Source organism: Globicephala melas, chromosome 2, assembly GCF_963455315.2.
Source record: "Globicephala melas chromosome 2, mGloMel1.2, whole genome shotgun sequence".
Taxonomy (NCBI): Eukaryota; Metazoa; Chordata; class Mammalia; order Artiodactyla; family Delphinidae; genus Globicephala; species Globicephala melas.
In genome coordinates, this window is record NC_083315.2 from 65,424,648 (window position 1) to 65,713,005 (window position 288,358).

The following is a 288,358-nucleotide window of genomic DNA, read 5'->3' on the forward strand; positions in this document are numbered from 1 at the left end:
CTCATTCAGTTAATAAATCTCTTCCCATTAAAGGGATGGGACAGTCAGGCACAAACAGGAAGGAATGTAAAAACAGCTGGCCGTCGATCTCGCACAAAAGGAGTTCCAGGAAAGTGTGCCCCTGTCTCTTCCCTGACGACCCCATTATGTATTCCTTATGGCTGCTAAGGTTTCCAGTCCTTTGGGTTAAGACCGAGAGGGTTGCACCAGTGTCTATAAGAAATCCTATGAAATGGCCCGCGACATCAATGACCACCCAAGAATTAGTTATGCAGATGTATCTCTAGGCAGAGCCACTATCGGCCTTGGGTTCCTTTAGTTTTCTGATTTCAAAACCATCAAGGGCTGAGGGGTCCCTGTCGCTCTCTGGCATCTGGGGCATTCCCTCTTCCAATGCCCTGGCTGTTTGTAAAGGGCACATCAATCATCATCTTCCCTCCAGTGCCCCTTTTGTCCACACGGCACACACTGGCCTTGTATGGGTACCCGTGGGCCTTGTGGTCTGCCAGGGCCAGATTGGCCCAGAAAAGCCAGCTTCCCCTTTAGTGGTCTCTGAGTGGACAAAGCCACTGCAATCATTTGGGCCTTTTGCATATTTCTCTTGGGTGCATTCAGCCTTTTGGGCCATATCTCCATTACTGAAAACCAGATAAGCCAATTGGAACAAGTCATTCATTGGAGTCTGAGGACCAGCAATTGCTTTCTGAATTTTGTGCCTGATGTCTGGGGCAGACTAGGCTATGAAATGCACAGGCAAAAGGGTCTGTACCTCGGGGGAGAAGGGATCCATGTTCGTTCGGGATCCATGGACCTGTAGGGTGAGTCAGTTAAAATGTCCTCTGTGTCCTTCCTAGCGTTATCCCTCCCGAGCTACATACACCTTAAATTCCTTTTGGGTTTCATTGCCTAGATACAAGGCCATGAAAATTTGAACATAAGGTACTTCACTCCATTTTAAATGTCCTAACTCATATTGTGGCCAAACCTGATTACCTAACCTACTAAGTTTTTTCCTTTTAATTCCTGTTGTCCGTATCTTTCCTAATCCTGGAGTATATGGCCCAGAGGGGTGTTGGTTGGGATTGTTGCAGCCTGACCCATTTCAGACAAGCCTGAGGTGATGTCTTTAACTCCTGAGCTATCCAAAACTCCACTCTTAAGTCAAAATCCACAGTGCAATTTAGTCAAGATTTGTACTTACAATTTTAGATGATATCCCTTCCAAGGTAGTCTCCCAACCAGGTGTTAGTGTCCAAAAAGTCGCAAAGAAATGGCACAGAAGACGTCCCCAATTGTGTTGACGATGAGTGGGAGTTGTTCTACCTATAAGTTGGGAATAAAGGGTCAGCACTTGTAAGGGTCAGAGGGAGGGGAGTGAAAGCAATAAAAAGTACACCTTGGTGGTCACACAGGTCTTCTGGGTTTAACAGAAGAAAGAAAGAAATAGAGCAGGAATGAACAAGAATACAAGAATATAGAAGAAAAACCTCAGAGTCAAGGAGAAGAGTATAGAGATGCACAATTCTGTCTTGGACCTGCTGTTGGATGTGCATAAGTATACGGGGTTGACCCACTGGTCAAAAATGAGCAGACGTCGGCAGAACATCTTCCCCCGTATGCCTGGCTCGTGGCATCCTACTGGCCTCTTTAGGACCAAGACCTAACTCTCAACATTTTCTTACCTTACCACTGTCCCTTTGTGGTCACCAGCTGAAACCGTGCACCTCAGTTTGGGACTTGAACCCACACCACACGGCCGGGACTCAAACCCAGCCAAAACCCTGATTGGGACTCAAACCCATGCAGCTGGGACTTGAAACCGGCCAAAACCCACAGTCTTCCAACTGAGATCACACACCTGGTTTCAGGACTTAATGAAGGTCAGGTTCTTGACGTCTCATCGCAGAAAGAATTCAGTGAGAGACAAAGTGGTAGGTAAGAAGTTGATTTATTTAGAGAGAAACACACTCCACAGACAGAGTGTGGGCCATCTCAGAGGGTGAGAAAGGCACCAGGGTATGGGGTTGTCAGTTTTTATAGGAGTGGGTAATTTCATAGGCTAATGAGTGGGAGGAGCATTCCAGCTATTTTAGGAAGGGGTGGGGATTTCCAGGAATTGGGCCACCGCCCACTTTTTTTTTTTTTTTTTTTTTTCTTTTTTGCGTACGCGCGCCTCTCACTGTTGTGGCCTCTCCCATTGTGGAGCACAGGCTCCGGACGCGCAGGCTCAGCCGCCATGGCTCACGGGCCCAGCCTCTCCACGGCATGTGGGATCCTCCCGGACTGGGGCACGAACCCATGTCCCCTGCATCGGCAGGCGGACTCTCAACCACTGCACCACCAGGGAAGCCCCACCGCCCACTTTTTGATCCTTATGGTCAGCCTTGGAACTGTCATGGCGCCTGTGGATGTGTCATTTAGCTTGCTGCTGTGAGCATATACTGAGGCTCAAGGTCTAGTGGAAAAAGTTGACTTGTCCGCCATCTTGGATCCATTTGTTTCTAATCAGTTTATGTCATGTCCTTGGGCTATGGCATTCTTTCAAAGGTTGTGCCCTGCCCCCTTGCCTCTTGTTTCATTTACTACACTGAACTGTAATTACTCATTCACATATCTACATCTCTCAATAAACCCAAGGCCAGCAATTTGTGTATCTCCATGGGTTTTATATCACTGGCACCTAATGTAATGTCATCGTCCAGCAAATGTTAACTGAAAATTAGCAAAAAAACTATGTTCTCCAGTTCCATGTCATTAATTAATTTTCTCCAGTTCTATATTATCTTAATCTCTGGCCATTTTAATGATCCAGGTGTGCGTGTGTGTGTGTGTGTGTGTGTGTGTGTGCGCATGCACGCATACATGCATGTTGGTGGGGTGGGAGGTGGGTGAACGGATGGATTTGGTAAACAACAGTTGTTGATCTTGTAGTGCCTGACATACCTTCTCCCCATCCCAGCCAGAGATATTCACTGCCCGAGGGAAAACTAGGATTCTGATAGCAGGAATATATAAAATACAATCAATACTCAGCTTCTGAGTTTCCAAACATATTTTCAAAAATTCATGGCTGAGACAATAAAGGGTTTTGACAGCCTAGGGTTTTGATTTGAAGAGGAGAAAGGGCTCAATGCCAGAGGAAGCAGATCACGGATTTTATGCCACAAACAGTAGATTGGGAAGAGGATGGGTGAAGACCCAGTGCGCCCTGCTCCTCCTTAGGCAAGATTAGGGACTGGGGACACCTGGGGTAGGGTAGGAGGAGGTCAGTGGGTGGCACCAGACCTAGAGGGATCAGGGAAGGCCAAGTCACCATCAAGAGGATCCAGGGAAGGCTAAACCAAAGCCCAGTGAAAATCTGTCGTCACCTTTGCTTGTGCAGAAATCCATGTGAGCCGTGGTGGCGGGGAGCTGGGTGGGGGTGGGGGTGGGGAGGCTCCCTCCCGTCAAGTGTCCAACAGAAGTGACACGTGGCCATACGTGAGTTGCTCACCCCATCCAACTACCCACGTGGGCAATCTTTTCTGGTCCAGAGGGGCCATGGAGACATGGGAGGAAAAGTCCCAGTTCCCATTCCTGGTGAACTGAGCAGAATAAGCTTGAGGTTTCATCCCAAGGGAAACAGTTAGTAGCCAATCCTATGCTATTACATGTGTTTAAAATCTTAAAAAAAAAAAAAACCCAAACCTTCCTCTCTTATTGAAAAAATTTGTTTATTGTAGAAAAATGCAGATATTCAAAAAGGATACAGTTAACCTGTTATCCCATCACCCTGAGAAAATCACTTGTCAGCCCTCTAGGTCCTCCCAGACATTCCTCTCTGAATTGCATGTGAATTTTAATTATAAATTAGAGTGGAATCTCTTTGAGAACAAGAGCTATATCTTGTTCATCTCTTTTGTCCCAGCACCTAGGATAATACTTGATGTAGAAAAGGCGCTTGATAAATATTTCATAAAATAGTTTTTTGAATGAAAACTGTCTATTTGCCTCCCAGTAGGCAAAGAGAGACAAATAAGCTACTTTCATTATCATTACAAATGACTTCACCAAAGGATGGACAAATGTGTGAATGTCAGGCATCCTGAGGCAGGTGGGGGACAGGTTAGGGTGGGAGACCCTAGGGTGGGTGGGGGACTTTCACAGGACAGTGCCAAGCAGCCCCAAGAGGTGAACAGTTCTTTTAGTGACAAAAAGAACCCAACGGAGTTAAGAACGGCCATTCCTCTGTGAGCTAGTCTGAAGGTCACTTGTTAAGCAGGGTGCAGCCAGCTCTGTCCTAGGTCCCCCGCTGGGGATGGTGCCGGTTTAAGAGAGGTATAAAGCAAGGTGCCTAGGTCTGTTGGCAGGGGGTGACTCATCTCCCATCCCAGCTCTGGATCCGTTCCTGGGAGGTCTCCTCGCACGACCCCTTTCCTCTCCCTCTTCTCCCCATCCCCCTCCTCCCCTCCCCCTCCCCCCCTCCCCTAAGATGAACATCCTGAAGCCCCAGGCACCCCTTCCCCATCCCCTCCCCCCACCCCCCACTAAACCACCACCCTCGCCTGGCTCCCTGTTTCACAGCCTCCCCTGATCCCTTCCCTTTGCATCAGCCAGCGGGAGGGGTTCATTCCTGCTTCAGCTGAGTGGCGTCCAGCCTCCCGGGGCAAGGATTCAGGGCTTCCGTGGTCTAGCCGAGACCTTCTTCCTCTGCCCCGGGCTGTATCCCTGCCTGGGACGCAGCTCCGATTTCTCTCATCGGCGACTTCCTGGAGACTGCGAGGGTCTAGAGCTGGTGAGCACCAGGCCCGGGCTAGGCTGTGACCACCGGGCTGCAGAGGTCTGGCTCAGACCCCTTCTCCTCCTTCCCTGCCTTTTCTTCCCTCCCTTCATGTTCCCCGGCTCTTCCTTCTGCCACCTCCTCAGCTCCCAGCCTCTTCGAATTGCAGACTCACCAGGCCCCTCCCCGCCATTGTCCCTTGGGCAGGGCAGGGAGGGGGGAGCCGCTCAAGGTCACAGAGCAGGTCAGGGGCTGGGCTGGGACAGGAACCCCGATCCAGCCTCTTTCCAGCTATTCAGAACAGAACAGGCAGCCTCAGAGGAAGGTGAGGTGAGCGCCCTCCTCTGGCCGTTCCTTGGAGAGAGCTGACCTGGGGCAGCGAGGGTCCTGCTGCCCCCTTCTGAGCCTCCCTTCTTTTGATACTTGGGGCGTTTCAGATGCTGGCTCTTCCGTGTGCCCGCTCTGCCACGAGGCCCTCGTGCCTATGGTTGGGTTATTCATTCTGGGGTGAAGTGGGAGGTGACAGAAGGGGACCCAGCTCCAAAAAAATGGGCTTGATAAGAAGGCCATAACCTGCCACCTGCTGGCTGGATTCAAGCTCCAAGCAAACTTCCTGGTCTTTGAATCTTGCCTTAATCACTGTGACCTTGAAATCCAAGACCTTTGTCTTCAGTGTCGCCATCTCCCTCCTCCCACCTGAGCCCACCCTTTTTCATTGCCCCCTTGTTTCCTTTCCTCGGTCCTTCAACCCCGTTCACATCGGCATCCCAATCCCAGGGGGATATGTATAGGTAGGGCTCTGGCAATAAGGGCAATGCTTAACCCAAAAGGACGGTGCTCATGGGGGGATTCCAGGCAATGGGACAGCCAGCTATAAGGGAGGGGCTCTGGGACAGGAGCTTCATAGAACTCTGCAGACCCGACCCTGTAGATGCTCACCTTCTCTCTCACAGTAAGGCTGATCCACTCGTGTCTGTTACTGAATTAAAATTCTAAGGGAAGGTAGTGCGCAGGTTGTTCCCAAATAGAAACACACACGCACAGAGAATGAGGGGCTTCTGTCAACATCGCCCTCTTCCCCTCCCTGCTCCAAGGGCCTGCATCCCCCCTCCCTGGGCTGGTGGACTGGAGGGGCAGGGGTGGAGGACAGGGATCTGGTAACACTTCCTGTGGTGAAGGTGAGTGTCTGCTTCTGCCCCAGACAGCCCTGTCACCGCAGCCCTTCCAAGCAGGAAGGCTAAGGGACAGGGCCCTTGTGGTGGAGGTGTCTGCAATATGAAGGCATTTTCCACAGTGAAGAAGCAACCACGTTCTGCACGGTCCACTGGCAGTCTGGGATGTCTGCCCAGTGCCAGGAGAGGGTTTAAAAATGCCCAAGCCCATCTTGGGCTCCTGGGAGGCTGGCTGAAGGGAATCTGGGAGTCAGCAAATCCCTAACAGCTGCCTGTTCCACACGGAACCTGGCAGAGGGTGGAACTCACCCCAGCCTCCAGGGGCTCCGCGTCCTGCTGGGTGATACGATATCCATAGATGGACCACTGGTTGGAGACCCTCAAGGGCAGGCCTGGTTCTTTTTTTTTTTTTTTTTTTTGCAGTACGCGGGCCTCTCACTGTTGTGGCCTCTCCCGTTGTGGAGCACAGGCTCCGGACGCGCAGGCTCAGCGGCCATGGCTCACGGGCCCAGCCGCTCTGCGGCATGTGGGATCTTCCCGGACCGGGGCACTAACCCGTGTCCCCTGCATCGGCAGGCGGACTCTCAACCACTGCGCCACCAGGGAAGCCCCAGGCGTGGTTCTTTCCCATCTCTGGGTTTCCAGCGCCCAGTACTGAGTAGATCCAGCCACTCAGGGTGTGTTAGGCTGAGTTGAAAACCCAGGTAGGTGTTGGTATGTGGAGGGCTGTGAGACAAGAATTCTAGGCATGCCCCAGAGGAACCTCTCCATACAAGAGAAGGGTCTGGAGTTTAGCCTAAGATGTTCTCACTTGGAGAAAAGAAGGGAGCAAGCACCTGGTGGGGAACATGGCAGTGGGAAGGGGTACAAAGAGCTAGAGGGTCTTGTTCTCCTATATGGTTATAATCATCAAAGCAACATGGTGGGCAAGGCCGTAACTGTCAGCAGGATCAGTGTAACAGACGAGGCATGGAGTACATCCTGGTATGTGAGGAACTAAAGGACACGTGGACAACCAACAAGCAATTGATGGGTTCATCAACAAATGCAGCTGGGAAGTGGGCTGCCTGGAGAGAAACCACGTTCCGCTCTGACCTTGGACAATCTGCCGTAGTAAGTGATGAGTAAAGAGTTGCCCAGTTGGGCTCAGAACTGGGGGTCCCGTGGGACAGAGGCACACATGAGACAGGTCACCTTGTGCGTTCACCTGCTCCCCTGGGCCCAGGTGGGAGGAAGCCTCAGTCAAAGACCCAGCTCCACCCACCTTCCTTGGCATCCCCGGAGAAGGAGCTCACGAAGGCTAAACTCTCAATGACCTTAGCATTTCTTTCAAGCCCAGGACTGTGAATTGATCTACAGCAGAAACTCCAGGAGTGTCTTTTTCAAATTCATGTTTAGCAAAAGTACTTTTCTGCACCCAAGCCCTGTAGGAAGCCACCCTGCTGCTTCGCTTCGCCTGATATACTTCTTGTTTGTATCACTCGTGCTAGACAATGGGTGGTCTTGGGGATCTGTCCCACTCTTCCAAATGCTGGTGTAGTGGAAACTCAAGTGTTAGACCAGGAATGGACCCTCCAATTTTCCTATCCCCCCCCTTTTTTTTTGGCTGCATTGCGTGGCACGTGGGATCTTAGTTCCCCGACCAGGGATCGAACCCGTGCCCTCTGCGTTGGAAGCATGGAGTCTTAACCATTGGACTGCCAGGGTAGTCCCTATACCCTCATTTTATAGATGGAGAAAGTGAAGCCCAGAGAGGAGAAGTGAACTTCTTCCCGTCACACAGCCCGTCAGAGGCAGAGCTGGGCCTGGACCACGCCCTCCCTGTCCCGGTGTCCTGTCCACTGCTCTTCCACTGTCTTTTATCATTTCCTCTCCTGCCCTTTTTTCTAAGGCTTTCATTGCTTTCCTGTGGCTCTTCTGAGTTTCCTGTGCTGTCCACACTGTCACATCCCTGTCCACTTTGCAGCCTGACGACTCTGCTCCATGACAACTCTGGCTGGGTCAGAGAGCGAGAGTGTCCCAGCAGCCTGGCAGCCCCTGGTCTCACGATGGGCCCCAGCCCTCCGCCCAGAAGACACCCTGCCCAGCGCTGAGCCTGGCTGAGGACCGGGAACACATGCCTCCTCTGGCTCTGGGCTCAGAAGATCCTCGTCCCTGTGTGTCTTCTCCGTTACACCCGCTAAATGACCTTCAGCATGTCACACTCTGGACCTGATGGCTCTTCTGGAAAACGGGAACAGTTAGAACATAGCACCTAGAGCTGTGAAGATCAAAGGAGTCAAATACGTGGAAGAGTGCTTCGTAAACTGCGAAGCACCATTCCAATGTGAAACACTGGTGTCCTTCAGCACAGGGCTGGACCTACAGCAGATGCCTACTGAATAACTGTGGAACAGTGGTTCTCAACTGGGGGCGATTCTGACACCCCAAGGGCCACTGGGTGATACCTGGAGACATTTTTATCACAACTGGGTTCGGGGCGCTGTGGCATCTGACTGGTGGAGGCCAGGGATGCTGCCGAACGGCTTACAGGGCGCAGGACAGCCCTCACAGCAAAGAATCATCTGGCGCCGTACGTCCACGGGGCTGACGTTCAGAAGCCTTGCTGTAGATGGATGAAAGTGTGAAATGGCATCTGTAGACACGGATGTGATTTGTTGTTTCCACTAAAGCAGAGGAGCTGTGGCCGGGGAGCTGACCGTCAAGATACCATGGTGACCAAGAGCAGGAACCTCCCAGGTTAAATGAGCTGGCCGTGCCCGGGTCCGATAAGTTGAAAACATTTTATTTCAATTCTATCCTCAGGAGGCAGCATAAATAATCACAGAAGACCACAGAGGTCAGGGGGGAAGAAAAAAAAGCTTCAGAAGTGTGGGGAAGAGGAGATGTAAGCTTACACCGTCTAGCTGCGGGGTCTGGGGGGTGAGGAGACCCTGCTTTAGCTGGCCGAGAGGGTGGAAGGCTCTTGGGGGAAAAGCCCGAGGGGTCAGGGGGGCTTTCCCTGCCCAGGTCACTGGGGGGGCTTAGGGAGCCCCGCCTGTGTGGATGGATGCTCTGCAGGGCGGCCGTGGGACAAGCAGTGTGGGGCACAATGCATCTCGTAGGTCCTAGCTAATGAGAGAGAAGAGTGGACACCCACTTCTTGGTGCCCAGGCCAGACCTCACCCCTAAACTGTGACTTTTCTAAGAACAGTGTTCATGGACTCCATAGGTAGTGACAAATGAAGGGAGAAAAAGAGGAAAAAAAGAAAATTGGAGAAGACCAAGTGAAATGTGGCATCTCCCAGGGTCCTGTGACCCTGGGCGGCTTTTCAGTTTCTTTATCTGCAAAATGGGGAGGATGCTCCCTTCCTCTGGGAGCTGAGATGAGGCTCAAATGGGATCCTAAGTGTCGAAGGGCTGTGTAAACTTTAAAGTGCTACACCCACGTGAGGGGCTGTGGTCATCCTACAACTGTTAAGGCTGACCGTGACTGAGAGAGCAGGGCCGAGACATGCACACAGAGCGGCCCCCGGAGCCATCCGGCCCCTGCTCGGCCTCCCCAGGGCCAGCTCCACCCTTCTCAGTCTCAGCCTCCAGGAGGAAGAGGCCTCATCTCAGAGGGAGTCCCCTGGGGGGTGGGAGCAGAAGGTGGGGGCCGGGAGGACGTAGGGACACTGAGTGTGAGGGGCCTCGACTGGGCAGTGAGACACATTGGCACTACTGGTGTTGGGAGGCTCCCAGTCTTCTCCTCCACGGAGACTTGGGCCCTGGTGATGCCCCCGTGGGATTGGCATCTTGATGCAGTGGGAAGGGTCCGGGCCTGAGGTCTGCACACCACTGGTCCTGGTCCTGGGTCCACTGTTCATCTGCTGGGTGACTTAGTGAAGCCACTACCCCATTGCAACCCTCAGTTCTGTCACTTGTAAAATGGAGACACGATTCCCTACCCTGCCTGCTTCACAAAGTCAATGGGAGAAGGGTGTTGCCAGAGCTTTGAAGAGCCTCAGGGGAAAGCAAGGGGGCATTATGGCCTTGGCGAGCGATCCTCTTAATTCCCTGAAGATAAGAGAGAGGGGGCAAGAGACAGGAAGGAGTTGGGCTGTTCGCAACCCTTGTCAGGTGAGTGGGCTTCCAGGGCTGCGGGGGGGGGGGGGGGGAAGGGGCGGGGGCGGGGAGAGAGGTGGGGGATGGGAGGGAGAACAGCTGATGCCGGCAATCGGCAATCCAGCCCTTACTGTGCGTCCATCAGGGCCACTGTGAGCCCCAGCAGGGAGCACGGAGATGTCCTGGCAGCCCCCTTTGCAGGGGAAAAGTTCAACCTCTAAGTCTCCTGGGGTCCTGGCTTCCCCCTCCGCTCCCTGGTCCATTGAGGGCACCCCTCGGGGAGTCCGAGGTCTTTGCCAGCCAAGGGGAAGCCGGGGCTCCTGGGGTGGCAGGGGAAGGGGCTGCCGGCCTGGGTCTCCGGGAGAGGCTGGGGGCTTTTGTTAGCGTGAGGTCGACAGGTCAAAGGTCAGCTTCCAGTTCTTGAGGTGGCAGGTGGGGTCCTCAGGCACTCCCCCAGCTCCAGTCCTGGTTCTGTCTCTGGGGTCACCGGAGAATGGGAAGTGAAGGGACGAGTAGAAACAACGGAGAGATCGGCTTAGAAAGCAGCCCAGCCGGGGAGCTAACAGTTCTTGGGGCTGTTGCGCAAGTTTTTCAGCTCCAGCTGTAGCTGCCGAATGCGGATGTCCTTCTGGGCCAGCTCCTCCTTCAACCTCCGAATCTCATCCTGCTGCCGGAAGAACATCCGGAGGAGCTGGGGTGGGCGAGAGAGGGGGCCGGTGAGCCGAAGAGAGCAGGGGAGAAGGTGACATTTCCAGGGGGCACCCAGACCCCCAGCTCCACCCCCACGCCCCTTGCAGCCGCTGTCCTCCTGGCCCAGGCCTCCCACCCCTCCCCCGTGCCGGTGTCCCAGGTGACTCAGGTCACTGCCGCTCTCCCTTCTCCAGATTCAGCGCATGGCTCCCACCCACGTCCACCCCCAGCCCGCACCGTGAGGCAGAGAAGAAAAGCTCTGGCATATGCAGACCCGCCTCGGGCACTGATCCAGGGTCACTGAAGAAGGGATGAGTCCACACAGGCCAGTTTTCCAATATCCCAAGCTCACCCTTCTAGGGCTTCAAACCGAATACTTCATTTACCTCCCACTCGGAATAGAAAGCTTTCTAAAATGTTCTGCATCCTTCTCTTCTTAACGAAGCTCAGGATACAGAATGGAATCCAGCTTTTTTTCCTGCTGACAGGGGACTAGCACGGCGCACCAAAGTCTGCACCAGCCATCGCTGGAGTGGCCACGAGCAAAGCATGGGAATCTGACAGACCCTCGCTTAGATGGCTCCCTGGATTAACCAGCCTCTCCATTTCTTCCATAAAACAGACTGACTGACGCCTGCAAAACGCAGCCTCCACAGGCTCCTGGGGGACCCCACACACTTGAGCTGAAAGTTACCAATAAGCAGTCGCGTTGGTCCTCAAACTGCCTACTGTGAGTTGCATCTGTTTTTGTATAATGATTGCACAGTTTAATTAAATATGACATAAACTGATGAAATAGGAATACAAAAAGAGAGTTGCTGTTTCCGTAAAAACTAAGTTGAATGCATTTGAGAATCTTGAAGAAGGGTGTGCTAAGAAAGTTGTTACTGAATTAGGTGTGGATGACATACACATAAAAGATGGGGAATATTCTATATCTTGATTGTATGGTAGTGGTCACCCAGCTGTAGGCATATGTCAAAACTCATGGAACTGTACACTACAAAGGATGAATTTTACCGTAGGTCAATTACACCTCAATAAACCTGTCTTAAAAAAAAACCCGGGGGACTTCCCTGGTGGTCCAGTGGCTAAGACTCCACGCTCCCAATGCAGGGGGCATGGGTTCAATCCCTGGTCAGGGAACTAGATCCCACACACCACAACTAAGAGTTCGCATGCTGCAACGAAGATCCCACATGCCATAACTAAGACCCAGAGCAGCCAAATAAATAAATAAATATTTAAAAAAAAAAAAACTGGGGAAAACTTTGAAAAAACAAGGGCTTTGTTTTCAGATTGATTTTAAGCTCCCCTTAAAAGAAACTGAAACTGGAAACTGGAGTTAAAGTGTGATTTATTTGACAAAGACATAGCAGATCCCAACTGGGACGTCCTCAAAGAAGAGGTCTTGGTCCTACATCAAAACGTGTGGAATGAATGTATATGTTTTACATTTAAATGAAAATAAATTGTTTAAAGAATATATATATGTCATTTTTGTGATTCTTTCCTTTAACTGACTTTTTTTTTTCATTAACCAACAAACCAGTCCTGGTTACATCTGTTCACAGGGATGCTGTGGTGTTTGCCCTGCACTAAGTGATTCTATGCACTCCTGTGCCTTCCAAGTTCTCAAAGTTTCTTTGTATAATTTTTTGGATCTACTTTTGTTTAAAAAACAGATTTACTGAAGTGTAATTCATGTACCGTAAATTTCACTCATTTTAAGTCAATTCGGTGAGTTTTAGTAAAATTACAGAGCTGTACAATGATGTCTTCTCCCCTGTGTCAAGCTACCTGTTGTCTCTTCACACTCAGACCCATGTGTCTACTGTTCACAGCCCCATTATCTTATTGGTTGCTTCCAGTCTTCTGTGATGATTAAAACTGTGGGTAAAACCAGAGTAACAGACTCTGAGCAATTTTTTTTTCCCCAAGAAGCAAAGTATCCAGGCTGTAGTGTAGAGAGATTGTGGCATCTGTGCTGTCTGCTCAGAGACCCTTTAAAATATTTCTCCAGGTCCTCCATTCTGATACAGACAAGTCCATAGCTAAAGGTTACTCATTGTAACTGCTATTCACCCTGCCTTCTCCACACCCAGTACTAGAACCAACTTCAGGCTCTTGTTATGGCCCTGGGCTATCGCAGCAATTCAACTACGTCTACCTTCTCAAGGTACTTAAAAGAAAAAAAAAATTTTTTTTAATGGAAAACAAGAACAAGTACCCATCATCCATTTTCAGGAAATAACATGCAAGCACTCTTCTTCTTCTTCTTTTTTTTTTTTAACTTTTTGGCCGTTCCACGTCGCATGCGGGATCTTAGTTCCCTGACCAGGGATCGAACCTGCACCCCCTGCACTGGAAGCACGGAGTCTTAACCGCTGGACCACCAGGGAAGTCCCCATGTGACCACTCTTGCTTCGGCTTTACTCTTACCTACTTCCCCTGTACCACCCTCCTCGCGATTATTTTGAAGCAAATCCCATTGATCACACGGTCTCATCCAGCCTTAGAAATCTGAACATCCCTCTATAATGGCACATAAACATATTTTATAGCAATTATCAATTTACCTGCCAGTTTCACCTTTAAGACTGTGAGGTCCCAGAGGTTAGGAATGGTCTTACTTTTATGAATAACAGCGATAATTATAAGTTGGTGTGACAAGAAATCCTGTAAGATGGCCCCACGTTATCCTCTCCTTTCATGGGTAGACGGGGCCTAGTAACTTGCTTCAAATGAATAGAATATAGAGGACATGACAGTATGTCATTTGCAAGGGGAGTTGACAAAAAGACTGTGGCTTCCATCCTGGACACCCTCTCTTCCTCACTGCCATGCTGTGAGCAGCCCTGTGGAGAGGTCCATATCGCAAGGACCTGAGGGAGGTATCCGGCCGACAACCCTTGAGGGACTGAGACCCTTAGTCCAATGACCTGTGAGGAAGTAAGTCTTGCCGGCAACCAAGTGAGTGAACCTGGAAGCAGATCCTTCCACAGGTGAGTCTTCAGATGCGACTGCAGCCCTGTCTGATGGTTCACACCCTCATGAGAGACCTCGAGCTGCGCGCACCCACAGGTACTATGAGATAATAAATGTTTGGGGTTTAAGTCCCTAAGTCTTGGGGTAATTTGCTACATGGTAATCGAGAGCTAATACAGTTAGCCTCGTTATGCATTTAACGTGAGCAGGAAGAGTGCTAGATACTTAGCAATGGTCTCTTTAATGCTCACAGCATCTCATAGCCCCGTTTTACCATGAGGAAATGGACTTAGGGAAGTCAGGAAACATGTTCAGGCACAGCCAGGAATTGAGAGGGCCAGGATCCAAATGCAGGTGGGTCCCTGCCGCCATCTCCACCGCAGCTGCATCAAGCCCAGGGCCTGGCACACGGTGGGCATTCCATGAATCCTGGCTGAGCTGAACTATGCTGGTGCCAGGGACCGAGGGTGTGGCTGGAAGGAGAGGCCTCTGGGGGGCGTGGACAAGGCCCAGCTCCGGTTACCCCTGATGAGCTGCTCCCTTTCCAAATGGTACAAAGAGTACTTTCATCAACACGCAGCCTCTTCCACAAAAACAGGAAATCATCAGACCCTGCTGCTGCTGCCATGCCAGGGAGGAAAGCAGTGCTGTAATGCATGAGGCTGGCTTTCCCCATGAGTCAGGAATTTATAACTCCAGATGACAGCCACATTCTGAAATGGACTCACGAGGGGACACGTAACTCTGGGTTCGCGGGTTTGAGGGGCATCAGTATCCCTACCGTAGCCCAGCCTCTAGTTATTGGGGTCAGAGGCAACGGAAGCCAACAGCAGGCTACTTATGGTATTTGTCAGAGAAAGAAAAATGCCCCAGAACGGAGCTAGCTTAAAGGCCTGAAGCCCGTAATTGAAATGCAGAGGTCTCGCTCTGCCAGGATGTGTGGCAGCAATAACTTATATTCCTTACCTCATTCTCTGTCCTGGGTGGGACATTTTCTAATAAATCTATTCCGTTGACCACAACGCTCTTCTTTTCTTTGATGGGAGCCTTGAATACCATTTTGGGGGACTTCTTATAGCCTTCTTTCAAAGACATCAGCACAGGATCTAAGAAAGGCAAGGGACGTGTTCTCACCGACAGTTCCATTGACTGTCAAGTGATGGTGGCTCTCACTGAACACCACGCCCGACAGTCGGCTGAGTGTGAGGGCAAGTTCAATTAGGAGGATATGCAAGGGGAAGGGGGTGGGCTAGACCGAATGCCAAGGTTGCAGTCTCCTAGCCTCTTCTGGGAAGCCCACCCCTTGCGGTACCTCGGTTGATGCCTCCCAGCCACTCATCGGGGGTCAGGGCTGGCTCTGTGCCCGGCGTCATGGGGTAAATGTCTTCCTGGTAGGAATCCGACTGCAGCGGGGGAAGCAGAAGAGTGGACAGATGGGGGGCTGCTGAGAAAGCCCGTGCTCTCCAGTCAGATTCTCCTCTTTGCTGACGTCCAACCGCATACCTGCTGCCCTGTCTCCGGCCTTTGTACTCACAGTGTCTCCCATTTGGAATTCCCACCTTAGCCAGCCAAACTGTCCTCACCTTAGAACGGCCTCCATCCCCCACCCCAATCCACAGGAAAAGGGCTCCTTCTTCCGGGCTCCGCCAGGCTTACAGTCAGTGGCGAGAAAGCTAGGCTTCAATGTCGGGGCCCTTTGGAACCAGCCCAGCCCCACTCACCCTCCGGGGCACGATCATGGAGATAGGCTCAATCAGGCCCTTGAGAGTCACCAGCTTGTAGAATCGGAACACCTCGCAGGCAGACACATCCAGCCCGTGCTTGGGCATAACCCCTGTGGACAGGCATACATACGGCTACATGGGGTCCCGGGAATCCCCCCTCATCGCCCCTCCTTCCTGATGACCTTGGCCAGGGGAAAGGCACAGGTGGAGGGCACTAGGTTTGGAGGCAATGACCCATACAGTAGACAGGAGGGGGCTGGGGGCTTCCTGAGTCAGGCTCTGTCTCTGGGTGGTAACTTCTCAAATAAGCCCCGTGGGCCGGACCTGCCTCACCAAGGGGCACGCTATAGATTTGGGGCCTTTGAGAACTGGAAGGGGCTGCAGAACTATTTGAATCTAATCCATTCTTTTTACAGATGAGACTGTATAAGCCACAGAGACCATCACCTTCTGAAATGAACTGGTTTCCCGAAGCCTCTGTGCCCCCAGTCTTCAGAGAGAAAGAAGGAGGGAGAAAGCTTTCCCCGTGCACCCCAGAGGTTTACACGCAGCCCAAGACTGCCGTTCCGTCATGTGTCTTATAGGATCGACAGGGGTGCGTGTGTGCATGTATGTCTGCGTGGGCACCAGATACAACATCCCTAACAGCTGTATCATCTGGACACCGGCTGGGGCAGCAGTGCAGTGTGGGGTTAGGAACACAAGCTTTGGGGTGGGACAGAATCCTGGGTCTGAATCCCGACTCTCCCCTCTTTCTGGCCGGGAGTCCTTGGGCAAATCACTGCTCTCTGAGCTCCAGCTTCCCTGGTGGCCTAGAGGAGTCCAGTAGTGGCCCCTCACGAGATGGTCGGGGGACTGAGTGCGAAGATGCTTGTTAACTGCCCGGCAGTGATGAGCACAGATAACATTAGTTTCTTTCTCCCTGATCTGAATATGAGTTAAGGTTCTACCTCTCCTCGGCTGGAGCAGAAGGCTGCTCTTCCAGAGAAGGGAATTCCAGGAGCTGGAGGGAAGTGGCATCATGGTACCAAGTGAAGCCAGCAGACTTGGGTTTGAATCCTGGCTCTGCCACTTAGGAGCTACGTGACCTGCCTGGGGTGAGTGACAAAGCCACTTGGAACCTACGAAAGGTGCCTGGCTCGTGGCAAATGCTCAACAGTGGCCACAGGTGAGGAGGACAAGGAGAAATAGCTATCCTCAGTTGCCCCTCCCTCCTCCCCACGTCCTGCTGACCCAACTTTCTTTTTTTTTTTGTGGTACGCGGGCCTCTCACTGTTGTGGCCTCTCCCGTCGTGGAGCGCAGGCTCAGCGGCCATGGCTCACGGGCCCAGCCGCTCCGCGGCATGTGGGATCTTCCCGGACCGGGGCACGAGCCCGTGTCCCCTGCATCGGCAGGCGGACTCTCAACCACTGCGCCACCAGGGAAGCCCTGACCCAACTTTCTAAACATCTCCTGGATCCATCCTCATCTCCTCATCCCCATGCCATCCCCCTAGTTACCATTCTCTCTTGCCTAGAAGTCCACAGGGGCCTCCTAACTGGTCTCTCTGCCTCCCTCCTGCCCTTTCAAGATCCAGTCTCCCTACAGAAGCCAGAGCAATCTTAAACCAACCTTTCAGATCACATCACACGGTCCCACTCCCACCTACCCATCCACCCAAGAAAAAGAAAATTCTACGAGTTCCCGGTGAAACCCCAACTCCTTCCCCTGGGTGATGGTTAATGTCGGTGGGCCCAGTAAAGTAGATGGCCCTCCCCAGTGTGGGTGGGCATCTTCCAACCCATCGCAGGACTGAACAGAACAAAGGCCAGAGGAAGGAGGAATTTGCCCTTTTTTCCCTGCCTCGCTGCTTGAGCTGGGACATCTCATCTCATCCCCTGCTATTGGACTGGGATTCACACCATCGGCTCCCTGGGGTCTCAGGCCTTCAGACTTGAGCTGGATTATACCACTGGCTTTCCTGGGCCTCCAACTTGCAGAGGGAAGATTGTGAGACTTCTCAGCCTCCATAATCACGTGAACCAAATCCTTGCAATTCCCCTTTTATAAATATACTTGGTCGTTTCTCTGGAGAACTCTAATATACCCTGTCTAATGCATCCCATGGGAGCTGGCCCCTGCACATCTCTCCAGCTTAATCCCCTAACACTTACCCACCTTCCGCATGTTTATGCTTAGCCACACTCACCTCCCTTCTGCTCCTAGAACATGCCAGGCTCTTTCTGGCCTCAGGGCCTTTGCACTAACTGTTCTTTCTGCTGGCACTACTCTTCCCCTTTCCTGCCTTTCGGATCTCAGTTTAAAATGTCACCTCCACAGCAAGGCTTCCCCCGACCACCTGGTCTAAAACAGCCCCCGTCACTCTCTGTTCTATTACCCCATCTGATTCTCTTCTTAGAACTTACTACCGTCCAATATTTTCCTTACTTATTTGTTTACTGTCTGTCTGTCCCTCAGTGGGATGTGAGTGAGGCTGTGTTCTGTTTTATTTATCACTTTACCCCTGGACTAGTCCAGGGTCTGGCACACAGCTGGTACCCAGTACATGTTTGTTGAATGACTACAGGAAGGAACAGGAGACAAATACTCTGCCAGGTGTTTTGTATACATGATCTCTAAGCTTTACAACAGCCCTTCGAGGTAGGTTTAATTATCCCCATTTTACAGATGAGGAAACTGGGACACAGAGGGGTTAGGGACACAGTCCCTAACCAGAATATAAACCTAGCTTGGACTCCAAAGTCCAGGCTGCATTTTATACTATTTGATGATGGGGTGACAGCGAGGGAGGTGGGGATGACAGAGCCCTGGGGAAGGGTGAAGTCAGTGGAATGGTCATTCGGACCTCAGGCATATCTCTGGGCCTCCATTTTGCTGCTGGTCCCTGAGAGGGGTCCTTGGGCCCCTCCAGCCCTGATGTCTCTGAAGCTGGCCCTCAGGCCGTGTCCATAATCCCAGATCCTCAGAGGGACAAAACCAGACCCAAATTCTAAGGAGAGGAGGGAACAGATCCCTGAAGAGATTCCTTCCTCTGGGTGATTTGGACCCCAAATGGGGGACTGCTGAATCGGATGCACTGCCAGTGTGAGTCACTGGGCATGAAGATTTCATTGTAAGGCTTTAGCGGTGGGAGAGTGTAGGGCGTGAAGGACGGACTCACTACACTCGTCAATCCTGGAGCCCTCTATGGGATTTGCCTGAGAACCTGGGGATGCAGTGAGGGGGACACCCTGGAATTCCTCCTGTCTTCTCAGGCAAGGACAGAGCTGCTTTGGGGGACTGAGGGTCCTGACTTCCCAGAGGCTTCAGGAAGGGACATGCTCCTGGACCCCGTTCTGACCTTTAGTTACTGAACCTCCTCCCACCATGTCAGAACAACAATGGGCTTTGGCCTCCGCATCTGCAAACGGGAATGAAGGTACCGCGACACTCCTGCAGGCTGCTGATGGCCAGAGATGACGGAGCACACCAAGCCCCATGGGGTGACGGAGCAGGTCTTCAGGCTGCCTGAAGGAGGGCGGGCTGACCCTCACAGGGCAGCACCCAGAGGTTCCATTCTGACCTGCCCATGAGCCGTGGCCTTCTGAGTCTGACTTTTCATTTTGGGGGCAGGGTGGCCCGAAAGCCAAATTCCAGTGTCTCCTTCTACAGCCTAACAACCGCAAGAGCCCCCGGACCCCCTTACCGAGGCCTTTCTGCGGGGCCGGGGAGCGGAACTCCATGAGGTAACTCAGGTAGGGCTTCTCGGTGCTGATTTCGTAGTATCTGATGTTTCCATCTCCCTAGGAGCCGGGTGTGGGGAGGGAGGTGAGGAAGGAAGAGAGGAAGGGGCGGGCTCAGCAGGTCCTGGTCCAGCGGGCTGCTGAAAAGAGCCTCTGCCATGCCTCCGAGGTGGTCAAAAGACCCAGGAGGCCTAGCCTCTAGGCCCCCAGTAAGGGACTTGCTGGGGGCGGTGGGGGGGAGGTCGGGTACTGTGCGCGTGCGTGCACGGTCACGGGCCTACAGACAGACTTTCTAACAAGATCTCCTGGCAGGTGCCTCCAATCCCATCATTAGGGATGATTCACATCAGGCTCTGATCCTTATTCCCAAGTCAAACCCCACTCCAATCCACCCCTGAAGGAATTCTCAGTCACTGACACCTCAACAGAATGAGTGTCCGACTTGACGGTAGGTTTTGACCCATGTTGGGTCAGGGGAAGGGCAGGGAGGCTAGGCTCTTCTTGGGAGGTAGGGCAGGAGCGGGGGCCCAATGGGGGCAGGGGTCTCCCACAGCCTGTCCCTGTCCCTCCCCCATCTTCTCCTACCTTTCCAGCCAGGTAGAGCATGTGTGTGTCAGCGTCGTAGAAGGGGAACAGGAGGCCGGAGAGCCCATCGATTTCCTCCTCGATCAGGGGCATGGACAGGTCCTCCTGCGGGCCGGGGGCCAGGATCAGCCCGTATCCAGGCAGGATGGTACCTCACCTTCCCCAATCCCAGCAAAGCCCCCGGAGTAACAACGCCTTGACGTTGCCCCATCCGCTCCGGCCTCCCTGCGGCTGACCTGGTCCCAGAGGGCGATCTGTCTCGTGTTCCACCTGGAGACCCCCGTCGTGAGAAGCCGCTTCATGTTTCCCAGGAAGACCACCCGGTTCACTCTGTGGTTTTTGCAGTTCGCCTCCTGGCAGGGACAGAGAGCTGGTGAGCCAGGCCCCAGACAATAGGGTGCTGGACTGGGCTGCCTGGTGGCCCCCAAACATACGTCCATGTCTTAATCCCCGGAACCTCTGGGTCATCCACGGGGGCCCTAAATGCCATCACAAGTGTCCTTATTTAGAAGAGAGAGGTAAAGGGAGATTCCACAGACGCAGAAAGGAGAAGGCAGTGTGACCACGGAGGCAGAGATTGCAGAGGTGAGGCCACAAGCCAAGGAAGCCACCAGAAGCCGGAAGAGACCACGAAGGCTTCTCCCCCAGAGCCGCCGGAGGGAGCCAGACTTCCGGCCTCCAGAACTGTGAGAGGATCAGTTTCTGTTGTTGTAAGGCACATCGCTTGTGGTAGCTTGTCACAGCAGCCACAGGAAATGACTACAGGTGCTGTGGGGCAATGGAGGCCGGGGACCAAGAAACCAGGCCTCGCTGCCAGGTCCCAGAGCGGATGGGGGATAGGGAAGGAGGGAACTAACTGGACCAAGTCCCAGGCAGGGCCTGAGCTGGGCTGGGTGCCAGGTGCTCTCACCGAGGCATCTCTGAACTGTCACAACAATCCCTACTGCAAGGACTCTCTGAGGATGGAGAGCTTGAGGCTCAGGGGGCCGGAGACTCATGCTGGTTCACTGCGGGGCGACTCACTTCACCGGGGGCTCCTTCTAACTGGGCCATCCCCTGCCTTCTCTCCTGCCTCTGGACTCATGACACCTCCTTTCCCTCCTAACACATGGCGGCCCCTTGCCAGGATGAGTCAGCGTGAGGCAGGACCCAGAGGCTGGTGGAGCAGTGCAGAGACCCAGGCTGGCGTCACTCGCTCTGGATTTTAGTTCCAAGTTCTGCCGAAAAAGTGTAACCCTGGAGGAGTCCCTCACCCTCTCCGGGCATGTGTCCACATCTGTGAGAAGGAGGTTGGGGTCTCTGCTCTCTTACATCTTTTCTGCTTGGCATGGGCTCTGGGGTCCAACTGTCCGGGTTTGAATTCTAGCTCCTCCTGTAACTGTGAGAATCAGGTCAGCCCCTCTCCAAGGGGCAGCGTTGCCATGTGGGAAATGGGAAGAGTAACAGTACCCACCTCAGAGGATTAAATGAAGGGACGGTGGGGAGCCCCTGGCACAGTGCCTGCCACACAATGAGCTCTGAGTAAATGGTGGCTAATACTAACGACACTAATAACTACGGTGATTATTGTTTGTAGTAGTAGATGACATTCTGGTCCTGCAATATTGGCTTTTTCCAAGATAAACACAACCAGGTCACGCACCAATCTTTCTTGTGTTAGGAGGTAAACCTCAGATTTCATCCAAATTTTCCATCCCATCTAGCTCCATGACTGGCACACAGTAGGTGCTCAAGAAATGTAAATTTCTTACTCCCAAATGACATCTAATCCCTTCCTCAGAGTTAAGACTCAGAGTCAAAGACCAACACTGGAGCTAAGTTCACCATCCACCTCCCCTCTTGGAGCTGTCCCTGGGACTGACACCCCGAGCCGCTTTCTCCAGGCTCGTCCCATGCAGGTGGCTGGGCAGTGAGTCCAAAGTCCCCTCCTCCTGTGCCTACGATGGTCAACACCCAGGGATTCATGCGCTGAAGGGGGTTACCAGTTTGGCCCCCAGAACAGGCAGAAGAATCCCATCTGGGGAGAGGGGTGGAGTCTGTGGGAAGGCTACTGAGGTCCCTCCGCTTCCAGAACAAGGCAGGGCTCCTATGAGCAGAGAAGAGCCCAGAACAGATGGGGTGGTCCCCAGAGGTGCAGGCCAGGTGCTCGGGAGAGGGGAGCTGGCACAGCCTTTCCCTCCAGGGCCGGCTGAAAGCAGAGCCCTGGGTCCCAATACCTTTCCTTCCCCTCGAGAAAGATGCGGGGCTTCACCTGCAGAACGCGGCCGGAGCGGGGCTCGATCACACGCAGTTTCTTGTCCTTGCACGTGGTGGTAAGCAGGCTGCCGTCAGTGTTGAAGGACATGCAGAGGATCACGTCCGAGTGGCAGTCTATCATCTTCACCGGTTCGCCCACGTCCAGGTTCCAGATGAGGACCTGGGAGGGCGGATACACAGGAGGCGGGCTCAGCCCTGCTGCCGCTGGCACGGGGTGGCTGTCCCCAGCCTGCACCCGATGGCCCTGGGAGAGACGCCCCATGCGGGGTTGGATGTGCTGGGATGAGGGATGGTGTCGGTGGGTTCTATATCAAAGGCTGATGTGTCCCTGTCACACAAATCCACAACTATCCTTGGGCAGATCCCAGCCCCAGCCTGGGCTCGGTTTCTGCTTCTAGCAAGAAGCGTGAGTGTTCCTGGCCAGGTTCCACTGGCCGGCACACCTCTTTTGAGGGCATGCCTGGGGGTAGGGGCTGGGGCTCCATTCTCCCCACCAGCAGCTTTGGATGCTTCTTTCTTCTACTAGGAGGGCAGCAGCTACTTCTTGGTTAAGAAGTGACCAGGCAGAGAGTGTGGGCACGGAGTGGGCATTCTTCTCCAATGTACCAGTGCCTCCAGCCTCTGTGAACCCCAGGAATGACGGGCGCACAGAAGATGCTCAGCTGTGTTGTTGAACGAGCGAATGAATGGATGTGACAATACTGGTTAACAGGCTCGGGAAAGTAACAGTGCTCCCTACAGGCCCCCCAAAGTGCCTCTCTCTCTCCCTCCACTTCCCCGCCGAGTCGGCTCTGGCCACAGTGCCCACCAGCTGCCCACCTTGTAGTCGTAGCCAGCACTGAACAGGATGTTGTTGGTGGTAGGGTGCCACTCGACCAGCCCCACGCGCCGGCTGTGCCCATGCAGCTCCAGAAGAGCCTCCGTCATGTTCCGCTTCAGCCCGCCCTCGGGGATCTCCCAGATCCGCACCTGCAGAGGGGAAGGAGGGCCTGGGCTGGCTGGGCAGGGCCAGGAGAAGCCCCTGCTGCCCTCTTCCTCAGACACCAGGCTTTCGGAGATCTGCCTAGTAAGGTATCTCCTGGCCAGGGTGGTGGGCAGAGCCCGACAGGCCTGAGGGGGAGGTTGCAGGGTGTGGCTAGAGAGAAAAGAGACCATCTCCTCTGTGCCTTTGGGAGGGTTTCCTCCAAGAAGCCTCTGCAGACCTTGGCGACTGTTCTTACTGGATATCGTGATTCTTATTGTCTAGCCAGGCCCAGAGGATCACACAGGGAGCAGCTTTTAGCAAGTGCTGTATTCAAAGCCTATCTCTGCTTCCCTTCCACACCCTTGTAATAGTGCCTTCAGCCCCAGCGCCTCTGTTTGTACCACATGGCCTGTCCCTCACTCTGTTCCCCACCCGGGATGGACACCTGAGCAGAGGGAAACCCATCTGGGAGACTGGGAGGCCCGGAGTCTCTCCTGAAAGATGATGAACCGAGGGGCAGAGACCGATGAGATGCTGGAGCCTGAGCCGAAAGGATGCAGAGCCTGGATGCAGCTATCATCAGGCTTATGGATGCTGATAAAGAAGCGAAGAAGAGAGAGGAGGGTGCAACTCATGGAGAGAAGCAATCACGCGGCCCTGGAGAGAGAGAAACTGAGCAATTTCTCTGCGATCTTTGAATAACCCCCTGATTATTTACATCAATGCTGGTAGGCTTCTGTTTCTCAAGCCAAGCATACCCTGCAAGTTTCAACTGTTTCATCTATAAATGGAGCGGGGTGGGGGGACTCTTTGCCTTGCCTGGCCTACTGGCAGAATAAAATAAGATAGTGGTTGTAAGAGTTTGTAAACTATAAAGTGCTCTAAAGACCTATGGAATTATAGTTCTTGTTATAATTGTTATCATCATCATTAATGCTGTTTATTACGATCTAACTGGGTGGAGAAGAAAAAGCACACGTGACTATAGCTTAGGACACCTTTAACACAAACATTTAGAAAATCTGAACTCCACCCTTGCCAGTAAGGAGAAAAACAGGGAAGACAGCTTTGAGATACCATTTATAATCTTCTAAAATAGCCAACTGAAAGAAACAAAAAAACAAAACAGTATGGACAAGATTATACGGGAACTTATAGATTCAGTTGGTGTTCGTGGTATTACAAAACAGAGTAACTCTGTTTTGGAAGCAATTCGGCAATCTTTAATAGGAACCATAGAGACATTTGTATTATATTCCTTGATCTAGTAATTTCACTCTTAACATTCAATATAAGCCCAAATCTCCACGCACGAAGATATTCATTGCAATACAGAAAATTCAGAAATACTCCAAGTGACCAACATTAGGGCAACAATTTACTATGTTACAGCAATATGGACTATTAGCCATTTGATGATAATTCTGAAGGCTATGAATAAAGAGGAAAAACATGTTAAAGAAAGCCAAAGGCAGTCCCGAAGACAGGGCAGCAAGGCTGGGAACCGGGGGTACCTCTAAGGGAATTCCCTTGTGGGTTTCCCTTCTTGGTGCTTTACCCTGAGACTGTAGAAATGAGTATTGCCCACATGTTGTGCACATGTAGACCATGGGAGCCTCCAGGTCCAGTCAAGGATTAGGGGTCACCCTTAGGAGTACCATTCTCAGTTTCAAAAACATACTTGAGAAAAAGTTTATAATTAGGGGACAGTTTGAGGTTTTCCTGTCATCATTGAATCATCTCCTGTGGTTGCTCCAGCTCTCCGGGAAAGCCCAACACTCACATAAGCCTGCATGGTGGCAGGAGCCTGAGGGAGGGAGGTGATGGAAAGGGGGCCCAGCATGCCCTACGGTCTTTCCCCGACAGCCCTGTGCAAAGCGCCTTCTGAGATGAGGTCTCGTCTGGAAATGGCAGGGAGGGTGGAGTGGGGACCAGGGTAGATGACTCAGTAGTCACCAATAAGACACTCATTCTTCTTGTCCCCAAATGTTCCCGAGGAAGGTGACCCTTGAAGAGCGGAGACTAATGCTTGTGTTACACACACACACACACACACACGCACACACACACACACACTTCATACATACAATACCTCCCCCATCCTCCGCATTTCTTTCTTTTTTACCCAAAGGTATGCTATGACACATGTACTTCTGCAACTTGCTTTTCTCATGTAACAAGTGCTAGTGGGCATTTTTCCACACCACTACACATGGCTCTACCTTATCTTTTTAAGTGGCCAGAGGGACAGCTGTTATGTGGCCATGCCGTGATGGATTTAATCAACTTCTGTTAATGGACACCTGGGCTCTGCCCATTTTTTTCATTGTTACAATTCATTCTATGATGATCAGGCCTGTCATACAGGTTTGTGCATGGCTGTGAGTATTCCTGTAGGACACATGCCCAGAAGTGTTTCACTTTTTTAGTTACTGTAAAATTGTCCTCAAAAGCTGTCCCAGGGACTTCTCTGGTGGTGCAGTGGTTAAGAATCCCCTTGCCAATGCAGGGGACACGGGTTCGAGCCCTGGTCCGGGAAGATCCCACATGCCACGGAGCAACTAAGCCCATGCACACAACTACTGAGCCCATGCAGCTAGAGCGCCTAGAGCCTGTGCTCTGCAACAAGAGAAGCCACCGTGCAATGAGAAGCCTGCTCACTGCAACTAGAGAGAGCCTGCACGCAGCAACGAAGACCCAACGCAGCCAAAAATAAAAAAAATAATTTAATTAAAAAAAAAAGCTGTCCCAGTTTTTACCAGCAGAGTCTGAGAGTGTTTCTTTACCCATGTCTCTAAAACTATACCTTCGAAAACAGGTTTCTGCCCATCAGATCAAAAATGCCATCTCCCTGTTGTTTGGATTTGCATGTCTTTGATTCTTAGAAATACCAGGCATCTTTTTCCGTGTTGATAGGCTACCCTTGTTTACACTTGAGCAGGAAGCTTGAGATGCTTTCAGGGTCAAGGGGACGAAACTTGAAGGAGCAGAAAGGCAGGCCAGCGTGGAGGCATTTGGGGGCAAAGGATCTTGTCTATGGCCAGACAAGTACATACACACGCGAACCCATGTCATTCAGTGTATAAGTGTTGATTAGGAAGGGGAGAAAATCTGGCCTTTGAGAAAATCTTTGAAACTGAAAGTTGAGTCTCATTCATTCCACTCACACCTCTTATGAGCCAGGCCGTGGGATAATGAGGCAATGGGAGGGGCGCTAAGCTTGCCCCATAGCCTGCTCCTGAGCGCACATGGCAGAGAACCTACAGGAGCACAGAGCTGGGGGCCCTGAATCCAGTCTTGGGGGTGACGGGGTGGGAGGGTCAGGAGGCACAGTGTTATTAGAAGAGGGGATGTGACCCACGTTTGAAAAGACAGGCTGGGAATGTGGGGAAGGATGAGACAGAAAAATGACCCCGTGAGTGGGTTCAGGCACAGTGGGCAGAGAAGCCGCAGGAGGGTCAGCCCGGCTGGTGTGGGGCAGGCTGGTGGGTGGCAGAGGAGGCCAGAGGCCATGTGTGTCATCCCTGGTTATCGACGTCCCAAGGAATCCTGCTCGGGCTGAGGCTCAGAAGGAAGCCTTTTTCCAGAACAGCCTAATTCCCGAGGAGCCAGCTAACGGAGGCATCCCTGGATGGCATCACGTGCAGGGTAAGGTAGAGAGACACGGGGGAAGCTGTGAAGGGCGGGTCCACTCAGGCTCTAAGCCCACTGACCAGCTGGATGACCTTGGACAAGCCAGTTAAACTCTCTGAGGTTCAGGATCCTCACCCGGATGATGAATTGAGAGGTACGTACCTTTTAGAGGTGTGTGGGTTGAGCTAAGCTGAGCTTCAGGGTCCCTGTGAGTCTGAGGCTTTCTAGCCATAGGAGCTGATTCGTTGGCGTGACAGCTCTGCCTAGGAACCGAGGGGTAAGCCAAGCGGATGGAGAGGGCAGGCACTGTCTGTGACCAGACTCAGCCCCCGGACTGGCGCCAAGTCCAGAGGAATGAAGGGCTGCAGGGGGGAAGCCTAGAGCTGTTTTCACCAATAACTGCTAGAGTTGGGTCTCAAATGGAAAATGTCCCACAGAGAAGGAGAGAGGCGTCTTGCCTCATAACTCCATTTGATTCCAGCCACTTCTCTCCCTGGGCCCCAGTTTTCTCTTCTGCACACTGAGACAGTATTAATCTTCCAAACTTCTCTGCTTTTGACATCATTGAATGTTATCACCGGGGGGGAAGAGACTAGCTCCGTTTGATCCACCACTACAGCTAACGGTCGGCAGCACGCACGACAGGAGCTCAGAGGAGGAGCTGCAGTTCACAGTGGGCCTAAGTAGCTGGAAAAGGAATTCCAGTCCCTAAATATTCAAGGGATTTGCCGGGAACAAAGAGTGGATGGGTGTGGGAGGAGCGCTATAGATCTGTTCAGAGGTTGCTCTCAGAGAGGTTACTTCAATTCAACAGGAAACCAAACAGAGTCTGCCAAATGGGATTTCTGGAAGGAAGGGGAGGGGAGAAGTGGCAAAAGCGCTTTCTCCAGCAAGCCAGCTGTGCCTGGGACTGTCCCTTTCATAGGTCCCTGGGTCAGAGCCCTGTTTAGTTACATTCAGTTCCAATCAATCCAACGAAATATGCCTACCCCCCTCCCCCGCCCCGGTCACAGTGTTGGCCGCCGGGGGCCAGTCCTTGGTCTCTAGTAGCTCACAGTCTTGTGGGGTTGACAGCAGACGCGTGCAGACAAGGCTAAGCCACGGCGGCTGAAAGGGACAGTTTATAAAGCTGCAAAACCAAGTGTCCCTGTGCATGCGTGAGGGAGCAGCTGGGCCAAGAGAGTGAGAGCTTTGTGGCCTTACAAGCTCCGTTCGAATCCAGGCTCTGACCTTATCGGCTGTGAGACTTCAGCCAACTTATTAGCCTCCCTGAACGTCAGTCTTCCCAACTGTAAGAATAATTACACCTACGTTATAGCTGTTATGAAGACTAAATATATACCCTACGAAGCAGATTACTAAGCACTCTTAGTAATACTTAACAATGCTTGCTTAATATGACATTAAGGATTCTATACGAGTCTTAGATAGGTCAGATTCTAGATGTGATTTCTATTTTTCATCTGTGCTTTGTGGCCCCCTGTGTAGTCAATGAATGTGGTATGAAGTCTGTCTCCATTTTATGGAATGCAAATACATTTCCTCTTTAAAATTATGATGTGATTAGGAAGGTGTCTGGCTGGGTCTCTCTGCTTTCTGATACATTGAGGATTGTGGCTGCTAGTGACTTAGGGTCAGGGCCTAGTGAGGGCCTACTCAGCCCCTCTGACAACACTGTTCTAAGGGAAAGAATGCTATGGTTCGGGGAATTGCTTGTTACACAGCTACAGCAAACGAACTACTTATTGTCTGTATCTGATGTACAGGAGCTAAGAGAAGGAGCTGGAGTTCACAGTGGTCCTAAGTAGCTGGGTGAAGCTATGGATTCCAACTCCTTAGTATTTACTTCAAAAAACAACCCCGTTTGGAGTAGTGCGGGGAGGAACAGGCAAGTATAAGATATGGTTACTGCCCTCTGATGGCATCCAATTTAGCTGTACTACATTACACAGCCATTGGCCCTAGGATTTCCATCCAACAAATCCACAGAAACACCGCCTGGGGCTGAGATCAGAGCAACTCTCATGTCTCTTCTGCAGCGAGAAGAAAGAAACCGTGAGGGTCTCGCCCAGAAGGTCTTGGAACTCCCACCTCCTCATTTCTTGCCAACTATGCTGTTTACTACTAGAAACTGAGTTTACCGTCACTTACCTAAACAAGAGGTAGAACCTCAAAGTCTACCTTAATGTTATCTTCTGACCACTTAACTGTTTCCCAACATGGGCAACAAATCACTCCTACGAGAGGGAGGTGAGAGAGGCCACCTGACGGCCCAGAAGGAAGCACGACTGAGCATCTACTGCTGAGAGTCTTGTGAGGTAGCTGCCAGCAGATTAAATGAAATGGTAAATGTGAGGCTGGACACATGAAAGGATATGTGCTATCTATGATTATTACTATTATCATTAATGACTAATCTTACACAGGTAAGGAAATGAGGCACAGAGAGGTTAGGAAACTTGCCCAGGTTGCACAGCCAGGAAGTGGGGAGCTGGGATTCAAACTCAGGATTTGAATCAGGCAAACTGCCCTGTTTCTCTCTTCTGAACCCCTGCCCCTGCCCAATCCCTTCCTTCTTCCCTGGATGGACTCTGACAACCTGGAGAGGGCACGGTCTGTCTTTCTGCTCATCTGTTCCAAAAGGGAGGTGCCACTCCCTGCCCTCAAGAATCTAAAACTTACCCCATTTGGGTCACAGACAACCTTCAAGGCCTCTCACTGATGGTCAACTCCTCCATACACGGGTGGGGTCTTTAAATTCACTGCCCTATCTCTAGGGTGAGGAACAGTGCCTGGAATATAAGAGGCACCTAAGACATACTTGTTCAATGAACAAACCAACGGAAGAAGCTGAGAAGCCCAGAAACTTTCCGACCATTAGCAGATTCAGCAGTGAGTCACGTGTAAGGAAGCAGGCTAGCCCTTGCTCTGGCTGGTGGCGAGCTAGATAGACGGCAAATCACCCCTTTAGTTCTGAATGGGAAGGCAGACCTGGTGGGGATTTCTTTCCTACATTTTGAGGCTTAGCATTCAGCTTAGTCTTTTTTGGAAACCAGTGATGGAAGGCCTATTTGGGGCCTCAAGAAGCAAAGAGTGAGATACAGTGGAAAGAGCACTGTGTCTCTCTCTTCCAACCCTCTGGCCAGCCCTCACCGGGGCAGGTTATCTAAACTCTTTGGTCCCCACATTAATGGTTATGGAGTTCTTAGTAGCCAAGAAACACTATATTCATTTTGTTCTCATGATAAGCCCAATATGGTCCCCATTTTATAGCAGGACTGTTTCAAGATCACAGACACGGGAAGTGGCAGGGCCAGGATTTGAACCTAGGCCTATGGCCGCCTCTCGGGGCTGCTGTCCTTCCATCTCTAAAAGGAGTGTGTTGCTCCCTTTCACCTCAGAGAGGTATTGGTTCTCAAACTCGTGTGTGTGTGTGTGTGTGTCTGTGTGTGTGTGTGTGTGTGTGTGTGTGTGTGTGTCTGTGTGTGTGTAGGAGCAGGGTGGTGGGTGGCTTCCGGCTGCTTCCAGCAGGGTTCTCATCCTGCCCCAGCCCACCCCCAGGTTCTTCGGGGAGGAGCATCACCTGGGGGGTGAGGGCAGCTGCTGGATGGAGAAGCAGAGGAATAGAAGGGAAAGGAAAGATGCTGAGCCTGGGAGAGGGACCTGCCTCCCTCCTCCTCCTCCCTCTGGGATCACTCTCTCCTCTCCTTGAGATGTCAGAAACCTCTCTCTGTGGCTGCTGGAGAAGGGCTGGGAGCACGAGGCTTGGAAACCCATAGCGCCCTTCCCTACCGCCTGCCAGCCGCCCTCCCTAGCTGCGGCAGAAGCTATAAAAAGCACAGCCCTTCAACAATAGGTGACATCACCCAGCAGCGGAAAGAACTGGATTCTGCCAGATGCCAGGGAGAGTTACAGCCCCCATCTCTCCCTCAGGATGGAAGCCCATTGGGAAAGGGCCTGGGTATGTTCCGTTGGCTCCCTGGAAGGATGGGCTTAGACTCCTGAGGACCTCCTCATGCTGTCGGGGAGGGGAGGCTGGGGGGGAGGGGAGGGTGATCCTGAGGGACATGGGGGATGGACGTCACTGGACATTTTTCAGGGGATGGGGATATGGAAAAGGAGCTGGGAGGGGGTGGGGGCTGGCTAGATCCCTTCAGTATCCTCTGAATGTTGTGAGACAAGTAGAGGGCAGGGGAAGGGTGGCAGTGGGTGTGCAGGGCCTGCCGGGATACGTGGGCCTGGCGTGCTGCGAACGGCATCTCTCTGGGCCCCTTCAGTCTGATTCCCTCCCTAGCCCTGGTGTGTATCACAGCGCCTGGCGCATAGTAGGTGTGCTGACTGACCTCTTAACCGTGGTTCTGGGTGTCATGTCTGATGCGCAGTAAGTTGACCGTGTGGTCTGCAGAGGCTCGAGGGAGGCCTGCCCGTGGAGGGGGCTTTGGCAGAGGCGGGAAGGTCAGTCCGAGTGGTCCTGGCAGCGCTGACTGGCCTCCTCCCCCCACCTTGGGGGCCGCTGGTCCTCTGCCTTTACAGCCCCCCTCCCAGGACCCGGGTGAGGAGGCCCGGCTCCACATGCTCTCGGTGCTCCACAAGGGCTTTGCACAGAGAGCACGCTGAGATCGAAACACTGAGTGTTGGATGGATCTGAACTGTCAGCCCTTCCAGACTCTGAGCCTCAGTTTCCTCACTTAAAACTAGGGCTGTGAGTAGGTGCTCAGGGTGCTGGCTGGGAGTCAGGAGACCTGGGTTCCAGCCCTGTCTGGGACGTGACTCCCTGTGTGACCTTGGGCAGGGGCTTCCCCTAGGCCCTCAGTGTGCCCTTCTCCAGGAGGGGCATGGTTCCAGCCTCGGGGTGTCAGGGGGTGCTGACTCCAATGCCAAGATCCTTGGCCCTGAGGCTGGCGAGGGCTGGAGACCTGAGGGGCAAAGCGAGGGTTTGTGAGCAGCTGCTTCTGGGCAGCTGGACTGGCACCCAGAGCAAGAGCTTAGATCCTCGCTGATCTGTGACGTCATCCCCTTCTCTCTGGACCAGTGGCTCCGGGCCATCCTCTCTCTCCCTGTGCCCCTAAGCCCGGTGTCCTTTCTCTTTACACTCTGACATGTACCCAAGCCATACCCTTCTCTTGGGTGCTCCCCTTCTCTCTGCTGAGCCATATTCCAGCATTTGCCCAGCGTGCCTGGGCTCCACTTCCTCCACAAAGCCCCTGTGACCAACCCCCAGCCCCTTCCCTGACCCCCAGAGCGTGCAGTGTCTCCACACTGCATACGTGGTGTCCTGGCTCATGTTCAGATGGCTTGAGAAGCACAAGTCTCACTTCAAAGTTCAGCTGCTCACCCTGGTGTCCCAAACCTTCTCTCTCTGCTCCCAACCACCCTTTGCAGCCGCCCCTCCTGCCCACTCCCCTCCCTGGTCACCACCCCAGGACCCCAGTCACACCAGATGACCCCGTCTCCCAAGCACACCATACGAACTCTGCTATGGTCAGAATGTTTGTCTTGCCGCCAAATTCATATGTTGAAATCCTAACCCCCAAAGCTGATGGTATTAGGAGGTGGGGCCTTTGGGGGTGGGCAATAGGTCATGAGGGTGGGGCCCTCATGAATGGGATTAGTGACCTTATAAAAGACACCCCCACAGAGCTCCACCCCTTCCACTGTATGAGGACACAATGAGAAGAGAGCCCTTACCTGACCATGGTGTACACTGATCTCAGACTTCCAGCCTCCAGAACCACGAGCAATACATTTCTGTTGTTTAAAAGCCACTCAGTCTGTGGTACTTTGTTATAGCAGCCCAAGCAGACTAAGACATACTCCCTCCAGGCCTTTGCCTATGTCCTTTTCCTGGGCCTCCTAGAACATTTTCTCTGCTGTCAAAGTCCTGCTTCTCCAGGGTCTATTCAGCCCTCTAACCCCCTCTACCCTGCCTGTACCTCGGCCAAAAGTAATTCCTCTCTCCTCCCTGTGCACATAGTGCTCTGTTTGACCTTCTGTGGATGCAACGACTTCACTCTGCATCCTGAGACCAGCAGGCATAGTGCTAGGCACAGACCTCGCATCCTCTCAGCAACTGCCTCAGGGACGTACCAGTATTATTGCTATAAAAAGAGGAGCAACACTGAGGCTCAGAGAGGGTACATAACATGCCCTTGGTCACCCAGCTAGTAAATGGTGAAGCTGAGATTCAATTCCAGGTCCAGCAGAGTCCACAGTCAAGCTGTCACTGAAGCCAGCATCCTAGGCAGGCACACTGTGGTCCAATGCGTGTGCAGCTGAAGAGAGCCGCTTGGCTCGTGCGGTCAGGGCCAGGCCCTATGCTTTTCTTGAGCACACAGCATGGGTGTCTGGTTTATTAGCTTGGGTCCTGGAGGACGTGGCGCCTGACTCAGGTGAAATAAGGTGCTGAGCTAGAACGCGGCAGGGCCATCAGGGCGAGAGACCCCTCCCACCCTCGCCCCGATTCAGGAAGTTCAGACCTGAGGTGGAGCCAGGACAGCCAGCAACTCTGAGAGCCCAGCCTAACCTGTCCCCCGACACCCAGATGGACACTGCCCTTCTCCTTCCCAGCTGGCTCCCCGGTGAAATACGAGACACCGGGAGGGGCCTGAGGCTTCCAACACGGACTCTGTGGATTCGTGTCATCACAAGACTTCATAGATCAGGAAGAGCGTGGGCTCTGGGGCCAGCAGTCCTCCTCTCCTCTCGAGTTCTGTGACCTGACCGCAGCCCTCAGCTTGGGGTGGCAATGTCTGTCGCACAGGGTGGCAATGAGGGCTAATGGCGTATAGAGTGTCCAGCCCAGAGTGGCTGGAAAAGTCAGTGTAAGGCAGCCCTGAGTTTCAGGGGTGTTTGCTCTTCAGTGACTAGTGACAGTGGCTCAACACTTCAGCACAGGCAGGGACGGAGCGGGCTGTGGTCGCTGACACTCCTTGGACTCCCTGCACCCAGGAGAGAACAATGGACAGCACCTCCAAGTGCCCTCTCCCACTGAGCCCAGTCCTAACCTATACTGACCACTGAGCTCTCCAGCCCCCACCAACTCCAGCTGCCTCCTTCTCAGCCCAGGAAGCGACCAGTGTCCTCGTTGCCCTCTGGGTTTCCTCACTTGTCCTGGGCTCCATCACCTGTGCTCATCCCCTGGCCTGTCGGTTCTCTGAGCCCTGGTCACTGTCTCCGTCTTGTTGAAGAAAGCAGCCAAACCTGATCGGCTGTGCCCATCACAAGTTATTGCCCTCCCTGCTCACATGGGCCCTGCCCTTGATGCTGCTGCTCTCAGGAACCCTCTTGGGTTGACTCAGGGCTTTGACCTTCAGGAGTGGGTCAAGCCCATTCCCTTAGCCCCTCCCCACCACTCCCTTCTATTAGGTACTGTGCCAGCTGACCTCCTCCACACCCCCTAATTTATTAACCAATGGAGACTATTTACTGTGAACCTCATTCATTAGTTGGGCTATATTCATTCTCTCATGCATTCATTTATCTTTCCCTTCTATCCATCTACCCATTCACCTCCATCCAGTCATCTATTCATCCAATCATCCTTCCTCCTTCCATTCAACTATCTATCCATTAACCATCCATTCAGTCTTCTATCCATCAATGTGGTCATCCATCTAGTCACTCATCTAGCCATCTCTCCATCCGTCCATCCGTCCATCCATCCAGCCATCCAGCCAGCCATCCATCCAGGTATCCATTCCACTGAATACCTACTATGTATTTACCATGTACTAGGCTCTGTGCTGGATGCCTGGGATTCAGAACCAAAAAGGCCATGGCCTCTACTCTCAGGAGCTCTCAGGCTGGTCTGGAAAGACAGGAGACATGAGCTCCAAAGTTCCTTCTAGTTCCAATATCCTGGGAGTCTACGACCTGCACCTGGGCTATGCCAGTGGGCACTAGAGAGATGCTTGTGGCCTGATCTTCCTTCACCCGGGAACGCCAGGGGCTGGAGCAGCACCCCCTCACCAGCTCAGCTGAGGCTCTTGCTTCCATGCTGGGGTGTTGACATTGCTTAAGGGCAATTGAGGAAAGGCATGGGGCCCCTCTCCAGAAACACGGAGCCTGCTGCCAACGCCTGACTCTACCTCCACGTATGAAAGTCAGCAGAGCCTGGGGAAAGGGTGGCCAGACAGCGGCTTCACGTTTTACTCTCCCTGGATTCTTCAACTCCCCTCTCCAAACTCTCTGCCGCCTTTCTTCCCTGTATCTCATCCTTCCCACCTGTTCCCTCTTCCCTTTCCCTCCATCTCCTCTCTGTTCCCTCCTCTTCATTTCCCTTCTCCTATTTCTTCTCTCTCCCTACTAAGTGGTGGAACACATGGTGTTCAAATCCTGGGCCGCCGTTTTGGGTCCTTGGATAAGTCATGACAATTCTCAGCCCAGTGTCCTCCCCTAAAACCGTGGCTCACAGAGGACAAAACTAGATGCTACACTTGTCCAGCCTGCAAGAACAGGGCCTCTTTTCCTCATGGCTCATCCACTTCTTCCCTCTTCCTCCTTCCCCCTTGTCCATATTCTTCTTCCTATCCTTCTCCTTTTGAGACTACAGATGAGTGCCAAATCACACACTTAATCTTTTTTTTCTGATTCTCACCTACAAAGTCAACACCTTCAAGTGAAAACATGCTAAAGGTACAAATAGTCCATGGATTCACTCCCTCTGTCCCCTTCCTAACTCCCCATCCTGGGGCTAGCTGGAGGGATGACCAAGAGAACAGAGGAAGGGCAAAGAAGGGAGAAGGAGGGCATTTAGGGAGGAAGACCTCCAAGAAGAAGCAGGGAGGTGCTCCCATGCACCCACCCTCCCCAGGGAGCACCCGTCCTGCTCACCGACGTGTCCTCCGAGCACGAGGCAATGATGTTGTCGATGAAGGGGTTCCACTTGATGTCCAGCACGTTGCCCTGGTGACCACAGACCTTGGGGTAGTTGGGTTCAATCCTGCCCGTCTGCAGAGGAGAGAGAGAGAGAGAGAGAGAAAAGGGAATTAGTTTGATGACCCTGGGGTGACTTGAAAGAAGAGGCTTTATCCTGGGCTGCTGTACTGGACCAGAAGGTCCTTGAGGGCCCACTAATGTCTTTGGGTCCCTGCATCCGGCTGAGCCATATTGCTTTGTGGCTGCAATCTCCCAACATCGAATGGTCGTGGGGAGGGTCCCACAGCAGGGTGGTGGGTGGAGCCGTGCGTGTCCACACGACACCTGTGTGCAACTTAGAGAAAGGTGCCCCTTCCTCAAGTAAAAATGTTTAAAGTTAAGGTGTAACTATCCACCTGAATGACCAAAGCCTGGTGGGCAGCAGCCCTGGCAGTTACTGGGCCATGCGCCTATACTCCCCGCTGCCTCTCAGGGCGGGGGACACAGCCAGGTTTGGATCAAGAGGAGGCTCTTTCCTGCTGCTCCGGGAATGAGTGGAGAGGCCTGAATCTCGGGGTCCACCCATACACTCTCATATGTTATCCTGCCTGGGATGTGAGCAGTGCCATTCCCAGATGCGGCATGCTTGTTCAGTGTGCATCTTAAAACACCTGTACCCAGTGCCCTGTGGCTGAAAGCACAGTCTTTGGAGCCACACAGGCCTGTGTTTGAATCACAGCTCTGCCACTTTTTAGCCCGGTGGCCTTTGGAAAGTCAATGAGCCTCAGTTTCCTCATTTCTTTTTCTTTCTTTCTTTCTTTTTTTTTTTTTAAGGCTTCAGCAACTTTATTTTCAGACACATGGATACAAAATCAGCTGGAAAGCTTGAGAGCGCAGCTGTCATGAGAGAGGTTCCTCATTAGTATTGTGAAGATTAAATGAGCTAATGTGCTTAGCAAAGTACTTAGTGTGGAGGTTGTCGTCATAGTGAATGCTCAATATACGATACTAGTTATTATCATACAGGTTAGACGGCACTTCCTCCAGGAAGTCTCCCCTGATCCCTCAATGGATTAAGAACTCCTCTGTGAGCTCAGGGTATTCTGTGCTTCCCTCTATTATAGGCACCATCACGCAACATTGCAGTCTGTTTCTATCTGTCTACGAGCAACTGAGGATAGGCTTCCTTGTCTCTGAATCTCCAGCTCCTTACAAGCCTGGCACACAGTAGGTGCTCAGTACATGACTTGAAAGACATCCTGCAGGGGGGATGAAGTCCACAAAAGATGGAACAAAGGGTGTGGGGGTGAGGGGTAGTTCCATGCTTAGTTGTCTGTAAAGGCGGCAGGGAAGGGAGGGGAAATTGCAGGCAGAGGCTGTGTCTCCATTCCCAGGTCTTTTTAATATTAGCTTTTTGGGGTGTGGAGGAAATAGAGAGGGTTTTTCTAGTCACTGCTCATCTGCTAACAGTGGTTAGGTGGTCAGAGGCACCTGAGGCAGGTCAAACCTCACCGTCCTTTAGGTTCCTCAACTGAATAAGGAGGAAGACAACCAGCTTTTGCCAAGCCCCTGCTACACGTGCCTTATATCACTACTTCACCAGTGTGGTGGGCAAGAGTTCTTTCAGAGTGTGCAATCTGCCATAACCTCTTCCCCAGCCACTTCTTGCCTGTATATCTATCAGCTCATCTCCGTATCATTTGATTTTTTGTGACACCGCAGTGGCAAGGTGCATAGAGGAAAAAAAAAAAAAACCTAGAGAAAATGGCAGTGGTACGGAGGGGGAGGAATGAGGTAGAGAGAGAGAGAGGCCAAAGGCCTTGGAGGTTGTACTTAGAAGAACTTCACTGACACTGTACACTGGGGGAAATCAGAGAATGGAGGAAAAGGATTGGGGGTGTATTGCTCTCAGTTAAGAATGGGATCCCCTTTGACATTCCATGAGGGATGCAATTCGAATCGGAATATCTTTTCCAATGACTCTTAGGCCGTTGGACTATGCTTCTTTAGTTGAGACTCTGAGCAGAGACCGAGCCACATGTGGCCCTGGGATTTATTAGGGTTAAAGTAGCTTCTTTAACTCTCACAAAACCCTGGGAATTAGGCACGAGGAAATTAAGGCCCAGAAAGGTTAAGCCACTTGCCCAAGGTTACCCAGCTGAAAGCAAAGCTAGGATTCCCACACAGGTATAACCCTCAAAGCTGAGCTGAATCCTACTGGTTATTGCTAGCCAGCTCCCCTCTCTCCAGCTCTGACGTCCACAGGCAGACAGGCCCTGCATTGTCTGCTTCCACAGCTCACTTGCTCTCTGACAGAGCCTCCTCTCCTTATATCTGGTCCCAAAGGCTGCCCTGAGTAAAGCTGTCTGCATTAAGCTTTCGGCAACCAGGCAGATCTGCATCCGTCAATAGGTGGCCATCAGCTAGCAGCAGCTTCTGGCCAGCAGCCTGCAGGTGATGTCCTGGAGGGACAGGTGAAGCCACATCACTGGAATGTATTCAGAATGGCGAGAGGTCAGGGCCCTGCATCAGGAAGGGAATTAGTAGCGGATGATCCCGACGTAATGTATCCTTCCAGGTGGACCTCTGTGAATGCCTTCCTCAAAGGGGTGTGTAATGATGATTTTCATGACTGAATCATACTGTTTGCAGCCATGGGAAATGGCTCAAGGGGAGGGACCTCCTTTCAACCTGGCAGCTTTGATTTTCCCATTTTATAGAGCAGAGTTCATATAAAAAATTTTTTTTCTTTGCAGCTTTGTGGGATCTTAGTTTCCTGACCAGGGATTGAACCTGGGCCCATGGCAGTGAAAGTGCTGAGTCCTAACAACTAGACTGCCAAGAAATTCCCAAAATTTTGTTTGAAAGACAAGTTTCATTGCTAAGAAGAAAAGTATGAAAGCCACAGTTTTATAGAGAAATCATGCAACTTTTAAAGTGCAATTATTAACTCCAGGAAAAGAGCTGTATAAGAAAGCTAATACAATCACAGTGATAATGACTTGTGTACAATGTTTACATCATGGTAATAACGTAAATCCTGAATATTTATTTAAACACGAGGTGTGCTATAATATACTGGGAAGGCAGAGGTTGGAAAATTGTGTGTGTGTACAGTTAAGAGGGGAGACAGAGCTGGTAGAGAGCCAGATCCCCATCTTCCATAACAGGAAGTCAATAGACAATGTCTAAGATTTAAAAAACCAGACATAGCCGTGAAAGTATGTAACTAAGAAATACGAGGAGAAGTACAAAAAGACACAGCTCCAAACATTGGAAGCAGCTACCTTTAGGGAGTGGGAAACGAGGGGTATAGCAAAGTAGGATAGGGATCGAGGGTACAGGCCCTGGTGTGCTGGTCAATGTTTAACAACCGGTTTTCCAGGAAAAAAAAGGCCATGGTTTGGAACATATGCCAATTTCAGTGGCAAATGCCCACTACGCCTAACTTCAAGCTACCAAGGTGATATCACCAAAAGTAGAGTTAAAAGAGACTCACAGTAGCACACCAGATAGTAGTAAAATAGTAAGGAATAAGTTTTTAACATTAGTACCTCGGTTTTTAACATCATTCATTTAATTGAAAGTTGCGTAATTTAATTTTTAATAATGGTCGTGTTTAAAAACTGGCTTGCCAAACTCCTAAAAATTTAACAGTAAGCTCTCATGAGCTGGTATAAGCCAACGCCAGCACCTCCCTTGTAGTGCTATAGGCCTTGCAGTACTGTTAGACTTCATGACCTCTGCACAATTATTACTCTGATAGACATAAAAATTAAAGAACAAACCAATAAAGTGCATGTATAGGTGTTCTAAAGGAAGCTTGTTCTGAAATTTTTTTTTCTGAATTTAAATAAACGTGAACAATCCTCTCCCCAGACCCTCCAAATGCCTCTGTTTTCTGTTCTACTTTCTGGATAGGGGTGTGACTACAGACCAAATCCGAATCTGGTTCTTAACTGCTACCCAATACTGCCTTCTCATACTTGGGCTCAAGCCAACACTAATAGCTATTATTAATATATTAATACAATCAAATTTATATTGATTTACAGATATCATCAAATATGTAAAGAGCTTCTCAGGAGCGGAGTCAAGGTTTTGCACTGTTTTATAACTTTAGAATCGCTGTTGAGATGGTCAGCTCACAGAATTGTCCCAGTGGGAGGCTTCTCAGGGGTCCTGGGGTCTAACCTGCCATCTGGTGTTTGAACCTCAAAGAGAGCTTGAGTCTCAACAGAGCTGGGGCAGAGACCTTGCTGCATGGGGTGGGGTCGGGATGCCTGTTACACAGCATCTATAATCATTAAGGAGATCTTCATGCTGTTAGGATGGGCCTTATCCTGGAGGCTTCACAGGACAAATGCAATCCCCCTTCGCTGGGACAGACTTTCAATGTCAAATGTTGAGTGGCAGCTGTTATGTACCCCAAGTCTTCTCAAGGAGGAGCCCAGTGCTGGGGATCAGGCTGCATGTCAAACACAGCTGAGCTGCCAAAGACAGAGTTGGGGGGTGCTGGGACATGGCCTCTCAACAGGGTGCAGGGGAGTGAGAAGCATGGCAACTTTCCCACAGATCCATTTGACAGGGTCTCAAAGACTTTTAAAAGGTTCATAGCCTTTGACCAATAACCCCACTTTGGGACTTTATCCCAGTCAACAGGAAAGCATACTAAGACACTCAGTGCCATGTTATTTATAATAGGGAACAATAATAAATGCTCAACAATGGGGCATTGCCAAAACGAATTATAGGACACCAATATAATGGAATATTATGAGGTAATTTAAATCATATTTTCAAAAAATATTTAATGGCATGGGAATTACTCAAGCTCTAATGGTAAGTGAAATAGTCAGACTCAAGTTATATATGCAAAATGATCCTTAGCTGTTAAAAGAAAAATACATCAAAAGTTAATAGTGGCAGGACTTCCCTGGTGGCGCAGTGGTTGAGACTCCGTGCTCCCAATGCAGGGGGCCCAGATTTGATTCCTGGTGGGGGAACTGTGTCCCGCTTGCATGCTGCAACTGGGAGTTCGCATGCCACAACTGGGGAGCCTGCCTGCCACAACTAAGACCTGGTGCAACCAAATAAAAAAATAATAATAATTAAAAAAAAATTAAGAGTGGCAATCTCTGGCTAGTTGGGTATAAGTGGTTTCTAATTCTTCCCCAATGAACATTTACAATTTCTATTAAAGATATAGATGTTATTTAAAACACACACATACACACTCACCATAGTTTTTTATTTAGTTTTTGGTACCCCAGGTGGGAGGTGATTACCACAGTTTTGATTGAAAACTATTCCTCTCCGGTTTTGGTCAAACAGGTCTTAAAGAAATGAGATGCAGACTGGGGTCGACCAGATTTATGTTCCAGAAGCTTCTGTGGAACACAGATGTATCTGCTTATATAGGCTTCTTTACTCCCTTATTACGATGCAGATACTTTAGGGGAAAATAAGATCCTTGAAACTGAATAAAATTATATAACTAATTGAAAATAGGTTTTAGAGTGCGTGTGTGTGGCGTGCGTGTGGGCAGGGCAGGCCAGGCCCTGCCTTGGCGGGTTGGTAGGTGTGGCTCACCCAGCAGGCTGCCAGGGGAACGGCGCGTGCCCTGGGCCTCAGTCCAGGCTTTATCTGAACCCATTGAACTGACTGAGGACGAGATATTTTCAAAACAACCTGCACGACAGCTTCAGCTTCCTAGAATTTCCCATGGCTGCAAAGCTGAATTCTGTGCACAGAAGCAAAATGTTTTCTTACCTGGGGTATCAGCGTAGTGAGGCAGAAAGAACAGACTTAGCAAGAGGTAGGGTTTCTAGGCCCAGTCCCCATTCACCTCACCAGCTGAATTACCTTGAACATGGCCCTTGGCCTCTCTGGGCTTCCCAGATTCCTAGACCCTGGGCTAATGCCCTCTCTGCTTCTTCGTGGCTGCCCTTTTTACTGTATGAAGCCAGGCACACCTGCAACTGGAGGGCCTTGCTTCTGGCATACCAGGACAGAAGTTAGGGATGCACACCAGGTCACGGGAGGGAAATACTAATGATAACAAAAAAGACGAGGGTGATAAAGGACCATTTGACAAGTGCTTCAAAAGTGCCTTGTGGGGCTTCCCTGGTGGCGCAGTGGTTGAGAGTCCGGCTGCCGATGCAGGGGACACGGGTTCATGCCCCCATCTGGGAAGATCCCCCATGCCGCGGAGCGGCTGGGCCCGTGAACCATGGCCGCTGAGCCTGCGTGTCCGGAGCCTGTGCTCCACAACGGAAGAGGCCACAACAGTGAGAGGCCCGCATACTGCCAAAAAAAAAAAAAAAGTGCCTTGTGCTCAGCAATTTGTATACATCATTGTATTTAAGTCTGAAACAAAGTTTTATTAAATCCAGCAAGGACCTACTGGATAGCACAGGGAACTCTGCCCAATATTCTGTAATAACCTAAATGGGAAAAGAATTTGAAAAAGAATAGATACGTGTATATGTATAACTGAATCACTTTGCTGTCACCTGAAACTAACACAACAGTGTTAATCAACTATGCTCCAATATAAAATAAAATTTTTAAAAAAGTTTTAGTAAATCCTTACAACCCTCCTGTAACAATCCATTTTCTGGATGAGAAAACCAAGCTCTGGGCCATGATTTGCCAAAGGTGATGCAGCTGGGCCAGGAGGAGTTGCAGTTTGCACTGGCTGTTGTCTGGCTATGCTGCCCTCCTATTTCAGAATGTAGAGACTTGATAAATTAGGGGGAAAAGTCATACATCAGAAGTAGGGCCTCAGAATTTCTCATAAGGTTCTCAGAAGGGGCTGGCAGGCAACTCAGTTGTGAAGACCCTTATACTTGCTCCTGAAGACCCGCACTTCCCCCACTCTGTCTCCTCCGTCCCCCTAGTGATTCTCAAACTTTGCTTTTTTTTTTTTTTTTTGTGGTACGCGGGCCTCTCACTGTTGTGGCCTCTCCCGTTGCGGAGCACAGGCTCCGGATGCGCAGGCTCAATGGCCATGGCTCACGGGCCCAGCCGCTCCGCGGCATGTGGGATCTTCCCAGACCAGGGCATGAACTGGTGTCCCCTGCATCGGCAGGCGGACTCTCAACCAGTGTGCCACCAGGGAAGCCCTCAAACTTTGCTTTTGTTTTAGAATCACCTGGGAAGTTTTAAAAACCCCAGGGGCCCGATGGGTACCCCATATCAATTTAATCACAGTGTCTGGTAGTGGGCAGCCACGCTTCAGTATTTTTTTTTGAAAGATTTCCAAGTGATTCCATTGGGCAGTGAAGTTTGGGAACCACTACCCTAGAGGCTCCATATTCTGCTGGGGCCTCAGGGAAGCACCTGCGCTCATTCATTCTAGGACAGGGGCGGAGACCGTCAGTGTTACTCGATGTAGGTGCAGGGGGTGGGGTGAGAAATCAAAAAACAGTATTGCGTGTTTCATGCACGCCCAGATAAAGCGAGTAGGAAGATAAACGGTCACGTCAGGTGCTGTACAATTTAAAGGAAGCCCCAGGGCAATGGATAACCCTGACACAGGAGATGGGTGAGCTAATGGTGGCACCCCAAGCTTCCGCGTGACAGATGTTTGGGGATCCCCACCCCTCTGCCTCCGTCATCACACTCCCTCTTCCACGTGCTGCCCCACGCATCCCAGACCATCCAGGTAGGCTGCCTGCCGTCTTCTCTCCTCTGGATGGAAGGTGACATTAAATGAGAGAGTTATTATACAATGGGCACTGGAGTCCTTCTCTCCAAAACTCTGGGCAAAGTCAGGCCCCCTGTGTCCAAGCCTCCGGGGTGTGAAGGAGGCCTCACCCTCCAGCTCACAGTCCTTGACACTTCACAAAGCGCTTACACACGCATTATCTAATTATTACTGCCCAGGGAAGGGGTGACTCGAGGAAACTTGAGTTTCCGGTCACCCCACGTCGCAGTGACACTAGGACGAGTTTGTGCAGCTTCAGAACTCTGAGTACCACTGTGGCCTTCTCAGCAGGGGTGAGAGGGGTGTTTCATGTTCCTAAACGCTGGGTGCCCTTCGTCCAAGGTGTGGGTTGCTGTCACCCCGGGGTGAGCCCAATCTGCCAGCGACGGTCCCCCACACAGCTGCACGCACAGTCACGCACGCTCACACATTCATACACCGCCCCCCTCCATACAAGCTTCTCTCCACGCCACTTCTGCCCAGGCCTCCGCACTCCTTCCCTCCCTCCATCCCAATCAGAACTTACTGGGCTCATGTCCCACACTTTAGCGGCCTGCTGTCTTCAGCCCGTTAATCTGAAATAATGTATCTAATAAACGGGAGCCTCCTAAGGAGGACACTGGGGGTGTAATGGGTCAGTCCATTTCTCCTTGTGGGTCATCTATGTGCATGTTCACAGGAGCCTTTAGAGAAAGCCATTTGGCCCAGAAGTGGACTCTCCTGGGTTTTCAGACTCCTGGGCAGTCCTCTAGGAGATCTATTTTGGGTAGAGGGCTTTATTCCTGCTTGAGCTCCCAGGACTGTCTTGCAGGATTTCTGAAGTGGGTCCACTGATTTGTCCCCTTGCCTCTAGCGTCTGCCCTCTGCAATTCTCTCCAATCCATCTTACGTAATGTCACCTAATTCTTCTAGAGTACAGCTCTGCTGCGATAACTACTCCACTCTGAACTTTTCAATGGCTCCCTACTATCTTGACTTTAAAAGCCAAACTCCTTATGGGACATCAGAGTTACTGTGGTCCCAGCCTGACCCCGCTTTGACATAACAGCCCACCCCACTGCATGACACACACATGACTATACACGCACCCCTAGCCTCCAATGCTCCCGCCGCCTAGATGACCTTTGGTTCCTGGTTCATCCTTGCCACCAGGCTGTGAGCACCTCGAAGACAGTGACCTTGGCCCAGGCATCTTCAGAGCATCCTTCAATGCCAGCTCATAGCAAGAACTCAAGCTGGGTGAATGACTGTCACCCTGTTTCCTACCTCTGGGTCTCTACTCATGCTGTTCCCTGAGACCAGACTCCCTTCCCTTCTTGTGCATGTCCATTTTCGTCACCCAGAAAATATCACCCAGGGAACAGACACATCCCTGTACCTTCCTCATGCCAGGAGATAATTCTGGATCCTGCTCTTCTGACCTTGAGAAATTCTAGACTGGGGCTGAGCTTCGGGGTAGGTTCACAGTCAAACGGCAGCATGTGCAGCAAAGGCTGTGATGCTGTAAAGTCAGTCACCCAGTCAGACAGAAGTTCACAGCGAGACCTCAGGAAGCCTCCCAACTTCATGACTTCCTGTTTTGATTCTCCCCTCCAGTCTTTTTATCTTTGTGTTTTTCAAGCTGGAAAGGGTTTGCTGGTTTTTCCAGTCGAAATCCCTACTGTGTATGTGCGTGTGTGCGTGCGTGTGTGCGTGCGTATGTACTGGGGGAGAGTGTGGGAGTAGGTCCCCAGGGGCGGGGGAGTTTGCGGAAGAGATGTAAGGAATTCTGTTTCTCCTGGTATCTGAGCACTTGGAGATGAACTCGGTTTTCCCAGGCTCCAGGAAGAAGAGTGATGGGGCCACCTTTGTCCTTGGTCCTGGGCAGTGTCCTGTTGCAGAGCCCAGCAGAAGAGATAACAGACTCCTTGAGGCTGGGATAGGAAGAAGTAGAGGAACAGTGGATGCATGAGTGAGAGAGAGAGAGAGAGGGAGAGAGAGAGAGAGAGAGAGAGAGAGGGAGAGAGAGAGAGAGAGAGAGAGAGAGAGGGCGGGAGGGAGGGGGAGAGAGAGAGAGAGAGAGAGAGAGAGAGAGAGAGAGAGAGAGAGTGTGTGTGTGTGTGTGTGTGTGTGTGTGTTGGGGAGAGGCCTGCCTGGGACCTCAGAGCTCATGCTGGCCCCTGTGGTTTCCTGATTACTGGTCCCTTCTTATAAAACTCTGTGCTAACACACATGAAGAAAATAAGAAAATTCCAAACTCAGTGTGCCTGATGAATCTGCATGGGGGGTGGTTTTTGATGGGGTGTCCTGGAGGTGTGGATTTCTAGCCCTGGCTGCTCACAGGGGAGACAGACAAAGAGCTGGACAAAGTGTAGGGTGGGCTGTGCTTTGGTGGGGGAAATGCCAGAGCACAGGAGAGGGGCAAGTACTTGAGGCTCTGAAATCCAGAAGGCCTTCCCAGAGGAGGTGTGGAAGGCCCGAAGGATTGATAGCACACAGCCATGGACGGCGTGGGGAATGCTTAGGACCCAGAAGGACCAGCCCCTGCAAAGGCTGAGGAATATTTGGGAAAGGCAAATAAGTAGAGAGAAAGGCCACAGACAAAGGCCCAGATCAGAGGGTTCAGGAACTTGCTGGTCTCATGAAGGAGTCTGGACTCTACCCCATGGGCCTAAGTATAATGGGGCTGGGGACCACAGAGAGAAGGAGAGTCCCTCACACCCAAGTCACCCCATCATGTCCCAGTGTCCCACAGTGGGGAAGGAGGGGAGCGAGCCAAAATCCATAGCTGTTGGAAATGCGAAAGAATTGGCAAAAAATACATAGCAGCATCTATGAAAACTGTGGGGGAAGCCATAGTGCTTCTTTTACAATGGGTAGAAAAGCAGATTTCTGGCTGTGGCAGAGAAGCAAAAGCGAAGAGGGCTCGCACCATCTCCAGGCTGTCAACACCAGCCCTGCCCTTCTCCCCTGCCACAGAGTCAAGAGGATAAAAATCCCTATTTCCATTTGCCCATCTGGCCCAGGGAAAAGGAGAGAAAGGTGGACTCTCCCGCCTGAAGCCCCTCCTGCAACCTCCTCACATACTTCCCCTGCAGAATGAAAGGAAACTCATTTGGGGCCGTTATTTTCGGCCAGCCCACCTGGGATTCGGGGAGCATCACTAAACCTCTGTTCCCAGTGGACAGGTCAGCAGCCCGGGAGTCAGGGGACCTGGGCTCATCTCAGCTCTGCCGCTCCCTGGCTGGGTGGCCTTGGGACAAGTCTCTGTGTCTCAGTTTCTCCCTCTGAAAAGTGGAGACATTCTGGAGGGCTAACGAGAACGAACACAGGGTACACTTGCCACCCCTCAGGCTTCAGGCTCTACAGCAGGCATTGCTAATAGCTCACTGCCACTGCATCCCTCCTGAGCCCCGCCATCCCTGGTGATCGGAGTGGGAAATGAGATGAAGTCTGAATGTCTGCCTAGGGCCACGTGACCCCCTAGAGCTCTGACAGCTGTTTGCTAAGCCTCTGAGATCGCGGTACCTCTCTGCATTCAGAGCTGATTCCCAGAGGTCTCTGATAAATTAACCCTCAGAAATGCCTACACATTTGCCCCTTCTTCTCCAGGCCCACCATGCTCACGCCCCGCGGAGGCACGTCAGCACTCTCCCAACTGCTCTCCTTCACGCTTGCCTCTTCCCAAACCCCAGTGTGACTTTGGCGCTCTATAATGATCACTTGCATTACGCAACTCCTCCAGAACCTTCCACGGTTGGAACCATTTGTAGGAATTTTGGCAGTTGGGTATCCAAGCCCCCTTCCTGATTTGGGGGAACTCTCCCACTGTGTGCTGTACTGATGGGATGCAGTGCCTTACCTCCCATCGTGAGAGCTGAAATGGGGCTCCTCCTACCCGGGGTCCTCTGCTGGCCAAGGAGGGACACGTAGCCTGGCTTGGCCAATCAGACCTTCCACCCAGGATGGCCAAGGACTCATTTAACTTCCTCTGGGCCCCCAGGAGCTGCCTTGGTGCTCACCTGTGTTCCAAGTCCAATTCTCCACTGCCCCCAGCTCCTTGAATCTGTGAAGGCCCCAAATCCCCTTCTGCTCGGAAAGGCCAGGGGTGACTTCTGTGGCTAGTCAGGGATCTTGACTCGGTCGGCGCCCTTATCCCTACCTCGTCAGATCCAGCTCGTCTGCTTGGCCTTTGAGGGACCCACACACCCTGTTCCCCACCCTCTCTCAACCCTAGCAGCCAGTTTGCTCAACTCTATTGGGGTCCTACTTCTCAATTTTAAATGCTGTGTCTCAGGTCCTTATAAAATACTGAAATCTCCCTAAATCCCAATATTTTGATGACCACATTTTTTTTCTCAGACTGCTTCTCACATATAGAAGAAACACAGAACTTCTTTGCCAGATCATGTGTGTCCTAACTCTTGGATTGGGAAAACATGGTCCCCAAACTGTCGAACGAGAGCCTCACCACTTTCCTCACGACACCCATCCTTGGAAGGACCTGGGCCTCTGGGCCTCTGCAAACCTTAATCATCTTCCCAGAGGCACCCTGACTCCTGCTCCTGCTAAAATGTCTCATCTGACTTCTCCACATCTTGTGATTTCCCTTTTCCTTTGCTTTCACAAGGCTTTCTTCCCATAACCCACCATTTATGATAATGGCAATCATTCACTGAGGGTCTTCTACACGTCAGGCCTGAAACCAAGTGTTACTTCAATTATTTACCATGATAACTGTATGAAGTACATATCATTGTGTCCATTTTACAGATGAAGAAACTGAAGCTCGGTGAAATTAATTAACACAGTGCAAGGCTAGGATTCAAGCTTCAGTCTGTGTGACTTTTGAATTAGAATGTAAGCTACATGAGGTGTGATGCTTGGTCTAGTTCTCTGCTGTAACCCCAGCATCTGGAATCATGCCTGACTGATGGCAGGCTCTCAGTAAATTTTTCTTGAATGAATTAATGATGCCATAAACTGTGGACCTAATCAGGTCCCCTGTACAGTTGCATGGGTTGTACACTGCACAATTCAAGGGGGTCCCATTCACACAGTGTGCAGCCTTCTGTGGTGCTCTGGGCTTAGCCATGATGCTGCCCTGCTTCTTCATTTAGCACCGCCTTGTGTTGTTTGCTTTGTTTCATGGTTGTTGTTTGTCTTTCCCAAGAGGTTATCAGTACCTTCATCTTAAATGAGATAATCACGGAGGGTTCTCAGCAGAGTGTGGGATACAAGTGAAACCTAAGAAGTATAAGACATGCTTCTTATGCCCTCTGGCCACAAATACAATGTCAAGTTTATATTCAAGATCAAATGATTCCTCAATCACATGCTGCCAGTTACACAGATGCTACTTTTGTCAGCAGTGGGAGTGGTCACAGGGTATCATCCACATTCTCCCGAGCTGGGCCACTCCTCTGCCTTACCTCTTTGGGATTATCGACTGAGCGAACCCACCATCCATCAAGAGGCCCAACACCCACCGTCTTCCTTGCTTAGACACCACGAAGACTCAGCCCTGGGCTGCCACTGCCCCATGGAAGCTGTGAAATGCATGGGCAGAGCAGGGGCCCTCTGGCTCAGACCCTCAGCCTTGCTCCATCAGGGACATCTAAGAGGCCAAAGAAAGAGCTGTACCACCTCCAAGGCAATGGCCCTGGAACCTCAATGGCCTTGAAAATGCCCTTTAAAGAGCAAGTGAGCAGCCCAGTCCTTAGAGGCCCCTTCCTCTCCCAAGCCCACTCCCTGCTGAATCTGCAGAGGCTGGTGATCCTCAGGGGCTGGGGCTGGTGGGAGAAGGAACCTATTGCAGCACTTTAGGCTCTGAAGCTCCAGGGTCCAGTTTCAGCTCTGCTCTCACTGATGAGTGACTGAGCAAGTTCCTTCCTCCTGGGCTTCAGTTTCCTCATGACACAATAAACATAAGCTCACTGGGTACAGCGCCTGGCACCAAATAAGCATTCAATCAATATTAGCTATCGTTATCATCTGCAAAATGAGGGTTTGAGTGCCCCCTCCACCCCTGTGTTCTGCACAGCAACTGCCCCCAGGACCACACCCTCCCCTGCCCTGTGCTCAGTGTCTCACGGCTCTGTCCCTCGACCCGACGGTGAGCTCTCCAAGGGTGGGCGTGTGTGTAACCCATCTTCACACCCCAGACCTAGCACAGCCCCTACACATATGCCCAGAAGTGGCTGGTGAACAGAACTGAAATATCAGGGTCCTTCCAGCTCTGATGGTCTATGGTTATAAGTTGAACCTCCACCCATATGCTCATCAAACACAGACAAGGACCCTTCCTGGGTTTGGCACTGGCCACCTAGAGAAGAAATCCCTCCTCCGAATGCCAGCTCCTTGACAATATGTGATTTTCTTAACTGCTGTATCCCCAACACCTAGCACAGTGCCAGGCACATAGGAGACTCTACTGATAAATATTTATTGAATGAATGCATGAGTGGGAAGCAGGTGACATTTCCAGGAAGGCCCACACCCTTCCTCACTCACCTGGAGGGCCAGGGCAGGGATTAGCTCCTACTGTCAAGCCGAGATGGGCTGTCGGGGGGGCAGGGAGGGGAACACATCCCCTGGTACGCCTGCCACCTGGCCTCTAGCCAGACCCTTTATGTTTCCAGTGACCTGGGGCTACTCTAATTCTCAAAACATAAATGGGACATGAGGCTTGGCCTGCATTGGACACTAGGGGACACAGCCATGAAGGCCGGGGGTGGGGTGCATAGTGCCTGTGTGTCTGGAGGCTCTCCACGGGAGACGGTGTGGGCCGCTCCTCTGAGCCTGGCCCTGGCTGCCCCACCTGCCGATCCCTGGCACACTCAGGTTGCCCGGTGGCCCCATGGCCACCTCCTGGGGGGAGGTGTGGGGAAGGGGCAGAGAGGGCTCCCATCGGCGTAGAAATTGGGGCTCCCTGGTCCTCCAGAGCCCACACTCTGTCCTGTGGAGCGCTAGGCCATGCCTGGCTTGATGGTCTCCCCAGATTGGGTGGCGAGGGGCTAACCCACCCGTGTTGCAGAATGGGTGCTGAGCGACTCTCCTGGGGATGTTGAGTGCATGTTAAGCCTTAGTCAGGAAGGGACAGTGGCACTTGGGGTGCAAAGGGGGGCTCTCGTCCCTTACAGAAGGCCACGATCAGTCTCCTTGGCCAAGGCTCTGGGCCTCGCTGGGCCCCAGGAGGCAAGGGCTTTTCATGGAGCCTGAACTCTGCTTGGGAAGGGGAGGAAGCCCTGGTGCCACCCAGCCTCACGTCTTTTTCTTTTTTTTTTTTTAAATTTATTTATCTACAGCTGCATTGAGTCTTTGTTGTGGTGTGCGGGCTTCTCATTGCAGTGGCTTCTCTTGTTGCAGAGCATGGGCTCTAGGCACACGAGCTTCAGTAGGGCTTAGTTGCTCCGCGGCATGTGGGATCTTCCTGGACCAGGGCTCGAACCCCTGTCCCCTACATTGGCAGGCAGATTCTTAACCACTGCACTACCAGGGAAGTCCCAGCCTCACGTCTTTATACAGTTGCAGAGACCCTGTGGCCAGCTGAGCCAGATGATCAGGATGTGTTCTTGACATGACAGTAGAGGAGACCTAGCCACCCAGCCATGGAAGCAGGAGGAAGGCTCAGGAGGAGGAGACGGGACAGGTGGTCACCCTCTGTCACCTCAGTCCTGACAACTGAAGACAATGATCTTCAGCCAGCTGAAGGCCAAGGCGGGCCAGGAGGAGGAAGAAGAGGTTCCACTTGAATTCAGCGTCCTCCCTCGAGTATCTACACAGCTCATAACAACTCCCTCACTACGGCCTTCATAGATGCTGAGGCTCGAAGTCGTGTTAACCATCCCCAACACACACACACACACACACACACACACACAGCACACACACACACACACACACACAGCTGACTGGATCAGAATGAACGTCTAATTCAAGCTGAGCCAATCAGATTCCCTGATCTGCCCGCCGCCCCCACCTTCCCAATACACACATACATTCAGCTGATTGGACCAGGATGAACATCTAATTTGAGTGTCGAGCCAATCAAATTCTCTGACCACCCTATTTAAAGTTGTAACCACCCTCCATCCTCCCATACCTCTGTCAGCTTCCCTAATTTATCTTTCTCCCTAGCATTAGTTACCTTCTATTACACTCTATGATGTACTTAATTGTCTGTCTCCTCCACTACAGTGTAGGTTCCACAAAGATCAGAATTTTGTCTGTTTTGTTCTCTGCTGGATCCCCACTGCTTCCAACAGTGCCTGGCACACAGTAGGGGCTCAGTAAAAATTGGATGAGTGAGTGAATTCTTTCCAGATGATGTAATAATGGCTAACATTTACTGAACACCTGCTGTGTATTCGTGTTTTCTAAGCACTTTAAATATATACTAACTTGTTATAACCTTCATTTTACAGATGACATTTTACAGATGACAACAGGTGCTGGGTATATGTGTGTGTGTATTATTCTATCGATGACCTTGGTTTTATGGTTTACAAACATGTTTATTAACATCTTACTTGAGTCTCACCACTCCCCTAATTTTCGAGATGAGAGAACTGAGGCTCAGAAAGGTTAACTGACTTGCTCAAGGTGAGTCAGCAAAAAAGTGTCAGAGCTGAAACTACAACCTAGGATTACACACCCTTCCCCCAAGTCCCCAGCTCTTTCCAGACACCAGGGCACCCCTGCCTGTGTCTAGAAGATGCTGTTCCGGCCCTCAGAAGCTTATGTTTTCCCTGGGAAGATAAGCTAGAGGAAGGGACAGATCTGCAGGCCCAAGCAGAGGTTGAATTCACTGAGGAAGGGGAATTAGCACAAGCTTGTTTCCCTTCAGTTACTGTGAAATCCTCACAAAGGACTGACAGCAAAGCAAAAAAGCAGACGCTGGAAAGGGAACTCCAGAGCAGACTGAAGGGGGATACAAACACTCCAATTCATGCTGGATCAGAAGTATTTTCGCCATCATGGCTGCCTTCTTCAGATTACCTTCTGCTCTATTTCCCAATTAAAGTACGGCTCATGGAGCTGAGAACAATACTGTTCTTCCAGCTTGTGGTCTGACCAGCACAAAAGGGAGGGGGAAAGATTTCCTTCTTCTTTCTTGACTGTAAGATCTTGCTGCCTTATAAAAAGAACTCTGATTCCCCAGTTGACTCAGACCTGAACTTCCACCATTAGGGATTCATTCCTTTGGGTCTACACCTTGCTGCTGTTAACATATAGACACAACTGAGCAGGGCACAGTGGTGGGAGATGTTGTTGGTCATTGCCAACACATTCTGAATAAGCTTTGGGAACTTTCCTAGAGGCAGAACTCAGGGGAAAGAGCATGAGGGCACTAGTGGAAAGGGTGGAGAGGGGGAGAAAAAGAGAAAGAATAAGGTGGCTGGGTCAATTATCATATTATTACTATTATGAACTCTTAACCTCAGACCTTGCCTGATGAGGTCATTGGGCACCACTGAGTTTGGTGTTGTTCATGCTGTGTCTCACAGAGGCGCCCCTATCCATGAGCTTCTCTCTGGCAGTCAGAGCCTCTGCCTCTCCACCCACCATCAGTGTGAGGCCCAGAGAGGCGAGGCCACTTACTCAAGGTCACCCAGGGAACAGTAGGTGATGTTATGCCCAGGGCCACACCCAGGTTTCCATATACCCAGGTCAGTCCCCAGTCCCGGCCCTGTCAATTTTGGAGGCCCTGTTCCAGAAGGGGGCAGTAAGGTCACCCCGAGAAGGCACAGGGCACGCATCAGTTACTTGAGCGCGATTTACTGGCTTCCCTCCACGTCACAGAGACTGGTGGGGCATTCTGCTGACCTTGCCCGCCTTTCTGGTACATATGTGCAGGGGTTATACCTCTACTGTCTTCCTGAAGTCCCCTCAGCAGAGAGCTCTCAGACCCCAAATGGTTGCTTCCTATCTGGAAAGCCTCCCTGCACCAGAGGAATGGCAGAGGGGACAATAAGGGGAAGCTGTGCTACTGCCATTCCACCAGCAGAGGGCGGTGGCTGCGCTGCTCTCAGCTGCATCCTGAATTCTAGACTGTGAGAGGAAATGTAGCACGCCAGCTCTCTCTTCCTAAGGCTCTGGTTCCTGAGACACACTCCTGCCTTGGCTTGAACGCTTCCAGGCAACTGTAGCTTACTACTGTGATATACTCACTAGAACATTCTTCTTTATATTGAGATGAAAATCTGCTTTCTTGTAACTCTCACTATGAGCACCTAGCTTTGCTTCCGGGCCACACAGAAAAAGTCAAGCACTTTTTTAATCTGCCAGTTCTTGGGAGTTGGAGTCCTGTTCCTAGTTGGCCACCTGCAGTGCTGTATGATTTCTGGCAAGACACTTTCCTTCTCTGGGTTTTTACTTCTTACCTATGAGACAATGGGGCAGATTCTGGTTTTTTTTTTTAACTTTTTTTTTTTTTTTTTTTTTCGCGGTACGCAAGCCTCTCACTGTTGTGGCCTCTCCTGTTGCGGAGCACAGGCTCCGGATGCGCAGGCTCCGCGGCCATGGCTCATGGGCCCAGCCGCTCTGCGGCATGCGGGATCCTCCCGGACCGGGGCACGAACCCGTGTCCCCTGCATCGGCAGGCGGACTCTCAACCACTGTGCCACCAGAGATGCCCTTAACATCTTTATTGGAGTATAATTGCTTTATAATGGTGTTAGTTTCTGCCTTATAATAAAGTGAATCAGCTATACATATACATATATCCCCATATCTCCTCCCTCTTGCGTCTCCCTCCCACCCTCCCTATCCCACCCCTCTAGGTGGTCACAAAGCACGGAGCTGGTCTCCCTGTGCTATGCGTCTGCTTCCCACTAGCTATCGATTTTACATTTGGTGGTATATATAAGTCCATGCCACTCTCTCACTTCGTCCCAGCTTACCCTTCCCTCTCCCCGTGTCCTCAAGTCCATCCTCTACGTCTGCGTCTTTATTCCTGTCCTGCCCCTAGGTTCTTCAGAACCTTTTTTTTTCTTAGATTCCATATACATGTGTTAGCATACGGTATTTGTCTTTCTCTTTCTGACTCACTTCACTCTGTAGGACAGACTCTAGGTCCATCCACCTCACTACAAAGAACTCAGTTTCGTTTCTTTTTATGGCTGAGTAATATTCCATTGTAGATATGTGCCACCTCTTCTTTATCCATCCGTCGATGGACACTTAGGTTGCTTAATGGGGTGGATTCTGATCAATCTAAGACCCCTTCCAAACGACATCCCTTTCACGGTGACCGCTGAAGGGCCGAAGTGCGCACCCCACTCTTGGGGGGTTTCCAGTACTCACGGCACTGCTTTACCACCCTCCAAGCTACAACCTATTCTTAGACCTTTCCCTTAGGGTTTGGGTTGTCCTGGCTGCTGCACACTCACCCGCTTCCACCTGAGCTCATCTACAGCCCCGGCCACACCTGACACCTTCCACTAAGTGCACTGACCCAACTGCCATGCAGGGCTGCTGCTTGTGAGTCACTGAGCTCATATCCCTGGCTCTCACCATTCCACCTATAACGCCTGGACATTTGGTGGGGAGGGGAGAGGACAGGTTCAAGGGTGGCAGGTCCCCACCTCATCATCTGGAAGTGCCTCGATTTTTCTCGTTCCCTTTCCACCTCTCCCCAGGCCTCTCATCCTGGACCAGGATTCTTCCTGGTTCTCATGCTGCCTTTTCTGCTCATTTCCAAAGCTCAGCCACTGCGTGATTTGTGGTTTCTTTTGAGAGTCAGACGGACTCACTGTCGTTAAGACGTTTTTGTTTTAATTTCAAAAGTTATCCATACTCAAAGAAGACAACTTGAAAACACCCCCAAAGCATACACATATACACGCATACCCCAACTCCAAATCACCCAGTTATTCTACCATCCTCAGGGATAATCACTATTATTTTTGGTGTGAGTCTTCCCCAAGCTGCACTCAGTGAACAAGTGGAATCGGGGCCTTTCGTTCCTGTTCACTATCCCTGTGGGCGCCCCCTCAGGCTCTCCAGGGCTCCCCCAAAAGTCGGGCATAATCAGAATTTTGTGAGTTGATGCACAGCCCCCCACAGCCTTGGAACACTACGTCTTCCTGTGAAGCACTTTAACCCCGGGATGTGGTGAGAGGCAGCCTCCAGGATGGCCCCCTGCAATCTCCACCTCCTGGTGCACACACTGTACCCTCCCACGTTGCACCAGCGTCATTGTGTGTGATGCTAAAGAATGCAGTGAGAGCTGCAAAAGCTTGTGGTTTCTGCCTTGGGCTCGCTTCCTCTCTTGGATCACCAGTCAGAGGAGGCCAGCTGCCATGAGTGAGGACACTTAGCCTGTGGAGAGGCCTGGGTGGTGAGGCAGTAAGGCCTCCTACCATCAGCCACATGAGTGAGCTTGGAAACAAGTTCCCCCAACTGAGCCTTCAGATGATTGTGGCCCCAGCCGACAGCTTAACTGCATACCTCACGAGAGATCCTGAGCCAGAACTTCCCAGCCAAGTTTGGGGGTAATTTGCTATGCACTAGTAGAAACTAATACAGACATAGTTTCCATTTGTCATGAGACAGGCAGAACAGGCATTATCATCTCAGATTTTGACATGAGAAACCAAGGCACAGAAGAGCTAAGCCATGTGGGTGAGACGTTCACCTACATGTGGGTCCACAGCCAAAGAGGAGTGAACCTGATGTGTGAACTTTCTTGGGTACCCGGTATGAACTCCAATCCCTGACTTTTCAGAGGCCCTCTCTTCACTTAAAAAAAAAAAAAGTCGTTAAAAAAAAAAAAAGAAAAAGGAAAGTTGGGGAATACAGATGAGGGCTAACTACTATTATGACCTGGTGAATATCAGCTCCATTTTATACCCAGCTGGAGAGTTTTGTTTTTTCCTGTGCTATTAATTAGTCTTTGACATCACCATTTTTATTGGCTGTATTTTATTTCATAGTATGGCTGTGCCACAGTACATAAGGCAATCCCCTATTTCTGGATCAACAAGAGGTTCATAATTTCCAACACTTTAAAAAGGTTATGGTCAACACAGTGGAATCTTTGCACACATTTGTAATATTTTATAAGGATAAATTCCTGTATGTGAAAATGCTGGGGTAACGAGACTGCGCTAAAAAAAAATTGCTTTTCTTATGCATTTTTAAATGCCCTTGAAAAAAGCTGTACTAATTTATATTCCCATCAACAACTCAAGACCATTCCTCGAAACTCTGATAGCACAGGATGTTGTGATATCTTTAATTTGCTTATTTTTAGATGAAGAAAATAAGATCTCATTGTTTTTATTTGCAAACCTTTGATGTCTAGTAGGGTTGATCATGTCTCCCTTTGCTCACTGGACATCTGCATTTCTTTGCTTGTGAATTACCTCATTATATGAGGTATGCAAATGTTTTCTCATGGGACGTTTATCTTTTTCTTAATAAGAGCTGCTTGTATTAATCCTTCTTCACATTTAGTGTTCCTTTTCACTGTTGATCCATCTACAAAAATGTATGATTCTAAATATTCTTACTTTGTCTCTTGGTCCCTATCCAGTTCCATATCTAGTTGGTTATCTATAAATAATCTTTTTATTAGCAGGAAACTGTTAGGGATTTCTTTGTTGAACCCAAAGAACCACCCTTGGGATGATCTTTCCAGTAAGTTCGGGTTTATTCCTGGCCCAGGGGCACAGAATCATAGTTAGCTCAGAGATAGCTTTGCTCATAGCTCTCCAAGTGGGGCCACCCAGTGATACACCAGAAGTCAGGGGCAGTCATGGGAATCGGTTCCTCTTGTTAGCTCTCCTGGCCTGGGCCCGCTCCTGTGTTTATGCAAAGCACTGCAATTGCTTTCAGAGAATATGTTCCACCCACTAGGCCAGAATAATCTACCACACTCCTCACACCTATACCCACTTTGCCCTGGCCAGAGAGAGGCCCTGTCAAGATTCCCATTAGGGAGTCCACCCATCTGTAGGTTGGCAAAGGTACCTGTATAGATTTCAAACACTCAGACGCAAATAAGCTATTGTCCAAGTGTAAACAAGGTGTCTCGCTTCTCAAAGTCAGAGTCCTGTCTCAGGCTTCCTAAGGGATCTATTATTATGTGCATTTCTTTGCCAGCTCAAGTAAGAGGCAACCTTGAGCTTGAAATCCTCCAAAGGCTTCCCTCCGCACTTAGGTGAAAATACTAACTCCTTCATAAGATCTCTAGAGTTCTGGGTAATCTAGCCCTGCCTGTCTCTCCAGCTGCATCTCCCACTGCTCTCCTGCTCTTGCAGGATGCTCCCCCTACATCAGCCTTCTTTTCTATCTTGGGCCTTAGCACATGCTGTTCCCTCTGGCTAAGACACCTTTCCCTGTGGTCTTTTTTTTTTTTTGCGGTACGTGGGCCTCTCACTGTTGTGGCCTCTCCCGTTGCAGGTCCAGCCGCTCCGTGGCATGTGGGATCTTCCCGGACCGGGGCACGAACCCGTGTCCCCTGCATCGGCAGGCGGACTCTCAACCACTGCGCCACCAGGGAAGCCCTCCCTGTGGTCTTTACATGACTGGATCCTTCCCATCCAAGTTTTCAGAGAGATCTTTCTTAACCATCTTATCTTATATATTCCTCCTAAGTCTCTACTGCATTACTGAGTTGTTGTTTTCACAGCACTTACCCCTATCTGAAATAATCTTACAGACTGGAATGTTTTCTTGTTTATAGTGTCCTTGTATTGCCTGTGACTGGCCCCCACAGCTCCTGAGAACAGGGACCTTGTCTGTGCACCCTGTCTGCACTGTCTGCATGATCCAGAAGGTTCTCTCATCTCCTATGGCTCCCCTTGTTGCTCTCTCTTCCCACCCTCAGCCGTGCCTGCAGATTGCCAAGTCTGGGCATTCGGGGGTTGGGGGGGCAGACGACCCAGGCCATCTCGCTGACTGAGGCTTCCTGTGTGTCAGGTACTGCTAACCTGCTAACCTCTTGGTCTACATCATCTTGTCTTCTTCTGGTTCTATCATTTTGCAGCTGAGTGACTTTAGATATGTTACGTCACCTTCCTGTGCCTCAGTTTCCTCATCTGTAAAATGGGGCAGCCCTTGTTTCACAGGATTGCTGTGAGCATTCAGTAAGACAAGGAACAGTCCCTGGCCCACTGCACGTGCTCAACAGGTGTGAGTGATTATTGTTCTCATAACAACCCTGCCAGGTAGGATTTATCTATTTATTTTATCATCCTTATTGGAGTATAATTGCTTTACATAGTTGTGTTAGTTTCTGCTGTATAACAAAGTGAATCAGCTATACATATACGTACATCCCCATATCCCCTCCCTCTTGCGTCTCCCTCCCACCCTCCCTCAGGTAGGATTTATTACTTCCAGTTTATAAATAAGAAGACCAAGGTTTTAGGGTCTATAGCTCAGCTGGGAAGTAGCTGAGTCAGGATTCTAGCCCCAAAGCCTATGACTTCATGGCCACATATTCTAATTCTTTTTATAGAGACAGACCTAACCGATCTGAAGTCTCTCTCTTCTTAGCAACTGCCTCCCCACAAATATAGAACTAGCTCTTTCTGCATTCTTGTAGCGTGAGTCAATGCCACATTACCCCAGGCTTCAGTGTACTCTCCCGTCTCACAGATGAGGCAAACTGAGGCTGAGAAGGAGTACATGGGTGAGCAGAGAAGCCCAGTGCAAAGCTGGTTCACCGGATACTGCTTCCAGACACCCAACCTGGCTAATTCTCCACGTAGGGGTATGGCTGTGGGCAGCTGGGCTGGGATCTGCCGGAAGCCTCTGTCTTGTCCACAGAGCCTGACCCATCACATCCCTTGTCCACAGGTTTAATTTCAAAGATCTGTAGTCAGGCAGACTTGGGGCTTTGGCTAAGACTTGTCATCACTCTGAGCCTCAAGAGGTTTCCTCGTCCAAAAAGATCTCGGTCTAGTATCCTGGTGGAACCCTGGCTGTTGGGAATAGAAGGTTGAGTGGGAATTGTCCCCGGCCTCAAGGAGCCCAGCAGGTAGTAGCAGGAACAGGTGTGAAAACAGACGGAGACCCTCCGAGTGGCAGGGACGGGTGCGAGCAGAACCAGCTGGTAGATCAGAGGGAGAAGCAAGGCAGCTCTGAGAGCCTTCCCCAAGGCGGTGCCCCGGAGCTGTGCGGAAAGGATAGGCAGGGTTCCTCCACGTGAAGGGGAGGGGGAAGGGCAAGGAGGTGGGGAAGACCGGGAAGCCGCAGGGCTGGTATGGAGGATGGGGTGAATCCCGAAGGAGGGGTGGGACGTTTGGTGGAGCCAGGTAGGTGTGAACTTAATCCGGAAAGGGAGAGGAAGGCTTGGGAACTTTCAGAGTCAGGGTGGCCCCGAGAGAGTGAAGGGAGATCCAGGAGGGGCGAGGCTGGAGAGAGGGACCGCAGTGCCTGCTCGCCGTGCAGACGGGCACTTCACTGTGACTGTGGGGCCTCTCATGACCCTGAGGAGAAGCCGAGAGTTGTAACTCGCCCAAGGTCACGCAGCTAGTTTCTGGCAGTGCCAAGATCTGGAGCCGAGTCTTCTGACCATAAAGCTGTGTACTCCTATAATATATATATTTATGTGTATTTATGTGTACTACTATAATATATATATTTATCTCAAGGAGGTGACTGCAATAGTATACATTAAAAATGACAATGCAGAGGCCTCCTGTCCACCATGGAGCTAAGAGAGACACAAAGCTCCTTTGGCCCCTTCCTTACCCATCCCCCAATACTCAGCTTCCCTCCCCCCCCCCGCCAGCCCCCGCCTTACTGACCACTCCAGCTGTCCAGGAAGAGCTCACTCAGGGAGAAGGGAGGCACCTTCTCAGGCCATTTCCCTTTCTTTGTCTGCGGCTCAGACAGGAGGGGTTAGCTGGGCAGGAGCAGGGGTTGGAGAAAGAAAGGAAGAAAGGAAATTCCCACCAGCTGTCAGGAAAGAGACTGTCCCTTGGAAATGCTATCACCCTCTCCCTGGGTCCTGTAAGTTCGAACACTGGGGGATAGGGGAGGCTGTCATCCTTTGCCTTTGACATGAGCATCACCCCACCCAGCTCACGTCCTAAAATCTCAGCTCCCTCCTACTTCACTTTCAGTACGTCTGAGCATCATCTGATGACTTGGCATATGCCAGGTCTTGTGCCAGTGGGACAGAATATCCCCAAGGAATTCTCTGTCTGAAGCCCCTTCCCTACCTCAAACCAATGGGGCACCCAGTTTTGGCAAGTAGAGTAAGCTGTTAATGGTAGAATCTAGGTGGTGTTCACTGCAGAACTATTTAAACTTTGATGTATGTTTGAAAAGTTGCCTAATAAAATGTTGGCAGAAAAAAGCTATCTTTCCCAACCCAAAGTATCTAATGGATAAACGTGACATTTTGCCATCAAAGTTAGGAATAAGACACCACTATTATTTAACACTTTCCTGGAGGTACTAGCCAAAGTAATTAGAAAAGAAAAAGATACTAGAGGTATAAAGATAATAAATAAATAGGTAAAATTATCACTACTCACAAGTGATAAGATAGCACCCCTAGACAACCCAAGAGAACCACTGAAAAACTACTGTAAACTATCAGCAAATTTAGGAACATGGTGGGATAAAAAATTTACTATAGCGAGGAGAAAAGCTAAATATGTATAACAAGAAATATATAAGATCTATGTATAAGACCTTATGTATAAGATCTAGGAAAAATTTTAACACACTACAAAAGGCCACAAGAGACTAGAACAAGTAAACTATGTTCATAGATGAACTCAACATTAGAAGGCTGTCCACTCTCTTTAATTTATTCTATGAATTGAACATAGTCCTGGTTAGAACAAGAGGGTTTTTTGTATCTATATAAGCAGATTCTAAAATTAAATACTAAAATAAACAGGCAACAAGGGTCAGCTAACATTTGAGAAAAGATCATGATGAATGATGACTAGCCTTAATGATATTAAAACACTTTTTATATTTAATTATTTAATTTATATTTTTATATTTAATTATTTAATTTATGATTTAATTATAAAGCCTTAGTAACACAGCACTGTGGTACTGGTACATGAATAGAGAGACAGATCCGTAGAAAAGAATGGACAGTCCATAAATAAACCCAAATACATGCAGAAACGTAGAGTGTAGTAAAAACTGCATTTCAAATCAGCAGAGGAAAGATGGATTTTTCATTAAGCGGTATTAAGACAACTGGATAACCACCTGGAAAAAAATTAAGTTGAATCTATACCTCATACTTTACACCAAGATAAACTTCAAATGAAGCAAAGATTTAAATAGAAAAATGAAATTATCGAAGTATCGGAAGGCCTGGTAGGAAGACTACTTTATAACCTCAGAGAAGGAAAGGACTTTCTAACCATGGTCCAAGATCCAGAAAAGACAAAAGACTGGTAAATTAGACTTCTTGAAATTTCAAAGAGGAAATCTCCAGTGCAAAAAGCGCCATTTGAAAGGTATATTTGCAACTCATATCCTAAAAAAGGGGCTAATTTCCCTAATATATAAAGAACTTTTAAAATCAATAAGAAAGGAATCAGTCATCCTACAGAAAAAATGGGTAAAGGATATGGATAGACAATTCACACAAAGAGGAAATGCAAATAGATTTTAAACGTATAAAGATATATCAACCCCGTTTTTGATAAGATATTCACTGAAGCTACTCTGAGAAAGTTTCCCACTCACCATCTTGGCAAAAATTTTTAAAGTATGGTAATATTCCATTTTCAAGGGGGTAGGGAAATGTATACTTTGCTGGTGAGAATATAAATTGTTACAACCTCAGTGAAAGACAATTTTGTCAAATGTCTATCAAAATTTCAAAAGCACATACCTTTTCCCCCCAACTTGAAAATTTGAACTATGGTATATTTATATCCAATAAAATACTGAGATCTCAGCTATATAACTTCTTAAATTTGTACATAAGTACATACTCACGTAAGTACTACTGCAATCAAGATTTCTATCACCCTAAACGTGTCCTCATGCCAACTCAAAATGCAACCACTATTCTGACTCCAACAGCACAGATCAATTTTGCCTATTTCTGAACTTTGCATAAATGAAATCATACAGTGTGTATTGTTTTGTGTCTGGCTTCTTCTGCTCAACATGTTTTAAAGATCCGTCATTGCTGCTGTGGGTATTAGGAGTTATTCTTTTTTACTGCTGTGTACTGTTCTATTTTATAAATCTTTCACAATTTGTTTATCCGGCTGAGGGAGGCTTGGGTTGTTTCTAGTTTAGGGCTATTATGAAAAAAGCTGCTACGGACATCCTTCTACAAGTCTTTTTTTTTTTTCGTGGATATATGTACTCATTTTTCTTGGGTGTAAGCCTATGAATGGGACTGCTTGGTCATAGGATGGACATTTGCTTAACTTTTTTAGACACTGCGGAACAGTTTTCCAAAGTGGCTGTAACATTTTACCCTCCCACCAGCAAAGTACGAGAGTTCCAGTTGCTCCTCATCAACACTTAACATTGTCAGTCTTCCAAATTTTGGCCATTCCGGTGTGTGTACAGTAATATAACTCACGGTTTTGATTTGCATTTTCCTAGTGAGCAACAATGGGCACTGCATGGAGATAAACAATTTATACAAAAATGAAGAGCAAATAGGTGTTAAACAAATAAAGAGAGTTTCAGCCTCAGTCTTGATAAAAGTACGCTAATTAAAACTACTCTGAGAAAGTAGCAGCTTTTCATAGGCTTATTGGCCATTTGGAGGTCCACTTTCATGCAATGCCCATTTAAGTCTTCCGCCCACCCCTTTTTTTGTAACATTTTTAAATTCCTCATGTATATGCATTGCAAACGTTGCCCCTATGTCTGTGGTTTGCCTTTTCACTTTCTTCATGGTATCTTTTGATAAGCAAACGTTTTTTAATTTTGATACGGTCCAATTTATCAGTTGTGTTTATAATTATTGTTTTTTGTGTCCTATTGAACAATCTTTGCCTACTACAATGTCAGGAAGAAATTCTCCTGTGTGTGTGTGTGTGTGTGTGTGTGTGTGTGTGTGTGTGTTTCCTGGGAGAAAGTACATACCTCTAGAACCATCAGTTCAATTTCTAGAAATTTATTCTACAGTTATATGAAACAAGGCATGTCCACAATTCTTCTCTGCAGCGCTGTTTGTGACAGTGAAGTTTGGAAACAATCTAGATAGTCATTAGCAGGCAACGCGTGGCTCAACAAATGATGGTGCGTCCAAACAAGGGAACCCTGTGTAGCTGTAAAAATGGATGAGGAAACTTTCTGTATTTGATGTGGAAAGCTCTCCAATATATGTAATTCCACACAAAAAAGCAAGATACGTAGAGAACAACATGAGTACCGTGCTGTCATTGTGTGAAAAGGAATATGTGTGTATGAATATATATACATATTTCAGGAAAGACATTTGAGAAACTGAGCACTGGTTGCCTCCTGGTAGACAAACTGAGTAAGTGGAAGCTGAGTATGAGAGGCACACTCTTCACTGTATGTCCTTTGCTTTTGAAGTTTAAACTGTATGAAGGTTTTTACCTATCTGAAAAGAAATACTTGTAAATAGATGTTATTCTAAGTAGGTAAGATTTTCTATATGTGGATATTGGTGAGAAAGGGCCGCCCAGAGTGGGGAAGAGCTAGAGCAAAGGTGTGGAGGAGAGAAAGTCAAGTCCCCCGTGCCTGGGGAGGTGACAGCACTTATAGACCTTTATGTCCAGCCTCACCACAGCCTCAGTGTTGCATTCCAATCAGCAGGGGCTTTCACTGTCTCAGGTGCAAGCCCTCTGGGATGGCTGGTAGCACTGAGCCCACAGGGAAGTGCCTACCACTGTCAGGACTCTGTTGGGGTACTTGATCTACCTTGTGTTATTTAAACCTTGTTCCCATCCCAATGAGGAGTCTTAGGAATTATGTCTATTGGGCAGAGGACGAAAGTAAAGCTCAGAAAGGTTAAGTAACTTGTCCAAGGTCACACAGCCATGAAGTAGCCTAACTGGGACCACGGCTGTGTATCTTCCCCTCTCCAGAACTCTGGAAGAGACGGTGGGAAAAGGGAGGATGGAAAGAGTTAAGCACCCCAGAGCAAGCAACCGGGCTCTTCCCTGGCTCTTTCTCAGGCAGCCCCTCCCCCTCCCACCCAGGTTGCTATTTGGCCTGGGGCCCCATCCACAATTCCCAACTGCCGCCCCCCATCCCCCCCCACCCCTCCCACCCCCACCCCTCCACCGACTGCAGGAAGGAGGCACAGATGGCAGGCGAGGATGAAGCCCCCAGCCAGGCTCACCCAGCTGTCACTTTGGAGAGAACCATGCATATCCTCCTCCTCCTCTCTTGAACAATTGGGAGCTGGCCAGCCTGGCCCCAGCTGTTCCCTCTCCCTGGTCCAGGGCTCCTGCAGACACATGCTTCTGAGGCCTTTGTCTCCAGGGGAGGAGAAACACAGACCACCAGAACACGAGAGCTGGACAAGAAAGACCTCAAACGACAATGGGTTCGACATCTCATTTCACAGATGGGGAAACTGAGGCCCAGAAAGGCAATGGGACTTGCCCAAGGTTACAAAGAACCAGGCAGAGAAGTCAGGCTTCCCCACTGCCAGCAAAGTGTAGGATTTGGGGTACCTCACAGGGGTGCTCAGGCAGGTTGCATTGCCCCCTCCCCACCAAGCTTCCACCAGAGCACTTCTGCCTGTCTTGATTTCAGACAATTATAACCTGCCTGCAATTTTATTTCAGCTGTCTTCAACCTGGGTCCATAGACCCTTTAAGAGGTCTATGAGCTTGGCTAGGAGGAAAATCACATCTATATTTTCACTAGCTTCTAAATGAAATTTAGTATGTCCTTTGTTTATAAATGAGGTAACAGACCACAGAAGCATTAGCTGAACCTGTAACTTTTTCATCAATAGACGTCATAGATATTTTCGGATCCCCTTACCCTGTTACTGCTATCTCAAATATTGTTTATACTCATCACTGCTTTGAAATTACAGTACTGATTATGCTGTCTGCTTGATCATGCTATTTAATGCATTAATATAAAAGCACACTGACTACTATATCACAATTCTGGTATATATTTTGATAACTAAATTTCAATGTAATTGGTTTCCTTTGTAATCCTGTATATTTTATTTTATGTACTTAAAAACTTTGTTATGTGAATGGGTCCATAGGCTTTTCTAAACTACGCCTACTGCCCTCAGAAGTTGAGATAAAGGAGTAAGCCTGGGGATGGGGGCAGGGCTGGCTGGTGTCCCAATGTGAGTCTCTATGTGTGAGGAAGCCCACACATAGAGAGAGGCTTGCTCTGTGCCAGGCATCCTCCCAGGCTTTATGTAACACCTCACTGAATCCTCAGAACGCCCTTGGGGAGGAGGGTTAAAAGAGACTAGTATTTCTCCCATTTTGCAGATGACAAAACAGAGGCACAGAAGAGTTAGGTCACTTGCCCAAAGTACATGGCTAGTAAATGGTAGAGCTGGGACTTGAATCCAGATAGACCAAGGCCAGAGCCTTTGTGCCTCCTCACTGGGCATATGGCTTCCCTGTCTGGGTAGATGGGAGCCTCTCACAAAAAGTCCCTGAGGTGTTGCTGCTGCTGCCTGGGTGCTTCTCTTGGTGGCGGTGGTGGTGGAGGAATGGGATCCTGAGGGTCTGCTGCCCGAACTGATCATCTGACACATGGGGCTGTAACTAGCTATGCGACCTTGACCAAGTCCATTGACCTCTTTCGGCCTCAGTGTCTCCATCTATAAAATGCAGAGTTCCAAGCACTGCCACCCATACCTTCCCCCTCTGGTGTTCACTTGAGGGATGACCCACTTGGAAACTCAGGCATAGGTTGCTTAGTAACTAAAATCAAGGTCTTGGTTGAATAGAATGGAAAGTGGGGAGGACAGGCTAGCATCATGCTAGCTGATGCCACACAGCAGTCTCTTGTCTTAAGAGGCTGAGTCCTGTGACCTATCTCACCCCATCCTACCTCCCAATCAAGGTGGCCTGGCCCTTTAAGAGCCTTGGGATGGGGATGGAGGTTGGGGAGGGACTTGAGGAAGGCCATCCTGAAAAGGAACTGCCTAAGGCCTAAATCAGAACTGGAGTTTCTGAGGCGAACACACACTCATCGTTCTGGAAGCTGCCAAAAGATGACCAAATAGTAGGGGTCTTGGCCAAGGCCTCAGGGCCCCACTGGCCCCCAGGGAGATGCTCTGCTTCAAGCTAGTCCACCTTAGTTCCACTTCCTGTGCCCCTCCTGAGCCCTATAACACTTCTGCTCCCTGAAGTGTGGGAGTCCATGGACCAAGGAGGAGGGAGCTTCTGAAACTACAGCCTCAGGCCTGACAGGACAGGGCACCGGGACGGCTGCCCTGTGTGGACAGCTCCCCCTGCTGTCGGTGAAATTCCACTGTTAGCAACACATTCCTTTGGGTCTCAAGCGTTTGGTCTCCTTAAAACTCGTCTAACCTTAACCAAGTGAAAAATCCCCTGGTAAAGGAAGCCACTGTCATCACCAACACTTCAGTAGGTCTGATTCTGTACTCAGGAGCAGCTGAGTGCAAGGATTCCTGGGTAAGGGCACTGAGGGCGTTCACGCATGCTAGAGAGAGTTGGATAAGACCCTTCTCCTTGGGGCCAGGATTTCTCCTGGGTACAACAAGGTGCTTGGAATAGTGACCATGTAAGACTGGAATTGGAGCACTGGAGAGGTGGGCGTGGGCTGTGAGGATCGTGTGGCCTCAGGCTCAGGGCACAGAATCTCACACCCATGCCCACCTAACAGGCCTGTGCCTCGCATCCGAGCCAGCTGGATTCCAGAGAGCCCCTGTTCCCAGTTCCCTTCCCCACCACCAACCTGGAGCTTATTATAGTAGTTGTAATAATAGAAGCAGTACAGCGCAGGTTTATTGAGTACTGGCTGTATACCAGACACGATATGCATCCCTTATCTCTTTTAACCCTGGCGGAGACGAGGACTCCCGACAAGCAGGCAGGCTGACTTAGAGGTACATGATTGGGCCCCAAAGCAGGCGAGTCCCCTCCCCTAATTCCCTTCCTCTGGGCACTCAGCCTGGTACATTCCATCCGTGTGCCCCTCTGGAGGGCTCTAGGCACCTTCCTAGAGCAGGGTGGCGGTTCACTGCTAGGAATGCTCAGGGGGTTGTCTGGTAGGAAGGCCAAAGACAAGCCTCCCCGCTTGCTGACTGTGGGCGCAGGTGCCCAACGGCTATTTCTGGGCCTGAGTGGACTGAGGAAGGGGAGGGGATGGGCGAAGCCCTCGGCATCACGATAGTCTCTAGTTACCGAGCACACACTCCACGCCAGGTTATGTGTTAAGTGCTTGATACCGCACCTTATTTAATCATCGCAGCTACCTGGGAAACAAGTACCATTATTATGTCACAAACAGAGACAGTGAGGCACAGAGAGGTTACATGCCCAGGGGTTTCCAGCTAAGGGATGGAGCTTTGATTTCTAAAGGTACCGGGGTCTCCGTTAGAGGGAAAACGGGGAGCAGAGCAAGCTAACTGTCAAGCGGGTTTGGAATCCAGGATGGTACCTGTGGTCAGAGTGAGGGCACGTGGCCGGAGTTCATGGTCCTAGGGGACCAGGCCCTATTACTTCCAGCTTCACTGGCTCTGCTAGGAAAGAGAAGAATGAAGCTAGCAGGGGTCCAGGCCCTGAGGCAGAGGGATGGACTCTTTGACTCCCCAGGATATCCACCAGCCAGGCTGTATCCCTGGCCCATGTACCTCCAATCCAGAGACAGCACCTCATCCCACAACCGAGGAATAAAACCAGGGAGCGACACTTCCCCTTCTGCGGAAACGCTTGCCTTCATTTTCTCAAAAATAAGAAATTGTTCTTCCAAAAAAGGGAAGAACATCAAGCCAGGGTGTCAATCTCACGCCTCAGCCGAACGCAATGCAGTTGAGACTTCTCTCTCTTTCCAGTGCCTTCTCCCCCTTTCCCAAAGTCACTTACTGTATATATATACACGCACGCTGTCACAGGCTTTGAGATGCAAATTGCACCAAGCAGAAGGCAGCTTGAAGAACAAAGAACGATTGAGGGAAGATCTGAAAGATGGAATTGGAAAAGGCTCTCTGAATTCTTCCGGAGAGGGGAGACCTCTCTGCAGAGGGGAGCAGGGATGACGGTCTGGGACTTTTTTACGGGAGAGAGGATCGAGAGGCCCAGTGCTGACTGTGGGGAGTGATGGGGAGGGAGTGTTACAGAAATCTGGAGTGGAAGCCAAGGTTCTGGGTGAGCAAAGAAGTCTGGTTTGATTACAGCCTTCAGCACTGAGCTGGGCACTTTTCCCCTCCTCCTTTTAATATTAGGCCTCCAACGTACTGTGAGTCATGGAGCGAACAGGCCTGACAACATCCGGGTTCGTTCCAGAGCAGCTAGGTAGGGCAATACTGTTCTAAGGGCTTTAAGGGGAGGATGCAGCCCCTCTTCAGTCCGGGAAGCCCCTGTAGGACACCACATTGTCCCTGGAGCCTGGAGGGGAGGGGCTCCCAGGACCAGCAAAGAGAAAACTCCGGCTGGGTAGATGTGGCACAGTGCCTCTGGGACCTGGCCTCACGTCAGCCCAGTGCCCAGTTGCTGAGCACCTACTGTGTGCAGGCCCTGTACAAATCAGACATGTCCCCACTCTCGGGGGCTCTCAGTCTAATCAAGGCAGCTAACTGGACTGGTCTTATTTACTGTGGCATCCCCAATTCTAGAACTGCGATTGAAAGAGCAGGTACTCAATAAACATTTGTAAGATGGATGGGTGAGCGAGTGGGTCGGTGGATGGATGGATGGGTGGGTGGGTGGGTAGATGGATGGATAGGTGAGTGGATGGATGGATAGGTGAGTGGATGGATGGATAGGTGAGTGGATGGATAGCTGGATGGATGAGTGGGTGGGTAGATGGACAGATAGATGGAATAACCATCTAGAAAAGAAGTAAGCATGTAGACATCACTCTAAGCGATAGACACAAAATGCCTCCGATGGGTACTGGGATGGGGAAAGCTTCATGGAGCTGGCCTCATCTGAGCTGGGCCTTGTGGGATGAGATGGAGCCATTCTTACACTCTTCACAGTGCCCACCAGCACACGAATGAGGACCTATTTGCATAAGATGATGTCAGAAGGGAACAGAATTGTGAGAGCTAAATTGAACTCTAGAGATCATGTGGTCCAACCCCATCATTTTGCACATAGGAAAACTAGGGCACGTGAAGGTTAAGTGACTCACCTAAGGTCACACAGTAACTAAGTGGCAAGACAGAGATTCCAGCAAGGTCTGTTTGCTTTTAGAGCCTGATCTCTTAGCACCGTCCTGTGCTGCTCTCCTGCTCCAGGGCTCTGCTCTCCTCACTGAGATGCCTTGTGGAATTTTGCTACCATTTCTGCTGCGGCCCAGCTCCACCACCCACCCCTGCAGGGCTGGGGAGACCAGGAGCAACTGCTCAGCCCTGGTTAGGCCTCTACCCTTGAATACCACAGACAGGGGAAGAAGCAAGAGGAGGCCACATTGATTCGGTTGGGAGAGGACAATACAGCATCCCATCCCCAAGACCCAGGGGTAAATGTTCCACCACCAGGTTGTTGAGACTAAGCAGACATGAAGGGGGAAAGTGGAAGCCATAAGGCTTACACAGGGAGTAGGAGTGACCCCTCTCTGGAGACCAAGTCCAGCATCCCAATCCCAGAATTGGGTTATTTGCATTATATGAAGTTAAATCTGAACGTAAGTTAACCAGGGACTCTAGTTTCTGGAGAATGCAATAACGCCCATCATTTTGAACGGCTGGCAGGAAGCAGTTAAGATGGACCTGTTCCATAGCTCCCTCCACGCACCATGGAGTTGGTTCCTTGAACAAGACATGGGCAGGACCCTACAGGGAAGTCCCAGCTGCCTGGCCCACCAATGGGATGCCCCCTACACATTTCAGAGGCAAGGTCTGATGCTACTTGGGTCCCCAGTGCCTGGCACGGGACTGGGTGCCCAGTGCACGCCCCATGACTGAAGGAGTAATGCTCTCTTGTATGGTCCCCTGTTCCAGGACGCCTTCCCTCACCTCTCCTTGCTGACTAAAATTGTTGCTTCCGTCCTTCAGAGAGGAAGCTTCCCCACCGTCTAGGAAATATCTGCTCTCATGGCTTCCAGAAAAGATGGACACGTGAGGCATCAGCACATCACAGGAGCTCATAAAGTACTGGCTGAATTAATGTTCAAGGAAATCCTTGGACATGTGGAGACATTCAAATGACAGTAATAATAATACAAGGCACATCTGGAGACACGCCTCTCCCTAACCCTCTGTAAAGTGGGCTGGCATGTGGCTGGGGGAGCCCTGGCCTTAAATTCTGCCACTTGTGTGCTGTACAGTCCCCAAGGAGTCACCTGACTTCTCCAAGGCTCAATTTTTTCATCTATAAAATGGGAAAAATAACTGTACTTTCATCATGGGACTTGAGGTAAGATTCAAAAAGAGCTGGTATGTTAGACCCTCAAAAGCTCCCAAGGTGATTCTAGTGGACAACCAGGGCTGAGGACTGCTGGGTTACGGGGAAAACCCAGATCCCTGATGTCCACGCCAGGTTTCTTTCCTTTCTCCTAGGTGCCAGGGAGGTAGTAGGTAGCTGGCTAAAGCTTGTGGTCTAGATGTAGACGCGGCAGGCAGGCGGCCCTGACGGAGTGCAGCAGGAAAGGGGCCGTGTACCTGGGGAGGCCCAAGTCATTAATCAGGCCTCTGGGCACCACGCCTGGTCTCTGGAATATTCATAAGGCCCCTCCAGCTGTGCCAGGCAATCAGGGTGCTGATTGCTCCCCCAACTGCAGCTTAACATTCCACTCCAGAGAGGAGAGAGCTGGCGGCTGAATGTTAACCAGGGAAAAAACCGGCCTGAACAAGAGCCCCAGGAAAGACAAATCCACTCCTTCGAGATCTGCCGGCCCGGCCAGAACTTATCCATCCCCCAGCGTCACAGGCAGTGGAAAGAGTCGCGGGTTCAGAAATAAGTGAACTGGTTTCTGGCGGCTCTGCAGCCTGTTTCCCCAGCTGTAAAATGGCTCTACCAAACGCCCCAAGAGGATTGATGAAGACGGAGTTTCTTGGACTGGAGTGCTGTACAAAGGCAAGGCATCATCATTGCTTGTAGTTGTTGTGGGCATGCTTCCTACCCTTTGAAGTCTCAGGCAAGCTGGCTTTAAGGGAAACTGCACAAAGGAAGAAAAGTTCTTGGAAAAGTCAGCCTCGGGCTCGGCCTCGGGCAGGGATTTGGGGGTGCCGGGCTTGCTATTCTCATCTGCCCCAAACCTCTCAGAGAAGCAAGAAAGGAATGGGAAGGACATTTGACAGCAGACGGCCAAAAATTCAGAAAAGAACTACAAAAGCAGACAGTGCTCTGTGGCCTTCTGGTTGCCCAGGAAAAGAGTCTGGATCCAAGCAGTGCAGGGACAAAAGCGTGCCACTACGAGTTCACAGCTCATGAGTGACGCTCTAAGCAATGATTAGGACTCACCAAGATATGGCCAAAATCTTTCCTGTGTTTGTGTTGAATAATACAGGAAACTGTTTCTAGAGAGATTTCTATCTAAACGGAGGGAAAAAAAAAACTGGAGCTAAAATAATATAACCTTCTTCCTAGAAAACCGACCAATGTGGAACAGCTCATCTCTCCTGCTGACAGACAATGAGGGTCCTGAACTTGGCATTATTGTTATTGCTGTTTGTTGCTGCCCCCCCTCTATCCCCAAGACCAGCCAGCCCACGACCGTGTGCTCAGCCCTGACCACAGAGGGCAGGACACTGGCAGCCCTGGCCGAGGCAGCAGGGGAAGGTAAAAGTCGGCCTGATTCCTAAGCAGCCCCTCTCTGGGGGCAGGGCCCTGTTCTGCAGAGTCTCAGACATCAGGGTCCTGCCTCAGACTAAAGGAACTGTTCAGATCCAGGAGCTGCCTTGCGCCTACCCTCCAGCCCTTCACCCTCACTCTGGGTACTTGTATCTTGCTAGCATTTTCTCCAGCCAGCTCAGAAGCACGTGTTCCTCTGGAAGAAAACATTTGTCATATACATCAAATGAGTGCTGAACTGAGCCCCTACTCTGGGTTATTTGTTCTCTGAAACCTCACAGGTTCCCTCTTCATGTCAACAAATTGCTTTTATTTCTTTTTTTTTTTCTAAAGTATAAAACATTAAGTGTTCATCTAAAAAAAATTTAGATAATATGGTTAAGGAAAAAGAAGAAAATGAAAGAGCGCTCATGATCCCAATACTCAGAGATAACCCCTTTTAACATTAAATGTGGGACTTCCCTGGTGGCGCAGTGGTTAAGAATCCGCCTGCCTGGGCTTACCTGGTGGCACAGTGGTTGAGAGTCCACCTGCCGATGCAGGGGACACGGGTTCATGTCCCGGTCCGGGAAGATCCCACATGCCGTGAAGCGGCTGGGCCCGTGAGCCATGGCCACTAAGCCTGCGTGCCTGGAACCTGTGCTCCGCAATGGGAGAGGCCACAGCAGTGAGAGGCCCGCGTATCGCCAAAAAAAAAAAAAATCCTCCTGCCGAATTCTATCAAACATTTAGAGAAAAGCTAACACCTATCCTTCTCAAACTCTTCCAAAATATAGCAGAGGGAGGAACACTGCCAAACTCATTCTACGAGGCCACTATCACCCTGATACCAAAACTAGACAAAGATGTCACAAAGAAAGAAAACTACAGGCCAATATCACTGATGAACATAGATGCAAAAATCCTCAACAAAATACTAGCAAACAGAATCCGGCAGCACATTAAAAGGATCGTACACCATGATCAAGTGGGGTTTATCCCAGGAATGCAATTTTGGATTCTTCAATATACGCAAATCAATCAATGTGATACATTATATTAACAAATTGAGGATAAAAACCATATGATCATCTCAATAGATGCAGAGAAAGCTTTTGACAAAATTCAACACCCATTTATGATAAAAACCCTGCAGAAAGTAGGCATAGAGGGAACTTTCCTCAACATAAGAAAGGCCATATATGACAAACCCACAGCCAACATCGTCCTCAATGGTGAAAAACTGAAAGCATTTCCACTAAGATCAGGAACAAGACAAGGTTGCCCACTCTCACCACTCTTATTCAACATAGTTTTGGAAGTTTTAGCCACAGCAATTAGAGAAGAAAAAGAAATAAAAGGAATCCAAATCGGAAAAGAAGAAGTAAAGCTGTCACTGTTTGCAGATGACATGATACTATACATAGAGAATCCTAAAGATGCTACCAGAAAACTACTAGAGCTTAATCAACGAATTTGGTAAAGTAGCAGGATACAAAATTAATGCACAGAAATCTCTTGCATTCCTATACACTAATGATGAAAAATCTGAAAGTGAAATCAAGAAAACACTCCCATTTACCATTGCCACAAAAAGAATAAAATATCTAGGAGTAAATCTACCTAAGGAGACAAAAGACCTGTATGCAGAAAATTATACGACACTAATGAAAGAAATTAAAGATGACACAAATAGATGGAGAGATATACCATGTTCTTGGATTGGAAGAATCAACATTGTGAAAATGACTATACTACCCAAAGCAATCTACAGATTCAATGCAATCCCTATGAAACTACCACTGGCATTTTTCACAGAACTAGAACAAAAAATTTCACAATTTGTATGGAAACACAAAAGACCCCGAATAGCCAAAGCAATCTTGAGAAAGAAAAATAGAGCTGGAGGAATCAGGTTCCCTGACTTCAGACTATACTACAAAGCTACAGTAATCAAGACAGTATGGTACTGGCACAAAAACAGAAATATAGATCAATGGAACAGGATAGAAAGCCCAGAGGTAAAACCACACACATATGGTCACCTTATCTTTGATAAATGAGGTAAGAATATACAGTGGAGAAAAGACAGCCTCTTCAATAAGTGGTGTTAGGGAAACTGGACAGCTACATGTAAAAGAATGAAATTAGAACACTCCCTAACACCATACACAAAAATAAACTCAAAACGGATTAAACGGATCTAAATGTAAGGCCAGACACTATCAAACTGTTAGAGGAAAACATAGGCAGAACACTCTATGACATAAATCACAGCAAGATCCTTTTTGACCCACCTCCTAGGGAAATGGAAATAAAAACAAAAATAAACAAATGGGACCTAATGAAACTTAAAAGCTTTTGCACAGCAAGGGAAACCATAAACAAGACGAAAAGACAACCCTCTGAATGGGAGAAAATATTTGCAAATGAAGCAACTGACAAAGGATTAATCTCCAAAATTTACAAGCAGCTCATGCAGCTCAATATCAAAAAAACAAACAACCCAATCCAAAAATGGGCAGAAGACCTAAATAGACATTTCTCCAAAGAAGATATACAGATTGCCAACAAACACATGAAAGAATGCTCAACATCATTAATCATTAAAGAAATGCAAATCAAAACTACAATGAGCTATCATCTCACACCAGTCAGAATGGCCATCATCAAGAAATCTAGAAACAATAAATGCTGGAGAGGGTGTGGAGAAAAGGCAAACTTCCTGCACTGTTGGTGGGAAAGTAAACTGATACAGCCACTATGGAGAACAGTATGGAGGTTCCTTAAAAAACTACAAATAGAACTACCATATGACCTAGCAATCCCACTACTGGGCATACACCCTGAGAAAAACATAATTCAAAGAGAGTCATGTACCAAAATGTTCATTGCAGCTCTATATACAATAGCCAGGACATGGAAGCAATCTGAGTGTTCATCGACAGATGAATGGATAAAGAAGATGTGGCACATATATACAATGGAATGTTACTCAGTCATAAAAGGAAACGAAATTGAGTTATTTGTAGTGAGGTGGATGGATCTAGAGTCTGTCCTACAGAGTGAAGTAAATCAGAAAGAAAAAAACAAATACTGTATGCTAACACATATATATGGAATCTAAAAAAAAAAAAAAGGTCATGAAGAACCTAGGGGCAAGACGAGAATAAAGACACAGACCTACTAGAGAATGGAGTTAAGGATACGGGGAGGGGGAAAGGTAAGCTGGGACAAAGTGAGAGAGTGGCATGGACATATATACACTATCAAACGTAAAATAGATAGCTAGTGGGAAGCAGCCGCCTAGCACAGGGAGATCAGCTCTGTGTTTTGTGACCACCTAGAGCAGTGGGATAGGAAGGGAGATGCAAGAGGGAAGAGATATGCGGACATATGTATATGTATAACTCATTCACTTTTTTATAAAGCAGAAATTAACACACCATTGTAAAGCAATTATACTCCAATAAGGATGTTTTTTTAAATAAATAAGTAAATAAAATAAGCATTAAAAAAAAAAAAAGAATCCGCCTGCCAATGCAGGGGTCACAGGTTCGATACCTGGTCTGGAAAGATCCCATATGGTGCGGAGTAACTGGTCCCGTGTGCCACAACTACTGAGCCCGTGTGCTGCAACTACTGAAGCCCACGCACCTAGAGCCCATGCTCTGCAGCAAGCAACTGCAATGAGAAGCTCGCACACCGCAACAAAGAGTAGCCCCCGCTCGCCACAACTAGAGAAAGACTGCGCACAGCAACCAAGACCCAAGGCAGCCAAAAAAAAAAAAAACCCAACATTAGGTGTCTTTTCCAAATAGGTGGATGGCTAGATAGATATTTTTCAACGGGATTAATCGGATTTTACCTTTTTTTTCCCTCAGTTAACAGTGGGTGATAAATTTTTCTCTCATTCAATATTCCCCTGCATCAGTGGTCCTAAAAGTATTGTCTGGGAACCCTTGGAGATCCCCAAGGCTTTTTCAGGGAGTCCGTCGGGTTAAAACTATTTTCATAATAATACAAGACATTATTTGCCTTTTCACTCATTCTCTCAGGACTGTACAGAGGCTGTATGATGTGTGATATTGCAACACGCTGAATGTAGAAGCAGATATGCAAATCCAGCCATCTTTTATTAAGCCAGACTAATTTAAAGAGATTTGCAAATGTCATTCTTCTCATTAATTTTTTTTGGAAAATATAATTATTTTTCATAAAAATATGTTTTTGGGAGTACGTAAAATGGGTTTATTATTAGGTGAATTAACAAATGCATATTTTTGAAATTCCTTTTTTTTTTTTTTTTTTGCGGCTTGTGGGATCTTATTTCCCCAACAAGGGATTGAATACGGGCCCTCTGAAGTGAAAGTGCAGAATCCTAACCACTGGACTGCCAGGGAATTCCCTGAAATTCCTTCATTTTTATTTTGAATATGCTAAATATTAATAGATATAGCCATATAAGCAAAAGCTCTTTGGGGTTCTCAAAAATGTTTAAGAGCGTAAAGTGATTCTGAGGCTGAACACTTGAGAACAACTACTCTACACCATCACCTTTGCTGACTGAATAGCACCCCTTTCTGTGGATGGCCCCTAATTTGTTCACCCATTTCCTTATTGAAATGGGTTGCTTCCAGTTTTCACTACTATAAAAGCGCCGCACAAATCATCGAGTACCTACGTAAAGTGAAAACTTCCTGGAATGAGAGAAAACAACAGAAACCACTGAAAGGGTGAGCCAGCACTATTAGTCCATTATTAATCAAATTAAACAAAATGTATCACAGGATGTGAACAAATAAAGTTGAAAGGCTATGTGCACGTTGAATATATATATATGTGTACAGATACACATGTTTGCATAGAGAGCAAGACTTACGCTCTGTAAAGAGTCCTTTTTTTTCTGCTGTCTATGAAGTGGTTACAAAAGCTGATCAGGGCTTCCCTGGTGGCGCAGTGGTCGAGAGTCCGCCTGCCGATGCAGGGGACACAGGTTCGTGCCCCAGTCCGGGAAGATCCCACATGCCGCAGAGCGGCTGGGCCCGTGAGCCATGGCCGCTGGGCCTGCGCGTCCGGAGCCTGTGCTCCGCAACAGGAGAGGCCACAACAGTGAGAGGCCCGCGTACCGCAGGAAAAAAAAAAAAAAAAGCTGATCATATTCTAGAGCAGTGCTATGGATGGTATGAAACTCTTTGGTACCATTACAGAAACTGAGAGGAATTTAGAAACTTTAAGCAATTTGACAGAGAAATTTTATTTCTGTAGGTAGGAAACAATAAAAAATGATGTTTGTAAAAAAGTTGAGTACAAAAATGCTGCAGACTTTCAAAAATATATACTTGAGAGTATTTCTGTAGAACAGATTCCTAGAAGTGGAATTGCTGGGTCAATGGACACGCATCTTTAAATGTTAATAGAGATTGACAAGTTACCTTCATTTACACCTCACCAAGAGTAAGATGTGAATATACCAAATGTCCTGAGAGTGTATGTGAGTGCCTGCCCTCTGACATCTTTGGCAAAACCAAAGATTATGATTCTTTTAAACCTTTTTCTACTTAGTAGGCTAAAAGTTACATTTTATCTTCTATGAATTGCTTATTCATATCCCTTGCCCATTTTCTATTGGGTCCTTTTTCTTATTGATTTTTCTTAACTCTTTATATATTCTGGACAAGCATCTTTTGTCTGTCATATATTGCAAATATTGGCTTGCCTCAATTACGTGGCTTGCCTTTCAATTTTGCTTACATGTCTCACTAGAGTACAAAAACTGACTTTAAAACTTTTATTCTAAATTTATTCTAATCTATTAATCATTTCCTTTATGGTTTTATGGATTCTCATCTGGCTTAGGAAGCCTTTTCTTGTTGCATGATTTTAAAAATACTCTCCATTTCCCTCTAATACACTTGCAGCTTTTCTTTTTATTTCTTAATATTTAGATCTTCAACCCATCTGGAATTAATTTTTGTTATGGTATGAGGCATTGACTGTTGACCTTTGTAATCCATGTAGTGGAGTATGGCAGGGTGCCGGCAATGGGCTTGAGCCCCAGTAAGAACCAGCCCATGCATTGCTGGGGACCTGTAGGCCTGCCTGCTGCAGCTGGAGCTAAGCTGGTTCCCACGTGGACAGATATCTGAGCCCACCTGGTTCAGGAGGGGAGGCAAGCTACATTTCAGAATCCTTCCCAATGAGATAGAGCTGTTGTGGGCATCTGCAAAGTTGACAAGCAGAGCTGATGACACTCCAAGAAAGCACCAAAACATCTTTACCATGCAGTTTGGTTCTCGGAGAGCTTTCTGTCCATTACCCTCCTTGATGCCAACATCGCTATGTAGGTGGAAGGGGATTTAAGATGCCCACTTTACCATTACAGAAAATAAGGTGCAGAGGGGTTAAGTGACACGCCCAAGGTCACGCTCCCGGTGAGTGGCAGAGCCCAAATAGAACCCAGACTTCCTGCTCCCAAGTCCACAGCTCCTCCGACCTCTCTATGTATCAGGCTCTGAGTCCCTGTCACCGCAGCTGCCCCCTTTAGTGGAAGGGAGGGTCTGGCCTAAGGCTTTCCCAAAACTGTGCTCCCCCACTGTGGGCAGGTGAGACTGGAAAAATCCATCCTCCACCACCAGCTGACGGAGGGTTTCGAGGCTTCCTTGGGCATGTACCTCCTCCTCTCCCCGAGTTTGGTGGAGGGTGGGAGTGATGAGTCAGGCCGGGGAGGGAGAGCTCAGCCATAAACAAGCGGGACTGACAGCGAGCACTTTCCTGGAGGCACGTGACCTCCCACGGGCCTCCGGGGACTCTGCCTGAATGGCAAAGCTTCAAAATTTCATGATCTAGGCTCCGCACATTTAATTTGCTATATTCTCGAAGGCAGCCACAGAAGGGAAGAAGCTTTTAGAGAGGAGGTGGGGGATGAGGGAGAAAGTAAATTATTTCTAGTCCCTCAATGAAGAGTTTGAAATGTTATTTTTAATGACTGTGTCATTTTTGCAGACACCCAATGTGACTATGCTGGGTCTTTATCCCCTCCAGCTCCAAACCAAAGGACACCCAGGACGCAGAATTGTAGAGCTGGGTCTGGCCTTGGAGATCAGGTGATCCAATCCCTTGGGGTTAATGGGAACCCCATGTACCCCAAAGCAAGTGACTTGTCCAAGTTGGGGAAGTTCTGGGAACAGATCTCAGGTCTCCTGGATGTACTTGTTCTCTCCTTGGATATTCCTCAGGTCCCCCACCTACACTTGCTCTGGTGACCCTTGGGGAAAGCCTTGGGGAAGGCACAGCCACTGGACACACGATGAGAAAGTAAAAGATGAGGGTCAGAGAGAAACAGGGGCAACAGGCCCAACAGTGACCAAGCAGGGCTCCTCTCCACCCTGGGGCTGCAATCAGGCCTACGGAGGTACGGGTGCCTACCTGTTCCAGGGGGATGACGAGGAAGGAGCCGCCTCCCGCGCTCTCAGTGACAATGGCCAGGAAGCGGGCGTTGACGGCGCAAAAATGGTTATCATGCACATTCTTGGTGATGGGGATCCCGTCGAAGCAGTGCTCCCGGTTGGCCACCTTCCCGTAGACGTTCCGGAACTTGGAGCTGCGGTATTGCGGACGCCAGGACATCTGTGAGGGGCCAGAAGAGACAAGGGTCAGGCCGGGGACTGCATCCCGAAGGGCTGAGCTGGGCACATGCGGGAGGTCTCAGGGATGCAGGAGGTGAGGAAGGCCCAGTACCTGCCCTCAGGATGCGGGGAGAGGGGAAGGAGCCTCCAAGAATCGGGTGCCTGGCCCTGTGCTGGAGGACTTACTCTTTCAATAAAGTCCCACAAGAGCAAAGACTGGCATGAGGGCATCCACACACTTCCTGCTTTCCGTATACACGTCCACACCACCTTCCAGAAAGGATGGAGGATCCTTTCACTCTCAAGGGACGTGCCACGTGATAGAGCAGACCATCCATCCAATAACATGTCTGGGCTGCCTCTTGCGTGTCAGAAACTGTGCTTAATTTAGTATGGGACGTGCAGACAGAGGAGGCTGGGTGTTCACAAAGAGAGAGAACAATTCTAATGATGAGGGGCGGGGGAGGAAGACGGCCCCTTCACGTGCAGCAAGGCAAATGACCACCCATTATCATACGCTCCTCTGATTCTCTCTAGGGCTTCTAACCCACAAGTGCACCCTCAGAAATCTCTTGGTCCTATACATCATCACCATCATCATTATAAGCATCATCATCATCACCACCAGGCCCAGAGAGGTAAAGTAATTTGTCCAAGGCCACACAGCTAATGAGAAGGGTCATGAACACAGGTCTCCTGATTGGAAATCTGAGACTCTTTCTTATGCCAGATTACCCTTTGGAGCAAGGTTTCTCAGTGTGTGGCCCACAGATCACCTGTATCAAAATCATCCGGGATGGGGGAGGTTTCTCAACCTCCTACATCATTTGTTAGAAATGTTGATTCCTGGGTCCCAATCCAGACCTACTAAATCCAATATTTTGGGAATGGGGCCCAGAAAGAGGCATTTTAATCCAGCTTCCCTGCCCCAGAGTGAGACAGAAATACGCCGAGGTTTGAGAGCCCCTGTTCTAGAGGATGGAATGGTACCCCTCTCTACCCCTCACCACCCACCAACCATGACACAGGGTCCAACCTACTGCATGAGTGTCCCATGCTGTGCACAGTGGAGAACACAGATACACAGATGTGCATGTGGGGGTGTGTGGAGGACAGAATGGGCAGCCCACCGTGGAGTTCAGCTTTGTGGTAGGATGGCGCCTCCTATGGGGAAGCCCTATGAATGGGCGTCACGGCAGAGGGAGCTCAAGTCGGTGCTCTCCTGGCAGACACGCATCCAAGCTCAATGAGCCATGGCAAGTTCCCAGCCGGGGCCTGGCATTCAGTAGGCGCTCAATAAGCGCTTTATTAAATGAACATCCTTCTGGCCCGACTTCGCCATTATCCATCCTCTCCCCTTCCTGCCAAATCTCCTGATATGCCTTGAGTCTCCCACCCCATCTCAGGACAGAAATTTCTTCAGATGAAATTTCCAAGGGGCGGAAGACAAAAGGAAATACCACCACAGAATCAGGAAACCAACCCTGGGAATTTGACTGAAAACAAAACGTTGCATCTGATTTAAATAAAGCCAGGAGCTCAGCCACAAAGGCCTCTGTATTGAAGGAAGAAGTTCAGATCCAATGAGGAGAATCCCAGGGATTCTTCAGGCAAGCCCTCTTCCGGCCAGCTCTCTGGGCCTCCACCCACCTTCTCCAATCCCCCAGGCCACTCTCCACACCGCAGGGCCAGCCGCCCTACTCTCCACTCCTCCCCACCTCCCAGCCTCTGCCCACTCTGTACCCCTTTTCCTCCTGCCTTCTCCCCTCTCTGCCGAGTTCTGCCCAAGACTGTTCAGAACAAAGTCCCACTGGAGAGGCAAGTGCACTGGATGGGAGCCTGGTTGGTCATTTCTGGCTGTGTGACCTGAGACTATCCTCTTCTCACAGATTCCTCATCAGGATTATATCAGTGATGCCCCGAGTGTGGTCCCAGGCGGTCACCCATGGTTCCTTTACATGGTACAGAGATGAAGTTTTAAATTTTAGTAGTTACATTTTTAATTTGCATTAGAAAAAATATAACTTACATGCCAAGTCCATGATTTCACAGGTATTAGTGCTAAGAAAGCTAAGTTTAAAAATAATGAATTAATTCAAAGAAAAATACAGTATGAAAAATATAGTCTCGGTGGTACATGGTCCCGGCAGAAGTTCTGTCTGATATGGGAGTATTGGAGATCACTCTGTCTCTTTCAGGTAGAACATTCTAGATTCCACAGTTCCCTCTGAAGACAAAGGAGGTGGTGAGCCTGCTCATTCCAACCTCTTTTTCCTTGTTGGTGTAGTTCTGGCCTGGAATGCCTTCGCTCTCTTCTCTGTCCAGCCCAACCTTAGCCTTCAGGGCCTGACTTGAATCTGACTGCCCTCTCAAAGGTCCAGCAGAGAGAACTCTGTGGGGATCAGCCCCAGCCTGCATCCTAGGAAAAACAGAGAGCGTCTCTCAGCAAGCCCGGCGCTGGCCTCTCCCCATTGGCTGGTAGGCTGAGGCTGACCTCTCCGCTGGACCTTTGGAAGGGCTGGGGGAAGGAGGCCAGGGGGCCCTTATCACTGGGCCTGCACCTTCACCCCTCTTGAAGCCACAGTGAGCATGCCTGGCAGAGCGCTGGACCGGGAGTCTGCAGTCCTGGGTTTTCACTCCCCATTCTAACTCCTACTAGCCTTGGGAAGACACTTTGCCTCCCTGAGATATTCTAAAATGAGACCCGTAATTCCTGACTTTATCTGGTTACTTTAAGAGTCAAAATGAGATATGTAGGTACAAGGTCTCATTCAAGATAAGATATCACTGCTGGGCTTCCCTGGTGGCGCAGTGGTTGAGACTCCGCCTGCCGATGCGGAGGACACGGGTTCGTGCCCGGTCCGGGAGGATCCCACATGCCGCGGAGCGGCTGGGCCCGTGAGCCATGGCCGCTGAGCCTGCGCATCCGGAGCCTGTGCTCCGCAACGGGAGAGGCCACAACAGTGAGAGGCCCGTGTACCGCAAAAACAAACAAACAAACAAACAAACAAAAATATATCACTGCTGCTCCCGTGGGCCCAGTCTACTGAGAGGTGTCTGGAAAGCATCAGACACGGACTCCACTTTCAAATATCTTACAAGCCAACGGAGGAGATGAAATGGATGCTTGACAAGTTTATGGTAGTGAGAGGTCAGGGAAGGGGGGGTCAGGGTGGGCTTCATGGAGGAGGGGCCATCTGCCAGCACGGGACACTGACAGAGCACCGGGCACTGTGCACAATCCCCTGCGAGGTGGGAACGATGACTGTCCTTGTTGCACAGGGTGGGAAACAGACCCAGCCCAAGTTCAGACAGTGAGCAGGCACAGGATTCACTGGAACCTGTTCTGACTCTGCAGACCACATTATGTTCTCTCCAACTTATTATAAAATACTTCACAATGCAAAAATAGTTGAGAGCGTGGTACAATCATCACCCACCACCTGGGTTCATCATCATTAACATGTTGACACGTTCCTTTATGTACCTACTTCTTTCGGTTTTTTTAGTTTTGTGGAATTGTTTGAAAGGAAGTTGCCAACGTGATGACTCCTGCCCCTTTATTATGTCAGCACGCATTTCCTACAAAGGAGGACGATTTCCTACGTGAGCACATCACTATTACCACCTCTAAGAAAATTAACAACAATTCTTCAATACCGTCTAATACCCAGCCAATATTCAAAATTCTTCAAAATGCCTTTTACAGCTATTCCATATTTTGAACCAGGATTGGGAGCTGTGTTGCTCCCATGTATTTCATTTGGTTGTGATCTCTCTTTTGACTCCTTTAAATCTAGAACACTCCCATCACTTTTTTTTTTTTTAGTGACACTGACTTCTTAAAGACATCAAATCAGTTGTCTTAGAAAATGTTCTAGGGGCTTCCCTGGTGGTGCAGTGGTTAAGAATCTGCCTGCCAATGCAGGGGACACGGGTTCGAGCCCTGGTCTGGGAAGATCCCACATGCCGCGGAGCAGCTAAGTCCGTGTGCCACAACTACTGAGCCTGTTTTCTAGAGCCCGCGAGCCACAACTACTGAGCCTGTGTGCCACAACTACTGAGCCCGCGCGCCTAGAGCCCGTGCTCCGCAACAAGAGAACCCACCGCAACGAGAAGCTCGTGCACCGCAACAAAGAGTAGCCCCCGCTCACTGCAACTAGAGAAAGGCCGCGTGCAGCAACGAAGACCCAACGCAGCCAAAAATAAAGTAAAAAAAGAAAATGTTCTAGCGATTTGTCTCATGTTGCTTTGTGGTCTCTTCAAAGTTATTCCTGGATTCTCTATAAACTTTAGGAGTCAGATGTAAAGCCTTGATTCAATTCACATTAAAGATGCCCCTGTTGTTAATCCCTGGCTTGGGCGGGGTGAGGATAGGGAAGAAGGGACAGAGGGAACTTGTGAACATGTACCTGGCCTGGCTGGCGGCAGTGAGGGGGCCAGCTGGCCAGTGCCGAGTGTTTGCTCTGGAGGGTGGTGGACAGACAGCTAGAGGACCTGGGAGGTCAGATCAGGCACTGGCACACACTGTGGGCCAAAGTGGAGCATCTGGAGGCCCCAGAGTTCTGACCTTTCCTCCTGTGCTTACCAAGGGGCTGACTTCATTCTGAGGTCAGATGCACTGGTGTGCAGGCAGGGAACAGAAAAGCCTCCTCCCTATTCTGCAGAGAGAGGAGGCCACGCTGAGGCTGGGACTGAAAGAGCCACCCAGACCTCACAGGGAAATCAGTGTGGCAGCCAAGAGGTCACCTGAAAATCTGGCCCTTTGCCCCTTGCCCTCAAGTTCAGCCCAGATCCTGGTGGATTCCTCCCTGCTAGTTCTAGTGAGGGTAGGACACTCTCTATGAACCTTACAGGAGCAATCAGCACAAGACTGAGACACATTTGAGTTCCCTAAAAGGAAGGACTTTCTTAATGGTTAGAGCTGCCTGAGTTGGAAAGGGAAGTTATCATGATAGATAATGAGCTTCCCATCCCTGGAAGGGTTCAAGATTGAGGTGGATGATCTCTGGGTTAAGGGCAGTGTGGAACAACAGATGGGACTAGATGGGCTTCCAGCCCCCAAATAATACAGTTCCTCTACTTTATTAAAAACATTGTGTTGCAAAGAGAGGCGTGCTGGGGTCAGAGAGCAACAAACAGGACACCCTGGCCAGTGACATTTCTTCTCTGTAAAACAGGGATCGTAACGCCTCCCCGGCTGCGTTGCTGTGACAAGGAAGGACAACGGCTCTCATGGCAATTGTCATCTCCCCCTAGGCCTTCCCACATTGCAGATTACTGCACGGTCACTTATTTCAAGGTACGTATGTTTTCTCTCTCCCGTTACTAGATTGTAAGTTAGGCGATCATCCAACTCCTACTGGCCCCTGCACAGCCGCCCTCCACCCCAGGCCTGGCGCTGGATTCCTGTCTATAGGAGCCTCCCAGTGACCCTGGTTGAATACTCCCTTGGTATGCTGGGAGGGCAAGGGCCAAGTTCAGGCACAACTTCCCAGTTCCTTGGAGGCGACAGGGTGAACCTCACCCCAGGGCTGTGACTTCAGTTTACTGAAGTTTTGAGTTTTGAGCGGATATCCCACTCCTGGCCTCGGGATGAGGGCCTGGTCATTACTCTCACCCCATTAGGGCTTCTGGGCCCAAGCCCTTCCTTGTAGTGTTTGTCCTTCCGGTCACTCAGCCTCATCTCCTCTGGCCTCCTTGTCACCGGGATGCCAAGGCCTCTTGAACTCAGTACACCCTTCAGGCTGGGGCTTAATGAGTCCCTTACCACTGACAGCGCAGTATCAGCAAGGCGACCAATTCCATGACGCTCCCCAGCCGCGACCTCAACATCACCTCATTTGCCCCCAGCCGCAGCTGTCCAGTGCGCAGAGCTGGACAGATACTACAGTCCCACTGAAAATATTCGGTACATGTGTGACTAATTTGAGGCTCGGAGAGGTTGAGAGACTGGCCCAAAGTCACAAGCGGTGAAAGTGGCAGAGACAAGACCTCAGTCAAGACGTCCTGACTCTTCAAAAGACTTGGGTGAAAGCAATCTACAGATTCAATGCAATCCCTATCAAACTACCAATGGCAGTTTTTACAGAACTAGAACAAAAAAATCTTAAAATTTGTATGGAGACACAAAAGACCCTGAATAGCCAAAGCAATCTTGAGGGAAAAAAACGGAGCTGGAGGAATCAGACTCCCTGGCTTCAGACTATACTACAAAGCTACAGTAATCAAGACAATATGGTACTGGCACAAAAACAAATATAGATCAATGGAACAGGAATAGAAAGTCCAGAGATAAACCCACGCACCTATGGTCAACTAATCTATGACAAAGGAGGCAAGGATATAGAATGGAGAAAAGAGTCTCTCCAATAAGTGGTGCTGGGAAAACTGGACAGCTACATGTAAAAGAATGAGATTACAATACTCCCTAACACCATACACAAAAACAAACTCAAAATTAAAGACCTAAATGTAAGACCAGACACTATAAAACTCAGAGAGGAAAACACAGGAAGAACACTCTTTGACATAAATCACAGCAAGATCTTTTTTGACCCACCTCCTAAAGAAATGGAAATAAAAACAAAAATAAACAAATGGGACCTAATGAAACTTAAAAGCTTTTGCACAGCAAAGGAAACCATAAACAAGATGAAAAGACAACCCTCAGAATGGGAGAAAATATTTGCAAATGAAGAAGCTAACAAAGGATTAATCTCCAAAATGCACCAACAGCTCATGCAGCTCAATATCAAAAAAACAAACAACCCAATCCAAAAATGGGCAGAAGACCTAAATAGACATTTCTCCAAAGAAGATATACAGATGGCCAAGAAGCACATGAACACCTGCTCAACATTACTAATTATTAGAGAAATGCAAATCAAAACTATAATGAGGTATCAACTCACACCAGTTAGAATGGGCATCATCAGAAAATCTACAAACAACAAATGCTGGAGAGGGTGTGGAGAAAAGGGAACCCTCTTGCACTGCTGGTGGGAATGTAAACTGACACAGCCACTATGGAGAACAGTATGGAGGTTCCTTAAAACACTAAAAATAGAATTACCATATGACCCAGCAATCCCACTACTGTGCATATATCCAGAGAAAACCATAATTCGAAAAGACACATGCAGCCCAATGTTCATTGTAGCACTATTTACAATAGCCAGGTCATGGAAGCAACTTAAGTGTCCATCGACAGATGAATGGATAAAGAAGATATGGTACATATGCACAATGGAATATTACTCAGCCATAAAAAGGAACAAAACTGGGTCATTTGTAGAGACGTGGAAGGACCTAGAGACTGTCACACAGAGTGAAGTAAGTCAGAAAGAGAAAAATAAGTATCGTATATTAACTCATATATGTGGAATCTAGAAGAATGGTACAGATGAACCGGTTTGCAAGGCAGAAATAGAGACACAGATGTAGAGAACAAACGTATGGACACCAAGTGGGGAAAGTGGTGGGGTGGGCGGGGATGAATTGGGAGGTTAAGATTGACATACATATACTAATATTTATAAAATAGATAACTAATAAGAACCTGCTGTATTAAATAAATAAATGAAAATTAAAAAATAAAAAAGTAAAAAGTAAATGATAAAATAAATAAATAAAATAAAATAATGTTGAAAAACCAAACCAAACAAAAAAAGACTTGGGTGGCCTCAGGTCCTTGTTCTACCACTTAATGGCAAAATCCCTCTGGTCAAGTTTCTAAACTGATCTAAATCTCTGCTTCTGTAGCTATAAGATGGAAACAATTATGTTAACTGCCCAATAAGTTGTAATAAGAATTAAATGAGATATTTGGATAAAAAGCTAAAAAAAAAAAAAAGGAAATTCTGACTCTTAGTTTACTGTTCTTTCCAACATAGTACACATCTCTCCTCTTCCAGCCTCTCCACCCAAGCTCTTACTTCTCCCTACTTGTTCCATACAGTACAGGGCACTACACAAAAGTGTAAAGAAACTGTATAGGAAGCAGGGTTTGGAGGAGTCAGAAAGAATCCAAAGGTTTCTATCTTGGCTGTTATTTGCTAGCTGTGTGACTTCAGACTAGTTACTCAACTTCTCTGAGCATCAGTTTATTTACCTGTAAAATTCGAATAACGTTATACAGCTCACTGGATGCAATGAAGAGACCAAATGCTAAATGCCTGGCAAGGTGTCTGGCACGGAGGTGGGGTGGGGAGGCCGTGCTCATCACACACTAGTGCTACCCTCCCCTCTTCTCCTGTAAGGGAGAAACTCTGACCTCAATTAAGTGTTTACTTGGGGAGGGCCAAGCTCTGGCAGGAGAAGGAGGGGGCTGAGCTGGGCTGAGGGTCAGGAAGAGGGAGGGAAAGGCTCTGGCCTCCAGATGTGCGTGGCTGCTGGGCCTGCTCCCTGGCGGCCTCTCCCTGGGCCCAGGGCCATCCTGGTGTCCCTCTGAGAGGGGGAGGGCCCGGAAGGAGGAAGTGTTCATTTTGCAGCTGAACGGCCCTTATAGCCTCTCAAGAAATGGAAGCAGGCTTTTTTCTCCTCTGAGATAATCTCTGTGTACACTCCAGGTGGAGACAAATTGTATCCTGTCCTCCAATCCTAAAAATGATTTACTGTGGCCAGCGGGTGCACTTTCTAGATGACGATGGCTAAAACTCAGTCCTGTAACCGGAACACAAAAAAATGTACGAGGGCAGTTTTTATTCCCGTCTCTGACTCAGGGGACGGGCGGAGCTCATGGCTACATCCTTGGGGAGAGCTGTCAGCTGGGGAGCCCAGGAGGCCTCAGGATCTGCCCTGGTGGACACTGGACACTTGTTCTCATGGGGCAGCCCGCCAGGATCTGTGGGAGAGCCACTCCCTGTCCACGTGCTATCAGAGAAAGGCTGACATTTTTGGTCTTGTTTGGTTCACTACCTGTGTGACCTGGGATAAGGCATCTTCTTTCTCTAGGCTTGGTGTCCTTTTTGGTGAAATGTGGGTAACAGCCACACCTATGCCTTGGAATCCCTATCAGGATGGGACATGAGAACACTGGGGACAGGGGCTTTACAAAAAGTGTGCCGAACGACAGATACTATCATCAATATCTCCAGTGAATTCTCCCACAATATTCTGGGTTCACGAGCGACCGCTGGTCAACTGGTCCTCCTCCAACTCTGAGTCAGACCTGCTTTCCAGAGCCCAGGGCTGGACACATGGGAGGGATACAGCGCATGTTCCCAAACTGAAGGGAGCAGAAGTGGATCAGCCTGGGGTCTTGAGAAGTGCGTCAGGTCGGGCAGTAATTACTGACGGACTCTTCACTTCAGTTTCCTCCTCTGTGAAATGAAAGGCTAGGATCTTTTTAGCAGAACACTTTCTCTAAATAAAATATTACTCAGAACTCCAAAATGTAAAATGGGCAAAGTTGGAGATGTTTGCATTCAAATCTAGCAGGAAACTGGGAGTACCTTCAAGCAGTGGTCCTGGGACTGCACCGTGGAACCCAATTTGAGAACCTCTGGTGTGAGGAAAGGTGCCAGAAACCCACGTTCCAGCTGGCTCAGCCACTAACTCACTGAGGACCCTCAGGCAGATCCCTCCTTCTTCTCTCACAGGAGGTATTTGGGCCAGATGGCCCACCCTCTAGCTCTGCCATGTAATGGTCTTACTGGGTTCTCACTGGCTACCAGGACTTCTGAGAAGATCTTGTAGCCATTCAAGAAATACCCAGCATGGGCTTCCCTGGTGGCACAGAGGTTGGGAGTCCGCCTGCCGATGTGGGGGATGCGGGTTTGTGCCCCGGTGCGGGAGGATCCCACATGCCGTGGAGTGGCTGGGCCCGTGAGCCATGGCCGCTGAGCCTGTGTGTCCGGAGCCTGTGCTCCGCAACGGGAGAGGCCACAACAGTGAGAGGCCCGCGTACCACAAAAAACAAAAAAAAGAAAAAAGAAATACCCAGCATGAAGAAGCTGGACCACAAGTGTTCTCGCTTAAATGCTCTCTGACTGCAGAATCCGCTGGGTTTGGGCCTCCAGGGATCCAGGAGTCCCTCGAGGGTCTGCCTCTGAAGTCCCTGTACCCCGTGGCACAGCTGATCTCAGCAGGGACGCAAGACGGAGGAAGCTGACCCACTGACCCACTACCATATTGAACAGCACAGATTACAAATCATTTCCATCATTGCAGACAGTTCTATTGCATGGCGCTGGTAGAATATCAATTAGCCCCCCAAAGTCACATCCTAGAGGAAAGGAATCCAACTCAACGTCCACACCTGGGAGCTCCTGGCTGGGATGCACAGGGACCACAAAAGGTCAGGGTCTGGAGTCACCCCACTGACTTTCTCTCCATCCTTAGCAGATGTGCAATTCTCAGGTTCCACGCCAACTCACAGAGCCTCTTGGGCAAGCCCCTCAGTCTTCTCAACCATGAAATGGGGATTCCTCCCCTCTGTCATGTTCCATCTTGCCTCCCTTAGACCATCAGGGAGTAGATCAAAGTCAGGCGCGGCTGGGATGGCATCTTCTCAACAGACAGATGGAGGATTCAGATCTGGCACCCGTGGATGCTGCACTCTGCCCATCACCCGACGCAAGTCCAGCCAGATATGGAGTCTATTCCTGCAGCAGGCTTCTGCCCTGAATCCCTGCAGCCTTTCCTGTTCTGCTGAGCAGGACTGGACACGTGAGAAGGCTTCCAGCCTCCTCTGCTCCAAGCTCTTCAGGAAAGCTTCCCATCTCCCCTGAGATGGCTCCTGAGCTGGGCAGATCCCAGATTCTTAAGTCCCCAGATTCTGTCCTGTGTTCCCTTTTTCTGGCTCATCACGCTAATAACAATAGCCTACATTTATTAAGCGCTTACTGTGACCCAAATATTTTACATTCATTACATCCTGTAATCCTTATAATAACCCTGAGGTAAAGATACAACTATTATCCCCATTTACAGATGAAACTGGGCTTGTTCAAAGTCACTTAGGTGGAGTAACTGGGATCTGAACTCCGACCTGACACCAGGGTCTCTTACTTTACATGTTTGCTCCCCAGTCGCACTGGATGTTAGCGAGGGCAGCAACTATGTCTCATTCTTCTCCATTTTTCCAGGCCTTATCATTAGGCTTAATATAGTATTGATGAATGTTTACTAAATATGTGAATGAGTAAAGGAATAAGAGGACAGGAAGAAGGAAGAGTGACCCTGTCACTTCCCCTTAAAGCCTCTAAAAACTCCCTTGGCCCTCCCACATCATAAACCTTGCCCATCCCCTTGTAGGGATCTGCAGGACCAGATCCCAACTTGTAAGATCCCACCTGGGCAGAAAGCAAGGAGAAGGAAATATGTTCCTCCCTATGGGCCCAACTTCTCTTACATGTGGTCCTAACACAAAAAGGCTTTCATAGAACCATAGCCTGCCAGCGCAGCAGAGGACCCTTGGGTCCACTAAAATCTAGCCTTTCATTTCACAGACTTAGGCCCAGAAAGAGGAAGTGACTTGTCCAAGGTCACACAGCAAGGTCACCTGATGACCAAGCCTCCTTGTGGGAGGGCGGGGGATAAAGGGATGGGGGATGAGGGGACAGGACATGGTGCTGCCACCTCTCCTCTGCAGGTAGACCTGGGGGGACTGTCTGGGGTGGGCAGGCCCCACCCCGGGAAGTACCCGCCTTCTACTGGGATTCTGAGTTCTGTATTCCTCAGCCCAGGGAGGGAGGGGGCGGTGGAGCCCAAAGCACAGGCCCAACAGATGGTTTCTATTTGCAGCCACTGCGCCTGGTCTGTGCCAGACTCCTGACCTATTTTGAGGAACTGAGGGCCCCACTGGCTCAGGGATGGCCTCCCACTCGCACCCCTTAACCCACAGTTTGGCAGGAGATCAGATGGGTGGTTCAGGGCCAGTGGAGGTGGGGAGTGGAGGAGGAAAACCTTTGAAAATGAGGCTGGGGTGGATGCCTGCAAGCTTGAACTCCAGAGCAGGGATCCTCAGAGTGTGAGCCCCAGGCATCATCTGGGATGTTTGTGGAAATTCAGGTTCCTGGGCCCCACCCACTTCAGGCCTGTGGGATCACACTCTCTGGGAGTGGGCTGGGGACTCTGCATTTGAACCAAGCTCCCCAGGTGATCCCTGTAATTCAGTGTACTGTCTGGGGACCAGTAGCACTGGCATCATCTGGGAGCTGGTTAGAAATGCAGAATCCCAGGCCCCACCCAGGACTGAAGGAGAACCTGCAGAATCTGCGTGCATCAGAATCACCCCATGGGCTTGTTAAAACACAGATCGCTAGGCCCCACTTCCAGAGTTTCTGATTCAGGAAGTCTGCGGGCCTGGGAACATGCATTTCTAACAAGTCACCAGGTGATGTGAAGCTAAGTAAGTCCCTGAGCTGTACTGCAAGGGGCGCTGCACCCTTTGAAGCCCTGGTGCTCTCACCTTTCAGAAGTCCCTTTACCTCTCCGAGTTTCAGTTTGTCCATCTGTAAAATGGATATAATTCACACCTTTTTCCTAGGGCAGTTGTGAGGCACCAATGAAATAATAACGTGTGTGAAAGTGCTTTGTGAACTACTATTGTTATTATAAAAATTATTATATAAATCAATTTGTACCTTACAAAGTGGTATAGGCCCTGTCATTGGCCCTTGACAGCCGCCCTGCCGTACAGCAAGTCAGTCAAAGAGCTATGCATTCCTAGAGGGCTTTATTCTGCGTTCCTGGACTGTCCAGCACAAGACCAGGCCTGGAGTAACTGCTCAATAAGGGCTGGCGGAATTCAGCCCAAGATGGCTGATTCCCAGGCCCACTCTCTTTCCACTGCGGTCTCTACTTCTCACATCCTCCTTCAAGGCCCTCTGGTCCCTTGGTAGGCGAAGCTAAGCAACTTTCTTTTAAAAAACGGTTGTTCGATAGTTGAGGTTAAAGGGCGAGCTGGGGACACACCAGCCCCAGCTGCCACCCCTCAGGCTCCTCCCCCGTGAAACGCCCTGATTCTCAGGATGAGCTGGGATCCCATACTGAGAGCACCTGGCCCAGCCCCTGGCACATGGTGGGTGCACCCTCCATGCAGGGGTCCTTCCCACGATGGGATCTGATCACCTGAGCGTCCCCGAGCTGGGGCGCTGCAGAGCGTCCCCGAGCTGGGGCACTGCAGGGCTCGTACGTTTATGGTCTAAAACGATGTGCCAAGTGTGCTCCCCAGGAAAGGGGGTGATTGGAGCTGCCCACAGGTGGAATCCCATGGGCCTCCCCAGGGCACTGCAGAGGAGCCCTTCTACTTGTTGGTCCCTGTACGCAGGGGACCCTCAATCCATCCACCTCATGGACCAGGACCTTGGCTCCCTGTTGCCTGGAAATGCAGGGAAGATGGGCTGCTAAACAATCCCTGGGGGAATGTGTAATGTGGCTTGGGCCTTCTCCTTCCCAAGAGATAACTTATCTAAATTGGCAACAGGGGAGGGCCACACTATCTCTGTAGAGAACAGAGGAAGCCAGCCCATCTCTCAGTGCTCAAATGAGAAAGGAAAGGTCGAAAACCTTTATGCTACTGTCAGTCGTCTTGGGTACAAGAGGGGGCAGTGAGCAGACACCAGGCCACATGCACAGAGCTTACTCAGGGACAAACTCTGCATTGATTACTCTGCACTGTCCCCAAGGGATGTGCGTGTGTGTGTGTGTGTGTGTGTGTGTGTGTGTGTGTGGCTTTTGTTTGAAAAACCCTCTGACCGATGACTGTCTCGTGATGTTCTACCTTTCACCGACTGCATTATGAAAAGAATCTACTAGTTAATTTAGGACCCGGCAAGGAAAGCGGACTCTTCCTGGATCTTTGGCCGATTCCCCTAGCACAGCCTCTGTTCCCCAAACTCACAAAGGACACAGCCTCCTTCTAGGTGGCTGTGTTGTGTCCCCAGGGGACCTCCAGCTCAGCTCCAGAGCTCTACCCAGTAGAAGGGACCCACACTCAGTGGTGACTGGCTTGGGGTTTAAATGTGAGCTATGTGAGGCTGTGGTTGGCAACAGAGAGAAGGGCAGAGAGAAGTGTGAAGAGCATCATTTTTACTTTCTAGATATGTCGCTGTGCTTTTTTTACTCTTTAGCACTTTCTAACCGTGGACCTTCCCTCTCTTCCTCTTAACGGCACCTGTTCACCCAGAAAGGGTTAGGACTGTTCAAGCAGGAATCTGAACAATTCAGGTTCTGACATCCAGTATGGGATCTGCAGCCACACAACAGTCTTCAGAGTCAGACTTGAGAGGCTTTTCTTGACTCCCATCTCCCCCTGATAGCAAATGAAGGATGTCACCTGGCTGACCAGACAGCAGAGAAGTCCTGGTCAGACACCAGAGGGAGATGAAAGCCCACTCCTTGCAGACGGAAAGACTGAGGATGGGAAGGAAACAGAGAGGGAAATGCAGGTTCAGACGTGTGCCCTGATTTTCCATACTCTGGGCCAGAATCTCAGCGGGGTGGTGCTCCCGTAGGTTGAGGGTGGTGCCCCCGTAGGTTGAGGGTGGTGCCGAGGGCAGAGGGTGGAGGCGTTTCTCTCCAGCTTCTTGACTGGGATTCTAGAAGGAGAGAGACCACTACTCAGGATGGCCCTGGGCCAAACAAGAGGTGGCCTCTCAGAATTAAGATGGCCAAGGGGAATGGTCAGACAGAGAGGACCGGGCACGCACTCTTGAGCCTCCTTCAGCTCTTGGCTGGTGGAGAGAACCCAGCAGTCAGGCCCCTCACATCCCAGAGGAGGAGGTGGAAAATCTAAGAGCCACAGGCCACCTGGAGTTTACCACGGTGAGAGGCAAGCGCACTGCAGCAGAGGCTGTGGGGAAGACAGGCCTGGGGCAAGATGAATAGTGAGACAAAGGCCCAGCGGGGGATGGACCCTGCCATCAGGGCCAAGGGAAAATGGACCATGAGTTTGTCCACAGCAGACTTCAGTGGCAGATACCCAAAGAACGCCCTGGGATGGGACAGACCAGCCACACCTCAGTGGACGTCAGCTAGGACATGTCTGAGGACCGGCGCAGAGCCAGAGGTCTCCCTCCCCCTGACACCCCGGCTGTCTACATGCCCAGATGCCATTTTACAAAAGAGCCGGAAGAGGAGGAGCTCTGAAAGATGAGCCTTTGGAGTCACTCAAGCAGAAGCCAAATTAGCTCAAAGAGGCTGAGTCTTTACATCACAGGACTGTGCAAATCACTGAATCAGATCAACTCCACTGGACAGGAAGGAATGTGTTTTATCACTGTGACCCTTCGAGGTAGGGCTCCTAAATGGGATCAGATCAGCTTTAGAGAAAATAAAGAAGCTGTATCTTCTTACACACTTCTATATATAAAATAAACAACGAGGACCTACTATATAGCACAGGGAACTATAGTCAGTATCTTATAATAACCTATAGTGGAAAAGAATCTGAAAAAGAATATATGTATGTGTGTGTGTGTGTAACTGAATCACTTTGCTGTACATCTGAAACTAACACATTGTAAATCAACCATGCCTCAATTGAAAAAAAAAAAGACTCTGTATATTCTTTGCACACCCAAGTTGTCAGGGCCGCCACGTAAAGCCATGAAGGCTGTGCACTGCACAGCTTGACCAAGTGAATGGCGCCCCCTGGAGCTATGCAATGTGGGGGCGGGGTTGCCTGCGAGTCCCTTCACAATGGAGAAGCGGCCTCAGAAGCAGGAGGCAGAGTGAGAGAGCTCCCATCACAACCACAGAGGCCAGGCTTGAGCAGACAACAAGATAACCAGGGGGATCCCGTGCACTTGTAGCTCTGAAACGTCATCCCAGGCTTCTGATGCCATGTCTTGTGGCTGCCCTGGGAGCTGGGAAGCCTGCCTGCTGGTCACTCTCTTGTCTTCCATTAGTAATGGTCAACAGAGAGTCTGTTTCTAGCAACCAACAGAGATCTCACTCCAGCAATGCAGAGGGACAACATGTGGCCCTCCTAGGGCAGCTGCCCTCAGCCATTCCAGCCACCAGTCTACACTGACAAGTGTCTACACTGGCAAGTGGAAGCGTCTTGTCCCTGGCAGCTCAGGAGAAGCGACTCCCCTTGCAAGGGTGTGTCAGGACTTTCTCTGGTGTGGCTGGCGGTGTCAAGGGGCTAATGAATTGGCTCCAGTGGGTCTCTGACCACCCCGTCCCTGGGGACTCGCCCTTCCTAAGCACCTGCAGCATTTCCTAGCTGCAGCTCCCAGTGGGCACTTGGTGTACACTTCATGGTCTGATCTGTTCTCTTTACATGCAGAAAGAAGGCTCAGGAAGGCTGTAAGCTGGGCCCCCATGCCAGCTTTGAAGGCTGGAAAGAGCAGGAACTCTGAAATCAGACAGACCTGGGTTTAAATCCTAGTACCACCGCTTACTAGGGACGTACCATACTTTGGACAAGTTCATTAGCTTTTCAGAACTTGCATTCTCAACTGTAAAAATGGAGAAACACAATACCTACTCCTCTGGGCAGTTTCCAGCCTCTTGGTCTCTTTCAGAGTGTCCTGCACATACAGTCAACAGCCAGCTGTCGGGTAAGTGACTGGCTTCTGAGGGGCTGGAGGGAGGGAGCCAAGCACAACTTTAACCGTTCCGTGACTCTGCCATCTGGGTGTTCCCTGGGAGCAACGGGACAAGTGCTTGGAAAAGGGAGGTGCGGCAGCTGTCCTGACTGGCTACATACCAGCCATCCCCACCCCTTTCCACCCACCTCCACTATAGGAGGGATCCTCACTGTCCCAGCATCCCTCACACTTAGGAGAGACCCTATGACCCAGTTTTGTGGGGGACTTCTGGGAAAGTTTTTTTCTCATTAATAAAAGAAGAGAGACATAAGAAAAACTCTTTCTTGACAAACTGGCTGATACACTGCTTCCAGCCTTTGTTTGCATTTGAGAATGTAAAGCCTGGAGCTGTGGCAGCCATCTTGGGCCCATGAGGTGACAAGCCCAGGATCAAGAGCTAACATGATGAAGACGCGACCAGAAGAACAGAAAAAGCCTGTGTTCTTAATGACACTGCTGAGCCACAAAACCAACCCTAGACCTGCTCCCTCCAGGCCTCTTGTTCAATAAATCGTAAATATGCCTACAGCTTGAGTCATTCTTGATTGACTTTTGTTACTTACAGCCAAAAGCATCCCAACTGATAGAGATGAAGCAGAAAGGGCAGGGGTAGCAGATGTCTCGGTCTTTGGCCATTGCCCGTGACCTGCCTCCATGAGGTCTCCATGTCTCAGAGGCTCTGCTCCCACAGCCAAGAACCTAGAGATTATGAGGAGACCTGGATACCACACAGCCCCACTCATGCCTGGCACGCCCACCCCTGCCAGACGGCAAAGGAAACCAAGGTCCCTCCATTCCCTTTCCAGGTTTTCTCTCCTCTCCCAGTGGAGCTCCTCCGGGTGGTCTGACGCAGCCCCCTCTGTCTTCTGTGCACTTGTGGGAAAAGTTGCACAGCTCGGGGGTTAATAATGACGACCGCTGGGGGGAAAAAGCGATAATCAGATTCATACTGCCCGTTGCTACACAACCACAACACACGGCACCTCCCCAGCAACACTGTTAAGGCTTGAAAAGAGGTTTCCCCCATCCCCCCTCTTCTTCTTTATTCCACTGAATGCTGTCATTACTACAGAAACCATGAGGAAGAAGGGTGAAGATGAAAATGAGGTTATGTATGTTAAACATCTGGCACAGTGCCTGGGGGGTAATGAGCAAACACCAGCACCCTGCCTTTCCCTTCCAACATGATGGCAGTGCGGTGACAAAACAAAGACGCCGAGCAGGTCCTAAAGGGCGGGGGTGCCTTCGGCAGAGGACCCTCCCATTGTCCTTATGGGGTTCTTGGTTTCTGAAGTACCTTCTCCTTTCTCTCATGTTACACACACACACACACACACACAGCTGGTTCAAGAGCCCAAGCTCCTTGATTCCACTGTGAGTTGGGGTCACGGTCACAGGGTCAGGGTTCTCAATTAGCATCTTCTTCAGCCCCATCCCAATGCGCCTGACCCGATCCCCACCGAGGCTGCTCCCATCACTGACCCTTCTGCTGGTCCCCCGTCCACTTCATGAGCACATCACTAAGCCCTTGAAGTTGCTGGGTGCTCAACCTTTTCACACACATTATTGCATCCCAGTCCTGGCCCACAGGATGGGTTCTTTGCTTCAGTCCTCCCAGGTCACTCCGGTTCCCTGAGTGCCAACCCACTGGCGGCATCTGGCCTCTGCAGTCTCACCTCTGCAGATACAGTTTCTCTATTGACAAAATCCATGGAGTCAGGACCACCCCCGTCTGTATGGTGCTTTGGTGAGAATAGACAAAGATGCCTCTTCTTCTGGGCAGACACAGCTCCAGGCTAGAGCCCACAGCTTGATAAGTGGAACACGGGCTGGACTGCAGCCCCAGGTGCTCCTTTGCCGGGTGCACTTGTGCAGGGCACAACACACACAACTGTCTGTGGCGGCCATGCATGGAGCCTCTCCAATCAGCCTCCTGTGTTTCTGACCTAAATGCTATTCTCGGACACTGACCACCCTAGAACTTTTCGTTATGGAGCGTCCCAGTTCCGGGGGCAACAACTTTCCAGAACACCAAGACCAAGATTGTGCAGCACTCTCCAGCACAATCCCATGGCTCACTCAGCGCTCCCTGCAGGGCTCCCCTCTGCTAACACAAGTTAAAGTCATAGCCACCCAGTTCCAATTCATTCCTCCCTGTCCTGCCTGGAGGTGAATCACACAGCTGTCGCTGGAGACACAGGCGTCCTTGTGTTAGCATCCCACCCTGGTTAGAGGCCCTTTTCTACCACTAACAAGCTACTGTCACGGATAAGTTGCTTTACTTCTCAGGGCCTTGTCTGCAGGTCAAGTGGAGATAATACTGGTGCTTCCTCATGGGTTTGATGTGAGGATTAACTGAGAAAATGCATGTAAAATGCTTACATCATCACCTGACAGATACCATGTGATCAATACATGCAGCTACTGTAAAATCCTTTGACTCAGCAGTTCCTGTTTCTTTGTCTATAACATGGGTAAGGCGATATGTTGCAGGTTTTAATGTTTTTGACAATGTGTAGGACTTGCTGTGTGCCAGGTACTGTAGTTCTAAGCATATCACAATATTAATTCATCCTCAGAGCACCCCAGTGAGGCAGGTACTATTATCTTCCCCTAATTGAGGAGAGGAAACTGAGGTACAGGGGTTCAGTAACTTGCCCAAGGTCACCTCAGGAAGAGGTACAGCAGGGATTCAAACCCAGGCCTTCCAGCTCCACTGGGTGTGTGCTTAACAAGTAGGCTGTGGGGCATCGATGCCTATTGTGGGAACTAAATGAGAAAACACATGCAGAGTGCTTGGCACACAGAAGGCACTCAATATACGGTCATTATGCTAATGTAGCATTATTGTTGAATGTTCATCATCATTATTACTAATATATGCAAAGTGCCCACCGAAATCAAGCAGCCCTTTCTTCTTCTCCCTCCCTCCAGCACTGATGTTGCTGTGTTTTGGTGGTGGGTGGGATTCTTGGCACTCTTTGGAGAAGGTTTCCTGCTGGGTTTCCAGTTTGGGGGCAGGGAGAGAAGATTTGGGGTACAAAGGAGAGGATGAATAAACTCCCTTGGCACCGAGCCTCATTGAACTGGTGGTACCTCAGACACAGAGCAAATCAAGTTGCCTCCAACAGGGGGAGGTTGGGTGGTGTGGGTAAGCAGGGGGCGCCCAGGGGCCTGCGGGATAGGGAAGCAGATGGAGGGAGACCAAGCTGCCCCTGCAAGATCCAACTCAGGAAATGATAACTAAGACACCTAAGACCATCTCTGAGGCCCAGTGCAAATGCTCCTTCCTCCAGGAAGCCTTTCTAGATCTCCCAGTAGGATCAACCCCTTTCCCTTCTGCTCCTATAACACTTTATATTTCTAGCCCAGCCCCACCCGTATTTTGCCTACTGTTTTAGATTCACAGCACAAAGAGGCCAAATGTCTTTTTGACTATAGGCTTCTGGAGAGCTGGGACCAGGTCTGTAATATCTGTATCCCCCGCAGGGCCTTTTGTACAGTAGAGGCTTAATGAATGCTTGTTAATTGAATAGTGAATGAATAAGACACAGCTCCTGCCCGCTTGGGGCCTTTCTCTCCTGTGGCCTCATCACTGCAGAGCAACTAACTGTGTGGTTGTTGAGACCCCGAGTTAGCCTGAGAGGTGAAAAACATGAGGGCCTGGGGGAATGTCGGGGGGACATGGGGGATGACAGCCTCTGTTCCCAACAACAAGGGCTCGGCCGCACCAGGAGGAGGGCAGTGTCACCCTGGGCCGCCTTTCCTTCCCCGCCCTGGCTTCGGCCAGCACCCAGTCATCCCCTCGGGCTGGGGGTCTGTCCAGGCCCCTCTACCTCCTGCACACTTCCTCCTCACGTCATCCCATCCCACCCTGAAGACAATGACCAGACCTGCCCCGGTGCCTCTCACCAAACCATCACTCTGGGTCTCTCCTCCCACTAACTGCTACAGCCAGACTCATCTGGTCCCAGGCACGTGGTTACCTCCCCCTCCCAACCCCAAAACGGCCCAAGGGGACTCCTGGCCTCTCCTCTCTGTGTCCTGGAGTCCCACCCATCTCTCTCACACAGTTCCTGTGCCCTCCCCACCAACATGCTCTTTCTTCTTAGGGTCCGTCCACACTGCGGGTCCCTTCACAGTGCTTGCAGGCACTTAGAGTCAGGTGCTCCACCCTGGTGCACTGCTTTTCCTGTGTTCAGATCTTGCCTCTAAATTCCCTGAGGGTTAGGATGGTGCCTTAGTCATCTCCAGATCCCCCATATGAAACCCACACAGGGAAAAAATAATAATGAATATACAAAATGAAAGTAAAACAAATAAGCAAGCAAAAATAAAAATTAATAAGTAATAAGTAACTTAACAAATAACATTTATTCAGTGCTTATTATGTGCCAGGCACTGTGAGAAGAAATTTATGTGAATTAACTTAGTATTATCCTTCTTAGGCTGACATTATTGTACCCATTTTGCAGATGCAGGAATGGAGGCAGAGAGAAGGCAAGTCCCTTGCTAAGGTCCCACAGTCAGCAGTGGTGGGACTGGAGGTTAGACCCAGGAGTCTGGCTCCAGGGCCGGTGCTCAGAGCCCTCACCACTCTCATGAGTAATTGCTGAGGGGCTTGATGATACGCACCTCTTACCTGCTCTTCAAATCTGAACTTCCACAGAGAGACTGGCAGCTAGAAGCTAGGGATACGGCCCCAGCCTCTGGTCAGACCTGCAGGCCACTCTCTGAAGCAGTGGTTCTCAGCCCTTGCAGCACCTTAAATTCACCTGAGGAGGTCTTTTTTTCACAAGTATTGATGCCTGGGCCACCCCAGCCAAGGAGATGGAATGTTGATGATGGGATCTGGGCATCTGTACTTTTAAGAGGCCCCCTCAGTGAGAACTAAGAGCCGCTGCTGTAAAGGCGGTGATTCTCACGGGGGCCCTGGCTAGATCTCGCTACCTCGTCCTCTCACTCAAAGGCCGGCAGTCCTGCATCTGTATCATCCAGGCCGCTGTCTTCTTTTTGTCCACATCACTCCTCCCCAAAGGGCCCAGGGGAGGCAAAAGAGCAAAAACTCAACCAGTCATGACACCAGGCCCCCTATCTGCAGCCAGAGAAGGCGCTGGAATATGAATGAGTCTGGAGTAGACTCGAGAGGTTTTTCGACTTTCTCTGGGGCACTGAACCTTCCCCCCGTCAGTGTTTCCATCCTTAAGGCGTAATGACATAATTCCAACCCCCTGGGGATTGGTGCAATTTTTCCCATTATTTACATGTTTGTACAATTTGGTCTTCACCCTTCCTAGGAACGGGCTTTGATGGTATAACTTGCAGGGCCCTTGTGTATCTTTGATCCGCCGAGCATATCTGGTGGGGAAGGGCGGAGGGCCCTAGAGCCCTGGGCCTCCCAGGGAAAGCGGTAAGCTGCCGGAAATGAGGCCACAGCTTGTCCTCCAAAGGGTGCAGCCAGACTTCCAGGACAATGGCCAGTTAGGCCTTTGGTAGAGTATGTTCCAAGAACAAAACAATCCAGGGGCAGTGCCAACTTCCTGGTTTGAAAATACAGCATCTCAGGGTCAAGTCCTTGAAAGGAATGGATCACGAATCAACCCCTGTGCCCAAAGTGCCTGCCCGGACCCGCTGACCAGCCACTCTCTGCAGGGTCCAGCCTCTTCCATGCCACACCCCCTGCCCATGCTCAGCCTTCCGAATGGTCTGTCCCTCCGGGTGGGCAGACTCTTACTCATTCAAGGTCACCTCATCTGGGGAGCCTTTCCTCATAGTCCTAGGGACTAGGTACAGTACTGTCTTCTCAAAACATCTTTTCACACGGCTCACGGAGCCCTTACCCCAGTGTGTAGCTTCTACACGTGTAGGTCGGTCCACAAGTCTGGTTTCTCCCACTAGTACATGACCTTGGGGCAAGAATCCTTCCTCTCCGCAACCCCAGCACTTAGCCAGCACAAGCCACAAGAGACACAGACTCAAGCTGACCCGCAGATGTGAGGCTCAAGGGCCAGCGCAGTGATTCAAAATGTTCTGACTTGGCTGCCAACATTAAAAAAATCAGGACATGTCCCATCAAAAAACCTGGATTTCTTGCTTTTCTTGAAACACCAGGAATCAGAAGATCTGGCCCCTCTGGGCCCACATTTCCACTGTTGCTCCTTCAGGGGCTAAGTGGGTCGTCCCAGTCCTGCCCAAGCCACCTCCTTCATCATGGTTCTTGTCTGCGTCTTGTAGACACTTGAACGCTGAGCGCCTGGTAGAGGCATGCTGTAGGTAATTAAAAAAACATTGCTGGGAATTCCCTGGCAGTCCAGAGGTTAGGACTCCATGCTTCCACTGCAGGGGACATGGGTTCGATCCCTGGTCGGGGAATTGGGATCCCGCATGCTACCCGGTGCAGCCAAAAAATAAATAAATAAAAGAAAATTGCTGAAGAATGAGTCTACTTTGACTTTCGAAGCAGCCAGTTCAGAAAGATCTACATGTGAATCAAACAAACTGCATGTCTTGTTAGACAGCATTTTTGGACGACAGCTGGGGACAACTAAATTACCCCAAGAGGATACACTGTGGCACCTCCACACGATGGACTATACTACTCATCAATAAAAAGGAGCAAACTACTGACACCTCCAATGCCATGGATGAATCTCAAATACATGACGTTGTGTGAAACAAGCCAGACACAAGGCTGCCTGAGTGATTCCACGTGCAGGCAGACCTCGTTTTACCGTGCTTCGCAGATGTTGCATGTTTTACAAATTGAAGGTCTGTGGCAACCCTGCATCAAGCAGGTCTATTGGCGCCGGTTTTCCAACAGCATTTGCTCACTTTGTGTCTCTGTGTCCCATTTTGGTAATTCTCACAGTATTTCAAACTTTTTCATTATTATTGTATTTGGTGGTCTGTGATCAGGGACCATGTTTTAAAATTTTTTATTCTCTGGCTGCGCTGTGCAGGCATGTGGGATCCTAGTTCCCCGACCAGGGATTGAACCCTTGCTCCCTGCATTGGAAGTGCAGAGTTCTAACCACTGGACCACCAGGGAAGTCCCTGTGATCAGTGATCTTTGATGTTACTATTGTAATTTTTTTGTTTTGTATTTTTCAATTAAGATAGGTACATTGGTTTTTAGACATAATGCTATATTACACACTATTAAGTGTGTATAGACTACACTATAGTGTAGACATAACTTCTGTAGTCTACACTATACTGAGAAACCCAAAACTTTGCGTGGCTCGCTTTACTGTGATATTTGTTTCACTGCAGTGGTCTAGAACAGCAATATCTCCAAGGTAGGCACATATATGATATTCTGGAAAAGACACAACTATAAAGACAGAAAACAGATTGGAGGCATGGCCAGGTGCTGGGTCCTAGGAGGAGTTGACTACAAAAGGGCGGAAGGGAATTTTGTAGGGAGGTGACGGCAACATGCTATATCATGATTTTGATGGTGGTTACACACTGTATGCAGCTGTTGAAACGCACAGAACTGTACACTAAAAAGGATGACTATTACTGCTGTAAATTATACCTCAACAAACCTGGCCTTTAAAAAAATTACTGAAAGGAATTTTTGTCCTAGTTCTCCATACAGAAACTTGCATAAAAGAAAGCTTCCAGTGAGAGATTCCTAAGCCCTGTTTGGCGGACCGAGCAGACCTGGGTCCCTTTGCCCCTGCGGTGACGTTCTCTGCATACTCACTGCAAGGAGCCTTGTAGTATAGCATGGAGACAGGGTCCCTGGGAATGCTGCGGATTGTCCCCACTTGTCCTGTAATGTCCCCACTTTGGACAGGTGTAGCTTTCGGCCGCTAGCACTGGAGCTAAAAACAAGAGACTCTTGGCCCAAACTAAGAGCCACTGAATTAGAATCTCTGAAGTCAGACCCCAGGAACCTGCCACTCTGATGTTTAGAAAGTCCCTCAGGTGCGTTCAGCATATACTATTTGAGATACATGATATATTGGTTTTAGGCCCTACAGACAGTAGTTCCCAATATGAGTTCCAGGCTGGGGAAAACAATGAATGGTACCTTTCAAAGACACTGATGCTCTGCGCACCATTATTATTATTTGTGTTAGTAACTGTGTTCACTGTTGATTCTAATATCCAACCTTGGCAGGATGCTTCGAGTTTACAGAACGCCCTGACATGGATGACCTCATCTAATCCAGGCAGCTGGCTGGCTTGATTTATCCCCTCTGAGGAAACAGAGAGGTTGGGTTGCCTGCCAAGATGGGGCAGGGGCAGGCCCTGTGACCCTGGTGCTTTGAGTCCAGCTCTCCTCTCTTTCCATCCCTCTGTCCCTCTGGCTTGAAATCCTCCTTCCCACTGGAGAATGAACTGAGGAGGGCTGAGCAGAGAGGGAGGAATCAGAAAGGGTTTCCTCTCAATCCAGCTGTCAATAAACCTGTCTGTGTTCCCTGTGCCCAGGCTCAGAGTGGCTGCTGAAATCATGCTGAGGGGGTGGACTGCTCAAGGTGCCCATCTCCAATCTCATTCCTAGCAAGTTACCCAGGAGTTACCCAGGAGCTGTGATCCAGCAAGCAGTGATCGCACCCGGCCCTAGCTGCCTGTATCTGCTGCTCCCGGGAGCACCAGGAGTCTGGGTGCTGGCACGGAGAAGCCCTGCAGGATCTCCAGAGCAAAGGAAGCTGAAGGCTGCCCTTGGCCCCTCCCACCAGGATGCCCAAGATGACTCCTGGACATTGTCCAAGATGGCCTCACCCACTTCTGTTTCTTTAGGAGGGGACGGGGTGGAACTGAGGAGGCGGGATAAACAGGGCAATGAGTGGGAAAGGCTGGAGGTCATTCCTGGCAGCTTGCACATGTTGGATACTGCCAGCATTCCCACGTGACCTTCCAACAGTGCTGCAAAGGGCCCACAGTCTCTGTCTAGCTGCTTCAGTTCTCACCCCAGCTCTGCCACTCTGGAAAGTCTTAGGGCCTCAATTCCAGAGGCACAGGGTGAAGGTGAAAAGAATAGAGCCATATCCTTGCTGCATGACCCTAAGCAAGTAACATCACTGCTCTGAGCCTGTTTCCTCATCTGTAAAATGGGGATGTCATTAATAGTGTTTACCTCATAGAGTTGATGTGAAGATTAGATTTCATAAAATATAAAAAGCACCTGACACGTTCTAGGCCTCTATAAATTTTAACTGTCACCATTATCACCACCACCCTCAGTTTCTCAGTCTGTGAAATGGGAATAATTCTAAACCCTGCCCTGCCAACCTCACAGGGGTATTGTGAGGTAAGGTAAAACTGAAAATTCCATGAGGACAGAGACTGAGTCTGCTTTGTTCCCCTAAGGCATCCCCAGGATTTAGAACAGTGCCTGGAAATATTAGGTGCTTAGCAAATATGAATGAATGAAGTGTGCGGATATATCCTGTGACTCTGAAGGTACTCCATAGTGATGAGCTGCTTTTGTTTCTAATGAGTAGTCAGTGATGTCCAATGACAGAATGGGTCATGCTGGGAAGTGCTGAGTTCCCCATCACTGGATGTAATTAAACTGGAAGGTCACTTGGCACAGGTGTCAGAATGGGACTCACACATCAGGTTCAGGTTGAACTGGATGACACCTCGAGAGTCCTTGCAACGCTCTTATGCTCATGCATTCCATCCCAAATCCTTTAGCCACCAACTGCCTTCTCAAGCCAATTCAATTACATTCATGGTGAATGTAGAACCAGCCCTGGCATCCTCATACTGTGGTCACAGACTCCACCCAGATGCGTGGCCTCAAACCACACTCACGTCCACACACACTTACTCCACTCGGCACACACAGCCACTCACCGAGCAGTCGTCACCATCACCACTAACAACGGCAGCAGCTGAAGTACTGAGCGCTCACTGAAAACCAGTGGGCTCAGCTCTGTCTTGCTCCAAAGCCTGTCCTCTTGAGCCACACTGCCTTCCTAACACAAACCAACAACCAAACCAAAGCAAACTCAAGGCTGATTCCAGTGCAGCTGACATCCCAACCTCGAAGGCAGGGCCAACTGAGCAAACCTGCCCATTGGGAAGGTAGGTCATGAGCCCAAAGGCACATTTTCACCTCAAGTGCACGTGCACTGGTCTCCAGGGTCATGCAAGTGTGGAACCCCAGCCAGCAGTGGACTCCTGCTGGGGCATAAGCCGCACACGGACCCCAGCTTGCGAATGGTTCCAACCCACCTTTGTAATTCATCTCTATTACTGCCTTCCTCAACCGTACATCACGAACTGGACCCTTCCTGGTCACCTCTGGGCCTCTGCCTCATCAGGAGTGCTTTCTCTTCTCCTGCTCGGCAAAGCCCCTTTGCTCCCTCTCTGATCATCCCTCCTCCGTGCTCCCTCTATAACACCTGTTCCAGTCCTCCATTCCAGCACTTACTGCAGTGCTCTCTGGCTTGTTGTTTACGTGTCTGCCTCCCTTGCTAGACTGTGAGTCCCTAGGGGCCGGGGCAGCGTCGGATTCAATGTGCAAGCCCATCTGTGAGCGCAGGGCCTGGCACTGCAAAGATGCCCCGTCGACACTGTGGTTTCATTACTAACGGCCAGGAAGGTGCCCACACAGGGCACTGGCAGGGTTAGCAGTGGTCATACAGTGGAGACTTTTCACTGCTCATATAATCCAACCATGGAGCTGAGTAAGCAGGCAAGGAGAACATCTGCGGCTCGTTTCGAAAGCAGTAACTTCCCAGAAGTGGATGGCGTGGCATCGGGAGGTACCGTTCACACTGCTCCTAAGTGGAGCCCGGCCAGTAGACTGCCTTGCTTTCACCCAGCCGACTTTCTACCATTTGTTGGGGGATTTCATCCCAGAAACTGGCTCCCCACCCAACCTTGCCCGACACACACGGCAGGATGACCTGGAAATCCTCTAACCCTGGTCCTGCCACAGCTGGCTGGGTGATGGCAGGCCCACCCCATCTCTGGGCCTCAGTTTGCTCATCTGAAAAACAGGAGAAACAACCCCTGGTACATCTGCCCTATAGGGCTGGGGTAAAAGGGGATGAGTGAGTAAAAGACAGAAGGCACTTTGGAAATACGAAAATGATTCACAACCAAGATGCGGGGCCAGATGAGGTTGGAAGAGGAAGGCTCTCTTCACTCTTGTAGCTTCAAATCTCCTACAAGACCCACAGGCAAGGTCCTATCTGGGCCTCGGCTTCATCACTTGTCAGATGGGGGGTTCAGCTGAATCAGTGTTTTCCAAACTTCATAATTTGTGAATCCCTGTCAACACGTTTTCACCACCTCTACAAATCACCTGAGCCATATTTATTTTAAAATTTTGTTTAAATTGACTTTTTCTAAAATTTGAGCATCTGCTTGAGCCTCATTCTAAGCAATTTTACACATGACAAAACAGGTCTCATGTGTTAACTACATTTGTTTCTAATACACATTACATAAATATGGGACAATTAAACCAAACCACGTTCATCCAGGTCCCACTGAAACCATCTTGTGCACCACTAGCGGTCCATGTCCATTCTTTAAGAAACACAGAGAGAGGATCCTTCAGGCGCTTTCCAGCTCCAAGAGCCCAAGGTTTACATCTGTGTGATGCACCCACCTGGCACCCAGCCCTGGAACAGAAGCCCTAGGAGATGGTAAGATAATCCCCACTTTCCAGAAGATTCCAATCTTGTTTGTGAAAAACTGTTTTCCAGTTGCTTCAGTGTGCTTTACTTGTATTTTATTTAAAGTTTGCTCTAAGGCATTATACCTAAATGTATATATTATAGTGGGATGAAAAATTAAGTAGGTGACAAAATTCAGATTATAGGAAAGTCAGGGTAGGAGAACTGAGGCAAGGCAAAATGAATACATAAAAGGCTTCCTGGAATTCTTGAATGCTCCCTGGGAGAGTACCACAGATTGGAGCTCTGAGCTTCCTAGAAGCCAAAGTAAAAATGGAAACATGATTCATTCTCCTTTCATTCTTATCAGCATGGTATATATAAGCAACGTCCTCATATGCATCCCTGAGATAAGTATGATGTGCTGGTCTCTGAGGCTGCTGACCTAGGCAGAAAGATGCTGCTCCCTTCTCCTGACAGGTGTCCTTGCCTCTCTTTGAGCTCCTGTGCTGATGCCACTGTGCTCTTCCCCCCAATACAACTTGGATCAGATCACTTCCCTTGCTCAAAAATGTATGTTTTCCTCTTACCTCCAGAATGAAATTTAAAACTTTCAGGCTTGTATTCATGCACCACCATGAACTAGCCCCGAAGTATCTTTAGGGTCAAATCTCTGGGAACCTCATATTTGGATCTCAGTGAAACTGCCTGAGTCAGATCTCGGCTCTACCACTTAGAAGCCGTGTAACCCCAGGCAAGATACATAACTTCCCTCAGACTCAATTTCCTCACCCTTAACATGAAGACATAAAGAGCTCTGTCTCATGGGGTAATTCTGAGAACCGAATGTGATGACCCTGGAAAGGCACAGCTCACATGCCGTTAGCTCTTCTGCAGGGCCCTCTCGTTATCTCCTGGCCTGTGCTCTTGCTGTGGCTTCGCTCTGGCTGCCTTTCCCCTTTCTTTGTTGACTGAAATCCTATCATTCATCCAGACGCAGCTCAAGTGCCACTTGAACCAGGGGCTTCCCCTGATTTTCCCAATCAAAAGGACCCATTCCTTGCTCTCTTTTCCCACAGCACATAATTTATATGCAATACAATACATGCATTATGTGCAACACTCAGCTGCGTTTCTCACCCTGGAGGGTTACCTCCTACTAGTAGGCTATAGAATCCAAGTGGTAGATTGCTACTGTCACAAAAAAAGAAAAGAGAAGGGAAGAAAAGACTAGAAAATATCAGCATGCATGGCATGACTTTGTATTTAGTTTTGTATATATAACATATATATGTGTGCATGTGCTCGGTCACAACACAAAATGATTTTCTTACTAGAAGTCAGAGCCAAAAACTGTCTGGAAGCCGCAGCACTATCTGTGGGTTCGTGGAGGGCAGGAGCCAAGTCAGGTTCACCTCTGTGTCCCCAGCAGTTAGCACAGAGCCTGGCACATAGTAGGTGCTCAGTAAACACCAACTGAAGTGAACTGAAAATCTAGTAATCCGGAACAGTGTGTTTACTAGGGTATTCCAGGTGCCCGAGATTCAACTGTAAACCCCCATGTTCAGCCACAATTTCTGGGGGCCCCATTCAGGCACAGGGTCCATCCAGCAGGATTGCAGTTACCCAGTGGGGATTTCAAAATCGAGGATGCTGGGAAAAGAACAGTGTGGCTTAGTCCCTGCTTACCCAGGACCCCCTCACAAGACTCCATTTTCATCTTCTATAAGATGGGAGTGATGATGCCAGCAGCACCCACCCCACAGGGAGAGAACGCAGTGAGGAAAAGCCTAGAGTTGATCTGGTCCTGCTCTTCACATCAAGTTTGCTGAGAAGGAACACACACAAGCACATGCTTATACACATACACATGCATGCACATACTCACACACACACACACACACACACACACACACACACACACACAGTTACAGACATGCACATACACATACATTTCACAGGGGGGGAGCGTGGAGGCCCAGTGAGGGCAAGTGACTTTCCCAAAGTCACACAGCAGACTAGGGGCAGAGCTGGGACTAAACAAGTCCCTTGGTTCCCAGACCAAGAACGAAGAGAGGACAAATGATGTATTCAACAGAAAGATGTTTGGAAAAACACAGAAGGTCCCTAAGAGTGAGAGGCGATGTCAGGCCCATCTGCACGATCTGCAGAGGCAAGAGGCTGCAGTGGCCGACATGGCCCTCTCCTCCCGCGCTGTCCCTGCATTCCGGCCCATCCCCAGCTGCCAGTCCCCTAGGGCCACCTGTGCCAGGACAGCACCCTGTCCTGCTCTGTAGAGCCAGAGGGAGCCGATGTCTTTGGAAAGCATGGACTTGGAGGCAAATAGACCCGGCTGCTACTCAATGCCAACAATTCCTGGGCCATTTTCTTAACCCCTCAGGGCTGTGGATTCTCATCTGGTAACCACAATTACTGCTCCACTTCCATGATTCTTGGGAGAGTGAAAGGAGACGAGGTAAGTTAAGGACCTGGTAAGTGTGTATAAACTTTAGTTCCTGCCCTTCTTCCCTCTTCCTCAAAACCCTTTATTCCTTCCTCAGAGATTTCTTCCAAACAAAAACAAAACACCTCTGACCATATCTTCTCCTGCTCTAACACCTTCAATGTCCTACACCAAGAGGAGAAAGTCCAAGCCTCGCAAAACACTCAAAATCCCTCATGGATTGGATTCTGTTTCTTTACCGTGTTAACCCTTTTGTCCATCAACGGAGCCATCCGTTTTGTCCATCCCCTGTCACCCGGGACCACAGGGTTTGCTGAGAATGAACACACACACACGTAAGCACACACTTTCATGTATACATGTGTGTGTGCGCACACACGCACGTGCACACACACACACACACAGCGCTCTCCCCTCAGACTTGCCTTCCCCACATCCTCCCTTCAAAACCCCAATTCCAAAGCCTTCTCAGATCCACGCGGTTGGAATTAGTCTGCCTGTGTGAGTTTCGTTCCAGAACTGAGTGCACTTCAGCACGCCGTGTCATCACTCCTTGCGTGCCGGCCTGTCTTTCCCCAGAGACCACGAGCGCCCAGGAGGTAAGACCCCAATCTTGGGGCCGCTGGGTGACACTGGGTCCAGGCACCCAGGGCTCTCACTGAAGACTGCGGTGCAGGACTCCCTGTGCGTGTTGGGGCCCACGTGCCAACAGCTGCACTCACGGCCTGTCAGAATCACTCGGGCTATGGCCTGGAACATTTGCACAACCGCTCACAGCATCCAGCAGGCATCTGAATCTGGATCCAGGGCAGCCACCGGCTTTCAAGGGAGTGTGGCATGGCAGAAAGGCCAGCAGGCCAGGCAGCAAGAGACCCTGGTGGGGGCTGGGTGACCTTGAGCAAAGACTTCCCTTCTGTAGGAGTCACAGTCGAATTCTGAAACCTATAAATAACACTGAAAATAAGGCTACATGCCTGTCTGAGAAGGAACTAGGACAACCGAGAGCTTTTTCAAGCTCCATGCCTCCTGCCCAAGATCCTTAACTCTCCTCCTCCTAATAAATGTATATCAGAATCTGGGATGGTAGAGAAGAGGCAGGAATATTATTCTGAAAGGCCCCTGAGATCATTCTGATTAGTCATGTCCCCAACAGCAACCCAGTTAGGCCCACGATTATACTGCTCGGTACCGAAGCACAAGCTGTAGAGTCAGTCCTTGCACAATCTACACCAGGGCACGATGCTCAACCAACCCAAGGCAGGACACAGTGCACTCCAGGCAGAGCGCAGGGCAGTGGAAAAAGGGTTCTTCCAGCACAGAAGGGAGAAAAGGGTTTGCTGGCCGGGCTGCTGGGTGGAGGGAGTGAGCCTGCGTGTCAACCACCAGCAGGTCTGGCCTGCAGAAGGGGCTCTATAAAGGGCAGCCTCCTCCGCCCTCCTCCTCTGGGGGAAGTCTGTCTTCCATCAGGCAGGAAGCATCTAGGAGGGAAGGCTATCCATCTTCCTTCTGCTCCTCTGAGCCTGACCACAGCCTCTGGCTCAGGAATGGGCCCGTTACAAAGGCTCGAAAACTCTCATTCCACAAACATCTACTGTATGGTTGCCCCGTACCAGGTCCCCAAGTTAGGGGCTCCAGAGGAGCAAGACCCGCCTGCACCCCTCAAGAGGCTCCCCGTCTGGGGGGATGACTGACTTTCTGTCCACCCTGATTAGGAAGGTCCCCATTAGTCCCGTCTCTTGAGTGCCTGAGGCGCTCAGGCCACACCACAGGTGCCCCAGGGAATTACTGGCTGACTGGAGCCAGGGTTAGCCAGAGAGCCTCTGTTAATGACCAAACAGTGCGTTCTGAGCAGATCTGGGAGCCCTGGGAGGTGGAGGGAGGGGGGACCGTTTCCCTGACTGCCCTGAACTTGCAGTGAGCCATCGATCCTGCTTTAGCCAGGAAGGCCGGCCGTGGTGTCCACGCCGCCTCACCTCTCTCTCCGCTCAGAGGCCCCGCTGCAGAGCCCATCTCCTGCACGCAGCATGCCCACCATTCCATCCTCTGGGCATGCAGTGCCTGGTAAACAGGACTCTGTAGGGGGCAAGCCCCCATCCCACCCGGCTCCCACACACAGAAGCTTTGTCTGAGCTGCTGATGCATAATACATGGGCACAGGCCTGGACCAGCCGCGGGCCCATCTTGGACAACAGGCCCATCACTAAGAGGCTGTGAGGGGCGCAGCCAGGACACAATGTGCTCCAGTCAGAGCTGAGGGCAGTGGATAAAGGGCTCACTGGGGCCCTGGAACCAGCCCCTCCCCCAGCGCACAGTGCAGGGGTGGAGAAGAAGGCTGTCCTCAGAGGGCCCCGGGGTTGTCCTGAAATCCTCCCAGCCACTTTCCAGTGCAGCCTCCAGCCACATCCGTGACTCCTGGGCTTGGCTGTTTCTCCCTGTGGCCCGTGGAGAGTCATCCAGGACCCTTGCTTGTCTTGGTCCCCATGTTCCTTCCTTAAATGAGTTTCTCTAGCAGGCACGGCCACCGTCAAGGTCTAGTTTGCTCTTTGGGGTCTTGGGCTCCCTGATCTTGGCTACCCCAGAGGCCCCTCACCTACCCACACCCACACATCAGTGGGAAAACAACATGGAGATAACAGAGGCTAAGAGAGAGAGATAATGAATCATCACCTACTACACACTTCCTAAAAGAGGCCATGCACAATTTTATGTGTTAGAACAGCACCCTTTGTCTTGCAGGGTATTTAAGTAGGATAAATCCACGTGCAGTCATCTCTATATAAGCAGAATTGGGGAATTACAGGTACCGCTGCTTTAGCAATAAGGATCTGGAAGATTCCCTCTTGAACCACCATGCAAACACGTTGAAGACGTGTTCAGAGGGTCTCGCTAGCACAGAGATGCTTACTCTGAGGCCCGCTCCCAGAAATTCTGATTCAGAAGGTCTGGAAGAGAGTCCGGGAATCTGCATCTGAATAAGCACCTAAGAGATTCCAATGCAGGTGGGCACAGATGATGCTTTAAGATGTATTGGTTAATGAAAAATTATAGGTTTCAAATATGCAAATAAGTACTACACACTGGTGGTTCACTAAACAATCCACGACAAACTAAATCAATAACGATAGAGTTAAACTCACAGCAATTTTCAGTTAAAAAGCAGAAACAGCAGCAACTGGACATTGGAGCCAACTCAAGATGACACGGAGGGCAAAGAATGCTTACTGAGAATTTCTGGATTTCTGGTACACAGTAGGAGCTTTGCCAAAGACTGCAAGGCACCAGCCACGTTTGTCAATTTTAAGGCCCCAATAAACTCTAGGGATGTACTAATTTGGGTTTCCAGATACCAAATATGGTTTGATAATCCTTGGGGTTTTTTTTTTAACTTTTAATTTTATATTGGAGTATAGCTGATTTACAATGTGGTGTTACTTTCAGGTGTACAGCAAAGTGATTCAGTTATACATATACATGTATCTATTCTTTTTCAAATTCTTTTCCCGTTTAGGTTGTTACATAATATTGAGCAGAGTTCCCTGTGCTATCCAGTAGGTCCTTGTTGGTTATCCATTTTAAATATAGCAGTGTGTACAAGTCAATCCCAAACTCCCTAACTATCCCTCCCCCCACCCTTACTCCCCACCCCCGGTAACCATAAGTTCATTCTCTAAGTCTGTGTAAAATAAAAATTTATGGAATTATGCTTCATTGGCTGTTAAGACTCTAAGGAAGGGCCTGCAATTCCAAATCTGTTCTCAACCCTTCAGGGACAGACTGGTCCCTCTATATTCACTTTTGGTTCTTGTCAACACGCACATGCATCTGCAACAAGAGCTTTTAAGACCTTCATTAATTTTATCTATTTCTGGAGTCCACCCCAATAAAAAATGAGCAATGCGGACACATTTTCCATATCAGGATGTTTCTGAAAAGGAGAAAGTTGGACCCACCTAACTGTTCAATAATAACGGGCTGATAAAATCAAGTATATTTATGTTCACATGACAGACTATTATAATACAAGCATGAAAAGTGTGTTTTTGAAGCATATACCATATTTCATCAAATCTAACTCAACTGATTGTAGGACTGACCATTATTTCATTATTTCACGTTCTTCCGAGAAAGAAAAACATGTAGTGATAAACTAGGACATGCTGTCTATTGAAAATATATCCCAATTTCAGAAATCACAAAATGTGCAATATTGTAATCAATGAGATATAGTAATAAATAATACCATGAGAAGATGGTCCTGATACAATGTTATAATAATAAATGCAAAATGGAGGATATACTTAAATACACTCATAGGAAAAAAAAAAAGTGAAAGGAAAAGCAGAAAAATGGTCCAGAATGAACACATATCATCTTTATAATCTGAAAAAGATATCATTTTTTAAAATAATCATAAAAATAAATCCACTGGAATGGGTAAAATCATGGCAAGCACGTGCACGTCCACAGAGAGCCAGTTCCCACAGTCGCACTCCCTCATGCTGAGGAACCGCAGCTGGCTTAGGTCAGTTGTTGCTCAGTACATGGGATGGTTCCCAATGTTTTGCTAACAGAAGCCTTAAAGTGCTTCGTTCATTTTCACTCTTGGGTTATTTCCGTGGCCACCTGCAGGGTGTGGCATGGAAGGTGTCAGCTGGCAGCTCTGTGAGTTGGAGTTAAGGGACAGGTTGGTGTGTGAGGTCCATTTTCTCTCAGATCCTATTTCTCTGTATGTGAACATTCTGGACTGACCTAAGGCCGTGCTGGCCTCCCTAACCCACCTCACAGAGGTTGAAATTCCTCAGCTGGGGAGCAGAGTATCATACTCTGCAAGGTGATAAGTCATTTCAGTAAGTGAGATGAAAACATCAGTTCCTCGAGAGATGGGACCCTGGGAGAGATGTACCCTCAGGTACTGAAGATGGATGTAGGATCTAGTCTGAGGCCAGGTTTCCACAAACAGAACTTAAAGGCACAAGGGGCTTGGGGAGGACGAGGGAGGGATAGGAGAGTAGGGGGGGCGATGAATGAGAGGAAGGGACGTGAGGGAAAATGCAGAAGGGACATGACACCAAAGGAAAGGGCACGAAAAAGGAAACCTGGTGCCTGGGAGACAACCTTCTCCAAGGAAAGCAGCAAGTCAGAGTCCATGCCCGCCTCCCGGCAGGGCCAGGGAAATGCCGAATCTCTACCATCTTTGGATGCCATGCCAAACTCCCAAGAGGTATCTGGATCAGTAGGAAAAAAGGGAGGGGGTGGAGGTAAGCAGAGGGGTGTGAAGATGCAGGACTCTCACACAGGATCCATGTCCCATCAGGTTGTCCCCCGGCTATGCCCATGCCCAGCAGCCCCAAGGGACCAGCCAACACGTCAGGAATGGTCAGAACATTGAACTGGGACCTGGAGACTAAGGTTTGAATTGTGACTCTTTCAAGTGACCTTCAGTACATCATATGCCCTCCAGTACTCAGTGTCAGGAAATGTAAAATTGGAGGGCGTAAATCAAGTGATCTTTGGGGTCCTTTCTGATTTGGACATCTATGTTTCCAAAACAGGTGCAACTCAGGGAACTCACTCACTAAAAAATTTTTATTTTATTTTTTAATAATAATATATATACTTAAGGTGTACAACATGATGATTTGGTATATATCTATACACAGTATAACGATTACTAAGGTCAGGCTAATTAATACATTCATCTCCTCGAATAGTTGCCATTTTGTATGTGTGTGTGGTGAGAGCACCTGAAATCTACTCTCTTAGTAAACATCCAGCATTCAATACAGTATTATTAACTATAGTCATCCTACTGTGCATTAGATCTCTAGACTTGTTCATCCTATTAACTGCAACTCTGTACCCTTTTACCATGACCTCCTCATTTCCCCACCTTCCTGCCCCTGGTAACCACCATTCTGCTTTCTGCTTATACGTATTTATTTGGCTTTTTAAGATTCCACATATAAGTGAGATCATGCAGGGTTTTTTTCTTTCTGTGTCTGACTTATTTCACTGAGCATAATGTCCTCCAGTTTCATCCATGTTGTTGCAAATGGCAGGAAATCCTCTTTTAAGGTTGAATAATATTCCACTGTATATCTACATCACATCTTCTTTATCCGTTCATCTGTCGATGGACACTCAGGTTACTTCCATATCTTGGCATTGTGAATAATGCTACAATGAACATGGGGGTGCAGATAGGTCTCTGAGATACTGAATTCATTTCCTCTGGATATAAACCCAGAAGAGGAATTGCTGGATCACATGGTAGTTCTATTTTTAATTTTTTGAGGAACCTCCATACTGTTTTCCATAACGGCTGTACCAATTTACATTCCCACCAATGGTGTACCTGGGTTTCCTTTTCTCCACATCCTCAACAACCCTTATTATATTTTATTTATTTTTTAATAATAGCCATCCCAACAGGAATGAGGAGATATCTCACTGTGGTTTTGATGTGCATTTCCCCAATGATTTGTGATGTTGAGCACCTTTTCATACACCTGTTGGCCATTTGTATGTCTTCTTTGGAAAAATGTCTGGTCCTTTGCCCGCTGTTGTAACTGGGTTGTCTTTTGTTGTTGTTGTTGATTTGGTTTTTGTTTTTTGCTATTGAGTTGTATGAGCTCCTTTTATACTTTGGATATTAGTTCCTTAGTGGATATATGGTTTGAAAATATGTTCTCTCAATCCATAGGTTGCCTTTTCTTTTTGTTGATGGTTTCCTTTGCTGTGCAGAACATTTTAGTTTGATATAGTCCCACTTGTTTATTTTCGTTTTTGTTGCCTGAGCTTTGGGTGTCATATCCAAAAAATCATTGCCAAGGTTAATGTCAAGGAGATTTTCCCCTATGTTTTCTCCTAGGAGATTTATGGTTTCACACCTTACATTTAAGTCTTTAATCCATTTTAAGTTGATTTTTGTGTATGCTGTTAAGATAAGGATCCAATTTCTTTCCTTTGCGTGTGGATAGCCAGTTTTCCCAACACCATTTATTGAAGAGACTAATCCTTTCCCCATTGTGTTTTCTTGGCACCCTTGTAGAAAATTAGTTGACTGTATATGCTCGGGTTTATTTCTGAGCTCAAGTCACTCATTTTGTTCATCAAACAATTACTAAACATATATCATCTGTGCAAGGCACAGCGTTAGGACTACAGGAGAAAATGCAAAGCAGAATGGGAGGCCACACTCACGGAACATTTAATACTTGTCAGGCACCAAGCTACCCTATATTAGTGACAATCCTAAGGGGCAGGTATTATTTTTTCCATTCTACAGACAGTAAAACTGAGGCTCAGACCCGTTCGGTTATCTGCCCAAGGTCACAGAATGGTAAGTGGTTGAGTTGAGAGCCTAACCCAAGTTAACCCACTATGCCTCATCTTCCTGCTAAGAAAAAGAGCTCCACCTTTGCCTTCAAAGAACTCACAGTCCAGTGAGTGTCTCAGTTAGCCAACCAACAGAACAGCAATACTGAGCGGGAGGCAGAACAATGCCTGACTGACCCAACAGAGAGATGAAGGAGTAGAGGAAACACTGGCATGGAGTCTGCCTGAAGCTTGGCTCAGATTCCAGATTCGCAGTGCGGAACCAGGGGTAAGGGAGGGGAGGAGTGGCACTGGCATTTCAGGTAGAGGATACGGCACAAGGCGTGAATGCAGAGAGGGTGAAGTTCATGGGCCATCGGCAAAGGGCAAGGAGTCTGCTGCTGCTAGAACAGAGGAGTCTGGAGACAAGCCTCGGAAGACAGGTGGGGCCAGGCAGCAGGGGTCTTGGATGTCAAGTTAAGGGTCCGTAGTGAAGGGGTGCACCCCTGGACCTAAGGCAGCCCCCAGCCCTTCCTCCACAAGGTCAGGAGGAAAACGCAGAACTTCAGGGCAGGGAGTGGCTCACCACTTGCTTCCTAAACCAGTGGAAGCACCAGAGACCCCATTCACCCTGCAGAGCCGGGGCTCTTTCTCTAGGCTGCATCCACCCACATTTACTGAGGGCCGCTAGTGCCGGGCCGCAGGACTGCAAACTCCCTGAGGACAGGGCCCATTTCTGAGAGATCTTCAATGCCTACCCTGTGAGAGGTGCTCCAGAAATACTCACCTAGTTAATTCTGAATAACAAGTAGAATCATTACCACATCCTTTTTCTCTCTGTGTCTGAGCCTCTGGCCAGGTTTCCACCAAGAGAACTAAGAGGGTGGAGGGGAGAGGTTGGTTACACAATTACAGGGCCCCCTAGGGATGCGCCAGCTGGCCAATCTGGATGACTCATGCGGATTCCAGGTCCAGCCAGTGTACCGAACAGGACCTCTTTGCGCTCCCCCGCCCCATTCCAGCCTGTCTGCCATCACTGCCAGTGACGAGTCCCAAAAGGCCCCTCCACAGGCGTGTGGTGAAAATCGGCTCTCAGATCCCACGTCCTCACCAGCTGACCCCAGCTCACCCCTGGGCAGCCAGCGCAGCAGCCTGCCATCAGTAGCTTGTGTGCCTTGGGTTAAGTCACACAGGAGGCTCTGGGAAAAGAACAACAGTGAGGGGGCCAAGGACCAGGAGGACAGGCCTGGCAACGGAAGGAGCTGGGAGGCCAGTGGCAAAGAGAAGACAGAGACGCCAGTGACCTCCTAAATACACATCTACTCCCCAGCTCAGGGAAACCTTCCATCAAAGACAACACAGCACTTCCTGTGTCACCAGCCACTAGCGGGAGGTAAGGCTCAGCCCCAGGGTTCAGAGATCCCCCTTCCTTTTCCTCTCCATTGACCCTCCTCTGGTTCAGTCTCTCGTTACCTCGTGCCTAGATGCTTGGTGTGGACCACAAATTGACCCACATAGCCAGGGCCCTCTTCTTAAATATGGACCCTGCTGGGAGAAAGAAGGAAGACCGTCCCTAATGGGCGGGTGTGACCCAGTCCACCAGATCCTCTTTCCCCTCTGCCAGAAAGGATTGAAGACGGCACACCAGAGGACGAGCACAGATTCTCCTGACATAGAAAATATGCCCCTGCAGGGCAGCTCCACCCCTGGTCCTAACAAGGCCCCACACTCATGCTGTTCTTGTTACCAATACTTCCCTTGTCCCGTCCGCCAGGCCAAATCCCAGCCATCCCCAAGGCCCAGTTCAAATGCTGCTTCTCCTCGAGCCCTGCCCTGCTTCCCCTGCCCACTGTGCTCTCACCCAGGGCCCTCGGGACTTGCCACTGCACTGGCTGCAATCACAAGTCAGCTTCCTCTCTGCGGCCCCTGGAGGATGGGGTCTGAGTCTGAGTTCTCTCTCTGTGCCTGGCATCGAGTAGGGGTTGTAGTAACTACATGGTGAGTTTTAGTCAATACTTGTTGCAATATCTGTTGAATGGATGGATGGAGGGCTGGAATAGTGGACACAGCAGGAGGCAGATGACCATGATAAAGAATTCCAAGTCCCCTCCTGGAGCCCCATCACTCCCTTGGTGGGAAGCCTGAGAAAAGGCATTTAGGAGTCTGGCTGGGGAGGGGCAGAGAACAAAGCCTTGAGGCTCCAACCGCTCAGGATTCAAGAATCCTGGTTCCTGGGGGCAGTCCCTCCTTAGGAGAGGAGGAGCTGGGAAGAAGAGGAGAGTGCGTTCCCTAACCCTTGGTTCTCACATCAGCCTCCAACAAATCCCTGCGGTGCACAAAGAGCTAAATTCTTGAAAAACAGAAATGTACGCCCCCCCCAACACACACACACACACACACACACACACACACACACAAAGGTAGAGGGAGATGGGCTCCCAGCTGCACAGACTGGCCCGGCAGGGGAGTTGTCCCCAAGGCCACAGGCTTCCAGGGAACTAGAGCGTGGGGGAGGGAGTACCCGCCTTGCTGGCCCTTTTCCCAGAAGGCCTGGACACTGTAACCACCACCTGCGGGTCTGCCCATGGATAGCCAGCCACAGGAGGCCAAATCTTGATCACTGAACCGTGGGCACTGGCGCAGCCTCTGACTTCCAGCCCTCAGACTGCAATGGCCCTGTCGAGGCCCCTCGGTCTGGTTTCAGTTGCCTAGGTCCACGGGAAAGGAAACACTTGCCCAGAGGCACGTTGCAGGAAAAGTGTGGTAAAGCCCCCTCCCAAGGGCGGCATCTCACAGTCTATAAACCTCTTTTTGAAGTTAGTCTAGTAGCCGCAGCTGAGCTGGAGGGTGGCAGCCAGGCACATGGGAGTCCTCATTCCAAAGACCCTACTTCACGGGGTTCTATGCCTGAGGGCATCTGACTTTGACTGAAAGATGATACACTCCCTGGGGTCTCGGGAAAGTAGGGGACGTGAACATGGGATGGCATGTGTTCCTGGAGACCTAGTCTGACCCACCTTAGACAGGGGCTGGAAGTTACTAGCCAAAAAAGCACTTTTTGAAAAGGACTCTGAGGTGGGTTCCATGTCCCCTCCCCTTGAATCTGGTATGGAAGTGACACTATGTGACTTCTGAGGCTAGGTCCTAAGAGGTCATGACCTTCTGCCTTGTTTGCTTGAACACTTGTTCTTGGGACCCTGAGTGGTTATGTAAGAAATCTGACTCTCTGAGGCTGCCATGCCACGAGGAAGCCCAAGCCACATGGAGATGTCCTGTGTAGATGCTCCCGTCCACAGGTACAGCTGGGCCCAGCCTTTAAGTCACCCCAGTCCAGGCACCAGACATGAGAGCGAAGAAACTTTCAGATGATTCCAGCCACTCCCCTCTCCACCGGTGTTCAAGTCACACCTAGTCATTTGTGTTTTCCTAGCTGAGACCCCCAGACATTGTGGAACATGGACGTGCTGCTGTCCCCTCTGTGCCCTGTCTGGATGTCTGCCCAACAGAACCCATGCAGCCCCTTGCTAACCCCTCCACCCACTCCAAAAGCCCAATGTCTGTCTCCACCCTGGTAAGCCAGGAAGACTCGGGACGCTTGGGGAAGGCTCCTTTTTGTAGCACCGTCCATCGCAGGATGCCCTTTCCACAGCTCCGAATCAATCAGGCGAATGCAGGATGTACCGAGTACCTGCAAAGCGCCTGCCCCATGCCCGCAGCTTCAGGAGATGCTGAAAGCATCTTCCATGCCCACCCCCTGGGCTCAAGTAACTTGTCCTCTATCTGGAGCCATCAGAGGCTGATCAAAGATATCGGGGGAAGTGTAAGTCAATGTTCAGTTATGTTCTGGATTTTTCTCTGTCCCAGTTTCAAATATTCTGACCCACTGTATCCATGAGCTATCAAAACATCTGCGTCATTTCAATGTTTCTATATCCAAAGCTGCATTTTCTACATTGACCTCTTCCACCCAGAAGCAGCTCAAAAATCTTGCAGACCGTGGGCCAGAATTTGGGGTATGGAAAACGTTTACTTTAAGGAAAGCAACTGACCAACAAATGCTTTGTTCAGTTCAACAGAACAGATGCTGACAGCCTGCGAGGTCCTGTGCTGGGCACTGCAGGGCCCGTCTACGCAGTTCTAGACTCAGGAATCCCAGAGCTGAATGGGCCTCATCCACACTGACCAACACAGAGCCCAAAGCCCCCTCACGCTTGCCCTCCGGACGGCAGCTGGTGCAGGTGACCTCTCCCTCCTCCTTGACTTTCCCTCGGCCACACCTTCTCAGTCACTTCTGAAGCCTTTTCCCCTCCTCGGTCTCAGCCACAGAGAGCTTGGGGCTCAAACCTGCCACTTCTCTTTCACTTTAACCCAGCCCCTAGCCTCCATGGGAATTACCTGGGCAGCTCTGAATAAATGCTGATGGGCCACCACTCCAGAGATTCCGATTCACTGACCTGGAGGGACCTGCAAGGGACTCTGAAGACATCGGTGGATGAGACCCACTGCCTCTACTCTTCCCTGCCTGAGGTCATCCACACTCAGAGATTTAAACACCTTCTACAAGCTGATGGCTCTGAAATTTCCACCTGACACCTGGACCTCTTTCCTGAGCTTCAGACCTATCCCTTTAGATTCTCGCAGACACCTCTAACCTAACACGTCGGGAACCAACTACTGATCTCCCCACCCCAGGCTGCTCCTCCTCGGCCGCCATGACTCCCAGTAAATGGGACTTTTATTCCACAAACCTGAGAGCCATCTATGAATTCCCCCTTCTTCTCTCCCTCAGCCCACGTGGAGGTCCTGTCAATTCTCCCTTCACTTTTCAATCTCAGAGCATCTGCATTTTCCAAAGAACTTTTACACAGTTATGATCCTGGTCTGCATACACCTTTGTACCCGGCCCTTTTCACTTAGCAGGAAGTTTCCCACATGCACAGCATTTGGTATATTATGCTTTTTAATGGCTGCAGAATGCTCCATTGAATAAATGCTGCTTCGTTTGCTTAGCCAGTCTCATACTGTAAAGCCTTTATTTTGCTTCCAAATTCTAGTTATAAATAATGCCGTGAGGAGCATCTTGATGCACAGAGCCTTTCCCCGCCCTTGGATTATTTCCTTTGGACAGAGTCCCAGAAGTGGGATTACTAGGTCACAGGATTGTGGACATTTTTATGGCCTGTGAAGCACGTTGCCAAACTGCTCTCCAAAAAGGGTGAAACTACTTTACTTTCATGTGTCTTTTTGATGGCTTATACAGGTTGGAATATGCCACCACAGACCTAGGACAGTCCTGGCAGCTGAGAGTCTTCTTCTTTTATTTTAAAAACTTCTTAAGAGTTTGCTTAATTCTCTCCTAATTATCAAAGTGATAAATACACAATACAGAAAGGCAAACCCAGGGGCTTCCCTGGTGGCGCAGTGGTTGAGAGTCCGCCTGACGATGCAGGGGACGCGGGTCCGTGCCCTGGTCCGGGAAGATCCCACATGCCGCGGAGCGGCTGGGCCCATGAGCCATGGCTGCTGAGCCTGCGCGTCCAGAGCCTGAGCCTGTGCTCCGCAACGGGAGAGGCCACAACAGCGAGAGGCCCGCGTACCGCAAAAAAAAAAAAGGCAAACCCAGAAATGTACAACCAAATAAACAAAAGCACCTATAATCCCACCTTCCCATAGGTTCTCAGAAGACAAGACTCATTATCGTAATGCTAGAATGAGGAACTCAGACTGAATTTACACAGAAGGGAGTTGGTTGTTTTATTTTTTAAAAATTTATCTATTTGGCTACACCGGGTCTTACTTGCGGCACACGGGATCTTCGCTGCTGCGCACGGCATCTTTTGGTTGCAGCATGCGGGATCTTTAGTTGCGGCATGTGGGATCTTTAGTGGCGGCATGCAGGATCTAGTTCCCTGACCAGGGATTGAACCCGGGCCCTCTGCGTTGGGAGCACGGGACCACTGGACCGCCAGGGAAGTCCCGAGGTGGTTGTTTTACTCACGGCTTTACATAGAGAGACCCTGGCCTTTCTGGAGTAGTCCTCTGGGAAGGACATGTACATATTCTTGCCACACTGTTAAGGTCAAATCACCTCTTTTTTAAACAAACAAACAAACAAACAAAAATCACTTTTTAAACTCCTGGTGTGAAATCCCACTTAGGACTGGCTAGGGATATCCTCAGTGCCTATCGTTGCCCTTCCGTGATAGGGTTCATCTCCTCAGTCACATCCAGAGTCATTCAGACACAAGCTTGGTCCTTTCCAGGTGGGGAAGATGGCTTGGGGGTGGGGGAGGAGGCCGGCTATGAAGTGTCAAACTGATTTCCGACCTTAGGAGCTGGTACTGAAAGCTGCTCCCAAGGTGGTCCCAGAACGTTCTTAACAATGGCTGGAGCCCCTGGAACACATGTTAAGAGAAGGGAGCACCCGGAGTGACAACACTGATAAGCAAACAGTAAAGAGGAAGAGGGGCAGCTCTGTTGAGGATTTACTATGTGCTGGGCTGAGGGTTAAGCGCTTTGCACATGTAAAATAAATGTAATGCTCACAATGCTACTTGTACAACAAGGAGTTACAACAGTAACTACTATTATTATCCCCATTTACAGACAAGACACTGAGGGATTAGAACTTGTTCAGGACCCCAGCAGTCTGGCTCCGCAGCCCAGGCTCTTACTCTGAATCTCCCGGTGCACGTGTTGCAGGATGAGCCTCCAAAGGAGAGCAGCTGCCCTTCTGAATCCTGTGAGGCAGCACTCCTCCCCCTGTTCCGTTCACCTTGACCACCCAACTTAGACACAGCATCCCCATGTGTATTAGTGTGCTAGGGCTGCCATAACAGAAGGCCACCGACCGGATGGCTTAAACAACCTCCCAGTTCTGGAAGCTGGAAGTCCAAGATCAAGGTGCCAGCAGGGTTGGTTTCTGGCGAGAGCTATCTTCCTGGCTTGCAGACGGCCACCTTCCCTCTGTGTGACACACACTCCTGGTGTCTCCTCCTCTTCTTATAAGGACATCAGTCCTGTAGGATTAGGATGCCATCCTTATTACCTGGTTTAACCTTAATTACCTCCTTCAAGGCACTATCTCCAAATTCAGACACACTAGGGGTTATGGCTTTAACATATGAATGGCGGGGCACCATCAGTTCATAACACCTTCCTGACCTGAGAAACACTGACTCCTGACGTCTGCCAGATGACCCTGCACTGTCCCCATAGCTCATCCTCCATGAAGGCTCTGCCGTCACCATGCCTAGGATTAGCTTTTTCTTACTAGATTATGATTATTTGAAGGTTACAGGCCAATCTTCACTCATCTGTGCATACCACCCCATTCATTCATCCAACTCATTCATTCACTCTGCTGTCCACAAACTAGTTTAGGAATCACCTACCAGGAGCCAGGCCCTGTGTTAGCCCTGGGACTTGAATGGTGCCCAGGATACAGCGATAACTCTGCATCCTAACGCAGCCGACCTGCCTACTTCTCTCTTCTGTACTCCCTAACCCCAGGCCACCTGACAGCTCTCACCTCCTGTCCCAGACCCAGATTGGGCAGGGGGCTCTTTAAACCTTCCTGCTCAGAGGAGTCAGATGGTATTAATCCAACGGGGCAGCCATTTCTAAGCAAGGGACTGCCGAGCTGTGTGTCCCCTCCCTGTAAATAAAATTATACATGTCCCAACCAGGGAAATAAATGTGTGCTTGCAAGACTCATACAAGCAGTCCCTCTTGCCCAGGAAACAGGTCTGTTTCCATGAAATATTTCTATTAGAAAACAGAAAGGAATTGCCTCTTGGTGTTCTCAGATAGGGAGAAGGTGGGCGTTGCGTATCTCACTGAACCTCCCTTCGCTGAAGTAGAGAACCATGAAACTCACAGCAGCCATCCTTACCCCAGGAGGGGCAACAAAATGAGGGGAAACCTCAGTAGGCAAACCATGGCGATGACAGGTGGACCCTATTTAACTTGGTACATGAGAGGGATGGGCAGGGGTTAAAGACACATATTCCAAAGGGCAGTGGGAGCCCTTTTTGCTCCTCTTTCTCTTAGTGGCCTGAAAGTCCCATATCAAACTGAATTAAAACATCTAGGTACAATGTATAAAATACATAAACAACAAGGACGTACTGTAGAGCATAGGGAACTATATTCAGTATCTGTTAATAACCTATAATGGAAAAGAATCTGAAAAAGAATAGAGATATATACATATAAGTGAATCACTTTGCTGTACACCTGAAACACTGTAAATCAACTGTACTCCAATTAAAAAGGAAACCATCTACGTACAACGTATGTGTGTGAGCCTGGGGTCAGACCCTCATTGGGGCCAAATATCCCAATCACTCCAACACTCTCCCTCCCTCGTTCCCTTCCACAGCACCAAGTGGCCTTAAATGAAAAACTAAGAATACTTTAACTTTTGAATCACAAAGAAATGCTTGCCAGAGTGGCCTTTTAAAAATCTAAATCTGGTGCCATTCCCCTGCACAGTGCACAGCTCCCTCCTCCGCCCTCCGAATCAGGCCCATGGTCCTTACGTCTTGGATTCTGACGGCTCTCTTGGCTTTGGCCTCACCACGGCACACTCATGCCCTCACTGTGTTCAACTTCTTTCTGTTCCTCAAGGCCTCTGTCTCTCTCTTCCGGGCCCTGGCACACGCCACTGCTTCCTCTACCTTGGTCACTCTTCCCAACTGTCCACTGGCGCAATCCTCCCCCTCCTTCTGGTCTCTGCTTTAGTGCCTTCCTAGCCCCCTAGGCTGCATTAGCCGCTCCTCCTCTGGGTGCCTGACACCCCCCAACCCGCATAACCCTGTAATAGTTGCCTGGTCAGACCCTGTGCTCCCCACCGCCACATTCATCACTTCATCCTCAGGACCATCTAAAAGGCAGCAGCACACAGGCAGAGCTCAGGGGATGCCGGCTGAATGAAGGGGTTCAGTGAGAGGTGGGCCCCTCAACACCTCAGTGCCCACCCTCTGCCCAGTCATGGAGGCCATGGGCTGTATCTCATCCATTCCTACATCTCCAGGGCCTGGCACAGGGACTGGCACACAGCAGATGCTCAAGAAATGTTTGCTGCACTAAGGGGAGTGGATATGCAGGAGAAAGGAGAAAACTCAGCTTTCTGGATAGATCTTCAGACCTCTACTCTGTCAGCTGTTCACACACCCACACACCTGCATACCACGCCATCCTCCTCAATGGAGACCCACCCACCTCACAAGTGCCACTGGGAGGTGTCCTGTCCCTTTTAATTAAAACTCAAGACAGGTGGCCTCCTCCCTACTCATTCCTCTCTCTCCAGGTCATTTCTGAAGACTGAGAATCAGCAGGACAGCTGAGAAGGAGTTGTGGATGCGGAGAAATCGCTGGGTTTGCATCTCTGCCTTCCAACCCTCCTCCCACATTACACAGTCTTCCTGTAGGTGAACAGGCCCAGGGGCAGTAGGGCCAGGGGCCTGGAGGTCTCGCAACCAGGAGGCTGGGGGCTGGGGCCAGGGCTGTCCCTGGCTTACTGTTTTTATTTCCTCAAGTCTCCTTTTCTTTTCCACTCCTTCACCAAAGGCCCAGTTTTAGGGGATCCCCTTCCTCCTCAGGTGGGGAAGGCAAAGTGCCTGGTGCAGGTCCATCACCCGCAGTCATGGAGGCAGGAAGGTCTCTGAAGGTCCTGGGAGCCACATCAAAAGAGACGCTCCCGGGCCTGGTCCCTGGGGTGGGACTGAGGGTAGAGAGAGGCTGCTAGCAAATTCCCCTTTCTCCTTCAGGCTGAGCTTCCTCCGAAGACGAAGGTGAGGGGTGACTGTGTTGGAGGAGCTTGTCACCTGGCGGGAAGCAAACCTGGTATGTACTTGCCTAAGTCCACTTCTGGGCAGACTGTGATGAAAAACATCCCGGATGCACAAGCCAAGCAGAGAGGCACAACAGGGCTGGGAGAGAGGCAAACGTTCCAGGAAGGCCTCCTGGAGGGGACTGCAACTTCCACATTTTAGCAAGATTTGGAAAACAGACAGCACTCAAACCACTGGAATTGTGTGTGTGTGTCTGTGTGTGTATTTCAGATGAAGGGGTGTGTGTGTTCTTTGTGGAGGAAGGGAAACCCCCTGACCAGCAATGAGGCTGTGGAATCTTCTCTGAGTGTCTTTTTTCCCCGCAGCACTGGCAGGAATAGTGGACTACACCGCAGGGGCCTGGGTGGCTGCTGCAGAGGCTGTTTCCATCACCTCTTCCCAGCCCAGGGCCTCTACTCTCCCTGCCAAGCAACAGGGATAGTAGCAATCCATACAGAGGAGTGGGTGGGGGACCCGTGAGCCAGTCTCCAAGGACGCAGTTCATTAGGACGCATCCTCTGTTGCCATGGAGATTCCCGGCCCACAGAGCCTGGCTAATAGTTCCTAAATTCACTCAGGCCTCGAGCACAATTAGACAAGATGAATTTTCGAGTTGGAGCATAATGAGACCCGGACGTCCGGAAAGCATATGGCAGCCTCCCAGGGGACGGCAGAGCCCCGGGAGAGCACACTGCTGCCACAAGTTCACCAGGCCACCGCCTCTCTTGGGCGGGAGGTCTGGGAGGCACTGGGGAGCACTTCCCCTCCTTTAGAATTCTTCAGCAGCACAGCCTCTGTCTGAGCAGTGCTGGGGGAACGGGAGAAAGGAAAAATAAGCTCTCCATATCTGTCCCAGGCCCTTCTAGGGAGAGGGCTAGGAGGCTTTTTCCTGCATCCTCTGATAAATTTGCCAACAAATGCATCTCACATGGCTGAAGCTATGCTTCACGCACAGAATAGATCCTCCTATCCATGCAAAAACACAAATATGTCATTCAAAAATTTCTACTTGAACATACACAGGGCCAGACACAAGAAACACGCCATGCGGTTTGCAGCATCGCACGCTCCTTCCCACTCAGGGCATGGGGCTTGCCCTCTGGCAGGGGAGACAGGGCATGTTCAACTAGAACCATCTCAACATGGCAGTGACATGAGAAGGATGGAGTTAGGAGTGAGGAGAGATCAGAGAAGGCTCCCTGGAAGAGGTGGCATTTTGGCTGGGCCTTGAAAGCAGGGATCAAGAGACCTTTTGAGCAGAGAGGGAGCAGAAAAGCACAAGTTGAGTTTGGGGGCAGCCAGCGGACCAGTGTGGCTGGAGGGCAGGGTCTGGGCAGGGGCCAAGGAGGTAAATGGTGGCTCTAGAGGGAAGCCATGCTCAGCTAAGTAGCCCAGGCAGGGGGAAGCCAAAGAATACTGCCACCCAGGTGGGCAATGGAGTCCAGGCTGATAAGACCCCAACTCCACGCTCCCCTAATCCAGGGCATTCCCAAGCCCAGTTTGGGCCTGAACCCAGGACAGGCTCCCAGTGCGGCAGCCCCAGCTCTCATCCCCACCAGCTTCCCTCAATCAGTGTCACCCTTCCAGGCCTCCAGGAGCTCCGGTCAGAATCGAAACTCTCCTCTGACAGGCTCCTGCACAAAGCCCCCAGTGTTCTAAACACAGACCAGCCTCTTGGTGCCCAGTACAGAGAGGGTCAGGGAGAGGGGAGAGTTAAGGTTTGCTGTAGGATTAAAAGTAGGGAGGAAGGAGTTGGGGAGAGAAGACAGCAGCAAAGAGGGGCAACTTGGGCCTGGCGGGCTCTGGGGAGGAACGCTTACCAGGGACTTGCCTCTCTAGGGCACCAAGCTCCTCCTGGCTTCTTGAAGGTCCATGCTTTCTTAGAAGGCAGGCCTACTCTCTTGAGAAAACTGGATTACCATCTTTGGATCAATTTTTTCTCCCAGGAGTTTGCTACTAGCAAAAATCACTGACCCCGCATGATAGAGAAGCAGAGATGGCAAAACCTCCTGTTTGTTCTCTCTCATTTTCTCCTCCTCCCATCCCCACCCCCAATCTCTCTCTGGCCAGGAACGCAGCTCAGTTCCCCGGAAACCAGGATACCCCAATTTTCCAGCCGGCTGCTGCCCCTCTTCTCCTGGGGTTGCCTACAGAGCCTGAGGCACTGAGCTGCAGCCTCTGTGGGATCTGATTTTCCAAATCCAAAAACGCTCTCAGAGCCAAGTCTGTGGAACAAGGGAGATGGTCTGGTTTGAGGGGGGCTGGATCTGGGACACAGAACTGCTGACCAGAGAAGACTCCTCCTGGGTTTCCCGGGAGCCCCTGGACCCCCACTGACTTCTACCCCTCAGGCACCTCCACAGGTTCATCAACCTCCAAAACATGACCCCGGGTCCTGTTTCCTCTCCAGCCCTCACTGTTCCTTTCGGCCAGCTCAGGCCTCGTGCTTGGACTATCACAATGGCCCCCAACGGGTCTGCTGCCCTTGAGCCCACCAAGCGCAATGGGTCTAACTGTGCGGTCCCCCAGCAGAGGAACAGGGACAGAGCGAGAGCCCAGACGGAATGTTGGCCCGTGCCCACTCTCTGCCCTGGTTCACCTCAGTAACTCTGGCGAAGCCTCTGTGTTCCATAGCAACGGAAGGGCTTTTTGTGTTTTGTTTTTTGTTTTTTTTTTAATGGGAGGGAAACAATTTAGGGAGAAGCCATTGGTTAAATGAAATGCTTTTGAGGCACTAATGAGCCAGGCAGTTAAGGGCATGGGCCCTGGGGTGCATCAAGGATGGGACAGAACCTTGGCTCCATCTCGGTTTACCAGTTGTGTGACCGTGGACATGTTACTTAACTCCTTCGAGCCTCAGTATTCTCATCCACAAAATGGACATAACAGTAGCACCTTCCCTCTCCCGTCCCTGCGGCTCACAGGCTGTTGAAAGGATGATAGTAAGATGCGTGTAAAACAGCACAGTCCCTGGAACGTGGTCAGCACTAAGTAAACATTTATCATTAGCATTTTGTTACTGGTGAGTTCCAGTCCTACAGCGCCACCCTCCTTGCCGCTCAAACCCAGGCCAGCCCAGAACAGATGTGCTCAGCAGCCAGCAAAGCGGCAGCACCGCTTCCCTCCGTCGTTTCTCCTTGACCCAGGAAGGCTGGGCCTCTTAATTGCTCTTTGGTTTTACTCAATTTGAAACGAGCAGGACACCAGTTCCCCACAGGGAAAAAATAAATATGCTTCTGTTCACAATACTAATGAGGCTAGAGACGACGGAGGCTGGCAGGGGAGGGCAGCCCCTGAGGACTTCTGCCGGCCCTGCAGAAGGGTGTGGCCCAGTGTTGAGCATCCTCAAGAGGGGAGGAGGGATGGGAGGCTCTGGCTGCGCTGCACAGGCCCCAGATCAGGGTCAGGCTGGCTCAGGTAACCCACAGAACGGGGTGTGGGAAGCCCACTGCGGGGACGCCCACGGATTCACGATCCAGCTCTTCTCCGGGGAGCTCCGGGACCACCCTGGCTGTCATCTTCCTCTCCTCCTATTCAGTCACCAAGGCCTGGAGAGTCCTCTTCCCGGGCCCACTGTGTCGGCCCTGGTTCAGACACTCACCGGCTCCCAGCCTCCAGCCTGTCCCTCTCCTGCCCGTCCTCCCCTGAGGGGTCACTCTCGCTTAGTCAGTTGACAAACATGAGCGAGCAGGAAGCCCGTGCCAGCCTGGGGGAGGCAGGAGGACTCCGAGGGACCCAGGCCCAGGTTCCCCCTCCTTTCTGACCTCTCCCCTCGTGCTCCCCCAGACAAAAGCCTCACAGCTGTGCCCTGAGTGGGAGGCAGCCCCCTCCTCGGAGCCTGGGAGCTCTCTGTTCTCTCAGCCAGAAAGATCTTCCCAGATTCCACGTGCCTCCTCCCTCCCCTCGTTCCACCCTGGGCCCCTGACATCCCCTTTTCAGAGCTGCTCTGTCTAAAGCAGCCCCTCCCATCGCTCTGCCCTCTGACCCCACTGCATTTTTCTTCAGAGCATTTACCACCACCTGACACCTAGTGTTTATGTATTTGTGTTCTGTCCTGTCTCCCCACCCTCCAGGGCCAGTCCCCTGAGGGCAGGGACTTTTTCTGTTTCGTTCACCTGTGTGGATGTGTCCCATCGTCTAGAACGGTGGCTGGCACAGTATGTGCTTAATGATGTTGATTGTCGTGGAATCTAATGACTGGATCACATCCATTCCCCACGTACAACGCATGCGTAACTCACCCTGGCCTCCACCTTTACCTCCCCTCTGGCTACTCCCCGAGTGCACTCCCCACCTTCCCAGCTCCTGACCCTCTATGCTCAGACCTCCCCGGACAACCTGGAAGCTCCAGAACATTTCAGGAGTGACCCTGCCCTTGTCTTTACTCATCTGTGCCTTCCCTCCTCCATCCTTTCCCAAATCCTACTCACCCTTCAAAGTCAGACTCAAATACCACCTCCCCTCGGAAGCCTTGTCCAGTCTCCCAGGGCACAGAACTGTGGCCTTCAGGACCTGTGTTCAGTGCTACTTCAAACACTCCATCAGTATCTGTGTCTGCCTCCCAGGCAGAATTCAACTTCCTTAAAGGTCTGGGAGATTGGTCTCTTCTGTGTGTCCCCCGAGGCCGCACAGTCCCTGGCATGGAACAGGTGCTTAGTGGATGGTAGTTTGTATTAAGATTCAGATTGTTCTAATGCTAAGACCTGTTATTAACGGTTACCTCTTACAAGGTCCACCACAGGAGACAGAACAGCAAGCCAGCCCTGGAGCTGAGAACAGAAGCCCAGCCCCAGGGGCCAAACTGAGGGCAGGGATCCAGGTTCCCTGAGTGTGGACAGCAGATGATCTGAGGTTGGCCATGAGGCTTGGGCGTGGAGCCACAGACTTCCACAGCTGAATACAAGGCTGATCCCACTGTCAGGGAGAAGTGCTGCCTGCCAACTCCCAAGGGATGGAAACCGACACCCCCGTCCCCTTCCTGGGAGGAAATCCAGCCAGCATTCTCAGGGACATGGGACAGCAGGGTTCAGCTGAAGGAGGAAGGAGGGAAGGTGCCACAGGGTGGGCCTGGGTCGCAGAGCACCCCCTCCAGCTTGACCCCACACGCCACAGCTGAGGCTGCCAGTGGCACTGGCCACTCAATCCTTCTCCTGGTCAGTTCTCTGGCCTTGAACACTGCATGGCTAGGACTTTTGCATGGTACAATGCTCCCTACATCCCTTCCTACCCCTTCACTGCTTCAGAGCAAACCCACTCCACAGCTCATCTGACTCTCCAAACACTATCAAGGGGCAAACAGAACTGGACTGATACCCCAGAGAGGTTAAGCAACTTGCCCAAGGTCACAGAGCATGTTAGAAACAAAGCCCAGAATAGAAACTAGGCTGAGATTTCAATTGTCATTTGGAGTCACCAGGAAAGCATGTGCTGAAAGGCTTTCCTGGGGCTGAAGGCAGGAGGTTGAGAGGGCTTTGTCGCCTCCAGAAATCCTACTCCCCTTTATCCTGCAAGTACACAGGCTCTGTCTGGCTTCAAACCCAAAGAAATCTCTGCTCACTGGCTCTCAGACTCAGGAAGCAGCCCATTCCCTGTGGCTTCTTTCCTGGAAGATGCATTCAATAAACAGAGCTCCTTTCTCATCTTCCTGCATAAATATTTCAGGAGACTAAGAAACAAACAGATCTGTGTTTGATATGCTGGCCACTCAGAAAGGAGGGCTCCTCTATCCCAGGCAGGACCCCCGCCCCCTCCCCAGGCACTGCAGCGCCCACCAGGCCGTGGGAAATACAAGACGGCAGACAGAGCCACTTTCCTACAGCAGCTCCTCACCTGGGTTGGGGAACCTGGTGGGAGCAGGAGAGCAGAGTCCAGTTTTACCAGAAGGGCCCCTCCCCTCACCACTTGCCATTCCTAGAAATGGAGAACATGGTCTGCCAAGAGTCTGTTGTTCTTGGGGACACTTCAGTCGCTGCGGCCCAAGAGCACATGGCAGGGGACAGGGGGTTCCGCACAGACAGGCACCGCCTACGGGGAAGGGGGCGCAGAGCCTCCCAGAACAGGTGGACCACAGTCTGGCTGGAGACCTCGGCAACTTATCGGGCCAGTTCCCCCAAGCCTCCTCAAACAATCCTCTTATTTATCCATTCAAACGCTCATGGAGCACATTATTCTTGGACCCGGAACATTCAGCGGCTCCCCACTGCAGACAGGACTCTGACTTCTCAGACTGTCACCTCCTGGGCTTCCCAACCTTGCTCCACCGCAGCCTCCCAACCACATCTCTCCCTGCCCAAGTCATACTCCGCACTCCAGTTAGCCTGGTTCCTCCCTTTCCCCCACGAGTCTTTCCCTCTCCTAAATGCTGTTCTATCTTTGCCTTTTCTCCTATCTTTCTTTTCTCTTGCCCTTCTCAGGATGGTGCATGCGCCACCTCCTCCAGGAAGCCTTCCTTGACCACCCCACCCCACAGTGATCCTGCCTCTCCCCTGAGCTCCTTCATGGTTCGCTGCCACCACTGCCTCCCCGGGGACTGCTCCTGTGACACTCTCATGTGTGAGGGCTTATCGTTCCAACTGAGTTACAAGCATCTAGAGAGCCAGGCTCTAGCTCTTGTTTCAGCCGAGTGTCTGAGGATGAGGGCTGCGTCTGGACTGGGCTGCTCCAGAAAGAAACTCAGCTCTGAGGAAATTTTGATGCCCAGGCCCTACCTCCCAGAGATTCTGATTCTGTTGTTACGGGAGGTGGGGGTGGGTGCAGGGAGGACCAACTACATAATCTGCAGGGCCGCTTGATCAAAAATTATGAAGAATTTCAGGACAGTGTCAGCAGAGTACTAAACCAAGCATCGCACAGGTCACACACCTGTGACACTGACCCTGAGCACAAGCATATAAACCTCCCCAGGTGGTCTGCAGCCAGCATTAGAATCACCGCTAATGGCAGCGAGGAGCCACTAAAGATTCTGCACCTCTGAGCTCCCAAAACAGTGCACGCATCTGCGTCTCCTTCACCTCTGCAAGCCTAGGCTGCCTGGGGCACAAGCAAATATTTGTAGAGTGAATGAATACGTGAATGGATGGAGAGATATGGAGCTGGAACCAGAAAGCTGAGAAGAATCTTTTTTCCATTAAAAATGTATTCAATTATTAATATTTATTATTAATAGATAAATAGAATAATTATTCCTCTATATAAAACCAAACATTAATGTTTTAATATTCCTATATTAAAATAGATCCAACATGCCTAGAGAGCACAAGTCTTAAGTGTTCAGCTTGCAAAATTTTTACACAGGTACACATTCACCTAACCACCATCATTCCAGAAGGGTCTCTCGTGCGCTATCCCAGTGAATACTACACCCCCAACCCCCAACCAGGTCACCACTGAAAACTGGAAAGAATTTTCATCGAAGAAAGACTCTGGCTGAAGGGGGCAGAATCAGCACAGGGGAGGGTGTATTAAAGAGATGTGGAAGAGGCTGGCTCATAAAATTCCCTTCTTGTGTGTGGAGGGCTGACGTTTACTCCAAATGGGAGGCGGTAGGCACAAAGGTTCAGACAGGCTGAGCGACTCAAGGCTCAAAGGCGCAGGGCAAGCCAGGGGCAGAGCTGGGACTCGAACTCCGGTCCTCAACCTCCAAGTTTCATAAACCCGCAGCAGTCTGGAGTGAACGTGTGTGTGTGTGTGTGTGTGTGTGTGTGTGTGTGTGTGTGTGTGTGTGTGTGTGTGTGTGTGTGTGTGTGTGTGTGTGTGTGCGCGCGCGCGCGCACGCTGGAGGACGCAGCTCAGAAGGAGACTCTGGCTGTAGGGTCTGGGAGAGCTGGGGGAGGGTAGCTGGGCAGCAACAGGGCATAGGCACATCTGTAAGCTCACTCCTGCACCCAGCCTCGAACCAGGTGATACTATCCTAAGCTAGTTGGGAAAACTGAGTCCCAACCAGAGGGGATCAACCCAAGATCACACAGCCACACGGTGTCAGAGCTGGAGTTTAAGCAGGGGGCTCCAAAATCCGATTCCAGGAGTCTTCTCACCAGGCCATAAGCAAGTCTTCCTAGAAGGAGACTTAGGGCCTCTCTGCCCCCTCCCCACACCCTGTCTTCTCAAGCCCAGATTCAACCTTTCTGGCAGCCCGAGGCAGATGAGAAAGGCCAGTACCATGCAGTGGTCCCAGCCAGGGGTATCTCCTTGGGGGAGAGAGGGGCACGTGCTGTGCTCACCCAGGCATGGGAAGATGCCAGCAGGAAAACTGGGCTGGGGGCCCGGAACCCGCACTCCTACCTCATGATACGTGGGCTTTGTCAATGTCCACTCGCCGCTCTGCCTCCAGGGCAACATGGGTTGGGGTGGACCATCTAAAGTGCAAGTCAGGGCTTCCCTGGTGGTGCAGTGGTTAAGAATCTGCCTGCCAAAGGAGGGGACACAGGTTCGAGCCCTGGTCCGGGAAGATCCCACATGCCACGGAGCAACTAAGCCCGTGCGCCACAACTACTGAGCTTGTGCTCTAGAGCCCGTCAGCCACAACTACTGAGCCCGTGTGCCACAACTACTGAAGCTCATGCGCCTAGAGCCCGTGCTCCTCAACAAGAGAAGCCACCGCACCGCAACAAAGAGTACCCCTGCTTGCCACAACTAGAGAAAGCCCACGTGCAGCAACGAAGACCCAGTGTAGACAAAAATAAATAAATAAATTTATTAAAAAATAAAGTGCAAGTCGGACCACATCACTCTTCTGCTTAAAACCCCTTGGGGAGTCCTGGCACCACCAGGGGTGAAGTTCACGCTCATTGGTTGGGCAGCCCTGGCTCCCCAGCTCCTGCCTGCCTCCCAGCCTGTTCGTCACTTGCCGTCCTACCCTTTCCACCCAGCAACATCCAACTCGCCTCTCTCCTGGAATAAGCCAGACCTGCGCCCCCCTCCATGCCTTTGTTTATGCCAGCCCTCTACCTGGAATGCCTTCTCCTCCGTTCATCCACCTCTGCCTACTCATCCTTGACGGCTGACATGAGATCTCCTCCTCCAGAAAGCGTCCTGGGCCCGCCACCCTGTCCCCATGGCTTCAGAGTTCTGTGCTCACATCTCCACTCCCCCGCTCACTGGCCTCCCTTCCCCACATCCCCGCGGCCGTGTGTCCTTCTGAGCCACCATCTCCTCCACGAGACTGCGCTCCCCCAAGGAGGGGGCAGCCTGGGTTCATCCCTGCATGCTCAGTGCCACGTGCTTTGGGCCTGGCACACAAGTGCTCAGCAAAAGTTTTCTGAATGAATCTAAGGCCTCATTTGATTTTCGTGAGGGTGAGGGGTGGGGAGGGTGGTCGGTGGTCAGGGAGCAGGGCGGCCAGGGTGCAGAGGTGCGCAGAACAAGGCTGGTCATCCTCTCCACGTCTGTTCCCTGGGCAAAACAGCTCTCCCCTCCTGTCTCACCTTCCCCCTCAGGAGCCTCTCCTGAGTCTCATTGCTTAGGGTCTTGCTATCAGCAAGCTAAGGCATCATCCCTCCCAGGGGAATTTATATTTTAATAACATCTAGAAGGCCCCAAGGAACTGAATTCTATAGTGGCTTCTGGGAGGGTATTCTTTAAAAAGCAACCACACAGCAAGGTCAGCCGTCCACTGCCAGGCCAGCGCGCTGCTAAGTTTCTGCATGTCCGTGGGGCTATGTAATCAGACGCACCAGGCTCAGTTCCCAGCTTATCCTTCCCCACTGTGTGTGCCAGGGTGAGTGCTGCCCTCTTGGAGGCTCAGTCTCCCCACCTGTAAGGTGGGAATGACAGCAGAGTGCGGGGGACCGTGCGATAATGGATGTGCACTGGCCGGTGGTGGGGGCAGGTTCAGCAGAGCAGTGTGATTCCTGCTGCTTTTCTAAAGCAAAGGCCCACAGAGCGTGCAGCTCCCACGGCCACCCCCCAGCACTCTGGTCCTCCCGGGGCCTGCAGAGGCGAGGCTTTGTTTGTGGCTCCTGAGCCCCCCTCTCCTTCCCTCCGCCCACTCTCCCTTCCTCCCTCCCTCTATCCCTCCAAGCCAGAGTTCCAGGGAAAACTTTGTCTGGAGACTTCTCAAGCCAGTGATAAGGCCTGGCCAGAGGAAAGCTCTTAGCAACCCAGACTCCCAACCCAGAGGCCCTTCTAATGGTTTCAGAGAAACAAAGGAGGGAAAGATTGCCTGCAGCTCTGCGTGCCAGGTGGGCCGGCTTCCAGGAGGGAGAGTGAGGTTCACGGGCCGCCTGTGGAGGCCAAGGTGGCGGCCTGGCATGTAGGACACATGAGCCACCAGATCTGGGTAATCACAGCCCCACAGCCGAGCAGAAAGAGCCTCAGAAGTCGTTCCTTCTGCCTTTGCCATGGCCTGACCAGGCCCTGGGGCGGGCTGCTCCTGGCTGGTCACTTGGGGAGCCAGTCCTCTTCGTTTGGGTGCTCACTGCCAGCTAGACTGAGTTCTGAAAGTCTACTTTCTGGAACTTTCTCCCACCCCCACTTCTGAATCAGTCCTTGGCCTGATTTCTAGTAGAAGCCTAGAAAAACCCACTAAACGGAAGTTCATCCAACCCAAACCTGCCACTAGGCAGGAGGGAGCCCCAGTTCCTGCTCAGCCACTGGTGCCCCTTTGAGTAAACCTTCTGGGGCCTCAGTTTTCTCCTCTGCAAAATGAGGGAGCCCATTACATCTCTTTAGGGTCTCTTCCAGTTCTAGCAGTCTGTAGATCTCTAGGAGTAAGAACTTAGCCCAAGCAGCAACACCCAGGGAATAGTCTAGGCTTGTTTCAAATCCTGCCCAATCTCGCCCCTTTACACCAGGTACCCCACGGTCTATCTCACACCTTTTCTACCGTGCACAGCCCTTTGATGAACACTGTGAAAGGTACTAAAAAGAATCAGATGTAATCTCTGGCCTCAGCAAGCTCGTAATTAAGGAGTCAAGGTTCATGTTCATAAAGCAATCAGCAAACAACGTAACACCTTGGGCTTTTATTTGTATCTGGTGTAGTGAAGACTGGGTGCTACAGGAGTTCTCGGGACAGAGAAATTAACATGGATGCAGACCGCGAAAAGGCCAGTTTAACAGGACAACTCAGGCCCTGAAATAGCCTCAGTGCGTAACAGCTTGAGTTTGTCCTCAGATATCATAACGATTAACGCAGGAAGGTAGACCCCTGGGCTTTAGAGGACAGATGTGTGCTAATAAAAAGTTATCAGATGGCTGCTCAGGTACACAGAAATCCCCTTTCCCAGAATTCCAAATTTCCCAGAATCCCAAATTTCCCCATGCACTCCTGCAAACTGATCTTTCACCCGGAGGTCGGCAGGGCAGGCAGAAACAGCATTATCTTTAGGAAGTTAAACAAAAAACCTCAAGAATTAAATCGTTTTGTCCCCATCCACCAACACCTTTCTTTTCATCAGCTGTTCCGTGTCTTAGAAATTCCGCCAGATCCCAGATCAGAAAGCTGTTAGTTCTGAAATCACACTTAAGGTGTTTAAACGGTTTGCTGTAAATGCTTCAAGCTACTGGAGCATATTTCTTTCCATAAAGCTAAAGGAAAAGCAAGTCTGAGCCCCAAAGGCATAAGGACGCGTCTGGAGCAAAGGTCAAGGTCCCTTGCCACGGGGGACAGGATGGGATCTCTCTGCCCAGAGACCCAGGCAGGACTGTGCTCTGGGACCCATCCTCCCCAGCCTCCCACAGGGAGCTGGGGCTTGCAGGGAGCCAGGATGATACACATCAAGGTTCGGATGCTTTATTTGGCTCACTTTTCAAATGAAAGCAGGACGCCCAATTTTTACTGCCAGATTATTTATCCCAAGCATATTAAAACAGCCAAAATAGAATAGGAAGAGAGAAAAACAACTTTTTATCTGCACCCAACTAGCCTGACGGAGCAGAAAACAGATAGAGGCTGTTTGGAAGAGATGAACTCCTCTTTTTCATACCAACAGAGTATGAATCAATTCTGAAGTCAGGACTACAGCGCAGGAAAAGTGGGTTAGCTATTGAATGGAACTGCCAAACTCTGAAGGCCGTGAAACGCTGGTGATGGGAGGGGGCAGGAGGGAGCGCGAATTAGACATGACAATAACCATCCCCTTCCATGACATCTACGACTGCCTTACTTACACATTACAGCACCCTAGTAAGGTTGAGTCCTAACTCCACTTTCAAAGATGAGAAAACAGAGGCTCAGAGATGTTGAGGGACTAGCCCAAGGTCACAAGGTAAGAAAAAGTGGCAAGAGCAAGGCTTGGATCTTCTGCCTCCGGGCCCCCTGCTCTGGTCCCATGTTTTGGGGTCATTCCAGCCTGATGGAATGGCAAGCCAGAAGGCCCGGGAGGTGGGCTCAGGCCCTCCCCAGCTTTGAGACCCTAGTAAGTTACCTCCCTGCCCTCTCTGGGCCTGTTTCTGCTACTATGGAAATGGGAACAGTAATAGCACAGACCTCAGAGGTAATCAGGAAGATTAAAAGAGTAAATACATATGAAACACTTTTTATGTGCCTGGCATAAACTAAGCACCCTCGAAGGGTTAGCTACGTTCGTTGTTGTGTTTATTTCACCGTCAGCTCCTTGAAAGCAGGGACTTAACACCTGGTGAAAGGCTCCAAACAGCCTACTAAGAAGTTAGTATTTATTATGATTAGGAGTCATTCTCATATTCCTAGAAAGCGTGGAGTCCACGAAGGCAGAGGGCTGGACCAGACGACCTCAGACGGCTCTAGAGTTAAGCCCTGAGCGTGGGGGCTTCTTCCCAGGGATTAGCGTGAGCACCACCCAGAATGAGCCTCCCCACATTCCCATCTGCAGGCAGCCAGAGCCTCCCACAGTGTCACCATCTGTCTCACTCAGGGGCCAGTAAGTTTAAGCCTGTGAAAAATGTCACCTTCTCTGAGCTCGGGCAGGGCAGAAACCAAAATGCAGACACCCACAGAATTCCAACATTAAAAATTCTGCATCTGTCCCTATGGTTTTACTGTAAAGACCAAGGCCCAATCCAGATAAGGAGAAAGGTTTAAAAAAACAAAATCAGTCATAATTGGGCCCAGTAAAAATGGAAGGTAGAAATTTTCCTGCCAGAGCAAAGTTTCCTTTTGGGGGAAAAAAAAAAAAAAAAGACCCCTCCCCAGAGCTGCCTGCGAGCCAGGAGGGCCCCTGCCCTCCCTTACGCAGCCCGGGGAGGCCCTGGGAGGGCAGCAGAAGGCTGGGCAACGGCATGTGGCACTTCCACACCCCTTAGGTCAGTTTAAGAAGTGGCCCAGTGACAAGCCATCTTCCAGCTGCGGGGAGGAGGAAGGAAAGAGTGCCAGAGTCAGGAGGCCCAGGTCTGGACCCTTCTCTGTTCTGCCTCACTGGGCGAGCTCTTGCAGCTGCCTTGGCCTCTCTGTGCCTGATTCCTCATCTGTAAAGCGGAAATAACAGTAATCTACGCCATGAAGTCTCTTTGATGATGAAATGAGCCAATACCTGGGCTTAGCCCTCACCAATGCCTGGCATGCAGGAAGTGATCCTGGAGAGTTGTTTTTGACTCCAGACGTCTGCTCATTCTGCCCTGTTCCCTCTGCCTGTTATCCTCTCCTCAGCTCCCCCCATTTCACCTGCCACCTCCTACTCATCCTTCGTGATTCAGCTAACAGTCACTTCTGAGCCCCCTGATTAGGTCCGGCCCCCTGCTATTATTCCCAGAGGTCCCTGTATTGCTCATTTCATAACCCCCAGGACACTCACTGTCAGCATTTGTTTAATTTTCTGTCTTCCCGGTGTTAATAGCTAACGCTAACTGCCAGGCGTGTGGTAAGTGCTTCACACAGATCAGCTCATTTAATCTTTACAATCATCCTTTTAAGTACTACTATTATCAATCCCAATTAAAGGATGGGGAAACAGATGTTCAGAGAGGTTAGGCAACCTGCCCAAGAACACACTGCAAGTAAATGATACAGTGCCATCTGTCTGACTCGAAAGCTGGCCTTCTTAGGCACCCCCTGGGAATCAAGGGCCATCCCAAGAGAAGGCTGCTTCTGGTAAGGGCTGCAGGCCTGGTCCACAGACCTGCGTTCCCTAGACAAAGCTAGCTTCGCGGGAATGAAGAAGGCCCTGCCTCTGCCCCACCTTGTTCTGCTGCTGTGCTGGCCGCCCTACCTATAAGCAGCCTTATCTAATGCCGGATACCACGTGCAGGATGTCTTCCTTACCCAGCACCATTCCCCCAGTCATTCACATTGTTCCCAGCTCCAGCAAAGGCCACAGGAAAGTCTAAGCATGATACACCCACGAGTGTCACCCTCAAGGCGAGCACACCTCCATGGCAGGGCCACAGACACACAGACAGGGGCCCTACGCTTTGGGGGTAGGGGCTGCAGAATATGACAGAGCCCCAGCAGGAGAGGCCTGGAGGTCAGAGGAATGTGTGCTCTGGAGTCAGACAGCCCAGGTATAGATCCCTGCTCCCCCACCCGCTAAACCTGCAACCTTGAGCAATTCATCGACTCTCACTGAGCCTCAGTTTCCTCCTCTGGAAAATGGGATCATCCAATAATAGAATCACTCTCATGGTGAACAGAGTAAATGCAATCATGCCCGCCCAATGCCTGCTTAATAACTGTTATTCTCATCTTCACAGGATGTGGACCATTACGTGATCAGATTGAGAAGGTTCTGGCTCAAAGTCAGAAGATCTGGGTGTGCATCCCAGCTCTGACCCACATTAGCTCTGTGACTAGGGTGTGGTCATCCCTCTACTCAGAGACTCTGTTTATTCATCTGTAAATAGGGGGAACCCTCCCCACCATGGGACGGGCGTAGGGATTCACTGCAGTAACCCATGTGTGTGTTCTGTAAACAGGACAGTCGTGAGCAAACCTGGGCGCCTCCCATCGCTGTGTTAATTAATTGGAAGGAGGGTGCCAGCCAGAAACCAATTACCAAGTCCCTCCAGGGGCCTCTGCGGGGGTGGGGGTGGCAGGGGGGAGGGAGAGAGGAAGGGTGAGTGGCAGTTCCACCCCCAATCCCCCCCTCACCTCCCACCCTACTTGTGCCTCCTTCGCAGCTGGTCCCACACTCCAGGCCCACAAAGGAGAGGCTCATTCTAAACAGCTTCTTTTCATGTGGAAGCCACCGGATTTGCATCTGTCCTTCCCTGGCAGGGCCTGCTCCCAGCCAGCTGCTCCGAGCTTCCCAGGCTGCAGGCGGCTCGGGGCTGGGGCCTGAACCTGCGGGGTACAGGGGCAGGGAAAGAACGAGCTGATCAGAAGAGGGAAGGAGAGGGGGCTGGGCACAGAGGGAATTTGCACATTCCCTCATCTCCTGGACACCAGACAAATTCTGTGGCCAGCTATCCAAATCAGAATCTGGGCTGCCCCGGTGCCAGGAGCCGGCGGCAGCTGAGGCCATGTCTGCTCCAGGCTGGCCAACCCGGGAGAGAAGTGGAAAAACTCACTCCATCGCTGAGCTGCCAGGGTCTGATGCTGCCAGGCCATTGGTCCAGCCAGTGTCCGTACACTCAAACTGGCCGAGCCCATGTCTGTGCTGACTCCACAGGCTTGGCTGGCTGTGGGGTGATTCTGGGGCCCTGGGGAGCCTCACAACCCTTCCCAGATGCCTCTAGGCACTGCCATAGATGCCAAAGTGGCAACACCCCCAGCCGAGAGAACACAGGGCCTCCGGGCACACTGAGGAAGGGAGTAACTCGCCAGGGCTTTTCTGGAGAGTGAGGGAGAGACAGCAGAGAAGGAAAGGGCCTGTATTTACGAAGCACTTACAGCATGCAGCCAAGACCAGCCTCTCCCAGCTTGTGTCCACTGGACCTTGACACTCCTAACCCAGGACGCTGAGATACCTCCTTCCACATCCATCTCCTCAAAGGGCCTGGACAGCAGCGGCTGTGGCTATGCACTCTGTGACCCTAATGCCTAACACAGGGCCTGGCCCAGAGCGGGAGCTCAGAGGGTGCTGGCTGAACGAATGAGTGAATGTTAGCTAGATACCTTCTGCGTGAGGATGGTAGCGATCTGGAAAAAGCCCCGCGAGGAAGGAGGAGGTATGGTGAGTGCATGGAGTGTACAGGAGGCAGAATCCCCACACTACCCCTATGTGTCTGGGAGCTGGGTCTGTGCTGGTACCTCTCAGCCTTTTAACTGAGGTTCTCTCATCTCTTCTCGCAGTAAGAGCCAGACAGGAAAATGGTGCTGGGAAGTGGGATATCTGGGGGTCCAGGTATCCTAGGTAGACTGCATCTGGGTCCATGAGTTGAAGCAGAAGGGCTTGTAACCCCCTTCCCTATCCTGACCCTGGGCTCCCTCACACCCAGACCCAAAAAAGGGAGAGGGAAACCCAGACACTAGCAGTCCAGGCTGGGGCGATGCAGGGGGGCAAAAACACCTGCCCCTGCTCCGGCTTCCTGAAGTCCCCCCTCACCGGGCAGCCAGGAGGAAAGAGCACTGATCAGGAGTCAGGAGGACCCAGGTTCCAGCCCCTCCAGCCTCAAACTTGCTTGAGCGGCTTTAGGCAAATCACAGTTCTGTTCCCTGAGCCTAAGTTCCCTCATTTGTCAGGGGAGAGAACTGGATGATTAAACTGCTTGAACATTCTGTTCTCCTATAAGCCGCTCCACAGGGGCCCTAGAGACATGTGATCTTTGCCAAACAATTAACTGTTATTAGCTACCTGGGCAGGACAACACCGTCCTATCACATTCAGCAGGAGCCAGGGGCTCCCACCAGTGAGCTGAGCTCTGCTGGAACAGGGGCAGGAGAGGAAGGCTGACCTGCAGAAAGAAGGGCCAGGGCGCGGCTGACAATACTGCTTGTGGACCTGGAATCGACTGCTTAGAGGGGGATGCTGGCATCCAGTGTCCTCTCTTTGCCCACATTCCTTCTCCTAAGTCCTTCCTAGCTGCAGCAGGCATTCCTGCTGCCCAGGGTACTTTGTTCTTGGTCCCCTGGCCCCCTGAGCTAGCCTGGGGAACTTGGAAAGCACTGAGCTCAGCAGCACCTAACTTAACAAGGCACAACTGGGAACAAGGCTACCCAGTCACTAGAAGCCACCACCTTGCTTACCTAGAAGCCACATCTCTGGTCACATCACAGACAAAAGCCAAGAAATCACTCCAAAGGACCCCTGAGCAGCGAAAAGGAGGTGGTAAGGCCTACGTTACAGCTCACAGGCTTTTCTTATAGCCTATTGACTAGTACTCTACACACTTTTCTAATATAGTTTGTTCTGTTTTTCCAGGTGAGTGCAATTTAGAAACAGATATTTAGACACAGAAAAGCACTGCTAAGTGCTAAGTCAGGTATATGACTGAAATGGAATAGAGACAGAAAAATTATAAGAATCAGGCACAAGGATTTGAAGAATAAAATCATCTGGAATAAAATCATCTTGTTACTGGGAGGGCCGCCTTCACTCCCTCACCCTTGACTTGCCCTATGGAAGGACACTGGACCAAAACTGGGAGGAGGCTGGGCCTTGACCTCCTGTGGATATCTGCAGGCTGGGAAGCTGCATCTGGTCCTTCCGTCTCCTCTCTAGTTTTTCTTCCTTTCTTCTCCTCCTCATTATATAAAGAAACTAAGGCAGCTTACTAAAATATACACAATAAAATAGAGTTTAAAACATCATAACCAGGAAAAATGTCATCAGGCTAGAAGGTCACGATTCAAAATCTGCATGGCTCTGAGTCTCTAGTGTGTTAGGGCAGGAGCCCCTCCAGAAAACTCCCAGGTTTTATATGCAGCCTCACCAGCTGTACCCCACAATGAAGGGGGCTAGTTGTATGTATGAGAGGGAGGGTGGCAAACGGAAAACAGAGCCCCTCTGCCCCAAGGAAGTGCTACTGAGGATCCAGCAACTGACCATCTGGTTTCCTCTTCTCCACTTCCCAGGCTCTCTGAGCTAACAAGATTGTCACCTACAATACAATCCACACCTAACCCTGGCCCTGAGGATCTGCCCTGCAGGGGGTCTGACACAAAGGCTCAAAGCAAGGGTCCAAGGGGCAGGAAGCTGGGGCTTGCCCAAAACGGGTGACTCTGCCTAGAGGCAGCAAGAGCCAGGGCCTCACCCTCTAATCCATTCCCTCCCCAGCCTACCACCCCACTAAGCAGTGATCCCACCTCCCAGACTCCTGTTAGGGTTCTTCTTGTAACCAGACCAACTTCAGAGAAAAAAGAGCTTCCTGGTCTCCATCAGAGCTGACTTCCTTGCCAGAGTTGAAGCTGTCCCAAAGCCCCGCAGAAGGTGGAACCAATTCCCGCATTTCACAGATGGGAAAACAGAGGCCTAGAGATGGAAGTGACTGGTCCAAGGTCACACGGCCTGTTAGTGGCTGATTTAGGACTACAGGCAAGGCCTTCAGACTCCCAGAGCACTATGGTTTCTTCTCAAACTCAGAGAGGAGCCTTTACCAGCAGGCTTTTAGGCTTTTAGGCCTGCCCCCAGGCCCCTCCCCTGTAGCCCTCTTGCTCCTCCAGCCCTCCCCACTAGTCTGTGAAGGGCTGGCAAAGGAAGAGAAGACAGGGTTAAGGTGGGGGTTTTATTTAATCCTCTGAGCTGGCTTAAACTGATACCACATTGGTTAGAACAGGAAGAGAGAGACAGAGGGATTTGGTGGGGGATGGGGTGGAAGGGGGTGCATTAGTGAATAATCACTGGATACCAAGAGGCCAGGCCTGCCAATAGGTTTAACAGACAGGTACTCACCTTCATGGACTCCCCACCCCAGGGCCCAGGCCTCCAAGCAGTGCCCCTCTACCACTGGAATCACCCAGTCTCCAAGGTGCAGGGCAATGGAAAGATCACAGGCCATAGTTCAGGATAGGCCTGAGGGCAAACCCCAGCTCTGCCACTTACTCACTGTGTGACCTCAGGCAAGTTACTTTACCTCTCTGAGCCTCAGCTTCTTCCTCTGTTAAAGGGGCCTGAACACACCTTCCTTGCAGGCCTCCTGGGAAGGAAGGCTGCCTGAGCTCACATACTTAAAGAGACACAGGGGAGGCATCTAGTCAAATCTCGGTGCTGTTATTACAAACCTCACATCCTTTATCTCTCATCCAGGCCCATCCATTACTCTTCTACTCCAACCTGCTTACGTCTTTGACATTAATAACCTTAATGACAATAATCCTTCCCAGACAAACAACATTTGTATCATTTCAAATCACTAAGCATCCTGCACCCTGTGGGTCACAGCAGCCCTGCCAGTAGTAGCCAGAGCTAAGGTAGCCCCTCAGCCCCCAAGTGCATCTTCCCACAATGTTTCCAAGTCCTGATTTCGGAATTGAGCCCAAAGACCCTGAATGAACACGCTGTCTTATGGCAGATCTCAGGGGGGCATGGGTAGCCCCTGGCGTATCAGATGGAGCCAGAATCACCTCTCCCATCACTTCCATGGTTGACCCGCCATCCGGCCCACTGCTCTGACCACAAACAAGCTGCCCTTCCCACTTTGGCCTCCACCTCTCCAATTATGAGAGCCAGCGGGGCAGCTGGTGGAGTCTGGCCTTGGGTACATGGCTCCACAAACCCAAGGCCAAGCCCAGGCTGTGATCTCCTTACCCTGACACAGCTGTCTGAAAAGTGTCACAATCACACCCTTGATTTTATTGGCTCTTCAACTGCCCGTCGCCACCCCCAGGGTCCATATTATCATCCTGATCCTCACATTCCACAGGAGGAAACTGAGGGCCAAAGCAGAAGGGCCCAGCCAAGGTCACCCAGGGGATTTGGGATAGTGATGGAGAGTGAACTCGGGTCTCCTAAACCCTGGACACTTTCCACTATCCAGGTCTGCTTCCCACTTAACTCTTTCTTCCCCACAGCAGGGAAGCTCCCAGTCTCTCCAGTAAACCTGGGCACCTATGACAAGGTCCAAGAACTCTCCTCCAACATGGGAGCTGCCACTGTGCGCTGCTGCCTTCCTCGCCACAGTCCCTCCCCATATCTTCCAGCCGGCCACGGCAGAACCTTTCCCATGCCGGGTAGCAACTCCCAGGACTGGGGAGAACCTTCTCCACAGGCTGCCTGTGGAGTGGGGCCAGAGTTCCTGGGATGGGCGGCAGAAGCCGGCAGGTGGGGTGGGCTTTCACCTCGGCGGGCCTCCTCAGGGCGGCAAGCCCATTCCCACACCCACTGCCCAGCTCCAGTCCCTGCCAGCGACGCTCCCTGCGGCCCGCACCAACGGGGACCCCACGGAGCTGCCCCACACTGCTCTCCAGGGGTTAAAAATGCAGCATCCTAAACAAGGGTTAAAAATGCAGTCCTGGGGTTGAGCCGGTGCGAGGGATCCGGTCCAAACCAAGGCGGCTGCCAAAGCGGCATCCTCCCCCTTCCCTCCGCGGTCCTCGGGGGGCCGGAGCGACTCGGGCGACTGGGGGAGCAAGAGAAGCGCACGCAGCACCTTCCCGACACCAGTGCCCCCTCCCCACGCCCACACCCCCGCGCTCCCCGCAACCCAGGCCTGGAGCTGCAAGCGCCTGCTGGTGCCGGGCGCGGCGGGCGAGGGACGCTTACCTTTGTGACAGTCATGCAGAAACTCCGGGGCGGTGCGGGGGCGCGGGCGCGGCGTGCGGGGGCGGCGGCCGGGGTCGGCGGCGGGCCCCGGGAGGCGGCGGGAAGGGGGTCCGGCGCGGCTCGAGCGCTTCCCGCGCCCCGCGGGAGGCTCAGCCGAGCCTGGGGGCAGCACTTCGGGCGGGCAGCGCGCAGGGACCGCTCGTCGGCGCTCGCCCGCCGCTCGTCGCTGATGTCAGCCCCGAATGTGCATTTATAATAGATGAGCCTCCTTCGCCGCAGGAAGGCGAGGCAGGAAGAAAGGGAGCGAGGGAGAGGGCCCGGGCTGGGGGGCGGGGGGAGGAAGAGGGGCCGGGAACTCGCTACAAAGGAGGAGGCGGAAGGAGAAGGAGGAGGAAGCGCACGCCCGCCCGCCACCGTGCCCCGCGCCTCGGGGCTCGGTCGCGGGCCGCCGGGCACCGCTGCTGGCGAAGCCGGGGGCCGGCGCCCAGGCCCGCGGCCTTAACCCCTTCAGGCCCACGGCCGCCACGCGGCTGGGCAAGGCTGGGTCCTGGCACCTGCTGGGTGGGGGTGGGCAGCGACCCGGGCTCTCGGTGCCCTGTTGGCCCCGGGACGCTGGTGAAGTCACACCCTAGACGGCCGAGGCGCCTCTTGGGCTGAGAAGAGCGCCGGGCTCGCCCCCTGGAGGTTCACAAAGTCGGCCAGGAGTGCCGCGCTGCTGGCGGCGAGGGGCGTGGCACCGCCCGCGCGGAGCTCGGCCCGCACCCCTGCCTCGCGCAGACCTCGACCCGAGGGGCGTGGGATGGGAGGCGCCAGCCCTGGTCCGAGTCTCATTCCCGCAGCGAGGCGGTGGCCCAGAGGGGCTCGTAGCCAGTTTTACAGAGGAGGAAACTGAGGGGCAGGGTGGAAAGTGACTTGGACAACGGCACGCAGCCAGGCGGGCGTTTCTCCAGGAGCCCGCTCTTTCCTTGTCGCCGCAAGCTCTGTACCGAACCTCCTGTGATAAAAGCTACGTTCTAGAAAGAGGACGGGCCCTGCCCCAAGTGTGTCTGTACGACCCCTGGGTGCGGCGCGGCTTTGGGGGAACACAGGTGCGTCCTCTGTGGCGAACTAATCCTGACCTGGGTCACACCATATCCTGGAAATGCTTCAGGGACTTGAGGGACAATCACCTGAAAGTGTCCCCGCAAGTCTTCTGAAACCAGTCCTCCAGCTGAGTACCTGAGCAGAACCGGTTTCGGCAGATCCTGAACCGCTGAGACTGCGGAGGGGCGGGGTTAGCGGAGATGGAGGCGGAGGGATCGGCTACGCATCACAATCTCCTTCCACGCCCGGAAGTGCTGGATTCCTGCTGCTGATGATCATGCAATTCAATTAACTAGACGACGTGGTCGCTGTGGTGCGCACACCTGATCTGTGGAAGGTGCCGGAAGAACAGAGAGCAGATCGGATGGCTGCCTTCAAGGAGCCCACTGTTTAGAGCAACAATATTAAAGTAATCCGCAGCTGTAGAGCTCTTTGTGGATCATCACGCTACTTTTATTTACATTTTCTCCTGTAATCCTAAATTAGTGCAACAGTATGAGGAAGGAATTACCATTCTCAGTTTGCTGATGAGTGAACAGACAAAGAGAGGGGCGAGGACCTCCCCCAGATGATACAGTGACAGACCCAAGACTTGAACAGGGTCTTTTTCAGTCAAGCACAGCACTGTGCTTTGGATCTGTGAATTCCAGGACCACTCACACCTGCTGCCTTATTTGAGCTTCACACTTGTCTTGGGAGGTGGATGGACAGCTAGTGGTCCTGTTTTCACCCATGAGGAGCTTGAATGACTTACTCGATCTCTTGGGTAGCAGATGTTGTCGCAAGCCTCAGGCATCTCCTTTGTGCGGACCCTTCCTAGTTGTGTTCCCATGTTGGACCTCATGCTTTTGACCACATTGCTCACCTGCCAGGAATGCCCTCCTTATTATTCTGCACTGATCCAAACCCTCCCGGCCTCTCATGGCCCCACCTCCTTGCCAAACCCCTGACAACTCCAACCCCCTGGTTGCCCGTGTTGCATGTGGGTCCAAGTGTCTGGTCTTGTTTTCATGAGCTTCTGGTCAATATAGACTGTGAGCCCACAGGCGTTCTGAGCACCAAGGCATGCCTTCTCTTACCGTGTACCCCTCAGTGAATATTTAATGCCAGTAGGTGCTCAGTGAACATTTAATGCCACCAAGAACAAATTAAGCAAAATAGATCTTCAACCTGCAGCAGAAGAAATTTAAATAGGCTACATGAACGCATTTGCCCTTAGCGAGCTCTCCAGCATCAGAAGTGGTCACATTCCCTGTCTGGGCTGTCTTGGGCAGGTCAGCCTCAAGCAAGACAGGAGGATGGACCTCAAAACCTTTCCAAGGCCCCTCCAGCCCCTGGAAACCGTTAAAGGGCAACTCAGGAACACTAGTCACCCTGCCCCCATGACTGTGACTCATCCATTTTTATCTCTCATGGATATTTAAAATCCCAGATTGTCATCCTCGGCTACCCAGCATGCCTCTTGGCACCTTCCCCACCATCCACCAGCATTGTGGGCTCTGGGAACGAGACAAATACTTAATATCAGCTTAAGCCAAATGTAATTAGGAACATCAATCTGCTGCCCACAACCCACATGACACACTCCCAAAGCAGAAAGAAAATGTTTCTGATTCCTCACATGCTGCTGGCTCGCCCCTTCTGTCACTCTCCCCAATCAGAACAGAGGTCTGGAAGAGCTAGGGCCCTCTCAAAGAACTTGGCATTCCCTCTGCAAGTCAAGGGCTTGGCCCCTAGGAGATACTCAGAAATGTGTGCATTTTCTGTGGTGTGAGTGTCTATACCACAATACCTCCCACCTCCTGGTCCCCTGCGACCTGGCCCATCTTATAATTCTCCCCAAAGCAGAGCCTGAGAAAGGAATTGGATGCAGGTGGCTTAATTGGAAGGTGATCCCAGGAAGCAAGAGTGGAAGAGTGAATGGGGTAATTAGTGAGATTGGGAAGGAGGAAAAGCCAACATAAAAATTGGCTTTATATTGTGTGTTCTCAAGGTCACTGCTGGAGCCAAGGGGGCCCACTTCCCTGGAGGCATCTGGGATGTGTCCAGATTGCCTGCCAAGAGTCATTCAGTGGGCATTCATCCATGGGCCCCTCTTCCCCACTGTTTGAGGGCTGCCCCTTATGGCATTACTTCAGCTTGGAGAATGCCCTGGGGCAGAAAGTAGAAAGACACCCCCTCCCCACCAGCTCTTACTTGAGGTGGGATGCTGTTAGTTCAAGTCTGAGCTCTCTTGGACCATCCACTGAGCTATAGGTGAAACTGGAGGGAGGCCGAGGGGACGTGTTAAAAATTGTGGAATAGGGCTTCCCTGGTGGCGCAGTGGTTGAGAGTCCGCCTGCCGATGCAGGGGACACGGGTTAGTGCCCCGGTCCGGGAAGATCCCACACGCAGTGGAGCGGCTCGGCCCGTGAGCCATGGCCACTGAGCCTGCGCGTCCGGAGCCTGTGCTCCGCAACAGGAGAGGCCACAACAGTGAGAGGCCCGCGTACCACACACACACACAAAAAATTGTGAAATAAATGAGAGTTTGCAGTGGAAGCTCTGGTCTCCTTTAGACTCTTTCATGCCTCAGTGCTGTAATCCATGCTCTGTCCTCAGCCTTGAATACCTTTATACCTCTTTCTCTGCATGGCAAACTCCTATTCATCTTTCAAATCTCAGCTCAGAAGGCACTACCTCTATGTAGCTGTCCTGATACTACCTCCACTGTTGCCTGATTCACACTGTAGTATAATTATCATAATTAAGTATATTTGTCCTGTCTCTTTTGATGGGGCTGTGACCATGTGTTCTGTCTCTTTCTTTTTTTAATCACAAAAAGCAGTTGACACATAGGAGATGCTGGATAACTGCTCAACCAATCCAATAGGGCTGCCACGGGCACCTGCAGCTTCAGCCTTAATAATCCCTTGGCTCAAATCCCAGCATGCCATAGGGAGACATCTCGACATCAGGCTCTGACCCATTCAGTATGTTTGTTTGCCTAGCTTTTTCCCAGGCCCCATATTGGATACCACTGTGCAGAGGGAGGAGGGCTTGGTCCTTGCCTGCAAGAAGCTTGTAGTCTCCTAGGAAAGACCCGCAGCTGTGACCACACATCCCAGACCGTGGGTGGGAGCTGCACTGTAGCACGGGGCCAGGGGGAGGGAGATTCCCAAAGTTGTGGAGCCCATAGGAGGGAGGTTCTCCTCCAGTCCTCACTGGCTGCCTCGTTCATGCCACCCCCCGACACACATCCATATACCACCTGCCCTCAGGAACTCAGTGTCACGCCCTGCAGATCCTACTGTCCCTCAATTCCTTTCCTTCCTCTCCGTCTCTACTGTTACTGCCCTAGCACAGCAGTGTGTTTTGACTGGTCCTTCTGCCTCCTGCCTTATGCCGAACAATCCATTCTCCACCCAGCAGCTCATGCACCCCTGACCAAATGCACACACATCTGCCTCGTTGAAACCCATCAGGGGTTCCCAGCTGCCTGTGGGATGAGGTCCAAACCGGGTCCTCCAAGACCCTTCCCAACCCCTGCATCTCTGTGTTGTCTCTCTCATCACACTCTTGTCTTTCTCTCCACCTGAGCACCTTCCAGACTCTTCCTCATTCTTTCCTCAGATGTTGCCTCCTCCAGGAAGCCCTCCTGCACTGTGACTGGGATGGTTTAGATGCCCAGCCTCTGTGCTACTTTCCATAACTCCCCGAGCCTCCTTCTTTTCTGTACTTCTGCATTCTTTTTTTTTGTTGTTGTTGTTTTTAATCATTTCCTGGTTGTGTGTTTGACTTCCTGCTGGAGAACAAGCTGCTTGAGGACAGGGATTGGCTCTTTCTCTTAGTAATTCCATCACACAGCAAGAGCCTTATTCAATACCCTTACCTGCATATAATTCTTCTGGTCTTCATTTCCTTCTTTTTTTTTTTTTTTTTTTTGGCGGTACGCGGGCCTCTCACAGTTGTGGCCTCTCCCCTTGCAGGGCACAGGCTCCGGACGCGCAGGCTCAGCGGCCATGGCTCACGGGGCCAGCCGCTCCACGGCATGTGGGATCTTCCCGGACCGGGGCATGAACCCGTGTCCCCTGCATCGGCAGGCGGACTCTCATCCACTGCGCCACCAGGGAAGCCCCTTTCTTTCTTCTTTATTGTCTCCCCATGCTCTCTCCCCCTTACCTGTCTCCACTGGTGCATCTACTCTTCCATCTGCTTCAAGTCTGTATGTCTGTGACCTCCCCACACCTCTTCACTAAATCCCTAGTGACTACTTTTCCCACTCTGCCCCCTCCCCTCCTGGCGCCCCCTCTGCTGCTCTTCATGTCTGGGTGTGGGGCTCTCCCCTCTCCACCTCCCCTTGGCTTTCATGGTTTCTCTCTTCCTCCTGTCTCTCCTTCAGCTCTATCCTCCCACCACGTCTGCTTGTTTTTGTCCTACAGCCTTTCTCATCTCTGTGTGTTTCCCTCTCCCTGTCCCTGTGGCTCTGTCTCTCTCCTCTGTCCCCCTCGCTCTCTTTCTTTGTCCCTCACCCCCTTTCTCCATGGCCTCTGTACAACACACACATGCTGACTCTGGTGTGGGAGAAATGCTGGGCTGCTCTCGGGGTGTCCTCTCTCACCCCATATCTGACAGGTGATGACCAGTGAGCCACCTGGAAGCAGGCAGGTCTGGGGCCTCTGAGAGCTGCATCCTTCACTGGGGATGCCTTCCCCTGGGCAGCAGGCTCTTTGCTCTCAATCCACTCTAGGAGCTGGTGCGCATGTGTGTGGGACTGGTTGGATCCATATGTGTACTGCGCATAGGTGGGGAGTATGGAAATGGATGATGGAGGGAGGAGCCTCGTAACTGGGCTCAGTGAGGGAACCTCGGGGTCAGCGTCCCCAGAGCTCTGCTCTCCCAGCTCTCCCTGGGGCCATGATGGCAAACAGACACATTCACTCACAGGGAGGACAGATGGCTCACCCCGGTAGGGCTCCCTGGCAGAGGCTGCACGTGCGTGCAGCCCAGAGACAGATGTGCTCCAGAAACACTGTGCACTCCCACAGAGTGCAGTGGCTAAGTACCCGGCTCCAGAGCCGTAACGTGTGGGTTCAAACCCCAGCTCCCGCACAATGTCATCAGGACAGTTGTTTGACCTCCTTGTACTCCATCTCCTTTTATTCATCATGAAGATAATAATAACTCTGGCCTCACAGAGCTCTTATGAGGTGTAAATGAGAGAAAGCACTTGGGGCAGTGTATCCAGTCCATAAATCCTGCTATTACTATGAGAAATCAACAGTGTTCCTTGAACGGTGTTCAATCCTTCAGTCCTCATAATTTTTAAGTCAGGGTGGACTAAACAACTATTTTTTAAAATTTGTAATTAATTTTTAACGTGAGAATACGCATTATAGGGAAGAACATCTTGCCAGTCATTACCAGCATCACTGCCATCATCACCATCATTATCATCATCATCATTCTGTTAATCTATACAGTACTTATTATGTGCCAAGAACTATTAATACTAATATAAACATAATATATGTGTATGTGTTGGACTAAACAACTATTATCTTCCCCATTTCTCAGGAAAGGAAACTGAGGCTGGGAGAGATGACACAGGTTGCCCAGGCTCACAGCTAACGTGTAGCAGAGTGGGCCCAGGGCCCAGGCCTGACTCCGTCTTTGCTGCACTTTCCACAACACCAAGGATCTGCCTGAGCATCTTGTGTATTAGGGCCCCTCCAGGGTGGGAGTCGGGAATCTGAGCTCTTGCTCAAGCGTTGCTGCATATAAGCATGTGGTTTACCAAAGCCCCATCTCCCAGCTAAGCCATGGTTCACTCATTTACAGAACGGGATCACAAAAGCCCATCTACTTAAGAACTATAAATTGGCGAACATTATCGTTAACATGAAAAACGTTTGGGAAAAAAAATAAAAGGAAAGAAAAAAGGAAAAAAAGCCTGCCATGCCACCAATAACCAACAGAAGGCGAAAGCAGTCCCTTGTATAGAGCCACTTGGGCCCTGGGAATTTCCAGCCTTTAGATCCTTTGGATCTAAACTTTGATAACACCCACATCAGTGGTTCTCAAAGTGTGGGTCTCAAACCAGCATCAGCTTCACGTGCGGGCTTGTTATAAAGGCAGATTTGTGAGCCCTGCGCCAAGTTTACTGACTCAGGGTCCAGCAGTAGGTTTAAATAGGTAGGCCCTCCAGGGGATTCTGAGAATCACTGATTTACATCATAAGGTATCGTGAGCACCCCGTCAGATAAATTCTATGTCCCAGGTAATATAGTTGAATTGTAACTTGGCCTTCAATATCTTAACCAGCGGCTTGCAAAATCTTTCCTCTGAGGACAAGATTACAAGTATGGCAGGGGGCAGAAAGGTGACCACAGGTGCCTGAAACAGCTCCAGCAAGGGACTGTAGCTTTGACGCTTCCTGCTTTGGTTGAAATTGTGTGCAAACTTAGTGGCTCCGGGTACTGTCCTGGTTTAGCCCCACTTGCTTCTCTGAGGTTGAACCTGAAGTTACACCCAGAAGTGGATACGGCAAGTATCCTGACAGGCTCGTGGGAGAACAAGGGTGGGGTCTCAGAGCCTGAAAGCAAGGTCTTGGAGATCCACTTAGAGTCTAGCAGCCTCTCCCAGATGCCCCTCAGCCAGACCAGCCCCTAGCAGGGCCCCCCTGGTCCTGCTCACCCCTGGCCCTCTGTGCCTGCCCCCAGGACGGCGCTCCTCCATTCTCCTCCGGGCTGGCCAGATCTGGCTACACTTCAGGGCTCAGCAGAAAGCCGCAGGGATACTCTGTCCCCTCCCTCCACTGCGCTCCCAGAACTTAGCAGCTCTTCCATGTTAAATACCCCGAGGCCTCTGCCATTGCTGCGTCTCAGTCCCTAATTCTTTGTAAAGAGCAGGCTTTGGACCAGATGGTCGCCAAGGCCTTCTCTGCCTGCTCCAAGATGTTCTGAGCTCTAGTTCACAAGAACAACTCTTATCTCTCTCAGTCAAATCTGCCCTTAGCATGTGCAGGGCCTTGTGTCTGCGGGACCCTTGTTAAAAAACAAAATTCAACTGAGTAAACTTGAAGATCTAATTGGCTTTATTAGGTGATTCATGAATCGGCAGCATCCCATCTTGCAACTAGAAGGGTGCTCCGAGGGGCGGTACAAAATGGAAGGTTGTTATAGAAAGACAGGAGAGGCAATTCACAAAAGAAAAGAGGGGATTATTTTTAGGTCAGGACGTCCTCTTTTTGTAGGGAAGGGACTGGCAAGGGTTTTATCATGCAGATTGCCTCTTTTTCCCCTGGGGCCTGGAGAGGGCCTATGTGACAGATTACTTCATTGTTGGTGACCAGAAAATTCCAGACTGGTTTGTTATGATTACATTTCTGGTGAAGACTGAAGCTGCAATTAGGTTAGGTATTAAATCTAGGTTTGGTATCATGGGCTTTAGCACAAGCGACGCCGTTTGGGGCATGCGGTTTTTCTCTTTAACACCCCTGTCTAGATCAACAATTTGATTTTTAAATATAATACAAAATTCTTGGCCCTTATGAGGTATTGTGATTTATCAACAAATGGGTAGAGAAAAGGTCTTAACATATTTGTTTATTGTCCAATCAGTGCACGTGAAGATTCTTTGTAGGACCCAAGAACCAGCTTTTCCTGTTCAGGTCCAGGAACCATCCCTTCACGTTCTTTATTGTCAAATATGTCATTCCTGGTTAATTTCCTTTCTTCCATCATGAAAAACAAAGTGAGAATGCTATTATTATGCACAATGCCGTGGCTCACAGGAACCTGTTTGTATCGAAACAACGTGGATGTTTTTGCCTCTGCAGTTTCCTGCTACCCTTACTTAATGCTGGTTGCGGCCGTACTCCTGGCCCTGCATCATCCATTGTATTGCCATGAATCCCGGCTTCCAGTGACTCTCTCACAGGGTCAGCTTCACTGGTGATGACCATAAATGCAAGTCTTACCCAATGTGCCGGACAATGAGAAGGATCATTTGTTTTCTGGTCATAAACTGACCATTCAGAATGTTCGGGTGTAAATGACAAACGCTTTAGGCCACAGAAGACCGCAATGGGGTGGGGGATGCCCTGGGTGCTCTTGGAAATTAGCACCAGGGTAAAGGATGCTTGCTGCCACCCTGCCACTCTTTGTGCTGCATAGGCCGGAGGTGACACCACGATCAAAGCACAGATGGGCAAGAGCCACCGCACAGACCCACACACGGGGCTCAAGCCCAAGGGTCAGCAGTGGACTAATGGTAGCCCAGGATCCGGAACTTGTCCTGAGTCTGATGTGAGGATCACTCAGAATCAGCACATCAGCACCATTCCAGTGGCCCAGTCTCTCAGGATCTCAATCCTGCAAAAGCCACATGGCACAAGCCAGGCTGTGGGAGCAACCAGCTCACCAGACCGCTCTCTTAGACCTGGAGCTTGGCCCCAAGGGCTCTAGGACAGCTCCCCGGTGTGTGTGAGTCCTGGGGGTGCTGGTGGAGCGTTATTGCACAAACTCCATGTCTGGGAGAAAGGTCGGAGAATACCCAAGGGAGAGAAATGGGGGCCCCAGGCAGGGTCCAGTCCAGGCTCTCAGGCACCTTGCCTAAATGGCACTGTTGGCCCCAACAGGTCCAGGTACTTGTGTTCTCCTCAGCGAAGCCGGGACAGGCTCAGCTTCCAAGACTTCACTGAACCCCAGGGAAGAACAAAAGGAGAGCTTGAAAGCACCCCTACTTTCCTACTTGGGGTTCCCCAGGCCCTCTGACCAGCCCACTTCGCTTATTCCCAATATTTTAGCCCCTGGTCTCGTCTCAAAGTAAGGATAACAGTTTATGAATCACCACCCAGAAGTTTCCCCTAAAGTCTTACAGTTTCATGATCAAGACCTACAATAGCCCCTAACACATTCTATGGGCCCAGAATTACCCTGATACCAAATCCAGACAAAGACATCACAAGAAAAGGAAGCTACAGACCAATATCCCTTATGAATATAGATGGTCTAAGTTCTAAATAATTGCTGTGTTACATGCAGACATTTTGATCCTTCCAACAATCCCATGAAGTTGCACCCATTTTTCAGGTGGGAAAACTAAGGTGCAGAGGCTAAGTGACTTACATGCAGTCATACAGCTTCCAGTGGCTGAGCCAAGATTCAGACTTGTTTCCAACTCCAGCTCCTTCTATCACACCACCCAACCAGCCACAGAGGGAAATAGAAACAGCTGACCCTGCAGGTTTGTCCCTTCGTTTCAGTGTCACCTCTGCAAGACTCCTTGCTCAGGTGACTCACCAGAGTAGCCTCTCCCTGCAGGTGAGATGCTTCCCCAAGCCTGCTGTGAAGGGCACAGGCCCCACTGGAAAATGACTCCTTAGCCAAAGAACACACATCAGCCTGCACACTGTGAGAGTTACGTGCGTAGGAATGCAGTGGAGTGGGAGGCAATCTGTCACTACCTGGGCAAGGCCTTTAACGTAAACTCTATGTACCTCAGTCTCCTCATCTGCTAAATGGGGGCTAAACTCCAAAACAGTGACAACACTGAATGCTGGTGAGGATGTGAGGCCATGGGGACTCTCATTCATTGCTGGGGGGATGCAAAATGGTACAGTCACTTCGGAAGACAGTTTGGCAGGTTCTCATCAAACTAAACCTATCCTCACCATACAACCCAACAACCGCACTCTTTGGTGTTTACCCAGAGGAGTTGAAAACACGTCCACACGAAACCCTCCACATGGATGTCTATAGGAGTAGGCAGCTTTATTCATAACTGCCAAAACTTGGAAGCCACCAAGATGTCTTTTAGCAGGTGATGGATAAATAAACTGTGGTGCATCCAGACAATGGAATATTACTCAGCGTTAAGGAAATAAGCTATCAAGTCATAAAAAGACATGGAGGAACCTTAAATGCATATTACAAAGTGAAAGGCGCCAATCTGAGAAGGTTATATACTGTATGATTTCAAGTACATGACATTCTGGAAAAGGCAAAACCATAGAGACAGTAAAAAAATCAGCAATTGGGGTTAAGGGCAGGGAGGAGGGAATAGGGGGAGCGCAGAGGATTTTTAGGGCAGTGAAAGTACCCTGTATGATGCTGTAATGGTGGATACATGTCATTATACATGTGTCAAAACCCATAGAACATACAACGCGAAGAGTGAACCATAATATAAACTACGGACTTTGGGCCATCATCATGAGTCAAGGCAGGCTCGCAGATTGTAACAAATGTACCCTCTGGGGGGGATGTTGATAGAGGGGGGCTGGGTCTGTGTGAGGGCAAGGGGGATATGGGAAAGCTCTGTAATTTCCGCTCAATTTCTCTGTGAACCTAAAACTGTTCTAAAAAATAAAAATCTATTTTGAAAAGTGGGGCAAAACCACCCAGGTCTCAGGCTGGGATAAAGAAGCTAATGCCGGTGGAAACAGTTTGCGGACGGCAAATCGGTTTGCTGATATAAGAGATTGATACTGTTATGTGTTTAAATCCCAGCTGTGCCAGAGCTCTGCAGTGGGAGTTCAGGTCAGTCATTTTGACTTTTGCGTCCCAATGGCCTTCGCTGCAAACCAAGACGATAATGCTTGTTCATCGTTCCCATCCCCATGACAACCTCTCAGATTGTAAGTGGCAAGTTATGATGATAATGATGATGATGGTGGTAGTGGTGGTGGTGGCCACCATTTATGCCCAGGCACTGTGTTAAGTCCTCTATACACATTATCTCATTTAATCCTTACAATTGCCCTGATTTTACTGATGAGAAACTGAAGCATGGGGTTGGGGGAAGAGGGGAGGGTTGTGGGATGGAGGACAGGCAACTTGCCCCGGGTCACACAGCTGGTCAGCAGCAAACTAGGTTCTGGAAGAGTCAGTGATTGTACTCAACCGTCAGCTTTGCCCCCACGCCGCCCAGGCTTACCCTGGAGGGCACCCCAGGTGGTGACCCCATTGCCTGATGACTGGGGACCGGCTTCGTAACAAATGATGGTCATCTCTAACATTTCTGTAGGACTTACTATAAGCCACGACTATTCTTAAACATGTGACATGCCCTGTTCCTCTTAGTTCTTAGAGTAACTCCATGAGGTAGGTACTATCATTATGCCCATTTTACAGATGAGCAAACTGAAGCCGACAACTCAAAGAACAGAAAATGTCAGACCCAAGAGGGAATATGGGGATCAATTGGTCCGAGTCCTTTACTGGACATTCTGCTTCCCCCAGGTGAGCTTGGGTCCTCCAGCTGCTGCAAGGTCAGTCGAGTCAGGTGTGAGCGAGTGAATGAGTGTGTGTGTGTGTGTGTGTGTGTGTCTATAATGCCCACTTTGCTGTGCTGTTGCTGCAACACTTCTATTTGGGACCCACCAAATCAATAGCCAAGAGAGGCCACGCCTGGGCCTCCAGAGCCCTGCCCTCTGCTGCATTCACCCCGGGAGCTCATGGCAGTACAGGCCCCTTCCCCCACCCAGAACAATTTGTTGTCCCCATATGCCAGGCCGGGGAAGGAAAGTGAGGAGCTTGGAGCCTAACTTGCCTCTTAAACACAGAGGAGCCCTGTGGAACAGGAATGGGCCACAGTGGGAGGACAGGGCAGCCAGTAGTCCGGGGAAGCAAAGCATCCAGGGCCAGCAAGTCCATTCAGCGTCCTGACTCCCAGCAGGTGTGGCCCGAGGCTGGAGGGGAGGGGCCAGCATCCCTATGGGCACCTCCTCTTGGTATCCACTGGATCCAAGACTGGATTTTAAGTGGACCCTTTAAACTGAACCCCTCAGAGAAGACATTCTGTGTGGTGATTAGGAGCAAAAGGCTTTAGCATCACCCAGATCTGAGTCCAAATACTGTCTCTGCTACTCCCTGGCTGTGTGACCTTGGTTGAATTACTTAGCCTCTCTGGGCCCCAGTATCCTCCTCTATCTAATGGGGATAAGGACAGAAGCCACCTCACAGGGCAAAGTCTGGTCTGTACCTGGCCTGGGTCAGGGGCTCAGAACATATTAGCCTCTTTCAGGTATAAAATGGGATTCCCGGTGGCGCCAGTGGTTGAGAGTCCGCCTGCCCACGCAGGGGACGCGGGTTTGTATCCTGGTCCGGCAAGATCCCATATGCCGCGGAGCGGCTGGGCCCGTGAGCCATGACCGCTGAGCCTGCGCGTCCGGAGCCTGTGCTCCGCAACGGGAGAGGCCACAACAGTGAAAGGCCCGCGTACCGCAAAAAAAAAAAAAAAAAAAAAAAAAGGGATTCCTAATAGCACCCGCCTTGTCATCAAGGTTAAATGAGTAACACACATAACAAGTGCTTAGGAAGGATCCTGGCACAGAGAAAGGGCTGGCTTTTTATTATTAACATCCTCCTTCTCCCTGCCCCTTCTCTCCATCCAAACAGGGCACCTAGGGCATGGGGATGGGGGCTGCTTGACTTTAGGCTACAAAGTGCAAAGCTGGCATTGTTCTCAGCTGCCTCTCGTTGGCTGTGGAGGAAAGATAGGGCTGCGGGAATTCTTTAACACCAATCAGCACCGTGAGGCTCCCTTCTGCTCTCTCCCTGGTCTGCCTCCCTGCTGGCTGAGGGCCTGGAACCACGTGGCAGAGGAAGCAGCCAGGCCGGAGGAAGGGGGATATTGTGGAACCATCGGTTAAGGCTGGGGGGCACCAGCGGAGCCCCGGCAGGTATTATTCCTAGAATGCAGGAATGATCCAGAAGGAAGTGAGGTGGGCATGGAGCCTGGGGCGGGCCTGTTCTTCAGGGCTTTAGATAAATGCCTCTCCCAGTCAGTCACCCTCCTAGTGCATCTGATACCCAGAGTGAGGGGGTCATCCCTTCCTCCATACAACAAACACTCTGAGTTATAATCTTGAACAGAAAGAAATCATAAACATGGCTGGAAAAAAATGCAGAAGGTGAAAATGTTTTTTTGAACTTCATATATATCCATGCCAATAAAAAAAATTTTTAATAAAAACACAAAAAAGGAAAATAGTACTGATTAATACTTTCCAACTACATTAATGTGTTTTTGAAAATGGGGCAAAACTTATATTTCTATACTAGTCACAGCGGCAAATAAAAACATTACAGTTTCTGTAAATCTGTGAATGACGATGTCCAAATATCTTCTCAAATTCATGTTCAGTGGACAGTAAAGCCATATTTGCCCATCTATCTTTGCTCATAATTCATTGAAGTACCTCATTAATTTAATTTTTTTTGAATTTGAAACTATTTTATCTCATCAAGAATATAGAAACATTGTAACTAGCCATTCCAAATGACTCAAAATACTTTTCTCTTTTGATAGAGTTCTATGTATACATATATACATAATAAATTAAACACGCATATATATCTGTGTAGAAACAAACTATTTGTTTATTTATAATTATTTATTATCTATATATATGTACATGGAATTTAAGACTTAATCCTGAGGTTATAAAGTTTCATTTTATTTATTTATTTTTAAACAAATTTTTGGAGTACAATTACTTTACAATGGTGTGTTAGTTTCTGTTTTATAACAAAGTGAATCAACTATATTATACATATATCCCCATAGCCCCTCCCTCTTGCATCTCCCTCCCACCCTCCCTATCCCACCCCTCTAGGTGGTCACAAAGCACGGAGCTGATCTCCCTGTGCTATGCGGCTGCTTCCTACTAACTATATATTTTACATTTGGTAGTGTATATATGCCAATGCCACTCTCTCACTTCCGCCCAGCTTACCCTTCCCCCTCCCTGTGCCCTCAAGTCCATTCTCTACGTCTGCGTCTTTATTCGTGTCCTGTCCCTAGGTTCTTCAGACCTTTTTTTTTTTTGATTCCATATATGTGTGTTAGCATACGGTATTGGTATTTGTTTTTCTCTTTCTGACTTACTTCACTCTGTATGACTGACTCTAGGTCCATCCACCTCACTACAAATAACTCAGTTTCGTGTCTTTTTATGGCTGAGTAATACTCCATTGTATATATGTGCCACATCTTCTTTATCTATTCATCTGTCAATGGACACTTAGATTGCCTCCATGTCCTGGCAATTGTAAATAGTGCTGCAATGAACATTGTACAACATTACTCTTTAGAATTATGGTTTTCTCAGGGTATATGCCCAGTAGTGGGATTGCTGGGTCATATGGTAGTTCTATTTTTAGTTTTTTAAGGAACCTTCATACTGTTCTCCATAGTGGCTGTATCAATTTACATTCCTACCAACAGTGCAAGAGGGCTCCCTTTTCTCCACACCCTCTCCAGCATTTATTGTTTGTAGATATTTTGGTGATGGCCATTCTGACTGGTGTGAGGAGTTCTGATTTGCATTTCTCTAACGATTAGTGATGTTGAGCATCCTTTCATGTGTTTGTTGGCAGTCTGTATATCTTCTTTGGAGAAACGTCTGTTTAGGTCTTCTGCCCATTTTTGGATTCGGTTGTTTGTTTTTTGATATTGAGCTGCATGAGCTGCTTGTAAATTTTGGAGATTAATCCTTTGTCAGTTTCTTCATTCGCAAATATTTTCTCCCATTCTGAGGGTTGTGTTTTCGTCTTGTTTATGGTTTCCCTTGCTGTGCACAAGCTTTTAAGTTTCATTAGGTCCCATTTGTTTATTTTTGGTTTTATTTCCATTTCTCTAGGAGGTGGGTCAAAAGAGATCTTGCTGTGATTTATGTCATAGAGTGTTCTGCCTATGTTTTCTTCTAGGAGTTTTACAGTATCTGGCCTTACATTTAGGTCTTTAGTTCATTTTGAGTTTATTTTTGTGTATGGTGTTAGGGAGTGTTCTAATTTCATTCTTTTACATGTAGCTGTCCAGTTTTCCCAGCACCACTTATAGAGGAGGCTGTCTTTTCTCATTGCATATTCTTGCCTCCTTTATCAAAAATAAGATGACCATATGTGTGTGGGTTTATCTCTGGGCTTTCTATCCTGTTCCATTGATCTATATTTCTGTTTTGTGCCAGTACCATACTGTCTTGATTATTGTAGCTTAGTAGTATAGTATGAAGTCATGGAGCCTGATTCCTCCAGCTCCATTTTTCTTTCTCAAGATTGCTTTGGCTTTTCGGGGTCTTTTGTGTTTCCATACAAATTGTGAAATTTTTTGTTCTAGTTCTGTGAAAAATGCCAGTGGTAGTTTGATAGGCATTGCATTGAATCTGCAGATTGCTTTGGATGGTATAGTAATTTTCACAATGTTGATTCTTCCAATCCAAGAACATGGTATATCTCTCCATCTGTTTGTATCGTCTTTAATTTCTTTCATCAGTGTCTTATAGTTTTCTGCATACAGGTCTTTTGTCTCCTTAGGTAGGTTTATTCCTAGGTATTTTATTCTTTTTGTTGCAATGGTAAATGGGAGTGTTTCCTTCATTTTACTTTCAGATTTTTCATCATTAGTGTATAGGAATGCCAGAGATTTCTGTGCATTAATTTTGTATCCTGCTACTTTACCAAACTCATTGATGAGCTGTAGTAGTTTTTTGGTATCATCTTTAGGATTCTCTATGTATAGTATCATGTCATCTGCAAACAGTGACAGCTTTACTTCTTCTTTTCCAATGTGAATTCCTTTTATTTCTTTTTCTTTTCTGATTGCTGTGGCAATCAGAACTTCCAAACTTCCAAAACAATGTTGAATAACAGTTGTGAGACTGGGCAACCTGTCTTGTTCCTGATCTTAGTGGAAATGCTTTCAGTTTTTCACCACTGAGAACGATGTTTGCTGTGGGTTTGTCATATATGGCCTTTTTATGTTGAGGTAGGTTCCCTTTATGCCTGCTTTCTGGAGAGTTTTTTATCATAAATTGGTGTTGAATTTTGTAAAAAGCTTTTTCTGCATCTGTTGAGATGATCATATGGTTTTTCTCCTTCAATTTGTTAATATGGTGTATCACATTGATTGATTTGCATATATTGAAAATATACCTGGGATAAACCCCACTTGATCATGGTGTATGATCCTTTTAATGTGCTGTTGGATTCTGTTTGCTAGTATTTTGTTGAGGATTTTTGAATCTATGTTCATCAGTGATATTGGTCTGTAGTTTTCTTTCTTGGGGGCATTTTGTCTGGTTTTGGTATCAGGTTGATGGTGGCCTCGTAGAATGAGTTTGGGAGTGTTCCTCCCTCTGCTATATTTTGGAAGAGTTTGAGAAGGATAGGTGTTAGCTCTTCCCTAAATGTTTGATAGAATTCGCCTGGGAAGCCATCTGGTCCTGGGCTTTTGTTTGTTGGAAGATTTTTAATCACAGTTTCAATTTTAGTTCTTGTGATTGGTCTGTTTATATTTTCTACTTCTTCCTGGTTCAGAGTCGGAAGGTTGTGCTTTTCTAAGAATTTGTCCATTTCTTCCAGGTGGTCCATTTTATTGGCATAGGGTTGCTTGTAGTAATCTCTCATGATCCTTTGTATTTCTGCAGTGTCAGTTGTTACTTCTCCTTTTTCATTTCTAATTTTGTTGATCTGAGTCTTTTCCCTTTTTTTCTTGATGAGTCTGGCTAATGGTTTATCAATTTTGTTTATCTTCTAAAAGAACCAGCTTTTAGTTTTATTGATCTTTGCTATCGTTTCCTTCATTTCTTTTTCATTTATTTCTGACCTGATCTTTATGATTTCTTTCCTTCTGCTAACTTTGGGGTATTTTTGTTCTTCTTTCTCTAATTGCTTTAGGTGTAAGGTTAGATTGTTTATTTGAGATGTTTCTTGTTTCTTGAGGTAGGATTGTATTGCTATAAACCTCCCTCTTAGAACTGCATTGCTGCATCCCAAAGGTTTTGAGTCGTTGTGTTTACATTGTCATTTGTTTCTAGGTATTTTTTGATTTCCTCTTTGATTTCTTCAGTGATCTCTTGGTTATTTAGTAGTGTATTGTTTAGCCTCCATGTGTTTGTATTTTTTACAGTTTTTTTTCCCTGTAATTGATATCTAGTCTCATAGCGTTGTGGTTGGAAAAGATAGTTGATATGATTTCAATTTTCTTAAATTTACCAAGGCCAAGGCTTCCCTGGTGGCGCAGTGGTGGAGCGTCTGCCTGCCGATACAGGGGATATGGGTTCGTTCCCCAGTCTGGGAGAATCCCACATGCTGCGGAGCGGCTGGGCCCGTGAGCCATGGCCGCTGAGCCTGTGCATCCGGAGCCTGTGCTCTGCAACGGGGAAAAAATATAATAATAATAATAATTTACCAAGGCTTGATTTGTGATCCAAGATATTATCTATCCTGGAGAATGTTCCATGAGCACATGAGAAGAAAGTTTATTTTGTTGTTCTTGGATGGAATGTCCTATAAATATCAGTTAAGTCCACCTTGTTTAATGTATCACTTAAAGCTTGTGTTTCCTTATTTATTTTCATTTTGGATGATCTGTCCATTGGTGAAAGTGGGGTGTTAAAGTCCCCTACTATGATTGCGTTACTGTCAATTTCCTCTTTTATCACTGTTAGTATTTGCCTTATGTATGGAGGCATTCCTCTGTTGAGTACATAAATATTTACAATTGTTATATCTTCTTCTTGGATTGATCCCTTGATCATCATGTAGTGTCCTTCTTTGTCTCTTGTAATAGTCTTTATTTTAAAGTCTATTTTGTCTGATATGAAAATTCCTACTCCAGCTTTCTTTTGATTTCCATTTGCATGCAATATCTTTTTCCATCCCCTCACTTTCAGTCTGTATGTGTCCCTAGGCCTGAAGTCAGTCTCCTGTAGACAGCGTATATACAGGTCTTGTTTTTGTATCCATTCAGCCAGTCTATGTCTTTTAGTTGGAGCATTTAGTCCATTTACATTTAAGGTAATTATCAATATGTATTTTCCTATTACCATTTTCTTAATTGTTTTGGGTTTGTTATTGTAGGGCTTTTCCTTCTCTTGTGTTTCCTGCCTAGAGAAATTCCTTCAGCATTTGTTGTAAAGCTGGTTTGGTGGTGCTGAATTCTCTTAGCTTTTGCTTGTCTGTAAAGGTTGTAATTTCTCTGTCGAATCTGAATGAGATCCTTGCTGTTTAGAATAATCTCAGTTGTAGGTTTTTGCCTTTCATCACTTCAAATATGTCTTGCCACTCCCTTCTGGCTTGGAGAGTTTCTGCTGAAAGATCAGCTGTTAACCTTATGGGGATTCCCTTGTATGTTATTTGTTGCATTTCCCTTGCTGCTTTTACTATTTTTTCTTTGTATTTAATATTTGAAAGTTTGATTAATATGTGTCTTGGCATGTTTCTCCTTGGATTTATCCTGTATGGGACTCTCTGCACTTCCTGAACTTGATTGATTATTTCCTTTCCCATATTAGGAATGTTTTCAACTATAATATTTTCAAATATTTTCTCAGTCCCTTTCTTTTTCTCTTCTTCTTCTGGGACCCCTATAATTCGAATGTTGATGCATTTAATGTTGTCCCAGAGGTCTCTGAGACTGTCCTCAATTATTTTCATTCTTTTTTCTTTATTCTGCTATGCGGTAGTTATTTCCACTATTTTATCTGCCAGGTCACTTATCCGTTCTTCTGCCTCAGTTATTCTGCTATTGATTCCTTCTAGAGAATTTTTAATTTCATTCACTGTGTTGTTCATCATTGTTTGTTTGCTCTTTAGTTCTTCTTGGTCCTTGTTAAACGTCTCTTGTATTTTCTCCATTCTATTTCCAGGATTTTGGATCATCTTTACTATCATTATTCTGAATTCTTTTTCAGGTAGACTGCCTATTTCCTCTTCATTTGTTTGGTCTGGTGGGTTTTTACTTTGCTCCTTCATGCGCTGCGTATTTCTCTGTCTTCTCTTTTTGCTTAACTTACTGTGTTTGGGGTCTCCTTTTCGCAGGCTGCAGGTTCATAGTTCCTGTTGTTTTTGGTGTCTTCCCCCATTGGGTAAGGTTGCTTCAGTGGGTTGTGTAGGCTTCCTGGTGGAGGGGACTGGTGCTTGTGTTCTGGTGGATGAGGCTGGATCTTGTCTCTCTGGTGGCAGGAACACGTCTGGTGGTGTGTTTTGGGGTGTCTGTGAACTTATTATGATTTTAGGCAGCCTCTCTGCTAGTGGGTGGGGTTTTGTTCCTGTGTTGCTGGTTGTTTGGCATGGGGTGTCCAGCACTAGAGCTTGCTGGTCGTTGAGTGGAGCTGGGTCTTAGCATTGAGACAGAGATCTCTGGGAGAGCTCTTGCTGATTGATATTACATGGGGGCCAGGAGGTCTCTGGTGGACCAATGTCCTGAACTCGGCTCTCCCACCTCAGAGGCTCAGGCCTGACACCCGGCCGGATCACCAAGACCCTGTCACCCACACGGCACTGTCTTCTACAAAGAAATAGAAGATGTCCTTGGTTGCCTTGCTGCCTTCATTCAAGATGTAGTAGATCCTTATTGCATCAACATCAGCTTCATTTAGAAGCTCTTAAATGGTCCATATAAAGAGAAGCAATTTGGAACCATATTACTGACTTGCACCATGATCCCAACACCTAGGAAATTCTTTGATGAATTTAACAGGTCAAAAATCTCTAGATCTCGCATGGAACTCCTTGGTTAGTCTAGAGGGCATCGAGGACCTGACTCTCCAGAGAGCCTCTACCTCTACTACTAGTGCATCCCATTATTTTTAACTTAAAAAATTACCTTTACATGAAGCAATAGATAAATAAACAGTTAGGAAAAGTAGAAGGATAGATTTGGTAGAAATTCTAAAAATTCCGTGTCACAAATCCCAGAAATTGCAATACTGTTTATATCTTTGTTTCTTTGGTACTGATTATAGTGGGTTTTTTTTTTTTAAATAGTGTTTTTTAAATGTTTTTTGTAGTCAAAAATTTCCCGTAAAATATCTTCACCAGAAATTTCTTTCACTCTATTTGGGAAAAACTTCTGAAGTTTTCCTTCTCCAAAAATCAGGGAAAGTGGCTGCAAGACAGAGAACATTTGACCCATGGCTTTAAAAAGATGACAGAATTGAGTAACTCAGGTTCTATTTCTTCATTTTTATAATGACTGTAATCATTGATAATTTTGAATCTACTGAGATACAAACTATGTCAGAAGATGGTTTGAAGGATTTCATTATAATTAAATTGATCTCCAAATCATCCCATATAGAAGCTTGGTTCAGGTGTGTCAAGGCCCACTGTATAATTGGGAGTTTACATGTTGAAAACAATGTTTTTTAAAGGGTAAATAATAAAAAAGTGCCAACATACAATGCACTCCTTCCCCACACACATTCAACAATAAATACAGCAATTATTTAGAACTTAGACCATCTAATGTTCACAGGGCTATTGGCTTGCAGTTTTCTTTTCATGTAACGTCTTTGTCTGGATTTGGTATGAGGGTAATGCTGGCCTCACAGGATGAATTAAAAAGTATTCCTTCCTCTTCTATTATTTTGGAAGAGTTGGAGAAAGATTAGTGTTGATTCTTCTTTAAATGACTGGTGGACTTCACCAGTGAAGTCATCTGGTTCTGGGCTTCTCTTAGATGGGAAATTGTTTATTATTGATTCAGCCTCTTTACCACATATAGATCTGTTCAGATTTTCTATTTCTTCTTGAGTCAATTTTGGTAGTTTGTGTCTTTCTAGGAACTTGTTTATTTCATCTAGGTTATTCAGTTTTTTGGCATACAGTTGTTCATATTCTCTTATAATCTTTTTTCATTTCTGTGTAGTTGGTAGTAATGTCCCCAATTTCATTTCTGATTTTAGTAATTTGAGTCTTCTTTCTTTTTTCTTAGCTAATGGTGTGTCAATTTTGTGACCTTTTCAAAGAACCAACTTCTTGTTTCATTGATTTTCTCTATTTTTCTAGTCTCTTATTTTCTTTATCTCTGCTCTAATCTTTACTATTTTCTTCCTTCTGCTTGCTTTGGGTTCAGTTTGCTCTTTTTTTCTAGTTTCTTAAGATATAAAGTTATCGATTTGAGATCTTTCTTCTATTATAACATAGGCATTTACAGCTAAAATTTCCATCTAAGCACTGCTATTGCTGAATCCCAGAAGTTTTGGTATGTTGTGTTTTTGTTCTCATTGTGTCAAAGTGTTTTCTAACTTTCTCATCTCCCTTGTGATTTCTTCTTTGACCCACTGGTTGTTTAAGAGTGTGTTGCTTAATTTCCAAATATTTGTGAATTTTCCAGCTTTCCTTCTGTTGTTGGTTTCTAGTTTCATTCCATTGTGGTCAGAGAAGATCCTTTGGATGATTTAAATTTTAAAAATTTATTGAGACTTGTTTTGTGACCTAACATGTGGTCTATCCTGGAGAATGTTCCATGTGCATTGAGAAGAATGTATACTCTGCTAATCTTGGGTGGGGGGTTCTGTATGTGCCTGTCAGGTCTATTTGGGTTATAGCTCTGTTCAGGTCCTTTATTCCCTTATTGATCTTCTTTCTAGTTGTTCTATGCATTATTGAAAATGGGGTATTGAAATCTCCAACTATCATTGTAGAACTGTGTATCTCTCCCTTCAGTTCTGTCAGTGTGTTCATCATATATTTTGGGACTCTGTTGTTAGGAGCATTTTTGTTTATATCATTATATCTTCTTGATGGATTGATCCTTTTATGAATATATAATATCCCAATCTCTTGTAACAATTTTTTATCTAAAATCTATTTTGTTTGCTGTTAGTATGTATAGCCACCCAGCTCTATTTTGGTTACTATTTGCATGGAATATCTTTTTCTATCCATTCATTTTCAGCCTATTTGTGTCTTTTGGGGGGGTTTCCAGTATAGGGTTGCCAGATTTAGCAAATAAAAATATAGGATTCCCAGTTAAGTTTCAATTTTAAGATACAGTGAGTAATTCTGTGCAATATTTGGAGTGCATTTATACTAAAAAAAATATTCATTTTTTAATCTGAAATTCAAATTTAACTGGGCATCCTGTATTTTATTTGGGAATCCTATTCCAATAAGAATTTAAAGATATAGGCCCTACCCTCTGAGAACTTCTGATTTAAGGGGAAAAATTAGGACCTACCTTGGCAAGGCTCCTAGTTCAAGGAGGAGAATGGAGATGGGAAGAGGCTACACAATCTTACCATGAGGTAAGGGGAGTTGGCCAGGCCTTTGCCCCAGGGTGCCTGCTCCTTCCTGGGTCTCCCAAGTTTCCCTCCCACTCAATGCATTGTAGAACTGGGAAGTCCCAGCTAGCCCACATTAGGGACAAGGTCTGTGGGAAAACAGGGCACTCACAACCCCCAAATCACCCACTTTCACGTGTGCATGCACACACCACAGCACACTCATGTTCACAGGCACACCCTTTACTATATACACATTTTCACACACTACCATACACACAGGCCCGCCAAACACACTAGCAGGATAAACACGGTCTCGTACATGCAGACCCACTGAAACATGTTCCACTCACACCGACACGTGGTCCTGCACATGAGTGCATCCCTGTTGACGCTCACTCAACGCTGTACACAATAATAGATCACAGTCACAACAAACCTCGCACTCTCTGCCCGTCCTTTCTCAAGCTCTAGATGTGTGTGTGTGTGTGTGTGTGTGTGTGTGTGTGTAGGGGGGAGGGGGACATTTTTTTCCTGCTATCTCTATCTGGATAACTGTCCATCTTCCACTCTCCCACCCCAGTCGTCTGCCTACCTCCCTGCAGGAAGGCTGAGGGACGATGGGCAGGTGGGCCTGGTCTCCATGACAACCAAGGACTCTCTTCTCTGGAAGGAGAAGGTGCTGGGAGGCAGTGTTGGCTTTTGTCCAGGTCCTTGCTCTTAGTGGGGCTGGAGGTGAGGCCAGTGGGGGGAGTAGGGGGAGGAAGGGATGGGATGACCATCTGAATCTGGGAGAGTGGAGCTGCAGGCCCTGCCCAAGTCCTCTAAAGTGGCAGATGGGCATCATGGTGCCTGAGAGGAACTGGGAACTGGGAAGAAGGGGCAGCCCAATGTGGCATATGCAGGAGAACCCCCCCCCCCACTCCCCCAGCACAACCCGCTGCTGATCTCCTTGAGCCACCCTCAGATCTGGTTCTGGAAAAGTCCTTTTCAAAGCTCCCTTTCCTGGGCCCCCCCGAGTGCTGAGAGGTGAAGCTGTGCTGGGGGTGTGGGAGAGGTACAGACCCCTTAAAACCACCAGGGCTCTTGTGTACTTTGTGTGCCATTCCCTTGGGGGGAGTGTGGCCCCTCCTACATTTCTGTTTTGGATCCTATCCTTGGTGGCTGGTAGGGAAGATTACCCTGATTGTGCTACAGGAATTCCATAAAGAGTGGGTGCTAATTTGTGCAAACCCCAAACAGGGTGAGGAGGGCTGGGCTCTGGTTCCTCCGGGCGCCTCAGGTTGTCCTGGCTCTTCCCTCGTATCGGACACATTAATACGAAGACCAGCTTATGCCAGGCTCCCTGCCCTCGAGGTCCGGAAAGCTGACCTGAAAGCGAGGGGTTTAGGGAGGGCAGCTAGAGAGAACCCCACTAGCAAGGAGCAGAGAGGAAGAACATGGGTTGGTTTGGTCGTGGAGGACTGTGCTTGGAGAGGGAGGAGGATGTGTGTTCCGCTTGATCCCTGATCCCTCTTGAAGAAAGAATGGGCAGATTGGCTGCAGGGAGTGCAGTTAGCTGACAGCCTCCAGCACCTTCTGTCCACAGAATATTAAGCCTTATCTTCCCAAGCAGCCCTCAGCCAATGACTAAGCACCGCAAGTTTCAAGGGCCTGCCCGTTTCAGCCCACAGCAGGACTCCTCAGACGGCAGTCTGGGTTTCAGAGCTGCCTGTGGGTAGGGGCTGGTGGAGATGTTGTCAGACCTGCATCTCTGTCTGAGGCTCTTCCTGCCAATCCTGCTTCCTCCCTCCCCATCTTTCACAAGTTTAAGCCGCAGCCAAGCTCTTGCACTCCTAACTCCATCTCAATGTCCTCTTACCAGAGGGCCCAAACTGACACAGATGTCAAGAGCCGCACTCGTGGACCCTCGCGCGCACGCCACACTTCTGGGGGAAACAGTTCCTCTTGAGCCCTAGAGTTAAGAAGGATGTGGGCCGCCCCGCCCCCTGCTGGACACGCTGCGGAACTTCACCTCCATACTGCAGCCGGTGGGGAGCATGGCGTGGTCTCGCTGAGGCATCGGGCTCAGAGACTGTTCGCTGTGAGAACTTCAGGGATCACTGTACCAACAGGGAAACTGAGGCCCGGAGGAGTAAAGGATCAAACACATAGAAGGCCGTGGGGGACATCCTGCCACCACCAAGGTCGTTTCCTCTGCCCCCCATCTTGTCCCTTCAGCTCTTCTGTGTGTGCTGGCGTGGGTACCATCCGCTGTGCCCTCTTTTCCTTCCGTGGTGGGCATCCTTGCTCACACTGGCCTTTATCCCCACTCCTAGGACCCCTGTGACTGCCTCCCCATAGGTACTTTTGGTCCACCCACCTCTCTGCAGCCAGGGTGACCTTCCTGGATCTCAAGTCAAACCCCATTCCTTTCCAGCCTAAAGCCCACCGTGGCACCCCGCCTGTAAGGTCCACTGCAGTGGGTCCCACCTCCCTCACTCCGCACCCTCACCCAGTTGTCACCGAGCACACGAAAACTGCAAAAGCCCCAAGTCCCCAGCCAGTGATGCTGTTTCTTCCACATATACTGAGCCCCCTGCGCCCGATGGCCCGTCTCAGAGCCCGGCTCACATCCTCTTCCCCTCCTCTCCCTGAGCCTGCGCACTGACCTTTATCTGACACGGCAGGTGCAGTCATTTCTTAGTGCTGCTGTAACAAAATGCCACAAACCCGGAGGCTTAACGACAGTTTATTCTCACACAGCTCTGGAAGCCAGAAGCCCGAAGTCAGTGTCGCTGGGCTAACATCGAGGTGTCCGCAGGGCCGCTTCCATCTGGAGGCTCATACTTAGCCCGCCTATTCAGGCCACTATTCAGTAGGGGGGGGTTCAATCCAGGCTCTCAGAGCGTAAGAAGGGGGACGAGGTCTTTATTTTCCTGAGCCTAATTGACCTTTATCGAGGTACCTCAGCGTGTATTGTTTTTCCACACCACCAAGTAATTCTCCATTTCTCAGCGGACACTGACGGGATGCCCAGAAAATTTAACTCAATTCTGACACTATCTACCTGGAGATGGTATCAAATCCCACAAGTTAAGGGCTCAGTCCTACAAGACTGCCTCCCCCTCCGACTTCAGACGCCAATTACAAGTCCCAGGTTACCACCTGTGCTTCTGACCGGCTGGCTATAGATCAGAGGTAGCTACGACCCCTCTGCAGGTTTGATCAATTTGCTAGTGCAGCTCACAGAATGCAGAGAAACATTTACTTACATCCACCAGTTTATTATAAAAGGATGTCATTTAGGAACAGCCAGATGGAAGAGATGCACAGGGCAAGGCATGTGGGAAGGGCACGCAGCTTTCATACCCTCGCAGCACGCCACTCTCCCCAAATCTCCATGTGTTCACCAACCCAGAAGCCCATCCACTCTGGTTTTTCAAGGGTTTTTATAGAGCTTAATCGGTAGCCCTTCCCCCACTTCGCAGAGGTCAGTAGGTGGGTCTGGAGGTTCCAACCCTCTAATCACTTGGTTTTTCTGGTGACCAGCCCCATCCTGAGGCTGTCTAGAGCCCCATCCTAAGTCATCTCATTAGCCTACACTCAGGTGTGCTCAAAAGAGACTCCTAATACTCAGGAAATTCCAAGGGTTTTAGGAGCTCTGTGCCAGAAATGGGCGACAAAGACCATGTATACATATTTTTACAACACTGGCACACCAGCCAAGGGTGTCAGCAAGAAGCTGACCGTGGACTGCCCAAAAGAGAACTGTTAAGTAGAGCTGTTTCCTAGGCCTCTGGCAGTAAAGGAGAATCCACCCTCACAGGCTGTGTCCAAAATGGGGCAGTCACGGAAGAGCACAGATAGGACGTTAAAGACCTGCGCTTGCTTAAAGCCGGCAGGGAAGTGGTTGGGATTGGGGGAAATTTAGTTTTTGACTGCAGAGCGCAGGGATGTGAGGATCTTGAAGTGAGCCCTGATGATCTGCTTGTGAGTAGACAGTTCACAAGCAGACAGTCTTAACAGACAGTCTTAGCATTCCTGGAGCAAGTAACTAAGGCATTTTTGCTTGGTCTCTCGGTTGACACAGGGACCGGAAATCCTCTTAGTTTGCTCACCTCACAAACGACTTCAGCTGCATAAGGTCACCGCCTCCCTACTGGGCCCTGCTGCTCCCTGACAGGGGCTGCAGAGAGCAGAGACACCCCTCAGGCGTGGTCCACTGCAGGGATCCCCCCGCCCAGGCTGCGAGGGCCCCCAGCTTGTGGTTTGTCTGACAGGGCTCACTGAGGCTGTCCCTCAGAGGCTCTGGTTCTTCCCACTCCAGCCCTCAGGGCCCACAATGCCAGTCTGTCCTGCCAGCTCATCAGGGAAGCCACAGGCAGTGCCAGGGGCCCTTCCTGAGACAACGTCTTCAGTGACTACGAGGGCAGGGGGAGGGCTGGTGCCTGTGATGGGATGGCTGGGCCTGCCCAAGGCTGGACGGTGTGCGAAGGGGCCTCCCACCTCAGCCCCTGCTGTGGGGCAGGGGGAGGGGGTGAGGTGCGGGGGGAGCCAGGCCCTGGAGGGGGTCGTGGAGGAGCAGAATGGAAACAACAGCCCTGCAGGACTGGGACTAGCAGAGGCCTGGCTGGGAAGAGCTGGAAGACACCCAAACAGGAAACAGCACAGGGGCTCTGGCTCCTCGAACCTGAGCCTTAGGGTGGGCAGGGAGCAGACAGAGTCCTGCTGGGAAAGCCTGATGTCTGGGCCCACTTTCTTATTCCACCTCTAATTAGCTGTGTGGCCTTGGACAAGACAGCACCCAGGAATGCTCAGGTGGGAAGGGACTGTTAAGAGAATCGAGCTCTCCTGGGTGCACACTGAAACCACATGGAGACTTTAAAATGCAGATGTCAGGGCCCCACCCCAGAAAGTCTGGCTTAATTCGCTTGGGGGGACAAGGCCTCAGCACCTGTAGTTTTGAAAAGCTTCCCAGGTGGCTTTCCTGTGCACCTGGACTGAGAAGCAGCATGTCCTTCAGTCTACAACTTCCGGTGTTGATATCCCTGGGTGTGGTATCACACCTTTCAGAGTCAGACAGGCCTGGGTTCAAATCCCAGCTCTGCCATTTACTAGCTGTGGAGGGTGACCTTGTCTGACCTTGGCTCCAAACACTGGGGCCCCTTCCTGGCTGTTAGTACTTTGAGTAACTTAACTGTCAGCTTACTCAACCTCTCTGAGCCTCAGCTTCCTCATCCACAAAGTGAGAGCAACACCTTTTTCACTTGATATCCAGCAGACAAGGAGAATGAGACTCGGAGATGTCAACTCACTCCCTTGGGGCACTGGTGACTGTATCAGAGCCAGGAGCGCCCAGGTGATCGATTTGTCTGTGAGCCACCTTCTCCTGGAAGCTCACTGTCACTCACTTGCCCACTTTGGGGAGTGGGAAGGGGAGGGCTAGACCCTCATCTATTTGAGGAAAGCCCTGAGCTTATGAAACACACCAGCTCCTGATTTCCAAATAGACTTTTTGGTTTTAAACTTTTTTCTTTTTGTTATGAATATCGATAGAAAATGTGGGGAAAAAATTCAGAAAATTATAGAAAAGCAAAAAAAAGAAAGAAAGAAAGAAAGAAAGAAAGAAAGAAAGAAAGAAAGAAAGAAAGAAAGAAGGAAAGAAAAGAAAAAGAAAAAACAAAATAACAAAAACAAAACAAAACACCTAAAGTACCAAATATATAGTCAGTCAAGTTTTTGCTTTGGCATATTGCTTTTAAATTTCTTTCTTTGCAATTTTCTTGGTAGACTTGAGTTTATACCATTAAGATAATTTTGTATGATATATATTTATTTATATTATGAGTATGTATATTTATGAGTATTTTCTCACATCATTAAATTTTTTTTGCAAACATCTTTTTTTTTAAGGCCTCATAATAGTCCTTCTGAGGGGCCCTAGAGTCATAACTATTGCCCTGCTGTGGAACAGTTTCCATTTTCCCAATTATAAGAACCGTCGTGAGGTACATTTTCTAACATAAATCTTTCCTTACACATCTGTGCCTGTTTCCTTAGGACACATTCCTAGAAGAGAAATTGCTGGGTGAAAGGAAACAAGCATTTCTAAACTACAGATTCTCAAGTTGCTCTCCAGACGGAGTTACCAATTCATGCCCCAGTGTCCCACCCCACACGGGGCATCGCCGAATATGAGGATGCTTTGCAGCTCAATAGTTATTTCTTTGATTTCTCATGAAGGTTAGCATCTTTCTCCATGTGCTTCCTGTCATTTGCTAACGGAGAATTCAAAGCCTCTAACCCAAGGCCAGGGTCACACAGGGTGTGAAGGGGACATTCTAGCCCCCAGCTTTCCTCCATTGTGGGGATCTGCCGGTGTGAGAGTCAACAGTTGTACATCCCCTGCTTCCCCCAAAGCCCAGGCCTGACTCTGCGTGTGCTGTGATAGGGAGTTTGGAATAAGAGGGCAGGGTTGTTTCTCCAGGAACCTGGACAAATGTCCCAGCCTGGGCAATGGCAGTCATGGGTCTTAGAACTGGAACGCTTTTCCTGCTAGGACGGTGCAGAGGAAGGGGCCGGGGGGTAAAGCTCTGTTCAGTCCTGGCAACCACCTTCTCTGGGGGGAACTCCCTGGTTTCCAGGTGGGCATCTCCTGAGGGTTTTGCTTGGGGCCCTCAGCAGAACTCAGCCGAGATTCCTGCTCAGGATTGCCCCCACCTGCTCCCGGTCCTGAGGCACGAATCCCTGGACGGTCCTTCGAACAGTTGCCTCTGAGTCCAGTCCCCTTGACCTCCCAGCTGCTCACCCCAGTTCCCCAAATGGGACCAACGGCACCACCTACTGGCAAAGTTAAAATCTCTGTGTTACTTGCCTCTTCTCCCTCCTTCTCCCCATATCCCAATAGTACCAGGACCTGACCAGTCCACCTGCTGAGCTTCTTCTGACCATCACTGCCTCTCCAGCCTGTCACTGCCATGCTCACCTTCCCACTGGACTACTGCATAGCCACCAACTTGCTCTCCCCACATCCTTCTTGTCCCCTGTAATCCTTTCTCCCTTAGGAAATCAGAGGGACCTTTCTAGGATTCCAGTGTGATCTAGCCATCCCCTGCTTATAACCCTCAATGGCTCCCCGTTCCTCTTAGGAAATATCCAAACCTCCTTCCATGGCTTGTAAGATCCTGAGTGGTCTGGCTCCTGCCCTGGTCTCTCTCCTCATCTCTGACAGCTCCCCTCACCTGCAATCCTCACTGTACCACGTATGGGGCATGAAAGTGCCAGGAGCTCTCTCACTTTTTCGCCTTTGCCCGGGCTGCTTCCTCTGCCCCTTTGCTGGACTCACTCCTACTAACACTTCAAAACTCTGCTAAACATCACCTCCTCCAAGAAGCCTTCACCCTCCTATTAGTTTCTTGTGGCTGCTGTAACAAATGATCACAAACTGAGTGTCTTAAAAGGATTCAAATTTACTCTTACAGTTCTGGGGACCGTTAAGTCCAAAATGAGTCTCACGGGGTCAAATCAAGGTATTGGCAGGAGTGCACTCCTTCTGGAAGGTTCAGGGGAGAATGTGATCTTTGCCTTTTTCAGCTTCTGAGGCCACCTGCATCCCTTGCTTCGTGGCCACTTCCTCCCATCATTCCAGCCTCTCTTGTTTCCATCATCTGTCTCTTCTCTCTCTCTGACCCTCCTGCCTCCCTCTTATAAGGACCCTTGTGATTACATTGGTTCCACCCAGATAATCCAGGATAAACTTCCCGTCTCAAGATCTTTGATTTAATCACATCTGTAAAGTCTCTTTTGCAACATAAGGTAATGTTCACAGGTTCTGGGGATTAGGACACAGACGTCTTTGGGGGGAACCGTTATTCAGCCTACCACACCACCCCCTCTCCCTCGGTTACGGTTGAGATGCACTTCTTCTGTGCTTACACAGCTCTCTGAGATCTCCTCTTTACTGGAGCACATCTCCCTCTATGCAATTCTCCCTTCTCTTGTCTGACTGCCCTGCTAGGCTGAGCTGCAGTGACTGGGCTGTCCTATGTGCCCCTATGTTCCAGGGCCTGGCACCATGCCTGGCGTGTAAGCAGTGCTCCCTGAATGTTTGTCAAGTGAATGAATGGCAACCTCTCTGCTTCTTCAGTCACCCGAAGGCTGGCGGCAGGAAGCCCAGCTCGTGGGCAGTCTCTGTAACTACCCAGCACCACGGTTGGGATGCAAGCGTCCCTCTTCCCTGCTCTCTGCCGCTCAGGGGCAGAGACCCCAGGCAGCCCACCAAGTTGTGAGATCTGCTTAAGCAAAAGTCTGGAGGTAAGACCAACGATATTGTAATCAGAGAGGCTGACAATTTGGGGTGGCTGAAGCCTGAGATTCTGTGAAAAGGAATGGAGGAGGAGGCTAGAAATGAGGCCGGAAAGGGTCCTTATCATGTTTGGGGTGCCTCAAATGTGTGCAGGAGGCTGTCTTCCATGGGGAGGAGGTGGTTCCAGCCAGCTGGTGCTAAAAAGACTGAAGACTCATGAGCACACACACTCTGCACACAGCCTCCCTCTGATGGGGCTGTCACCGAGGCAACAGATGAAGCTGGTTGCCCAGCAACAAGACCCTGTCTCCCCCATCCCTCCTATGGCCATTTCTGCCCCTTGGGAGCTTTGAGCCCTTTCTAGATTGCTCCAGTGTTTAGATGGGGCCAGATTCCCTCTGTGTCCAAATGCCAAGAGTAACAGATGAAAGGGCTGTTTTGCGGTGGTTGGGGTCAGGGCCGTGGATTCAGCGTCAGGAGAGAGGAGGACCAAGGTGGCCTAGCTGAGAAGGGGAACAAGGGGGTGTTTCAGCCTCTCTCTTTCCTGGGTGTTTTTCCTTTTCCATTTTACTAAAGTGAAGCAGGAAGAGCACCAGCCTGGGAGTCAGGAGAACTGCTGCCGTGGCCTGGATCTGCCTCTCACCTGCTGAGTGTTTCGAGCAAAGGATGTTTCCTCCCTCCTTCTCAGTTTCTGCATCTGTGACAGTAGGGTTTGGGCAAGCTGATCCCAAGGCCCCTTCTGGGCCTGACATTCTGTGATTCCAGAACCTCAGGGGCAGAGATGGACAAGACACCAGATCCGAGGTTCCAGCCAGGGGTCTGCCCTACCCTACCCCACTAACCCTGCAGCCTCTGGTCTTGGTCTATGGGGAGAGTGGGAAGGAGGGCCATTTGGCTCTGAGCATCACCTTGATGAAGGGCCCTAAATCCAGACTTCAGATGTCACACCAAAGAAGGTTCTAGTCACTCTCATGTTTCATAAGTGAAAAGTATTAATCAGTAATCATAAGCATTTAAAATAAGCTGCAGTCTTTGTAACTCTAGTTGCCATTTTTCATTTTTTAAATATATCTCACTCTAAAGAAATCAAAACAGCCCAGGTGTCCGTCTACCTGCGAGGGTCCTAGCTCGCCAGTTCCAGGGGGCTAGCTGCTCAGTGGCCCTTCCAGGGGATCTGGGGGTCTGGGCGGCCTGGAGATGATGTGGGACCTTCAGAGGGAGTGATGTGGCTGGTCAAGGGCCAGGTCTGTGGGGGGCAGTAGGGGAGCTGAGTGTTGAGGACAAATTGAGGCTGAGAAGGCAGAGCTGGGGGAGGGGCTTCCCAGACACCCACTTATCCCTCTGCTCCCAAAGCCGGGAGCGATACTACCTTACGCACAGTCCACGTGGGGATCTGGGGACTAAGGAGCTCCAAGATACAAGCCACCCCTAGTGCCAGGCTGCACCTTGAGCCTGCACTGAGGACGCCTAGGGTTATTCTCTGGGTCTACCGATGCCCAGCACACTGAGAGTGAGGACTGGGGTGGACTGGGCTGGGGGTTGGGCACTCACACTGAACGAGGCCCTAGAGCATCCTGACTCTGCGCCCTTTGAGCTGCCTCTCTTTGGGGTCAGGCCTTAGCTTCTCCCAGCTGTGTCTTCCCCACCCACCTTGGCAGATGATGCGTGGGGAACCCCGTTCAGGGTCACTGAAGGGGTGGACACCCTGGGCCCCCTTCCCCTGGAGAGTCAGGAGCCTCCTCTCCACCCAGACACACACCCAGCACGGCTGTGGGAAGCCAATCATCGCAACCTCTTCGAGCAGGCTCTGCCCACCAAACAGCCCACACCTGTGGTGGAGGCGGCAGCCTGCAGGCGGGACAGAGATGGGAAGTATAAGGAGAGTAAAGTGTCTCCCTCTGGGATGCATGTGGCCTGGGTTCAATCCCTGGCTCTGTCATGACTGCAGGAAAGCAGCATGCCCTCTTTAGTCTCAGGGTCCCCCTCTGGAAAAGCTGGATTCTCCAGAACCCCTTCCATCTCAAATGTCCTCTGGCTCCAGAGGGTCCTCCCCTGTCTGCTGGAAAAAGCCTTCCCCTGGAGCGACTGGGAGATTTGTTCTGAGACAGCACCACCTGCTGGCCATTCTGGGAATGATGCCCATCCTTTCTCAGGTGACCCTAGAATCCCAGAACTCAGTGGTGTCAAAATGTACCCGTTGAGCCTTACTTTGCACCTGGAACATTTCATTAAAAGCTTACAGCAAATTGTACTAGATAGGTGCTATTGTGTTCCAATTTTATAGATTATGCAACTGAACTTTAGAGAGGTTAAATAATTTGCCTAAGATGGTCTGAGGTGGGGCTGAAATTCAATGCTGCCATTCTGACTCCACAGCCCCTCACATCACCAAGTAGCCCCCATGACAGGCAGGTTTCAGAGTCCTGAAGCCCAGGCAGAGTGACTTGCCAAGGCCACATAGCAAGTCAATGACAAAGCTGGGAGGAAATCTAAATCAACTAGAGGGAGCATTACACCGAGCTTGCTTCTGGGGCTCGTCTGAGCAACGCTGCATTTTCATGTGGCAAAATGAAGTAGCTTCAAATCTGCCTCAGGCAAGGAGGTTTCTCTATAGAGAACTCTCAGCTTCAAGCACACCTGGGGCCTGGCATCTCTCCTCTCCACCTCTTGGCCGGCTCTACCTTCTTCCAGGTCTGGAAAACCTACCAAGTGTAGTTTGCACCCTCCAGGAAGCAGGAAGCATAGCAGGACTGAGAGAAGCTAAGTGACTTGCCCGTGGTCACCAGCAGTTTCGTGGAGGAGCTGGGGCTGCAGTGGAGTGACCCAATTGCCAAGTGACCCAAAAGCTCAGGGCCTTTCCCATTCCGTCCTCCCTGGGGCCCCTCCCCCCCGCCCCACAGAAGGCTCGAGCTGGTTCTGCCAGAGGCTAGCCAAGGGCCAGAGTGGAAGCAGGAGGGAAGGAGCTGGAAGTCTTTGCTCAAGACAGCAGGAGGGCTTGGTGCTACAAGAGCAGACACATGAAACAACCCGCCAATAAAAAGGAAAAAAAAAACAACAAGCATGTAAAGTCCAGCTCTAAAACGCCAGGAAGGAAGATTAACAGATTAAAAACTGCTAATCCAAACTCTCAGAGAGCTGCACACTACACAGCAAGATGCCCTCAGTGGTGCGATGTCACTGATGTCACTGGCCACCTCGAGGGACAGTGTAGACAGATATATACACAACAGAAGGTAATATACCAACATACTGACAGTGTTATTTCTGGGTAGTAGGGCTAGAAGTGATTTTTCATCTCCTTGCTTGTATGTATTTTCTACTTTTTCTGCAAATAATCTGTATTGCTCTTGTAATAGAAAAAAAATATCTGCAAAAAAAGAAAGAAGGAGGGTATCTATGATTTGGGGAAGAGGAGGAAGAATTCCTTAAACTATGAAAATCATAAACGAATAAAGAAAAGATTAGTAAGTTAGACTAAAGATATTTGCCATTCATATAACAGACAAGGGATTAGGATATGATGTAGGAAGAGCCCCTATCAAGCATAAGAAAAAGATAAATAAATCAAGATAAAAATGGGCTAAGAATATGAAAAGCAATTTGCAGAAGAGGACATCCAAGTCATTGATAACTACATGAAAAGGTGTTCACCCTCACTTGTACCACTGCTCATTCATCATACTGGCAAAAATGGCAAAGTCTGAAAAGCACTGAGTATTGGTAAAGAGGTAGACACATGAACACTCTCGTGTGCTGCTAGAAGGAGTGTAAATTAGGCCACCTTGGAAAGCAATTTGGCAATTGTGATAAATTTGAGAGTACCCACAGCAGCTTCATTTTGACATGTATCCCTAGAGAAATGCTCACATATATGTGCAGGGAGAGGTACATGCAGTGGTGGTGCTGGAGCTGACTTGTACCAGCTCAAGAGATGGATTGTGTCAACTCTTCCCAACTCTGCATTCAGTGACGTCACGTCAGTAGCTTGAAATCAGTCATGGTGAGATTATTTATACCCTGGAAATCAACGAACACTACAGACCAGGGCTCTTTTTTACAGAAAGCTGATGGCTAAACATTTACCAGTACACCACTGCAAAGATGCTCTTTGCAGCTCTGATTTTAATAGAAAGACATTGGCTAATCCACATGTCCATTAACAGAAGAGATGAATAAAATGTGGTATACTTATTCTATAAAATAGTGTACAGACATTAAAAGAAAAGAATTAGATTTATATATCAACAAGGACTGACCTAAAAATCACACTGTTAAAAAAAAGGTGACTGAAATATTTAGTAGGATGCTATGCAGATTAAAAATGATAATTAATACTATTTATGTAACGTATGTCTGTATTTTAAATTGACTGGAAGAATAAACACCAGATTCATTGTGGTAGTTGCCTTTGGGGAGAGGAAGGTGAGAAGAAGGAGATAGGGGACTTTATGTGAGGTGTTTTATTTCTTTTATTTACTAAAATAATTCTGACAAAATATTAATGACTATCATTATAGATGGTAGAGTTGCACATATTTGTGATGGTCTCTATTTTCTGTATTTTTAAAATAAAGGGAGCAGTGCTATGAACTTTCTTGCTCTATCTGTGGTTACTGGGTGCAGTTGATTTACATGAACTCGCTTTATGAGGAGGCATGAGTACTTGGGCTCCTCTAGCTGATTGTCTTTATCAATCCTGTAGCTAATAAAGTTGTCCTCTTTGCACTGGCTGCCAGGAAGCTCAGCAGCAGATATCTGGCCTATCTCTAGCAACTGTACTGGATCTCCCAGTTTGTATTTACCTCATTCCTTATTTTATCTTCTCTTTCTTACCATTACTTCCCCTTTGTTGTGATTTCTCTTATTTTTCAAATCCATCAGATATATAAGATGTGATCCAAACTGAGAGAAACTATCCTGATTGCTTACCTAAAACATTAGCTAGTATTTGTAGCTTTTTTTTTGTTTTTTGTCCTGGTCTAAAGGACCGGGCGTGGACAGAGGGCAAATACTAGCTAAGGTCAAGGCTAAAGTCAGTGGAGGAAAAGGTCAGCATAAGACCAGCAAGGGGCAGGACCAAGGCAGGATCAAGAGCATAACAAGGCAACATTTGTTCATTCATTCATTCATTCATTCATTCATTTTCATTCACTAAGTAACTGTTGAGCGCCAGGCACTGGGTCAGAGGCAGGCAGGCTGCGAGAGAAGAAAAAAATGCACTGTGTTGGGCAGTGAAGACAGGCCAGGTAGGAGGCTAGCAGCAGCTACTGGTGGCCCACTTAGACCCCCAGGCTCTAGAATTACCAAAACCCAACACAGAGTGGCAGAGGATCTGGGCTGGAGGCGGCAGACTGTTCCCACTTTGACAGGACTCCATGCAGGTCCCTGAACACCTTGGAAGTCCTTGGGGTAGCTGAGCCAGGATTCAATTTACAGAAAGTCACTACACACACACACACACACACACACACACACACACACACACACACACACACACACACACACACACACACACTGCAATTAGATGACAGAATCTTACACCGAGTTCGGGGAAGTCTAGGAGCAAGTCACTCGTCTCTAGATGTGTTTCTTTTTTTTTAAGATTTAATTTTATTTATGTTTGGCTGTGTTGGGTTTTCATTGCTGTGCACAGGCTTTCTCTAGTTGTGGCCAGTGGGGGCTACCCTTCCTTGTGGTGTGTGGGCTTCTTGCGGTGGCTTCTCTTGTTGCAGAGCACGGGCTCTAGGCACGCGGGCTTGAGTAGCTGTGGCATGCAGGCTCAGTAGTTGTGGCACGCAGGCTCAGCAGTTGTGATGCACGGGCTTAGTTGCTCTGCAGCATGTGGGATCTTCCCGGACCAGGGCTCGAACCCATGTCCCCTGCATTGGCAGGCGGATTCTTAACCAGTGCGCCACAGGGAAGCCCTCTAGATAGGTTTCTTCAATGGCAAGGAACACTACAATTCCTTGTCTGGTCAACCTCCAGACAGAAAATGTGAAGGGGGAGGAGTGGAATATAATGGACAGTCAACAAGACAGTGGTTCTATATTCAGAAAAGGGCTTCGAGCCCATTTTTCACCTGGAGAACTGAGGGTGGCCAACACAGTTCCTGTTGGAATTTTGCCCTGGAAAATGAGTGACACAAGCTGGCAAGAGAGGAACATCAGAGTGGGGTGAGGTCTGGGTGTTTAGGAGACCCCGTGCTGAGGAAATGGGACCTTTCTGGAGGAAATGCCAAGTCTCTGAGTGGCCGCTGGCCCTCACAGGCTTTCTGGGTGCAGGCGCAGCTGTCATCACTTTCTGCAGCACGACCTTGGGCTGGGGGCTGGGGATGTCCGGGCCTGAGCTCAGGAGGCGACCTCGGCTCCCGCCGCCCACCCCCCTGGGGGGCCCACAGCCTCCCAGACAGGCCTCATTGACCCTGGATCTTTACCCTACTGACCTGGACGATGGGATTTCTCTCTCCTGAAAAAGGAATGTTTCTGCCAGGACCAAAGGAAGGGGAAACCTCTTTGGCTCCTTCAAGGGCTTCCCTGGCTGCTACTCTGTCCCCTTTCCCAGGATTACCACCCTTCCTACCCTGGTCCAGGCAGGGCTCCAAGGGGAGGAAGGAGAGAGTCTGGTTGGGGAGCAGTGGGTCTCAGCCTCGGAGAGCTTCTGGGCTGGTGGGAGAGGCCAGTGGCGAAACCCCATTCTTTATCTCACGAACTTTAAAATGTGGGGAGTGGACTTCCCTGGTGGCGCAGTGGTTGAGAGTCCGCCTGCCTATGCAGGGGACACGGGTTCATGCCCCGGTCCGGGAGGATCCCACATGCCGCAGAGTGGCTGGGCCCGTGAGCCATGGCCGCTGAGCCTGCGCGTCCGGAGCCTGTGCTCTGCAGTGGGAGAGGCCACGGCAGTGAGAGGCCCGCGTACCACCAAAAAAAAAAAAAAATGTGGGGAGTGACCATACCGAGACAGGCAATGCAATTCAATTCATGATTCAATTCACAGGATTGAATTTACTACCTCATGGCTGCCAGGGACTGGGCTGGGTGCAATAATAGGGAGGCCACAGACTTTGGAGTCATATAAAACCCAGACCTAACATTTATAGCAGCAAATGCCTTTATGTATCAATGCAGTGAAAAAGTGAAAATAAATGAACTAAGCCCCTAGATTGAAAAGTTAGGGGAAAATCCATGAAGGCTCAGGGTCTTCATTTATTTGTATCTTCCTCACTGACTGAATACTCTGCATGTGCTGGGCATCGTGACTTTATTTATCATAATAACTCCTTCAAACCTCAGAGTCCCACGAAGGAGGGACTATTATTTCCACCATTTCATAGATGCAGAAAATGAGGCACAGAAAGGTCACTACTAGTCAGTGACTTGACTCCATTGCTCGACTCCTGCAGTGAGCAGGGCCTGGTGCCAGGCACCAGAGGGAGCACGGAGATGTCACTGTGCCATCCCCATCCTCTTAAGAATTTAGGGTCAACTTGGGGTGTGGTGCCCTTCCCCGGGCCACCTTGGGAGCCCCGCTCAGGTGCTGTCCCCCAGACAGAGGGTCATTCCTTGTTCTCTGCTCCTACTGCAGGGCCTGGACTGAGTCCTAGGCTTCTCTGCATCCCCAGCAACTAGCTCAGAGCCTGGCAAAAATGAGGGGCTCAGCACACAGGTGCCGGGTAGGTGGGTCAATGGATGAAATAAATGATGCTTAGTGCCATTGGTCACTGGTCACACACACACACACACACACACACACACCACTGCGTATTGTTACATGCTGTCCTGCAATTGCTCCACCCAGTAACCCTCTAAGGGAGGTACTGAGGCAGGAGATAGATGGGCTCCAGGTTAGACATTTACAGCCAGCCTCCTGTTTACACTTCCAGATAAAAATAACAACAGGAACAGGGTAAACAGCTGGACTCTGCCTCCAGTGGACTCTTTAAGATAACAGCAGCGGCAGGGGCAGAGAAGAGCTGAGCCCTGCCCAGATGGGAGATGAAGAGACCACATATTTCTCTTGCTCGAGGTCAAGGAGACCTTCCCGACTACACATGCGCAGAAAAAGGGAGGGGGCGCCACCCCACAGTATGTGATGTCAACTTACCCATAGGCCTCTTCGCTAGAATCCATCTTGGCTAAGAGATGCGTGCGCACGCATGGGAGGACCCAGAGATATACCAAATATGGACTAGAGCCAGGCAATGCGATATGACTGGCCAGAGGAAACACGGAAAAAATGCCCCATTTAAGTGATCCAAACTACCATGAGGGTGTGGCTCTCTCTCTGATCTCGCCCGTGTGAGTCTATCCATGTGTACCCTCTTTCCTCCTAGTAAACACTTCACTTGTTTCCCTACTTTCCGTCTTTGTGGGAATTTATTTCAATGAATGCCAACAGGCCAACAGGCCAGGGCCTTGTCACTGGCCACTGGCCCTGTTGGTCTAGTGGCAAGGTTCAACGCTCTCACTGCCACGGCCTGACTTCAATCTCTGGCTGAGAAACCAAAATCTTGCTTCAAGCCGCTGCAGGCCAAGGCCACCCAAGATCAGTACCATCATGATCTCCTTTTTTACAGATGGGTAAACTGAGCCACACAGAGATACAGCCACTCTCTCAGGAGGAGGAGAGCCAGGGTGTGGATTCGCAGTCGGGGCGCCGGCGCCCCTGCTCTCAACCACCACCCTACACAGCTAGCTGTCTACAGCAGGGGGCATAAGAGCTTGGGTTGGGCTGGTGTGGACACCAGGGTGGGGTCTGAGATACCCCTTAGATAACCAGAGAAAGGGATGGGGGTATATTCTAGGAGGAACACACGCCACGTGTCCAGCAGACTGTTCCGAATCGAGGGCTGGGGAGAGGAGCGGGGGGGATCTGGAGTTGCAGGGGGGCTTCATCCCCTTACCTGGGCAGCCAGTGAAGGCTGCTGGGCAGGGGGCCACAAAGGGGAAGCTGGGGAGACAGGACTGGCAATCACAAGCAGTGGTGGATGAGGGGAAGACGGGAGGGAACAGGGCAGGAGGACAGAGGGGAGATTTCTAGAATTGTCTTGCGGGGAGGAATGGAAGCCCTGAGCTCAGAGACAGGCACAGGGCCTGGAAAGGAGGCATAAATTCAAGAACCATTACAAGAGACGGATCCTTGGAAGCAAACGGGAGGGTCTCTATGGGAACCACTTGACTCTGTCCCTGGGAAACTGGCCTTGCTGGCCTTCTAGTAGCATTTTTAGTCATTCCCTCAAGCCCCTGGGGTGAGAGACAAGGGAGGGGAGAGGGTGGTAAGGTGGGGGTGGGGACCCACCAGCCTCCCGAATGCTTTTAGCATCTGTGTCTCTGCAACGTCAGGAATGGGCTCAGACACCAAGATAAACAACTTGTTGACCTGGCCCAGCCTGAGAATGATGCTGATAGTGACTGTGAATCAGCCCCAGGCTCGGGTCCAGGAGCAAGAGACGTTTCCCTGCGGGGGGGAGGGAGCAAGCCAGCCACTCTTCTGGAAATTTCCACACATTATGCCCCTTTTAGAGGAGAGAAAGCTGAGGGCTACAGAAAGGACATGACTTGTTCAAGGTCACATGGCAGCAGCAGAGCCAGTGCTGGAAAATGCCTCCGTCAAAACTAAGCCCAGGGTTACTGTGATTGTGGGTGCTCCCGATTCACAACGCCTCCCCTACTGCAAGCCTTCCTGAGCTATCTCCGCCTGGCCAGCCTGATGCTTTTCAGATCTGCACTGCCCTGGTAGTTCAGAGTTTCCTCTGTTCTGCAATAAACTCTGACAACCCAGCAGAAGTCTGGAACAAGGCATTTCTTGTTAAATATTCCGGGTAGCGGAGCATCACTCAACAAATCACGTATCGATACTGACTGCTGATTATCAAAGAAGGAGCTACACGATATGTGAGTGGGCGCTGGGGTTGGTGGAAAATATTCCCATTTCCCTCCTTCTTGGCACATGGTAGGACTGAACGTCTCTGCTCTCTTTGGGAATTAAGTGAAGCCATATGACTTGCCCTGACCTATAAAATGTGAGCTGTACAATTTTGGCAGTGTCCCCCTTCCTGCTCGGCAACTGTGAAAGCAAGTGTTGAGATGGATCCTGGGGTGGCCTGGTTGCTGGGTGACTACCATGAGCGAGGTCCCCTTCCTACTGGACATGAAGTGTGAGCCAGAAATCAAGTCTTGTTCATCTGGGGGTTGTTGTTAGCATGGTTTAGCCTATCCTATTCTGACTGACAGAAATTTGTATTTGAAAGTGGGTTGCTGTTGAAATAAACAAAAATACGTGGCATACTCTTAAGAGTCCCGTGGCAGACAGTGAGAAAACTGATGTTGGAGGCTGGAAAGATAGTGATCCATGCAGTGGAGAAGCATTAGGTAAAACAACTGGCTGCGGTTACTTGGAACGTAGTCTAGGGAAAGAAGTTTGAAGACAGAAAGCTAATAGTGTAATTTGCTTAATGCTGGCTGCATTTGGCAAGGCACTGCAAAAAAGTGATAAGCTCAGATATTATGTGGTTAAGGATGGGTCAGCCTAATACATAGGCGCACACGGTAGGATGGGATCTGGAACATTTGGGGTCTTCCACCTCCAGCCAAGAAGAAGTAAAGGACTGGATTTACTGGCTTACCTGAAACAACTAAAAATATGAAACAATGGTTTTCAAGACACTGGACCTCAGTCAACAAAGGACAGGGATCCCCAAACACAACAAACAAATAAGATGGCTGCCTCATCACGCTGCCTTGAGAGAGTTTCCCAGGCACAGTGCAGGGTGAAGGAACACAGGCAGGTCCTGGCAGACTCCCTGAGGTGAGGAGACAGTACTGAATCTAGGGAGACCAAGGCAGCTAGAACTTACAGGGCACAGTGCTGGAGAGGAGAGAGCCACACAGAGAAAGGACTGCAAAGATCTGCAGAGAGTCCCCCTCAAGTCTTCAGCAGAGTACTGAGAAGCACACTGTATGCGAGGAGACTACCTGAGCCAGAGGAAGAAGCACCTGAAAGGATTAGAGGTGCAGAAGCTCTAGGGCCAGGAATAGTACTTGTTATCCAGTCAGACTGAACAACCTCACAAATCACAGAGCATTGGGCAAAGTACTCAGAGGGTCTTGCTTCAGTGGTGGGGGATAGTTAGCTCTAAATGATGTTATTTGGGGACTTCCCTAGTGGTCCAGTGGTTAAGACTCCACGCTTGCACTACAGGGAGTGCGGGTTCGATCCCTGGTTGGGGAACTAAGATCCCACGTGCCACGTGGCATGGCCATAAAACCATTTTCTTTTACATGATGTTATTTTGATGAAACTAAACCACCATGGCAATATGATTATGGTACTGACTGCGCTGATGTAGATTCTTTTAGGTTCAGCATATTATTATCTTGTGCTGTGTGATGATCCAACTCCCCCATCACTTTTTCCTCTATCCAAACTACTATAAAACCTTTGTTCATTTAGCGGGTTTGACATCACTTGGTGTGAGCTCATCATCTATGTGCTATGCCTCCTTCTGTTCTAGTTTTACTACCCCTTAAAATAAAACAGTATTACTGGTGCCAATAGGACTCTTAATTCAAATGAAAATTAGGGCCCTGAAATTACATAATGATACATATTTATAAAATGTTAAATAGATCCCTGATCTTCAAAGTGTGGGCTGCAGAACCCTGGAGGTTGCTGAGACCTTTCAGAGGCTCTACAAAGTCAAAACTATTTTCATAATAATAGACATTATTTTCCCTTTTCACTCTGTTGAAATTTACACTAATGGTGCAAAAGCAAAGGTGAGTAAAACTGCTGGTGCTTTAGCATGAATTGTGGTAGTGGCCCAGAGTGTACTAGTAGATTCTGACTGTGTTTTTCACCACCACGCACTTGCAGGAAAAAAAAAAAGCCAGTTTGACTTATGGCCTTGATGAAGCAGTAAAAATTATTCATTTTATTAAATATTGAATCTTGGCTACATGCCTTTTTAATATTCTGACTCTGTGTGATAAAATGGGAAAGATGCATTAAGCAGTTCTGCTGTATGCAAAAGTATGGGGGCTGCCTAGAGGACAAGGACTTGTGTGACTGGTTGAGTTGTGAGTTAAACTAGGTACATTTTTCATGGAACACCATTTTTATTTGAAAGACAATGTAGGGCTATTCAGACTTGGGTGTTTGGCTGACACAATCTTGAAAATGAATGAAGTGAGCCTACCATTTCAAGAAAAATAACTGACATTGTTGCTGCCCATTATAAAATTCAAACTTCCAAGTGCAACTTAGTATTTTAGAAAATGTGTATTTGCCACTGTGAGGTTGACAGCTTCCCAACTGGTTGCAATATTAAGGAATGTTATTTTTTAATACTGTATAACGAAATGTATCAACATTTGGAAGATCTACGTAACTCAGTGAACAAATGTTTTCCAAATGATCAATGCGTGACGTTTCAAAATCATTCACAGGCAAGATATCCATTTAAAGGGCAAGGCTGACAAGTGGATTTCAGTGTAACAGAGTATAGGGAGTTCACTGATATGGCTTCAGAGTCCTCACTGCAACTAACCTTTAAGAAGCCACCACTTGTTGATCTTTGGTGCACTGTCAAAGAAGAATATTTACAATCACCTTTAAAAACTATTAAAATACTCCTCTCCCCTTTTCAACTACCTATCTGTGTGAAGCAAAGTTTTCTTTTTTTTAACTTTTAAAAACAGCTTTATTGAAATATCATTGACATATAAAGATATTATTTAAGGTGTACAACTTGATGTTTTGATATACATTGTGAAAATATCAGCACTATCAGCCCAATTAACATATCCATCACCTTACACAGTTACCACTGCGTGTGTGTGTGTGCGCGTGCACACGCATGTGTGGTGAGATGCAGACTTTCTTCATATACTTCAACCAAAACAACATATTACCCTAGATTGACTGCAGAAGTAGATAGGAGAAGCCAGTTGTCTTCTACCATATCAAACATCAAAGATATTTCCAAAAATGTAAAACAATGCTACTTTTCCCACTTATTTTATTTGTCTTGGAAAATAGTTATTTTCATTAAAATGCATTATGTTAATATATAACAGGTTTATTGTTGTTATTTTAAAGAATTAATTAGTAAATATTTCAAAAATTTCTCCTTTTTTTAGTATGGTAATTGTGGATAGACATAGCCCATATGTGTCAGTTATCAACTTGACTCTCAGTTCTAAATTCGCCCTTCACACCTAGCTCTGCAAAAATGGAGCTGGGCCCTTCAAACAATTTTTTCTTTGCTAGCTGGCACAACGTTAAGCTTTGTCAGTAGAGGGTGCTAGAGAGACACTGCAGGAGGAAGGGGTTTTCCTTTCTGGTTCCAGTGTGCTTTCTTGGTAGGCTTCTGAAGCCTGGGCTTCTGTGGTACCCAGCTCTGTTATATTGTGACTAAACTTTCTCTTTGGTCACTGAACTGTTTCCTATGTTGTAGAAACTTATGGATGTTAAGTAGTATAATACAATTCAAATATATTGCAAATGTTTCAACTTAGGCACAAAAACTGAAACATAAGAGTGTGATTACCATTCTGTGATATAATTTTTTAAAAGGATTCATAGTTTTTCAAACCATTAATGCCTCAGGACTTTAGTTGGCTCACCTCATAGAAATGAGGACCCTCGGCCAACTCTCCTTCCCTGATGAGACAAAGCGAGAACCAGATCTGTTGACAACACCTAGTCTCCTCCAGGAATCCTCCTCTTTTTTCCCACTGGATCTAGGGGAGCTGGAAGACAACACAGCTTTTTTTTTTTTTTAATGTATGCATAAACATGTAAGTTTCTTTTCTCTAGGTAAAGATATATTCACATAGAATGAATTTGAAGACTAGGATTTAATCAAAATAGCAGACAGCAAGAACCAAGGAGGGGCCAAATCATCTGGGGCAATACAGGCTCTGACCATGCCAAGGAAAAGGGAGTGCAGTCCATGAGATACGACAGCCACAAACCCCAGCAATGATGCCGGTGCCACACCCAGGACCTCCTCACAGTCACCAGTCAAGGGAGCACTCAGGACCAGCTTTTCTGAAGCTGAAATCAGCAATTCCAGAGGATACAGCATGAATCTGAAGACCTATCTCGCCCCCAAATGCCACACCTGTTCATTTTTACCTAATGAAACCAAGCATTGTTTTTAAAAAGACTAAATTATTTTATGAACTAAAAATTATTGGGGTAAATGAAATTGTAGTGTTTTTTGCCTCTGCTCCTCAATGAACAGTGACTTGAAGGAGATCAGATCAATTATTGGAGAAGAAAAATAAAATTATCAATTTATCTGATTATCTGAAGGTGACATAAGTATGCATGAGACCTTGCTACCTGGGCATACTTTATTGTTCCCCTTAAACTATACCCACTCTATGAACAAGACTCTCCCCTAACCCCACATCAGACATCTGATATTCAACATATACTTATTCAATTGAAGTTACTGAACTACAACTATGTGCTCATTAGTAGGAGTTGGCAGTTTTTCTGTACAGGGCCAGATAGTAAATATTTTAAATTAAAAAAAATTTTTTTTTAATATTTTAGATTTTGCAGGCTGCATATGTTCCCTATAGCAACTACTCAATTCTGCTGTTGTATTGTAAAAGCAGCCGTATGTAAATATGGTTGTGTTCCAATAAAACTTTATTTACAAAAACAAGCAGTAGGCCAGTGTGACCCATGGGTTCTAGTTTGCTAACCTCTGCTCTAAGGCATAGCAGCCAGAGTCTGCCCATGCTGTTGCCTATTACTGTCTCTGGAGACTAATGACCTCTCCTCTTCTGCCTTTCAAATATCACATGAGTGCCCCTCACAGGCAAACTAATCCAGAACCACATTGAAGGGAATTCTGGGAAATGTAGTTCTTGGCTTTCCCTCTTCAAGAGCATGGCAGTGATTATTAGTTGGCAACAGATAATCCAGTGATGATTAGTTGCCAACAGATAATCTATAAATCAAGAAGATTTATAGACCATGATGCCAGAATGACGGAAACCAAGTCTTCAGAATCATCTATCATTCGTTAGATTAAAACAATGGATTTGGCTTGCTTAAATGAGGCAGTTAAATGAATTCTCTCTCATATCGTGTAGATAGGGTTGGGATGGCACACACCAGGGTCAGGAGCCCAGGCTCCTTCAATCTCAATGCTCCATCATTCATGGCCTCCCTGCAAAAATCACTTTATCATTCAAGTGGGCTGGCTGCTGGAGCCAGGTCCACATTCCAGCCGCAGAAAGGAGGTTGGAGAGACGAAGCGCATAGCACCTCCATATATGGACATTTTCTAGAATATGTGTGTGTGTGCCACTTCTGTTTACATTTCATTGGCCAGAGCTTAGTCACAAAGACAAACCTGGATGCAAGAGAGGATGAGAATTTAGTTTTAATTTCAGGTGGCCATGTGCCCAGCTAAAAATCAGGGGGTCTATAACCAAGAAAGAAAGGAAGAACAGACATTAAAAGACAACCAGTGATCTTTGACATATCAAGGTTTCGTGAGGGCACTTTATAAAGACTAAGGTTCTGAAACCATACCATGTTGCCACATGCCAGGTACATACTCATGCCACATTCTTACTGGCCAAAGTTCTGAATGCTGTGCCATTATATGCCAGGATTCTGAATCACGTAAGAGTCTCATTGGCCAAAGTTCTAGAATTAGACAAGATTCTTTCAGGCCAAAATTCCAGATTCACATCAAATTCTCATAAGTCAAGATTCAGAATCACAAAGTCCAATAAACTAACCTTCCCAGATCGCAGGAGATTCTTTTGATCGAGCACCCAGAATTATATGAGACTCCTACAGAAAAAGCTTTCAGACTCACGCAAGATTCCTATAGGCCAAGGTACGGAAATCAAGATTCCAGAATTACCGTAAGTTTCTTATGGACTAGGCTTCTAGAATCAGATAATATTTTTGTAAGCAAGTTTCTGAAATAACACAGTGTTAACCCAGTAATATTATGATAGGCAGGATCCTGGAATCAAGCATTTCTTTCAAGCCGAATTTTCAGAATCATGTAATGTTTTAATAAATCAAGTTTCCAGAATCATGCAAATTTATTACAGGTCAAGTTTCCAGAAGCACATAAAGTTATGAAATGGCATAACATCATTATTAGCCAAAATTGCAAATCACATAACATTTTCACAGGCTAATGTTCCAGAATCACACAAAGTTCTTTTAAACCATTGGATCTAGAAACACACAGCACTCCTAGAGTCTAATGTTCCATAAGCCTATACAATTCTCATAGACCAAGTTTCCAGAATCATGCAGTGTCCTTAAACTACCTGAGTTCTAGAATCCCACATAATTCTTACAGATGACATTCCTGGTTTCTGGTTCCTAAATCTCCCCCTGAGCCACCATTTGAAGTTGACTGCCTGCTCCCAAGTTAGGATTCACAAAACATTACCCCCTCCAATGCAGATGGCAGGCACTCTTCCTCTTTCTAAGCACCTCCAACTGTGGCATAACCTCCAACAGATTCCAGAAGTATTTATGTATGTGTGAGAGACAGGAGGACCAGAGTGGTAGCATCATCAGTGTACTGAGGGTTAATAGTAATAATAATTAGAACAACATTTATTGAATGCCTACTATGTGCATCATACTAAGTTTATGATGTACTTTATCTCATTTAATCATCCCAGCAACCCTGTGATTGAATTATCATTATGACTAACATCATTGATAATTATCATCAACACCCTCACTTTATAGATGATCAAACTCAGTCTCAGAAAAGTTAGGTAACCTAAGGTCATGCAACTATGAAGTAGTAGTTTCAAAATTATAAGCCTTACTCTTGGTTCCAGGGCCACGGGGAGATGCCTCCAGCTTTGGGGGCAGCACATAGATAGGAAAAGACAGTCCTACCCTTGAGATCAAAACTACCATCTTTCATTAGCAAAATGATTAAAAGGAGCCATCTACTGAAATGATCCTTCTTAGGAGTGAATAGAAAGAGAAGAGCCAAGGAGACATGGGGAGGCAAGAGTCTAAATAAGGTGACCAAGATGAAGCCTTGAGTGTTCTCTCACGTAACTAAGAACCATGAACCAGGACTCATTGTTCTGGCACATGTGGAAAGAACAGATGTATTGGCAAAGGGGCTGTAACCATCAGTATGTTTTCAAAGGTTAATTTAGCAGTCTTTAATCAGCAGTGACTGGGGAAAAGGGGATGCCTTCATTGGCTGGCATGAGTATTCTGGTCCAGATAAATTCCTAAGGTAGAAGAGAGTATACCGTTCAGCAGTCATGTGTTGAGTTTCTATCATGTTCCTGGGTCTGGAGATAAAATACTATAAAAATGTATAAGGCAAAATCTTTGTCTTTAAGAAATTCCACTTGAACAGGAGGAAGAGGTGAACCAAGATCAAACCTAAGTACAGTTCCGGGGGTGCCCACATGAGCGCGCGCGCGTGTGTGTGTGTGTGTGTGTGCACATATACATGCATAGAGAGGTGAGTGGAGAAGACTTCACGGAGATGGAGATGGTGGGCTGGCTCTGTAAACACAAGAAGGAAGAAGTCTGCTGGGGGTGGAACTGGCAGGGGTGTTGGCAAGCCTTGCCAGCCAGAGGACCCCACCAGACACACAGGTTCCTCAGGGAAAAGGCCACATGTGTACATGAAGAACCACGAGGAACTCTGCCTGCGTTGGACAAAGCGCTCCTGTTGGGGAGCCTAGGGAGCAGGGAGATTAGGGCCAAACTGAGCCTTGTTTGGATCTATCAATGGTTATATAAAGATACTGAATGTGAGGCTCTAAGACGGGGGCTATGCCCAAGCATGTGTGGAGACTGGTAGGAAAAAGATATATATTGTAAGCTGTAGAACAACCAGCAAGAAATAAAACAAGGATATATACCTAATTAGTCAATAAAGGTCCAGACAGTTTGTAAGTAAAAAGATGGAATCAGATATTCCATGAAAACAACAAGCATAAGAAAACTTGTGTGATTGTATTAGTATTGGAAGAAGTAGTGTTTAGAAAAAAGAATATTACTAGAGATAAAAATGAATATGTAGGATGGAGACCTTCAAGATGGAGGAGGAGTAAGACATGGAGATCACCTTCCTCCCCACAAATACATCAGAAATACATCTACATGTGGAACAACTCCTACAGAACGACTACTGAATGCTGGCAGAAGACCTCAGACTTCCCAAAAGGCAAGAAACTCCCCACGTACCTGGGTAGGGCAAAAGAAAAAAGAAAAAACAGAGACAAAAGATAGGGATGGGACCTACACTTCTGGGAGGGAGCTGTGAAGGAGGAAAAGTTTCCACACGCTAGGAAGCCCCTTCACTGGCAGAGACGGGGGGTGGCAGGGGGGAAGCTTCAGAGCCACCGAGGAGAGCATAGCAATAGGGGTGCAGAGGGCAAAGCAGAGATATCCCCACACAGAGGATTGGGGCCGACCAGCACTCACCAGCCTGAGAGGTTCGTCTGCTCACCCACTGGGACAGGTGCGGGCTGGGAGCTGAGGCTCCAGCTTCTTCGGAGGTCAGATCCCAGGGAGAAGACTGGCTGCGTGAACACAGCCTGAAGGGGGCTAGTGCGCCACAGTTAGCTGGGAGGGAGCTCGGGAAAAAGGCTGGAACTGCCTAAGAGGCAAGAGACCATTGTTTCTGGGTGCACGAGGAGAGGAGATTCAGGGCACCACCTAAACGAGCTCCAGAGATGGGCGCAAGCTGTGACTACCAACATGGACACCAGAGATGGGCATGAGATGCTAAGGCTGCTACTGCAGCCACCAAGGAGCCTGTATGCAAGCATAGGTAACTATCTACACCTCCCCTCCTGGGAGTCTGCGCAGCCCGCCACTGCCAGGGTCCCGTGATCTAGGGACAACTTCCCCGAGAGAACACAAGGCGCGCCTCAGGCTGTTGCAATGTCACGTTGGCCTCTGCTGCCGCAGGCTCGCCCTGCATCCGTATCCCTCCCTCCCCACGGCCTGAGTGAACCAGAGTCCCCGAATCAGCTGCTACTTTAACCCCATGCTGTCTGGGCAGGAACAGATGCCCTCAGGAGACCTACACACAGAGGCAGGGCCAAATTCAAAGCTGAACCCCAGGAGCTCTGTGAACAAAGAAGAGAAAGGGAAATTTCTCCTAGTAGCCTGAGGAGCAGCAGATTAATTCTCTACAATCAACTTGATGTACCCTGCATCTCTGGAATACCTGAATAGACAACGAATCATCCCAAAATTGAGGTGGTAGAATTTGGGAGCAACTGTAGACTTGGGGTTTGCTTTCTGCGTCTAATTTGTTTCTGGTTTTATGTTTATCTTAGTTTAGTATTTAGAGTTTATTATCATTGGTGGATTTGTTTATTGATTTGGTTGCTCTCTTCCCTTTTTTTTTTTTTTTTGCGGTACGCGGGCCTCTCACTGTTGTGGCCTCTCCCGTTGCGGAGCACAGGCTCCGGACGCGCAGGCTCAGCGGCCATGGCTCACGGGCCCAGCCGCTCCGAGGCATGTGGGATCTTCCCGGACCGGGGCACGAACCCGTGTCCCCCGCATCGGCAGGTGGACTCTCATCCACTGCGCCACCAAGGAAGCCCCCTTTTTTTTAAGATATAGATATATATACATTTTTTTCCTTTTTCTCTTTTTGTGAGTGTGTATGTTTCTTTGTGTGAGTTTGTCTGTATAGCTTTGATTTTACCAGTGTCCTAGGGTTTTGTCTGTCCTCTTTTTGCTTTTTTACTATAGTTTTTAGTGTTTGTGATCATTGGTGGATTTGGGTTTTGGTTTGGTTGCTCTCTTCTTTCTTTCTTTCTTTTTTTTCCTTTTTTATTACTTTTTAATTTTTATTTTTAATAACTTTTTTATTTTAATAACTTTATTTTATCTTATTTTTTTCTTTATTTCTTTCTTTAGTTCTCCCTTTACTTCAGAGCCGTGTGGCTAACAGGGTCTTGGTGCTCCGACCGGTGTCAGGCCTCTGCCTCTGAGGTGGGAGAGCCGAGTTCAGGACACTGGTCCACCAGAGACCTCCCAGCTCCATGTAATATCAAACAGCGAAAGATTTCTCAGAGATCTCCATCTGAACGCTAAGATCCAGCTCCACTCAACGACCAGCAGGCTGCAGTGCTGGACACCCCATGCCAAACAACAAGCAAGGCAGGAAAACAACCGCACCCATTAGCAGAGAGGCTGCCTAAAATCATAATAAGTTCACAGACACCCTAAAACACATCACTGGACGCAGTCCTGCCTACCAGAAACACAAGATCCAGCCTCATCCACCAGAACACAGGCACCAGTCCCCTCCACCAGGAAGCCTACACCACCCACTGAACCAAGCTTAGCCACTGGGGGAAGACACCAAAAACAATAGGAACAATGAACCTGCAGCCTGTGGAAAGGAAACCCCAAACACAGTAAGTTAAGCAAAATGAGAAGAGAAATACACAGCAGATGAAGGAGCAAAGTAAAAACCCACCAGACCAAACAAATGAAGAGGAAATAAGCAGTCTACCTGAAAAAGAATTCAGAATAATGATAATAAAGATGATCCAAAACTTGGAAATAGAATGGAGAAAATACAAGAAATGTTTAACAAGGACCTAGAAGAACTAAAGAGCAAACAAACAATGACAAACAACACAATAAACGAAATTAAAAATTCTCTACGAGGAATCAATAGCAGAATAACTGAGGCAGAAAAATGGATAAGTGACCTGGAATATAAAATAGTGGAAATAACTACCTCAGAGCAGAATAAAGAAAAAGGAATCACAAGAATTGAGGACAGTCTGAGACCTCTCGGACATTAAACACACCGAAGTTCGATTTATACGGGTCCCAGAAGAAGAAGAGAAAAAGAAATGGACTCAGAAAATATTTGAAGAGATTAGAGTTGAAAACTTCTCTAATATGGGAAAGGAAATAGTCATCAAATCCAGGAAGCATAGAGTCCCATACAGGATAAATCCAAGGAGAAACATGCCAAGACACATATTAAACAAACTATCAAAAATTAAATACCAAGAAAAAATATTAAAAGCAGCAAGGGAAAAGCAACAAATAACATATAAAGGAATCCCCAAAGGTTAACAGCTGATCTTTCAGCAGAAACTCTGCAGGCCAGAAGGGAGTGGCAGGACATATTTAAAGTGATGAAAGGCAAAAACCTACAACCGAGATTACTCTACCAGGCAAGGATCTCATTCAGATTCGATGGAGAAATTACAACCTTTACAGACAAGCAAAAGCTAAGAGAATCCAGCACCACCCAAGCAGCCTTACAACAAATGCTAAAGGAATTCCTCTAGGCAGGAAACACAAGACAAGGAAAAGACCTACAATAAAAAACCCAAAACAATTAAGAAAATGGTAATAGGAACATACATATCGATAACTACCTTAAATGTAAATGGACTAAATGCTCCAATCAAAAGACAAAGACAGGCTGAATGGATACAAAAGCAAGACCTCTACAGGAGACCCACTTCAGACCTAAGGACACATACAGACTGAAAGTGAGGGGATGGAAAAAGACATTCCATGCAAATGGAAACCAAAAGAAAGCTGGAGTAGCAATTCTCATATCAGACAAAATCAACTTTAAAATAAAGACTATTACAAGAGACAAAGAAGGACACTACATGATGATCAAGGGATCGATCCAAGAAGAAGATATAACAATTGTAAATATTTATGCACCCAACAGAGGAATGCCTCAATACATAAGGCAAATTCTAACAGCCATAAAAGGGGAAATTGACAATAACACAATCATAGTAGGGGACTTTAACACCTGACTTTCACCAATGGACAGATCATCCAAAAAGAAAATAAATAAGGAAACACAAGCTTTAAGTGACACATTAAACAAAATGGACTTCAGTGATATTTACAGGACATTCCATCCAAGAAACAACAGAATACACTTTCTTCTCAGGTGTTCATGGAACATTCTCCAGGGTAGATCATATCTTGGGTCACGTAACAAGCCTTGGTAAATTTAAGAAAATTCAAATCATATTAAGTATCTTTTCCGACCACAGTGCTATGAGACTAAATTACAGAAAAAAAACTGTAAAAAATATAAACACATGGAGGCTAAACAATACACTACTAAATAACCAAGAGATCACTGAAGAAATCAAAGAGGAAATCAAAAAATACCTAGAAACAGATGACAATGAAAACACAATGACCCAAAACCTATGGAATGCAGCAAAAGCAGTACTAAGAGGGAAGTTTATAGCAATACAGTCCTCTCTCAAGAAACAAGAAACATCTCAAATAAACAGCCTAACCTTACACCTAAAGCAATTAGAGAAAGAAGAAGAACAACAAAAAAACCCCAAAGTTAGCAGAAGGAAAGAAATCATAAAGATTAGATCTGAGATAAATGAAAAAGAAATGAAGGAAACAATAGCAAAGATCAATAAAACTAAAAGTTGGTTCTTTGAGAAGATAAACAAAATTGATAAACCATTAGCCAGACTCATCAAGAAAAAAAGGGAAAAGACTCAAAACAATAGAATTAGAAATGAAAAAGGAGAAGTAACAACTGACACTGCAGAAATACAAAGGATCATGAGAGATTACTACAAGCAACTCTATGCCAATAAAATGGACAACCTGGAAGAAATGGACAAATTCTTAGAAAGGCACAACCTTCCGAGACTGAACCAGGAAAAAACAGAAAATAAAAACAGACCAATCACAAGTACTGAAATTGTGACTGTGATTAAAAACCTTCCAACAAGCAAAACCCCAGGACCAGATGGCTTCACAGGTGAATTCTATCAAACATTTAGAGAAGAGCTAACACCTATCCTTCTCAAACTCTTCCAAAATATAGTAGAGGGAGGAACACTCCCAAACTCATTCTATGAAGCCACCATCACACTTATACCAAAAGCAAACACAGATGTCACAAAGAAAACTACAGGCCAGTATCACTGATGAACATAGATGCAAAAATCCTCAACAAAATACTAGCAAACAGACACCAACAGCACATTAAAAGGATCATACACCATGATCAAGTGGGGTTTATCCCAGGAATGGAAGGATTCTTCAATATATGCAAATCAATCACTGTGATAAACCATGTTAACAAACTGAAGGAGATAACCCATATGATCATCTCAATAGATGCAGAGAAAGCATTTGACAAAATTCAACCCCCATTTATAATAAAAACCCTCCAGAAAGTAGGCATAGAGAGAACTTACCTCAACATAATAAAGGCCATATACGACAAACGCACAGCCAACATCATTCTCAATGGTGAAAAACTGAAACTATTTCCTCTATGATCAGGAACAAGACAAGGTTGTCCACACTCACCACTATTATTCAACATAGTTTTGGAAGTTTTAGCCACAGCAATCAGAAAAGAAAAAGAAATAAAAGGAATTCAAATTGGAAAAGAAGAACTAAAACTGTCACTGCTTGCAGATGACATGATACTATATATAGAGAATCCTAAAGATGCTACCAGAAAACTACTAGAGCTAATCAATGAATTTGGTAAAGTAAAAGGATACAAAATTAATGCACAGAAATCTCTTGCATTCCTATACACTAATGATGAAAAATCTTAAAGTGAAATTAAGGAAACACTCCCATTTACCACTGCAACAAAAAGAATGAAATACCTAGGAATAAACCTATCTAAGGAGATAAAAGACCTGTATGCAGAAAATTATAAGACACTGATGAAAGAAATTAAAGATGATACAAACAGATGGAGAGGTATACCACGTTCCTGGATTGGAAGAATCAACAAGGTGAAAATGACTATACTACCCAAAGCCATATACAGATTCAATGCAATCCCTATCAAACTACCACTGGCATTTTTCACAGAACTAGAACAAAAAATTTCACAATTTGTATGGAAACACATAAGACCCCGAATAGCTAAAGCAATCTTGAGAAAGAAAAACAGAGCTGGAGGAATCAAGCTCTCTGACTTCAGACTATACTACAAAGCTGCGGTAATCAGGACAGTATGGTACTGGCACAAAAACAGAAATATAGATCAATGGAACAGGATAGGAAGCCCAGAGATAAACCCATGCACCTATGGTCACCTTCTTTTTGATAAAGAAGGCAAGAATATACAATGGAGAAAAGACAGCGTGTTCAATAAGTGACGCTGGGAAAACTGGACAGCTACACGTAAAGGAGTGAAATTAGAACACACCCTAACACCATACACAAAAATAAACTCAAAATGATTAAAGACCTAAATGTAAGGCCAGACACTATTAAACTCTTAGAGGAAAACATAGGAAGAACACTCTTTGACATAAATCACAGCAAGATCCTTTTTAACCCACCTCCTAGAGAAATGGAAATAACAAAAACATACAAATGGGACCTAATGAAACTTAAAAGCTTTTGCACAGCAAAGGAAACCATAATCAAGACGAAAAGACAACACTCAGAATAGGAGAAAATATTTGCAAATGAAGCCACTAACAAAGGATTAATCTCCAAAATGTACAAGCAGCTCAAGCAGCTCAATATCAAAAAAACAAATAACCCAATCGAAAAATGGGTAGAAGACCTAAATAGACATTTCTCCAAAGAAGATATACAGATTGCCAACAAACACATGAAAGAATGCTCAACATCATTAATCATTAGAGAAATGCAAATCAAAACTTCAATGAGATATCATCTCACACCAGTCAGAATGGCCATTATCAAAAAATCTACAAACAATAAATGCTGGAGAGGGTGTGGAGAAAAGGGAAACCTCTTGCACTGTTGGTGGGAATGTAAATGGATGCAGCCACTATGGAGAACAGTATGAAGGTTCCTTAAAAAACTAAAAATAGAACTACCATATGATCCAGCAATCCCAGTACTGGGCATATACCCTGAGAAGGCCATAATTCAAAAAGAGTCATGTACCACAATGTTCATTGCAGCTCTATTTACAATAGCCAGGATATGAAAGCAACCTAAGTGTCATTGATAGATGAATGGATAAAGAAGATGTGGCACATAAATACAAGGGAATATTACTCAGCCATAAAAAGAAATGAAATTGAGTTATTTGTAGTGAGGTGGATGGACCTAGAGTCTGTCATACAGAGTGAAATAAGTCAGAAAGAGAAAAACGAATACCATATGCTAACACATATATATGGAATCTAAAAAAAACAAAAAGGTTAAGAAGAGCCTAGGGGCAGGACAGGAATAAAGATGCAGATGTAAAGAATGGACTTGAGGACACGGGGAGGGGGAAGGGTAAGCTGGAACGAAGGGACAGAGTGGCATGGACATATATACACTACCAAATGTAAAATAGATAGCTAGTGGGAAGCAGCCACATAGCACAGGGAGATCAGCTCGGTGCTCTGTGACCACCTAGAGGGGTGGGAGAGGGAGGGTGGGAGGGAGACACAAGAGGGAAGAGACATGGGGATATATGTATATGTATAGCTGATTCACTTTTTTATAAAGCAGAAACTAACACACCATTGTAAAGCAATTATAATCCAATAAAGATGTTAAAAATGAATATGTAATTATAATAAAACACAGTTCATCAAGAGGATACAAAATCCCAAATATGCATACTTCTACTAATACAGCTTTAAAATGTGTGAAGTAAAACTTACAGAATTGCAAAGATTAATAGACAGATCCACAATTATTGTTGGAGATTTCAATACTCCTCTCTCAATAGAAGTAATCAGAAAATCAGTAAGGATAGAAAAGACTTGAACAGCACTTCCAGCCAATTAGACCTAATTGACATTTATTGAACATCTACTTGACAACAGAATGCACTCTTTTTTTCAAGTGCAAATAGAATATCTATTCAGATAGACCATTTTCTGTAACATAAAAAAGTCTCAATGTATTTTGAAGGACTGAAAACAAAGTATGCTTTCTGATCAAAATGGAATTAAACCACCAATCAATAACAGACAGGTACCTAAAATCCCAAATACGTGGCATTTGAAATAACTCTTGATTCAGAGAGTAAATCACAAGGGATATTTTAGAAAATATTTTAACTCAGTGAAAATGAAAACTCAACATAAAATTTCTGGGACACTGCTGAACGAAAAAATTTTGGCTTTAAATGTTTATTTTAGAAATGTGTTTTATCAATATTGTAAGCTTCGTTCTTAAAAACACTAGGAAAAAACAAGCAAATTACACCCAAAGTAAGTTAAAAGATAATAATAAGGAACGGAAATAGGAAACGGAAAAATAATTGAGAAATCCAACAAAACCAACAGCTGACTTTTGAAAAGATCAATAAATTGAGAAACTTGTGACAAGATTCATGGGGGAGAGAGAGAGAGAGAGAGGAAGGATACAAATTACTAACAAAATGAATGAAAGAGAAGGCATAACTACAGATTCTAGAGAGGATAACGCATAGTAAGGGAATGTAATATAAAACTTTATGCTAATAAAATCAACAACTTGGATTAAATGGCCAATTGCTTAAAGACACAGCTTATTCAAGAAGAAATAAAAACCCAAATAATCTCATATATGTGAAGAATATGTTCCTTGAACTTGTGAATGATACCTCATCCTTAGCATTGTTTGTATTACCTACTGTGACCTACTTTGACTGATATGACTTGTACATGTGGAAGAACATGAGAAAATAAAATGCTTTGGCTATTTATCCCTAAATTGATAAACACACAGAGCAAAAAGTAGTGAACAGAGTTATGCTTACCAAGACAGTAAATATGGAAGCATATGGAAAAATATTGTATCTCCTGATCAGTCACCATAAGGACACACACAGAGAGTCAGGGAATAAAACCCCAGTCTACCACACCATCATCATCTACCACTTCCCAATGAGCAACCCATGTGCTGGGCTCCCTGCGTCTCTCCAGAAAACACTGGAATGCCAGATCAGAAGATCTGATAGTGACTGAGGCAGACAGAAAGGCTGACTAATTCAGGAATTCAGGTTTCCTACCCCAGTACCACCTTTTAAGTTTGCTCTGGCCATTTAGCTTTTAAAGGAAATAATTGCTTGAATTTATGAATGTTTAATTAAGTCATTTGTGTGGTTTCTTAGTTCTGCTTCTGCATATAGGTTTTGCTAACAACTGAGTAGTAAAATTGAAATTGAAACTGAAATCAGAAAGTCAAGCACAACACATATTTCATCAAAGAAACTGAATAAATAATTTAAAAGCTTTTCCCTAAATTAAAACATTCCAGATCCAGATGACTTCACTGGTGAATTCCAACCAACATTTAAGAAAGCAATCATACCAATTCTAAACAAATTCTTTCATAACAAAGGAGAAGGAAAGAACTCTTTATGTCCCAACTCTTTATGAGACCATCATACACTGACACTAAAACTATACAAAGACATCACAGAAAAAGAAAAACTACAGACCAGTATCACTCATTAACATATATTCAAAAATCCTTTAAAAATATAAGCAAATATAACTAGAGATATTTTAAGGGATATACACAATGTAAAAGTAAGGTTTATCCCAGGAGTGCAATGCTGCTTTAATATTCAAAAATTAACTAATGAAATTCACAATGTTAGTAAAATGAAGGATGAAAACCACATAACCATCTTAATAGACACAGAGAAACTATCTGAGAAAATTTGGTTTATGATAAAAATTCTCAATAAACTAGGAGTAGAAAGGAACTCCCTTGACTTGGTAAGAGAGGGTAGGTTAATTTTGGAAGACTACGCTTTGCTTCTACTGTGACAAACAAGATGGATGTCTGCTTTTATCACTTCTACTCAAAATTGTCCTAGAGATCCAACTCAGGGCAAAAAGGTGAGAAAATGAAATAAAAGGCATCTGAACTGGAAAGGAAGAAGTAAAACTGTCTTCACTCATAGATGACATGATTCTGTGCATAGAAAATCCCAAGCAATCTTTTTTTAAAAAATTACCAGAATAAATAAGTGACTTTTGCAAGGTGACGAGGCCAATACACAAAACTCAACTGCTTTTCTCTACTAGCAACAACAACTAGAAATCAAAATTTAACAAAACACCATTTACAGCAGTATCAAATAATAATTTTTTGGAAAGTAGTGTTACTTTAGTAATACTTAGGGATACATTTAGGAAATACTTAGTGATAAATTTGACAAAAATATATGCAAGACCTATACTTTAAAACCTATGAAACATCTGTGGAAGAAATTTAGTAAGGCCAAAATAAATGGAGAGCTGTATTAGGTTCATGGTTTAGAATACTGTTAAGATGTTAATCCATTCCACTTTGGCCGATAGATTCAAGGCAATCCCAATGAAATCCCAGAAGGCCTTTTTTGAGATTGAGAAGCTTATTCTAAAATTTACATGAAAATGCAAAAGACTTAGGATGGCTGAAACGATTCTGGAAAAAAAGTTGGAGGACCTATATTACCTAATTTTAATACTTACTATAAAGCTACAGTTAGCAAGAGAGTGTGGTATTGGCATCAAGGTAGTCATATAGATCAATGGAACAGAATAAAGAGTCAAAAATAACTCAGATAGATGGTCAATTATTTTTGACATAGTTCAAAAAAGGAAAGGACAGTCTGTTAAAACATGGTGCTGGAATATCTAGATGACTATATGGGAAGACAACTCCTCAATCCCTACTGAACATTACACATAAAAATTAACTCAAAATAGGTAAAATACCTAATGGTAAAAGATAAAACTATAAAACCTACATAAAATATATGGGAGAAAATCTTTGTGACTTTGGGGTAAGCAAGGATTTCTTAGCTAGGAAAGAAAAAGCAAAAACCACAAAAGAAAAAATTGATAGGGACTTCCCCGGTGGTACAGTGGTTAGAATCTGCCTGCCAATGCAGGGGACACAGGTTCGATCCCTGGTCCGGGAAGATCCCACATGTCATGGAGCAGCTAAGCCCGTGTGCCACAACTACTGAAGCCTGCGCACCCTAGAGCCCACATGCCACAACTACTGAGCCCATGCGCCGCAACTACTGAAGCCTATGTGCTCTAGGGCCTGCGTGCCTCAACTACTGAGCCCACATACTGCAACTACTGAAGACCACACACCTGGAGCCCATGCTCCACAACAAGAGAAGCCACTGTAATGAGAAGTCCGCAAACCACAACGAAGAGTAGCCCCCACTCGCCACAACTAGAGAAAGCCTGTGCACAGCAATGAAGACCCAACACAGCCAAAAAAAAAAAAAAAAAGAAAAAAAAAATTGATAACTTGGTCTTTGTATTAGTCTGCTAGGCCTTCCACAACAGAATACCACAGACTGGGTGGCTGAAACATCAGGAGTTGGTATTCTCACAGTTCCGAAGACTAGGAGTCTAAGATCAAGGTGCTAGGAGGCTGGTTTTTACTGAGGCCTCTCTCATTGGCTTGCAGATGGCTGCCTTTTCACTGTGTCCTCACATGACCTTCTCTCTATATCTGAGCATCTCTATGTCTCTTCCTCTTCCTATAAGGACACCAGCTCTATTGGATTAGGGCCCCACCCTTATTACATAATTTAACCTTAATTACCACTTTAAAGGTCCTATCTCCAAATACAGCCACTTGGGGCTTAGGGCTTCAGCATATGAATTTCAGGGGGAACACAATTCAGTTCATAATGATCTTTATCAAAATTTAAAACTTCTGCTCTTTGAAAATTTCTTAAATAAATGAAAAAACCGGCCACAGGCTGGGGTGAAATATTCACTTCACATACATCTGACAAAGGACTTATATCGTGAATCTTTGAAGAATCCTTGGAATTCTACAATAACAGAAAAACCAACTAAAAATGTTCAGTAGGTTAGAAAAGACACTTCACCAAAGATGATATATTAATGGCCAATAAGCACATGAAAAGATGCCCAACATCATTAGCCACCAGGAAAATGAAAATTAAAAACCACAATGAGATATAACTATATATCCACACCTACCCATTAAAAAACTGACAATTCTAACAATTGGAAGGATGTGGAGCATTGTTGGTGATAGTGTAAAATGATATAATCCTTTCAGAAAATTTTGACAGTTTTATTAAGCAGACTGTCATAGGCAGATTTATCATATGACCCAGCAATTCTGCTCCTAGGCATTTACCCAAGAGATATGAAAACATATGTCCATGAAAGACTCATACAGAAATGTTTGTTAGCAGCTTAATAAAAGCCAAAAACTAAATATAACCAAAATGTCCATCAACTAGTGAGCGGATAAATTGTGGGACATACATATAATGGAATATTACTCACAGTAAAAGGGAATGGCTATTGATACATGCAACCACATGGATGAATCTCAAAATAATTATGCTGTGTGAAAGAAGCCAGGTACAAAAGAAAACATATTTAGGATTCCACACGTTTGAAACTCTAGAAATTCTAGAAACAACAAATCTATGCTATAGTGACAAAAGGCTGATCAGTGGTTGCCTGGGGCTGGTTGTCAATCACTCTGATTGGAAGATGGCACAAACATACTTTTGGGGGGGTGAAGAAAGTTTTTGTGTTTTTTTTTTGGCTAGGAAAACTTTATTATGCTCCATGTGTCCAGGGAGCTCATACATGCACATGCACACTCACACAGGCACACAGAGCTAATACTGCTCACGGCATTGGCCATGGGCACAGAGTGGCCCTCGAGTTGGGAAGAGGCCCAGAATTCTGCTCTGGTGCCTCCTCACCACAGTCTCCTGCACTGCAGGCTGGGGCCCAGATAGGTATCGTGGAGGCAGCACCTTCACAATTCCAGGCCAGGATCCTTGCTCAGTCCTAGTGCCTGTACCAGGTCCTCTGCGAGCCCACTCTTCAACGTCCGTCTCAAAGACTTGTGGTTGCCACGGGAACGCTTGCCTTCCAGAGCAGCTAAGGCATGAGGACTGCTCTTGGTCACTGACTACACCAGCGGGTCCATGATCGCATCTGAAGTGTCACTGGGTAAACTGGAGCCTGGAGGTTCTTCTCGGGGTACAGTGCAGGGCCCCACTGCTGTGGGCATGACTAGGGAGCTGCCCTGGACCATGCCTGAGGGAGCCAGATAGGGAGGTCAGGCCAAAGTGTTGTTTTGATGTTGTTTACATGGATGTATACATTTGTTAAAACTCTTTGCACTGTATACTTTAAATGGGTTCATTTTACTATATACACACATATACACATGTATATATAAATGTATATATAAATAATACCTCAATAAAGTTGGTTAAAATAATTTTTAAAATCCAGCAAATTGGACTCTCTACCCAGCAGCCCAACATAACCAATGCTGACAATTTCAATCTTCATGGATTGCAGTTTCTGTGCCGGGGACAGATGTAAATTAGGCTAAATTTGATACAGGAGTTTAGAGATGTTCATTGAGTGAACAAGTAACAGAAATCACATTTCTAATTTTAAACAAATGAAAAATATTTTCCCCAAACTCTGTCAAGAGTTGAGTTACTGGGACTTCCCCAGTGGCGCAGTGGTTAAGAATCCACCTGCCAATGTAGGGGACACGGGTTCGAGCCCTGGTCTGGGAAGATCCCACATGCCGTAGAGCAACTGAGCCCATGCGCCACAACTACTGAGCCTGCGCTCTGGAGCCCACGAACCACAACTACCGAGCCCTCATGCCACAACTACTGAAGCCTGCACGCCTAGAGCCCGTGCTCTGCAACAAGAGAAGCCACCACAATGAGAAGCCCGTGCATCATGATGAAGAGTAGCCCCCACTCACCACAACTAGAGAAAGCCTGTGTGCAGCAACGAAGACTGAACGCAGCCAAAAAATTAATTAATTAATTAAAAAAAAAAGAGTTGAGTTACTCCCAGCTTGGTAACTCACAAAGCCTTGTTGAATCCTTCTGTGACTCAGAATGAGGGGACGCTATCCTTTTCCAAATTTTGACAAGCTCACCAGTAATCTGTTTCAAAACATCTGTAGTCCTTCCTGACTTTTTCAGCAATGTTTCACTGCTCTTTTCTTTTCAAATGCTTCAGAATTGACTTTGAAAATAAAGGTTGTATTTTCCCCACTCCTCAAATTTTGAATGACTTATTTCAGAAATGGCTTCAATTTATATGCCTGTCACTTTAGACCATAACAGTCCCCATTAACTGTTAAATGATGTCAGTTTGCTTTACTTTTCGGTTTTAGTGGGGATTTTTTGCTGGGTTTGCTGCCTGTCTGAGAGGGGCAGATTTGTCTGATTTAGTTATACCCAGATGTGCCTAAATAAAAGACAGAGGAGAACAAGATACTGAGTCAGTGTTTCAGTGAATTTATGTTGTAGTTCTCATAAATTCCTGTGGGTTTCTTTTGGCACCAAAATTTATTATTCTCTGTTCCTTTTAAAATACAATCTGATGCAATAGTTAAGGGCCAGTGTCAGGCTGGGAGCCTCCACCTCTGATCAGCAGCTGCCACACAACATAAATCAATTCAGCAAGCATTCCCAGAGCATCTGCTGTGCACTCAGATCTTTGGTGAGCCCGATGGAATATTCAGAAGAAGCTCTGGCTTCAGGGAGCCTACAACAAAAAAGAAGCACGAATGGCTGCTAGGCTTCAGGCTAGGGTAACTAAATTTTACTTAAGATTCCTCTGTTTAATTAGCAACATTCATTCAAGAATTCATTTAACTTCTTTGTTAAGTGAATTTTAATGAGATTCCACGTCATGATTTTCAAAATAGGAAAAAAATGCTTTATATTTATAGGATTGGGGTGAGGTTCAAAGAAGATAATGCTTAGGTTGTCAGTTTATAAAATATAAATGCAATAAAATTGTAAAATTCATTTATTAGAATGTGATTGGGGAGATAACCCTAAGACAACTCAGCAAAAAGTGTATGAAAGTATGATTTATTTGTTTATGCCCTCATAGAACAGCAAAAAGGGATCAGGGTAGGGCTTCCTATGTGGTGCAGTGGTTGAGAGTCTGCCTGCCGATGCAGGGGACACGGGTTCGTGCCCTGGTCTGGGAAGATCCCACTGCACTCACAGGCTGGGCCTGTGAGCCATGGCCACTGAGCCTGCGCGTCCGGAGCCTGTGCTCCGCAACGGGAGAGGCCACAACAGTGAGAGGCCCGCATGCCGCAAAAAAAAAAAAAAAAAAAAAGGATCAGGGTAAACAATAGTTTCAATTAACTTGAAAATTATTAAAACAAGATTTTAAAAGATGAAAAGGTAGGGATCCACTTTGGGCTATGATGGAATAGCTTGTGTCAATTACAGTTTTCATTGAGATCAACTGGAAAAGCTGGATAAAATTTTTTAAAAAATCTCTTTGAACCACTGTAGGACTCCCAAGGCAGTCACTATTCAAGGGGCCAAGATTTTGGAGAAAAAAAGAAAGTCCTTTGAAAGATATGACCATTTGTTCATCACTTTTCCCCTTGGGATGTCTGGTGTAGGGTGAGAAGCTGAGGGGCCTGGCAGAGGTTACCCACAAAGAAGCAGAGAAGCCAGCAGAGTTTAGGCTATCTCATAGAGCAGAAAAATAAAAGCCACAGTTCTGGGCTTCCAAGGCAGCCAGGATTTGAGGAGTCAGATCTAAGAGACAATGGAGGCACAGAGAAGTGAGCCTGGCAGTTGGCATTTTTCTCCTTGAGATATTTGCCAAGTCTTAGCTATGTAGGGTAAGGAGCTAAGAAGCCAAGCAAAAGGTGGCTGAAAAGTTCCATGGTCCCTGGGAGACAAAAATCTGAATTTAGGGTTTTCCAAGGATGAAGGACCCAAGAGTTACCCCAGGTTCTCAGCTGGGACCCATGGAGGGCTACTGTCTGAAAGATTAACCAGAAGAAGACTGACTCTTAGAAAGACTGAAACCAGGCCTCAGGTCATTCAGCCTTCGATTGAACTGAAGTAGACCAGTGGCCCCTACTCTAGCTGCTTGCCAGAGGACAGCGTGAATCCTCTACAGAGGAAGGTGACATCATCCAAAGCCTCCACAAATTTAAATATAAGCTTACCAGTACTGAATCAAAAATACTAGGTGTACCAAGTCACACGGCCAAGAGAAGAAACAGACAAGAAAAAAGGTCAGGAAAAACAAACCCACAGAGAGCCTAGATATTAGAGTTATGAGACCCTAACTTTCAAATAACTCTGATTAATGTTCAGAAAAAGAAAGAACAGGATGGAGAATTTTAGTTGAGAACTATAATCTATATTTAAAAATCAAACAAATTCTAAAACTGAAAAGTTATGTAATTCATGGTATTAAGAATTCAAAAGATGATGCAATACCAGATTGAAACAGCTGAAGAGGATTAGTTAAATTGTACTTAAGTCATTAGAAAATATCCAGTCTGAAGTCCAAAACAAATAAACAAAAATACTGAAAACAAGACACATATGGGATGTGGTAGAATGTTTAAATATACATCCAAATATGCATATAATTGAAGCCCTGGAAGGGGGAAGAGAGAAGAATAGAGAAGTAGTGGTATTTGAAGAAATAATGATCAAGAATGTTCCAACAATGACAAGACATCAAGCTACAGATTTAGGAAGTGCTAAAAGTCCAAGCAGGATAAATACGAAGAAAATCACACCTAGGAACATCATAGTGAATCTCTAAACACCAAAGAAAAAGAGACTATTCTGAAAAGTACACGGAGAAAAAGATGTATACCTTCAAAAGCAGAATAATAAGATGAAAACCAGAAAAAAATGCAATGATTTCTTCAAACTGCTAAAATAATAATAATAAAACCTAGAATTCTATACCCAGCGGAAAAAATCTTCCAAAAGTGTAGGCAAAATAAAGTTATTTCTACACAGACAAGAACCAAGAGAATTCAGCACCAGTAGACCAGCACTAAAAATACCACTAAAGTGTGTTCTTCAGGCAGAAGTAAAATGATCCCAGAAGGGGAAAAAAGGACATGCAGGAAGGAATGAAGAACAACAGAAAGGGTAAATGCGTGGGTAAGTCTAAATGAATATCGACATAAGATAATGTAATATGAAGTTTCACATACATATAGACTTGCAGTGCATGACAATAACACAAAAAGGAGTAAATGGAGTTTGTGTTCTAAGCGTCTAGCACTGCCTAAGAATTTACAAAAGGACTACTTTCTATTAGACTCTAATAAGTTAAATAATCTAAGGCAATCTCTATAGTAAAAGAATGTCAAACTGACAAGATAATGGGTAAATGGAATAATGAAATGTATTTTATTATTGCAAAAGAAAAAGGAACATAAAACAGGTAGGAAAATAGAAAACAAATAGTAAGGATGGAAAATATACAACCAAATGTGTCAGCCAAATAACGAAATACTCCAATTAAATGTAAAAAAAGAAAATACTGAAAAGAAGTAAGAGACATATGGGGCATGGAATAAATACTCCATTTAAAAGATAGATTTTCGGACTAGATTTTTTAAAAATATATGTGTCTTACAAGAGACTCGTCTTAAATATTAAGTTGAAACACATGAAAAGGCCAATATTCAACCATTTTTTGAGTTACAAAAATGGCAGTTTCATATGGTTCAACCTAAAATGAGGGCACAGTGAAGCTGAAGGGACAGAAAGAAATATACTATGCAAACAGTGGCCAAGAGAAAGTAGAGATTAAGGTAAGAAGCATTTCTAGCATCAGAGGGATATTCTATAATGATTAAAGTGCCAATCCATCAGGATGACTCAACTATCCTAAATTCTTATGAACCTAATGGCATAGCTTCAAAATATGTAAAGCAAAAATTAACAGAACTCACAGGAAAAATAGACAAAATCACAATCGTAAGGAGAGGCTCTAATATATCTCTTTGTAACTGATGAAACAAGCAACAACAACAACAAATCTATAAGGATATAGACCTGAACAACACAATTGACTAAATTCACCTAATTGGCATACACAGAACCTGCACATAACATCAACAGAAAACAAATTAATTTCAAGTGTACCTGAAACGTGTACCAACACTGACCACATGCTAGACCATAAAGCAAATCTCAACAAATTTCAAGTGGTAGAAATGATTCAAAGTATATTCTTTGACTGTAGTGGACTAAATTAAAAAAATCAATTTAAAAAAAGATAACTGGAAAACTCCCAGATGTTTGAAAATTAATCATTATGCTTCATATAATACATGGACCAAAAAAATCACAATAGAAATTAGAAAGCAGTGTGAACTGAATAATATGATAAATATGACCTATCAAAACTTATAAAGCTAAAACTGTACTTAGAGGAAAGTTTATAACCTTAAATGCCTGTATTAGAAGAAAAACTGAAAATCATTTATGTAAGTATCATCTCAAGAAATTAGAAAATGAGTAACAAATTATAGCCAAAGGAAATAGTAGAAAGAAATAATAGATATAAAAGCAGATATTAGTGAAATAGAATATAAACAATAAAAGAAAATCAACAAAGTTTGTTGTTGGAAAGACTAATGAAATTGATAAACCTCTAGAAAAACTAATCAAGGAACAAAAGAGAGAGGGCACAAATTACCAGCATCAGTAATGAAAGGACAAATATTCATAATGAATTAATATAGGCCACACTGCAGAGTGATTGAGTACAGCCTGTAAAACCAGACTGCCTAGGTCTTTGGGGTTTAAATAGAATTAATATTATTCACAATAGCCAAGATATGGAAACAACCTAAGTGTCCATCAAATGGATTAATGAATAAAGATGTGGTACATATACACACACGATGGAATGTTATTCAGCCATGAGGAAGAAGGACCTACCTAACGTTGGAAACCTATTTACCGTTTGCAACAACGTGGATGGACCTTGAAGGTATTATGCTAAGTGACACAGAGAATGATATATACTGTATGATATCACTTACATGTGGAATCTGAAAAAGCCAAACTCATAGAAACAGACTAGAATGGTTACTAGGGGTAGGAGATGGTGATCAAATGTACAAACTTCTAGTTACAAGAGGAATAAGTTCTGGGGCTCTAATGTACAGCATGCTGATTAAAGTTAACAATAGTATGTTGTATACTTGAAAGTTGCTAAGAGAGTGGATCTCAAATGTTCTCACCACAAAAAAGAAATGGTAATTACATGGTATGATGCAGGTGTTAGCTATGTTGGTAATCATTTTGCGATATATAAATGTATCAAATCAACAAGCTGTACACCTTAAACTTATACATTATATGTCAAATATATCTCAATGAAGCTAGAAACTTAAATTAAATTAACAACGTAGAATTAACCCATCCGATGGTTTTGGAAGATCCATGGCCGTTGTCTTTTCAAATATGGCTTTTGCTCCATTTCCTCACTTTTCTCCTTCTAGGACTCCAACCACACACGTTTATGGATGTGTGCTTCTGTGCATTTGCACACTTTCTGAAGTCAGATCTCCTGGGCCCTTGTCTGTCCTGGACACATTCTCTGTAGGCTACTGGGACTGGCTTCTCCTGGGGCGCCCTCTGCAGGATACTTTAGTCCTGGAGTGAGGTGGGGGAGGGGACAGGCACAGCAGGAGTGGCCCTGCAGCAGTGGTCCTGTGCACATGCATGATGAACGGCCCGGTCAGGGGCTCCCCAAATGAGAGGGGCTCGCTGGCGCCCTGTGTGTTCTCTCTGCCTTTGCTCCCGTACATGCGGGATTGGGCTGGAGCTGGAGAGCATGGGCGTGCTGTCTGAAATCAGTGACCAGAGAGCACAGGCCCTGCCCAGGCTCCTCCTAGACTGGAGGTCATCCCACGGCGCTGAATGAGGGACCTCACACATCTGGCTTGCTCTGTGTCTACACAGGCCCCTTGACCTCTCAGTGTTTACAGCTATGAAGAGAAGCCCTTTCTTTCCTTCAGCCAGGACACCGCCACCCGCCTGCCCCACTTCATCAGAAAGAAGCAGAAAAGGTCATCACAGGGTTACCAGGGAGCCCCTGGGAAGCCCTCGGGTGGAGAGCAGCCCAAAGTGTGTTTCTCCAGCTGCAGCTGAAGCACATGCCCAGATGGTCCCAATTCTAGCAGCAAGAATGTGGTGCTGCTGATTGAACTCACCACAGAAATAAAGGCCTGGCCGCTGTTTCCTGGGAGCAAGGGGAGAAGAGGCCAAAGGCAGGAGGAGAGACCAGAGATGAGGGAGAAGAGAAAAACAACAACAAGGAAATTGGGAGGGAACAGCAAATGGAGGGTGGGTGGGAATCGGCAAGACAGAGGGGAGGGAACAAGGCCAGGGGAGGAGAGAAGTGGCAGAGGGGAAATGGAGGAGGGCAGAGAGGAGTGTGTCCCTAGGTCACTGCCATCCACACCTTTCACGTGATGGCTAAGACGATTTGCATTTTACCAAGGATAGAGCCTAAAATCCTAAAGCATGAAGCACTAGTGGTGGGATTCAGGCACAAGAATCTCAAGGGCCGGAGATGGCCCTTGATCTCGGAGGCCCCTTACTTCCCTTCCTAGGTTTGGGATTCATCCCAGGAAACTGCAGCCTAATGCTGGCAACTGAAAGCTGGAAATGGGAGAAACTTTTCCTGTTTTCAAAAAGCATCTGCTCTTTGCAAACAAACTTCAGTGAGAAACGTGAAAACCAGAATCACTCTCAAAGAATAAAACTGACTCCCTCCAAGCCCATGTTCTAGATCACAGAAGCTTCTCTGTCACCCTGGGATTGTGTGCTCAGGCTCCCCATGGCTTCGGGAAGACCCAGGCAGTATGAGGAATGTCATTTCAAAGCCGGGACAGCCAGATTATGGTTTGGCTGCATGGCCCTTCTGGGAATGGGGATTCAGGGCAAAGGAATCTGCCTTAATGTTTTTTCCAAAGGCCCAGTTCTGTGCTTTCGTGATTCTGGCTCTTGGAGGCTCCCTTTACCTCTGCCTGGCCCTTAGCCAGGACCGTCTCCTCCCTGGGCCCTCAGACTCTGAAACCGAAGGCGGCTTGTGGCCTGAGAGACTGGCCCTCAGCTGTCTGAGAGATGGATGGAGAAGGCGGTCCGTCCTTTGCGGAGAGGAGGAGAAGCGCTACCAGCTGCAAAACAGAACATGCGAGCCAGGCCACCGCTGGCAGGGGAGGGTGCTTTCCAAGTGGAAAGCAGTGAGAAATATGTTGGAATCTGCCTCCAGAGTCATGGAGGCAGATTTTCTTTTTTTAATGTCCTTTTCAAACACATACTTTGAAAAGCTATTTAAAGGCGGGGGAAATTAATTAGGGCCCTTTGTGCTGGATCCCCTTCCCCAGAGTTCCTCTAGCAAGAGAAGTAAAAATAGAACCTGTGAGGGGTTGAAAATGTACTGCAAACAAAGATCATATTTAAGAGCCCAACGAAGCATGACTGTCCAAATAGGAAGAAAGGAGTGAATTATTTCCATCGCTGCAGAGGGAAACGGTGGCAGTCTTCTCGGGGTCGTTGGGAACAGCCTGGAAACTGGAAAAGCCCTAGGAGGCTGGGAGGAGAGGCCTTGCCAAGAGACAGACCCTGTTTGTGTCCCTCAGATAATCACCACTTTTGTCCCAGCTCTATTACTGAGGAGGACTGAGGAAATCAGGAAGAAGTAGAGAAAAGCAGAGTTTGGAGGATATTAAAAAGCTCTTCCACTTACGGAACAATTCGACCTTTTAAATATACTCTTCCATTCATTTGATCCTCAACTGCCCCCCAAAAAGGTAGACGGGGTGGGAGTTTTCATTTTCTCCCAATGAGAATGCTTGGCGAGTCCAAAGTAACACAAAAGTGTTTCTGGCAGGCCACGTAAGGTGGGGAGTCAGATGTATGATTCTCAGGCTGGCCAAGTTTCAGTGCAGCACAGCAGTGAGGAGCACAGGCTTGCAGCCAGGGAGGCCTGGGAGTGAGGCTCAGTCCAACCACTCATCGGCAAGTCACTCCCACACTCGGAGCCTCAGCTTCCTCTTCTCTCCTGGGAACATTCTCTCCTGGGAGCATTCAGCCTGAACAGACCCCACACACACACTTTTAAAGGCTGTCATGATGATGAAAGGAAAGGAGGTATCTGAAAACTTAGCACGTGCCTGGTGAATAGCAAGCACTAGGTCAACTGTTGCTATCAGCTTTGTCATCATGCTGGGATGCAGACAAAGGAGAATGATGCTGGAGAAGGGAGGGGGGATGCACACCTTCTACACTGAGGCACAAGTTCTAACTCAAGGAGTCAAAGATCCTTGAGTCATGCGACCTGGGATACATTACATCATCTTCAAGTCTCAGTCTCCTCATCTGTATAATGGGGATAATAGTACCTTCTGTGGCTGAGACAATGCTCTATGTTCACCCTACCATGTCTTCTTCCTGAGTTCACAGTAGACCTATATTTCCCAGCTCCCTTGCTGTTAGATCGAGGGCCTAGAACTGAGTTCTTCCCAATGGAATATAGGTGGAAGTGACGCAAAGTATCCCAGCCCTGAGTCTTAAAAGCATCCACGTGTTCTTGCAGCCCGATTTTCTCCCTCAGAGGAGATGGAGATGGTGTAGCTCCAGGATGGAGGAGTCATGACACAGAATGAAGCCACCCAACCTGCACTGGATTCTGCTGTGAGGGAGAAGAAAGCCTTTGCTGTGAAGAGTCACTGAGATTAGGGGTTATTTGTGTCCCAGCACATCCCAGCCCAGTTAACACACCTCCCGGGGTTGGGGGAGGGGCAGGGGGTATGAGGATCAAATGAAATCATGTGGGGCAGGACTCAGCCAAACACGGATGGCTACTCTGCCAGTTTCAGGACAGAGGGCTTGGGCACAGAATCGGTACTAGAAACGCTTGGGTCCCTGGGATCTTTAGGCTTACATACTACTAATACACAAAAAGCTGCCCTCTAGTGAGCTTATACTATGTGCCCGACACTGGCTGAGGAGCTTTCTCTGCGTTAGCACTCACACCCGGGATGGCCCTGGGAGCGAGGGTATAGGGTGCACCTAGAGGGTCAGCGGAGCCTGGTAGTTCTGAGTGAGGACACAGGGGCCCTCTGGCCAGGGTGTGACTCTGGATTTACAGTGTGACTTTGGACAGTTTACTTGACCTTTCTGTGCCTCAGCAACCACATCTGCACAATGTTGTGAGGGTTTAAATGAGTTATTCCACGTAAAGCACTTAGCACATAATAAATACTCGAACAATGTTGGCTATTCCAAGTGCTTCCTTTTACAGATGATGAGGCTCAGAGAGGTAACATGACTTGCCCGTGGACACACGTCTAGTGAGAGGTTGAGCCTGGAACTGAAGACAGTGTGACTCCAGAGCTGGTGCTCATCTCTCTGTATTTGCAGGAGTAAACGCTCTGTGCCCCATCAGGAGACCCCAGGAGAATCACAGCTATCACTCCTCATCATTGTCACCATCATCACCACCACCAGCACCCCCTACTTTGTAATAGCACTTTACAGTTTTCACAATGAGTTTTAACATTCTACCTCATTTCATCCTCACAGAAATTCTGATTCCCACTGTACAAACAAGAAAGAGAGCGATGGCTTACCCAGGATTGCTCACTCCATGGTGGGAGAGCAGGGCTTGAACCCAGGTCCTTTCCCCCACATAGCAGTGCCACTGGGTGGCACGATGGGGCACCTTCAGCCTTGCCTTAAGCAGCCACATTTTCCTCCACAGCCCACTCCTCTCTATCTAGATTAGCCTCCAGCTTCTCTGTGGTCAGTGGACTGGGGAGACCTGGCCTGGGGGAGCAGGGCAGTGCCATCTCCTGCAGCGGTGCCACCTGACTATGTTGGGAGCAGAGTGACACACCATCCCCAGGGCTGAGTGGAGACCCTGTGAAGGGGCAGGGCCAAGATCTGCTGTGGCCCAGGTTGCTAAGGAGGATCTGGCTGGAGCACATGCTATACAGATGCCCAGAACAGAGGATGTTTGGCCAAAGGGATCCAGCCTGGGCCTCTCTGCAGTGTACAGGGTAGTGAGAGCTGCTCATGGGGTCAAGGCCAGCCTCACGCCCCACATGAGCTGTGCTCTGGTCCATGGTCCAGCCACACACTGATGTCTAACCCTAGCCAGGACTGACCTCAACCCTGGCCACACACAGACCCTTAAACCAGGCACAGACTGGCTCCAAACCTCAGTTACAGGCTGACCTTGAACCCAGCCATGGTGTTACCCCACCTAGAGACCGACTAGAGACTGCCTCTGAGAATGACCCAATCTTGACCCCAGCCCACAAGGGCTGCCCTTAACTGCCATGAACTAACCACTCACTGATCACAGACTGACCCCTGATCACTAACCCCTAACCCTGGGCCAGCCTGACCCTTCAATAGCCTAATCTAGAGCATGTGTCACTGGACATACAAATAAGAGGGCAAGTGAATCTTCACTGTACAACACTTAGACGCCCCATTAGGCTGGGGAGCGGGGGGCATGGTCATCTCTACAAACACGTATGTAAGCCGTATTCTCTGAGGAAGAACCCTGATGTGAGGAAAACACATGGTGAGATGGTCTCAGCTACCTCCTCCAGGCTGGGCAGCACTTGAGTCCCCCCTAGTAGAAATCCTAATAGAAAGAGAGAAACCTGCCTAACTCTTTTATGAGGGCACTGTAACCCTGCTTTCAAAACTTTATAAGGACATTACAAGAAAATTACAGACTATTTCACTCATTGCCATAGCTGTAGTTCTTCATAAAACATTAGTAATATTATTTTTAAAATAGCACATCTTGACTAAGAAAGGTTTATCCCAGGAATGTAAGGATGGTCCAGTATCAGGAAAGCTAACCATGTAACTCACACATTAATAAACTAAGAGATAAAAATCACATGTGTCTCAAAAGGCACATAGAAATTGTTTGAAAAGGTCATGTCTCTTTATGATAAAAAGTCTTAGAGCCTAAAAATAGAAGGATATTTTTTTAACCCTAAAAATGTTCTCTACTAAAATCCTACAGCAATATACTTTATGATAAATTTTTTAAAAGTTTAGATACATTCTTCTTTCGTTAAGTACAAGACAGTTATGACTACCATTATTCAATATAGTACTGGAGGGCCTGGTCAATGCAATATAATAAGAAAAAGAAATGAGAATTATAATACAACTATTGTAATGGAAGAGATGAAACTATCAGTGATAGAGAATATGATTATCTACAAACAAAAACTAACATCGAGCAGGTAAACTAATAGAACTAAAATATAGTTTCACAAGATGGCTGCATATAAGATCAACCTACAAAACTCTTTAGCATTCCTCTAAAATACCAACCAACAATTAGAAAATACGGTAGAAAATAAACTTCTATTCACAATAGCAACAAATCTATAAATCATGTGAGGATTAACCAAGTGAATAAATAAGACGTTTGTGAATCAAATTGTAAAACTTTATAACAAAGGTAAACACCAGCTGGATGTAAAAGGTAAATTTAAACAACTTATAGAAGACATACTAGAAGAAAAGCCTCGTCTGGGGCTTCTTATGTGGCCCCAATGGTACAAACCTTAAAAGGGAAAAATGATGATTTGTCTACATTAACAATTTTTGTTCAATAAAAAACACAATGTACAGGGGCTTCCCTGGTGGCGCAGTGGTTGGGGGTCCGCCTGCCGATGCAGGGGACGCGGGTTCGTGTCCCGGTCCGGGAGGATCCTGCGTGCCGTGGAGCGGCTGGGCCTGTGGGCCATGGCCACTGAGCCTGCGCGTCCGGAGCCTGTTGCTCCACAGCGGGAGAGGCCACAGCAGTGAGAGGCCCGCATACCGCAAAAAGAAAAAAAAAAAACCACAATGTACAAAGTTAAGCAAATGATAACCTGGGAGAAAATATTTTCAATGACTAAAATGGAGTACGGATGTAAAAGATACATAAGGAATTCTTGCAAATCAACAAGTTAAGACACACAACCCAATGCCAATCGATAAATTGTCAAAGGTGATAAAAAAGCAACTTGCAGGGCTTCCCTGGTGGCGCAGTGGTTGAGAGTCCGCCTGCCGATGCAGGCGACACGGGTTTGTGCCCCGGTCTGGGAAGATCCCACATGCCGCGGAGTGGCTGGGCCCGTGAGCCATGGCTGCTGAGCCTGCACGTCCGGAGCCTGTGCTCCGCAACGGGAGAGGCCATAACAGTGAGAGGCCCGTGTACCACACACACACACACAAAAGCAACATGCAGAAGGAAAATGCCAAATGGCTAAGAAGTATATGAAGGGAAACACAATCTCATGGCCCTTAGAGAAATGCAAATTCAGACAACTACGACATGCCCCCGATACCCATAATCCTAACAAAAATTAGAAAGCTGTATAATATCACCCATAATCCTGACAAAAATTAGAAGGTTGGAGAAGTGGGGGAGCAGGACTTACTCAGGTGGGAGCATCTGTTCTGAAGAGTGACCTGGTCATACTTAGTGAATGAATTTTCTGCAGTACAAGCCCACCACAGGTATTCCATCCAGAGAGACTCTCCCACAGGCCTACGGAGAAGACAGGGAAGGATAATCACCCCAGAAATGCTGGCGGCAGCAGAGTATCAGCAGAAATCCTAGCATTCTAAGTCCACTGTTGTTGATACGCACTGTGGAACCTGTGCCACAGGTGGAGCAACACTGCATGTACATACAGCAATTAGGGGTAGGTCTTAAAAAACGTAGCACTGACAAAAAATGCAAGGAAGTAGACAGCTAAATCACATTAACATTTATGTAAATTAAAAGCAAATACACATAAAGAGCACTACATATTTCCCCAAGATACACACATATCTAAAGACATATATTACATACTTTGGAGTGGGGTCCAATGTGAGGAAGGGAACTAGACCAGTTGGGGGAAGAAAGCAAAAAGTAAAATAAAACAAGACAGGGGTTTTATTAGTTTCTATTACTGGTAGACATTTCTACAAACCCAGTGGCTTACCACAACACAAATGTATTATCTTACAGTGCTGGAGGTCAGAAGTCCAAGATCAGTCTCACTGAGCTAAAGTCAAGGTGTCAGGAGGGCTGGTTCCTTCTGGAGGCTCCAGGCTGGCACCATGTCCTTTCCTTTGCCTTTCCTTCTAGAGGGTGCCTGCACTCCTTGGCTCACGGCCCCTTCCTCTATCTTTGGAGCCAGCAGTGTAGCATCTTTCCATCTCCTTCACTCACTCTGCTTCCATCATCACATTGTTTTTTTCTGATGCTAACCCTCCCGCTTCCCTTTTATGTGGACCCTTGTGATAACATGGAGCCCACCCAGATAATCCAGGACAGTCCCTCCATCTCAAGATCCTTTTCTTAATCACATCTGCGAAGTCTGTTTTGCCATGTAAGATAACATATTCAAAGGTTCCCGAGACTAGTACTCGGGCATCTTTGAGGGACCACTAATTTGCCTACCACAGTGACTTTGCATGGACAGATGATGTTGGAATTCCATGAATCAGAGTAATACTCTCAAGTCTCTATAACTTAGGCTTTATAGAAAAGCACTCTGAAGGAGAAGTGTGGAGTGCTGAGAGAGTGTATGTCACTGGTACTATGTCCCTCTTAGAAGGCTTGGGATGGTTTGATGCCTATGTTTTCTTATGGCTGTGGTAACAAAGTACCACAAGCTGGGTGGCTTTAAAGAACAGAAATTTATTCTTTCACAGCTCTGCAGGCTTGAAGTTCAAGATCAAGGTGTCACCAGGGCCATGCTCTCTCTGAAAGCTCTAGAGGAGAATCTGTTCCATGTCTTTCTCTTAACTTCTGATGATGCTGTCAGTTCTTGGTTTGTAGAAGCATCACTCCACTCTGCCTCATCACATGGCCTTCTCCCTGTGTCTGTGTCTCTTCTCTTCTTATAAGGACACCAGTCAAAATGGATGAAGGCCCATCCTAATGACTTCATCTTTACTTGATTATACCTACAAAGACTCTATTCCTAACTAAGGTCACATTCACAGGTACTGGGGGTTAGGATTTCAGCATATCTTTTGGTGGGGGACACAATTCAACCCATAGCAGTGCCATGTCACAGGCTCCCGTTGCACAAGCAGCACTTGTCCACTGTATTATGATTGCTGGTCCACCTCCCTACTCCCCTACCAGACCGCAAGTGCTGTGAGAACAAGACCATGGCAGTCATACTCACCACTCCGTCCCCAGGGCCTGGCACACAGTACACAAAATATTTTTTGAATGAGCAAATGCCCCCGGAATGAGTAAGGCGATCCCTGCTCCGACTGTACCTGTTGCTCCCTCTTGCCTTAGTGGCCTGCCTGGATGTGATTGTATCTGGCAATTACTCCCATTTAGCACCACAGGGGAGCCTTAGTTTGAAAGAACTGGACAGCAGTGGTCAGAGTCACTCCTGTGGCTTCACATCAGTTCTGCCTGGCAATAATCCAGGTGCAGATGTGAAGGTGAGTGCTGTATGCTTATCCCCAAATTGGCCCACCTGCAAACTCACTTGGAGGCTGCAGTCAATGCTGCAGGCCCAGTTCCAATTATCCCAGCTGCATAGACTCACTGTTCAGAGGGGAGGGGATATGCCACACGCCCAGCACCCTGAAAGTTATCTGACTCCTCATCTGAGAGCTTCCTCACCAGTGTCAGAGGTGGGGTGGGCGGGACGAGGTGGGAGGGAAAAGCGGTGAAAAGCAAACGCTTTGCCCTGGCTGTTATTTAGAAACCATGAGTTGCCCTTGTTGACGTCACCTGTGGGAGTTCAAAACAAGGGAGAAGCTGACCTGGCCCCATGGTCACTTGCTACATGGGTTTGTGTAAAGGGATTTGGAACTCTTCCAGGGCATGCAAATGTCAATATGGGAACAGTAACCACAGACAGGAACTGATTATTCCTCTAGATCTAAAAGCACCACCGATTTAATTACTTGGTGTGAGGCGCTGAGGGGGTGGCCTGAAATGAATTCTGTACAAAGGAAAAAAACAAATTATGGGAACCTTGAACCAAAGAAGCACAAACTCCTACAAACAGTTGGGACAGCGTCTGACCATTACACTTATAAAGTCTCATGGACTCATTTGCTCAGCCGCCTTATGAGGTAGGAGGGCAGGAATTGTACCCAGGGAGCCCCAAGCACAGAAGGCAGAGGAGGATGCTGACCATTCCGGAGACTCAGGCCTGAGCCTGGGACCCCTTGGTACCTCCTGGCTAAAGGCATAGTTTATAATAACTGGATTCTGTCCCATCCAGTAAGACCCCAGGCCGTGGTGGTTTCTCGGAGGATGGAGAAGGCATCAGGGAGTCTGGCTGGGGGACTCTGAGACCCCAAAGCAACGGGTGTCGGGAGGCCGAGAACTGCCGTGCACAGGAGCTGAAACACTGGCCGTGGGGCCTGCAATTATCATTACCCCAATGAGACGTGTCTGGCTGTCCAGAACTTTCTAGTCGTTGATGAAAACCAACCTGTTAACGCTTTAGGAATTTGCTGGCTGGCTCCCTCTGCTTCCTCGCGGATGGCATTTGCAGCAGAAGCAGGCCAGGTGTGGGGTCAATGAAGATGAACAGGAGCAGGTGGTGAGACGGGGTTCAAGGAGAGTGAGCTAGGTGCGGGTTCGGGCGGAACCGCTGACGTCTGGACCGGCTCCAGGGGCTCGGAGCAGACATTAACATCTACCCGGAAAGGGAAATAAAATCCCCTGCTGGCAATCCACAGAAACCTAAAATTCGGTGGGGGTGAAATGGGGAAAATTGCACTAAAGGGGTAAGACGAGAAGGCGGGCTGTTCTGCCGCGAGGACGGCGGAGTGCTTCCGGAAACCGCCCCGCTGTTTCCGGTTCTGCAATCCTTTCTTTCCGCGGTTCCTTTCTTTCCGCGGTTCCTTCCTTCCGCGGTTCCTTCCGCGCTGACGTCCTGTCTCTGACAGAATCTTTCCCTTCCCTCAAGGCAGAGCTCAAAAGCTTCCCCTCGGCGAGGAGACTTGTCTTGTCCTCAGACACTGCCTGGAGCCACTGAGTCGCCGCGTGAGCAAGTAGCCTCCAGCTTCGTGTGCTGCTGCCCAGTGATGGCCGACCCCGCCCCACCGAGGAGTCTCAGGTACGAGCTCTCTTTGTTCTCAAAGCTAAAGATGTTGTTTGTGCGAGTCCCCAAACACCGCCACCCTCCAGTGGCTCCAAGCAGAATCACGCTCTTCATCCTGTTCCTGCCAAAATGTTAGCCCAGTGCTAGGGGCTCTGTGACCCAGTCAGGTTATTAAAATCAAAGTCTGTTGGGTGATTGTCTAGATCATTTAAGTAATATTGTCACCATGCACCGTTCTAACTTCTCTTTAACTCTGAATCGCACTCCTCCCCTGCCCCCCTTTTCTGAGTTCAAATCCTCTTGGAGGGGGTGCTGTGGTGGCTCCCCTCCAGCATGGCCCCAAGGACCCACCTCCTGCTGTTCACACCTTGTGTGGCCTCCTCCCACTTGGTGCCAAGGTTGTGTGAACAATGGTGTGTGAACAGTGTAATATGGCAGAAGTGAGTGGGCCACGTACAAGATTCGGTTCTAAAAGACACTGCAGCTTGGGGTGTCTCTCCCTCTCATCACTTACTCAGGGGATAGCCAACTGCCATGTTATGAGCAGCTCTGTGGAGCTGAGGCCTCTTGCCAACGGCAACATGAGTGAGATAAGAAGCTGATCCTCCAGCCCCAGACAAGACTTCCAATGTCTGCAGCCCAGGCTGACAGCTTGACTACAACTTCATAAGAGGCCCGGAGCAGAGTCACCCAGCTAAGCTGCTCCCAGATTCCTGCCTGTCAGAAACTGTGGGAGACAATCAGTGTTTGTTGTTTTAAGTTGCTAAGCTTTGGGGTAATTTGTCATGCAGCAATAGCTAGCTAATAACCAGGGCTCTTGGGTAGGCGGGGGACCTCAGGCTCAGCCCCTGCCAGCAGCCAGCCAGGGCAGCAGGGAGGGGAGATTTACTCACAGGACTGGGGGCACAGCCAGGAGAAAAGAGCCCCAGGTCTGGGCTTGTTTCTGTGCGATGGCAGCAGCCTCTGCAGATGGAGGGTGCTGGCTGAGTGGGTGGAGCATGTCCCTGGCCAGAGCACAACTTTGCATCGCCTTTCTGTGGTCAAGGAAGTCCCACGTTCAATAAATAGTGGCTATTGCTGTAACTGACTGTGCCATGGTCTTAGTTTGGACCCTACTGGGGATTTCCTTTGGTAGGAGGGTGTTAGGTTTTTGCAAGTTCCAGAAGGTCCAACTGTTTGGAGCAAGCCTAGTGCGCGTGGACAGAGTTCATTGCTGGGGGCAGGGCTGCCATGGGCTGAGCAGGGCTGCCATGGGCTGAGCAGGGCAGGTGTTGGTTGCACAGGGCACTGCAGGGCCAGCCAGGGCAGTGAGTCAGTGGCCCATCTTCCCAGTGAGACCAATGGGTCAGTGAAGAAAGAAGCTGTGACCCGGTCAGTAGACACATCTGTGTCCAGGCTCATCAGGGCCCTGAACACCCAGGGCAGCTAGTGCCAGCCCTTGCCCAGTGGGGGTGAGGATTCTAGAGGACATGCTGCTTGATCAGAACTGACTCACATTATGGGTGAAGGGGCCAAGGGGCTGTGGCTGAGCAGAGGTGGATTGAGAGCTGTAGTATGTGGCCCTGTGGACAGTTCTGTCGTGGCAGGGCCACTTGTCAGCTTTCCTCCATGCCAGCCTTAGAAAACATCCCCAACCCTGGCTTGATGAAGCAGTGAGGACTCTTTCGCTGCAAGTGGCAGAAACCTAGCTCGATATTGATAACAACCAATACTTAACTTAGTGCTTGCATTTCCTTTCTGTATATTAACTCAGGGAATCCTCACAACAACCTAAAGGTGGATATTCTTATCCCCATTTTGTAGATAAGGAATATGAGTTAGACTGACCTAAGTCCCGCCGCCAGGAAGTGATAGAGCCAGGATTTGGCCTAGGCAGGCTGGCTCCAGAGCCCATGTCGTTAACACCATGGAGAGGAAAACTCTTTCTTCAGGTTCACCAGAGGCTCAAATGATTTCACCAGTACCCGCCTCTTCACCAGTTCTCAGGCAGTTCCTGGTGTTGATCTAGCCTCTTTCCTCTCCATGTGGCCGTCAGCAGCCTAAGGCTTACACCACACCCAACTGTTTAAACAACAGCACCAGAAATTAGTCTCAGTGAGCTCCCTGGGGTCATATGCTCACCTCTGAGCCACTTTCTGTGGCCCAAGGCATTTGATGCTCTAAAAGGCCAGGGCTGGGTCACAGGCCCTGAGAGCCAGGCCTGGAATCAGAACCCCAGAACCCCATGGCCTAAGAATGGGGAGAGGGTTCTTATTTGCCCAGAAAACAGGGGAGCAGGTGCTGCACAAACACAGCAAATGTGTCTGAAACAGCATTACTGTCTTCCAATATTTTTTAATGGGGGATGAGGGGATATAACAACACCATTAAAGAATGTTCTGGAAACACACACACACCCCCCTCTATGCCACACCAAACACAACTTTTTACTCTTGCTTATTACCTCCAGGCCTTGTCCCCACACATACATCTTTTAGGCAGTGGTAGCCCACAGTACAATTCTCCTGTCTGCCTGGAAGATCTTTAGAGACTATGGCTAGCCTGGGGATGGTGTGGCTAATTTCCTTTCATACGAGACATCAAGGAATCTTGTCACTGTGGGCCTCTGACCATAAGCTTATAGTTTCCAGGGTGTTTTTTTTGGTTGGTTTGTTTTCTCATGTTGGAATTTTGCCCTTGTGGCTCCATGAGATCAACAGTGGCTTGTTTCTGGGGTGCTGGAACGGGTAAGACGGGCAGGCACCAGGTGACAGTGCTGGCCTGACCTCCCCCTCCACAACCCACACAGACAGCCATTGCCAGGGTCCTGGGCAGGGGTGGCCCTTACACTTGGGCTCATCCACAAGAGTCCTTCGCCAGGCACTTCTGTGGGCCTGGCTTCCAGTGCCTGGGCCTGTAAGCTGATGGCCAGGATCATTCTGTAATGCAAGTGGTCACAGAAGGAATAATAAGTATAGTGCACTTTTTGGAGCACATTCTCTATATGCCAAGTGCTATGGAAAGCTTTTTTCCACACATTCTTTCACTGAACCCTCATAACAACACTGCAATGTAAGTACAATTGTTGCCCCTGATTCACGTGTGAGGTTTCATAAGCGACCTCATCAAGGTCACACAGGTGGGGAAGGTGGAGCCCTGATTCAGACCCACCAGTCAGAAGCCATGTTCACAACCACTTTGAGAGGGGGAGCAGGAGGTTAAAGGGCACAGACTCTGGACCCTCATTGTCCAGAGATAAATCCAGGCTTTGCCCCTTACTGGCTGAGTGGCTCTGAGCAGGCTACTCCATGTCTCTGTGCCTTAGCTTCTCATCTGTAAAATGGGGCAGTGGGGGGGGGGACTTTTAATACCTACTTCAGAGGGTACAAGCATTAATGCCCATACTTATGAGGGTACAAGCATTAATGCCCATAAAATACTTCAACTTTGGCCAGGAACAAAGGAAGTGCTCAGTAAATGCTAGCTATTACTATTATGCTGATGCAAAATCTTGAAAGAGAGTGAGTCTTCACGAAGGGGGCTGAGGACCAGTTCAAATGGGACATGGTGCTTGGCACTGGGTGGGAGTGCAGGAAGGAGGGATAGACCCAGAGATACATGGATGGAATAACAGATGTGTGAAGTGAGCTCTAAAGTACAGCAGACTGTGATTTGTTCTAACATACCTTTCAAAGACAGAGAGGAAATTGTTTAATTCTGGGTGGAAATCTGGAAGAGTTTCAAGGAAGAGGCAGCTTTTGACTTGGACCTTGATAGAAGCCCAAGACCATGTAGATAGATGAGGAGGAGACATTTTTAAAAGAGGCAAGGAAGTAAGGAGGGTGTGGAGTCCTGGCATGGGAGTGGAGGGTCAGTTCTGGAAGACAAGGAAAGAGGGAAGTATAGAGGGAGAGCTGGAAGTGGGGGAGGAACCCAGAGTGCCCAGCAGGGTCCCGCAGGAACTTGGAGGTGTGGCTCGGGGAGGAGGTCTGCCTGGTAGCAGAACAGGGGTGTTTATGATAACGTCCTGCAGCCTGGGCCACGCTCCCCACCACCTCGTCTCTGTGTTTCGGGGAGGAGGTCTGCCTGGTAGCAGAACAGGGGTGTTTATGATAACGTCCTGCAGCCTGGGCCACGCTCCCCACCACCTCGTCTCTGTGTTTAGGACCCATGGGGGTCACAGCCCCATCTGCCGCCACCTGGGTGGGCCGTGCTGCTTCGCCCAGGATCAGTGGCAACCCCCACCCACACAGACCCCAGGAGGGAAAGCAGTCACTCTGCTCAGACTTGATTCCTCTTCCAGGCCCCGTCCCTGAACAAAGCCAGCATTTATAGCTCGGGCACTGTAGGGTAGGGTTACCCGGGCTGTTTATGACTTGGGATAGAGGATTTTCCTGGAGAGGAGAAGCCCCTTCCTGTCCCATTTGAAAGCCATTTGGGCTTTTGGGAAGGGGCTGGGTGATGGCATTTTGCCCTTAAAAATACAGTGAAGACCAGAAATGAAAGAATCCTGATGAAGTCATTCTTCCTTCCAGAGAGCTACTTAGGGCTTGGTGGGACTCCCAGATTTCAGAAATGTGGGAAGCCCACAGAGAATGGCGGTTTTGGTCAGGAAGAGCCGTCCTGCAGGACAGGGGAGACCTGTGGTGCCCTAGCACCAGGCCAGCCTGCTGGAGGCGGGGAGCAGACCCCCAGGCCCTTGCCCAAGTGTGCTGGGGCCCGTCCCTCTCCGGTCTCCTGTCCAGGTGCTCCACCTGCAGAAGGAGATGGGGCTGAGAGTGATAGAAGGGAACCTGGAAGGGGGGAGGGAGAGGAGGAGGCAGAAGGAACATGGGGCGGGCAGGTCTTCAGGACCTGGCCTGCCCTCTGTCCTGGGTGTCCTGGTGGTAGGCCCTCGGGGGCAGCCAGTGCCTCTCAGTGGGGACTCCTCTTCCAAGGTTCTGGGCTGGGGGCTTTTTATCTCTCCCTCTACCCACCAGTTTATTACCTGCCAAAAAAAAAAGCTTCTCTTTCCATTTTGGGGGAAAGAAAATATAAGTATTCCCAGAAAAGTAGAGGTCATTAACTGTGGGAAGCAGTTGGTTACCTATCCAGTAGATAGACAGACATGCACACATGCACATGCATGCACACATGTACACTCACGTAGCCCTCTAGACCTGCCAAGCCGAATATGGTAGGCATGCTGCTCTGTGTTGTACAGAACAGATATAGAATACTTCCATCATTGCAGAAAGCTCTACTAGACTGCACTGCTCTTGCCAAAGCCCTGCCTGTGCTTAGGTGCTCACTTTCCCACTTATTCTGGAAGGTGATGCAGAGCCCCAGGCACACTCAGGAGCGGGGTGGGAGGGGGGTGTTCATTAGCTTAAGCCAATCTTGGTAATTCCCTGCTCAGTGATGGGTTTAGTCTGGGCCTGCGACGCAGCCCTGGCCAATGAGACATAGGGTTATTCTGCTAGGGGAGAGGGGGTAGCTTCTAGAATATCTTCCTCACTAGAGATACTGGCAGGAAATGCCTGCTCCTTCCCTGAGCTCCATCCTGCCTGTGTTAATCCCCCAGAACTGCCACATCTACCCAGCCACTCACTGGCAGTGGCAGTGGGCCCCGAATCCACCAGTTCTGGGGTCCCTGGACTGCTGGTTGTGTGATGTTGTACATTTTCCTCATGTTTTAGTTATGAACTTTTACTTACAGCCAAAAGCATCCTAAAACATACAACAGTTTTTAATGAAAGAATTCACTAGCTACTCTCAGAAAGCTGAGAGATGTGACTGTCTCAGCCACAAGATGGATATTTACATGGGGAGGTAACTATTGGGCTTCTGGCAAGTGGAAGAACATTGAGCTTGGAATGAGCAGAGCTAAGATCTAGACCTGAACCTGCTACCAACTCACTGTGTGACTTGGACAAGTCAAATACTGACTCTGAGTGTTAGTATTCCCATCTGTGAAATGGGGAGAATGAAATACCCTTCGGAGAAAAGGGTCTCAGGCAGTTATTATTGCTGAAATTGATAATTCCTTTCCTTTGTAGAGTTGATAAATCACTTTTATTGTCTGATCTATAAAACCCTTTTGAGATAGGAATTACTGCCTTCATTTCAGAGAAGAAAATACCAAGGTCCAGAGTGTCTTAAGCTTTGTCCAAGGCCCCCATTGGCAAGTCATAGAGCTGGGATGTGTACTTAACATCAAATCCTGGGCTCTGTCCACTCTCACCTGGGCGGGGCTGAGTAGCATTCATTCACCCTTTAGAGTGAGTTAGCTTCAGACTGTCCAACATCAGTTGGTCATAGTTGAAACCTAGGCTCTAGGAAACAGGCCAGGGTTAGGGAGTAGGAGGACAGGAGCTTGACAGGCCTGGAGACCTGGCTCCATGTGAGGGTGAGGGTGCAGGGGCTACTGCATGGAGGCTGAGAGCTGGCACCTTCAGAAGTGACTGATGCTGGGCAGAGTTCTGACTGAGGCCTCAGGAGACTTGGGTTCAATTCCCAGCTCTGCTCTTTCTAGCTGTGTGATCATAGGCGAGTCCCTTAACCTTTCTGAGCCTGTTAACCCACCTGTAAAATGGAAACAGTAATCCTTGCCCATTCATGTTGATATTACATAGATCAACTGAGGTGCTCTATGAACTGTAAAGCATTAGAGACATCAAAACGATTGCTTGGGCTTCCCTGGTGGCGCAGTGGTTGAGAATCCACCTGCCAATGCAGGGGACATGGGTTCGTGCCCTGGTCCGGGAGGAGCCCACATGCTGCGGAGCGGCTGGGCCCGTGAGCCTTGGCCGCTGAGCCTGCGCGTCTGGAGCCTGTGCTCTGCAATGGGAGAGGCCACAACAGTGAGAGGCCAGCGTACCGCAAACAAAAAAACAATTGCTTTAAGTGGTGGGGAGGAAGAACACTGAGAAAGAAGTCCTATATACAGTCGGCCCTCCATAGCCCCATCAGCCAATGCCAAATTTTATATAAGGGACTTGCAGATTTTGGTACCCACAGGGGTCCTGGAATCAATCCCCCAATGCCCTTGGATACTGAGGGGCCACTGTATGTGAGCAAAGCACAAGACCCCTTGTATGCTGGGGTCTGGGCCCTGGGGACTGGTCCCAGCAACAGGAGAAAACAGCAATTTGCCTGGAAAACATTGACAAGAAGCCAGAGCACGTTGAAGGGCAGCTTGTTAAAAACCACATATATACAATGGAATATTACTCAGCCATAAAAAGAAACGAAATTGAGTTATTTGTAGTGAGGTGGATGGACCTAGAGTCTGTCATACAGAGTGAAGTAAGTCAGAAAGAGAAAAACAAATACCGTATGCTAACACATATATATGGAATCTAAAAAAAAAAAAAAAGGTCATGAAGAACCTAAGGGCAAGATGGGAATAAAGACACAGACCTACTAGAGAATGAACTTGAGGTTATGGGGAGGGGGGAAGGGTAAGCTGGGACAAAGTGAGAGAGTGGCATGGACATGTATACACTACCAAATGTAAAATAGATAGCTAGTGGGAAGCAGCCGCATAGCACAGGGAGATCAGCTTGGTGCTTTGTGACCACGTAGAGGGGTGGGATAAGGAGGGTGGGAGGGAGGGAGACCCAAGAGGGAAGAGATATGGGGACATATGTATATGTATAACTGATTCACTTTGTTATAAAGCAGAAACTAACACACCATTGTAAAGCAATTATACTCCAATAAAGATGTTAAAAACAAAACAAAACAAAACAAGACAAAAAAACACAACCTGGTGAGGCTCAGGGATGGGGTTGTTAATGAGGTGTGATCCCAAAAGTGCAAGACCTGAGTGGATTCTGCAAAAAGCCTGCTGGCTTTGATCCCTCTTCTCTTATAAAATGTTATTTGTGCTCTCAGCCCTTCAAATTCCTAGACCGACGAATCAGTCTGGGCTGCCCATGGAATTTGAAAAGAATAAGTTTTCAAAAAACCACATTTGGAAACAATAGTTACCAGAAGTGTCTGGGTCTCAGAGGAAAAACAAATACCCTAATCCTGGGTTGCCCCTGTTCTCCAAGCATCCTTCCAACTAATGCCTTCCACCGTGCGCCCTCCTAACAGGAGACATACCATTTAATGAGGAGCTACTTCACCCTGTGCTCCTGAGCCATGAAAATGAAATACGACCAGATGCAGCAGCTGTGCCCTAGCAGATTCCTCGACACCCTTCCCTAGGGAGCGAACGGTCCCAGAGGGCCGAGGGCTGCTCTGTCCAGTCCCACTCCACCACTGTCTCCTCAGGAGGAGCTTGCTGTGTGGCAATAACAGGAGTCAGCTGGTCTCTTACCTATCTTGAACATTTTAAAATTCTAACCAAAGCTATATACGTTCTTAGTTTTAAAAAATCAAATAGTACCATAAAATTTATAGCAAAACCAGCAGTGTCCTGATTTTGAAAATGAGGCAACAACTTTCAGTACTTTTTGGAGTGCATGTACCTGCATACTTCTATATAATAAGCTTATAATTCTGATTCTTGATTTTTCAGCTTTAGATTTAGCCATTAACTGTCAAATGACAACTTAGCTCTCTAACACTCTGTCCCAATCCTAACACACACACACACCACACACACATGCATACACATGCTTCCCAAACTCCCATCCCTTCAATATAGTTGTATCACAATTTTTACTTAATCTCTATTCAGTATTGACATGATTGTAAGTGTGTAAATAATACATATAGCACACAGTCTACTATGTTTACATTTTTCTCTCTTTTGAAGAGCTTTTGGGGATTTTTTTTAGGAGTCAGTAATTGCTTTTCTTTTTTCAGTTGTTTACTTTCCATGAATCTACGATTAATTCAGCCCCTAACTTTCAGTCAGAACCATAGACATTTCTCCATCAAATTCAATACACCCTGTAAGCTCAGTTCTCCTTTGCTGGGGCCAGCCCTGTCTGGGCCCCTGTCCTCTTGCTTCAATCTGGTTATGGCTGAGCCTGTGTGGATCTGCCATCTGGGCAATAACAAGAACAAGCCAGGTAAACAGGTTTGAGAACAACTCCTTGGTGAGCACACGCTGCATAGTAGGGGCAGAGCGTGAGGGCCAACAGAGAGTAGCCCAAGCAGCGTGCTCTGCAGAAGAAACGGAAGGGGCTGGCTGAGAGTGGGGAGGTTATAATGAGTATGTGTGTCAGGCCGTTGGGAACAGAGAGCAGCAAGCATTCATTCTGACCATGGTAATCAGAGAAGGCTTCCCAGTGGAGGTGGCCAGTGAGCTGGACCTTGGGCAGTTAATAACATTTCAATATGCTGAGGAATGGGAAATCCCAAAATCGTTTGCAGCAGAGGAAAGAGTATAAGGAAGGGAGAGCAGAGACCTGAAAGTGAATTGTAAGGAGTGGTTGTGTGTTGCCAGAGCATGAAACGGATGCACTGGGAATGAGGCTGGAGGGGTGAGAGCTGGCCTAGATGCAGAGGGTGAGGGCACCTGTGCACACGTGGGTGCCAAGGAGGGTATGCCAGCAGTAGTCACACATGGTCTTGTTTATTTCATTCTAATGGCCTGTAGCTTGACAAGGAACATGGACTTTATCCTTTGCTAAAATGGAGGCACTGAATATCAAGGTTTTGAGTAAGAGAGTGTCCCTCTGCTGTGGGACAGGACGAGTAAGCAGAGGCCAGAGGGGAGAATTCAGGGACAAGACAATAACCACAGCCAGGAGCTGGAGGAGAGATGCGTGCAAGAAATGTGTTGTTATTTTCTTAAAGTCTGTCTTATTTACCACGGTATCCTTAGAACCTAGATGTGTGTGTGCACAGTGGGTGCTGGTGAATATTTGATAAATAAATGCATGAATCTCCCTAGGCCCATAGTTCAGCCATTGGCCCAGGGAGTGGACCTCAGGTCCCCACTACCCACAGACCCATCGACTTCCAGCTCCTTTCCCGAGAGCTGGGGATCTCCACCATCTGTTGCCCCCTTACCCATCCCGCAGGGACTGCTTGTCTTCTTTTCTGGCACCATCTCCTCTGAAAGCTTAGGCTTTCTCAGACCCTGAAAAGGAGATTGTTTCAAATCCACTCCTCTTTCGTCCCTGCAAATATCTCTGAAGAAGGGGATCCCCAAAGCCCAGCTTCAGTCTCAGATTGGGAAAGAACTCTATGTGAAAAATAGAAACCCAAGGAGATAGCATCGTCCCGATTCTTCCATGGAGCACAAATAAACACAAATGAGTATCTTCGCACTTTGCCCTGTGCCTAACATGTGACAGGCCCTCGGACCATGCTGTTGTTATCAGTAATCAGCGCTCAGTGCTACCTGGAGTCACCCAAGGGGCTGTCCTTGGGCGGGATGCTGTGGGACCCTCCCTGCCCTCCCAGCCTGTGGGCAGCAGAGCCCCGGAAACGATGCCGGGTCAAGGTCAGTGCTCCCGGCCACACTGGCGATGTCTCCACTCTGAGTACTCTGCACGCTCCAGCCACCCCTCCAGGCCCTGGGGAGAAGGGCTGTGAGGTCACTTCTGGCAAAGGCATTCCCCTCCACATCCTCCTTTTCTTGAGTCAAAGCAACCCGTGATTCAACCTCCAGGGAAAAGGAGTAAAGAGGAGCATTGAAAACAGCCGGAAGTGCCTGAGGAAAAGAGGTCTGCCTGAGTAACTGATGGGGTTGTATGATGGAAGCAGGGACATTGTTGCTTTTAGAGACAGATTAAATCTCTGCTCTCTGCAATTTACTAGTTTTGTGTGACCTTGGGTAGGTTACAGACCTCTCTGAGTCTCAGTTTTCTCATCTGTACATTGGGAATCATAGACCCTAACTCTTGGGTAGTTGTGAGGTTGGAAGTGGCCAGTGCTGGTCCATCAACTGTGCTTTTGCTGGCCTGCAGCAAGGTAAAAACAGCAACGGGGGAGTAAGTGTTCAGAAATGTTTGTAGAGTTTGAAATTGCCTGACATCCAAGCATGTGATCAGGGGACTTGCCTCACTGAACAGGGTGTGGACCAAAATATTGACCTTCATTGGACTGGAAATACATTCTAAAAACTAAAAACAAAAATCTGGTCCTTCACCACCGATAGTTTGGTAAGCACTGTTGTAAAGAGTATGGCCTCCCAGTACATGAACTGGGGAATGCTCCAGCAGCACTGGGTTGGTGTACTTCCCCTGGCCCCAGCTGTCCAGGTTGGTCTGTGGCAGCCTCCCCCTTCCTTTCCTGGGGTGTCCTCCATGCCTGGCACTGGTCTTCAGACTGGATCATCACCTTGACTCTTGCCTCCAGCTCAGCCCTCACATCCAACCAGTTGTCAAGTCCTGTCTTGCCTCCTACCTATGTGTCCCTCATTTATGTCCCCTTCCCTTCAGCCACACTGCCACTAGCAGAGCACAGGTCTTCACTGCCACAAGGATGCTGTGGTCCTCCCCACTCAACTCCATCCTCCATGATGCCTGCAGAGGGAATTTTTAATTTATTTAAATAAATATTTGAAATTTGAGAATAGTTTTAGATTTACAGGAAAGTTGCAAGGGTAGTAGAGGAGTTCCATATACCTTTCACCCCTGTACAGAGGCTGGAACCTAAAAGGCAAACAAGAATTGAATTTTATTTAAAAGCTCCATCATTCTGCCAAGGGGGTTAGCATTTATAAAGAGGACCCACACGTACACACACAAAACATATAAAAAACGATGCTGAACTCAACGGACTAAATCACAAATGATGGAAATTCAGGCACCAGCAGGAGAGGTATTTGGGAAAAGATATTTCCTGTCTGTGCTTCGAGGGTCACACCCGTCTGACTATGATCCCTGGCCACAGAGTCCTTGAATCCAGCTCCCCTGGCCCTGGAGAATTCGTCCACCACTCCACAACACGCTGCTGGATTTGATTCCCATACTGCCATTGTCTCTGGGGCAAAATCACCCATCCAGTCCAGAAGTCAGCTTTAGGGACTGACACACAGGCCCCATTTGGGCAGATCCAGCAAGCAGGGTTTCCAACCACACAGGCATGCTGCCATCACGTTAGTCATCAGATGTGGGCCGTGATGAGGCCCTTAGACAATATCTCAGTGGACAGATGGGGAAACTGAGGCCCAGAGAATGGAAGGGGCTTGCCCACTGTCAGTCATCCTTCATTTGTTCACTTGTTAATTCACTCATTCAATAAACATTTGGGGAACATCTTCTACAAACCAGATCCCATGCTGTTGGAGAGAAAATGAATGTGATTCCACAGTTTAAAAAAAACAAACAAACAGTCCAGGCTAAGTGGTGCAGGGACATCCCCAGAATTCCTTCCAGGACACTGCATCCCCCATGCTGGAGGCAGAGTACTTGGTTCACTGTGAAGACTTGTGAATAGCTCTGGCCAATCTGGATGGAGACTGAATCCCCACAGGCACCATTCCTTCCAGTTAAAGCTTTTTTTCCTCATCAGTCACTGGTCTAGTTCTCTCTTTGCTACTTCCAATCCATTCTCTCCCCTTGCGTGTACCCTGTGTCGATTTTATTTGCCCCTGGAATCCTGGCACCTAGAACAGTGCCCAGCACATGGGAGGGGCTCAATGAATATTTACCAAACAAATGGAAATGCTACAGAAACTTGAAAGCAGGACTAGCAGCATTGTGGTTGGGAGGGTTGCACATGGTAGGGTTCAGTCACTGAAGCTACTGGGGAGGTCTTGGGTTCAAATCTCAGCCCCGCTTCTGGCTAGACAACTAGGTGGGTGGCTTAGAACAAGTCACTTCCCCTCTGTGAACCTGTTTCTTCCTCTACCTCACAAGATCCAATAAGACAGCACTTCATAAAACACCTGGTTCTTCGTGTGCCTGACACATAAAGGATCATCTAGTAAAACAACTTGATTATGTTTGCCTTTTGTTTTTTAGTTTGTTCTTACAAAGATGGGCAGCTGGATGTTAGGGAAGGAGAGCAGGGACAGGGAATAGACTCCAACCAGGGGCTCTCTTAAAATTTACTGTTGTCATCAACCACTGAGATCTGGGGATCCTTTGTTACCACAACATTACCTAGTCTATCCTGACTAATACAGGACCTCTTTGGGAATCTGATGAAAGCTTGGACCACAAGAAAACTGCATATTCATGCAAAATTTAGAACCTTTCAACTTCAATATCATAAGATTTCATCTGTTTCTAAGATCCTTGATGCCACATGGCTTCCTCCTCTCAGCCTTGGAATCTGGGGCACCTGGGTGTGAGTGATGCTGGGTCAGGGGTCATGAAGGCTTGAGAGGTTAAGATATGGCAGAGGGGGACTGACCCTGTCACCACGGAGCAAGGCTCGAGTTGTACAAATGAGTCAGGAGCTGGGGAGAGAGCTTGAGTCCAAACTTGGTCTTTTTGGATGCTTTCTTGAGTCTGAGCTTGTTTTACAGATGCTTTCATTAGCCTAAGCTTCTTTTTTGAATGCCTTCTGCTGCCAGCTACATTATAGCCCCTCCTAGTGTGACGACATGTTGCTATCAAAGGGCTGCAGAAGAAGTGGTGCTTGTTGCTATTGTGAGCAAACACTGCATAAACAATCAGCTCACATGCATGTGCTTCCCAGAGCATGTGACCAATGGCTTGGAGGTGGCTCAGGCTATGAGGTGGAGGGAGGGGCATTTTGAGGTCAACAGAAACCTCACTTGAGGGGCATCTCCATAGGTGGGAACAGAAGAGAGAGTCATTGCCAAGGCCACATGCGCAGGATCGCGGGTCACAAGTACCGGATAGAGCTGAGAACAGGAGGGGCTTCACATTCCAAATGTGACTCTCAGCTTGAGTCACACGTGGAGCCTCTCCTGGGTGATACATTCCCCTCTGGCTGAAAGGGCGAGCTGCTCCAAGGCCGATTGGTGAGTTCAGACAGCTGCCCAGGGATGTCTCTGGCCACTCAAGGGTGTACACTTCAAAGTGGACAGTCAGGGGTGAAGGAAGGACCTCAGCCTGGGGTCAGGACTCTTGGTTCAAGTCCTGGCCTCACTGTCAGCCACCTAGGTGACCCAAGGCTAGGTCACCCCTCTCTGGGCACCTTGTGTACTGGGCACTGAAGGTACTCTCCCAGCTTTGAAGGGCCTCACACAGAGGTCTCCGCCAGCTCAGGGTCAGGGCTGGCTTCTGGGGCACTGGCAAGTGACTGACAGGTGGAGCGCGACCACCCCCTTCTGTCAGATGGTCACAGCTCAGTCTGTGGTCAGGGGCCACAGGAAGCCTCCCTGCTCCCCAGTATCCCCCACAGGTCATTAGTATTCGGTGTAGGAAGAGAAGACCACTCACCTGCAGTTGCAGCAGCAACTAAAGACCTACAGCTCCACCATTAGAGCTTCACGCCTTTGGATGAAGCAGTGTTTCCTATTAAAATGCAGATGCCCCCAGGCATTCACAAGGTAACTTGTGAAGCTGTTATCAGTTAGGTACACTCTCTATGAATTGATAAATAGGCCCTTCCCAAGAGCCAGCTGGCAGGGAACAGATTTGGATAAAAGGGAGGAAGGAAACTTAAGTACCTAGAGGATGGGAACAAATTTGTGTGGGAGCATGATAATAAGATGGGTAATAGCAAATACTTATACATCATGCATTATGTGCCAGGCACTGTTCTAAGCAATAGATATAGATATGGATGGGGATTTACTCATTTAATTGTGACAGTAGCCCTAAGGAGTAGGTGTTATCATCACAATGTTACAAATTAGGAAACAGAGGCACAGAAAGGTCATGTGTGCTGCCCTTTGTCCCTCCAGATCCACCCTTCACCTTTCTCCCGGATGGTCTGTGCCCTGAGGGGCTGATTTACAGTCAACTTTACCTGCTCCCTTGTCCTCTGGCGGGAAGACAGGGAGATCAGAGTATTTGCCCAGCTCCCTCCCCACCAGCCCTTTCAGTCCTAGAGGCAGAACAACCTCCTCTGTAGGAGTTGCCCCATCCTTTATGAGTTCCCTTTCCCCTGTGCACACCGCTGTAAATAACCCCTTCTGCAAACTCTGTGAGGGGCTGTCTGTTTCCTGTGGGACCCTGCTCAAGATCACTCATCTCGTAAGAGGCACCACCAGGTTCAAACCCTGGCAACCCAGCTGCAGGCTACCAGGAGCCGCTCATCAAAAAGGCCAATGGCCCATGGCCCTGCTGCACACCAGGGTCTATAGAATGGAATCTCGCAGGGCTTGGTATGGTCAGTGTCTCACCAGGTGAGGTTTGCAGCCTTGAGACTGACCAAGGGTCCAGAACATTCCTGCCATTCATCTTGAGTGAAATGACAGCCACAGTCTCCCTGCATACTTAAATTCTCTCCCACCGTCAATCGTCCAAGCATGCATACTCTAATCCTTGGTAGTTACGAAGCCCTTGCTCTATGGAGAAAGGGAGTGTGCAGATGTAGCAAGGTGGTGCAGACCCAGAAGCGAGGGAAAGTTACTACTAAGCTTGGATAGGTCAGGGAGTTCTGTAGAACTCCATCCCCATCTGGCCCATCCCCGTGCATCTAGGCACCCTTTCCTGAACCAGCCTGAGCAGCTGGGCATCCATCTGATTCTCCAAGCTAGAAACCACCTCAGGAAGCCTCCCTTGTGTGCCCAGCCAAGCCCACAGACCGCCTTCTCTCCCTCCTCCAGACTCATAGATGAATAGATTTTTGCCAAAAGTTCCACCCAGTCTTCTGAATGGGAGCCACTGCCAGGGTTCAGCATTCTCTCTATAGTCTGTTGACAGAGGAATACACCCCTGAAACATAACTAAATAATCTAAGCACCAGGGTCATGGCCATAGCCACCTCTGTTGCTCCCCCATACCAAAGCACAGCAGACCATGTAGAAAACAGCCAGTGGGGCCTTGAAGTCTTTCAGTCCAGCTCCTCACTTTGCGAAGGGAGAAGCTGAGACCCAGAGAGGGACGTGACACACCAGTTCTCCTGGCTCCCAGTGCACTGGTCTTCCCCTGGCACCCAGCTGCCAGCAGGGCCATTGGCTGCGGGCAGGTGATGACTCCTACTGGCCAGAGGCTACTGTGAGGTTGGCAGGAGGAGTCAGGGCCCTGCAGCCTCCCCACCATGACATTCCAAGGCTCCTCCAGCAGATGCTTGCTTTGGAGCCTAAAAGCTGCTAATTGGGAGGAATTGGTGTGACTCATGTACCAAACACTGTTTTTGTTTTTCCTCTTTCTTAACAATCTCAGCTATTCGCTATTTTTATTTCGGGGCCAGATGCAATTTCATCATTTTCTTTCTCCTTGTCCCATTGCCATGGGAACCCTGGGCCCCCTCCCTAGCTGTCATGAAGGTGCCTGCGTGTCGGTCAGGGAGCTGATAGAGGGGCTCACGGCCACCGCAGCAGCTGCAGCCAAGGCAGGACTGAGCTCGCACACCCCAGCCTCACTCTGAGGCCAGCCCAGGATGCTTGCCTTGCCTGCCCCATGGCATTCCTGCCCTCAGCTGACCCCTCAGTCCCCCACCACTTGATTCTTCCAGGGTCCCAGACCTGCAGCTCCTCACTCAGGCCTTGCCTTTCCCAGAAAGCTTCCCCCACAGGCCCTGTCCTGTGACCCTCCCCCAGCCTCCCTGCCTCCAATCTTCCACCTGGGTCCATCCTCCACAGAGCTACCAGAGTCATCTTTTATGTTTTAATTTTTATTTAACCAAAGTACCACATACACGTTTTTTAAAATTGTGCTAAAAATCGATGAAAGACTGTAGTCCTCTGCCCCCTACCCTCTCTCTAGCGACACCAGCTTTCAATTCTTTCAGCTCTTTCTCTGGTTGGGACTTTAGATTTTTGAAAAGAAATGTGTGTGTGTGTGTGTGTGTGTGTGTGTGTGTGTGTGTGTGTGTGTGTGTGTGTGTGTGTGTGTGTGTGTGTGTGTGTGTGTGTGTGTGTGTGTGTGTGTGTGTGTGTGTGTGTGTGTGTGTGTGTGTGTACCGCTATTTCTTGAATAGTTTGTTTTTAGCAAAATCTCTTGGCTTCCTGTCATGGTAGTTTGGGATTTAACACTTTTACCCATGACTCTCCCACTTGCTTTACTCCCATATTTTCAAAAGCACAAATTCTAGTGGAAGTAGTAAGCAGTGTTCCCATTATTAGACCTGTGTAGAAATTGTTCATGACGGGTCAAGTAGTGACAGTGTTTACTGGCTTTGGCCTATAACTCTGTTTCCGCCTGGAGTTCATCCCTCAGACCTGGGCCTCTGGGGTTCCTGTCCTGGGCCCCATGCTGGCCCTCCTGTGGCTACATCTCTGTGGAAGGACCGAGGCATTCACAGGGCCAAAGTGATGTCCCTTCCTGGGGCCCACATCCCTCCCCTCTAGACCATGCTTTGGGTTTCTGGGACCCCAAATTCCCTAGTCAAATGGCCCCAAGCCCACTTCCGGGGAATCTTCTCCAGAACCGTCTCTCCCAAGAACGGTCCACACTGGTGGGTGCACCCCCCTCAGCCCTGGGGGTGGCCAAGAGGCAGATCTTTTCTGGTGGGGTGTGGATGGAACGCAGATATGAAGGCTGTGTGTCCACACACACGTGCACAGGGCCCCACGTGTGGCAGGCTGTGGGGGAGAGCCTGAGCCAGGGGGCAGGACTAGACTTAGTAATGGCTTTCTTCCTGTCTCCCACCCACCTCCATTTCCTTGGTTTTCTATATTCCCATTATTCCCCTTAGTGTTCCAAAAATACCTGTCACATGTTCATCAGGAATTTTACCAAATGCTCCAATTCCCTCAAACCACCTAATCCATCTATTCTGTTTTCCCCCTTCTTATGTAAAGAAACTAAAGAAGAAACACTCAACACCCACTGAGTGCAAGGCAATGTGCTAGGTGCCGGGGGACTATGCAATGAGCAAGGCATAGCTCCTGTCCTCCAGGGCTTGCAATCTGGTGAGAAGGAAACTGGGCTTCGAGGCAGCTTTCTGAACTCTACATGGATCCAGGCACCCATGATGGCTGGGTTGGGGGGCAACCCAGATACACAGAGAAAGACAGGCAGGTGGGATGCAGGGTGTGATGTTTCCATCTTATGGATCCATAAACTTTTTTAAAAAAATAAATTTATTTATTTTTGGCTACGTTGGGTCTTCGTTGCTTCATAGGGGCTTTCTCTACTTGTGACAAAGGGGGGGCTACTCTTTGTTGCAGTGCGCGGGCTCCTCATTGCAGTGGTTTCTCTTGTTGCAGAGCACGGGCTCTAGGCATGCGGGCTTCAGTAGTTGTGGCACGGAGGCTCAGTAGTTGTGGTGCACGGGCTTAGTTGCTCTGCAGCATTTGGGATCTTCCTGGATCAGGGCTCAAACCCATGTCCCCTGCATTGGCAGGCAGATTCTTAACCACTGCGCCACCAGGGAAGTCCTGGATCCATAAACTTCTTAATTTGAAATTTGTTCAAACAAATTGAATGGGAGAAACATAAAATCAATAAGAGAAATAGAAGCAAGTTGTTTATAGAACCCTGGGGGTGGCTCAGAGCATAGTTTGAAAACCACTTCTCCAAGATACTATAGCAAAGGTGTTTATAGCCATGTTGCCTGTTTGCAACTATAAGTGCCAAATAGGGACATCACTTGTTGCTACTTGCTCCACAGGAGTTGAAATTAAGCCAAGGGCTTCCTTTAGCCAGGGAGATGGGAGTTTCCTACCTCTACCTTAACTCAAAGGAGTAAGTGGCTAATAGTAGATGTGAGGGGCGGCACCACACTGGGGTGGGTTGTTCAGTTCAGGGTGAGTGGATCCTGTGCTCCTCGAACCATGTCATGGAGACACCCACATACTCCAGAAAGCACCAGGCGCCGCTGTCTGTCTGGTACCCATCTCTCCACCCATTCCTCCATTGGCTCACTCATCACATGCTTGGGGAGCGCCAAAGTGTGCAGGTTCTTTGTCAGGTGTTTGGAGCTACAGTGGTGAACCAAATACCTGAATCTTGGGGGCCAGTAAAGGAGACAAGGCACGTGCCACAGAATGGGTACTGGTCAAGTGTTATGGGAACTCAGAGGTGGGAGAAATCTCCAGCTGAAAGGTTCAGGAAGGGCTCCCTGTAGGAGATGACACTAAAGCTAATCATTGAAGGCTGGTGGAACCTGGGGAATCAGAAGGAGCCCATTTGGGGCCAAGGCTCTGGTTGGAAAGGCACGAGGAACAGTTCCTTTCAGCTAGAACATGGTGGTGTGGAGGTGGGTAGAGCAGTGGTGAAATACACACACACCCAAAGCTGCCCTGGACCCAGACCCATCTGGACCACACCAGCTCATACATGCATCTGTGTCACCTAGGACCCTTTTCCAGCATTTTCCATGTGTGCATCTTGTCCTATTAACTCTAGCTTGAGCACCCCAAGGGACAGCACTATTTCATCTTTCGTAGGACAGGTAGCTGCATAAAGGGGATGTGCAGTAAAGACTTGCTTGGGACTTCCCTTGTGGCGCAGTGGTTAAGAATCCACCTGCCAATTCAGGGGACATGGGTTCGAACCCTGGTCTGGGAAGATCCCACATGCCACAGAGCAACTAAGCTCATGCGCCACAACTACTGAGCCCATGTGCCACAGATACTGAAGCCCGCGACCCTAGAGTCCATGCTCCACAGCAAGAGAAGCCACCACAATGAGAAGTCCACACACCGCAATGAAGGGTAGCCCCTGCTCGCTGCAACTAGAGAAAGCCTGCGTGCAGCAACGAAGACCCAACGCAGCCAAAAAAAAAAAAAAAAAGCTTTAAAGCTTTAAAAAATAAATAAAGGCTTGCTTATTGAGCTCCTCCTGGCTCTGGGATACAGAAATAAAGAGATGGTGTCCTTCCATCATGGCACTGACACTTGAGAGAAAAGCAGCAGGCACAGGCTCTCGCATGGCTGGCTAAATTCATTCCCCCGCTTACCCTGAAGATTGGGCAGAACAAACAAGGACTGGACCTGGGTTTTAATCTCAGCTCCCTGCTTAGCTGTGAGACTTAGGGAAAGCTATTCACCTCTCTGAGCTTGCACCCTAATTTATAAAAGTGGTGCTTGTAACCCTTTCTCACAGTGCTATTGTGGGGCTAAGATGAAACAGTCTGGAAAAGCGTCCCCCACAGTGCCTGGTACCAGTAGTGGCCGTTTCACAAGTATTGGTCCCTTTCCCTTCCTCAGTTTGAGGTCTCAGTTTTCTCATCTTTATAAATGGCCAGTTCAGGCCAGGTGATCTGCTTGTAAAAGTCCTTCTCACAGCTGTAACAGTTTCTGATTTTAAAAAAATCCAAAAAGATAGGGGCAGTTGGAGGGCTTGTGTATTGTTCTCTGTGGTAAATCAGCCCCTGTATGAAGTCACTTCACCTCCCCGGCGTTTGTCAGGTTTTCCCTTTGTGTGTGGAGAGTGTTGGGACCTGCCAACCTGCACCACCCCGAGCCACACTGGCTACTTCTCTATGTGTAAATGGCTTTACCATCATGTGCAGCTTAACCATCCCTCTGCAGTCCCGCAGAGAGGAAAACAGCCTTTCTTATGCAACCCTGTCTGGAGAGACAGACAGCAAATGAGCACGGCTAAAAATATTTCATTTTCGTGTGTGTGGTGTGGGGCAGAGAAGGAGGGGCTGTGGGAAGGTGGGTCATATTGCCAAATGCTCTGGATTTTTATCTGCGCTCAGCCGGGAATACAAGAAATAACAGGAGAGTGGGAGCTCTGGCCACGTGGAATCTATCCCATGGTGCTTTCAGTCCAGGATTCTGATTCCTCCTCCTCCTTGCTAGCTCATGCACCCAGCCTCCAGGTGCTACCCCAGGCCTCAGTCATGGACACCATCAGTGCCCTGCCCAGATTCTCAAAGCTCCCATCCTCTAGCTTCTTGGAGCTTTGCTGCTAATGGCTAGCACCTGTGACCTTCGGCACGTTGCTCTTGGACACTGGAACACAAGCGTCCAGGGGAAGCTGCACGTGGTAGGAGTTGATCCCTATCCATCCACCCCATAGCCAGTGACTGACCGGAGAGGGAGTACTGAGGTGTCATTCACACCTCAGAGCTCCCCTGGGATCGGGCTGAGCGTGGAACTCCACCTGCAACTCCACCCTGCCTGGCTTCTTCCCCTGACGCAACCTGCTCCACCCCTCCCTTACCAGTTTTCCCTGGGAGCACACCTTTAACCAGTCCTTCGCTCCTGACACCTCAGCTCTGAGTCTGCTTCAGGGACAACCCCACTTATGAAGCCTTCCTCCGGGAGCCCATCCTGACTCCAGACCAGCTGCCTTTTCTGCACCTTCCTAATGAACTCTCCTCTGATTATTGGCAGCAAGCATTTAAGTGCTGTGTTCCTTTGACTCCAGGATGACCTGGGTGTTTGTAAGAAGGAGGAGATCTGCATTTTGATCAGCCTGCCCTGTTCCTCACGTTATTCTTATGCGCGCTATATTTTAAGAACCTCTGTATAGAGGATTCTTGGAGTATTCCTTATCTCTTTTGCCAGACCACAAACTCCTTGTAAGATAATAACTATTTTCTTAATGTTTTGTGCAAAATGCTCTGATATGCATCAAGCCATTTGATCCTCCCAACCGCACCATGTGGTAAAAAAATTTAAAAAGTGATTATTATCCTCACTGTGAACAAGCAAGACTCAAGAATATTAAATGGGAGGGGTAGAAAAGATTCAAGGGTAGAATGGGTGGTCTAGATGACCTTTAAGACCCCTCCAACTATGACCTTTTAGTCTATTCTGTTTTAATTTCTCTGTGTCTCTATTCAAGTTAATCAGCTGGTTAGGAGTGGAGGAAAGGAACAAAGATGTGTGTGTATGATCTATTAAGTATGACAATCCAATGAGATTGTTATTATTATTACATCTATTCGTATAATAGGTAAATAAATATACTTATATGTAAGTATATAATAAAACAGGCTCAGAGCAGTTAAATGAAATAATAATCGTTGTACTTTTTTAAGGGCCAGTGACAGAAATCTCGCTCAAATTAACATAAATAGAAAAGAATATTTATTGCAGTATCTGGCTTCAGGCCTGGCTGGATCTAGGAACTCTAACAATATCAAGTTATTGCTTCTTCCATGTGTCTGGGAAAGAAGATTCCAAGCAGTTCCCATGTCATTCTTAGAGTCCTAGTCCCAGAGGAAAAGAGAGTGCCCTTTCTGATAGCTCTTGGGGAAGAAAAGAAGAAGGCTTAAGGAAGACTCTAATTGGCCCTGCCTTGATCATGGCCTGATACCAGAACAAATCATTTTGGCTAGGTTGATGAGTCCTTGAATGCCCAGACCTCAGCCTTGTGCCCATACCTGGCCAGGAAGGATAGGTCAGCCCCATCTGAATCACAGGGGAATGGGAGAGAGAATCAGGGCAAACCAAGGGACTGAACCACAAATGACTTGCCAAAGGTCAAGGGCTTAGTAAGTGGTAAAGTTAAGATTTGAACCCAGGTCTTTTGTCTTGATGTAGAGAGTTGGTTCCTTTATTCCACAGCTGTGATCCACAGTACCTAGCCAGTACCAGAGGCACCATCACAGTCAACATTAGCAGCCATGGCAGCTGTTAAGTTTTTAACATAAAGGGCACCTTTAACTTTTCAAATTACTTTGACCAACACTCTCTTTTTCCTCATCCTCAGAAAACTGAGACATGTGGACTAATTGTAAATTCACATGCAGTTGTGGGAACCAATATAGAGAGATCCATGTATCTTTCACCCAGTTTCCCCCATGGTAACATCTGGTGAAATTATAGCACAGTATCACAGTAAGGATGTTGACATTGATACAGTTGAGAAGACACAGATCATTTCCAACCACAGGATCCTACATGATGCCCTTTTATAGCCTTATACACTTCTTTCCTGTCCCCATCTCCTCCTTAATCCCTGGCAACCACTGGAGAGCCACATGTTCTCTATTTATATAATTTTGTCATTTAAAGAATGTTGTGTAAACGGAATCATACAGTGTGTAACCTTTTGGGGTTGGCTTTTTTCACACAGCATAGTTCTCTGTAGATTCAGCACAGCTGTTGCATATATCAATAGCTTATCCCTTTTTATTGCTGAACAGCATTCCGTGATGTGGATATACCACCAGCTTGTTTTTTAACCATTCACCTGTTAAGGGACATCTGAGTTGGTTCCAGTTTGGGACTGTTACAAATAAAAACGTTATTAACATTCATGTACATGTTGTTGGGTTTTTTTTAAGATTTTTTTTTTATATAAATTTATTTATTTGGTTTTTTAAAATTTTTGGCTGTGTTGGGTCTTTGTTGCTGTGCGCGGGCTTTCTCTAGTTCCAGCGAGTGGGGGCTACTTTTCGTTTCGGTGCGCGGGCCTCTCATTGTTGTAGCTTCTCTCGTTGTGGAGCACGGGCTCTAGGCACGTGGGCTTCAGTAGTTGTGGCTCGTGGGCTCTAGAGAGCAGGCTCAGTAGTTGTGGTGCATGGGCTTAGTTGCTCCGCGGCATGTGGGATCTTCCCAGACCAGAGATCGAACCCGTGTCCCCTGCATTGGCAGGAGGATTCTTAACCACTGCGCCACCAGGGAAGCCCCATGTACATGTTTTTATGTGAACACAAGTCTTCGTTTCTTTGGAATAAGTGCTTAGGGGTGCAGTTGCTGGGTCATATGGTAGTTACATGTTTAGCTTTTGAAGAAACTGCCAAATTGTTTTGCAGAGTAGCTGTGCCATCTTACATTCTCACCAGCAATGTGTGAGTGATCCAGTCTCTCCATACTGTCACTGTTTTTATTTTAGCCATCCTGAGAGTAGTGCTATCTCACTGTAGTATTAATCTGCATGACCTTAGTGACTAATGATGATGAACATCTCTTTGTGTACTTATTTGCCATCTGAATATCCTCTCTGGTGAAATGTCTGTGCCTATCTTTGCCCTTTTCCTAACTGGATTATTTGAGTTTTTTTACTGTTGAGTTTTGAGAATGCTTTAGATATTCTTTAAATATTCTAAATACTAGTTCTTGTCAGTTACATGGTTTGCAAGTATTTTTCCTCAGGCTATAGCTTGTTTTTCACCCACAGGGTGAAATAAAATATTTTTTAGAATAAAAGTTTTAATTTTGATGAGGTCCAACTTATGATTTTTTCCTTTTATGGATCATGATTTTGGTGTGAAGTCTAAGGACTCTTTGTTTAGCCCTAGATCACAAAGATTTTCCCCCTATTTTATTTTTCCCAAATGTTTTATAGTTTTATGCTTTATATTAAAGTCTGCAATTCATTTTGGATTAATTTTTGTAGAAGGTGTGAGGTTTGGATCAAGGTTTATTTTTCTGCTTTTGGATGTTCAATCACTCCAGCACAATTTGTGGAAAAGGCTATCCTTTCTCTGTTGAATTACTTTTGCAGCTTTGTCAAAAATCAGTTGGGTATATTTGTGTGGGTCGATTTCAGAGCTCTCTATTCTGTTCTGTTGATCTGTGTGTCTGTCCTGCCACCAATACCACACAATCTTGATTGCTATAGCTATTCAGTAAGTCTCGAAATTGAGTAGACTGATTTCTCCCAATTTATTTTTCTTTCTCAAAATTATTCTTGCTATTCTGGTTCTTTTGTCTTTCCATATAAATTTTAGAATAAGCTTATCTATATTGACACAGTATCTTGTAGAAACTGCATTAAACCTATATATTAATTTGGGGAGTATGGACATCTTTACTATTTTGAGTCTTCAGTCCACGAACACAAACATAAATACACAAACAGCACAATACCACTTTTTTTTTGGTCTCTTTCCATTTTTATTTATTAGCATCTCAGCAGCTATAACACATATGGATCAAGTAAGTAATAAGGTGTTCACTCAACAATAACAGCAATGTACATATGTCTACTTATATTTCACATGCATTTAGAATTGGGTATACCTAGTCTCTGCTTCTAAGATAAACAGAGAAGACATTCATGTTAACTAAAACGTCCAGTACTATGTGATACGTGATTTAGTAGGTAAACACAGAAGAAACACAGTGGAGAAGATGCCTACATGTTCTCTCAGATCCGATTTGAGTTAGTGATTCTGACTCACAATACCACTTTTATAAAGATTTAAAACAATAACACACTAAAACTAAACACACATATTTGGTGAACACATTTTTAAAGTAAGAAAATGATGAATACAAGATTCGGGACAGTGGTTGACTCGGGAGAGGGAAGCAGGAAGATGGGATGGGAGAAATACATATGTTACCGGTGTTTCATTTCTTGGTATTAGATGGTAGGTTCAAGGATGTTTATTAAAACACCTACATAAAAAAATAAGCAATGACTACAGCAGTGATGAACCATACTGACATATCCATGTTGTGCAGATCCTGAAGCTTATCTAATTTGGGGAAGGAGAGACAGTGCAAGAAAAAAATATACAAAATATAAAATCAGGTATAAAAGTATTTAGAACTAGAAATCACAAATTGTAAATTTTAAAAATGTGACAATGCAAACATTACAAAATCCAAAACAATACTATAATATTTTCATTACTAATAATTGCACCCTAACACATCTCAAGGATACTGATACTTTCTTTCCCCTATATATATATTTTTAACATCTTTATTGGGGTATAATTGCTTTACAATGGTATGTTAGTTTCTGCTTTATAACAAAGTGAATCAGTTATACATATACATATGTTCCCATATCTCTTCCCTCTTGCGTTTCCCTCCCTCCCACCCTCCCTATCCCACCCTCCCTATCCCACCCCTCCAGGCGGTCACAAAGCACCGAGCTGATATCCCTGTGCTATGCGGCTGCTTCCCACTAGCTATCTACCTTACGTTTGGTAGTGTATATATATGTCCATGCCTCTCTCTCGCTTTGTCACAGCTCACCCTTCCCCCTCCCCATATCCTCAAGTCCGTTCTCCAGTAGGTCTGTGTCTTTATTCCTGTCTTACCCCTAGGTTCTTCATGACATTTTTTTTCTTAAATTCCATATATATGTATTAGCATACGGTATTTGTCTTTCTCTTTCTGACTTACTTCACTCTGTATGACAGACTCTAGATCTATCCACCTCATTACAAATAGCTCAATTTCGTTTCTTTTTATGGCTGAGTAATATTCCATTGTATATATGTGCCACATCTTCTTTATCCATTCATCCGATGATGGGCACTTAGGTTGTCTCCATCTCCCGGCTATCGTAAATAGAGCTGCAATGAACATTTTGGTACATGACTCTTTTTGAATTATGGTTTTCTCAGGGTATATGCCCAGTAGTGGGATTGCTGGGTCATATGATAGTTCTATTTGTAGTTTTTTAAGGAACCTCCATACTGTTCTCCATAGTGGCTGTACCAATTCACATTCCCACCAGCAGTGCAGGAGCGTTCCCTTTTCTCCACACCCTCTCCAGCATTTATTGTTTCTAGACTTTTTGATGATGGCCATTCTGACTGATGTGAGATGATATCTCATTGTAGTTTTGATTTGCATTTCTCTAATGATTAATGATGTTGAGCATTCTTTCATGTGTTTGTTGGCAGTCTGTATATCTTCTTTGGAGAAATGTCTATTTAGGTCTTCTGCACATTTTTGGATTGGGTTGTTTGTTTTTTTGTTATTGAGCTGCATGAGCTGCTTGTAAATTTTGGAAATTAATCCTTTGTCAGTTGCTTCATTTGCAAATATTTTCTGCCATTCTGAGGGTTGCCTTTTGGTCTTGTTTATAGTTACCTTTGCTGTGCAAAAGCTTTGAAGTTTCATTAGGTCCCATTTGTTTGTTTTTATTTCCATTTCCCTAGGAGGTGGGTCAAAAAGGATCTTGCTGTGATTTATGGCATAGAGTGTTCTGCCTATGTTTTCCTCTAAGAATTTGATAGTTTCTGGCCTTACATTTAGATCTTTAATCCATTTTGAGCTCATTTTAGTGTATGGTGTTAGGGAGTGATCTAATCTCATACTTTTACATGTACCTGTCCAGTTTTCCCAGCACCACTTATTTAAGAGGCTGTCCTTTCTCCACTGTATATTCCTGCCTCTTTTATCAAAGATAAGGTGACCATATGTGTGTGGGTTTATCTCTGGGGTTTCTATCCTGTTCCATTGATCTATCTTTCTGTTTTTGTGCCAGTACCATACTGTCTTGATTACTGCAGCTTTGTAGTATAGTCTGAAGTCAGGGAGCCTGATTTCCTCCAGCTCCGTTTTTCATTCTCAAAATTGCTTTGGCTATTCGGGGTCTTTTGTGTTTCCATACAAATTGTGAAATTTTTTGTTCTAGTTCTGTGAAAAATGCCAGTTGTAGTTTGTTAGGGATTGCATTGAATCTGTAGACGGCTTTGGGTAGTAGAGTCATTTTCACAATGTTGATTCTTCCAATCCAAGAACATGGTATATCTCTCCATCTATTTGTATCATCTTTAATATCTTTCATCAGTGTCTTATAATTTTCTGCATACAGATCTTTTGTCTCTTTAGGTAGGTTTATTCCTAGATATTTTATTCTTTCTGTTGCAATGGTAAATGGGAGTGTTTTCTTGATTTCACTTTCAGATTTTTCATCATTACTGTATAGGAATGCAAGAGATTTCTGTGCATTAATTTTGTATCCTGCAACTTTACCAAATTCATTGATTAACTCTAGTAGTTTTCTGGTGGCATCTTTAGGATTCTCTATGTATAGTATCATGTCATCTGCAAACAGTGACAGCTTTACTTCTTCTTTTACAATTTGTATTCCTTTTATTTCCTTTTCTTCTCTGATTGCTGTGGCTAAAACTTCCAAAACTATATTGAATAAAAGTGGTGAGAGTGGGCAACCTTGTCTTGTTCCTGATCTTAGTGGAAATGCTTTCAGTTTTTCACCATTGAGAATGATGTTGGCTGTGGGTTTGTCATATATGGCCTTTATTATGTTGAGGAAAGTTCCCTCTATGCCTACTTTCTGGAGGGTTTTTATCATAAATGGGTGTTGAATTTTGTGAAAAGCTTTCTCTGCATCTATTTAGATGATCATATGGTGTTTCTCCTTCAATTTGTTAATATGGTTTCTCACATTGAATGATTTGCATATATTGAAGAATCCTTGCATTCCTGGAATAAACCCCACTTGATCATGGTGTATGATCCTTTTAATGTGCTGTTGGATTCTGTTTGCTAGTATTTTGTTGAGGATTTTTGCATCTATGTTCATCAGTGATATTGGCCTGTAGTTTTCTTTCTTTGTGACATCCTTGTCTGGTTTTGGTATCAAGGTGATGGTGGCCTCGTAGAATGAATTTGGGAATGTTCCTCCCTCTGCTATATTTTGGAAGAGTTTGAGAAGGATAGGTGTTAGCTCTTCTCTAAATGTTTGATAGAATTCGCCTGTGAAGCCATCTGGTCCTGGGCTTTTGTTTGTTGGAAGATTTTTAATCACAGTTTCAATTTCAGTGCTTGTGATTGGTCTATTCATATTTTCTATTTCTTCCTGATTCAGTCTTGGCAGGTTGTGCATTTCTAAGAATTTGTCCATTTCTTCCAGGTTGTCCATTTTATTGGCATAGAGTTGCTTGTAGTAATCTCTCATGATCTTTTGTATTTCTGCAGTGTCACTTGTTACTTCTCCTTTTTCATTTCTAATTCTATTGATTTGAATCTTCTCCCTTTTTTTCTTGATGAGTCTGGCTAATGGTTTATCAATTTTGTTTATCTTCTCAAAGAACCAGCTTTTAGTTTTATTGATCTTTGCTATTGTTTCCTTCATTTCTTTTTCATTTATTTCTGATATGATTTCTTTCCTTCTGCTAACTTTGGGGTTTTTTTGTTCTTCTTTCTCTAATTGCTTTAGATGCAAGGTTAGGTTTTTTATTCTAGGTGTTTCCTGTTTCTTAAGGTGGGCTTGTATTGCTATAAACTTCCCTCTTAGAACTGCTTTTGCTGCATCCCATAGGTTTTTGGTCGTCGTGTCTCCATTGTCATTTGTTTCTAGGTATTTTGTTTTTTCCTCTTTGATTTCTTCAGTGATCACTTCATTATTAACTAGTGTATTGTTTAGCCTCCATGTGTTAGTATTTATTACAGATCTTTTCCTGTAATTGATATCTAGTCTCATGGCATTGTGGTCGGAAAAGATACTTGATACAATTTCAATTTTCTTAAATTTACCAAGGCTTGATTTGTGACCCAAGATATGATCTATCCTGGAGAATGTTCCATGAACAGTTGAGAAAAATGTGTATTCTGTTGTTTGTGGATGGAGTGTCCTATAAATATCAATTAAGTCCATCTTGTTTAATGTATCATTTAAAGCTTGTGTTTCCTTATTTATTTTCATTTTGGATGATCTGTCCATTGGTGAAAGTGGGGTGTTAAAGTCCCCTACTATGAATGTGTTACTGTCCATTTCCCCTTTTATGGCTGTTAGTATTTGCCTTATGTATTGAGGTGCTCCTATGTTGGGTGCATAAATATTTACAATTGTTATATCTTCTTTTGGATCGATCCCTTGATCATTATGTAGTGTCCTTCTTTGTCTCTTCTAATAGTCTTTATTTTTTTTTATTTTTATTTTTTGCGGTATGCGGGCCTCTCACTGTTGTGGCCTCTCCTGTTGCGGAGCACAGGCTCCGGACGCGCAGACTCAGCAGCCATGGCTCATGGGCCCAGCCGCTCCGCGGCATGCGGGATCTTCCCGGACCGGGGCACGAACCCGTGTTCCCTGCATCGGCAGGCGGACTCTCAAACACTGCGCCACCAGGGAAGCCCTAATAGTCTTTATTTTGAAGTCTATTTTGTCTGATATGAGAATTGCTACTCCAGCTTTCTTTTGGTTTCCATTTGCATGGAATACCTTTTTCCATCCCCTTACTTTCAGTCTGTATGTGTCTCTAGGTCTAAGTGGGTCTCTTGTAGATGACAGCATATATATGGGTCTTGTTTTTGTATCCATTCAGCCAATCTGTGTCTTTTGGTGGGAGCATTTAGGGCATTTACATTTAAGGTAATTATCGATATGTATGTTCCTATTCCCATTTTCTAAATTGTTTTGGGTTCGTTATTGTAGGTCTTTTCCTTCTCTTGTGTTTCTTGCCTAGAGAAGTTCCTTTAGCATTTGTTGTAAAGCTGGTTTGGTGGTGCTGAACTCTCTCAGCTTTTGCTTGTCTGTAAAGGTTTTAATTTCTCCATCAAATCTGAAGGAGATCCTTGCTGGGTAGAGTAATCTTGGCTGCAGATTTTTCTCCTTCATCACTTTAAATATGTCCTGCCACTCCCTTCTGGCTTGCAGAGTTTCTACTGAAAGATCAGCTGTTAACCTTATGGGGATTCCCTTGTGTGTTATATTTCCCTTGCTGCTTTTAATATGCTTTCTTTGTATTTAATTTTTGACAGTTTGATTAATATGTGTCTTGGCGTGTTTCTCCTTGGATTTATCCTGTATGGGACTCTCTGTGCTTCCCGGACTTGATTAACTATTTCCTTTCCCATATTAGGGACGTTTTCAACTATAATCTCTTCAAATATTTTCTCAGTCCCTTTCTTTTTCTCTTCTTCTTCTGGAACCCCTATAATTCGAATGTTGGTGCTTTTAATGTTTTCCCAGAGGTCTCTGAGACTGTCCTCAGTTCTTTTCATTCTTTTTCTTTATTCTGCTCTTTAGTAGTTATTTCCACTATTTTATCTTCCAGGTCACTTATCCGTTCTTCTGCCTCAGTTATTCTGCTATTGATCCCATCTAGAGTATTTTTCATTTTATTTATTGTGTTGTTCATCATTGTTTGTTTCATCTTTAGTTCTTGTAGGTCCTTTTTAAATGTTTCTTGCATTTTGTCTATTCTATTTCCAAGATTTTGGATCATCTTTACTATCATTATTCTGAATTCTTTTTCAGGTAGACTGCCTATTTCCTCTTCATTTGTTAGATCTGATGGGTTTTTATGTTACTCCTTCATTTGCTGTGTTTTTCTGTCTTCTCATTTTGCTTATCTTACTGTGTTTGGGGTCTCCTTTTTGCGGGCTGCAGGTTTGTATTTCCCGTTGTTTTTGATGTCTGTCCCCAGTGGCTAAGGTTGGTTTGGTGGGTTGTGTAGGTTTCCTGGTGGAGGGGACTAGTGCCTGTGTTCTGGTGGATGAGGCTGAATCTTGTCTCTCTGGTGCGCAGGTCCACGTCTGGTGGTATCCCCTATATTTTAACATTTCTGACTGCACCCTGTTTGACCTTCTATTTATATAGTATGGATTTTCTAAAGAGAGGAAAGATAATTCCATTTTCACTCTGGCACGTGTTATCAAAATATGTTTTGTGTTGTTGGTAATTTGAAAAAATTGGCTTCACAGCTTGTTACTAGTAATATCGCACATATATCTTCCCGTGAAGTTTCCTGCTCAGCTGATGCTTTATGCCCAGAGGTTATTTCCCGGGCATCTGGCCCAGCTCAGTCCAGTCATCACCAGCACTCCCACCTGCCAGACAGGTACCCAAGGAGTGACAGTAAAGGCTGGATGGTGACAGTAAAGGCTGGATCTTAGTGGTGTCTCCTTCAGAGTCTTCTCCATGGGCTTTAAAATCAGGGTTCACATGTTTGGTGATGTCCCCCAGGGATAGGTGTTGGGGAGCTCTATGTACAGTACATGGAGTCATGCTGACACCACCAGTGCACAGGTAATCAGGCATCCTGCACCCCCAGCAGAGAATGCCCAGCCTTGGAAGGGCCCAGTCAAGAGAGGAGTCCTGAAGCCTCAGCTTCATTAGCTCCACTGCCCATCACATCTGGAACCAAGACTCCTCAGAGGTCACTAATAGTGAGATCCTCCATGCCGAGCCAGTGGTGGTTGCTGCACCTCTTTGGAACTCCCTCTGGAGGGGAAACTTTCTTGGTCACACAACCCAGGGCATGAGAGAGCTGCAAGCCCAATGGCTTACCCACATTTACTGCCTGGCTGTATTTAGTCATTTACTCAACAAAGATACAACAAGCATCAGGCTTGTTGTGCTAGATACAACAGGCTCTTGTGCTAGGCACTGGAGTACCACAATGGACCTGCCCTGTGGGAGCATCCTTAAAGAGAAGATGGCATCAGTTTAAGTCTGGGCACATCTCCCTCTCAGAGTTAAGTGTTCCTGACGTTAGGCCTCCTCAGGTACCCGCTCTTACTCCGTCAAACCATCACATGTCCATCCCAGGCACACTGGGCACATGCTTCATGTTTCTGTGTCCCCAGTGCCCAGCACACTTGCTCAGCATGCAGCGGGAGTCAATGTTGAATGGTGCGGGGCAGCCAGAAAAGCCCAGGGCAGGTGGACTGGAGGCCATGTTTTGAAGGAGCCCCAGGGAAGGCAGTAGAGCTGGGCTTTAGCACTGGCCTTAGATGCATTCCCAGGCCGGTGTGACTTTGGCTTCTGACGCTCCACAGGAACCTGGCCACAACCAAAGTGGATTCTACTCCACTCCATCCCCGGAATGATGGGGAATCAAAGCAGGGAAGCAGAACTTTCCTGAGGAGGGGAGAGGGGTGAAGCAAGCGGCGGCGTCTGGTCTTTGGGAGTAGATAGCGTCGTACTGAGGCTTCCCCCCTCACTACTCAGCAGCCCCAGGGCCTCCTTGTACCCTGCACACTTATGACCTTCTTCTCTGTGAACAGTGATGGGTGCCAGCCCAGCCATGTCTCCTGGGAGGGTGGAGGGAAGGCTACACATCCAGAAAGGCCAGAGTGACCTTGGTATGAACTCCCAGCCCTCTGGTCCCCACCAAGCCTCTCTGCTCCACAGGCCTGATCTTAACACAAGAGCAAAAGCTCCAGAAAGGTTGGGGCTAGTCCTTCTCCCCACTGGGCATCTAGGACAGTACCTGGAACATAATGGGGCAAGATAAATATTTATCAAAGGATGGCGGGACAGGTTATTACAGTACTGCAAAATATAATGAACATAAAACTGTATTGTCAAAATAACACATCATCAGGCTAGTTGCTTTGGTTAAAATGACTTCCCAACTATAAAAAATCTGACCTCAAAAATGTGTTTTCCACTTTTCAGGAGTACAAATGCCAATTTGCTGCTATTTGAAGAGCTCTCTCCTTTGTTGATGCTTTTGTTGTTGTTGTTGTTGTTGATGATGATGCTTTTATTACAACTCACTGTGAAAAGTTCGATTGCAGACTAGGAGAAGCAGAAAGCTGCCCAGAATGAGATTGTTATAGATCTTCAGTGCAGATGTCATAAAGCAGCAGATACTCTTTCCTCCTGTAACCTCCATACTTCAGGTGTCCCAGTCAACCCCACCAGCAGCTTTGTAGTCCTAATCCCTACTCCATACCTAACAATCTCAGTGTAACAAAGGAAGGAGGGTGACTGTGTGTGCTTGTGTGTGTGACGTCTCTTTTCCCATCACATGTTCAGAATGCATGTTTCACTTGTGCCTCTGCTGAGCCCTGGAGCCCGGCCCTCCGCTCTGTCATGTGCCGTTTGTCAGGAGAGGGACCAATGCACCATGTTCAATAGACATGAAACCACATAAGGATGAGCCAAACCTACAAATTATCTGCTCGCTGGTTCCCCAGCCTAGATCCACATTGAAACCTCATCTTCCTGTATACCCAGGTTTATAGCTCATGTTCCTAAATATCATGCTTATACCTCCTCACCCTGACATTCACTTCTTTCTCTGTCTTCCTATACCCCCCAGCTACAGTTACTACCTGTCTATAGGCTGCCAGCCTACTGCATAGGTCTTGGCCCCCTGTAGTGTGATATAAGACCCAGATTCTCCTTGGCACAGTCCTAATCACCTTCAGACTCCCCCACTTCTGCCATCCCTCCTGTACCCTTGGAAATCTCCTTTATGACCTCATAGGTCACCTCTATCTATTATGTATCAACCCCACCTCCCATTGCATTTTCTCCCCGCAAAGGAAAGCTAACATCAGTTACCTGCTACTGTTATCTCCTTTCTTCTTTGTCCTTTGGTATTATTCATTTTCCACTAGAAATTAAGCTCTTTGAGGGCAGGATGTGTCTGCTTTGTTCACCAAAGTATCCCCAGTGCCAGGCACAAGGTAGGCAGTCAATAAATATTACTGAACACAAAAATGCATAGCATTGTTGAGCAACTGGCCAGTGGGTTTGGAACTAGCTCAATTCATCAGCTTCTGGGGCATTTTTAGAAACCCTAGTAGCTCCAGAAATGATGTTACTAAAGCCCCAGGAAAGGAACATTCTATTACATGATAAACAGCCTCCGCTCATAAAAGAAAAAAAAGAAAAGAAAAAAACCCACTTCTCTCCTCCCCACCACCAACCCCATCAAGAATTTCATCCTTTTTTAGACAAATCTACTTGGGGAGTAAGCACAACAGAATGTGCAAGGGGTCCCAATTTTACTAGGTGCATCTCTGGTTGCCTTAGAACTGTGGTTTGCTATTTTAACTGTGCATCATAAGTCCTGGGGAATTTGTTTAAAACACTATTCCTGGGCCCTGTCCCCAGAGGCTTGGTTTTAGTAGGTCTGGAATAAAGCCCAGAATCTGTGTTTTTAATAACCTCTCTAGACGACTTAGAGGCAAGTGGCTCTCACATCTCACGTTGAGAGACTGTATCTTAGAGTTATGAAAATTCAACCAGTGTTGTCAGATGTGACCTGACACAGAGGAGGTTAAGGGGAGCTAGTTGATGCCAATATGGTGGCATCAGACACTCTATGAACCACAACTGGAAAGGGACGTATATGAAAACTGAAAGGACAGACAGACACACAGCCAAGGACAAGTGCAAAAGCGTGATGTAGAATTCTTGACAAGGCTGAAGGCCAGAGTAGACTAAGAGGTGTTTCCTAAAGGAAATTGATGTATTTGAAGACTTGCCCTGTGAAGGAGAGTATGAACTTCAGGGGAGCTGCTCCAGGGGGTAGGTAGTTACAAGGAGACAGATTTCAGCTCAACATACGAAAGAACTTTATCACAGACTCACCCTGCAGTGGAGTGGGCTTCATGATTTGCTTAAAAATTAGAGATATTTTATTTACCACAATTTCCTCTTAGAGAAAGCATTCCACAAGGCTAGAAAGAGGAGTAATGACCAGCAGCTGGACTTAAGAGTTGGATAAACCTCAAGGGGACCACCTCCATAACCGAATGTGATCACTGGTGTTAAATCACTGCTGGGGAATGGAGGTCTGGGAAACTGTGAGCTTTTACCTCCCTGCATGGTGAATGCAAGTTTGGGCTGGAGCTGAACTGCTGGGCAGAGTAATTAGGAGCTGTATGGAGAAAGGGTAGAGGAAAAATAACACTGTAGCATGGTGGGTGGAGGCAAATCTGATGAGAAGGATGTCTGGAAGCTTTTATTGTTCTCATGTAGAGTATAACATATAATAGAGCCCTCCTCAAAATCTTCACTGAGCTTCATTGTTTTCACTTATGCTTTGGACAGTGAATTTGCTTTTGAGGGACATGGTAAACTCTTGGTTCCTGATTAAGACTGACCTGGAACAAAATCAAAGTTTACTCAGAGAAGAAGAGTCAAATATGGGTTTTAGTGTAAGCTCCTCCTGTATGCCCAGCATGTGTTAACTACGTCAAATGCAATATTACATTTAATTTTCACCATAATCCTATTAGGTAGAAATTATCATCTGTTTTTCAAGGAAGAAAACCGAGGGTCCAAAATGTCAAATGGCTTATTCAGTGATGGAACCTGGGATTCCAACCCAGGCCTGTCTGACCTGAAGGTCTGTATTTTTAAATACTGCTCTCACCTGTCACTGGAATGTTCAGTCTGAGGCTGGTGACCCTCTGTCAGGTATGTGGTAAAGGGACTTCTGCACTGATAGGAGTTTGGGCCATGAGATTATGACTACACATAACTACACTGGATGTGAACACACACAGGTACACACTCTAAGGATGCACATATATGTCTTTCCATGCTTACAAAGGGACTGAATCATCCACAGCCCTCAACTTTGCCATGTCGTTTTCTCTGAGCCCTGTGTGGCCTCCATCAGAAGCTCCTGAGCCATGGGAGTTTGGCACCAGGAAGATACAGCATTTGCTTCCCCCACTCTACAAATAACGACTGGACGCTTGCCCTGTGCCCAGCAGGGTACTAGGCACTGGGGACACAGGACTGAAAAAAAGCAGATAAGCTCCCTGCTCTCGTGGAAGAGACAGACATTAACCAAATAACCACAAAGACAAACATACAATTGCATCATGATTCTGCTGTCATGGGGAGGTCCGTGGTGCTGTGGAGGGGGTCCCCTGAAGGAGCTGGGCTTGAGGACACATGGACTGAGGTCTGAGGATAAACAGGTGTTGTCAGGTAACGGATAGAGAAGAGCACTCTAGGCAGAAGGAACAGCATGTGCAAGGGTCCTGTGGTGAGAGGGAGTGTGGCCTTGGGGAACTTCAGGCAGGCTGATAAAAGCTGGGCAGTGATGGAGGTGGAACAAGGCCTGAGAGAGGGCTGACCAGGCAGGGCTTTGGAGATGTGACAGTGACAATTCCCTAAAAACAGTAAGGAGCCACTGATGGGCTTTAAAGAAGGGGCACAGAGGAGTGTAACATATTTACATTTCAGAAAGGGGCCCTGGCTTCCTTGTGGGAAAGAGATGGAGAGGACCTAGCAGGGATGCAATTAGCCCTGCTGGGAGGTGACTGTACAGTCCAGAGCCATCACCACCAGAGATGAAGGTGACAGATGCCAAGGTCTTTAAGGAGTAAATACCAGGACTTCACTGGCCCAAGTCCTCAGCCACTTCTGCAGGGCACTGGGGTCCAGGACGGGATGCTCAGCCTTTTGGCCCACCTGAGAACAAAATAGACACTTGGAGGTAGCAAGAAGTCCCTGCTTTGTCCTCCTAAGAACCATTTCCTCTTTGGCCGAGCTCAGGCATTTTGCTAAGTGGTAGGGGAGTAGTGGAGGGTGAAAAAGGGAGGCAAGTTCTCTAATTTCTGGGCCATTTTCCCGTTTTTTTGTGGGAAAGTGCCCTACAGTTATCTGCACAGATTGTCAGATTGTCTGGCAGGAACACCAGCTGGGGCCCTCTGGGGAGAAGAAATGCATGATTCAGCCGGTGAGATGGAGCCAGGAAGGTTTGCAATTGATGGAGGAGGCTGGAGGGATGCTGGGGGTGAGGGGCAAGGAGTGAGGGGCATGGATTCCTCCAGGCAAGAGAGCTCTGGAGAACAGGGCAGAGACAGTGAGGAGGCCAGAATGAAGCTGGCCAGTGCCCCAGGCATGCCAAGCAGAAGGCAGGCTCCTGTGTGCCTCTTCCTGGAGGCGAAGCTGCTTGGCCAGGGAGCCAAGAAATAATAAGATAGGACTGATCGAGTGACTGATTCAGCAATGGGGTTGTTCTTGGTCCAGGCCCAGTCTGGAAATTACAGGCCTGGGTTGCAGCTTCCAGGACAGCTACTGGAATCAGGGGCCTGCTGGTAGTTGTGGTTGACAGCCACATGGCCCTGCCTCGCCTTACTGGGCCATGGTTATCGATTGGAGGAGGGGGGTCTCACTCCCGGTCCAGGCTGGAGAGCTGCTCCCATGAAGGCCCTGACAGGGTTGCCCCAGCAGCACAGATGTCAGAGAACACTGCATCTGCAACCCACTGCAAGATTATCCTGGCCTCACCTGGGTCCACCAGACAAGGGTGGTGAATTCTAAGTCTCCTTCACGGTAGTCATGAAAAATGCAGGTCTGTGTAGGTGCCACCATGGTACAAAGGAGATGGGAAGTGGCTCTCCAATCCTAGCTCTGCCCTTGCTGTGTGGCTTTGGAACATTCACTCCCCCTTTCTGAGCCTCAGTTTCCCATCCAGAAAACGGAGACAATAGCATCTGTTTTGGTTCACAAGACTGTTGTGATGGCCAAAGCTCAACACATGGAAGAAAAGCAAGGTAAGAATATAATGACCGTGATAACATCCCAACTGCCCTTCACCTCATGAGAAAAAGACCCTTAACCCTATTTTAGAGAAAGCAGAGACTCGTTGAGGTTAAGTATCTAAGATAAAGTGGATGGTGAGCGGCTGAGCCAGCATTCCAGCCACATCCACTGACCCCAAGACAAAGGTTTCCTCCATCCCCCACCCCCACAGGTGTCTGTGGGTTAGTCTGGAGCCAATTTGCATTTAAAGAGGTTTTTAAAAAAATATTAGTCCTGAAATTCAGAACCAGAGGCAACAGTTGCCTTGTTAATTTTCAGACTTGAAAGTAAGCGAGACTATTAGGGTCAGCTCATAGCAACCTCTCCATGAACTCCAACTAAATAAAATGTCTGGAGGTTTGTCCCCCCAGATCTGTGAAACAAGAGTAGCATGGTTAAAGTTGGAATTTTTTTTTTTTTTGATAGAGATCACCAAGTAGCAGGAACTTTAGAGATCAGGTATTTCCCCCACCCCCATTTTACACATAAGGAAACTGAGGTCCCAAGAGGGGAGGACCAGCACAGCGTCATCCTTGGCCAGCTAGAGGCAGAGCTGGGAGTCTTCCCTATTCTCCAGTGATGATCTTTCCAAAATAGCAGCTGCCCCACGAATTCACCGCATGTGACTGGGTGATGATCTCAGGAAGGGAGGGGTGAGATTTTCAAGGAGTCCTTCAGCAGGTCGCAGGGGTCCTTGCCTCTGCTAAGGTGCTAAGGGCTCTGTAGATGGAAGTTCAGGGCCCATGCTTAGCCCCACCAGGTCCCATCAACTATCTTTCTTCAACCCTCGAGACTCCCCAGCTCCATCTTTGTGCTCTGTCCTGTCCGCCAGCTACCACCTCCACCCACTCCTCCCTATTGCCTGCCTCAGTTTCCCCCACTGATGCCATCCTTTCTATGTATCCAATTTTTACTCTTCCTTTAAGGGAGACATTCTGCCTACTCTGTGAAGCTTATCTCAGGTTCTCTAGCCCTCTCTCTCTTTTCTGAACTAGGATAGTAATAACAATGGTAATTATTATTATTATAGTAACAATAATAGTGATAATATATAATAATAATTATTATTACAGTAACTAACACTTATTGAGGTTTCAAACATGCCAAGTGCTACGCTAAGAGATCACCTCACATAAATCCTAGGTGCGTTCTCACTCCCCACTGGGTACTATTTTTATCCCCATTTTGAAGGGGAGGAGGATACAGGGGATCTGGAGAGTTTAAGTAAGTTGCCCAAGGTCACACAGTTTGTCAGTGACAGAGCTGGGACGCAAGCCCAGGGCTGGCTGTGTGAGTCAGGGGCTTTGCTCTAACCATCTTGCTTCACTGCCTCTGGGGACAGGGCCTGCAGCTCCTTCAGTCTCTACCACCCATCCTGGCAGCTTCTTACACCCTATCCCATTGGTGTCCATTTCCCTGAATGACCCTCTAGACTGTGACCTCTCAAGGGAAGAATAGGCAAGTATGTGCTCTTTTCAGTCTCCCTGGCTCCTAGAGAATTAGGCAGAATTGGCTCTCAAAAAAAGACCATCCTTACCTTGCCTTCCAGAGAAGGACTCTGCTTCTGGGAAACAGGCAGACTTAAGTCAGCTTGGCCCATCCGCTAGTCAGTTTCCACATTCCCAGAAGACCAGGGTCTCTTTTTTGCAGTAGCAGAGCAAGTGGTCTCCTCCCATTCCATGCTGTAAATCTCTCGGGTCAGCTGCCTGTAGAATTCCCTACTTTTTTCTCCTCCTTCCTTGACTCTCAGCAGCGCCCTTCTACTCTCTCATCACCACTGAGCACTTCCAAGGACCTTGCTCCGTCTGTCTTGTCTGTAGACTGACAGCTCCTCACTGCCCCCAAGGCCCCAATCATTGCTCTGCCTGGCAAGTCTAGACAGCACCGGGAACAAGCTCATGCCTGCTACATAGAGGAAGTGGCATCTCCCAGTTCCCTGGGCATTTCCCCCAGATGGGAGGTAATCAGCATCTCACCCTCATGCTACTCTAATGACCACCCCTGGCTGCTCCGTGATAGCCATGTAAGTGCTGTCAGTGCTGGCAACCTCAGGGACCTGCTTGCCAATAACTTAGATCAGGGCAGTAGTAAGCAAAGTTACCTTCAGAGACAGACTGGTCCCATGTCAGCAAGACTGAGCTGCATCCTGATGGAAAGGTCTAAAGAGAGAATGTGTAGGTCACGTGGGGAGGGGTTGGCCAATCACAGGAGAGAGACTGGTGGTGTGCTCAGGCCACCACTGGGTAGTGCCTGGAAATACAGGCAGAGGAAGCCCTGGGCCATGGACTGGAAGCATTTTTATTCACATAAATTCGTTTCGTTCAATCTCTAGTCATCCATTTATTCATCAAACACACCTGTGCCATACGCTCCTCTAGTGTCAGGCATTCACTGGTGAGCAGAATTGGTGAGTTTCCATTGCATTTATCTCAATTTGTAATTTTATTTTTAGCTGTGTGGTTATTAGTACATATGTCCTGCCTCCTTGTTAGGCTGTAAGCTCTCTTCTGCTCAGTGCTGTATCCCCAGTACCTACCATGGGATCTGGGTCAGAGTAGCACTTGATGAATATTCATTGACTGAGTATAGGACAGGTCACCCTGTTGAGATGAGAGTTGCAGGAAATTGTATCAATAGACTGTGACGATTCCAGCCTCACTGGCAAGACCATCCAGGTGTGATGGTCCCCCTGTCCTCATTGTGAGTGCCCTGAGCCACTTCCTACTGGAGATAAGGGCCCCCACTTAGCCCCCCTCCAGGAAGAAAATGTGGGCACACTGACAGGAGTACTGAGTTCTACTCTCAAATTAACAATGTAGTATTTAGGTTTATCCACGAGATTCATGTGCTTTGTTCAAGAGGACTTGCCCCTCCCCCACCCCCTTGGATGGAGGATGGGGCTGACAGCTGCAGATGTCTGGTGTTTCCTGGCTGCGGGTCAGTGTAATGAGTGTCCCCTTGAGGCCTTCTGGGAGATGGCTAACCTGAGATCCCCAGAGACCACGCTCAGGGTCAGCCTGGGAAACCTCTCCACTTAAGTGTCCACACCAGGACAGGCTCATGCCCGCTCCCCAGTTCTGGAGCACTATCACCTCTATGTTTAAGAACTGCCTCTACTCCTCTATCACTTCCCCAGAGCTGGAGGCCATCTGGGCAAAGAGGACCCTCAGAGATCATCTAATCCAACTCCCTCACTTTATTATTTTTATTTATTGTGACATATATCACATATACAGAAGTGCACAAGAGATGTGTGTATAGTTTATAGAATCATAAAAAGGAACATCATGTACACATCATCCACATTAAGAAATGAAACATTACCAGTACATTAGAACTGCCCACCCCCATTCCATGTAGTAATAACCCCCTCCCCCTAATATACACACTAGAGGTAATCATGTCTTGATTTGGGGTTAATAAATCTTTAATTTTGAAAACAGTTTACCCACCTAATATATATTTATTATTATTGAGATGTAATTCACATACCATGAATTTTGCCCTTTCAGAGTTAACAATTCAGTAGTTTTTAGTGTACTTACACTGTTGTGCAACCACGATCTAACTGAAGAACATTTTTATCACCTCCAAAAGAAATTCCGTACCCCTTAGCAGTCACTCCCATTCTTCTCTCCCCATAATACCTAGAACCGTTAATCTACTTTCCATCTCCGTAGATTTGCCTCTTCTGGACATTTTACATAAATGGATCATACAATATGTAATATTTTGTGACTGGCTTCTTTCACTAAGCATAATGTGTTCAAGGCTCAGCCACGTTGTAGCACGTATCAGTTCTTCATTCCTTTTCAAGGCCCAGTAATATTCCGTTGTGTAGATGTACCACATTTTGTTTTTCTGTCCATCAGGAAGTGACAGATATCTGTGTTGTTTTCACTCTATAGCTGTTATAATAATGCTGCTATGAACATTCATGTACAAATTTTTTTTATTTATTTTTTTGAGGTAACATGGGTTTGTAACATTGTATAAGTTTCATGTGGCCAAAATTATATTTCTACTTCTGCATACACTACAGCATGCTCACAAAAATTTAGTTTCCATCCGTTACCCTACAGTTTATCATGTGCAAATTTTTGTGTGAACATATTTTCAGTTCTGTTGGGTATGTACCTAGGAGTGGAATTTGGGGGTCATAGGGTAACTCTTATGTTTATTCATTTGAGGATCTGCCAAACTGTTTTTCAAAGTGTCTGCACCATTTTACCACCAACAATGTATCAATATACATTCTGATTTCTCTACATCCTCTCTACCACTTGTTATAGTCTGTCTTTTTGATCATAGCCATCCTAGTGGGTGTGAAGTGGTATCTCACTGTGGTTTTGATTTGCATTTCCCTAATGACTAATGATGTTGAGCATCTTTTCAAGTACTTATTGGCCATTCGTGTATTTTCTTTGGAGAAATGCCTGTTCACATCCTGTGCTTATTTTTTAAATTGGGCAATATGTATTTTTAAATAATAAATTTTCACATGCAAAAGAATGAAGTTTGTCTCCTGTATTACACCATATGCAAAAATGAACTCAAAATGGATCAAAGACCTAAACATAAGAGCTAAAACTATAAAACTCTCAGAAGATGTGTATATGTCTTCATAACCTTGGATTAAAAATGATTTCTTAGATATGACACCAAAAGTACAGATGACAAAAGAAAAAATAGGTACACTGAACAAAATCAAAATTCAAACTTTCTGTGCTTCATAGAACACCATCAAGAAAGCGAACGTGGGAGAAAATTTGCGCAAATCATGTATTTGACAAAGAACTTGTATCTAGAATATATAAAGAACTATCACGATTCAATAATAAAAAAAAAACAACCTAATTTTAAATAGGCAAAGGAACTAAAACTTCTTAATTTTAATGCAGTTAAATTTATCAGTCTTTGCCTTTATGGTTTGCACTTATTTTATCTTATTCAGGAAATCTTTCCCTACCCTGAGGTCATAAAGATATTCTCCTATATTATCTTCTAATCTTTTTATAGTTTTTGCTTTTATATTTAAGCCTTTATTCCATCTGGAATTGATTTCTTTTTGTACTGTGTAAGGTAGGAAACTAATTTCATTTTTTTCCATATGGATAACCAATTGTCCTAGTACTGCAGCTCTGCAACGTCTGGTCTGTCATAAATCAAGCATGTACATATGTGAGACTTCATTTCTGAGCTCTCTATTCTATTTCATCGCTATGCTAATATCACACTGTGTTTATCATATTGCTATGATAAACCCTGATATCTGGCATGATGAGTCCACCATCTGGTTTGTTGAGGTTTTTAAAATCAGAGTGTCTTAGCTATTCTTGACTTTTTTGCTCTTTCATATAAATTTGAGAATCAGCTTGTTAAAATTTTTTTAAGTCTTTTTAAAAGTACTGTTGGGATTTTCATTGGAATTATATTGAATTTACATACCTACTTTGGGAGAACTGACATCACGATGATATTGGTCTTCCTATCCAAGAACGTGGTCTATCTTTCCATTTGTTTAGGTCTTTGTTAATGTCTTTCAGTTAAGTTTTATGATCTATCCATAAAAGGCTAGCCCATCTCTGTTAAATTTATTCCTAAACTCTTTACATTTTTTGCTGTTTTTGTATTTGGTATTTTTTATAACTTTTTTATTGCTGTATAATATACATTAGAAAAGTACATATATCTTAAGTTAATAATCCACTGGATTGTCACATACTGAACACACCCATTTAATCAAGATCAAGAAGTAGAACGTTAATAGCATCCTCAAAATCCCCTTGTGCCCCCTGTCAGTCACTACCCTCTAGGGTTAAGCACTGACCCAACTCTTTCTAACCCATCTAGATACCAGTCTATGCCACCTGTTTCTGAAATTCATTTAAATGAAATCATATAGGGTTTACTCTTTGAGGTCTGGCTTCTTCACTCAGCATTATACTTGTGAGATGTATTCACATTGTTATGTGTAATTGTAGCTCATTTATTCTCATTGCAGCATTGTGTGAATATACCACAATTCATTTATCCATTCTCCTGTTCATGAGCATCCCGTAGTTTCTAGTTTGGGCCTACTATGAATGGTGTGGTTAAAAACATTCTGATACATGTCTTTTGGAAATGTATTCTGGAGTGGAATTGCCAAATCATAGAGTAGCTGTATGTTCAACTTTAGGAGATTCTGCCTAACAATTTTCCAAAGTGATTTTACCAACCTACATTCCCACTAGCAATGTAAGAGGGTTCTGGGTGGTCCCCGCCCTTGCTACTAATTGATATTTTGTCTTTTCTCATTTTAAAATTCTGGTAGGAGTGAAGTTGTATCTCATTGTATGTTAGTTTTGAATGACTTTATTGAGATACAATTTACATACAATAAAGTTCATCTAGCAGCCGCTGTCGCCTCTGAGACAGACGGCATTTTGCATTCTGCCTATGGAATGTGTGTCTCTCTAAATAAACTTGCTTTCACTTAAAAAAATAAATAAAGTCATCTATTTCAAGTGTACAATTCAATGGTTTTTAGTCTGTTTTTTAGAGTTTTGCACCTATCACCATATAATCTAATTTCAGAACATTTTCATCATCCCCAAAAGAAATTTTGTGCCCTTTACCACTTACTCTCTAATCTCCCTCCACTTCCTGTCCCTCCTACCTCAGTCCTAGGCAGTACTGATCTACTTTTTTCCCTAAAAATCTGCTTATTCTGGACATTCCATATAAGTGGAATCCGAAAATATGTAGTCAATTATGACTAGCTTCTTTCACTTAGCATAATGTTTGCAGTGTTCATCCATGCTGTAGTATATGTCAGTACTCTGTTCCTTTTTATTGCCAAGTAATAGTCCATTGTATGGACATACTAAGTTTAATTTATCCATTTATCAGTTGATGAACATATGGGATTTTCCCCCCACTTTTTGGCTGTTATTAATAATGCTGCTATGAACATCCATGTACAAGTTTTGTGTGGATATATGTTTTCATTTCTCTTGGATAGATATCTAGGAGTAAAATTGCTGAATCATAGGGTAACTACTTGGGAACTGCCAGACATTTTTTTGCATGATTGCTGTTTCATTTTCATTTTACATTCCCACCAGCAGTGTTGGAGAGTCCCAGTACTTTTTATTGTCTATTTTTATTTTTTTAATTTTTAAAATTATTATTCTGGTGTGTGTGAAGTTGTATCTCATTGTGATTTCAATTTGCATTTCCCAAATAACTAATGATGTTGAACATCTTTTCCTGTGCTTATTGGCGATTTATATATCTTCCTTGGAGAAATGTCTGTTTAAATCCTTTGCTCACTTTTAATTGGGCTATTTGTCTTTATTATTATTAATGAGTTGTGAGTTCTTTATATATTCTGGATATAAGTCCTTTATTAGATTTATGATTTGCAAAAATTTACTCCCATTCTGAGAATTATCTTTTACCTTCTTGATGGTGTCCTTTGAAACACAAAGTTTTTAATCTTGGTAAAGCACAATTTAGCCTTCTCTTTTATCACCTCTGAGAAATCATTTTTTGACTCAGGTCATGAAGATTTATGCCCATGTTTTCTTCTAAGAGTTTTATAGTTTTAACTTACACTTAGATCTGTGATTTATTTTGAGTTTATTTTTGTGTATGGGTGAAGTAGCAGTCCAAATTTATTCTCATTATGGTTTTAATTTGCATTTCTCTTGACTAATGAAGTTGAGCAGCTTTTCATGTATTGATTGGTGATTTGGATTCCTCTTTCTAAAGTTTCTGTTCACCAAGTATTTTGTCCATTTATTAAGATTTTTGTCTTTATCTTAATGATTTATAGGAGTTCTGTCTATATTCTGAGTATGAGTACTTTGTGGGCTAACTCACTTTGTGGATTTCATTTTCACTTTCCTGATGGTACCTTTGGATGAACAAAATTTCTAATGTTAACATGGTTTGATTTATCATTTTTCCTTTATAGTTAGTGCTGTTTGTGTACTATTTAAGAGACCATTGCCTACTCCAAGGTCATGAAAGTGTTCTCGAATGTTTTCTTCTTCTTCTTCTTTACTTTTTTGCTTTTCACTTTTAGATTTGTAATCCTTCTGGATTTGATTTGTGTGTGTGGGCTAGTGGAGCAAATACATTTTTTTACCCGGGGATAACCAATCAACCTAACAACATTTATTGAAAAAAAGGGCTGTTCGTATACTATGTTATAGTGTTGCCTTTATCATAAATCAGGTGACAGAATATTTGTGGATCAGTAAATAGACTCTCTAATCTGTCCCATTAATCTGCTTGTGTATCAACCATGCTGTTTTAACCACTATGGCTTTTTGATTGGTCTTGTTACCTGGTAGGGAAAGTCTTCCAGCTTAGTTTTTCTTGGTATTATTTTAAATATTTTAGATTTTTTGCATTTCTGTATGAATTTTAGAATCAACTTCCCTATGTTCACCAAATATACAAATGCACACACACATACACGCATACAGATTTTGACATATTATGATGAATTTATAGATTAATTTGGGGAACTTGACATTTTTGTAATATTAAATCTTTCAATCCATGAACATGGTATATTCCTCCCTCTTTTTTGGACTTTAACATTTTTCTCAGTATTATTTTATACTTTTCACCATAGAAACCTTGCACATATATTGTGAGATTTATTCGTAGGTACTGATATTTCTTACAGTTTACTATTGTAAATTGTCTTTTAAAATTCCATTTTCTAAAAAAAAAGAATTCCATTTCCTACTTTTTTCTGGTACATAAAAATAAAGTAGATTTTTACTATTAACTTTGTATACAATGACATAGCTAAATTCACTTATTAATTCTAGCAGGTTGTCTATAGGTTATTTTTGGATTATCTAGGCACACATTCATCTCATTTGTGAATAAAGAAAGTTTCATTTCTTCCATTCCAGTTCTTATGCCTTTCATTTCTTTTTCTTGCCTCATTGCACTTGGCAGAACCTCCAGTACAATGTTGAAGAGACGTGATAGCAGACATCCTTGTCTTGTTCGTAATCTCAGGCAGAAAGTTTTCAAAATGTTATATTGATAATATAATATCAGTAATAACAGCTTAGTAAACAATTCTATAATAGCAACATTTAAGCATGATGTTTGCTGGAGATTTTTTTTTGTAGATATTCCTTAACAGTTTAATTATGTTCCCTTCTGTTTATAGTTTCATATGAGATTTTTATCATAAATGAATGTTGAATTTTGTCAAATGCATTTTCTGAATCTATCAAGATGATCATATGATTTTTCCCTCTTTTTTATTTTATTTTACATCTTTATTGGAGTATAATTGGACCTTGCTGTTTATGCATCCTATATATACTGATTGCATCTGCTAATCCCAAACTCCCAATCTTTCCCTCCCCTCCCCCCTCCCCCTTGGCAACCACAAGTCTGTTCTCTATGTCTGTGAGTCTGTTTCTCTTTCATAGCTATGTTCATTTGTGTCATATTTTAGATTCCACATATAAATGATATCATATGGTATTTGTCTTTCTCTTTCTGAGTTACTTCGCTTAGTATGATAATCTCTAGGTCCATCCACGTTGCTGAACGTTCTAATTGATTTGAATAAAGTTGTCCATAATATCTTCTTATATTTTAAGATCTATAGTGGTGTCTAGATTTTCATTTCTGATGTTGGAATTTATGTTTTCTCTCTTTCTTTCTTGATCAGTCTTGCTAGGGAGTTATCAGTTTACTAATCTTTTCAAAGAACAAGTTTTGGGGTTTTTTTTTTCACATTGTAATTTATTTTCTATTACATTAATTTCTGCCTTTACCTTTATTCTTTCTATCTGCTCTCTTTGGCATTTTTCTGCTGATCTCTTTAATAATTGTGTTAGAAGAGTATATTAAATTTTAGTCTTTTCTCTTTTCTAAGGAACTAATTTAGAGCTAGAAATTATGAATCAACTTTTTAGAAAAAAGTCCCTACAAGTTTTTATACATAATAGTTTCACTATTGTTCAGTTATAAGTATTTTATTTCCATTCTGATTTCTTTGTTGACCCATGAATTGTTTAGTAACATGGTATATTTAATTTTTTTAATACATGGGTTTTCTTCTAATAATCTTTTGGGTTTTTTTCTAACTCCATTGCATTGTGTTTAGAGAATATGACCTGTATGATACCAGTTCTTTGAAACTTTTGGAGATGAGTTTTGTAACCTGATATATGGTCAGTTTTCATAAATGCTTCCCATATATGCTTGAAAGTTTCTGTGTTCTTTAATCATAGGTTACAGTGTTGTATATATGCCCATTAGATCAAAATTTGTATACTGTGCTTACTGATTTTTAAAAAAATTTATTAGAGGAAGTGTTGACTAGAAGTGTTTTTAAAATCTTTCACTACAGGGTGTATTTGTCTATTTTTCACTGTAGCTCTATGAATTTCTGCTTTATATGTTTTGAGGATACGTTATATGCATACAGATGTAGAATTTCATATTTACTTGGTAGTTTTCTTCTATCATTATATACTGTACCTCTTTAACTCTACAATTACTTTTGATCTTAAAGTTCTTTTTTGTCTTTTATTAACACAAACATTTCAGGTTTAGTTTGTTAGTATTTGTCTAGCATATCTTTTTCCATGCTGAGACTTTTGATCTTTCTTTATTCTTTGTTATAAATACACCTGTGGTAAACAGCATATGATTGCCATATTCCTTTTTAATCTAGTCTGACAGGTTTTTTCTTTTGAGTTTTGTCTATTTACATTTATTGTATTTACTGAAATATTTAGATTTACTCCTAATATCTTGTGTACTATTTCTTTTTCCTGCTTTTTTGTCTCTTTTCCCCACTGCTTTCTTGCTTTCTTTCACATTGAGAGTTTTTTCCTTTTCCCCTTTACTTTATTAGAAGCTGTATGTTCTTTGTCTATTTGTTGAGTGATTGTGGAAGTTATCTGTATATGCATATTGAACTTAGCACTTGCTAAAGATGTTTCCTGCCTTCCTACCAGATAATATAAATATCTTAGAATTCTTTAACTCCAGTTACCTCTTTCCAATTCATTTGCTATTTTTGTTCAATATTCTATTTTTATCTTGTTTCTTCTCCATATTATTGACATTTTATGCAGTCCATATTATTCATATTTTAAACAGACAGTTATTTTCTATTTGCCTACATATTTACAAATATCTTTACCCATCATTCCTTCTTGAATCTTAAACCTTCCATCTAGAACTATTTTTTTCCATCTGGAGTACATACCTTATAATTTCCTTTAGTGAAGATTTTGGATAATAAACTTAGTTTTTGTTTGTAAAGAAATGTCTAACTTTACCCTAATTCTTGAAGGGTAGTTTCACTATGTATAGAATTCTACATTGGTAGTTATTTTCTCTCAACCTTTTTTTTTTTTTTTCTGTTAAACATCAGCTGCCAAACTGTCTTTTCCTCTCTGGCTGCTTTTGCAATAGTTACTGTCTGTCTCGGTGGGGTGTGCGTGTGTGTGTGTGTGTTTATTTTTTGGAATTCATTAGGTTTTCTGGATATAAAGAATAGAAGCTTTCAACAATTCTGTAAAATTATTAGTATTTATCTCTTCAAACTTTATCTCTTCCCCATTTTCTCTATTACCTCTTTCTGTAAATAAATTCAAAATATATTAGAATGTGTCACTCTGAAGTTAAGTCAGAAAGAGAAAAACAAATATAGTATATTAACACATATATGTGGAATCTAGAAAAATGGTACAGATGAACTGGTTTGCAAGGCAGAAATAGAGACACAGATACAGAGAACAAACGTGTGGACACCCAGGGGAGAAAGCCAGGGTGGTGGTGGTGGTGTGATGAATTGGGAGATGGGATTGACATATATACACTAATATGTATAAAACAGATAACTAATAAGAACCTGCTATATAAAAATAAAATTAAAAAAAAAAACTTCTCACTCTGTCTTCCACGTCTCTTGACACCTCCCTCTCTTTCATATTTTTTAGCTCTTTGTGTTAGTAGACTACACTTGGCTATTCTTTGAAACTATTTTCCAATTTACAAATTCTCTCTTCAGCGTCTAATCTGCTCATTAACCAATTCACTTGGGTTTGTAGTTTCAGTTTTTACATTTTTCAGTTCTCAATCTGCTTGATTCTGTTTCAGACCTGTTTGTTTCTTGCTCATATTTATAATACTTTAAAATTTCTTCAAATATATTAAACCTAGTTTTTCTGTCTGCTAATTCCAGAATATGAAGTCTTTATAGATCTGTCCCTGCTGTGTGATTTTTCTGCTGACCCTACATTTTGGTACCTTATTTCCTTGTGTGTTTTGTTTTATCTTGTCTTTACTGAGGTAAAAGTTGCTCATTTTCCTTGGAAGAGAGTTGCTTATTTTCCTTGGAAGTTTATTTGTGGGAATTCTTTGAGGGCTGAGTTTAAAGAGTTCCTCCAGAGAGTGTTTATATTTGCTCCTTCCAGTGTAAGACCACTTAAAATTAAATTCTCCATTTGAGGTTTTTGAACCATGCTGAGTATGAATTTGGGTGGCAAAGTCATTTAAAGTTCACTTTATAATTTTGAATTTTTAGAGTTTTTTCCTCTTTATCCACAATCAAGGTTTTTCTTTAAAGGCTACTTTCCATGCTCAAGCCTCTTTGCAGAGTTCACTTCTTATTCATTTACACTGCAGGTAAAGTTTTTTAGGGATGTCCTAGCTTTATGCAAAGAGATCTCCCATTATATCGGGTGACCCCTAGGCTTTCTGTTCTATTCCCTTCTTCTGTAAAACCATGAAACAGAAGCTGAAGATCCCCAAATTTTGACAGACGTCCACAATTCAAAAGAGAGCTTTGGCACCAATTTACATCCAATGAGTTCTGGTTTCATCTCATTTGTGATTCCTTACTTTTATGCCAGCTTAGTGGTGCAATTAAAAATATTTTTTCTAACCAGAGGGCAGACAGGAGAAGCAAGAAGAACTACAATCCTGCAGCCTGTGGAACAAAAACCACATTCACAGAAAGATAGACAAGATGAAAAGGCAGAGGGCTATGTACCAGATGAAGGAACAAGATAAAACCTCAGAGAAACAACTAAATGAAGTGGAGATAGGCAACCTTCCAGAAAAAGAATTCAGAATAATGATAGTGAAGATGATACAGGACCTCGGAAAAAGAATGGAGGCAAAGAATGAGAAGATGCAAGAAATGCTTAAGAAAGATCTAGATTGATTAAAGAACAAACAAACAGAGATGAACAATACAATAACTGAAATGAAAAATACACTAGAAGGAATCAATAGCAGAATAACCGAGGCAGAAAAACGGGTAAGTGACCTGGAAGACAGAATGGTGGAATTCACTGCTGTGGAACAGAATAAAGAAAAAAGAATGAAAAGAAATGAAGACAGCCTAAGAGACCTCTGGGACAACATTAAACACAACAACATTCGCAGTATAGGGGTCCCAGAAGGAGAAGAGAGAGAGAAAGGACCTGAGAAAATATTTGAAGAGATTATAGTCGAAAATTTGCCTAACGTGGGAAAGGAAGTAGTCACCCAAGTTCAGGAAGTGCAGAGAGTCCCATGCAGGATAAACCCAAGGAGAGACATGTCGAGATACATAGCAATCAAATTGGCACAAATTAAAGACAAAGAAAAATTATTGAAAGCAGCAAGGGAAAAACGACAAATAACATACAAGGGAACTCCCATAAGGTTAACAGCTGATTTCTCAGCAGAAACTCTACAAGCCAGAAGGGAGTGACATGATACACTTAAAGTGATGAAAGGGAAGAACCTACAACCAAGATTACTCTACATGGCAAGGATCTCATTCAGATTCGATGGAGAAATCAAAAGCTTTAAAGACAAGCAAAAGCTATGAGAATTCAGCACCACCAAACCAGCTCTACAACAAATGCTAAAGGAACTTCTCTAAGTGGGAAACACAAGAGAAGAAAAGGACCTACAAAAACAAGCCCCCAAAAATTAAGAAGATGGCAATAGGAACATACATATCGATAATTACCTTAAACGTGAATGGATTAAATGCTCCAACCAAAAGACACAGGCTTGCTGAATGGATACAAAAACAAGACCCATATATATGCTGTCTACAAGAGACCCACTTCAGACCTAGGGACACATACAGACTGAAAGTGAGGGGATAGAAAAAGCTATTCCATGCAAATGGAAACCAAAAGAAAGCTGGAGTAGCACTACTCATATCAGATAAAATAGACTTTAAAATAAAGAATGTTACAAGAGACAAGGAAGGACACTACATAATGATCAAGGGATCAATCTAAGAAGAAGATATAACAATTATAAACATATATGCACCCAACATAGGAGCGCCTCAATACATAAGGCAACTGCTAACAGCTATAAAAGAGGAAATCGACAGTAACACAATAATAATGGGGGACTTTTTTGTTTTTCTAGTTGGTTTTTGTTGTTGTTGTTTTTGTTTTGTTTTTTAATTTATTATTTATTTTTGGCTGTGTTGGGTCTTTATTTCTGTGCGAGGGCTTTCTCTAGTTGCGGCAAGCAGGGGCCACTCTTCATTGCGATTCACGGGCTTCTCACTATCGCGGCCTCTCTTGTTGCAGAGCACAGGCTCCAGATGCACAGGCTCAGTAGTTGTGGCTCATGGGCCTAGTAGCTCCGCAGCATGTGGGATCTTCCCAGACCAGGGCTCGAACCCGTGTCCCCTGCATTGGCAGGCAGATTCTCAACCACTGCGCCACCAGGGAAGCCCAGTGGGGGACTTTAACAACTCACTTACACCAATGGACAGATCATCCAAACAGCAAATTAATAAGGAAACACAAGCTTTATATGACACAGTAGACCAGATAGATTTAATTGATATTTATGTCCAAAAACAGAAGATTACACTTTCTTCTCAAGTGCACACGGAACATTCTCCAGGATAGATCACATCCTGGGTCACAAATTGAGCCTCAGTAAATTTAAGAAAATTGAACTCATATCAAGCATCTTTTCTGACCATAACGCTATGAGACTAGAAATCAATTACAGGGGAAAAAAAACGTAAAAAAAAAAAAAAAAAAAATGGAGGCTAAACAATACATTACTAAGTAACCAAGAGATCACTGAAGAAATCAAAGAGGAAATGAAAAAATACCTAGAGACAAATGACAATGAAAACACGATGATCCAAAACCTATGGGATGCGGCAAAAACAGTTCTAAGAGGAAAGTTTATAGCTATACAAGCCTACCTCAAGAAACAAGAAAAATCTCAAATAAACAATCTAACCTTACACCTAAAGGAACTAGAGAAAGAAGAACAAACAAAACCGAAAATTAGCAGAATGGAAGAAATAAAGATCAGAGCAGAAATAAATGAAATGGAAACAAAGAAGACAACAGCAAGGATCAATAAAACTAAAAGCTGGTTCTTTGAGAAGATAAATAAAATTGATAAACCATTAGCCAGACTTATCAAGAAAAAGAGGGAGAGAACTCAAACCAATAAAATTAGAAATGAAAAAGGAGAAGTTACAACAGACACCGCAGAAATACAAAGCTTCCTCAGATACTACTATAAGCAGCTCTATGCCAATAAAATGGACGACCTGGAAGAAATGGACAAATTCTTAGAAAGGTATAACCTTCCAAGACTGAACCAGGAAGAAACACAAAATATGAACAGACCAATCACAAGTAATGAAATTGAAACTGTGATTAAAAATCTTCCAACAAACAAAAGTCCAGGACCAGATGGCTTCACAGATGAATTCTATCAAACATGTAGAGAAGAGCTAACACCTATCCTTCTCAAACTCTTCCAAAAACTGCAGAGGAAGGAACACTCCTAAACTCATTCTATGAGGCCACCATCACCCTGATACCAAAACCAGACAAAGATACTACAAAAAAAGAAAATTACAGACCAATATCACTGATGAATATAGATGCAAAAATCCTCAACAAAATACTAGCAAACGGAATCCAACAACACATTAAAAGGATAATACACCATGATCAAGTGGGATTTATCCCAGGGATGCAAGGATTCTTCAATATACACAAATCAATGTGATACACCATATTAACAAACTGAAGAATAAAAACCATATGATCGGGGCTTCCCTGGTAGCGCAGTGGCTGGGAGTCCGCCTGCCGATGCAGGGGGCGCGGGTTCGTGCTCCAGTCCGGGAGGATCCCACAGGCCGTGGAGCGGCTGGGCCCGTGAACCATGGCCACTGAGCCTGTGCGTCCGGAGCCTGTGCTCCGCAACGGGAGGGGCCACAACAGTGAGAGGCCTGCGTACCGCCAAAAAAAAAAAGAAAAAGATAAAAACCATATGATCATCTCAATAGATGCAGAAAAAGCTTTTGACAAAATTCAATACCCATTTATGATAAAAACTCTCCAGAAAGTGGGCATAGAGGGAACCTACCTCAACATAATAAAGGCCATATATGACAAACCCACAGCAGATGTCATTCTCAGTGGTGAAAAACTGAAAGCACTTCCTCTAAGATCAGGAAGAAGACAAGGATGTCCACTCTCACCACTATTATTCAACATAGTTTTGGAAGTCCTAGCCACGGCAATCAGAGAAGAAAAAGAAATAAAAGGACTACAAGTTGGAAAAGAAGAAGTAAAACTGTCACTGTTTGCAGATGACATGATACTATACATAGAGAATCCTAAAGATGCCACCAGAAAACTACTAGAGCTAATCAGTGATTTTGGTAAAGTTGCAGGGTACAAAATTAATGCACAGAAATCTCTTGCATTCCTATACACTAATGATGAAAAATCTGAAAGAGAAATTAAGGAAACACTCCCACTTACCATTGCAACAAAAAGAATAAAATACCTAGGAATAAACCTACCGAGGGAGATGAAATACCTGTATGCAGAAAACTATAAGACACTGATGGAAGAAATTAAAGATGATACCAACAGATGGAGAGATATACCATGTTCTTGGATTAGAAGAATCAATATTGTGAAAATGACTATACTCTTCAAAGCAATCTACAGATTCAACGCAATCCCTAGCAAGTTACCAGTGGCATTTTTTACAGAACTAGAACAAAAAATCTTAAAATTTGTATGGAGACACAAAAGACCATGAATAGCCAAAGCAGTCTTGAGGGAAAAAAACGGAGCTGGAGGAATCAGACTCCCTGACTTCAGACTATACTACAAAGCTACAGTCATCAAGACAATATGGTACTGGCACAAAAACAGAAATATAGATCAATGGAACAAGATAGAAAGCCCAGAGATAAACCCACGCACCTATGGTCAACCAACCTATGACAAAGGAGGCAAGAATATACAATGGAGCAAAGACAGCCTCTTCAATAAGTGGTGCTTGGAAAAGTGGACAGCTACATGTAAAAGAATGAAATTAGAACACTCCCTAACACCATACACAAAAATAAACTCAAAATGGATTAGAGACCTAAATATAAGACCGGACACTATAAAACTCTAGAGGAAAACATAGGAAGAACGCTCTTTGACATAAATCACAGCAAGGTCCTTTTTGATCCACCTCCTAGAGTAATGGAAATAAAAACAAAAATAAACAAATGGGACCTAATGAAACTTAAAAGCTTTTGCACAGCAAAGGAAACCATAAACAAGACGAAAAGACAATCCTCAAAATGGGAGAAAATATTTTCAAACAAATCAACAGACAAAGGATTAATCTCCAAAATATATAAACAGCTCATGCAGCTCAATATTAAAAAAACAAACAACCCAAACCAAAAATGGACAGAAGACCTAAATAGACATTTCTCCAAAGAAGACATACAGATGGCCAAGAGGCACATGATAAGCTGCTCAACATCACTAATTATTAGAGAAATGCAAATCAAAACTACAATGAGGTATCACCTCACACCAGTTAGAATGGGCATCATCAGAAAACAACAAATGCTGGAGAGGGTGTGGAGAAAAGGGAACCCTCTTGCAGTGCTGGTGGGAATGTAAATTGAAACAGCCACTATGGAGAACAGTATGGAGGTTCCTTAAACTAAAAATAGAGCTACCATATGACCCAGCAATCCCACTACTGGGCATATACCCAGAGAAAACCATAATTCAGAGAGACACATGCACCCCAGTGTTCATTGCAGCACTGTTTACAATAGCCAGGTCATGGAAGCAACCTAAGTGTCCATCGGCAGATGAATGGATAAAGAAGGTGTGGCACATATATACAATGGACTATTACTCAGCCATAAAAAGGAACAAAATTGAGTCATTTGTAGAGACATGGGTGGATCTAGAGACTGTCACAGAGAGTGAAGTAAGTCAGAAAGAGAAGAACAGATATCGTATTTTAACACATATATGTGGAACTAGAAAAATGGTACAGATAATATGGTTTGCAGGGCAGAAATTGAGACACAGATGTAGAGAACAAAAATGTGGACACCAAGGGGGGAAAGCGGTGGGGGCCAGGGGTGGTGGTGTGATGAATTAGGAGATTAGGATTGACATGTATACACTGATGTGTATAAAATGGATGACTAATAAGAACCTGCTGTATAAAATAAATAAAATTCAAAAAAATTTTTTTCTTTATACAGCATTGTCCATTATTTCACTTGGTAGAGTCATTCACGTTCTCTCATCTGCCATCATGCAGGAAAAAGAAGTCTTACCATTTCGCGAAAGAGGATTCTAAGGATGAGGGAGAAGAAGCCAGCTCCCAGGCACACAGATGCTGACACTGTCACAGCAGTTAAATGAGTCCACCGAGAGCACTGCTCATAGAAGCATCCCCAGGGCCAGGCCTCACCTAGCAGGTTGTTTACCATGGCCACCGTTGGCAGGGTGGCCAGGAGAAGTCTCTGATTTATGGTCAAGGAGGGTGAAGTATCCCCAACACCCTTCTATCCTTCCAAGTCTGCTCTTTCCCTACCAAACTTCTGTCCCACTGTGCGTACCATCACTTTCCAGTTCTCAAGAGGATGGCTTGGGACTCAGCAGGAGGACAAGGCCGGTCTAACTGGAGGCAGAACCATGAGCTTCTTTGCAATTATGCTCCACTCCAGAAGATGGCCTTTGCCCCTTCTCCTCGCATCCATCGGCACTTGCTGAGTTTCAGCTGGCCTCTCCTGGTTCCTGGCCTCCCACTTAGCAGCAGCCACCTAAGGTCTAGCCTCTGGCCCTCCTGACATTGGCCTGGGTGCCTGGGGAGGAAATCCCAGCCTGGGGAAGTGAAGAGCCACCTTTGGCTCCTGATCACTTCACTGTACTTGCTTTCAGGTCTCTGCCCAAGGAAGAGCAATAGATGAAGTTGAGCTGAGCCCTCAGACTCACTGCCTTCATCGTCTCGAGAGCTCATAACTTATTTCCTGAATGCTGACTTTACAGTAGGCCCTGTGCCACACTCTTAACATGCAGTAATTCATCTAATTCTCAAGCCAACTCTGGAGTTAGGCGAGGTTAACTCACTTACCCAAGGTCCTCTATTGGTAAGTGGTGCTGGGATTCACACTGGATCCGTCTGATTCTAGAGACCATGATCCTAACCCCCTTATGGTACTTTATAACCTGAAGTGACCATTTGAATAATCTAATTTAATACTCTCCTTTTGCAAAGAAGGAAACTGAGACTCAGAGAGGTAAAGCAGTTGGCCCAGGGTCACACGGCTTATCGGTGGCAGTGCCAAGCTTGCATGATTTTCCCCTTGATGCCCCAGGAGCAATAGGCAGGTGTGGAAGCCCTCCCTGTATCTTCCAAGGGTCTGGCTCTTGATGAACCACATTCTTTTGTCTGGACAGTTTGAAATCTTTTTCAACCACCCGCCTTGTAGGAACCTGAGTGCTTTCATTGATGAAAAGAACCCGTTTCTCCTCCAGAGAGAAGGAGAGCACAGGCTGGGGGAGAGTCCCACAATATTGCCCCTATGAAGCCCTGACGCCAGCCAGATTCTAGGCACACAGGATCAAGAGAGCCCAGACCCAGGCCCTCTCCTTCACGTCTCCTACACACCCAGTGGGAAGAGGAAGCAAATTCCCTGCCTCCTTCTCTGGATCCTCCCGCAGCTGCCTGCCTGCCGCCTACCCACAGGGCTGTGGTCAGGCCAGCCTGGGAAGTATCAGATGCTGCTGGATTTCCATCTTCCTGTCCAGCATTGGAAGGTCCCCTCCCAGATCTTTGGGCAACAAGCGAATTTGGAGAAAATTGCAAAATTTGGCTTTCCTTTCTGAAATCCTGTGGAGTACCAAGCATGGAGTAAAAAATAGACCTGAGCTGCCAGGCTGTGGCACAGTCTGATTGAAAGATGAGAGCTCCATTTGGGGAAAAGTCAAGCTGTCCAAAATGAATGAAGCATGCCAACCTCCAAAGACAGACAAAGGGGCAAGCAACGGCCTTTTCTTTCTGCTGGCTTTTGTTGTTTGTGTTGCTGTTGTTTCATTATCACTTTCCTCCTGGATGCAATTGTTTGAAGAAGTTGGTCCCTGCCCAGAGGAGTGTGTAATATAGACTAGAAGGATGTGGGTAGTGTTTATATGGGGTGGGGGAGGGCAAACAGGGGCCAGTTCAGGGAACAGCAGTGGTTCCATAGAGGAGGGATCTCATGAGACAAGGTGTTTAAAAACATAACTTCAGGGCGAGCTGGAGGGACCCTACCAGACCACCTAGCCCAGTGTCCTTATTCTACAAGTAAAGAAACTTGTAGAGACCAGCGAGGAGAGGGACCTGCCTGAGATCACATCACCAGTGAGTGGCAGCTACAGTGTAGGAGCCAGAAAGAGTCTCCTGCTCAGGGAAAGTCTTGGTTTATTCAAAGTCTGACAATTGTCAACCAGGAACCCCAGTGGGAAATTCCTTTCCAGTGTGAACACAGGGGTCATCAGCCCCAACTGTCGACAGGGAGGGAACTGGAGATATTTCAGTGGGCTGATTTGGGCATATTCCCAGGGTCTTAACGGCCCACATCCCACCTCTAGGGGTTCTTCCCTTGGTTTGTCCTGGGCTCTGACCTCTTGCGGTACAGCATCCATCACACTGTACTGCACTCCTGTCATGTCTGTCTCCCCCATCAGACTGCGAGCTTCTAAAGGCCATCTTCATGGTGCTGGCACCAAGCGACGTGGTGACACTCAGTAAATGTTTGTTGAATGAATGAACAGATAAGTGGATAGATGCATGTGTGTTAAGATGGATGAATGGATAAGCAAACCAGTACTTTCCCAGTGAACAAAATCTCAGGTCAATTGTAGAAAGTTCCCAGCATCTGGAAACAAAAGGTGGATGTTTAAATCTGAGCTCACTGTTTAGCAGCCATAGGACCGTATGCAGGTCTCTCAGCCCATGCCTGGCACGTGGCGATGGCTGCACTCATGTGCCAGTCCCTTTATCAAATGCCTCACCCACATTGCCTCATTCGAAACTCACAAATAACGAATAAATTAAGCGCTATTGTCCCTATTCTACAGATAAAAAAACAAAGGTTCAACAAGGTTAAGAAACAGTGAAGTACTCCCTGAAATTAAGGTTCAATATTATGTACTGTCTCAGTGTCTGGTGAAATTAAGAGGGCCCCAGGTGTCCAAACAGCAAGCTTCCCTCTCCACTCTGCTCTTGGGGGTAAGGTTCTCTAGTCTATGGGAAGGTCTATCAGATGTGCAATTCTGGCTTATCCCCAGATAGCAGGTTCCAGTTCCCTGCCAGCTCGCAGAATTATTCACACAAGCCCGTCACATTGTCCTGTAGGAACCTGGAGAACCACACCCTGCTGACACTGCAAAGCCTGCCTCCCACAGCCCCCAGTTGTTCACCCTGCTCCCGAGTGGAACCCCCATGTGGCCCGGTTGGTGTAGGGTGTCCTCCCCAGGCTGTCAGTAAAGGTGACTTGAAAATGACTGTTGATCTCATGCACCTTGTGTTGGGTATTATGTGTTCCTTCTATCCCCATAACCCTAGGATGGTAATCTCTCCCTCACCGATGGGGTGAAGAGGAGGCGATTAAAACGGAAACTTGCCCATGGTCACACAGCTAGTGAGCCACAATGCTGGGACTTGAACCCTAGCATCTGGTGCCAGAGCCTTACAGCCTTTACTTTTGTGCCACACTGCTCACCGTGAGCATTTGATCATTACGATCCCACTAGTCTGTAAGCGTCATAGGGTCAAGGGCAGTGTCTTGTTCAGAACAGCATCCTTAGAGTCTAGCATAGTGCCAGGAGTATTAAGGGACTCGATAAAGTTTTGTTAAGTAAGTGGATAAACGAACCTAACATTTCTGAACTTCCACTTCCTCACCTGAAATATCAGAATAATCATCTCCATTTACCTTGCTAAAGGCAGTTTTTATCAAAGAGAATAAAATCATTAGTTTGGGAACCAGACGTCCTGGGTTTAAATCCAGGTTCCACCAACCACATAACCTTGGGTAAGGTCCTCAACACTCTGTGACTCAGTTCTGCCATTATAAAATAGGATCTACTTCGTGGGGCTTCCATAAGGTCGAAATGAATTCACATATATGAACACTGAATAATATTAGTCATTGCTGTTAGTTTATGGAATAGAATGTATATGGAAAAGACTCCAGAGGAACTGTGGAATGGATGGTTTGTCTTTGGTGACCTCCTCCCTCTACTACCAACTCCCTGTGGTGAGCACTGCTGGCCGTCTGTCCAGCATCCATTCTGTTCCTTCTTTCTTTCTTCCTTCCTAACAGAACCCCACTTTTGTCGAGGAATTTACCTCTCCCCTGCATGACCCAAGGGAAGATGGCCCCATTCCCAGCCAGGAACAGATTGTGACTAGTATTGTCCATTGTGGTAATTTTATTTCCTTTGCCAGTGATCGGTATAGGAGAGGGCATCTGACCCTGTTCTGCCCAGTGAAAAATGAGGAGAGGTGCTCAGGGGGTTCCTGTTTTTACTCTGGATGTTTCCATGGCTGGATGAGACAAGTGGAGCTTCAGCTGCAACCTTGTACCAGCCTGAGGACAACAAGGGAAGAGGCAGGGGAGCAGCTGAGTCCTCAAGACCTCTGTCTGATGTTCCTCCACCTCTAGACTTAGTATTTTGTGATGGATAGATCATTCCGTCATTATTTAAGTCCATTTGGGTCCGGTTTCCTGGTGCTTGCAGACGAGGTGTCACCATTGATGTAATTCTTCTTATACTTGGCACCCTCCTGCTCTTCCTATTTCAATCAATTGTTCTCAATTTTCTTCTCAATCTCGCATCACTTTTTAGTGCAGCTATTTTTTAATTTCCCTTTTTCTCTCTCTCTCCTCTCTCTCTCTCTCTCTCTCTCTCTCTGTTTCTCCCACTCTCTTTTTCTACACCTTAAACCTTGGGAGAGAAGGGAAGGTGTCTGCTCTACTTGCCATTATATCTCCAGGGCCTAGATCAGTGTCCTGGACAGAGCAAACACTCAATAGATACTTGTCGAATAAATGAATGAACTAATCTCTTAGTCTTCTCGTTGTTATTAGATAAGACTGGATAAAATCACCATTCCAGGGGAACTTGCTTTTGAATAGGAAATTCTAGGAGGTTCACCAGAAAATTCT

The 288,358-nt window shown here is 47.5% G+C and overlaps 1 protein-coding gene and 1 long non-coding RNA gene across 3 annotated transcripts; one reads left to right on the forward strand and one right to left on the reverse strand.

Annotated features, from left to right (window-relative positions):
• Nucleotides 1-8,699: 8,699 nt before the first annotated feature.
• On the reverse strand, nt 8,700-148,265 carry CORO2B (coronin 2B). 2 transcript variants are annotated; one of them, XM_030875136.3, is made up of 12 exons: nt 147,828-148,265; nt 79,384-79,584; nt 35,413-35,529; nt 22,803-22,952; nt 21,979-22,143; nt 19,964-20,080; nt 19,728-19,832; nt 19,106-19,202; nt 15,417-15,529; nt 15,008-15,098; nt 14,662-14,801; nt 8,700-10,708 (listed from the first exon to the last, which is right to left on the reverse strand). In XM_030875136.3, the coding sequence occupies exons 1-12, from the start codon at nt 147,840-147,842 to the stop codon at nt 10,577-10,579; spliced, it is 1,443 nt and encodes a 480-aa protein (XP_030730996.1). In that variant the 5' UTR covers nt 147,843-148,265; the 3' UTR covers nt 8,700-10,576. The 2 variants fall into 2 exon arrangements, with proteins under 2 accessions (XP_030730996.1, XP_060150039.1); XM_060294056.1 differs by lacking the exon at nt 147,828-148,265 and adding an exon at nt 79,770-79,882.
• LOC115862869 (uncharacterized) lies at nt 118,559-122,491 on the forward strand. Its single transcript, XR_009562761.1, has 3 exons — nt 118,559-118,892; nt 121,568-121,737; nt 121,872-122,491. It is a non-coding gene; the product is annotated as an uncharacterized lncRNA (long non-coding RNA).
• Nucleotides 148,266-288,358: the final 140,093 nt, after the last annotated feature.

Coding starts and splice junctions, on each gene's coding strand:
- CORO2B (XM_060294056.1), bottom strand. CDS start 79,814: ATGCCCTCATGCCAGTCTTTGCTCTTGTGGGACTTTATTGAAAGA. Junction 20,081..21,978: donor GCTCCGGCCGCGTTCTGCAG/GTGAAGCCCCGC, acceptor TGTCCCTGCCAG/GAGGCGAACTGCAAAAACCA. Junction 19,833..19,963: donor AGATCGCCCTCTGGGACCAG/GTCAGCCGCAGG, acceptor CCCGGCCCGCAG/GAGGACCTGTCCATGCCCCT.